We start from the raw sequence: 288,358 nt of genomic DNA, 5'->3' as shown, positions 1-288,358 counted from the left end.
AATGTCTTGATTTCTTCTGTGTTACGGTGGCTGAATGGTCTGTGTAGGTGTATGTAAACTCCTTTATTTGCCTCCTGTGTACCTTCAAGAAGGTCTTGGGTAACTACTGAAGAAAACAAACTTACAACAGTATTTACTAGGAGGGCTTTTGGTTCTTAACTTGTAATTTCAAAGAAAACCTCTCGTAATCTTTTTGTTTTCCCTTTCTGTAAGATATATGTGATTAATTTTTTTCTGTCGTAAGCATTTATGGAAAATGAAGCTTACTTGCTCAAACATTCACTTAAAGCAAATTTAAATTATTTATCCATAAGCAATTTTCTCATCAGATAATCATCAGACTTGGCACCTCTGTTCCCTGAACCCTTATGATCTGTTGACTTATAAACCTGTCCCTGTGACTCAGCCATGCTCTGGGTTTATTTACCAAACAGACCAAACACAGATTTCCTTCCCTCAGCTGCTGAGTTCAGATCAGATACTGTGCCGTATGTTAACATATTTTGTGTGCAAGAAGAAAGAAAGAGGATTTTTTTTATTTTACTGTTCTATGTTGAGGACATGCAACTGCTGCCATCTTCAAAGGATAAAGACAATTTGTGAGTTAATAGACCAGACATGATTGCACTAAAGCAATTTCAATCCGAGTTTATGGAAGTAAGCCATAGTGGCAGGTTTATGAACCAAGGGATCATAAGGTTGCAGTGAACTGAGGTTGCAAGTTTGATGTTTCTGTGCTGAGAAAATTGTCCATCTTCCAGAGGAACAGATAGATATTATAGCTGTGACACCCTCGTTACTTTTGTTACGTATGTCCTTTTGATTGCTGTAAGCCCCGAGTCTTCAGGGCTTGTAAACAGAAATGGCTTTAAAACTCTACTGTGTCAGTTTGGGACCGGATCATGACTGAGAGGGAGAAAAATCTAGTCCCACTCCTTCTCCTCATTTTTGTATGTAATGCATAGCAATGGAAGAGCCTTCCTTTAGAGGGTTCAGTCCCTCTGTTGGCTCTTGCTTTGCTCTGTGTTTAAGAAGCCATCAGAAATTTGCCAGAGCAGCCAGGTGCATCTCATGGGTTTTGCCTAATAACTAAGTGGTGCTCCCGGGCCCCCAGCTGGGCCTGTGTGTTTTCTTTATTATGCTTTTCTTCAACAAAGGGCAAGAAATGTAACCTTTTGTAAGCAAATACAAATAAAGTGATTATACTCTTTGCTACAGTGTGAGAATGGTAAGTTGTTGGGGCTGATTCCCATGTTCAATCTGTGTCTTCACGTGATTCTGGTGATGCCAAACAACTGCAAACCTGTTTCGTTAAGCATGGCTGATGGCTGCTTTGGCTTCTGGAGGAGCGTAAGCCCAGCAGAGCTTGCTAGTGACTGGAGCACGTTGTAGCTGTGAAAGAGGTGCGAGCTCACAGCCCAGTTCCACTCGTAGCTGTGTAATGCCCGTCTGCCGGTTGTGAGGATGCTCTCTTCAGCCCTTTGGCTAAATCTGTCTAGGTCCCTGGATGTACATGTGCTCATGGTGGCTGACTGTGAATGCCAGAAAAGTTTGTTTCTTCTTGGTTGGTTTGATGCTACTTGGAGGCAGGGCTGTTAGAGCTATGTGTTATTACAACACAGCATATAGCTGCAATAGCTATAGCTCTGTTCTTTGGACGAGTGTTCATTAATTGCTGCTTTTAGATATTTAGAGCCAGCCCTTGTTCTGTTCCTTGTGTAGAAAAGGTGCACTTAGAAACCTGAGTGACGACTGCACTTGTCTGATGTTGGGCTACACATATTGCTTCTATTAGTGTTGATATACATTTCAAGCTGTTGCCAAAATAAAATGGATTTTAAAGTGCTGATGTTTTTTCAAGCAGAAATTTAAATATTTAGGGGAAAAAAAAAATCATGCTAAGAGCTTCTATCTCCTCAAATTGAATGTAATACCGTGATGTCTCATGGAGGCTGTAGTTTGGTTACCTTAAATTTCTATTCCTCTGTACATGACTCTTCTGGTTATACTACATATAGCCGGAAGCAAGAGTCACTTTTCTGGGGAGGAAAAGGCCTTTTTCATCATGGATGTCGATGGCCTGAAGTTGAAGTTGAGCCAGTGAAGGTAGCCAGCAGGGGAGAACTAGGAGAGGAGGTGACTGAAGTACAACTTCTGTGAACTAGAAGAATGGTATTTCCAAGTCAATTCAGTATTGCTATAATTTCTCGATTAAGTGGAAAATGTACATACTATCAAAACCTCAATGGGTACTAAAACAGATTCATCAGAAATTTTTCAACCCACACACCCGTGCAGATTGATACATTCATCACCTTTTTAAACTCCAGACCCGCAAGACAGCTTGTTACTCTCTTCTTCTCATCAGTCCCTCCATCCACTCACCTTTTAAAACCTCTCTCATCGTTATAATGTACTATTCAAGGGAATCCCTTCTCAGGAATTATGGGGTTGTATAGGGCACACATACATACGATGGAAGATAGGAATTTACACTCAGAGATTTAATTATAGATTCTAGCTTTTTCTCTAAACTTTCTTTTTTTAATGATTTATTACTTTCAGACTGCTCAGTGCAAAGATTTCTAAAATAAACTGTGTGTAATCAAATGAGTTCTCTGAGTGTCTATAAGATTGCCTAATAGTTGTGTTTGAATAAATAGAAAAACTTAAAAATAAGCACTTCAGGCCCAGTAATCATTGTTTTCATAACTCTGAGACTTATAAATCAAGAAAAGTTCAGCCAACATATTTTTCAGTCTTAAATGTGTCAAACATTTAATATAAAATAACCCACATCAAGCACATGCATTAGAAATTAGCTATAATTTCCTAATTTTAAACTTCTAAGTGTTTCCAATAAGCAGAGCTTGCAATAGAAGCTAAATCTCTCTTCTTCGGTCATCTGAGTTGCTAACAGAAATGTTGCCGAATTTTGTGTGAGTGGCAGCCACTCAGTAAGGAATCACCCACAGCTTAAACATCATCCGGGTCCCCCAAGTGCTGGGCTCAGGCACACCAACAGCACGTTTGCATCTGTAGGTAATGCATGGAAAATGTTGTGGCATATGATAAACTCTACTCAGAAACTTTACTCTGTTCCAAAATGCCAATTTGTGAAAAGCACACCAAGAGGTGGTTGAGGCGACTGGTTAGCGTTTGAGAAAAATCAGAAGTAAACTGGTTGCAGTGGCTTACGAGTTACTCCTCTCAGCCCAACTTAGGTATCTTAACTCTGTGGGTGGATTTGGCCTTTCTGAGTTCTGAAGTCAAATGTCTTGGCTTAGACCAGGTTCAAAATGGGTCCTTGAAATACAGCTTCTGTCCCTCCCATTACTTTACATTGTATTTTGTTCATGTTTAACTTCACTATTGGGGTCAGCAGGAGCTCAGCCCTCAAATTTAAGTCATCTACATTTGGTGTCTGAACCTGAGCTGAACTCTGCTCCTGCTGCTTTGAAAGGCTGTAAAATTAAAGACTGCCAACAAATACAAGATATTAGCCTATGCTGCATTTTTGTCATAAAACATTAGCGATGTGAGGAATTTAAGGCTGAAAAAGAGATGTGTAGATGTATCATAGTTACACTGGAGACAGATCCACTGAGAGTAATGAGGTAAACTTTCACACTTCAGGGCTTAACCAATTCTTTTTGATCACTTCCTGAAGGGCATTACCAGATGTGGTTGCTTAAAATAGCAAGGGACTGGATTCACTGATCAGTCCTTGGTTCTGTTGATTAAGACCCAGGGCCTTAAAGATGATTCCCTCCATGAAGAAGTAATTTCCTTAATTGTCCGTGACAGACTGTTTTTGTAGTGTTCTCTGAAACATGTGGCACTCGCCAGTCTTGGAAATAGGGTGTTGAATTCGATGAATCACAGCTCTGGTAGGCTTGGTCATCCCTACACGCTGTATTCAACCAGCCGCTTCTGTTACACAGTTTTGATTAGCCTCTAACCTTTAGGTACCGTAAGCAAGATAAAGGAAACATCTTATTTCTGACATGCTGATGCATAAGGCTGAATTTGGTGGCGGGGCTGAGGGATCTTGTTCTCACTCATGACCTTTTTCTCTGTGATGCTTTAACACAAGCAGCTGTCTGCATCACTGGTGCACCATTCTGCCCTTTGCTTATTTTTGCTCACCTGCTTTTCCTGCAGATGCTTTTTTTCCTTTCTTTTGTGGGGCAGTAAAGCATGAATATTTAGTACTCATGCCCAAGAGACATGCTAACAAAGTCCTAGTTTACAGGTGAGTTCACTTAAAGTTTACATAGCCTTCAGCTCTAATGGCTGTGTGCCATAAACTTCATGATATTTGCAAGGACACCCTCAGAGCATCTTCCTGTTTCAGTTTAAGATTATTTTCTTCTTGGAGTTAGTAAGTTGCCAGTTGAACTTTTGGTTATTGAAGGTGTGGACAGATCCTGAGTACATTTTAAACTCACTTGAAGAAATGTAGATGCTCTTGAAAAAGAATAGTTTTACTTCTGCGCTGTAGACCTTAGTATTTCATGAGGCAATTATGGCATCAAAATAAGGTGTAACTGAAGGCAGTGACTGGCAGTCAGCAGACTCCTCTGAAGTACACAGCAGCTATGGGAAGGCTGACATTTCAGCTTGGGCAAAGGACTCAATTCCCACTTGCACAAAAGCAGAGCAGAAAGAAAACCAAGGCATTAAATTGTGGTAGGGGATAGATCCTAACCTGGGGTCACAGGCAGGAAAGACAATACAAAAAAGTCATCTTCTCGACATCCCTACATCCCCCCTCATGTTCTGAGCCAAGTGCTGTCAAAGCACTTTCCGGATGGATGAATGGAGAGACGGACTTTTTCTTTGTGCCTCATTTATTTTTCTTAATGTTCCTGAACTAACAATACTGCTCAGGAGGAAACAGAATTTGATTTTTACCTCGTATTTCAGCAGAGTAGGGTTTAGTGGGTTTTTTTACTGTTATTATTCCTAGTTGTAGAAGTCACACAATCACAGAGTCACAGGATGGCGGAGGTAGGAAGGGACCTCTGGAGGTCATCTGGTCCAACCCCCCTGCTCAAGCAGGGCCACCTGCAGCCAGTTGTCCAAGACCATGTCCAGATGACTTTTGAATATCTCCAAGGATGGAGACTCTCACGCGCACTCACTCTCACTCACAGTTCCCTCTCTTTTAATTCAGTTCTCACATCCAGAAGAAAATATGCATGCAGTTGTATATGGATGTATGTGCGTGTGTGCACACCTGTGTGCTGCCCCATCCTTTTTAATACTGTGAGGGGGTCCATATAAGAGAGAAAACTCTGTATCTCCTTCAAGACCCTAGAATTTCTTATCTCAGAGCAGGACTTAGTTCTGTTTGATCTACATTTAAAATCAACAATATTTAATGACCTGATACAAATCTGTTTGGTGTCCCTTGAGTACAGTGGCACATGAATGAAGCTGCAAACTCTTTAAGACGTTCAAAGCAGTAGACTTGTCAGTGTGTCATTATTAATTGTATTAATTAGTTGTCAATATAGCATGAAAAGTTTATAAAGTATTTTACATATAAGTAAGAAGGCAGCTTTTTTTCCCCCACCATTCACACTTAGAACAAGAGCCTGACTTTGGAGCTGTTAGTAATCCCTCCCCGCTGTTTTTTTTCTCTTTATGAAGATGTTTCCTTAGATGTCCCACCTTTTCATAGAAATAAATCAAAACAAAAAACTTGGCATTTCAGGGAAGGAACAGCTGCAGTTCAGAATCTAGGTTTTTGATCTGTTGACAGGGGAAATCCTGCAGGCTGAACAGCAGGCAGTGTTTCCAGTTCTGCAGCAAGCTCCTCCACCCGGTCACTGACCAGTAACAAGGTAGGGAAGTCTGAGCCTGTTGAGTGTTACAAGGTGGTCACTTGGTACAGGGGAAATCGAGACTGTGGGGACAATATGGAGATATCCTCCTTAGGTTTTTCATTTGTTTCCCTGTTGTCTTGTGCAGAACTGCTCATATTCAAATGACATAAAGCAGCTGAGATGAGTGGGGTGGAAGAATGATATACACGGAGCTAACCAGGGCAGTAAACTCAGCAGTGCCTTTCCCGTTCCAGCAGCTTTAGTTCTGGCAGTATTCAGCACTGAGCTATCTCCATCAGAAGCAAGAAAATCATGCCAACCTCTCCTCAACTTGGTGACAGAGTTTCTAAATGGAATCAAAGACCTTAAGAGTCCCTCCAGGCACATCACTACACTTTCATTTATCTTGACAATATTTAAAGTTTTGATTTGTATGGATTTATGATTTCAAAAGATGCCAAAGGGAGTTAATGTCACATTGAAGCAAAATATTAAAACATACAGTTGCAAGTTTAAGACATAATGCCTCGACTTAGATACAGGTTGCACTTACAGAACTTCTGAAGCCTCTTTAAATGTCACTGTGTTATATGTGATAGCCTTTACAGCCTGTGACTGCCTGCCTTAAACGATCTCATTTTATTATGCTGTGAAGCATTTACTGACAAAAGAGCCTTCAGAATTACCTTTGGCAGTAGCCTGCATGAGAAATTCTTGATGCTGCATTTCATTGGAAACTTTTATTCTTAATTTGTGTTTGCATTGCTTTTTGGTGAGTTATAAAATTAGTTATAGTTATAGTAACTGTAGTATAATTACAAAAGGAATGGACAGAGCCAAAAAGATTAATGTATGAGAGGCTGTGAGAATTGTAGAGGTACAAACAAAGAAAAGAGCGAGGAAAATATTCTATTTTTTTTTTACTTTTTTTCCTGCTACTGCTTATGTTCAGACTTCAGCACTTAACCTTGTAGAACTGACAATACCATAAGCACCTGCTGACCTTTCTTTCTTTGAGGGGTATATCTGCAGTACAACACTCAGAAGAAGTAGAGATTTCTTGAACATTGAATGTGAAGAGATGCCTGGAATGTTTGCAATTAGTTCTCTGAGTTTGAGATTTTTAAAGAAAATTTAAAGTACATATTAGAAGAACCTAGTGAACTATTAGAAGTACCTGGTGAGGATAACTGAAGTTAATAGTCTGAGCAAATTTTAGATAAGCAATATTTTTCCCTAAAGTATGAGAAAAATGTACTGAAAAAACCTATAATTTGGCCAAGTGCTTTCAGACACTTTACATTTACTTTTAATTTTTTTAGTCATCCAAACTCTATGAAATACAGTAGCAGAGACAAAGCCATACCCTCCCATATACCCAAGCAAAATTACACTACACTTACAAAGAAAATACTGGGGGTTTGTGTGATGCAAATTCTTCCAAAATGAGGGGAAAGAATCTAGAAGGAGGCACACATGAAAACATTTCGAGCAGCAAGCTTGGGATCAGTTGCCTATTTCAGCAGGCTTGTCCTTTCAACTATTGCTCAGCAGAGCCCATTTGATGGTAACATGGAAGAAATATTTTAGCTGCGTGGTCTCTGCAGGTTCGTTTTTGAGTTTTGCATCACAGTCTTCTGGGTGAGCAGCCTGTGCACATCTGGCATGCCGCAGGTGCGTGTAGGGCTGCCGGCTGATGATGATGATGAGGAGGAGGAGGAGGGCTGGACCTGCCTCGCGCGCCGAGCCAGGCGGCCGCAGGCTGCTGCGTCGCCGTCGGGCACAGGCACTCTGCGTTCACGTGTTTTTCTTACCCAGACCTAAAACGCCTCTTGGCAAAATATCTCTGTCTTCCCTATGGCCTTCTTCTTCTCAGCTGCTGGTGGTATTAAGTGCAGTTCGTCGATCCTCTCTGTTGTTTCATGTGTAGCCAGTAAATTGGGATAGAAATGTGATCACCCTGCCTAGGACCAGACAGAAAAGACAGTAGTACTCCAGTCAGACCTACTGGGTCCAGAAAATACACAAGTGTCTTTTTGGTGTTGTCAGCCTCAGAAATTAACAGCAGGGTGAAAGACCAGTTCTCAGGGGCCAGGTTTCTTCCTGCAGTGGTTATCTACCTAAAATTCTTCACGCTTCAGTTTCCACAGCCTAGACCGTGTCCTCTTTAGTTTGGCCTTTCATTCTCTGTTCTCTAAATAATTCCAACAGCTTTGTGATGACATTATACATATTTTACTTATATGTGTTTTAGGATACACAACCCTCTGAGCACGTTACAGAAGTGCACAGAAATGACAGGGAAAGGGGGGGTTGATTGGTTTGGGTCAAGTAAAGTATGTTTGGCTTTAGAACCTGTTCTGGGTTTCTGAGTTTACTTCTAGTCTAATATGTCCCTCTATAATACTCACTTTTGAGTGCTAGGCTTTGTTTTCATTTGTTTTCCATTTTGAAAAATGGCTGATAAAATGGTCTGCATGAAAAAAAACTTGCTTGAGTGTTGACACTGTTCATTAGGATGAAAGTTGGCACTTTTACTTGAGAGACAAAAGCATACGTTACTCTTGATTGAACCATGGTAAGAAGGATGGGATCAAGTCTGGGTTCAAGAATGCAGGCACTACCCAGCAACATCTGCCTTTTGCCTTCAATGATGCTTGACTAGCTGACGGAGAGGTAATGACTTGAAAAGTGTGAAGTCTAATTAGAGTCATGTTTGCAGTACAAACGCTTCAGGATAATTCAGTGTGTGAGAAAATGCTCTTGGAGAATATTATTTTTTCAATCCTTTAAAAAAAAAACCCTAATCAAACCCCCAAACTGGCACAAATTTTCCCTCCTGTAGTACATGAGGGTGGGGGAACTAAAGGGACATTGGAAAGGCATAAGTAATCCATCTAAAGCTTCCCAGCATGAGATTTCACAATAACTGTGGCTCAATATAGAAGGAAGAAGAGCTCTTTGAAGACTGAAATATCAACATACAGCAGCTGGGTTATATCTATGGGATCTTCATGTTCCTGCAAATAACTCTGTGCCATGTAAAACTGGGGGTGGTTTTTTTGGTTGTTTTTAATTGAGCCTGGATGTATTCTGTGTAGTGACAGAAGGCTGTCTGTCTGTGCACAAGCAGTACTTTGTACCAGAGGGAAAAAAAAGTACAGACATTTGCTCTGCCACCCTGATGCAAACTGAGGGCCAGACTGCTACATGAGTAACTCTGAGAAGCAGCAAGTCTACTGTAGTTTTGAGCCGCCTGTTTTCAGAGACAAGGAATTAGCCTGACAGGTAAGCAGTAAACAGTGTGCAGACACTTCCATTCCTGCTACATATACTGGAGGAAGGGTGTGGGAGATCGCTGAGATCCATGGATCTTCAGCTGCACAGATAATTTGACACCCTGGAGGGATATCACATACCTAAAGAGAAACCAAATAGCATCCTCCATGGGGGAGGAGATGAGTTATCACTGGCAGAAGCACCATAATTTAAAACCTCCTCAGCAAACGCTATGGGGAAAAAAAGGACTTATCAAGCAGTTGTCTGAAAGCAATGCCTTGCAAACTAGCAGCTTCTGCTCTTTCATTTTAAGAGGTCTCTCTCCAACCACTCCTCATAGTGAATGAGTCTTAAAACTCCTCTTTCCTCCATTTCACCAGCCACACAGCTTCAATTTGCTGCAGTAATTAGCGAAATGCAATTAGAAATGTAAACCATATTCCATTTGTGGTTTTCTATCAGCAAGTTGGAGACTTTTCTTTGGGACAACAGAAGGATAAATCACCTGTTCTAGTGGCTTTGGGTGCTCAGCTCTTGCATGGTCAGCTTGGGTACTGGCAGAGGTACAAAATCTAGGACAAAAACCTACTGGGTTAAAACAGCTTGAAAAGGAAAATGCTCCCATGGAGATAAGCTTCTGGAGCAGATGTTCTTCTGGGGCAACTGGCATGGCAGAAGCGTTCTGCCATGACCTGACCCCTACATGTGGTCTTCTCTGAAGTGACTGTTTTTTTTCTGTATAAAGTCATTCATCATCCCATCTGTAGCTTGGGAATTTGTTGCCAAATCCTAAAAAGGGCACTAAATATTCAGCATTAGATTTTCCCTTGAAACACTGTTCACTTCGTTCTGCCATATCCCAAGGCAGCTAGAAGCACTTTGTAAGCTTTAACAGTTCAGTAAGGTTGGACAATATGAGGACAATGTGAAATTGCTTTGGCTCTGAAGGTCCATGCCTGGAATTGCAGTAAAGGCAACATGGGCATAGCAGTAAAGGCATAAATACATAAATGTCACCTAAAGGGGACTCCAGCATTGCCCCTAACAGAAACATGTGCTGTAGGACAGTGAGCAGATCTGTGGCCTCTGAGCTCCGAATGAACTCTAAAGTGCCTAACAAGCTAAAATCCCTTTCTGAGAGCTGCACAGAGAGTGTGTGCTGTAGCTAAGCTGGCACATGATAAAACAAAGCATTCAATTTCCAACACCCACTTGGGAAAAACATCCACAATCAGACTTTCACAAAGTGCCTGAGATAACAGAAGGCAACTTTTTGAAGTATGACGCCAACGGTGTTCAAACGGCGTGAGAGCCTGAAAGCTCAGCCCAAGGTTGGGAGCTGATAACGCGGAACAAGAGGGTTAGTTAGCGTCACAGCAAATCGCGGGGAAGGTGAAACAAGTGAGAGTGCTGTGGGTCAGGTAGAGGCATGTCTGCCTACTTATCAGAGTTAATTTTTCATAGCAGCTTGCCGTTTAAGTCTTTATCTCAGATAAAGGCTAACGTCCTTAAATTATCTTTGTTTGAGTAAAAGGATTGTGTCTTTTGCGTGCAGGAAGGTTAGGGCTTTTTTGAGTTGTTTTGTTTTGGTTTGGTTTGGTTTTCCCCCTACAGATAAATAATAGTGTCCTTTTATCTATATCACAATTAATGACAGCTCCTAGAATATGCAAAATCAGGGAGCTGTGAGGCTGTAGCAAGCTCTGGTCAACCTGCAAAAGCTTGTATAATACATTTACCATACCGCAGTTTGAGGAGTCTCTGAGTTAGGTTGATTAAAGTGAATCTTTCTATCTGAAACAGTGTTTTTATCTGGCAGCATGTAACATAAATGTTAAGCATGTTATAGTACAACATTAGAATTCTCCAAAGCATCCTGGTACTTGCACTCTGTAGTCTAATGTAGCAAAATCTCTTAGAGAATCCTGCATAAAAGCCTGTTTCTAGTGTAATGAAAATTGGGCTAAGCTGTGTTATTGATTGCACCTTGTGAAAATTTTCATCCGATGCTGAAAATATGTGTAGAATATACATATTTGTAAATTCATAATGGAAAAAAAACTTAACAATTATGGGAGTAGCACCAAAATGAATCAATGAATTTCAAAACAATTTCAAGTCAAAATCTTTCCCTTATTCAAAATGACAGCCCATTTCTTTTTAGCACATACAGAAGCAGGTATGGGCTTTTCTGTACTTCTTGCATGTATTGGGTATGTGTGCTCTGGCTTCTGCATAAGGCAGAAAGAAGTCAGATGCACCTTCCTGTTAGCAAGATACCAATTTAATTAAGAAAGGGAAGTAGGAGCTGGTAAGACAGTAAGTAGTTATTTAGAGGAGGATCATTGCTATGCTCACCTGACTGCAGTGAGGAAGGTGGAGGTCTGTTCAGGAACACAGAACTTTTAAGAAAAGTACACTGATTATGAAAACCTCTGATTTCTTATTGCTCATCTTTGTTCTCCATCAGAGCATAGGGATTTGCATAATGTGTGGTTGTCAGCTAGAAGTGAAGGATAGGTGCAGGCAGATAACTTACTAACTCATCCAGATGGAAGCGAGCATGCCTTTTGTAAGTCAGATGGCAACAGTATGCTGTAAACTGATTTCAGGAAAGGCGGTAAACTCCCACTCATGGAAATATTCACTTCCCCTGGCACAAGCTAAAACCCATTACAGAAATGTATTCCTCCAAATGTCCTGCTGGTCGAGAAGTTAATCAGCTCATGGCTGGCCACATCTGGGAGATGATCTGAGCAATATCTGAAACTGTCACTGAGGAAATTCATTCCAAGTATTTTACGATGGTGCAGAAGGCTGAAGCTAGAGTGTGAAGAACAGGGAAAAAAGGGGAAACTTCTTCTCAAAATTGTACATTTTAATAAGGCCAGTGTGAATGCATGGTTCTAGGGACGCAATATTTCTCAAAACAATCTGGGTCCCAGGTTTGAGGAATCCATCAAACTTATGAGATAAAGTGGTTGTTGGATTATTGTCTCAATCCCCAGTTATGATAGGGAGGTGGAGCTTTAAACAGCAGTGTGGCATTTAATGAAAAGCAGTACTGACTGCTTCCCCCCTTTACGGGTATGGGATGGTTACTTATTTTTTTATTCTTCCACTACACAACTATATGAGAGACTCTCCTCAGAAATAACTGTGAGAGAAACAAATACGGACTGTGCCCCATGAGTGTAATTCTCAGTATATGAAAGTGGAATGTGAGTAGCATGAGTCTCAGGCAGGCGAGCGGCTCTGCTGTCTGTAAAATCTGAATAACTAACAGCATGAGTAATCTGACTGGCATGAACCAGGCTGAATAAACCATGGGAAAATGAACCACAATGGTGCAGGAAGAATGCATTTTGAAGAACAAGTAAGCAAATAGCTTTGAAATTTGTTAGGTTAGAATTCTATGTAGGGGAGCTAAATGTTGCTGTATTCATGGATACATTACTAATACCTTCGGTGTTCAACATAGCAAGTTCCAGATACGGTATGAGTATACTCAGCGACTGGTAATGAAGATGACAAATGAGGCCTTACATTGTTTCAGAAAATCACATGTTAATATATAGAATATACCTGTATAGTAATTCAAGTCTAGGATCTCACTCCTTATTTGCCAATATTTAAAGTATCAGTGCTGGAAACAAGCTTAGTATGCTTGTCTTTAACACTGTCATATCTAGTTTGCTCATAAATGGGAAAGCCAAGGATTAGTGGTAATAACAGTTCAGATAATTTGAAATAAAGTGTAACCCATGGTAACTCAAGTATTCATTACCACATTTTTATTCCAAGAAACCTGCTTTTAATAATTGATGCAAAGTATGTGTTGCTGCCACAGTTCATTGTTTAATTAGTTTTCTGATCAAACACATTAATGAAGGAAGACCTAATAAATCATGCAAGAGAAGAATGAAGTACTTAGTTAATATGTGTTGCATTGATTAACGGTAATATGAAACCACAGTAATCTTGAAACTATGGTTATATGTGACCACGCACAATTACAAGGGCACCTTCAAACACATTTCTTAAGAAAAAAGAAAGAAAAAGAACAAAATGAAATTCTCTTAAAAAATGAGAATACCTGGGACATTTCCTGACTTGCTCTGAGTTCCAGGCTGCAGCTGTGATGGATTAAAGGTATTAGGGTGTTTTGAAGTTGAAGTGAAAACTGGATCTCTGTGGTTTCCCAGCAGTGCTGCAGGATGCTCCATTGCGGTTGGTGCGGGATGGCAGGAAGGGGACTCCACAGGGCGTAATGTGGTGGGATCCCGCTCAGTAGTCAGGAGTTTTTAGGTGAGAGTAGTTATCAGTTACGATGATGGCATACAATACACCTTTTCTTGCTCCTGGAGAACTTGTTTTGAATCATCATTTTACTGGCCCCTAAAGTTAACACTATTCACTACATTATTCTAAGCTTAGGGTCTTCTGGCTGTTTTATGGTACTGACAAAAAACCATAGTTGGAAGCCAAAGGGTAAAACAAAGGTGAGCAAGAGTGACATAATAGAAATATGGAAGAGCAAATGGAAAAATTATGTGCAGGTGATAAAAAATGAGGCTGTCACCACTTAGGTACGCTCTGTTTAATATTAGAAGGTATGTGACTACACTTGTGTGTGATGTGTGAAAGAGTAGGATGCCCAGACCTCTTGAGCCTAGAGAGGTATACTAAGCTTTCCAGTTTAATTTAGCTTCAGTTTTTAACTTGTAAGCTGCTGATACCTACTCAAGACCTACATTTCTTCTGGTGCTGTGCCCTCCCCTCACTCCCTGCAGGGACTGAAAGTACTTCTTCAAATTCTCTCAACTTGTCTTCTCACCTGCCACAGTGTACAAAGCTTGTGGCAATGGGCTCAGACGAGGCACCTGGCCAAGAGAGCTGCCTTGCTGCTGCTGCAGTTTGGCCTGTTAACTTGGCTCTACATCTAAGGAAGGTTTCTAGGGCCATCTCTTTCACATTTAGCTCTGGGCATTTGTGGGTATGTAACGCTCAGATGATCAGCCAGATTTGCAAGCTCCGAAGCACCAGAAGAACCGGATAGGAATTTCCAGTAAGTGGGTGTAAAGCACCTGAGTCGCTCCAACGCTTTGGAAAATCCCAGTGGTCCATGATTACATCTTTATGTGCTGAAATACTCTGAAAAGTCTTGCCCTACATAGCTTCCTCCACATCCCATGCTGGTATGCGTTAGAGCAAGGTCTTCCTCAGCCTACCCTCACCAGCAAGGCAACTGTTTGCCTTGACTTGTCCTTGCAGTATCTCCCTAAGGGCTTGCTTCCCAAAGCAGGTGCTTGCTTTTCCTTGCCTTGTATGGCCTCAGAGGTGATTCCCCCACAAATGGCTATGATTAATGCATACGTGACCAGCTTCCTCTCCGAAAATTGTTCCTTTTGATTTCCAAACAAACAACAGAATAAAAGATGGAACAAGTTGTTCACCTGCCAGAGGAAGTGAGGGAGCTGACCTGTTTTCCCTCAGACACAGCCGTAACTGTGAAGGAGAGAATATGAGTTCGCTTGGCTGAGCCTTCACAAGCACTTTATTCATGCATTGCAAACTCCACTACCTTCCAGCTAAGAGAAAAGTGAGATTACTGTTTTCTTGCTGCAGAACACCTTCCTACACATCCAAAAGGAACTTCTCTGCAGTTGCTCCTTTTAAGCTGATTTCCCATGAGACGAAACTGATTGTTTACAATACTCTTGAATGAGGCAAGAAACCCAAATTAGATCTAGGATCCTGTTGTTGGAGTAGCTCCAAAAGGGGAAGCTCATAGTCATTACCAAATATAAGATAATTTGAGGTGTTTAAAAATATTCATGAGTGATAGAGGAAATTCAGGGAAATGATAAGAAAAAATGGCTGCATTGTGTATATTTAGTTGGATATATTTTAAAGAGGTAGAACACAACAGCTCAAATTACCTTTTGATTGACACTTATGACAAACTTTCTCCTTTGAAGAGTGAAAATGAATTCATGCAGCCCAACAACATAATGAAACCAAGGGCCAAAACCCCAGAGCATGCTGGAAAGGAAATGGGAAAACATGCCATAAGCAGACCATTTTTAGCTATGTGTTAAAGTTTGTATTAACTAATTTTGGTAGAATTTCTTGTTTAGAAAGCATTTTGTAGTTAAATAGGAAACAGTTTGGAAACAGCCCAGCCCTCCGACTGCCAGGTGAATCTTCTCTGTGGTCTTGTCTTCTTACAGCTACCAGAGACCTCTCCATTGTATATGTTATTGAGGGTGGTGTTCAGAAATCATTTTCTAGCTTTGTGTCATTGTTGCAGGTTGAGTCATTGTTCAGATTTAATGGAGATAAAATGCATCATCTTCCTCAGAAGGGAACAGAGAGATAAACAAGAGCAATAATGGGACGCAGAAATAGGATGAAGTAATTTTTATGGTAGGTTATTTTGGCAACAACTTTGGTTTAAGTAACAAAAATTGAACCAAGTAAGACTAAAGTGTGCAATCTGTAATCCCAGACTACCTAGAATGGAAATAACAAATATCTGTGTATGCTCAGACACAGCATTCAGAAGGTAATCTTTCTTCCCATCAGGTTCACTTAAAAAGACTTGAGATATTCTGTGTCTAAGGGTGTCAGCCTCTGTTCCTGAGGCTGAAGGCTGAAAAGCAGGCTCAGAAGAGGGGTCATCCAGATCCCTTTGAGGGATGAGTTGCAAACAACCCTTGTTTATTCCTCTGTTTATGATAACTTTTGTACCTCAGTAGAATTCCCACCGACTTGCAGACAGGCAGCATTTCACTTCATGTATTTGATCTCCAAAACCTCAGATTCTTTTTTTCTGAAATGGTGGAGTAATTTTAAATAAATTTCTTTTGAATAAGGAGAACAGAATTGCGACTCAAGAAGAAAGAAAGATTCAGATTGATTAAGAACTTCAGGGAGGCTTTAATCAGAAATCCAGAAATAGGCTTTTCAAAGCAGTTGACTTGAACTAAGCAAGTGACAATCAAAGAGATTTTTTTTCCTTTTTACAACAAATCCTCTAATGTGAGCAGAAAGCTTTGGACATCCACCTTTTCCTTCATGGCCACAAAAATAAGTGTATTGAAATATTTCATGAGAAGTGGTGCGAAGACAGCTGTCCAAGGAAATATTTTTCCACTGCTTTCATCAATCTTATTAATTGTTCCCCAGCTTCATTAACCAAAATGTTGTTTCCTGCTTTTTTTCTGGTGAAAAGGTGAGTGTTTCAAGGGTCTTCTTCTGTCCCCAATGAGAAAAATTAGTGCCATTTTGATCCTTGATCAATCCACCAGTTCATACAACCTGTGGGAAGAAACTGAAGATAGAGGTGTGTGCACAAATAATTGGTTCAAAGTGAAGTTCAATGGAAGACCCCCCCCCCCCCCAAATCACTGAGCTATGTTAAAAACAAACAAACAACAGCACTTGCCAGAAGTACAAGGTCTGAACAAAAGACAAACATGGCCAGCGAGAAAGGGATCCAGGTCACTTGTCTTCCAGCCCATGCGGGCCACATCTGAAGAGGTGAAGGGACTTACCTGCTCACCTACCTGCAGTGAGGAGGACGGCTTCCCACACCTCCAGCTCCCACAGGTCTCGAGGTGAGCTCCGTGAGAGACGAATGGAAAGGATGCTACTTAGAAAAATGATATATCATAAGATATGAGATCTGTCACAGCGGCCAGATATGAGAGTTGTGATTTGGCTAATCATTTTTTTATTCTTCATCTATTTTAATAAACTTGGGAGTTACAGGCGTCAAAGGCATTTGTGCCTTGTGACAGTTTGTTGCTAGAATATAAGGGTGAGATCTGATGTACATTGCTTGGGTGAAAGACAGTAGAGAACTCCTGCAACTTCAGCTATCTGTTCCTAACAGCCTAACTGGAATGATAGAGAGCCGATACACTACAGGCTCTTGAAACTGTCTTTAAAAGTACGGATTATGCTAGAACTTGTGTGTTGCTTTAGGGCATCTCAAGAGCAATGTACATAAAGCACCATGCGATCATTAGGAGCCGCAATTGTACAAATTAATTCAATACATTGTAAAGCTAATACACGTTCTGGTCTGATGCCCACATGGTGAGAGAGTCTGAAGGAGGTCACACTTGTTTCTTTTCGCTGATCCTCTCTCCAATTCCTGCATAAGGCTTCAAAGGCTACTATATCTAAATCTTGCTCAAGCCCTTGCTCAGTAGCCTGAAAGCCAAGTGATGTGCAGCTGTTTGCAGAAGGGATCAGGCAGACCTGATGTGGTGCATGGGGGGCCCCAAGGGCAGAGCAAATGGAGCTGCTTACTAAGATGAGCAAAGAGGGGTTGCAGTGGTGCTGTCGTAAATGTAAGAATGAAACCCCTGAGAAACGAATGGCACAACACTCCCAGAGTGACTGTGTGTTTCAAGCAAGGCAACCCTGTGTGTTGCATAAAGTGATATTGCTGTGAATAGGAAAAGGGGTAAGGGAAAGACCAGCCACGCATATCGAGTATTTCTTACCGATTTTACCCCAGCATCTGTGTGGACGAGGTACAAGATTTTATGTATAGCCATCTGGGAAGATTGCACATTTGACTACGTTTCTAACCACTACTACCAGTTTCTTTCTTCAGGATGTACAGCCGCTAGGATTTGATGCTCTCTTATTGCCATCTTTTGAATTGAATTTTGCTTTGCTGTATATTAGGACCAAGTATGGTGATTGCATCACTACCTGCCATCTTTCTCCCTCATTCCTGAGTTTAAATCTCTTCCGTTCATGCCAGCTTCAGTGCTCAGAGGCTATCTACCTCCTCTCAGAGTGCTTTCCTGAAAAGAGGTGGTATTTTGTTGATGCTTTTCAGCGACTGAATGTCCCAAAACTTTCCTAGTAATATCAGTCCTTAAGTCATACTGCACTCTTAATTTCATCACTTTATTTCTCCAAGGACTGGAAGAATTTCACTTGCAATGACCTGAGAGGTTTGGGGTTTTTTTGAGACTTTTCCCAGCCTGATGGAGTTGTCCTGGGCTCATTGTCAGTGGGAAGGTGGCAGTGTCAGGTGCCTGTGCAGCTTCCCAGCTTCTCCTTCCACCGAGTGTTGGAATCAAGGTCTGAACCACCTTGCTGTTCTCACATCTGCTCCTCCACAGTACTTAGATACGCCCTCTCTCTGTGGGCAACAAAAAAGCAAAGTTAAGATTACTTGGTGGTAACCTTTAGAATCTCAAATTCAGCAAGCTGTGAGGATCTCTCTTGCATGAGATTCCTTAATCAATGAATGCAGGTCATCTCGTGTCCAGCTCTGCTGACCTGATTCATCCAAATGGGTTCATCAGCCATAGACTTAAAAATTGAAGATTGTGCATTAGTTAGAATGTTGTGTTTTTACCTGGAATGATAATACTGTACACTGATTCACCATCTTTTTCCTAAAACAAAAATCACATTAGTGAAACCAGTATAGTGAAAAAACATAAAATGTAATTAGAGTTCCACCATGGTACAAACAAAACTCACCCAAACTATACAAAACTTGCCAGATTTTAAATACTAATTTATAATGCCACGACTTCGATGAATACAGAACACATAAGCATAGCTAGTTAGGAATAAACATTACACAGACACCTATGATGAATATTTATGGGACTAAGTGTGCTGGCTGCATTTGCTTTTAGGTAGAACAAAACAACATTAGAGGAATCTGACCAAAGAGAGATAATATGCCCTGTTATTGCTAATTGAAAAACCTTGGATGAAAGAGTTTCCTGGCCAAACACACACACATATACACAAGCTCATAGGACACATACACATATGTATGTAGTGCTGACACTATATAGTGTCATCAAAAGCCATTGGGAAAAATGTTAACATTTACCTTCTACCTTGACAAGACTGAAATCTTTTGTTTTGATGACATCAGAAGCTAGGTATCTGACCAGTGCGGTGTATTACAGCAGTTACAGTTAGCAGAATACGTATTAGGGGTGTGGTGATACCCTCACTGCCGGAGGAGAGACAGGGCTGAGCATTTTGGGGACCTGTCCATTGCTGCTTGACATGAAAAGAGGGCTACAACTGCTGGATCATCCTCTCCGACAATTTCCCCAGGAACCTGCCTTACTAGTTTACCATTTAGTACATTGAACATTGTGGACCTTGATTTATATTGTTATTTGAGGTTATCAGAGCGAATTGCTTCAGTCTTATTAGAAAGCATTTAAGAGCATATATTCTGCTGGCTACACTGACATATCAGGTCCTTCTATTTCAAGACATATTTTGCAGTTGCAACATGTTTTCTCCTGGAATGGACTTTCATCAGGAGTCAGACATCTTACAGCAGTGTGTTGGTTTAAGTGATATTTCCTGGACAAAAAGTCCTTTTAACACAAAGTGATTACATGGATTGTGGCTAAACTTACTGTAGGTCTCCCTCTTTTTGAGCTAAGTTTTCTTACTTTTGATGTGAAATTCTGAAATTAAAAGCCAAATTAACATTCTGGTCCTTAAACTATTGTAATGGATGAAATCCATCTTGTTCACAGTATAAAGTATATGATTCAATACTTTATTAGTAAAGGTAGGTTTTGTCAAGATTAGAAGGTATATACTGGTGTCAGTAGCAATAAGTAAAAAAGTTTAAGCATATCCTAATCAAAGCTAATTCTAAAAAGCCTGCAGTTTTATTTCTTTTCATATACATGGAAGTACTTCACTGCAGACTGACATTTTTAATAAGGGTCATGGCTGGAAGTTTCCTGAATAATGCTTCGAATTATGCTGCCAACAGCAAATTTAAATGTTGTTTGCATATGGCACATTAGCATTTGTTTGCACTTTGTTCCATTCTTGAATCACACTGCAGACACTATGGCAAGCTGTCATGTTGTAGAAATTAAAATAAATGTCATGGGCAACAAACTTACGCCATGTCATACTAAGGTATCTTTAGGGCAATATGCAATAAAGCTTAAAATCATTTAAAAGCTCTGAATGCCTTTCATTGTGCATTGGTTTATGACAGCATGCAGAGGCATGAGAAAGTTTTCAACGCCATTTCTTCTTCCAGCAGACCATTACAGGCAGATCTTGGGGGCATGCCACAGAGGCTATGGTGGTTTACTCTGTTAGTACTTATGTATTTTCTTAAAGAGCACACGGCTAGGCAGCAGAGTGGAAGACTGCTTAGTTGTCCCATGCCGGCTGGCAAAGCTGTTGCAGAGAAGGAGTTTCCCTCTACCCTGAGTGCTGCTGGGCTGACTTGGTCAGGAGAAACTTTTGGAGCCAAGATGTGGCAGGTGGGGCTGGAGGAGGAGGCAGAGCAGGCAGGGAGCCTGCAGAACAGGCACGGACTACAAGAGAGAAGCAAGTGGCTGCTTTCTGCAAGGAACAGACTCACAGACAGGCCTCAAAGATGGTGGAAGAAAGAGATTTGGATGTGAGTTTTGTTGGAGCCCAGAAGCCGCAAAATACTGCTGGCTAGGAAAACAGGATTGGAAGGAAGGGCATGCCTTCCCCCCCATGGGCTGGCTGTAGGCTTGTTTTCAGACTTCGGCGGTTTGAATTTTCCACCTTAATGAGTTATCTGGTCATAAATTGTAGAGTTTGGAAGCCCTGTGGTATGCTCACCTTGAGAAGAAGACAGTTTTTCTACTCCAGGTCTCTGGCCACTCCAGCATCAGAGGGAGAAAAGCCCACACTAGTTTTAAAATGGAGACCAATGAGTTTAATGAGAGCCCTGTAAGACTCAATTGCTGTATTCTGGCAGCAGCTGGACTTCATGACTTTGGGGTCCATTTGGCTATGTCCATGGTAGGGCATGGTGTCCGTTAAGTAAGGGCATGATGTAGGTAAGCAGACCCGAATCCTGTTGAGTCGTTAGCACCTTCTCTGGTACAGTTTTAGTGGTCAACAAGCACTCTACATGCAAGGCCAAAGGTGGCTTAGGGAACAGCATGGGCCATGGACCATTCCTAATAGGTGCTATGGATAAGGCTGTTCTGCTTTTGTGGGGTCGAAAGCTTAGGTGTAGGGATGCAAGCTGTTCTGTGACTCAGCAGAAAATGGGCTGAGGTAGACGTGCACTGCTGGTGTTGCTTAATAGACAAGTATCTAGTTCAGAGAAGAGTAAGCCAGAGCACTTATCCATATGGCATGGAGATAGTCTTGTTTTATAGGAATTTGCTGGTAACAAGTAAAATGTAGAGATAGTTATTTTCTCCTGTATATAGCAGAAGTGGAATTCCAGACCACTGAAGAGAAAGGGGTAAAATTGACTTCCATGACCAATGGTTTATCCTAAGCTTGTGTAACCTTAAAGGCTTTTCCTGCACAAATAGTTTCAGTAGTTTCCTAGCTCTGGTCTCCTGCTCAAGCTGCTGACCTGTATTTCAGGCTTGACTGTCTCAGGCATCTGCTTTCTTCCTGTGAACAATTTTTCTTGTCCTGAGAATAGGAAAAGAGATTTACTGTCAAATTGTGTAGAGAATGGGATAAGTTTCTGTCGTGGTTTAACCCCAGCCAGCAACTAAGCACCACACAGCCGCTCTCTCACTCTCCCCCCACCCAGTGGGATGGGGGAGAGAATCGGGAAAAAATGTAAAACTTGTGGGTTGAGATAAGAACGGTTTAATGGAACAGAAAAGAAGAAACTAATAATGATAATGATAACACTAATAAAATGACAATAGTAATAATAAAAGGACTGGAATATACAAGTGATGCACAATGCAATTGCTCACCACCCGCTGACCGACACCCAGTTAGTCGCAGAGCAGCGATACCCCCACCCCCACTGCCTCCAGTTTAAATACTAGATGTGACATCACATGGTATGGAATACCCCTTTGGCTACTTTGGGTCAGCTGCCCTGGCTGTGTCCGCTTCCAATTTTTTGTGTCCATCCAGCCTTCTTGTTGGCTGAGCATGAGAAGCTGAAAAATCCTTGACTTTAGACTAAACATTACTTAGCAACAACTGAAAACATGAGTGTGTTATCAACATTCTTCTCATACTGAACTCAAAAACATAGCACTATACCAGTTACTAGGAAGACAATTAACTCTATCCCAGCTGGAACCAGGACAGTTTCCAACAAAAAAAATTGAAAGAGGAAAGAAATTCCTAGAAGTAACTGGGATTGAATCTTGTTTCTCTGTAGCAGGATTTATAAAATTTCAGTGTGCTTTATATCGTAACCTAGTACACAGTGCATCAGGCCCTCAGTGATGACCTGTTGGTTCGGGGTGTGATTATGCATGATCTTCTCTTGTTCTCTGGGGTCATTGTATAAAAATACATGTTTTGTACTGTGACTGAAAAGTAGCATGGCTCTTCTTCAGCGTGCAGCTGGAAGGAGCTCATCTTCCCCCTTCCAATCTCCACCGTGAGCTATCATGTCTGTGCAAGGATGTTACCACAGGAAAAAGTCAGATCATCTCATGAAGGCACTGCTGGGTTCACCAACAAGATAAGGGGATGTAGCACAGGATGGGGTTTCGAGGGAGTCCATATAGACACCTTGAGGGCTGAACTAGGTGATGGTGAACAGGAACCTCCTGAGGCCGCTGTTGGGTGCTACAGCAGTACGATAGAGACATCTGGAGTCAGATGCTGCTGCCGGACAAACTTCACCAATGTTCAGATTTAGGAGATCATGAAAAATAGTGACATTCTCTGTAAAGATGAATTTTTGCAGGGCTAAGTTAATAGCTGAAAAGAAAACAACATGAAGAGAGAGTATCAAAAGTACAAAGGTCAGGATAGAAAGTAGTCTGTGCTAAAGGATCCTTCTTTCTTCTCACTGAAAAATTCCTAGAGGTTGGCCTTGCCTGTTGCACTTTGCTTCTGACTGCTGCTACTTGCATCTGTGGCCATCAAATAAATGCAGTATTAGTAACTGAGTGTGCTGAAAGTGAGTTGTTAAAGCCTTTTGCAAATATTTTTCCAAGTTACCTCTCCTAATTTTGTATTACTTTGTATTAAGTAGGGAATGCTTGTTCTAGCATTTGTATATTTGTATGTTTGTACTTTGCTGTGAAAGATTGCATGGATTTTATATGCCTTCTCCTTACTTGAGACACACACAACTTGAAGACCTATCTGCTTTGGGTTGTTGTTTTTATCTTTTTTTTTTTTTTTTTTTTTAGGTTAGTTTTAAGTAAATTTGTAAGTAAATGTCATCTCTGCAGGGTGGGATCAGCTAACTTGAAAATAAAATACCTGGACATGATGACACACTCTGAAAGTTTGCTGCTTTCATTTCAATGCTAGAGATGTTTTTTATTAATATAGCTCATGAGAACTCTAGGTATAGCAAAACAAACAACTCCTTATTTATTGTTGTAGCTAAAAAGAATAGCACAGTCTGTTACGACCCTGAAAAATATTAGAACTCTGGTTTGAAAATAGGTATATCATTAAACATGTACCACTTCATCAGTTTCTCAGTTAGCCAGAGCAAAGGCATAACTGCCAAAGAGTTTGCCACACCATCTGGGTTTTTTTAGTTTAAGAAAATCTCAGTACTTGTGATACTCGATTCTTTGATGTGACTGCTGCTTTTCAGTTCTCTAAAGAAATGTGTTATCCATGCTCTTCATTTCAAAAATTGGTCATTCTAGTTTGGTTAGTAGCAATAAAATAGGACAGAAAATGCAGTATTCTTAGCATTTTCATGCCTAAAGACACTGGATAAAAGTATGCACCTTCAGTGTGCTTTGGCAGATGGGTGGTACCACTGCAGTCACCGCAACCCCATGGGGTTCGGTGGAGCTATATACGTTGGTGAAGCTGGGTGCACATCCATGATGTGCTAGACTGGGGCCTTCGGATACCCTCCTGTGCCGGTTTGCCGGCCGCTGGGACTGACAGCAGATACTGGGGCATTAGGGGTGTCCTAGTTGGTGGGGATCTGGATTTTTATGGGATTTTGTTACGCAAACCAGACTCAAAAGCTGAGAGAGGTTGGGTGCTGGGCAGTGTGCTTGGTCAGGAGGGATCTGCTCATTGAGGAAATGTCTGTGCTCACCTTAGGAGCGGGCTCTGTTAACACTGCCGACTCCAAAAGTCGAGTCAAAAAGCCAAGTCCAAAAGCAGAGCAGTTCCACAATCCATACAAAAGCCCCCCAAAAGCTTCCAAAAGAAGAGTCTCTGTGCAACAGCAGTGCAGGGAGGTAGAAAATGAAGGGATAATTTTCCCTGCTATATGTGTACTGTAGTGAAAACAGATGGCGGTGTAGCAGTTTATGAGGATTATGAAGTAGCAATTAATCTTTCCTCAGACATGGATCAATGCCTCCTTCACTCGACGCATCATGGGAGGACAGGGGCTCACCGAGCTCGGTCCCGGCTTACCAGAAGGTGGTGCTGGCTGGTCACCCTGCGTTGCCATCACTTATTGAAAGGATTATTCCAGTGTAACTTGTTTCCCTGGGATGCTGGAGTGCAGCACTGTATTTTTTCAAATCACTGTAGAGCAGCTGCTACACAGTATTGTTTGGATGGCATCCTAGTGACTGGAGAAACAGAGCAGTACTTGCAACTTGGAAATGATATTAAGCAGAATGTCCACCTCTGTGTTAAGAGAGAAAAAACCCCAATTGTTTGCAGGCAATTGTAAATAATTTCTGGGGAAGAGTTGATGGTGTTGGAACTCAGCTGCTTAATTTAGAAATACAAATGATAGATCTAGCACAAGCTGGGAACTCTCCTGACATTGCTATGATGCTAGGGACAAGTCATTTCATGCTTCCTTGCTCTTGCAAAATGCGTGAGCAAATTGTTTCTGAAAGGTAAGATATTGGGGTGGTCATATGAATGCCAGAAGGCATTTATTTGCAGTTAACGTATGGCAAAGAATTTCTCTTCATACCTCTAACATGAACCCAGAGGTAGGGCCTTGATAACAAAAAGCAAAGTTTGTTTTTGGCAGTAGTCAAACAGCACAAGGGGTCTTGGATCTTATTTCTTAGTAGAAATCTTGAATTCAGTGCACGGAAGTTGTGCAGACTGTGTTTACACTGAACATCCCTCCCACAGAAACAAAATATGTTCCTTAAAGAGTGGTAGAAGGTGGAAGAATTTGATTCTGACAGTAAGTGGAGAAAACCCTTGAGACAACAGAGCACATCATTGATCCGTAAATGGGAATTTTTTTTTAATTTCTTGGAGTAACATGTCTCTGTAGAACCGAGACTAATAATTTTCAGCTTCAGAACTGAAATTCTTCCCATTACTGGCACAAAGAAACGTTTTTATTATTAATTAGCAAAATCATGAGATGATTCGGACAAGAAGCAGTAGTTTCTTTAAGCAAGAAGAGCTCAGTGGAATAAAGAAGAAAATACCACAGGAAAAAAATTATAAATCCATTGAAATTCATTATGACATTTTTATTTAATTCACAGAGAAGTATGCCATCTATAATCGTACCCTTTTGTGCATGTGTTTTTTAATAAACTTTTGTTTGTGTATGTGGAACTTTCATTATTAGAAAACTAAGGAGGCCTGTGGTGTTTATCATCTTTTCTAGCTTGCTGTCAGATTTTAGTTACTGTGTATTTAATTTGATAAATTAACAAACTTATAATTAAATGCTTATTTACTCCAGACAAACAAACAAAAAAACCCTCACATGCCCCAGTCATTCTTGACTCCACATATTGAAAATATTATTGAAATTTTAGAAACATATTTCTAGAAAGGTTATTTTTCCATTTTCTGATTGCTATGAACTTTGTAAGAGCAGATGACAAACAAGCAAACATCAACTGCTTATGAAAAACACATAAAAATCTAATGAGATAGGAAAAAAACTTTAAAAGCTATAAGGGGATCAAGGAAAATCTGTTTTCCTAAAAAAAAAAGTCAAAAATACAAATCATTTCTACTAAGTAAACAAAAGGTAAGGGACATACAGGTCTTTGTCAGTTTTCATCCACCTTATCAAAAGTTTTTCACTGGAATTGAAATTTCCCATCCATGGAAAGGTGGTGCTTCTTATGCATGATGCCTCCTTTCCTAGAACTTGGGTAGCTGCTCAAGAGCATAAGAACAAATATGATTACAAAAATAAAAAAAAGCAATTACACAGAAGTGTCTTCAATTAAGTTAGTTATATTTGGCCAGCCCATGCCCAGTATTGCTGTTGTTATACAAGCTTGATATAATAGTCTGAATAATTCTGGCCCATTTCAGAAGTTTGTTGTGCTTGTTTCCAGATGATATACAGAACATCATTGTTCTGTGCATTTCTTTCTGAAACACACCTACAACTTTGCAGTGAACCATCTCTCCTTGATTAATCTCTTTCAAAAAGCCGAACAAACACTGTTTCATCTCTCTGGCTCACAAGGCACAGTGTGCAGATATTATCACAGTCCCATTAAAAGTAATTGCAGGCAGTAATGCAGACAATTATTTCTGACTGACTGACTTGTTGATCTTTTCAGTTCAAGAAAACAATATGAAGATCTTCTGCCCTCTTTCCCTATCTTGTCCTGTTTAATTGACAGGCCAGCATTGCTTACAATTTATTGCAGATTGCAGTCTCCTGTTGGAAGACATTCTGAATTCAGAGCATGGTCTTACATTGCTTTGCTGCTAAAGTTAATTAACGCTTCTTTTTGCTGATACCAGGAACAGAAATGTGAAGGAAACAAGAAACTGGCATAAATGAAAATCTGCCAATTATATTCTGCAAACTTGAGTTTAGATATTGTTTAGTGACAGTAATAAGAAAAACAAGTTTATCATCTCTATTTTGTAGGAAACATTTTTCCACATTTCAAGTCAGTATGCATTTGTATGCATAAATGCTATTTTTGTCTTTTAACTCTTCTTTTGTACAACAGCTTAATTTGCCTACTTTTGAGTCACCCTTAATTATTAAATATTTCCCCTTTTATTTCTGTCTTAACTCTTCCCCCAAATAGTTCCATGCATGCCATTTTCATTTTTCATTATTCTACCTCTGTAGAACTCCTCATCTTCCCCTAATGATTTCTCACCATTTTTATGGCAATTATTTCTAAGTTTCAGTTCCTACAGTTCCACTAAGTTTTGGGACAGAAAAAAAAAAAAAACCAACAAAATCACCCTGAACTAAGTCCAGAAGATCCATGTTTATATCAAGAACCATTTAAAAGGCTGATTTCAGTGAAAGTCATCCACAGCCTCCCACCAGCAGAAGGATGAATTCCTTCCTGCAGCTCCCCTTTTGGAAAAACAGTCAATGCTTTTGAAGCCTTTCCCTGAGCCCATCCCACTCATGGAGATAGGGGTCGGTTGTAATAGAACAGTAACAATAGTTGTAATAGTGCAGGTCAAGCAGGATAGCTTTAAGTTTAACCTTGAATTGAACTGAGGAGGGGAAATGACAGAAGGGACACTAAGGTCATCACTCCTCCCCACTACTCTTGTGCCACACAGTACAGATGTTTGGCTATCGTGACTTCCTCAGCGTGAAAAGGCTTTATATAAATTCAAATCCTTTTTTTCTTAGGAACTGAATGGCACTGGTTCTCCCATTCCATGCTTATCCACTGGAAAAGATGTTCCAAAGTCCTTCCTCTTCTCTTTACCTACGGGAGCTCTAACATGGGTGTAGGACCAGGTTCCTGAGTGAAAAGTCAAGATAAATTTTATGTAAGGGACATGCACGACAAACACCCATTTAGGTGTAGCCATAAATGACTGTGGGAGCACTGACGAAAGGGCGCCCTTGGTAGCCACGTTGCACATGGTTCACTATGAGCTTCTGGCAGATTGTGGGAACTTCACGTTAGTGTAAGTTCATTTGAAATGTAAGTGCACATCAGAAATCCCAAAAGGTAAATATATTGTGAGAAAATAGAAAATGCCAAGAAATTGGTCTGTGAAAATCAGCTTTCAGTGGGAGGAACTGGGACCCAAAATCAAGATGTTTATAGCAGCTGTAGAAACCCAACATGTTTTCTTCAATATGAACCTTAAGACTAATAGAGGAAGGCTGCTGGCAAGACTTTTCTGTTTGATTACTTCATCTTCATCGCAGATAGTCCTTTGTTGGTAATATTCCACAATATTCCAGGATATGCTTCCTGGGACAACCCAGATTGTAGGAGAAAAACAGTCATTTCATTTAGGACTTAATGCTGTCTCTGGCATAGGAAGTGGGGAATTATCTAATTCTTAATGCTTAGAGTGAACCTAATTTTTTTTTTTTTTAACTAGACAAAGCTATTGCATCAAAATGGGATCTACTAGAGCAGGGTATGATAGGTTAATTGGACCATTATTGTAGGATGATACAATGCAATTATCACTTCTGATTCTGATATAATGTGGAAGTGTAGGTTCACAGTATATTACAACCTATTGTAAAATCTCATGACTGGTATGAAATTAACCATGTTCAACATTGTAATTAGGAAAAAAAATCCTAGTAGCAGTACTGTTGGCATGCCTCCAGTTCCTTAAAAATACCAAAACTGTGCTTCATAAATTCAGTGTTCTGCAAATTAAAAATAAGTACATTCAATTTGATTCTCTCTCTTTGGGACTAGATTATAATTCTGCAAAAGGTACAATATTAAGGGTAAACTACTTTGAAGAGCTACTCCAAGAATACACATCAAATTAGGAAGCTGAAAATTCCATAATAACCTAATATTTTATTTATTTTTTTTTTTATTTCTATGAGGCAAAGGAAGCAAATATCAGACTACATAAATCTGTATGCATTGAGAATATCATCAAAGACTCGAAGGGCAGGAAGTCCAATCCCTCTCCCAAAGAACAGGGAGAAAGTTTTCACCTTTCATCATTCCAAACTGACATTTATCTTGTCTACACCCAAATCTAATGATGAAGACTTCAAGGCAATCTGTAGCAGTGTTTACCTCCAGATCTCTTTTAAGAATGGCAGCTATTGCCTGGGCACCATCTAGGACAAATACGTTGCTGAACTAACTTGGTTTAAACTGAGTTCCAAAGGTGCTAAGTGCCTAGAAATTGCAATGAAGGCAATGGTGACTTTTGCTTTTATACTGAAAATCAAGACATTTATGTTTCTCAAGGTGAGAGGTAAGATGCCAAGTTTCAATTCCTAACCCAACTAATCTTTAACACATAAAGATGTTATCCAACTAGAAATAATTCTCATACACTTCATGCTCTCATTGCAAATTTGAAAATCCCCATAGCTGAACATTTACTTTCTGTGGTGTTCTTAATATTGACATTACAGAGATTATTGAAAAGGATCGGGAAGGCTCTAAGAAAATCTTTTGGTTGCTGGATGGCAACTGTGCATATTACTGTGCTCTTAAGTTCCAGGTTCCAATCTAGTTGATCAATTAGGTCAGTGAAATTATTAGTTACAGTTTTTGCATTTGTGGAGGAAAGTTATGCAGCTAAAATGAAATCTGTATTACCTCTATTGGCCGTAAGGACATTTAACACTTTGAATAGAGGAAACTGGGAGAGGTGTTCCCGGAGTGTTTTCTGTCTGGTGTTTGTAGAGCTGAGCAGTGTTTGAAACTCAGCAGGATGGGTCTCTCCTCAGCCATTGCTGTTAATCAAGCAATTGATGCTTCTGGGAAAAGCAGTTCACTGGTCACTGGAGCTGCTCCTTGGAGTTCTGGTCTTTAAACCATTTGGTTTAAAGATACAAACTTTGTGAGATGTATTCAGAAAACTAATTACTTAGAAATAACTGATTCCAAACACTGCTTCTACACATCATTGGATTCAAAATACCCTCTTGATATTTTTTTGATAAATTTTCTACCTCCATGTGCAATAGTGTCCATTGCTGTTTCTCCAGTCACAGGAATCTGAAGATGCATTTACATTGGTATCCACGTGGATGGATTGTGAAAGATGATCGTCCTTTTCATGGGAGGGCCAGTACACAAGGATACAGGAAGTTGTCAGTTATTAAGAATTCAGGATGAAAGCAGGAGGAGATAGAATACTGATTATAGAAAAGACCTTACAAACCACGATGGATACTTTCCTATTCAAGCAATAATAAAAAAATAGGGTCCTGAGGGACTTGACCAACCTGACCGTACAGGGCAATTGCGACATAAATTGGTATTGTTTGAGCAGGTGAATAGGACCAGATGACCTCCAGAGATCTCTTACAACATAAATTACTCTTTGATTCCATAGGTGTATTTTTATAACATAAAAAGCATAGAAAATTGCAGTGCACAAGGCTTCAGGAGACCATTTAGTCCCTTTTCTCCCAGTGCAGTGTCACCTGTTCCTGTTTCTCAGGACTGAAGCATTGGGAATATTTTCTGTGCCTGGACATTTTTACAGCCTCCCAGAAATCTGTTCCAGCATCCAACTTTTCTTACTATTAGGAACTTTGTCTTGACACCACATCTAAATCTTCCTTGATGTAATTTAAGCCCACTATATTTTGCCCTAAACCTAGCGCTGACAAAGAAGAGTTCATTAATCATTTGTTTTGCAGCTACCTTTTCTATAGCTGAAGACAGCTGTACATCACCTTGGGCTCCTTTTCCCTAGACTAAGCAACCTAGACTTCTCCAGCCCACAGGACATCTAGACCTCTGATCACTCTTGTTCTTTCCTTTGAACCTTCTCTAACGAGTCCACGGATCTCAGGAGAACAAAGGCCCAGCCTGGACCCAGTCCTACACGTGAGCCCTTCCCAGTGCTGAGCAGAATGGAGATTATTTGAACTCTTTTAGCAATGATGCTCCTCTTTGTAGATCATGATACAGTTTTACTGTTTTGAAAACGGTATTAATATCACTGACTAAACTTCAGCTGTAAGCATTTTAAAGCGTGATCCTCACTCTGAAGGTTCTCAAACATTTTTCAATTATCACATCGCTAATACTATGTCTTTTGGTGAGATACAGCTCTCTGCAGCAGCAAACAGAAATTATAGCAGACCACTAGCTGGAATGCTGTGGTACTCAGAAGGGCTGTATTTCAAAGGAAAATGTGAACATGGACTTTCCTATATGCCTCCCTGTCCTAGAGATATATATGACCTTTTCTGAAAGGGAAGCAATGGATACTTATAGCCAAGTAATAATATCTTAGCATGTATTTGCAATTAATTATTGCAAATGCTGGATGTTGTTTTGTCATCTGTTATCAGAAAGAACAGCAGGCTACATTAAATTTCCTACTTGTTGCAAAGGAGTAAAAAAAAAAAAGATGCACAGTTCCTATACCTGGTTGGATTTCCTTATTGGCTACAGTACTTTTTACGTTGTAATTTTTATTCTGCATTCTCTGCAACCAAATACAATTTTTAACAGTTGTATTCTGAAGGACATCTAGAAATAATGAGGAGGCCTTGAAATGCTGCCTTCCCTACCAACAAAACACTATCACTTAAATGAATGCTTCTAGGAAAGCCTCAGGAGTACTATGCACAGGATGGATCACTTCAGATTAGGTAAAATAATGATGCCTCATAGAAACCTTTTTTAGCTCTTTCTACCTCAAACTATGGTGAAAAACAGTGAAATATTGGCCTTCAAATCCATTAGTAGTCATTGGATGCTTTCCTCCCTGAGGAAAACTGAGACCGGGGGAATCGTGAGGCCAGTCTGCAAGAAATCTATGGCAGAATGGGGCACGTCTAATGAATCCTGGTCTGAAAGATGCAGACCCATTGTTCATTTAAAGAACTGAAGGACAAAAAGTGTCTATTAAGGTAAATGAGACATGCCATGCAGTATTACGTTTAGGTACACGCTGTTTCTAAGGTATACAGATGAAGGAAGCTGTGTTAAGGAGAGTAGGAAAGCCATCAAACGGCATGAGTGCTGCTACTGTGCACATCCTACTGAACCGTGAGGCAAAAGCAAAGCCTGTCATTCATCTCACAAGTTGTCTATAACAGTGACCCTCAGAGTCCTTGACTATATTACTGCCAACTTCCTCAACTTTTCATGGACCACTGGGCATTCTTTGTCTCAAACTTTTAATTGAAAACACATTTTTTTGACCATTTCACAGACACTAGTGGGCTGTGGACTGTAGTTGTGGAGTCAATAACACAAAATGACATAGATCACAAAGCTCTTGCTGTCTCCTCTAGGTATAAAAAGCAAACTAAAATTTTAGTCTGAATGAATGTGTCACCATGTTGGCATTTTCAAATACCTATACCAGCAATGTGGATAAGATAACTTCCAGGACTTAGCATCAAAGAGGAAAATTCTTAGCATTTACAGCTATAGTTAGTTTATGTTATGGAGGTTTATTTTCTTTGTACACAGAAGTAACTCTACTGATCATTTCAAGCTGTTTGATCCAAAATCTGATGCAGACTCTTTTTTTCCTCTCTTTCTTTTTGCCTGTTGACTGTTTCAATCCTTTCATATGATCAGCTGTAGTATTTAATTTTTCCTGCAATATTAAGCATGCAGTCACTAGATCACTTCAGAGTCTAGCTAAAAGGACGACCATACAATATCTGACTCCGATATACACGCACAGGCAGAGTGAGCCAGAGGTTGTTACCAGGGAGAGTACTGAGAACTGCAACTGGGGAGGCAAGAGAGAAAAGTCAGGGCAGCAGAGAGCCCAGGAGGCAGGAGGTGAAGGTGCTCACCCAGCGCAAGGAAGACCTTAGAGGGGACATCGCGGAGACCGGTCTGCGGGCAGAGAACGGTCTGAAATGTCTCAGCCAGCCAGTCATTTTCTCCCTTGTGATTTCACTGCTTGATTCCACTTATTGACAGAGAACTGTATTTGGTCTCGAAGTTAGTGTTTTGGAAATGAGAGTCTGGCAAAGTCATAAGCTGAGTAAATACTTGGATTCATCTAGTACTGCGCATGGCATAGCAGAAAATAAAAACAAAAATAGAAAAGCAATATATCTGGTCTTCTAATTATAAAAAATGTTCAATATTATTTGAGAAACAAAAACTTTAATACATAAATATCATACTACTTTTTAAAGTAGTACACACGCTTCTATGTGTGTATTTTTTTAAACGTCGGATTAAAAACTTCATTTGTTCTGAGTGTGGAAATTCCATGAACATCTTCCATTGAACTTAATACGGGGCTATTAATTTATCTGTCTTATATAAAGTCAGATGTTTATGGTTAACTTCTTCCCGCTGCATCTGTGTTTCCAACTACATTTTAATGAAAAACAGGTGTAAAGGACACGAGTTCCATTTCATTCTTCTAGAGATATGATAAGGAGCCAAAAAAATTGATCTGATGGATGGAACAGCTCTTGACAAGCTGTACTATTAGTGATTATACAGCCCTCCCCTTTTTAAAAGCACCACAACTGTCACTGAGATGTCTAGCTGGAAATAGACTCTACATGAAATTTTAGAAGTTTTCTTGCTCTTTTGCTTTAGATTAACAAGGGCTAATCTTTAAGAATGAAAATGAGGTTTTTTACTGATCTAAAACTTATTTCATTAGCTCCAATGGTTCATGAGGAATCTTACCACCTCCTGCTCTGAAGGTGGTATTAAACTCCCCACCTCCAATTCTCAGACACATTTTATTAGATGATGTGGAACTGAACAAATTAGACCTGGCAAATACCTCTAAAATATTTGTGGTAAATGTCAGCTTGTGTAGAAAAAGTATGAATAAAAATTTGATTAATCTCATTTTATTTTTATAGCTTTACAGAAGATTCAGCAAATCTGGAATCCACTTGTTGGTATATATAATTTTTCACCTCATTTGTATCATTTCCATGGAAACACAGACCTGCATTTCATTGTTAGTCTGGGTGACTGAGTCAGTTAATTGAGTCGGGTGACCATGGTGCTTCAGTCACTGGTGTCCCCAGTGACCCAGGTGTCTTCCTCACACAGGTGAGAGAAGAAGTCAAACAGAAATTTCTGTATCTGAACCATCAGTCAGTCAAGACTGTATGTGACCTTTTCATATGGAGATGAAAGGGGAGGTATTTCATCACTTCCACCAGGTGAAGAAAACAGGATATTACTGCTGTGGTTAAGTTTAAAATGACAAGTGGGATTATGAGAATCCAGAAGGTGTCTGCAAAGTGAAAAAACTATTCATCTCTAAAATGGAAGTTTCCTTTGCTTTCTCCTTAGCCATAGAGGCTAAGTTTTAAGATCCCCATGGAATCAAGTGAGGCTGAAAGCTGGGGATGCTTCAGGGTCCTGCAAATTCTGCGTAGGTGACAGCCCTCGGGCGCCGGGCAGGATGGTGCGGGCTCCGACTAGCTGACAACGGAGCACCCTGGCATTGCCAGTGTGGTCAGAGCAGACACCAAGGCCATCCCACCACAGGGATCCGATGCTTCTGTTGAGCATGGCTATAATATTATATCATTTTCAGGTCACATATGGAGGGTTTGTGTCATGCAAATGTGTGATGCGAATGCCAGCATTTTCTTGATGCTTCTGAATATCTGGAATTATAGAAAAGGCGTTATTCTTTTTGTGCCTGGTTTTGTTTCCCACATATGTGGTATCAGACTATATTTAACTTTGCAAAACAGTGCTAGAAAATAAATCCTCAGAATGTGAATCAACACTGAAGATCCACAAGAATTATTATGGCAGAGTCAGGGGCACTCCTTCCAGGACTGATGATCTTGATCTACTGAGTGTATCTGGGATCCTTCTTAAATCTGGCCACTAAACGGAGATGGGGTCCACAGCTTCTCCTTTTCATGCCTTTTATCAAATCTGATGGACTTGGAGCTCGCCAGCTGCACCTCTGCGGTAAGTCCTCCCAGTAATTACCACCTTGTGCATTTTGGACTCTGAAGGTCTGAATGTGGGAATGGATGAAAGCAGGGAAGAAAGAACAGATACTTACTTGGTCTTGTGGGTAAGAAGAAATACAGCTTGAAAAGCAAAATACTGCTTCTATCATGCAGGTTTTGGATTTCCTCTGGAAGAAATGGCTAACTGGGAAATGATATTATTCTGAAATGACTCTAGCTGAACTTTCAAAGTTCAGTCAGCACTGTGGAATCAGAAGGGTCCTCAGAGACTCTCAAAGTAGTATGGACATAACAGGTTTGGATTTCTCAGTGTTCCCAGGCAGCTGTCCTGAAACAAGATTTCTACCAGAGAAGTATTGCTCTGGTGACCCAGAAGTACTACTTTTCAGTCTGATTGTGTTCATCAGACTTAGTGATGACATAATCTGGATAATACTTATAGATCTTTACCCAGTTCTACACAGCATCCCACATATAAGTGATACTATCTTGCTTATCCAAATAGGATTGCTCCCTTCTAGATTGAACACCATCTTCACTTTAAACTATTTTTCTTATTGAATACATCTAGGTTTATCGCCATGGGGAGTCATCCTAAAGTGTCCTGTAGCACTGTGTTGGGGAAAGGGGCAATTCTTATTACAGACATTTGCCAGTTGTTGAGATCATGTAATGACTCAGACGGGGTTTCAGTAATGTCCTGAATTCTGTAATGCTGCAGGAAGCCCTAGATGAAGTTCACGGCCACGCAGGAACTGGGCAATCTTTACTGTGAAGGATATTTTAGGGAGCAGTGCCTTCTGTGGGACTGAACCAGCGTTTAGCATATGACTAAGTGGGAAGTTACTTTGAGGACATATGTTAAAAAATGAAAGCAAATAAATGTGGAAGAAACTAGACTGCTCTGTGAATTTGTTGTGAAGGATCAGAGACATCATAAGTAACGTTCCGTCACAAGAAAGGAAATTAAATGAAGGAAGATTGCTCTAAAGAAAATACAGGACTAAAAGATCGATGTTTGCTAAATGGAAAAGCATTTTTATTCAGAGAGATATAATTCTTACATTTCTAAAAAGTTGCTTCAAAAGCAATTATAATAAAAAAGGAAGCAAAGGTCTGAACTGTCCCTTTCTTTTCTCTGCATATTTATTCATCTTTTCCCAATGAACATGAGTTCTAATTGAAGTCAGAACACAGACTTGTTTTGATTGCATTAGGAGGTAAATCAAGTCTTAAATACTCACAATTGCTCTTGATATCAATATGAGTTCTGTATGAAGACATGGAGGAATCAGTGATGCAGATCAGGGAAGAGAATTTAGATTTAAAAACCAAAAATAAGTAAATATAAAATATAAACTATATTCCTTGCAAAGTTTCTGTTAAAAAAAAAAAGCAACATTGATATAGGCCAACATTCATGGGCTGGATATGGAATACGTAAGTGAATTTAACTGTGTAAAGCTTCCCTTGTGAACTGAGGGTAGTTTCCATTTCCAGTATTGAAATTAGGTAGCAATGTAACCTAAGGATGTGGTCAGAGCATACATAAAATACATCTTTTAAATTCTCTGCACTGCTTATTTACAAAAAGCACCGTCAATGATATACTATAACCCTTCAAATACTAAAACCAGGTTCTATGAATAATTCATACAAACATCTTCAGTAGTACTCTAAAGGGACCAGTTAGGTCCACTACATAAATAAATCTAAGTTTTTAAAAGTCTGCAAGCAACTTACCTACTTGCTAGCAGGACTTGATAAAGTATATCACACTTTAGTTTGGCCTGAAGCACATTTGATTATCCTTCTGGATTAAACACAATAGGGAAGAATATTCATTAATTATGTACTGATTACCATTTATTTTTCTTGGTGATTCTTTTTTTTTTTTTTCATGTTCCAGTTACTTTGTGTTATCCCCACAACTGATACCAGAGGATATCCCCACACTAAAAGATTCCTAATAATCACACTGACACAAGGAAGACCTCAGCATCCTAGCAAAATTTTCTTAAAAGAGAAAGAAAGAATAGACAGTTAACTGAAACACATGAGCTTTATGTTGTTAAGAAGGCTTTGGGTTTGTGGATTTTTTTCTTTTGTCTCCTGTTTTGATTATTGATTCTTATCAATGATTATTGAAGTAGCAAAAGCTGAACACTCCAATTTTGCCGAAATATATTCCTTTATGAATAACAGATTCTGGGATGTTATTAGGATACACTACCATCCAGATGATTTTAGAAGAGGCAGTAACTACGTAACTATAAAATATAACTGTGGAGATGACTGAAACCTTGGCATAATCAGCCTTTACTGAATTTACTTGAAAACATAGCAGGCTGCTTTTTTTTTTTTTTTGAGAGCTTTAAAGCAAACCTGTTTAACAAGCTGAATACTTATAATGCCTGAAAGCTCCAATGAAACTCCAATTGACTTTAATTTGGCTCATACTTTGGCAGGAAAAGAGAAAAGCCTGGGAGAATGACCTTTACTTATTCCCTAGAGTGTAAACAATTGAGAGAGAGATATGAACAGATCCACGTTCTCCATAGGAGCCTTTTTCTCCTCTCAGTACGTACTGTGTAATGAATGTGTAATTCACATTGGTGTCGATAGTAATTATGTACATGCACTGGGAGGGAACGAAATTTTAAATTGGTAACTTCATAAAATCTTATTACAACTGTTCTACAGGCCACTGTTCAATGCAGTGAGTTAATAAGCATTAGTCAAATTCCTGTCAGGGCAGTAGCAATAATATAGGTAAAATGTTTAATAGAAACCTGTTGCTTAATTACTTTTGAAAGAGAAAAGAGTTTAGCTAAAAGATATGTTTTGTAATAAATTTTTCTTTATATTATCTCTCTATCACTCAGTACTGGTTTTGTCAGTGAATACCACTAGATGCGAGAAGATGATTTAAACATTGGATTAATAAAAATTCCATACAAAAAGCAAGGTGGGAGAATACAACCTTGCATGGTTAAGCATTCCAGTCAGGAAATGTATGGGCCATCTTCATTTTACCTCATAATGAATAATGCGTCCTGTTATAGCCTTTAATAATATGATTGTATACCACTTCTTGAATAATACAATTTTCTTCAACAAGTTTTAGATACTGGTTTATGCAATTTTTCTAGTGCTATCTATTATTCAGTGTATGCTAGGAAGAATCCAAGAAAGTCTTTTATGTAAAATCACATAGCATGCTAATGTTGCTCAATAAATTTACAAGTAAATTACTCTTTCTGGAACACCGTTCATCTTTGGATCTCAGACAGCCTTACAGGTGACTGAGACATAACTCAGCAGCTTTTTAACTCCTCTAGGCCCCAGGAGCCTGACCCTGCCAAAGCATGTATTACTGTCTGTCGTGGTTTCAGCCCAGCCAGTAACAAAGCACCACGCAGCCGCTCGCTCACTCCTCCCCCGCCAGCCCCGGCGGGATGAGGAGAAAATATAAAGAAACGCTCGTGGGTCAGGACGAGGACAGGGAGGGATCGCTCCCCACTTATGGGCACGGGCAAAAGACAGGCTCAACTCAGGGAAGGAACAAAATCCATTTCATTTACTACCAATCAAATCAAAACGAGGACACTGAGAAGTCAAACCCGACCTGAGAACGCCTTCCCCCCATCCCTCCCTCCTTCCCCCTCAGCCCCACTCCCGGTTCTCTCTCCCTCCTCCCCCCGGCAGCGCAGGGGAACAGGGGCTGGGGTCAGTCCGCCATACCTGGTCTCTGCCGCTCCTTCCTCCTCAGGGGGAGGAGGACTCCTCCGCACTCGCTCCTGCTCCGCCGTGGGGTGTCTCCCGCGGGAGACGGTCCTCCACCAACTGCTCCAGCGTGGGTCCTTCCCGCGGGCTGCAGTCCTTCAGGCACAGCCTGCTCCAGCGCGGGCTTTACCACAGAGCCCCGGCCACCTTGGGGGGCCTCCGCTCCCCTCCATGGGCTGGGGGGGACAGCCTGCCGCCTCACAGGCTGCAGGGGCATCCCCTCCTTCTTCACAGACCTCAGTACCCACAGAGGGGTTCCTCTCCCACCCCAATCCCCCACTCCCTGCAGGTTTCCCCTCTTAAATCTGCTCTCCCACAGGTGTTTCCACTGTCACTGACGGGCTCGGCCTGGGCCAGAGGCGGGTCCGGCTCCGAGCCGGGGGAGCTTCCAGCAGCTTCCAGCAGGAGCCGGCCCTGCGGACCCTCCCTGCTGCCAAAAAAACTGCCACACAAACCCAAACCACTGTCATAGGTAAACAGACGCTCTAAAGTTAAGAAACAATCATAGCTCTAATATTGCTAATGACTTAGAGCACACCTCGCGGACATCTCTATTCATAGAGAAAACTGATTATGAATGTGCATACCAATAACATGTAGCCCGTGAGTCTGGAGTCAACACATGTCCGGGTCTTTCCTCTGGTTTTGAAGTTTAATGTACTCCTTATCACAGGAACACCCAACTTGTGCCTGCTACCAGGCAGCTGCAGAACTAGCAGTGAGTCACTGGGATGCAGAAACAGAGATCCCTCCCTCTCCATGCTGCACCACAGAAACCGAAGAGGTTGTCAGATGAGGTAGAAAAAGCATTTTCCCTGCCAGCAGCTAGAACCGTGGAAAAGGTAGGGGGAAAACAGTTATGCACCCACATACTCAAACGTTTGCTCTTGATACTCCTCTCTAGTAAACACTAGAGAAAAAAATAGAAGTCAGAGACACTTCTGTGGTGTGGAAAACCACTAAACAAAAACAAATCAGTATTTGCTTTGTGATGTTGATACCTTATTACATACTCCAGTGCTATAGTGACAGCGTGTTGTTCTGTGACCAAAGAACTTGGTAGTGCAAATGCCACAGGTAAGTGTCCAAATATCACCTGGGACAAAGTATTTTCCCCTTTCTATTCTGTTTTTGTGTGGTTAGTTGTTTTTTTTTTTCCGTTTGTTAACAGTATTGAAAATGAGTGTGTGCCTGCATTTTGGATTTGCTAGGGGATGGCTAATCCTGGTAAGGTAGAACCAGCACAAGCAGGACACACATAATTATCTTAATCATCTATATATTGTACTATGATTGTTTTCGTCATGCTCTTCACCAGGCATATAAAATTAAAAGATCAGTTTAAAGAAACTCTTGTAATCCATTTATAAATAAATTAAGCTTTACAGCTTTTCTTCAGTCTGTATACACGATTGCACCACTCTGGATCTCAGCATCCTTATGGCTAGAACAGATGCCATATTGTAAAGCCTATTTAAAAACGTTATTTTGAATAACTTGATAAGCATTAAATGGGGTAAAAGATTGTTTTGTTGCAAGCCAGGAAGAATGCATACTCGATTAAATATCAAAGACCAAAATTTACAAAATAATACTGTCAGAACAGAAGCAAGTTCAGCTTACAAGCATTAAGGGAAGACATGATTAAACTGATTACGATGCGCAGCATTAGTCATCATTACTATACAGTTCTGCTGTCTGCCAAAGTCTCTAATCTACAGTAGAAGTAAGATATTCTGTTCATCGCATTAATATATAACATCTGGAACAAAATAATTACTGCAAATGAAATGGAAAAGTGTCACAATTTTCATGTGTGTGGGTTTATATATATATATCTCTCTCAGAAGCAAGTGTTCACTAGATAAATCACCTTAACATAACAGAACTCTTTGTTAGTCATCCTATCAGACACATTAGATAAATCTTTTGTATAGCTCTTTCTTGCTGCTGTTTCTGTCAGAACTTTAAAAAGTTGAAATACTAAAGCTGAATGAATGTTGGTCAGACATTGAGTTTGGCTTCCAAATTCTAAGAAATTAATGGCCTGTTGATTTCCTACAAAAACTTTGTCTCTCATAGCTGTGGTTAGCTCAGATAATGTAAACAAAGGAGGTGGGCAAGAGCATATATTTACAATAAATTTATTGAGTACAGGTTCATACACAGCAAACACAAACATAACTTAGTTCACATCATTGATTTTTCTTTTGAGTGGCCCCACTTAGTAATCTCAATTTGCATGTGATCTATTTTGGAGAAATTGTAACCGGTAATGTTTCCATTCAAGTGAGATTAAACCAAAAGTTTTAAACCGTTTTCCTGTAGCAGTGATGACCTAGGGGCGGTGATTCAGAGTGCAGACACATACAAAGGAACAAGAACTTACCTCGCAACTCACTCAGCTACACTTTGGGTGTAAGTGTGCACAAGTAAAAAAGGTTATTTGCTGTTTGCCCTCTTCTTGGACTCTACACGAAGGCAGGCAATGGATAGCACCCTGTCAATTCATGCCACTTTCTTTGCCTCCTGGCTGTCATAAACGAAAGCAGCGCAGTGCAGAGAGGGAGAAATCCACTGCTGGAATGGGTCTGGAACCAGTTCTGGCTACTGGGGTCCCTTCCACTAAGCCAACCAGTATTTCCAGGTAAGGAGGTTCTGATTTCACATGAGAAGACTTAAAAACAAGGCACCAGTTTAAAGTTTATGACTGATTTTTTTCATCATGAGTACAGGCTGCCTTTGGTGGAAGGGTCCTCTTTGAATACTTTCTTGAAAGACGTGATATATAATAACTGTTGTCTTAAGGAATTTAAGTCATAAATGACACCTTAGTGCTAGGAATGATTCAGATTCATATCTAAATTGCCAGGAGGCAATATGAGGGATAAGAACAATTTTGCGATGTTTCTGACTACTATTTTTTCTCCCGTTTGGGTATCTGTAAGCCCCTCCCAGTATGAACCACATACTGGGACTGAAGGTCAAGGGCTGAATGAGTAGCTCATTTTCGCCTTTCTTCCTCCTCCTACTCCACAAGTAGATCTGGACAGGTTGAAGTATATATAACTTTATAATCATATTTTCCCCTTATTTCCAACATTATCTTATTCCAAATGCCAGATATTTTCATTTTATTTGTATGAAATGCTCCCCTATTCTTTAATGGCATCACTGGTACCATACCAGGAGTAAAGTGTTATCAATCACCCAAACAGGCCTTGGGGCACAGGAAGATCTTGGAAAAATGAGGAATCTGATGGTAATGCCAAAAACCAATAGCTGAACCCACTTAAGACAACTGGTAAAACTGAACAAAGTCCCTACTTAATGACACTGCAAAACTATCAGACCTTTAACGGGGAACAAAATTTCAAATGAGATTTAGTGTATTCTTTATTTCCTATCTTTGCAGCGTAAAAAAATTACACTGGGAAATGATATTATAAGGCACTTTATAATACAAAGATATATATATGCATATATTATAAATTATTATATATGTAATATAATATATATATTCAAACTTTCAGAAAGCAAAATTCAGATATGGGAAGTAAATTCAATACAAAAAAGATACTTACAATACATAATTCCATTCAAGATAAATTTACTATGCTCTCTTTCCAGCTGTGCTTATTATTTTTTAAAAGGAAAAACTACGTAACAGAGAACCATAAGGACTTTCTTTTTTTTTTTTAAAGTCTACCGATACTCAGGCAACTAATACGAAAAAAGAAGGATGTGAAAATATTTTCAATATATGCAAAGTGGAGCTGTATTGACAAATGCTTTGTTATATCTGTTAATGTCAGATATAAAAATGTTTGAAATATGTCATTTGTTTTCATATTGGACACCTGAAAAACTAGCTATTGCCTTGTCCTAACACAACTAAGGCTATCACTGTCATTTACTGAAAGACACTTCATATTAACACAGTTCTCAACATTAAAGAGAAACAGGATTTGTTTACATTTTCCATCCTTTACACAATTCGTTATGGTACAGTTCAAAAACCAGGCCAGTTGGTTTATTATCCTTAGCTCATCATGCAGTCATGTTAGATTACCTTCAGGTTTTTGTTTTGGCTTTTTTACCTTCACTATAATTGGACATTTTACATAGACTGTACTCTTTATTCATTTATATTTGGCAGTATATTGAAATACACTCGGCATTGTTAACAAACATCCCAAACCTATGATAATCTGACATACCATTTTGAAAGTTATATTGAATTTTCTCTTTTTATAGACACTAATTGCGTATTTGAAGTGATGGATTTTGTTTCCTCAGAAGCGTGCTTCTGGATCACTTATTTATCATAATTTGAGAAAGTGGTATGACCTTATTTCTTCCATTTCCTAGGTTTCCAAAAATGCATACACAGTGCAAACAATCATAAATCATGTGCCATCAACTAACTGTTATAAAACCATTTACATGGAAACAGGGTGCTTCTGTCCTATTTTCTGCCCAGTAGTTAGTGCTTAAGAAACTCAGGTGGAATGGAGAAATGACTGAATTAGTTCATACTTGAAATAATGTACCATATTTAGTATGATTATTAAGCTTTGGTATATGCCTGGGGAACCGCAGGAATGTGTCATTTAGCCTCTTCACTGGAAGAGCAGCATTTCCCTCTCATCTTCCTTCACAGCCCCGTTGTTTTAGTACAAGCCTCCCCATCCCACCCTGGGTGGGAGTCCTTGACTCCCATTCGTTTGCCACACTTCTGCTGTCAGAAATGTGTTGTGGGAGATAACAAATGAGTGACACTGGAGAGAATCACCTCTGTGCAACTCGACGTACACAGCTCATCCAGAAACTGCTGCACATCAGTGGTTGTACCTCTTGTAGCTCTGGCTCCTGCAGAGGAAGGGGACACCAGGAAGCGCCACGTACCTCCAGGCGTAGTGCTCCCAAATGGTTCCCCTTGGTCTGCAGAGCTGTGAAGCATCCCTCACCATCGGGTGTGTATTTTATAGACACTATTTAATTGTGGATGAATGACAACGTAGAGATTTACAGTACTCAAACCAGCTATAAAAAACTTTTTTTTTTTTTTCTTTTAATGGGAGGAGGATGAGGAGAGGCTGTGTTGCAAGAATGACTGAAAGCAAGAACTTTTTCATGCAGGTGTTAATTCATGGAAAAGTGGTGAAGGATGCACTGAAATCTGTTCCCCCTGCTCCCCAGTGCAGATGGGAGCTTGACCTGGAACCCTCTGATTAGAGAAAATGGTTGCTTTGAGCCCTCAGAGTTTCAAGAAGAGAGCTATACGAGTGACTGTTGCTGTTACTTAAGTTAGTATCAGTAACGCACTATATTCAACCCTTCATAATTAAATTTGGTTTGGCCCTTCCATGTAACCACCATGCTGAGGAACATGTCACTGAAGCCTCTAGGCATTTAGAGGGGTAAGGAATTATGGAGTAAATACTCAAAATTTTCATTATTACATCTCTCACCATGTTTTTACAACCCCCACACCAATTAAGGGCAGGTTATTTTGAAGAACTTCCTGCAACTTTTATTTAGCTTAGGGATATAGTTATTTAGCATTTCAAATAGCTGTGAACCGCAGAAAACGGTCGCCAGCAGCCAAAGCTTGGAAAGCAGACTTTCAAGTAGGTTTTCTCTAGTTAGAAAACTTACGGAAATGTTCAGTTACTTTCTTCCACCAAAAAAGGTAAGGAACATTTATAGGTCTTTAAAAGCATCTCATGTCACAAAATCCATGTTAACAGCTTCATTGGAAAGACACCTGCCACATTCCATGATTTCTGCATTAGGAACTCTGCAAGCAGTCCTGAGATTCCCCACACTTTGAAGCAGGTGGCAGTGTAGGTTAAAGAGACACAGATTTTTCCTGCAGCTGATAGAAATTGTCGCTTTCCAATTTCTCCATTTATCTTAACCCAAGGTAACAATATATAGCAGTTACTGGGTTCCTATCTAGATGGGAACAGGCACAAATTTTGAACAGTACGTCTTTGTTGACTCAAAACTATTCCATTATTTCCAGATGCAGCTTTGTGAGCTTTATTTCTGAGAACGAGACACTGCAGTAAGAGACATAACACAACCTCTCTTCTTTAATGTATTAGTAGGAGGACCTGCCTTCTGAATAGGTTAGAGGACGTTACAGTGCAGTGATTCAGCATCAACCCCCAATGTCTACTGTTAAACATTGATAGTTTTAATAAAAACAAATTCTCTAGCCTTTCTTCTGCTGGACCTTCATTTATGCTACTGACACAGACTTGGCAGGCAAGGCAATAAGGGATTTAACTTACGTTTGCATGTTTGGACTGCTTTTTCAGTTATTTCAATCTTTTGTTCATAAGGTGTTGCATTATCTAGCATTTGCACCTATGAATAGCTAGTCAGGTAGATTTTTTTCAGATATGTCCTACAGTATTAAACTAAAATAAACAAACAAAATGCAGCAACTGAATTTCATTTAATGAACAGTAAGTGGCTTTGATCTCTTGCTAACACAGGAACAGAACAACTCCTTTTCAGAAGCAATTTTTGAAGATGACTACAAACATGGTAAGAGTATCTGTCACGGAGTGGTAAGTTTACTTGGAGATAGGAGAAATATGCCTGTGTGCAAATACTTTTGTGGAAGTGAAGCGCTGTTCAGGTGGACTGGTTCTGTGGCAGGAGAATACAGCTAGACCTGAAACTGAAGAAAAAACAGTAATTTGTTTATTTTGGGAGTGCAGGACGGGTAAAAAAGACAACTTCTTTGCAGGAATTGGTTTCCAGATTATTGAAACAGATTTGATTCTGTTTTACACAAAATTTAGGATTTTCCAGTGGGAACCAACTGAACTGGTGGGGAAGCATCCAGCTTCTCCTCAGGGTACAGGATACACAGAGAGTAACCAGTGGTGGAAGGGAGGGAAAACCATGGTGGTAGCAGAGGAAAAAGCATTTTATATTCCCTGAACATCGTGAGATGAGATTCCCCAGCTGCCCATTTAAAACCATGTTACCAAAATGCTTTAAGGGTTGTAGCGCGTTGAGCAGAGTTTTCGTCAGTCACCATATGTGCTTCAGAGAGGCAAGTTACTCTCTTCCTCCTCTTGAACGACGTGACTCCTCAGTGGCATCTCGGGTTTAACACGAGGACTTGTAACTGAGCGATTGAAGTTGTGGGAAGCGTCGGGGGAAGGACACGGGACTGGGGCTTTGGAGAACGGCAAAGCTGGGCTTCACCCCTGCTCTGCCACCGGCCATCTGGGGGGTCTCAGGTAATTACATTCCCGGTGTCAACTCCCCACGTATAAAAAGAGAAGTATCTCCTCCCAACATGTCTGGAGATGGAAACATCTCCTAGTAAGCTGCCTGTCATCTTCTCTGCACCGTGGACAAGAGACATAAAACCAACTGGAAATGCAAAGGAGGCAACCTTCTCCCTTCGGTTCCCCCACAAACTCCCCGCAGACCGCTCTGTACCCCTCCTCCTCCTCCTCACACCCACTCGTGCCGGGACGGAGTAGCTCCTGTGGCGGGGGCCGTCCTTCTCCACGCTCACCCCTCAGCCCCGGGGGTGCAGGGGCTCCTTCCCCCCCTCTCCCCACCAAGGAAGGGGACGTCTCCCCCCCCCCCCCCCCCCCCGACACGGACACCCGTGGGAAGGCTCCACCTCCCTGAGGGGCGCGACACCGCGTCCTCCTGCCACCCCACCGACAGCCACCGCACGCACAGACACCCCCTCGCACCCCCCACGCAGACACTCCCCCCCCCCTCCCAAAAAACACCACGCAGAAACACCCGGCCCCCCCCCACCCCGCAGCCCCCCCCCCGGGCGCGCACACGCGGGTCCGGACGCGCGCACTCCGCCCCCCCCCCGCCCCGGGCCGCCGCCGCCAGGCGCATGCGCAGTGGCGGGCGCGGAGCTGTCCGAGTGCTGAATTCCCAGCGCCGCTGCGCTCCCGCCCGCCTCATTCCAGCCGGGAGCCGGGGATCCCCGCGGCCCCCGCCCGCTCCGTCCCTCCGTCCTTCCCTCCATCCCTCCCTCTTTCCCTCCCCGGCAGCGCCGACGCCTCCCTGCCCAAAGAGGGGAAAAGCAGACCGACCCAGTAGCCCCACCACCGCTCATAAATACTAATTTTCAAAAGCGAAAGGGGAATAAAACGTACCGGCAACAGAACTGCTCTCAGCGCTGTTCCCTTTTGCGTGATGAGCCTCGCGTAGTTGGGTTTCCTCTTCTTTTCCTTTGCCTTTTTTCTTTCTTTCTCTTTTCTTTTTTTTTTTTTCCCCTTCCATCACCAAAAGCGAGGCGGGGGAACGACCAGGTCTGATGCTTTGTCTTTTTTGTGCTGGCTGCTGGAGATGAGCCTAGGCTTGACCTGACCATGATTCCAAGGACTGGCACTTCTTTTTTCCCCCCAGTTTGTAGAGATCCAGACCTTCTCTTCCTGATTGTCAAGAAAATTAAAATATCGCTGAATTTGGGAATCTAGGCAGCACCAGCTCACTTTTTCCGTGCATCTCTCTGGAATCATTTCTGGGATATTTTCCAAATCATCACAGAAAGCAGGAGGAATGAACCGGCAGCTAGTGAAAATTTTGACAACCTTGTTTGCGTTTTTCTTAGAGACAAACCACTTCAGGTAGGTGATACTACTCTATGTGATGGTTTTTGTCAAAAGGCTGTGGAAATCATAACTATAAAGATACTACGTCACATTAACCTAGTTTGTTTGCTATATTTGAGAGTACTTCATGTTCATTCTATATAGGCTATCCCTTTTACACTCAGAGACTCGTTGCTTGGTAACAAACACACACACAAAAAATTCTCAAGTTTGGGTGATCTATTTTCCATTTCTCTGATTCAAAGACATGGTTTTTTCACTGAGTATCAATACAGCTAAAAACATTTTCTCCGGTTTTTCTTCCAAAATACAAATTCTCTGCTCCCACCAGAGGTTGTTTAGGAAGTTGCTCGGGTTCCCTCCTCTTCAAGCTTTGGAAATGATTGAACCAGTTTTGCCAGGGATGTAGTTATTTGAAATTAGAGAACCAGCCCTCTGATTTTGGAAAAACCCTGGATTGGACCAGTACTGTGCTCACTTAAAGTACCAGTACATATGATTGTTGTTTCTAAAATTTTTTTAATGTTTCATGAGCTTTTGCTTCAGCTGTTGACTTTTTGCGGTACAAAGCAAACAGGTCAGTCTTATTAACCAAAACACCATTTTAGCTGAGATTCATTATTATACTGTATGCTGCTGTGTATCTACATGTACACACATAAAGTGTTTTTATATGAGTAATGAGGTATATATACAGTGACAGAGTGAAATATTGTTTATATTCGTGTGTCTGGGATCATAACACAACTCATAACTAGTGGGCTCTGAATGAAAACAGAAGTAATTTGTATAGGAACATCCCAAATAAGTGCACTGGATTAATTTTCCAGCTTTTATTATCTTACCTGAATGTTTTTAGTATGTAAGTGGGGAATGTCATCTATTATGTATTAAAAATTAAAGATATTTTGTAATGGCACCATGTCATTGACAAAAGCAAAAAGAAGCAACCGCCCCCTGTAAATGGAACCTGAAAAAACGCGGGGAATCACACCACAAGAATTTACTATCACCTTGCCTTTTAACAGTTCTGGTGCTTTTGTGAAGGAATAAAGGGTTTGATATTTGCTTCTCATTTCAGATGCTCACACGTATATCTAATTTGTTTATACCTGCGTATAGATGCACCAACCCCCCCCCCCCCCCGAAACACTCCTGAAACTGAGTGGTTCCCTTTGGGCAAATATATAAACAGAGAGTGGTTAAGAAGACAGTCATGGAATTACTTTTAATATAGCTCAAAGATTATGTTGAAACATTGATACAATGAAATTGGTTATTTAAGAATCAAGACAATGCTTTATGATGAAATCCGTGCCTCTAGACACCAAATATGACCATTTCATTCTAGTTTCTTTTTCCCTAGGGAACAATCACAGGGAACTCCTAAATTCTCTTTCTCTGCAATATATAATGTGCTCGCAATACGTAATATGCTATGTACACAGCATTTTGGATGCCTGATATGGTACCAGAAGTTTGCTCTTAAATGCTGAAAACAGAGATGTGTTCCCAGAGCTTGCATATAAATACCAGCTGGTGATAATACTGATAAATTTTATTACTCAATGATCATTGGTAAAAAACCCCTAAGATCAGATGTGACTGACTCTGGAACCTTTTTTGCCATGTTGGGGAAGAATCCAGACATTCACTAGCATGATTTAAATCTTTGTTGGGTAGCATCTGTAATAAACATTTTTTTGCATCTTCATCCTTCCCAACATTAACAAAACCAACATTTTTCAGTGTTGCTTGGTCAGTGTTGCCAGCTATTGTTTGGAAGTTTAAGACCACCTTAAACCAGCGTTAACATATAGTTTTAACAGCATACATGCAATTAAAGTAATGATATGAAATAGGATATCAAAGTCCCTGTAAGATTGCTCTACACGTTAAGATGAAGAGTAAACTGAAGCTTCTAAAGTCTTAAAGCTGTAATAAATTTCTTTTTAAAGCTGAGATTTCTTTCTGAATAGCAAATTGTGTCCATGCATACTACCTTAAGCTCATTTTTTCCCTAGAATAAAGTTTTCAGTTGAAAAATAGACTATATTGTTCTATAAAAATATTAATTGCTACATTCACTGAATTGAGACAATTTTATTTAGTGCTATAATTTCTCCATGACTTGAATACAATACAAGCTAAATATTAGCTAATGGTGGCTAATAATTTATTTAGGACGACTTTCTGTAAAGAACATGACTCAAGATCTGGAAAATCCCCCTCACAGACCCTGTCTCCTTCAGATTTTTTGGACAAATTGATGGGAAGGACATCGGGGTATGATGCTAGAATCAGACCAAATTTTAAAGGTAAGTTTTTTTAAGACTTGTGATTAATTAATAGATTATGTTTTGGACAGATTATGGGTTTGAGGGTTTTACCTCTGGGTTCTGATTCTCTTTTCAATAACTTCAGTTTTCCAGTGTGATAATGTCATGGAGATCAGTTGATCCATGGGGAGGACTAGGAGAGCTGTCAGAGTTTGATTCTGAAGACCTTACTAATTCCACATAGCAAATAGGATTCCAGGTTCCACACTAAAAGCAACTGAGATGACTTGTTCCTGACATTTTTAAGCCATGAAGACAATATCTTTACCACTTCCATGCTGAGCTGTTGTCTTCTTTATAGCAGTGTCTGAAGAAAAGGTCTATGCTTTTATTCAATTTGAAGAAAGTAAAACCTTCTTCCCCAAAGCAGAGAGATAGGACTCAAGGTATGCACACAGCAGATTTTATCCTGCGAATGATGACTGAATGGTAAGAACCAATTTCTCAGGATCCCTACAAAATATAAAAACCACATCCTGTTCATCACTTCCATGACTCCCCCCTTTCCTTCCATAATTTGAACTGAGTTGTGGAGAGTCACCACCACAATTCCAGCACACAGAAGGCTATGGGCTGGAGGTTTCTTTTGCAACCGTTACTATTCACAGTAAGTTTTCCTTGCTGTAGTCCTGTAAATCGCTATGGAAGTGAGCACAGAATGTCTTGTGGCTTTGAATGAAAGGAGTTGGGAGAGAATTTTCATTGCAAATACTTAGCATTTCTGGAGAGCCCTATCATTCCACCAAAACTGGCTCTTCTATGCCAATTTAAAGCTCAGAATGTTACTTTACTTTGAAAACTGATAAAATGCTTCCTTCTTTAACAAATCCGATGCCAATGTACTTTTGCACTTATATCTATCAGCTTTGGTCACTGAAATGCATGTTTTCCTGTATTGAGCCTTATTAGCAGTGCTGTGAAAGTTGAGAACGACTGGAAAAACAATCGTTTCTTAGCCACGTGTGCAAATTACAAGATTTGGACAAAGTGCCTTTTTTGACTGAGTGAGGAGGAACCTAGTACAGCTGTCAGATCCAAAGGTTTGACAAGTCAAAAAACCCCTCTAGTCAGGGAAGTTGTAAGTTTTAATTTCAGTAGTTTTCAAAATGCTTATTGAGTTCCTAAACTGGAGTCCACATTAGCTTGTAGTAAGTGATATTGCCTTAAGGTCTCACATTCTTTTGGCGCATTTGTATGAGTAACAGTGAAGTTTCAGAGAATGCCTGAACTGAGCAAGGTAGCAATTGTTAAGAAGTTATTCCTGCCCTTTATATGGGAGGGACACCAAAAGAAGAATTCTGCTTCATCTCTTGTAGCTCACATAAAACCAGGAATAGCAGCAGTCTCTGTACACAGGACAACTTAAAGACAGCTCTTTATTGCTCCCCAGTATGTGTCTAAAACCGTTTCGTGAAAAACACAGGAGGAGAAAGATTCACAGCTTTCCTCCCCTGATGTTCAAGCGGGTAGAGCAGGGATGGTGTGCATGATGTGGTATGGTGCATGCTGAGCTGTTTGACAGGCACTGCTCACCTCCAAGTCCCATGGTTTGTGTTCCTGAAGCGAAGCTGCTGCCTGAGGACACCTATGAACCCTTAATGGCAAAGAATCTGCCATTTCTTATTTTTGATTTTCTTATTAAGTCACTTTCCAGGGCAGGATGGTACTTTGCAGCAGTTTTTTCGTAACTTCCCATCTCTGAGCTCTCCCGGAGCTCTCAGTCTTCTGGTGAGGGGTATGAAAGGTTTTCTTGTTCTTTGCTATGTTCCTTTGAACAGTATTTTGTATCTCAGAGTTCAGAACTAGAAAGTTAAGTCATGCAGTTTCGAACTTCACATCGCCAGTCAAAACCTTGTCAGCTGATAACCATTTTTATTAGTCAATATGGTGCACGCCCATGTTCTAGTTGCATGTTTTTTTCCTTTTAAAGAATAAGAAGTACAGCTGCAAAGAGGTCAAAATAAATTTATCTTGCATGGATATTATAGATATTTTTTGTACCGAGTCTTTATTGTGACCATAATACAAATTGTTTCAGTTTCTAACATCCATTAATCTCTTTGCGATCTTTTTTGGGATATGGGCTATTGTACAATATTGATATTCTAAATCATATAAATGGATGAATGTATGAGATGTTGAATGATTATCGAATTTATGACACTTCTTGTATTTTATGGCAAGAACTTCTAAGCATAAAAGAGGTCTGCAGGAATGATGGTTTAAACTAGGGATCTGCTATCTGGCTTTGCATGTAGTCTGGCATTAACATTTGTTTCCTATGTTTCACAAGGTCGTCGTGGATCAAGGTAGTTGTGCCGCTACTCATGCATTTGTCTAGCTTTTTCTGCTTTAAACCAGTTACATAGCTTTCTCCCAGTCCAATATAGGCATTTTCAAGTGTCAGAAGTCTGATTTCATGGAAAGGTAACTGAGTGGAACCCATTTATCTTATACCACTGATTATACAATAATTAAATATACTTTTATGACTAGTCTGAATTACTGGAAAACAGCAGCTATTTGATTAATTTGTGGAATAAAGGGTACGTATTCTAAAGAGAGTGGAAAATGCTACTTACTGGAACAAGGTGTTTTATCCAGATAAAGCATTTCATCATTAGTTACTGCTTTTCTCTAAATTGCTCTTGTGAATTAGAAAATTCAGGAAGGTAGTGGGAGACCAACAGGTGAATATATAAATGTTTAGACATGAACACAGGTTTTGGGGTTTTGATTTTTTTTTTTTACAGCATTACTATATACTGAAGAATCCTTTTTTTTTTTGTATATTTCTGTCTTACACAATCACTTGAAAGCAGAGGAGCAGATTTCTGGTTCTTCCTGACACACCAAGTGATCGGATACAAAATGACCAGGGCACTGAGAGGGACTGTCCCCCTGATGAACAGCCAGAGACAAGTGCCAGAGTGACAGCTCTTAAAATTGCCTTTCTTTAATCACTGTCTGTCAGATACTTAATGCATACTTTTTCATCTTATACTTATCTTGGATTGAATTTGAATAGGCTAATAATTTGTGTAAGGACACAGAGGGGAATACTTTTAAATGTAAATATGAAGACTGCAATCTAATACTAATTGAAGTCCCTGAGAGTCTTTCTGTTGACAGCAAACATACACTCATGGTCCTATGAGCTGACTTGCTGTTTCTTCTTCAGTTATAACATCAGTTGAGCATGGTTTCTCTAAAATACTAAAAAGTGAAACCTGCATGATGTACTTGTTACCCAATGAATATTCATGTTATATTTTTTAATGGTAAAAACCAACAACAACAAATCAGAGTGATGTCTTTACTTTCTCCACTGCTCACTTTGCTTTCCTCAGCAAAACCAGAAATAGCAGCGTAGGGCACCTGTGTTATAACACTAGCCAAGAATGTGCTTTCTCACTGGTAGAAACCAGGGATGGTGAAGTGGTGTCTTAGATTAGTGTATATTCGGCTCGGGCTACCTCAAGAGCACTGTGTGCAATACCACGATACAAGGGATCAATCTACAGCTTAATCACAACATGAGACGTGGAGCTAATGGAAAGTCAGCTTGAATTTAGATCTTCCTAGCAGGTGTTGACCTTCAGAAGTTACTAAATTTTTTCCACTTTTTAACACCTTCATCTTCTAAAATGACTTTAAATCTAAACATAAGCTAGAAATGATGAGAGAGAGAAAACTATTTATCTGTTGACACTACTATGTCCTTTACGCCAAATACTTTAAGTAGTAGACTGGCTGTCATGCACTGGGCGGAGAGAAGGGGAGTTTGTCACCAAGAGCTCCAGAAGTGTGTTATCTTTTGGTACAGAAAACATTTGCAATGAAGATGATAGTGATTTTCTTTTGTATTTAAGTTCATTCTATATTTTAAGTGCATTCTTTCCCATTAAGTCATTATTCGCTAAAGAATATTCTGATTTTTATGGAGTTACATGGAGGTGTGCAGCAACAGTGCCCCTTAATGTTACCCTCATCACTGGGTGGTGCAATGCAGTGTGAATTCACTTGCTCAAAAGCTTCTGTTCCTGAACACAGAGAAGTCTTGTTAGAGGGATGCAGTTTGGGGGTGTAGTGACTGCAGGTGTAAAAGATTACTCTGTTAATACAGTGGTGTAATGTCATTTTCATGCCGAGTCAGTGGGTTTATATCTGAATAATAAACACATGGACTAAGTAATTTACTGAAAATTAGCTTGACAACTGTTACAGGAAATGGCTTATGCACTTTAATACTTTAACTCCTTGGCAGCGAGGGTCAGTTTTTCCCATATGTTCTAGCCCGTTGCTTACTTATTTGGCCCCTGAGTCGACCAGTAATGAAATGCTTAAAAAAGCATGAATGGAAAGCACTGAATGACATTCAAGGGTGATACTAATGGCATCAGGCTTAATAAATAAAGGCAGCTTCTATGTACATGCTAAGAAGAGGCGCTGTCTGCAGAAGTCGACCTTAATCTAGATGTGACACTTCACAATAAATACCTGTTGGAAAAGCAACCTGTAAATATGTACGAAAGTTGAAAAACATACCTCAGATAGGCTGCGGGGCTGCAGTGATTTGTTCTCCAGTGGTTAACAAGCTTCCCAAAGCCAGACTTCAGTTGCTAACAACTACTGGCCATGAAGTCAGATGCAGTGAGTATCCTGTCCTGGGCTATTTTCCACACAGTCTGAGCCTCAAAGGGCCATGGCTGATGGAGACTCAAATCCTGCTCAGGCACGACAGCATGTAGTAAGGAAGTGCTCACTGTTGGTGCATTCCCATTGTAGGGCACGGGCTGGAGGTTCATTGTAGGAGGAGGGAGGCTACCTGGCCAGTTTTCGGATGTGGCCAGGCCATTGCACTACTTAAATATAGGTTGCTTGAGATGTGCAAGCATCCATTATTAGGGAGGTATGCTTCTGGTTTATTTTCTGTCTTGAAGCACATCTACAACTTCATGCTGTTTTCAGATGAAGCTGTGTACACACATCTCACTGCACAGTTAGATGCTGCACGAGGATCCTTACCAGGTTTGTTTGGGTTTATTTTAATTTTCTTCAACTACAAAAATGTAGCTAAGGATATGATGTTCAGCCCCTGCCCTAGGTATGCATGTTTTCATGCAGAAACCTTTTTACTGCAATTATGCAAGGATCCTTTTAATTGTGTTTCTTTTAAAACTGCTGGTAAAGAGGGTTATGGAGCTTGTCCTTCTTCCCTTCTTTCTTTAATTTCAGGTCCTTTCCCAGAACACGAGTAGGCTAGGGGAGCTGCATGGCTAGTTAGGTTATGTCTAGGCTTCTGGACAAATGGGGCCAGACAGCAAGCTCAAGCAGCCCCCCCGATTATCTCTGCTGCTTAGCTGTTTGCTCATTCCCTGGATCTCTTTCTGAGCTTCCTGCAGCCAGCTTCCCCCAAAGCAAGTCAGAAAGGCTGCGAGCATGCAGCGGCGTAAAGAACAAGCTAACCAATGCTGCTTGGTATCCAAGCTGAGGATCTGTCCCTGATCTTTTATATTGAAAAGGTTAGCCACAGCGATCTGCATCGTATTGGTGTGTTGCCTTTATTCAGAACCGATGGTTTAATTAAGAGATATCAATGGATTTGGCTGTTGTCATGGAATATTGGTCTGCTGATGCACAAACTGCCAAGGGAATTTATGAAAAACAAATGTCAAAGCAGAGCCAAAGACCTTTGATATCAAAGCAGGAGACACTATTGTTTTGATCATGTTCTAATTTAGTTGTATTGTTTTTATCACATCCAGTTTCATGTTTAGATTTAAATTTTTTATACAGTTGAAGCCAATGCCCTTGGGTCACTCATTAAGCATCTTGTTCTGTTTTGACTGTCTTAGAAAACATGCAATTTATATATAGAATATATGAAAACATGTACACTTAATTTACTATAAATATACACATTTATAAACTGCAAATCTATTACATACGGTGATACAGTAACTAGGAATATGTACACATAAAACAGAAATATGCAGTTTTATTAGACAGTTTCATTATCTTTTTTTCCCCCCTCTGGAAATATGAATATAAATCTCTGATTAAGCCATCAGAAAATGTATGTTTGATGGTTCAGCTTCCAAATATGCATTTCACAGCCTTTCACAAAAATGAATTATTTGAGCAGTCTGCAGAGAAGAGCCCCCCCAAATGATGTAGACAGGGAGGTACAGGGTCTGACACAGCTCTAAATGAAGGGTGCACAATGTCTGGCATAACTAGTGACCTGCCAATGTCATAAACACCAAGCCCATGGTTAAAATTCAAAATTTACAGAAATATGAAGGCTCTGATTCTGGAAACCATGCAAGATCTGAGCAGTACAGTTCACAAGAGAGAAGTGCCGTTCCCCAAGTACTCAGTTACTTGTAAGGGATAAGTCAGAGCAGCCTAGTGGCTTATCTGGACTGTGCCAGCTACCAGCAATCCTCAAATATTGCAAGGGCATGAAGACACATTGATTACTCCTTATGCCTCAGCTACATGTCAGCAGCTGGGAAGGGTGGAAGCATAAAGGCTTCATGAACCAATAAAAGAAGCTTTTAAAACAGGACTTAGATGGAATATAAGTCCACAAACAAACAAGCAAAACCCCCTGGAAATCCCCAATCCACCTGCTGTGTAACGCTGGCAGTGCATTACTGTTTTATTTTAAAGTTCCTCGGATTCTCTCAGTTCTGCTCCTGAGTGTGCCTAGAACTGCCCCAGGCTGCCTCGCTTAGGACCCACCTCACTCCTAAGCCACATCCAGGCTCTCTGATGAGGCACTGCTCCACCTCCATCTCCCTGTAGGGACCAGGTATCTCAGAGCCTGCCTTATATTCCACAGAAAAAGGATTCCTCTGTGGGTGGATCTGTCATCACTTAAAAACCCCCACAAACACAGAACAGTGTCTATGGGTGGCCTGCCTTCCTCTACAATAGACAGAAGATTTTTGGTCCAGTTTCCCCTTAGCTTAAAGGGTTCAGTATCTGATCCAAAGGACTATAAATGATTCTGCGTGGCCCATTTTGCAGCAAAGAATTCAGACTTCACTAAGCTAGGGACAAAATACAAGGGGAGCTTGGCTTTCCAATCTTGCAGTGTAGCGGCTTGTCTGAGAGGGGAGAGCCTTTACTCTTGACCATTTTGATGTGAGGCACAGAAATGACTGTTGTAGCTATGACACCTTAGGGGCAGCTGATGTAACTGTTACAGAAAACGTAGGGACAGGGATTGAGACCCAGCATTTCTCTCACTCTTCCTGATAATTGCTCCAACCATTAAGATACAAATGTGCATAGGTACACTTTCTCTCTCTTTCTCCAAATGTTGTATCCTAAGTGTTTTCCTGCACACCTTGCTGGGTTCAGCAGGCTATCTGGACCTATTAAATATTTTTAAAAGTGACCATAGCTGCAGTTTAAGCTGAATCCCATATCCTCTGAATAGGAGATAGATAGTGAGAGAGATCCCACCCCATTTTCCAAGAAACCCACAGCCTTGTAGCCTAGGAGGTGCAAGTTTGCACCCCATACAATGTGAGGCAGGCATGGAAGCTCCTAGGAAGGACTCTTTCTGTATGAAATCTCTCAACGTTTTGTTATTGGCTGCAAAACTGGCTGTGTTTTAGAAGGAAAGACTGAAATTCTTGACTGATTTCTCAAAGTAAGGTTGTATGTGTTGACTTGGAGAGTCGTCTGAGCAGTGGATCCTGAATGAGGTACCTCAACCTTGCTGAGAAGCATGGCTTCAGGAGGGCCCCCAAAGAGCCCATTGCAAATTATTTGCTCTCTGCAAGTGGTACCCCACTGTGCTGAAGCATCGTGCTCTGCCCATGGACTATATGAAGCCCTTAGGATTCCTCTACAAGGGCCTGGGTGTCACGCACCAAAGCATCAGACACTGCAACTCCCTCTACCTGTCATGGGGCTGAGATTTTCTCTCTACAGCAAACAGTGGGATGTCCAGGGAAGCACAGTAGCAGTATGACGCTCTTCTCCGAAAGCCAATAACCCCTACCTGTGTGTTTCTGTGTCTCCAAAGCATGGAAGCAACTGGGCACATCTGTGACTAGCTGAATTGTGGACACTTTCCCTTAAAGGATAGTAACTGCTAATCAGTTGACACACACTGCATGAACAAACTCATTCTTCCTCTATCCTGGGAACACAACTATGGGTTATCTCCCTCGCTTTTGCACTTGGGGAAATATAGCTGAGAAGAGGCTAAATGCTTTCCTTAAACCAGCATGGTTAGTCAGGGAAAACCTAGGATTAAAATTTGCCAGATCGATACTCATTATGTCAGGCTGCCTCTAATGACTACATTCCCAATGTGTGCTGTCTTTATGTCTTCGTTTTAAGCTATAAAACTGTCTTATCAGAATTGCTCTTTCTTCTTGTGCTGTTTACTATGTCTAGTAAAGAATTAGTCCTAAATGATAAATAAAATAACAGTTACACTTTGGCTGGAATGCTGCTATAAACTCTCACACTGCAATTTAAAGAAGTTGTTGAAGAGATGCATGCAAATTATATGCATAGAGCCAAACCAGGAGCATATGTAAAAACTCCTTTTTTTGCCAGATGTGAATGTAGCCTGTTGCCTGTGCATAAACACATGCACATACTCTCCCCCATGCCAAACTAAAATGAAGATGTGGCCACTCCACGTAAGAGTTTCAGACTACAGCAATTTTCCTTTCCAGACAGTGATATCCCATCAGATGGAGCAGTCTGAGGTGTTAAAAGCCTTTGGTCAGTCCGGTCATAGGAGCCATCCTAAAAATAAGCATCTGGGAGAATTCTGTAGCTCTTTGGCTCTATACTCCTGCGAATAATTTTGCAGATCTTTGGCTCCATACTCCTGAGAATTTTCATTTTGTCACACTTCTGAGGTGTGTTTTGTGTGAGGTAAAGCACACACAATCTGTTAAAAAACAGATTTTAACTCTTTTTTTTTTTAAATAGAATAAAAACTTTGGCTTATCAAAGTTATAAATAATTAGGGACAGGTTCAATTCAGGCCAATAAGCTCCTCAGTGTGGATATATTCTCATTTGGTTGACTCTGTAGAAGACTCCTACTCAGCATGACTATTGGTGGTAGAAACCAGAAAAAGACCAGATGCCCTGACCCTGCGACACGCTTTACACCAGCAGAGCTCTGAGCCCATGTGAAAGCCATGTGATACCCCTCACAGCAATGCGGTGAGCATCCTGCATCAAAGAGCTGGTCTGGTACCGTTAAAAAAGTAAGCCAGTCAGTTTATAAGATGCTTGTTTTCTAGGCTGGTGAAGAGTTCTCATTCCTTCTCCCATCCTTCCAGCCATTTTATACATAGGAAGAACTGATGACTAAAAAAATTGCTGGTGAAAGACACCCAAGAAGTGCCTTAAGGATGTCTTGCAGTTAAAAGACAGATCCTTTTTGGTATTAAGGATGTGGGAGACCACATAGGAGGTTCCCAGAAGGAGAGGGGATGTGTGAAGGGGAGGGATAGGAGGCTGAGCTAAACATACAACAGATCAGCTGATGGGAGCATTGAAGCTGAGAGTCAGGAGGGAGGAATTAATTTCAAAGTAATATTCTGCGCAGATTGAATGGAAATGAGTTGAACTGTAAGGAGGTAAAAAATGGGAAAGGTTTGAAAGTAAAAGGAAAATTTTATTTTATTAGTGTTAGTTGTGGTGAGTATATGGGCCTGTGTGTCTCTGACCAGTTGCAGATTGCCATCTATACCAGCTCCTGACCATTTCTGTTGTCATTTGTCCTTATGCCTGAGCCATCCCATTTGCCTAAATCCCATTGTTCATCTGTCCCCATGTATCATCTGGTGTATAATTCCCTAGCAGCCATAAATCAATGCCTGCTCAGTAATGTTAGTCACCCAAACTGCTCTTTTTCTTCAAGTCCTACATATGCCTTCTGATAGTAAAGCAAGGAACATTATGGAGACATTAAAGGAAAAGCTGGCAGAACTGTGAAATAAAGTGAATGTCCGAGGCTCAGAGGAACAAGAAAAGGAGTTAAAATCGATTCCGAGACCTCTCTGTGGCCACAGAGAGAGGTATTGACCAAGCCCTGTATTTAAGACTGTACCTATTGATGTTTATAACTGAGCTTCCATTAATTTCTGCAGCACAAGATCAGAATCAGAGGAGGAACAAAGTAAGAAATACTTAGAGAAAGGAAGAAAGTACCAATTGTTTGGGGTTTTTTTACATAAGAGTTTTGAGTTTCTGACTGAAAATAGAAACCTAGACTTGTTGACAGCATTTCAATATTATTATTAATACTTCTTTTTTTCATTAAGTAGATCTTCCCTCCTGCCTTCTCTTCACAATGAACATTTTTTATCTTCTGGTTCCATGCAGTCTCTTAGATGAGTTGGCTACACTGACTTCGTAAAACATTATTAAAAATAAGATTACTCAGGAGGAGTTTGACTGACCCTATGCTGGAGAGCAGATTTCATGACTAGAGATGTAATACCATCTTTTATTTAATGACATTCAGCAGTGTCCCAGGCCTCTGCACACATTATGCAGTTCACATGCTGATCAGCAGCGAAGAGCACCGTCTTCGTTAATGCAAAGCAACCGAGCAGTTTCTCAGAATCAGGTGCAAGGAGCATCTCTGCTACCTGCTCCCAGTGAGGCTGAGCGCCCCTGCCTTTCCATTTGCTTACTTTAGCGAACACTGTTTTGTGATAAGAAAAGGAGTATGTGCCTGGATCTTTTCATGTTGTAAGAAAAGCAAACCAGTTTGCCCAAATTACCCATTGCTCTATTGCTTTGGAGGAAGGAAGAATTCAGAAGGAGATGCCTTGCAGTAAGGTGCTTGTCATGACTTGGAATGGAAAGATTTGAAAGAAGAGTAGAGAGCTCAGAGAAAAAAAACCAAAACAGTTTGATGGACATACGAAGAATTAAAGCATTTATTTGAGTATTTACAAAGTTGACGTAAGTACTAAGTAACTTGCACCGTAGGCCTGTAGTTCCAATGGGAAGTTTCCAGATGTAAGATTTCTGATTCATTGTTTTTTAGATTTATTTCCACAGACTCATTTGCACATGGAAGGCTTTGGCTCTGGGACTGGCTGCACTCAGTTACAAGTGTGACTGAAGCCTGTGTAGAAATATCTGAGTTAGCTTTCAAGTAATTTGCTCAGAGGTGCTCTGTGCCACACCAAGATGATACAGAGCTCAGCACAAGCTATAATGCCTGAGGTTAATGGTCTCCAGTGAATTCCAGCCTGCCATGACTACATTGGTAGCAGCCCTCAAACTACCTATGTGAAAGCCAGCTCCAGTGCATTTATACAATCCATTGTGACGGCTATGGCTATATATTCTTTGTAGACTAGCTCAGGTTAGCTGGGTAAATCAGGAGCATGTCAACTGTTTAAAGGGCTTTTCATTTCTGAGCTCCTGGTTTGTGGAGTGAAATAAAATAGTGCCTGGAAATTATTCTTGTTCAGTGTCTGTTAGATAACCTATGTGGAAACATCCCACGGCACCCTAGAGCTGACAGTAATATATGTTTCTCTTATCAGCCTCAGCAGAGTCAGGGAAGAATGAACACATTGTATGGACTATCCCATAATGCCAAATGCAGAACTGAAGAGGTTTTGTAGTGTGAGACTTACCTTCCTCTTCCAGAGCTGAGTCTGTGGACAAAGGCATTCACTGAATGTGAAGCATGCCAATCCAACAATTTTCACAAGTGCTTTAAGGCACGGAAAAGTGCATCTTAGCAGGGATTCTCCTTCCGTGAAATGTTGATAGGATTTTACCGGTATGACTCCCGTTACATTCAGCAATAGTCCCACAGCTGAAAACTCACATACTACTTCAGAAATTGATTACTCACTGTTTGACCTCAGACTATGTCAATGTATATATATAGATGGCTTTAGCTGTACTTACTCCAGAGACATTTTCTTTCTGTGACTCATTCTGTAATCACCTGGATCTGACAATCACTGGAGTATTTGTCTTGTGAGGCCTGCGTGGTATTTTGCTGAATAAGAGCTTTCGATTTTAGAATGTCACATGCCCCTTTTATATCCAGGTCATGTCATAAGGCCGTATTTTTGCTCAGATGTTTTCTCAAGTTAACCAACTGAAGGCAAGCAGCTTAAATCTTGATGTAAGAGAAGAGTTCTCTTGATGCTATTTTGTTTATTTATATTTCTGTGTGTGCCTGCCTGTGCAATTCTGGAAATAGGCAGCTGGAACTAGGGAAAAAATTGTACTTTCCTCTATCTGTAGTGTTTTCCTGCTGATTCCATCTACCGTTGCCTCTATCTCTTGCCTGCTTTGGGTAGGGCATGTTGTGCCTCCTCCAGTCTGCAGATACCTTTGCCTTAAGTGGTGTTGCTCACATATATTCCTCAGATACTTGGTAGTATTTGGGCTCAGTGATATCAGTAGGAATGAGAGTCCTAAAAAAGATTTAGACACCTAAATATCTCTGCAGGTCTTGCTCTGGCTCTGTAAGTGCCTTCATGACTCTTAGCCTTATTCTGTTGATCATAAATGTATATTGATATCACAGAATATGATTCCGAGTCTCAGATGCAACAGTAAATAACCCAAACTGTTGCCACATTGCCACCAGGAGATATGACATTCTCAGCAAGCTAAGTTATTATATATGACAGATGAACTTTCAGAGGATGTTGGTTTTAGCTTGATGAAGCAGAACAATAATTTTGTCTTTATTTGATTTTTCCAGCAAGTTGCATCAGTGTAAAATACCATACAATTACTGTATTTCAGAGGTTCCTGAGATCTCTTTCCTCGTGGATTTTTTTGGTGTTTGGAGCGTTTGTTTGTTTGTTTGTTTAGTAGGTAGAATTGTCATCAATGAATAATAAACTTGACATAAGCATAATAATTTCAGTGGTACATTGCATTGTGGTGAATACTTCTAAAGGAGAAGGAATTCTGTGTTTACTGGGCATGATTATACTTGGGGAGTCAGAGTGATGCAGTCCACAGAAATCTCACAGAAGGACAACCTCATAAATGAAAGGCATCACTCCCTAACAAGAGATGTCACCTTGATTTGTAAGCCTTAGGGTAACTATGTTGTCCCGGTGTCATTAATTTTGCCTCCTGTGACTGATACATTTCCCTTGCTGTTAACACTCTAATGAGATGCTGATGTTTAAGTGGAGGAAAACATTGGTTTTGCCCAAAGGCAGAATGATAGGGAAAGAGAGAAGGCTTACCTAAGTACTTGCAATAAAGACTACCTGTGGTCTACCTCCTGCTTTCTTACTAGAACCTTAAGCAAACTTGTTAAATCATGTGAATTTTCTCATCAGGGGTTGGACGATGCATTATACAGATCCTTGAAAACAAGTGTGCAAACTGCACTGCTTCTGGAGCAGCTGCAGGATCCCTGTGGCTCAGAAGAACTTTTCTAATGCTTCAAAGCTACCTTTCTTTCCCTTGCCCAATACCCATGGTCCCTTTCCACAGGACTGGCTGAGTTGCCTTTGGTAGCACTTCTCCAGTCCTTACCCTGCCTGCTGCACTCTGAGCAGGGAGGAAGCTAAGATGATAAACAACTTGCTCCTGTCAAATGACCATGGCCAGCTGAGGTGTCCCAGCAGTAGTTCAGCCTTGCTGTCTGACTTACAGGGATGTGCCTGCAGGGGCATTGTCCTGGTTTCAGCTGGGATAGAGTTAATTTTCTTTCTAGTAGCTGCTATAGTGTTGTTTTGGGTTCAGTATGAGAAGAATGTTGGTAACACACTGATGTTTTCAGTTGTTGCTAAGTCGTGTTTAGACTAAGTCAAGGATCTTTCAGCTTCTCATGCCCAGCCAGCAAGAAGGCTGGAGGGGCACAAGGAGTTGGGAGGGGACATAGCCAGGACAGCTGACCCAAACTGGCCAAAGGGGTATTCCATACCATGGGATGTCATGCCCAGTATACAAACTGGGGGCAGTTTGGCTTGGGAGGGATTGCTGCTCAGGAACTAAGTGGGCATCAGTCAGCAAGTGGTGATCAACTGCATTGTGCCTCACTTGTTTTGTATATTCCAATCCTTTTATTACTGTCTTTTTATTATTATTATTATCATTATTATTAGTTTCTTCCTTTCCGTCCTATTAAAATGTCTTTATCTCAACCCACGAGTTTTACTTTTTTTCCCAATTCTCTCCCCCATCCCACTGGGTGGGGGGAGTGAGCGAGTGGCTGCGTGGTGCTTAGTTGCTGGCTGGGGTTAAACCACGAGACAGCCATGAAGAGATGCATTGGCAAGCTCTTGAAGTGGTAATTCAGGCACCTGTAGTACTGCAGCTGCAAGAGAGCCCTCCACAGAGGTTAGCTCTGTTTCAGGTTTCATAAGGACTCTGCTGGATGTTGGAGGCTGTTCAGCTTGATTGAGGAGAAATGGTTGCTAAAACCCCAGCTTCCACCAGAACTGGCAAATAATAAACCATCTCCTACAAGCTCTACTGCCCTCCCCTGCTGTCCTGGGATCTATGTTACCAGTGCTTAGATCCGCTTGTGGGTCTTTGTCCTGCCCTCACCCACGTTTTGATCCCCTCACTCATTTGAGCTTGGACATGAAATCCCTGCTCCACAGAAGAAGGGATGCTCCGTCCCTGGTGGGATCACTACCTCCTCACTTTGCTCCTTGGTCCTGTTCCTGGATCCCTGCTCTATCCCCACACTCAGGCAGGATTGATTTTAGTCTTTTCAAACAGTCCTGATGCTTATCCTGCTCTCTGTGGTAAGGGGAGAAGGGCACCTTTCTCCCCTGTATAAGGAACAAAATAAACCATCAGAGATGGTGGGAAAAACTTCCATTGGCACACGGGCCAAAGTCAGAAGGTAGACCAAAAACTATGTGTAGAGAAAGACACAAGATTCTTCACAGATCTGTAAATATCTTGCCAATATTTTCACTGTCATTTCATGAGGTGGCTCTGCCTCATTATCTCTCATTTTTGCTTCCACATCTCTTTGCTTTGCCCACAGTTCTCTGTGTGCATGTGTACTGTATTTTAGTTTGCCTTACAAAATCCCTTAATAAATACACATACCAAAGAAAATTGGCAAATGCACAGGTGTAATTTTAAATCTCTTGTATGATTATAATATTCCCACTAAGGACATTTAGTGATATGGCTGAAATTAATGTGAAGAGAAAAAGGCTGCCAGGTGCAGCCTGGAAACTGTACATCAAAAAGGCAGAGCTGGGATGGACACGAGAATACAGATATGATTAGCTGCAGTTAGGATGATCTCCAGGGCAAGAGTACAAGTAAATCCTCTCAAGAACGTACCAAATGAAGGAAGCTTTTGGGCCGTGTGTTATCAATATTGGGGAATATTCAGCAAAAGCTCCAGTTAGCAGCTGCATGGGGCTCAGCGAACATCTTTCAGCACTCATCACTCAACATGGGGACTCCTCCATGCGTTGGGATGGATTTACCCCTTCTGGCAGCTGACAAGGAAAGGATTTGCTCCCTAGCCAGACAGTGGCAAGGTCACAGCCACCTTTGGTACAGGAGCTATGAGGCAACATGACAAAGCAAATTCAGGGGAATAGTTGGTATTTTCAGGTTTCTTGTGGGTAAGGTGAGCAGGTGAGTGCTGAGGACTTTCCGTAAGTGCTACGTGCCCTGAAGTCACAGGGGGTGTATGACATATTATAATGTCAGGGCTTTTCAAGAAGGCAGTGTATTGGAGAGTCCCGGCGACTGGCAGCAGCAGACCCTCTGGGGAAGCAGGGGCATGGGAGCTGCAGGGAACAGAAGCGATATCTTAGCTGTTTGTCAGAATACCAGACATCTACATTCTGGTGGATTTGAGCATTAGCTACCTGTTTTGGGTTTGGGTTTTTCTTTTGCCCGAGTTCTTTCAAGAAACAGATGTTTTCCTTATGACTTGAAAATCACTTTGATTGTCTCAAATGTGCCTGAAATGCACCTGGACTGTTGCCTTGTTGCATTGGAGGTGACAAAAAGAAAACAAGGGGGAAAAAAGGATTTCATTACAAAGTATATGTTGCTTAATTTTTTAGAGGTAATGTCAATTCTTTTTAGATTTTAGGTAGTGAAGTAAAATTAAATGTTTCCATTGCCTTTGAAGAGTTTTAGATTACGTTCTCAAACCTTGGCTATAATTCATAGAAGTTTACTGCTTTCATTTTAAATGAACTATTAGATTAGAAAAATCTTATAGGATGGAGTATGTGAAATGTTTCATTGGAAAAAGTGATGCTGTGTGCCCTCATTAACATGCACTACTTCCTTAAGATGAACAACACCTATACACCCCTTCCCCACTGGAATAATATCAACAGTAGAAAAAAAAGATCAGTAAAAAACAGAATAAAAGCATTGCAAACTTCAGTCTCAGTTAGTTATCTTTTTCTTATCTACTTCATTTGGCTTGTGTTTGCTATGCACATTTAGAAACCCCATCACTACCAGATTGACTTTAAGAGAAATTTGGACTTTTAGCTTAGAATCTGTAGGTTATATGATCAAATGTTAGTTTGTAAGATCCTCTGATAAGTATCTTCTGTTCTCATTTGGTTGCAAATCTTGCATTACACTTTTGATGTTTATAAACAAATATAAATGATCAGAAAAAAAATTGAATTGGTGATATCTCACCAATAAAGCTCTTTCCAGAAAACTCTGAGGATGAAGAGAACTTGACCAGTTTTGCTGGCAGTACTTAGGTTTATAGAATCATAGTCAAAGAATGGTTTGGGTTGGAAGGGACCTTTAAAGGTCATCTAGTCCAACCCCCCTGCTGTGAGCAGAGACTTCTTCAACTAGGTCAGGTTGCTCAGAGCCCCATCCAACCTGACCTTGAACGTTTCCAGGGATGGGGCATCTGCCACCTCTCTGGGCAACCTGGGCCAGGGTTTCTCCACCCTCAATGTAAAAATTTTCTTCCTTATATCTAATCTAAATCTACTCTCTTTTAGTTTCAGAGCATTACCCCTTGTCCTATCAGAACAGGCCCTGCTAAAAAGTTTGTCCCCGTCTCTCTTATAAGCCCCCTTTAAGTACTGAAAGGCTGCAGTAAGGTCTCCCCGGAGCCTTCTCTTCTCCGGTCTGAACAACCCCAACTCTCTCAGCCTTTCCCCATAGCAGAGGTGTTCCAGCCCTCTGATCATTTTTGTGTCCCTCCTCTGGACCCGATCCAACAGGTCCATGTCTTTCCTGTGCTGAGGACCCCAGAGCTGGACGCAGAACTGCAGGTGGGGTCTCACCAGAGAGGAGCAGAGGGGCAGAATCACCTCCCTTGACCTGCTGGCCACGTTTCTTGTGATGCAGCCCAGGATATAGTCGGCTTTCTGGGCTGTGAGCACACATTGCCAGCTCATGTCCAGTTTTTCATCTACCAGTCCCCCCAAGTCCTTCTCTGCAGGGCTGCTCTCAATCCCTTCATTGCCCAGCCTGTATTGATACCATGGGTTGCCCTGACCCAGGTGCAGGACCTTGCCTTGTTGAACCTCATGAAGTTCACATGGGCCCACTTCTCAAGCTTGTCCAGGTCCCTCTGGATGGCATCCCATCCCTCAGGCATGTCAACTGTACCACTCAGCTTGGTGTCATCTGCAAAATTCCTGAGGGTGTACTTGATCCCATTGTCTGTGTCACTGATGAAGATATTAAACAGTACTGGTCCTAATATGGACCTCTGAGGGACACCACTCGTCACTGATTTCCATGTGGACATTGAGCCATTGACCACTACCCTCTGGATGCAACCATCTAACCAATTCTTCATCCGCTGAACAGTCCACCATCAAATCCATATCTCTCCAATTTAGAGTGAAGGACGTTGTGGGGGACTGTGTCAAAGGCCTTACAGAAGTCCAGATAGATGACATCCATAGCTCCTCCCTTGTCCACTGATGTAGTTGCTCCATCGTAGAAGGCCACTAGTTTGGTCAGGCAGGACTTGCCCTTGGTGAAGCCATGTCTGCTGTCTCAAATCACCTCCTTGTCCTCCGTGTAGCACAGCTTCTAGGAGGATCTGTTCCATGATCTTGTCAGGCACAGAGGTGAGGCTGACAGGTTGGTAGTTCCCAGGGTCCTCCTTTCTACCCTTTTTAAAAATGGGTGCAATGTTTCCCTTTTTTCCAGTCACCAGGGACTTCACCTGACTGCCATGACTTTTCAAATATCATGGAGAGTGGCTTGGCAACTACATCAGCCAATTCCTTCAGGACTCTGCGATGCATCTTGTCAGGTCCCATAGATTTATGAATATTCAGGTTCCTCAGGTGGTCGCAAACCTGATCTCTTTTTTTTACTGAGTTTACTGAATTCTTGTACTATTCCACATCTACCAGCAGAAGGCAAGTAAAAGATGTTATATAACTGAGTAGAGAAATGGAGGGAGATATTTGCTTTGTTGTAAGATACAGTGCTCTAGCATGTACTTAGTGTCCATCTGAACTACAGTCTGTGGTGCGGTAGTGTATTTCCTAACATGAGCATGCATGTTTTCCTAACATAGGTGAGCATGTTTACTAGGTTCTGCTGGCACTCAGGAATTGAAAGCTGTTGACACGTCGACTTCTGCAAGACAACACCACGAGATTAAAGAAAAGTTGACAAAGAGCATGGGAAAATGCCAAGGCACTCGATGCCTCCTTCACCTCAGTCTTTACTGATAAGACTGGTTTCAGGAATCCCATGCCCCCGAGACCTGTGGGAAAGTCCAGATCAAGGAAAACTCAGTGGAGAAGAATCAGGCTACGAAGCATTTAGGCAAACTGGACACAGAGAAGTCCATGAGACCATATAGAAAGCACCCACAAGTGCTGAGGGAGCTGGCTGATGGCATTGTGAGGCTATTCTTAATTATCTCTGAAAGGTCATGGTGGCTGGAGGAGGTTCCTCATCACGGGAAAAAAAATGTCACTTCTATCTTCAAGAAGGACAAGGAGGAGGATCCAGGAACTAACTACAGGCTGGTCAGCCTTACCTCGAAGCCTGGAGTGAATCCTCCTTGAAGCCATTTCCAGATATGAAGGACAGGAAACTGACTGGTGTAGTCAGCATGGATTTATGAAGGGGAAATCATTCCTTACCACACCAATAGCCTTCTATGATGACTTGACAGGCTTTGTGGATGAGGGGAGAGCAGTGGATGTTGTTTATCTCAACTTTAGCAAGGCTTTTGGCACTCTCTCTCACAATATCCTCATAGACAAACTATTGGGACAGACTAGCTAAATGGACAGTGAGGTACATGGAAAACTGGCTGAATTGCCATGCTCAAAGGGTTGTGATCAGCAGCATGAAGTCCAGCTGGAGGCCAGCCACTACTGGTCTACTGCAGGGGTCAATACGGGGCCAATACTGTTTAACATCTTCATTAATTACCTGGATGATGGGACAGAGTGCATCCTCAACAAGTTTGCAGGAGATACAAGACTGGGAGGAATGGTTGATGCCCTAGAGGGTTGTGCTGCCATTCAGAGGGACTTGGATAGGCTGCAGAAATGGGCCAACAGGAGCCTCACCATGTTCAGCAGAGGAAATGCAGTCCTGCACCTGGAGAGGAACAATCTGGGAGATGATCAGCTGGAATACAGCTTTGCAGAAAAGCCCATGGGGATCCTGACAGACACCAAGTTGAACATGAGCTAGCAATGTGTCCTTACAGCAAAGACGACTGCATTAGACAGAGCCCCTCCTGGGCTGCATTAGACAGAGCATTGCCAGCAGGTTGAGGGAGGGGATCCTTCACTCTGCTCAGCACTGGTGAGACACATCTGGAGTGCTGGGTCCACCTCTGGGCTCCCCAGTACAAGAGGATTTGTCATACAACAACAAGCTGAGGTTGCTGAGGCTACTGAGCCTGGAGAAGAGAAGGTTCAGGGGGAATCTCATCCATGTGCATAAATAACTGATGGGGGGAAAGTAAAGAAGATGGAGCCAGATTCTTCTCAGTGGTGCCTAGTTACACGACAAGAGGCAGTGGGCACAAACTGACACACAGGATATTCCACTTGAACATAAGAAAAACCTTTTCCTGTGAGGGTGACCGAGCACTGGCACACGTTGCCCAGAGAAGCTGTGGAGTCTCCATCCCCGGAGATATTCAAAACCCAACTGGATGTAGTCCTGAGCAACCTGCTCTAGCTGATCCTGCTCTGCGACTAGATGGACTAAGGGGACTGGGTGATCTCTAGAGGTTCCTTCCAACTTCAATGATTTGGTGATTCTGTTTGTTTAGAGGTAGAGAAATATATTGGTCAAGCTGTCCAGCTAGTAGAAATATCATCAAGTAAAAAGGAAAAAAATGATACTATGGACAGAGAATAGCAGACTATTTGTCTTGTTTTAGCTTGGTGTTGAGAGTGAAAACACATTTACACTGTAAAAAGGAAGTGTTTTTTAAAAAACAATTGTTGCAAAAACTGAGTTGAACAACACTCTTCATTGGAATTTAACAGCCTCAAAACATATTACTGTTGTGGTTTTTCTTCCCAAAACAAATGTGTTTGTTTCCTTGAAGGTGGGTGGTCTAGCACTCAGGAAGCTGACAGTATATTGAGTTTCGCTGGGCACACTGCTTTATCTTTCCATTTTTCAAAAAAGAAAGTAATAAAGTTTCCATCTTTTGTAAAGGAATTTCAGATCTAACTATGAAACCAAATGTAGGTATTTATATTCTGTGCGCTGACTTTTTTAATATAAGGAAAATTATGTGATTAAAAATAGTAATGAGAAAAGAGACAAGAAAGTACTTGATACTCAATGTTTGTATTAACTTTTATGTTATTGAAATTCAGGCATTTAGCATTAATCCTTTTTGATTCAGCTGAGAACCCCTGTTTATTTCATTGTGCCCAAAAAACCTAGGAGGTTAATAGACAACTAATTAAATATTAAGTCCCCATTCATTCTTCTACACGTCAGTGACTGCTGAATAGCAGGAAAGGAGGCGGGAGGGAAGAGATTACAAATAGCTGTTTAACGAAAGCTGTGTCAAGCCAGAACAGATACTGCTAAAATATTTGTTTATGGCAAGGCAGACATCTCCAGATCAGGTGCTAAAAGAGCTGCTTGTCCAAGTCCATTTTCAGTGGACTGGAGTCAATGTGAAAACTGCCTCTTGCTGGGAATTTCAGTGGAAAGCCTTTGCATACAAGGTGGAATAGGTGTGGAGAGATAATCTTTTAATTTTAAGTCTGAGAAGGAAGGGAGAGAGGAGTGGTTGCAATGCTAAAACATATTCTGTGCTGGCACTGTGGATAAAGAAAAAGCTGTTATACTCATGCCCTCACTCAGCTCTTCTCAAATCCTTAAATGCAAGGATATAGTTCTGTGTATTTATATAACAACTTCCAGTGAAACTAGGTTAATTAAGTTAGTATTGATAATGTTTTTCTTTTGATCAATATTTACATGATCTGTTTGGGAAAACTCACTTTCTACTTGTTTTCAGCCACATCTGTACCAGATTGTATGGAGGCTGAGAGATCTGTACTTTTATTTCAATGTATATTGCAACATTTTTATTGCATTCCACAGGTCCTCCAGTAAACGTTACTTGCAATATTTTTATCAACAGTTTTGGATCAGTCACAGAAACCACAATGGTAAGTGCTATGATGTCATTGGCAAGAGAACGACAATACTTAATATATGTCATGAACACAACCTGTCAATTTTTCTATTTATTGTTCAACTTGCAGGTCCTCCTGTAAATGTTACCTGCAACATATTTATCAACAGCTTTGGTTCAATAGCAGAAACTACAATGGTGAGTGGGACTGGTCATTGAAGCCATCTTGTGAAGGAGTGGGATGTGATGTAGAATAGAGATGCTCAGGACATGGGGACAGTTACTAAGTTATTAAGCTACTAAAAGCCTACCAGCTGAATTAAAATAAAATAAATATAAAATAACTATATAAAGAGGTATATAAATTACTAAACTCAACTACCAAGTCTAAAAGTACATATGCAGTGACTGCACCATAGTCTGTAGTGACTGTGGTGGCAGCAAATACAGGTGTGGGCAAACCAGATTTCTCAGGTTTTATTAGCACTGAAGAGGCAGAGGAATGGCTGGAGCTCAGCTGTAGGGCTCCCTGCCAAGTACTCCATATTTTGAGTAGGTCTTACACCACATACTGAATTATCTGTTGCTGCAGACTGTGCTGACAGAGCTACCAGGACGGTCTTGTTTAACTTAGTTAAATCTCTGTGAATTGCAGCCACATCAGCAACTGAAGTGAATGCAAAACTTGAGTCAAATGACTAAAACATATAGGTATAAGGAGACTTGGGTATTCTGAGGGTTAAACTAGGAAACGAGGGGATCGCAGCTGACAGAAATGTGTATTTTGACTGAATTCAAAGAATGTTATCAGTCAAAAAAACAAGGCCCAGATGAAAATGTCAGTTTTAATTTTGATATATATAAAAATAAATAGTTCAATTTTTCATTTCAAGATGAGATTTTTCTTTTTAAAATTGCAAAAATTTAGAATTAATGAAGTCAAGTTAAAAAAATGGAAATTAAAATTTTAGTCCAATTTTTTATTTTTTAGTCTAGAAGTTAATTTTCATTTTCTTCAATATTTGCTAAGAAAAATGAAAAAAAATTATTTTTAGTCCATTTAAAAAGATGCTGAGTTTTTTAATCTGGCTTTTCAAACAATGAACAAAAAGGATCAGTTATTTATTCAAGCATACATACACGTGACTACTGGGGTTAGTACAGAGAGATTTTTGATGGCTTTCTTATAATAATGTAATAAACCCATAATAATTATCAGGTGCTCATATAGAAGTAGTAAGTTAAACCCATTCTAGAAAGGGTCTAGTGACAAATCCCAGCTTAACTTCGAACTCCTCAAGCCACTGCTGCCACAAAATAAATTAAAAATGGGTGCTCCCCCTTTCATTGAAATTTTGCAAGTTATTCTCATTGCCTTAGGACACTATGGACAGCTATGGACACTTCTGAAGCTATTGCAATATAGTTCCACAACTCTGTTTTCTGGGGATTCCTACACAGCGTCCAGGTCTTTCTGTGTTTGCTGAAGCCAGAGGCAATAAAGGTACTCAGCATCCTGTAGGACTGAGTTCTTGGCAACTAAAAATGAACTTGCTACCCACAAAAGGACTTAAGGTTACCAAAGAACTATTTTTTTATAAAATAGGATAGATACTGCCTTGCAATCCTTGCATTATGAAGGAAGAGCAGATATTTAGCCCAACTTAATGATTTAATTTAATATTCAAATACTTCATTTAAATTCAGTTGTAATTCATGGCATCATTTTAGAAAGTGGTGCCTAAGGAATGCAGGAACAGAAATTTTCTGCTCCTAAATATTTTTATTTAAAAAACCACCCTGTTATCTAATGTTTTCTGGAGATAAAGGGCGAGTTATGGCTAGGGCGGATTGCTTTCTTAAATAGTGTGGGGAAGTCTCTTCTATAAATGACAAGATATAACATACAGAGCTATAAAATAAAACAGATAATGCTTTAGAGTATGTATCTACAATATTTTAAAAACATTTTAAAAGAAAACAAAAATCAAGTTAAAAATGACAGGAAAAAACATATCTTCATATAACATAATTATCAACAGACCTAATTTTCAGTTTTTTTGGAAAACTTCATTTGTTTTCCTATGTTTAAAGGATTCTGAGAAGATAGCTATGAATGTAGCCTTTTTTTACCCAGCCATGTCTGTTGATCCTAGTGTGTAGAGGCATCAGCATAGCGTTAAGTAGCAAAAATCCTGCACGTCACTGGCTTTACAAGATGGCATTCAATGAAAATATTTGCACGACCTAATGCTGATTGCATTAATTAGACTCCTTCATTGCTTTGATTAAATCCCCTCATTGCATTTTACCTTCTATCAAATATGTTAATGTGCACCTTTCCAATGTTCATTAACACATTCTGCTGAAAACAGCCAAACATTCAAATAGATGAAAACAAAGACTATTGGCTTTCTTATTTTGCTTTGTTCATAATATCTGCCAAAAGTGTGGACAGATTTCTCTTAGATGCTGTTCAATGGTTTGATACTGATTTTCTTAATGCTGTCAGTTCGTTAATGACTAGTGTGACTAGTTTTAGGATGTTTTAAAACTGCTCTGAGAGGCAGACATCAATTAGTGCTCCATCTACTTTGCCTTTCTGAAATAGATGTAATCATGTGGTAAAAATGTTGGCACCCCTTGTGATAAATAATGAGTTTTGTTTGACTCCTAGCATCCATTTTTCCCTATAAAATGCTCTTGATGGTCTTGACATAAAACTAAACAATTCATTTAAAACCCTGGATTGTAAATTCAATAGAGACACTCCTGTCTCAGAGGACAGGAATGCTTAGTGAAACCATGTATATGTTCTGAAGGGACATTATCAGAATATAACTTGGATGATCTACAGCAGCTCATTGGAAACTTGGGAGATGAAAACTTGTGTAGAGAAGCTTTCAGTAGAAGAAATGAACATGGCAAACAGGATTACAGCCCCAGACCTACTAAATTCAGTAAGCCAGGTTCTCAATAATGTTAGCAGGAGTAGCTTCTGTTTTCTGATTAGGACAGACACCATGATGAAATTCATCCCTCTCTGAAAGACCAGCACAACTCTTATGTCCAGCATATTCTTCTAAAAGCTAAAACCTTTCATTCAGAAATAAAACAGGATTTTGTGCTGGTTATCTCCAAATGGATAAATTCCATAGAGTCTTCATAAGTTTTGTTTCCAAAGGTCTAGGGAAACAAAATGCATATGTATTCGTTTTTCTACACTATAATGCATGTATGGGACAGTATCACAAATGATTTTTTTTTTCTCCAAAAGAAATGGTTTTCTTCCATATTAGAATGATATATATTATACCAAAACAAAAATAGTAAAAAAAAGGCCAGAGTCAAGATGGAATCGTTGGAAATTTTCTTCATTGATTCATTTGCCTTTCATTTAAGCCCTAACTTGCAAACAAAGAGAAAAAGTTGTTCCTGAGTAACTTCACTGAATAAAGCAGTTCTGCCAGTAAGCTCTGTATCTATTTTTGGAAGCATTCACACATGCAGTATTCAGCAGAAAATTCACTGTACAGCATGACTGCAGCTGAGTATCACAGATGAGTAATCTACATCAGGCTGGGCAGAGTCCCAAAGAATTCAGATGTTCAGTGTTGCTAATGACCAGGATTTTTTAGCTATCAGCTGTAGGAGAAGCTAAGAGCAGTTTGTACATTGATGAGCTAATTGTTAATTACAGAAATGACTAGCTGTGAGGACATTATTATTGTCGTTATGCCCTATAATCAATGACTGACACTATGCAGCAGGTTCTCTGTTGGGGAAAACGCATCAAACTCCAGTTGTGTTTTGAGTACTTCTGTTAGCAGAAAAATTTGCCATTCCTTTATATTAAAAGCTTGGCTGTGGCTGGCTGTATGATATTATCTTCCCACTAGAAAAAACATAATTACAAATCAGCTTGTTAGATCCTGATTAATTCACATGTATAGTTTTAACTGCATAAAAGCAGAGCCCCCACTGAAGCCATTGAGGACACCTTGCATGCTTAGGTACACAGGTAACCAAGTGCTTTTCTGTCACATGGCTTTGAAATAGGTCATTAAACCACTACTTTTCAGCTAGCATTCATATTTAGGATTGAGAGAGAGAGAGAGTAGTCTCTTTGGCAAGACCCTCTTATGCATGGAAGGCCAGCTAAGTCTGCTGTTTGCCTGAGACATCTGACTCAACACCTGGGCGATCAATGCTGTTGGAGAGGAGGATGGGAGGAAGGCTAAGATCTAAGACGAGCATCAGTTCAGAGACAGAAAGTAGCACTGAAGAGGGGGCTGGGCTCCTCTGCACCCCCTGCCACAGCAGTGCTGAGGCCAAAGGGACCCAGAACTTTTCTGAAGCTCTGAGCAGTGAATCTGGTGGCCGTGGATTTGCTGAAAGACCTATCCGAGATTCCTATAACACAAGCGAAGTATATCTGTGGATTGAGTCCCTAAATCTTCAGATAAATCTACTAAAACTAATCAGATTAATATTCCTTTAGTATTTTAGTATTACTCTAATCTTACGGCTTGAGAACAGAGGAAAACTGTTTATCTGAGTTGCCTTGAGCTACCGCTGTCATTGGTGTTGCAATGGAGAGAGAATCTGCGGTCCACGCTACTTGTTCAGAGCGGTGGTGCTGTCAGAAAGGATTTGTGGACCAGGTGTACTCATGGTTGTGTAGGAGTGCATTACTACAGTCCGCCCACATCTACCCTCAGGAACTTGCAAAATACACACTGTAGTCTGCCTGAGCTCCATGTTGTGATACCATTCTCAGGAGAACTTTTTCTTCAGAAGATAGTTACAATGTTAGCACAGGAAAAGTAAATTCAAAATTCTGCACGTGATTAGGTCTGTCTGTGTAAACACACATCCCTCTCAACTGCTTATACCGCAAGCACAGGAAAAAAAGTAATAATGGTTTTGTGATGTTCAAGTTATATTTCCATTTATTTCTTATTAAAATATCTACACTTATATATATATATGCAAAGTCTATCAGACATAAACAAAGGTTTCAGTACTGTTTTGCTTCTAACAACAAAGCTTGCAGAAAGAAAGCATTTTTAAGTGTATCTGCGTGATGGCTGTGATATATTTATGAAGGTACATATTGAAAAAGATAGTGTAATCCTATTGGCATATTTATGCTTTTGGTATAATATATATGATCATATGCAAGCTCTTCTATGAATAAGGATTTTTCAGACCGGTTTTTGTTATCTAAATCACCAACTACTGAAGTTCATGAAAGCACATTTATTTCTAGATATTTCTAAACAATCTACTGATTTGACTTATTTATGAATTCTATGTCATGGGGGAAAAAATCCCTCTGCTTTCCATAGACTTCATTATATATCTTATTTAAAAAAAAAAATTTGCACAAAAGGCAGTTGGACAAATAGTTGTAGCAATTTTATTCTATCAGCAGTTGTTGATGACAGCTCCTGCCTTCTTTTCTACAGAATGAAAATCAAGTGTTTTCTTGGATTTATAACTGTCCCATATAAACTTTTAAGACACTCTCAGTTTCTAAGACCAAGAAACAAGGGAAAGTGTGCTTAGGATTAGTGTATCCTCACAAGATGTGAAGACATTTTATAAGCTCAGAACTGCAAGTAGCTTTTTGATCTTTAACTGGATGAAACACCACCATCATAAAAAGTACTAGTGGCTTGTGAAAAACAGATACCGGCTGTGTAAGTATCTTTAATAAATGTGCCATTCTTGAGACCTCTCTCAGGTCTGTCTTGCTCCGATTAGTAGTCATTCCTGTTTTGACTCAATTCTACCCAACAACAAAATGAAAATGATAAAGAAAGCAAGAAAAATCACATTCCTAGTGAGACTGTAAAGCATCATCTCATTGGGTTCAAAAACTGCACCACACCTCATCACCAACCTACTGAATGAAGGGTGGGAAATGCTGAAGCTTGGAGGGGCTCGTTCACAGAGTCTGCATAATGGGCAAGCTGCTTTCTGCAACTCTAATCAGAGTGAGAATATTTATTTACATTTCAAGGATGGCAAGTTCTTTAGACTAAGCAGTTGAGTGGCCTAACTAAACCTAGGTCAGCTCATACACTTTCCAAGTCAAAAGCACAGTGCTGCCATTTTAATGTACTGCAGCTACCATAAAGCAAATCCTAGATGTGAGGGGTTTGTACAGTTGGCAGAATTATTTGATATCATATTCCTTCAGATAATATAATTGATAGAAATATTATTAAATATTTTTCTTTTAGAGGAAAAGTAGGTGTATTTCTAAGAGAGTGTTCACAAACAAGTTAAATATAGCATATTTACCTGAAATTACTACAACACAGGGAAAACTGGGAGAGATGAAGCTCTTATTTGCTGACTTTGGAAATTCAGGATAAGGAGAATAAGCATTAGCATCTTTCCATTCCCTCCAGAGAGTTTAAACCCTAAAAGCTCTTTTCACACTCCCCTTTAATAGCCAGTTCTTGACACAGCGTTAATATTGGTTCTAAATGAACCTCTAAGTAATTGCTGTCTTTCCCAGTTGTGACTAGCAGACCACTGAGCAGAAGAATGCAATTAGAACAATTTTAATGGGATGCAGAGAGGGAGGAGTGAATGAAGGAACATACAGAGAAAAGCATACAGTAGATAGAAAAAGGATACAAACAGTAAATAAGAAGTGCTGATTTAATTTCCTCTATACAAATCTGGCTTTACTGGAATTAGCAACTATTCATGAATACATTAGAAATAATTGATTTACATATTGGAAGCAATTTATTTAAATTAGTAGTTTTACAGAATCTTTGTTGAAATTCTACATATTTAGCTGCAATGCTTTTTGACTTTCTAAGTACCTGAGTTAATCCATAGCATTTGAAAGAGGGTTATATTTAATATTGGAGGTTGCAGTTAATGTTTTTTTCATCACTGAAGTAATTTTGATTTGGAAAATGTACCAGTTGTGTTTGTTTTGTTCAATACAGCATTTAGAGTGCTTTATTTTCAAATGACAACTTATGTTCAAAGGATAACATAAATGTTTGCTGTAATGCTGGTACTGTAGTAAGTCTAAGAGCATAAAGCAAGCTAAAGCGGGCTTCCAGTTTTGGTGAGTGGCTTAGTAACCTTTTTACATGGCATTCCTGTAGGACTACAGAGTGAACATTTTTTTGAGACAGCAGTGGAACGACTCACGTCTGGCTTACAGTGAATATCCTGATGATTCCCTGGATTTGGATCCCTCTATGTTGGACTCTATTTGGAAGCCAGATTTATTCTTTGCCAACGAGAAGGGAGCAAACTTCCATGATGTCACAACAGACAACAAGTTGCTGAGGATTTCTAAAACTGGAAAAGTGTTGTACAGTATCAGGTAAACTCATTAACTTTATTTTTTTTCTCTTCATCCCCTTCTTTCCCCTCACTCCCTGTTTTTCTGGATGTAACCATGCTTACAGAACATAATGTATCTATTTATTTTTTTGTTGTCCCATATGTACAACTGAAACGAGACTTAATCATAGCAGGGTAGAAGGAAAATTTGCCTGTATTCCTTTGCTAAGCTTTTACTTTTTGCAAAATAGTCTGTAAGTGGCACAGCAGTACTTGTTAGTCTTGTTGGAAACTTGAGGCTGTCTAAAACTTTAATGGTACGCCTCAATAATTTCCATTAGTGTTAGCTGAATTCACTCCTCTTACAAAGAAAGGAAATCAAACTCCTCAGTAGTTTGTGGGTTGCAATTTAAAAGTAAAGGGGAATAGTATTTTAAATGACTGCTCAACACCTTAAGTAAAAGCATGCTTGAAATGCAATAAACTTGACATGCAAGTCACTGGGTAATCAGATGTATCTATTCACATTTTAAAAAAACTGGAATTATGGAAAGCATTTTTTCATACTAAGTGCATTGAAGTGTGTGTCATGTGACTGGATTTAGGCTGAATTAAACACTAACAAAACATGATTTGATATGACCTGATGAAATGAGACATATGCAGAGAATCAGAATTGCATTATACAGATGTAAACAGCAGCAAATAATCTGCAGTGTTTATTTGACATTCAGCTTACTGTGCGTTGTTAATTGCTTAATATAGGTAGTCAAAGATGCAAAACACTGTATTATTGCTCTTACAATTGTTTTAAAAAAAAGCAATTACTGTGTTTTATTTGTTCCTGGGAACGCTCCTCAGCTTTTGCATTTCTTGCATTGTGGAAAGTAAACATGATAGGATTTGTTTAACAGGTTATTTAGTGAATTTACTCATCTGTAAGGCAGATTAGCTTAGAAGGCAGTTGTTTCTGACTGGGCATTCTGTTTGTGACTTGCATTTTCATTAAAGAATTATTATTGATCCAGGTTCAGGACACCTGTGTTCTTTAGGATGCTAAATAAATAAATAATAACGTGGCACTTCCTCTATTTACTTAATTCTTGTGGCAATTCCTTGATAAAACCCCAGTAATATTTGGATGGATTAAGCAGGGTGGAAAGTAAATGTTTATTGAGCAACGTTTCAAACTAGCATACCTGAACAGTTTGAGAAAAATAATAGGATACAAGGATGAAACTAGCACTAGCACAGTGATAAATATGCTGTCACTTACAAATATTTCTTGTTTCACCCTGGGAAAGAAATGAATGCATCTGTTTGAATGACATCAGACACCATCTTATTGGAGGCAACAGTGCAGATGGGTGCTGTTCTGAATACAGATGGATAATTTTCCTGACATTTGTCCATGCGGGAAAAGTAATATTTTGAGCTGTCATATCAAATTTCTAAAATTTTCACACATAAATGCAAATTAATCTGAAGCAGAGTAAGCAGTATTCCAATGGAGTACTAAGCAAGACTCATTGTTTCTCATTTGTATTGCACAGCAGTAACAGAGACTTACCTGGTGCCTCTAACATGGCATATAATTTTTTAGTACTTCACAGTGAATAAAACTTCCCAGACTACAGAAACTTTAAGTCAGAAGCAATTAGAAAAACTTGTCTTTATTCTTTGGACACTGGGCTAGATGTATCTGTATGTTGCCAGTCACTTTTAGTTGTGCTATGCAGAAACAAACAAGAATATTTTAGTGATTGGTTTCACTACATTAAGAATGTTACAATGCTGCCATTTTCACTACTGCACTTCCACTACTTCGCTTGACATCATGTTATTTAACATTTAGCATTCGGTGTGCTGTAAATGTTTAAAGCACTTTACAAACATGTCTGAGAAGTAGTGGTGTAGGCTGTTTTGTCATATTTCCAAATTTAATAAAATCAAGGTCAAGTTAATCTCACATAAATATAAACCGCTCTCTGCATAAAATGAGTTTAGAACTGCTCCCGGTAATTAATGGGTACAAAGCAAGATGTGTGTGTTATACGACAGTGGTATTCCTCTTCCCTACATACTACACTGAAAACGTGGAAATACGCTATGCAAGAAGCACAACTGGCTTATGCTGTGTCGTGGTTTCAGCCCAGCCAGTAACAAAGCACCACACAGCCGCCGGCTCACCCCCCGGCCCCGGCAGGATGAGGTGAAAATATAAAGAAACGCTCGTGGGTCGAGATAAGGACAGGGAGGGATCGCTCCCCACTTATGGGCACGGGCAAAAGACAGGCTCAACTTGGGGAAGAAGCAAAATCAATTTAATTTACTACCAAGCAAATCAAAACGAGGACACTGAGAAGTCAAACCCGACCTGAGAACGCCTTCCCCCCACCCCTCCCTCCTTCCCCCCCAGCCCCACTCCCGGTTCTCTCTCCCTCCTCCCCCCGGCGGCGCAGGGGAACAGGGGATGGGGTCAGTCCGCCATACCTGGTCTCTGCCGCTCCTTCCTCCTCAGGGGGAGGAGGACTCCTCCGCACTCGCTCCTGCTCCGCCGTGGGGTGTCTCCCGCGGGAGACGGTCCTCCACCAACTGCTCCAGCGTGGGTCCTTCCTGCGGGCTGCAGTCCTTCGGGCACAGCCTGCTCCAGCCCGGGCTTTCCCACGGAGTCCCGGCCATCTTGGGCGGCCTCCGCTCCCCTCCATGGGCTGGGGGGGACAGCCTGCTGCCTCACAGGCTGCAGGGGCATCCTCTCCTTCTTCACAGACCTCAGTACCCACAGAAGGGTTCCTCTCCCACCCCAATCCCCCACTCCCTGCAGGTTTCCCCTCTTAAATCTGCTCTCCCACAGGTGTTTCCACTGTCACTGACGGGCTCGGCCTGGGCCAGAGGTGGGTCCGGCTCCGAGCCGGGGGAGCTTCCAGCAGCTTCTAGCAGGTGCCGGCCCTGCAGATCCTACCCTGCTGCCAAAAAAAACTCACCACACAAACACAAAACATGCTGTTAAATGCTCTCAGAGGCCAATTCTGCCCTTTCTGAAAAGAATTTGGAAGGTCACCTGGAACTAGATCTCATGGTGCATATTTTACTAAAATAAGACACTTGGTGTAGCATATGGGTGCTCAGATAAGTTGTGGAAGGGTCAGTGAGGGTCTGCCCTGTGTGTTACTCCCACCACAGTGCTTGGCTCTGGGCATTATCTCACCCTGCGGTAAGCATGAGGCTCTTTGTCCTTCTCTCAGTGAGGGATAAGACATCCTGCATTTACTGGTGATGGTAGGCATGGCATAGATTTTCATCATAGTTTAGCTTATAATAATTAGTTACAATGCTCGCACTTGCATACTCCTAGATCTATATTTAATTCTCTGGGAGTTGTTATAGAGAATAAAGCCAGAGTTGTTGATGGTTGGCATACCCACCTATGAATCATGTAAGTTTAGGAGTCCAAACCTATTTTTAGATATTTGCTGCATGCTCAAATGACTACCTTGGTATTTGTTTTGATCTCAGATAGCATGCTATATATGCTATATAGAGCCTGAGGCTCTATATTTGGGTAACTGGTCTAAACCTTTGGGTACTGCAGTGAGAACTAGAACCTTGTGGAGGGAATACAGCGTGACTCAATACCTCAAATATATGCTATTGCCACTACAGATGTAACAACAGCTCTTAGAGGTGCATGTATTTTGAGAAGTCAGCAGTTACAGCAAAGTTATATTCAGCAAACAACTACACTTTAGTCAAGATCAGTCTCAGTTTCACTTTCAACTGCAAAACAGTTAAATAGCTATAACTTTAAAGCCCTCTGCAGAGAGCAGTCAACAAGAGGGGTTTGTTATAGCAGTGTTCGACAAAATTAGCCTAAATTGTGTGTATTTTGTATGCTGAAAAAACAATGAAGGTTAAAATCAGAACCTACATAATGTCACCCCCTAGATGTCTGTGACTCATCTGCTCCCAATCCTTGAATGATCTCTGCATGGACTGGATTTTATAGGGGGTTACACACTTGGAAAGAGTGGCAGCACTGTGTGATGATACCTAGAATCCTGTTCCTGGCACTCACATTCTGTATGACACCTGTATTTTTCATTGTATACACTGCTGCACTGATTTTGTGTTCTGGGGGCAAGGATCGTATCTTCTCTGGCCCATTGCAGACACCTGGGACATCAAGAAAACGTCAAATATCCTCACAGGAGGCTTTGCGTTCTCCCCGAGCCACCCATTTGTGCTACCTGATTCCCACAAGCTCATTTCAGGCTGCCAGCCAGCTCAGAATATTAGCATCTGCCAAAAAGCTTATTTTAGCAAAGCGATAGAAAGTGGAATGGTTTTATTTAAGGTTTGGGGTTTTTTTTCTGCATTAATTGCCTCCCTCGCCTTTTAATATTTTCAGTGCATCTCAGCCATATGAGCTTGATGCAGAAGGTGATATAACTCAACTGTAATATTGATCCATGCCACTGAAGCTAGAATATATTGGTAAGGAAGGTAAAGGGGCTGTAACTTCTTTTTTTCACCTGCTGCTCCAGAAAACACTCCCAACTGCCTGATAAGGTTGTAGAGCTGTGCTCTGAAACATAGTACCGGTGCGTTTAGCCAGAAGGAGTTACAAAGCAGATTATTTCCTATTTTTAAAATATGAAAGATTTTAGAAGGTGTTGCATAATTTGACAAGAGAGCCACTTGGAAATCTAGGGAGCAGATTTGTGCAAATTCACAGATTACATTTCTCCCCCCCTTTTTGCTATTCCGGTTCAAAGAGCAATGAAATACCTAGGAAGAATTTCCTCAAGTCTTTCAAAATATCTGTTTTTCTGTCTTTGTTTTTCTTCACAGTGCAAGAAATGTTACGGTTATGTAGACAATTAGTTCTTCGTCATTTCAACTCTTGACCTAGATTTAATTGTTAAATGTTATTATGGACGAAGGTAGAGTGTCTACTAGAGAGCAGTACTGTGCTGTTAGGGTACCACAAAACAGAGAAAATTCAAGCTATTAGATTGCTCTCTATTTGTGCAGCTGTTTGGAGGTGATTACTAGCCCCTCCAGTCGGCAACAAGTAGCTGACAGGATGAGTTGGCACATCCAAAAGCCCTTGCCTGCTTATGCAACTGAAGAGAAGGATCTGTGAAAACAGCACATTTATTTGCAATGCTGTCTCCCGTGCCAGCTGCCCTACTCAGGAGTTTCCAGAATCAACTCTTCCTAGTGTGGCCATAGTGATAAGTGACAGAGCACTGAGCTGACTGCCCCCCCCATTTTGGGTTATATTACAAGTTACGTCTACCACATCCCCCACATAAATGATCAGAAGTAATCTATAGCACTTTTATAATTCAGCTTTTCTGTGTGAAACTTCTGGGTTTTGTAGCCTCCTCTGTACTTGTGTTCTTTGCCCTATGGGAAAGAAATACAAATCAGATTAAGGAAATATGTAGGTAACATTGCTAGTCCCTCTGCAATAGACTATTCATAGGGCAAAAAGTCCGCTATCCTTCTGAAATATTTTGTTTTTAAATAAGACCAGCTCTTAGATTTTTTGCATGGCTACTACAGAATGTGTTGCCATGTTACAGTAAAGTCAGGCATGGATTTTCTAAAACAATTTTGGGGTACAGACCTTATGAGCTATACGATAATGAAGCTCCATTTACACCTGATGAGATCGTTGCATGTAAATCATCCATGGCACGGCACAGTCTAGCCTAACAGAGTGGTAGGAAATGATATGTTATACAGCTCTGTGTGCATCCTGTGCTTTAATTTGATGACTTCAATTTTATTTTACAATCTAATGTTGGGATTTAAGAGGATTTGGACTTTACTAGCAGCATTGTCTTTCCATGTGACAGATTAGCAGAGCGGGAAGCAGAGACACTGTTATCATGATTGACGTGGCTGTTTACTATGTAGGAACCCCTGTCTCTGACCTCACACAATCACATTTATCACCTCAGCTCCTATCAGAATAATACTGATATTGACAAGGTAGTGATTTTCCCTTGGAAGTTAATCTCAATCAACACAGGAACATTTTCACAGAAAATTATTTAGTTCTTCCGTTGGCAAAACTGCGCATTGTCCCATGCTCACTGCCCTGACTTTCCAAAAGCATAAAATGTCTTCATATACCTCAAAGTAAATTTTGCACATTTAAAACAAACTGAACCATTGAAGAATAATCAATGCAGAGATGCTAACTGAAATAGAGCATATATCTAAAGAAGTTTGGGGTTTCACAGCTATTATGTATTGTAGGCAGAAGCCTTGTAGATGTTATATAAATAGTGCTAGAATCATTAAACTTTATTAAACTGCACAATGTTACTGGGACACGGCGACTTCCCAAATTGTGGCTGCATGCTGTGTGAAGCCAGTGAATTTGACAAATTTGTCTTCCCATGGACATGATTACAATAATAACAATGGTTTCAGAGGCAAAAAATTGCAGCCTTTTGTGGGACAAGCAGCAGTTCTCATTATGGCTGAACCCAATGTCCTTGGATTATCATTAGCTGCCCACTTTTCACCCATCCTTTTTCTTTCCTTCTTGCCCTTACTCCTGCCTCCCATTCGACCCCCACTCCCCTTCTTTTGGGGGTCTTTAATTAAACAGCCTGAGATTCTTCTCATCCTTTGGGATGGTTTCCTAACACTCTATTAAGTGCGCCCTCCCGTCACCCACCCCCTTCTTTCTCATTCCCTCCCAGTCTGCAAATTCAGACTGAGGAGCTAGCCCTGGGTTTCCAATAGTCTTATTTTTCTGTTGTATCTGAAGTACTTGTTTTGCATAACAAATAATAAAACCTGCTAAATAAATAATAACGCTTAATGCGGGTACTTTGTTATGCAACTAGCACAACTATTGTCAAAACCCCATTGATCATTCTGCTTAAGGAAGGAATAATTTACATTTTAATGACACAAAATTAGTTGCTTTTTCACTTCATAAGGCATTTAAAGCAAAGTAGGGATATGGGCATTATATCTGAACATGTACTGCTTCACTTCTTCCTCTAATGCTGTGCACGTCTCCAGCTGACACACAAGAGCACTGGAGGCGAGGTAAATACAAACACAACAGAAGAGCTACTTAGACTGAAGGACAATGCTGCCAGGAGAACAAATGGCTCTGAACTGGTCATAAATAGGCTTAAAGTGGCAGTTATAAAGTTTCCAGCCATATACACCTTGAATTCCTGCAACAATATTCCAACAGAAATGGGGTGGGGACTAGGTGTCATTAAATGAACCTTGATCATTTTTGAAAGGGATTAGATGATATGACTATGTGTAATTGCAGATGACCAGATTTGACGGCCCAAGATGTCACTTCTATAGCCCTATATTCCTGTGTCTCAAATAAAAAGGAAGACTTTGTTCTAAGTAAAAAAGTGGGAAATGCTGCTGGAGACCAATTTGTACACATAAAGTTGTTCTTGGCTGACAGGATCACAAAATATTGGCAGGTGGTTACTTCTGGATGTCTATGCCAATGGGATAGTTGCATAGCCAAGACACATGTCTGTGTACCTGCTCTCTTTACGGGTAATGGCAATGCTGGTCCTTGATTGCTAGTGACCAATCACCCCACTTACCCATTGAGCTTGCTCTGGAGCAGTTAAAGGTTAGGTGTAAAATGATGTAGGTGCAGGAGCCCTTTCTAAATGGTACAAAAAAGCCTGTTTTCCTGGAACATGCTGGCAGGGATGAAGGTCTTTTGCCAATTGCATTGCAATATATGGCTTAGAACAGAAATGTCATCATGCCAGGGGGAAAGCAACACCATACTAAACACACACTGCAGGAAAATTAAGATAGAAAATGACAGAGGAGAAAGGAGAGATGAAATACTGTTCTTCATGGAAAGGAAACAGGTGGTTACAGAATTTAACTGTTACATGAAATCATACTTGAATTTAATTTCATAGATTTGCTTGAGCAATAATTGGAAAATCATTTGCTGGCAGCTCATGTGCTGGCATTGTGTATCTACAGACAATGATTGCATTACAATGAGAAGTGGGATGCCTGTGAGAAATGAGAAATCCACCACCCCACTCTGTGCCAGCTCCTGTGTTGTTAAGCAGTACATGAAGCAAAGCAAAGCACTGGAGGGAGCGAGAACATGCTCATAAACAGCAGTACGTGAAACTCCAGCCTACATCTTGCATTTTGCCATAGCAGAGAAGGCTCCACGTCTCCTCTAAGCCCGACTTCAGCCCATTCCCATCTGACAGAAATGAAGCTGCAGAACATGACAAGTATTAGAGAGGAATTCCAGGACTCCTCAAAAATAAGGGAAAAAGCAGACAGTTTGACTGTTCCATTTAACAGGACAAAGCCTGTAGACTGTGAAAATTACCAGAATTGACATTCAAAATGATGAGTCAGGTCCCTGAAAAAATAATGAAATGGACTACAGAATGAAAAGCCCTTTAAAAGAAGAATATCACTGGGAAATTTTTTTTTTTTTTGGCCTTCTGATATATGAACAGCGTGTGTGCCCTTCTTTCAGGCACAGATCACCCAAGAGAGGGGGCTGGGAGGAATATAAGGAGATTTTAGATTCTCCTCCCTGCTTCAGTGCCACAAGCTTGAATGGCATTTGCTCCTGTGTCATGCGATGCTGTCATGGTTGCTGTGCAACTCCATCTCCCCTGCTAGTTTAATGGGGAACTTTGTCTTCTTGTGCTTAGGTAACATTTTAATGTTATTTCAGCAGCTATAAGGATCAGGAACTTAATCTTCCAAAGAAAAATGTACCACTAAAAATATATTTACCTTTATTGTCAGCTTGGAGCTTTAAGAAAAATACCAGAAATCTTGCAATTTATGATAGCATCTTTAGAATGGGCAATACTGGAAAAAAAATCCCACGTTTCACTAAACTCAACACTGTGGGCTTTGTGCAAGGTATAAGATTTTTCATAAAAATGGCACATAGGCAGTGTCAGCAGTGACCATACGTGTACTACTTGTGTTCTGGAATTTGCAGCGTAAAATCCTAGATTGTGAAGTCTCCTGTCCCAACAGCTGAGGTGCAGATGGATGTAGCATGAAAGAACGAAGGGATAAGAATAGAAACAAAATGTTATTTTTGATACCATGCCCACTCATGGTGAGGCATTTTTGTTTTTCATGCTTGCAAGGAGATAATCATGCTTTTTTTGGAGATGGAAGGGACTTGTACCCTTATTTCCAGGACTACTTAAATTCCCAACAGTATTTCTATACTTGATAGGACTGACCCTTGTTATTTATCATTAGAAAAAACTCTATGAGGAAGCTTTTGTTCTGTAGCCCACTCACAAACCACCACTTTTGCAGGATAATTAATGAAAATGATATTCCACTGTTAGATACCTCGTATTGTGATCCACAGGGCCTGTCTCTTGTGGGATCAGTGTCCTCCTCCAGGGCTAGAGTTATCCCTGACATCAAGAGAAGTTTGGGGTGAGTCGCAACACATCGGGCTAAGGAGTGACAGCTGCTTGTAAAGAAGTGGGTTAGAATACAGTTTAATGGTTGCTGCAGATTAAGCAATACGTCAAATCCCAGTTAAAATTAGATATTCTCTTAAATTTATAAAAAAAAATCTTGGATTATATAATGTGTAAACGCAATTCTCTGAGGGTTTAATACAATACTAGCAGTTCTTCAGTTTTGTGTTGCAGAACATTCACAAGTCATCTATATGTGTAGTACTCTGAAGCATTTTTGTAGCGTTGTGAGATTATCAGAGAAGTGGTATGACGGTGATGAGCATCAGCATTCAAAACCCCTAAGAGAATGAATGAGATTGGAGATCATCTTGAGAATAATCTGTTTACAAATATCTAACTCCTATTGAGTATTTTTTTTTTTGTATTAAAGGACCTTACCCTCCACTGATGGTGCTGTTTTAGGGGTTAGGTATCAAAGAGCAGATTGGCCTCAAGGCTTAACAGCCTGAAGAGAGATGGGGGTGGGATTTGGCAGGAACTGGGCAACAGGAAAAGGAGTGGGAAAGGGTATGAGGACAGACTGGGATGCAAAAGAAAGAGGCTGGGCTCTGGGAGAGGTGTAGTGTGGATGAGCAGACATAGGAGAAGGTGGGGAACGTATGTCCAGGGCCAGAGAAAGGACAGGACAAGGGCAGGAATGGGCAAAGCATGAATAAGCAGCACGGTATCTCAGCCCCACCGCTGAGCTCAGGGCTTGATTGCACTGCACGTAAATACCTCTGAGCTCCCTCGGCTGCACGTGTGTGCCACTCGCCTCCACTGGCTTTTCCTCGGAGGACGATGGCCAGCTACAGCAGCTACGTTTAGGGCAGCGGCAGTGCCTGCGCTGAGCTCTGCTGCTGGCCCGTCTGAGGGCATGTCTGCTCCCACCCGGAGAAAACACCGATGTTGCAAAACCACCTGTTCATGTGTTAAAGATCACCAGCATGAGGGTTTCTCATTAATAACGTGTTGTCAGGCTATTTATTTCTTCCCATGGGATGCCTTATTCTGGCTTCTCTGACAAAGGAGGCCAGAGCCTGCAGGACTTTTGCCTACCTGACTGCAGAAGTGGGAAATACAGACCTCTGAATGATGCTGTAAGGGGGTTTCTGGGGTGACCAGAAATGAAAGATGTTGAGCTGGGGTGGGAAGAGAGACAGGCCGACAGCCCAAGTCTGAATGATTTGTCCGGACATTCTGGAGAAACCAGGGGATGAAAGAGGGTGGGTTTGAATGAAGTGCTGAGTGAAGAAATCCCAGCAGTGCCCGCTGCACTTTGAAGGCATTTAAAGTATCAGCAGATGCTGCTCAGAAGGACTTACCTAGTTAGTGTATGAGGGAATCCTCAGGACGAGGGTCCGAAGTTGAAGACAGGCAATGCTGCCCTGGAGTACTTGGGTTACAACCCTGCCTCTGCCACAGCATTGCTAAGTAATATTATCGATTTATTTTTTATTATTTTTGTCACAGTGTCGGCTAATTGTTCGTTCTTTGTTTTCTGGTTCTGATCCTGCGTCTTGTTCTGTTCATACTCTATTTGCGCTATTGCAGGGCTTAACCCTTCCGTGACTGCGGGATGGGTGGGGGAGCAGGGAGGGAAAGAAGAGAGCAGCATCGCCTCTTCTCTGGGGCGCCTGCCTGGCCCTGGCATCGTGCCTGAAGTGCTGGGGTGCTGGAGACGTGACTCTCTCCCACTCCCTCATGAGCCCTGTCTGCTCAGCTGGAAAATATAACGTGCCCAACCCCAGAGCTCTTCCTGAGCGAGCTGTGTGACCTGAGCCTGCTGGTAACAGCGGGCTTGCTTACTGGCTTACTGGCTAACAGGCGGTAAAGGGTGCTCAGGTAACTGAAGACAAAATCAAGTCCTTGGTCAGCTGCTTCACCTTTCAGCCTTACAGATTGTTCATAAAACACCTCCCGTCCGTGTTTTATGGTGCTACGCCACCAAGTCTGTTGTTTATGCACTTCAAATGCCTTGGTGGCAGGGTGCCTGAAAAATAAAATAGATGTTCTGTAGCAGTTTATTCTGTTTTATTAATGATTAAAGTATTCATCAGTGTAATTGCCAGTTAAACTTGCACTTCATACCAAATCTCCAGGGGCCCTTCTTGAATTTGCCAAGTATGAGACATTGATTTTTCCAAAACATTTTCTGTCAATGACACTGTTGTTATAGGCAAAGTGAGTAGCTGTATCTGCCTAACACTTTCCATTTCTGATCTTGTTTCCTTACTAATGTAAATATACAAGTAGTGACATGGCACCTGGGTTTGGAAACACTTGCAGGATCATATTTTTACTGAAAAAGAGTCAACTGCTATAAATTGACCCACCACCATGGACCTCAGTGGAGCTACTTCAGACTCCAGCAGCTGAACATTTAGCATGTAGTAACCTTGTTGAAAAACAGTGGATCTGTTGGCGATGCCAGGCAATAAGCATTGGGTTCAACACTTGCATTACTCCTAGTAAAAGGGATTACAGAGGCAAAGATGTTAACTATGAATGGCTACTCTGCTGAGATGAACAACAAGTAGAGGTAAAGCTATAAGGGCATGATCTCTGGAGCTAGCCTCATCAATACAGTGAATAGAAATTATTTTCCATTTGTCAGGGTGAGGAGAGAATAATTTAGTCTTCCTGAAAGACACCATTGGTTAAGAAGAGAAAGAAGAGATGTCAACCTTTGTGTGAACCTGCATAATGAGCATTTTGTCAGCTTACTTCCAGAAAAAAAATAATTGGTGTATCTACCTGGTATCAGTGGAGATAGATCGATCAATTTTTCCCTGTGAGGCATGAAAGCTGCAACTGGGTGTATTTGCTTTCTCATGGGTTTGATATTAGACTAACAAAGAGAACCCCTGCCCATGTATGTAATCAAACCCCCAAATTCTTTGAGGTTTTGGGGGAGTAGGAAGGGATGAAGGGGGAAGGAAACAAAGTCAGTGTGCAGTGCACACCTGACAGTCAGTAAAATCTGAGGGGTGGATAGGCTATGCCTACTTCAATGAATACAAATAAATGACATGTTTAGAAAGGCTGCATTTGCGTAAAGGCATGTTTGAGATGAACTTAAAACATCTAAGCCATATTTAGAAGATGACTAAAAAGAAGGAAGAGAGTTTGATATAGCAACATTTCAGGAAAAAAGGCAGAAACGGTCTTTCGTTAATACGGGGGATTAGCAATTTAATTAGCTCAATCTTTAATGCAGGAAATTACCTAGTAAAAATAAGACTAGTTAACATTTGCAGCACACTTAAAATATTTAAATGAGTAAAGGGCAGATTTTCAATGACATTTATATGTCTACTAGATACACTTTTTTCTCTAGATGACGAATTTTTTTTAATGCTTATGCTATTTGCTCCCAAAGGTTAAATGGGAGTTTATTTACTATGGTGGTGTTGAGAGGACTACTGGGGGCTTTTCTTCATCTCAGGGCACTTCACTGCCACAGACAACCGATCTCTAATTTCCTGATATTATCATCTTGTATACTGAAGACTGTGTCAAGAGGAAAATAATGTGACTTTCTCTAGATAGGCCAGGAGTAGGCAAAAGCAGTGATGTTGAACATGATTTTTGATCAGGCTGAGACCATTTTGATCTCAGTTACCTAGATATCATCTTCCTGTCATAGTGATTTGGTGGCAGGGCAGTAGGGATAGAAGGCCCAGTCAGGCCATCCCCAAAAATTCACATAGTGAAGAAATAGACTGAAAGAGCTTGAATCAGCTGTATGTGGTAAGAAGCACAAAATCACTAAGGGAGGCAGAACTTACTGAATTATTTCTCCATAGAGATCACATTTGTCTGTGAGACAACACACTTTCAAGGTTAGCAGCTGGCCCGTGGGTTCACTGACATAATTAAAAAATTATTCTCATTGCACTGTGTTAAAGTTTCAGTGTACCTGCAAATCAGACAATCTAGTTCTCGTCCTTGATGGTAAATGGGCGCAGAAGTTTTTATTTATTTGCTTTCTTTGTGTCAAAGTGGTTTTTGTGCTGAAGATAATCTGAAATAAAAATGTACTCATTTTATATGATTTAAACCAAAATTTTAACAACTCTTCTGTTTTTCAAAGCAGCTAGTTTTTTGCAATTATGTCATGCTGGTATCTTGGTTTGTTAAAAATGGTTTCTTCTCGCCACGCAAGAAATTAAAAGAAATAAAGCAGAGGAGAAGCCTTGAAACAGATTTCAATCAAATGTGAAAAAGTAAAATGAACTAAAAAAAAAAAAAAAGAAAGAAAGAAACGTTAAGAAAATTCCCATCCAAGTAAAATTATGCTTTATCTGGGACAATAACAACTGAAAAATTAAAAGAGGAATTTAGTTTGTATGATAATATTCCTTTAGGCTTACTTTCTTCTATCTGCACTCTTTATCTTTTAATGCTATGTGATTCTAGCTTTTACTGTATGATGTTGTTTTCTTTCTTTTAATGGCTAAGCGGTAAGAATGAAGGGTTGGAAATGGGCCTCATACACAACAAAAGCACTCTCTTTTGAAAAAAAACCCGTGGTTGTTTCCTTCCTTTGCTTTTCCAAAACAAAGCTTAAAAATGTGCGTCCCATGATCAGTCATTTCAGCTTTTGCATTATTGGGTTCAGTATTATACATAAAACATTCATCGGTACATTAGTGGAGAGCATTTCTTGCTGTCCTGATGTTGTCTTCTCTGTCTCTGTTCTGCTCAGCCAATGCATCCAGCAAGCATTCGGTTTGCTTACAGACTGAGATGTCCTTAAAAGCTCAGAGGTGAGAGTGAGCCCAACCTCTGAGGTGTTAAGATTTGCTCTTGATCCTTTAAACTTTAAATATGGGGCTTTGGATAAAACCTGTAGATTTCTAACAATAGCTTCTTTTTTTTTTTTTTTCCCCTCCAATTTTAGGCTTACTTTAACCTTATCCTGTCCCATGGACTTGAAGAATTTTCCTATGGATGTACAAACATGTACAATGCAGCTAGAGAGCTGTGAGTATCCAATTGCTTTACCTATCAAAGAACAAGATTTTACTATAACATTCCGTGGTTAGATAGTATCTACATTGTCGTATTTATGTGGTGAGACTGAATATTCCTATTTTGTAAGGGAAAATCATGGAGGAACAGTGCTTCAACTGTCCATCACCGTACTGTGCAGGTGCCCTACCTCTGTGCTGTTCCTGCTCCCTTCCCTTTCCCCCTCCCAGGGCACATCACCTCACCCGTCAGGGCTGCATCACTTCCAGAGATAACCACAGAGATGCTAGGCAGGAGAAATTATTAAATCTCAGGAAAGTAAGAGCAATTAGTACACAGCCGGGGATTAGCTATGTCTGATCGAGACATAGTATGGTCTTTTGAAAAATGGAAGCAACGTACCTGATGAAGCAGAGGTCCTATTAGCATACTTATGCTGGTAAACTAAACACGGCCAAGGCATGGACTGGGGTACCAGCACACCCCCATCTGTACCGCGTAGCTGCCAGCACACACCGTGGCACCGTTATGACCTGTACCAGGTAACAAGCAGACAAAACCAGGAGTGGCTCAGAAAATGGCATGTGCTGGCGATCATTCCCAGTAGTCAGTAGGTACCAGGCCACCTGGGTTTTTTTGTGGGGAGGGGAGAATGGGTTTAGCTGTACGCGTATGAGCTGCAGGCTCCCACCTGCCTTTGTGCCCAGAGAATGGCCGTAGCTTATTTCATTTACCCATGAAGATGTAGCCATTGCCGTCAAAAAGACACTTCAGTGAGTCAAAACCTCTCTTTCCCCTCCACACCTCTCAGTGTAGGTTCACAGGTTTATAAAAGTCGCCGTTTTCTTTCGGTAAGGGCCCAGCGTTCTGCAGTCTAGAAATCCTTGTTTTGTTGGTACATGCCAACTCCATCATCAAAGAATGACAAAAATAAAGCAAAATGCAGGCTGATACATAGACACAGAGAAATGTCATTTCAGTTGTAAACAGTATCTTTGATTAGCCATCAAAATTATTTTTTAGTGGCATACCAGGGCAGTATTTCAGAACATAACGGTGTTACTTGTTGCTCTTAATACAGCGATAGTGCAGTAACTGGTAACTAACAGCAATAGTGCTGTTGTTAATCAGACAGTTTAAAAATATAACTGCGATAACATGTATTGCAATAAAAGACATGCTTCTCAGACATAATAATACTTGCTTTTGATGTTTTCCAGCCAGCTACCATCTAACAAACTCTGATTTCTTTATTGCAGTTGGCTACACTATGAATGATCTGATATTTGAGTGGCTAAGTGATGGACCTGTGCAAGTTGCAGAGGGTTTAACCTTGCCACAGTTTATTTTGAAAGAAGATAAAGAACTTGGTTATTGCACAAAACATTACAACACTGGTGAGCATCATTCTATTTTTTTCTGTTAATTGCTCTAATGGTGTCTGTTGTCAATTTGTAAAGGGAAAAGATGGGTAAAATGAAAAAAAAAATTTTGAAATTAAAATTTCATTCAGCCACACTTATTTTTAGATCTGAAAAAAATGAAATTTTCTCCCTTTTATTTTTGTTTGCTTGAAAGATTTCCAAATTTCCCTTAATTTCATTAAAGATCTTCTAATATACATATTCTAATATCCTTAAAATCATTAAGGAATTTAAAATCTAAAAAAACTGATAAAAAAATTAGTTCTTTTGATTTCCTTAAAATGAAACTTTTTTAACAAACTGTATCTTTTCTTAAATATTGATTCATTACTTTTAAAATACTGATTTTCTGAGCTTGATTTATTTCTCCAGCATATCAAATTGCCAGTGAGGAAAAATATTAAATTTTCACCAGCTTTTATGTGTGTTCTAATTTATGAGATGTAGTATTTGAAAGGACAATGCTTTCATTGCTGATCTGAATAGTGTACAGACATGAAATGTTGGGAAATTAAATGTTTGTTTATTATTCTAATGTTTTTTCTTGTATTTGCTATTTTGAAGTTTCAAGTGCTGTGTTTTCTATCTTTAGCTTTACAGAGCAGAGAGAACTCTTAAAATTTTGATTTAGCTGCTTTAAGTTTATTTAATAGGTACAGCATTTAGAGAACAGTTTGCTGGGTGTTTGCTGGGATTAGATATAATCCCTCTCATCTAAAATAGCTTTTTCATCATTTCAGCGTAAGAGCCAATCTGGTTGCATCAAATACATTTGTTTCAATCTGTGAAATAACACAACGTGAGAGGTTCTGCCTCTGCCAAAAATAAAGTCACATTAATTTCTTATGAAAAGAAAATTATTGGTTTTAATTTTTATAAATGCACCTTCTCATTTTGGGGCCCAAAATGCCAAGGAAGGAAAACTTTGTGATTCCACAGTCCAAAACCTGTGGAAAGGGGGACGGCTGTGACTTCTCATCCTTTCTCACACTTAAAGGGGATAATTGACAGTAAATTCCAGTAGACAGAGCTTACCCTTTGTAATTTAGCTGATACAAAGTTTAGCTATTTCACACCACATGACTCGAACTCTGAATAACTGAGTTCATCTGCTTTTCTAATTACTGTCAGATAACCGCTTTGCAGGGTCAAACACCCAAAGTAAGAGAGGAGGAAGAGCATGGGCAATAGCTTCCTTGTACACCCAGGAAGATTCCCCACAAAAGATAAAAATGCCAATTAGTAGCTGCCATTACGTGTAGTTAAATAAAATAAATGTGTAGTTGCCGAAAGTTAAAAGTGTGTAGCCTGGCAAGGGGAACTGAAAAGCAATACTCAAGCAAAAGAAAACTTTGTCTGCAGGCACCCACATTACAGTCTCCTCTGTAGTATGCTCCTTTAGGTTTGGTGTGAAATTAAAATATGGATAAAAGCTGTAATATTCAGCCTTCTCCTACCCACACCAACCAGGTTGTGCCGCAGGAATCTGGAGAGCATTCAACACGCTGGGCTACTCTCACGCCGCTGCTGCCACACGTGGCCACTCCACCCCTTGCAAGTGCCCTTCTGTGTGGGCAGACTGGTCAGGATCAGTCACTATCCAGGTCTCAGAGTCTGCCTTTAAGGTCACAGGTCCAGTCCTGCCAAAAGATATTATTCGGTTCTTCTCCCCTCCTCTCTTTGTCAAACAGCCTCTGCATTGTCCTTTGTGCCAACTCTCGCACTCTGCTGTTCAGCTTTCTAGACTAGCAGAAAAATGTGAGTACATCACAAAAAGGAGCAAAAAATCTCATTTCCCCTGAAAGGATGAATGAGGAACAATGCATCTTCATGTGTTTGACCAACCAACACAAAAGAGATCCTTTGAAATCATTAGCATGACACTCCAGGAACGAGACTTTCTTGTACTTGGGTTAGTCTGCCTTGAGCGAGAGCCTTCATGGTACCTAAACCACAGTAATTTGGAGAGCAGCACAGAGTGACTGGATTAGTAGCTGATGAGCTGTTGCAATTTAGGACTCTGCATCCCCCGCTGCACGACTAGCTTCACTGTCAGGCAATCCTAAACTTCTGTCCGCCCCTACCCCTGTGGAGCAGCTCTCTGTTTGAAAAATCACTTACCTTCCACAAGAGATTGCTGTGGGTTTCCTGGAGTTAGACTTTTGGCAAAATTCAGAGTAGGCTTTGACTTGATTCTGCTGTGAGACGTAATCCACAGACACAGGCAAATGACATGACCAGAATGAGAAGGGGTGTGATCTACCATAGGACTGTAAGACTAGTAGTTTACAATTTGGCTGTTTAAGTACGTTTGCTTAATCTCGTGTCATTAAGAGACCAAAATCCTGTCCCCTTTTAATACTAAACATTGTATTTGACTAAGGTAAAATCTCATTAAATTTTGAGAAAAGAAACATTGTGTTATATTTTCCGGAGCTCAAACAACTGTGCTAATATTTGCTTTCTCAGTTCATGTGAGGAACTGGGCACGGTCTGCTTCAGGGGTCCCATGCATCCCCCAAGCTAGCGTGCAACAAATGGTGACTTGCATTTGTGTATCAGGACCTGCTTATAGTGTTAGGTTAGGAAACAGGCCACACATCTAACTTATGTTCAGAAAACAAGATAAAAATGTGCAAAAAGCATTTATGAAAGTAATTTCGTGTTCTAGGAAAGTTTACATGCATTGAAGTCAAGTTTCATTTGGAGCGTCAGATGGGATACTATTTAATCCAGATGTACATTCCTAGCCTGCTGATTGTCATTTTGTCCTGGGTTTCTTTCTGGATCAACATGGATGCTGCTCCAGCTAGAGTCGCGCTGGGTATCACTACAGTTTTGACAATGACCACGCAAAGCTCAGGATCAAGAGCTTCCCTCCCAAAAGTAAGGAAATAATTTTGTACCACCGATTTGTTAGTAAGAAATATTTGTACTACTTTTTGAAGTTTCTGAAAGATCTGTATAAACATGCATCTGATAAGGATACATGAGAGGGGTAACAGTGTGATGTTAAACTGTTGCAATACCCTTGCATTTGGATTAAGGCAGGTTTCTGCTGGTTTGTAGCATGGCTGGAGGGTTCTACAGTATGGATTTTTAATGAGTTTCTACTAGTTTTGATGCTTAGTTTTCAGCATTTAGAAGCCAGATTTTCTGAAGTATGTAGGTACCTGACTGGATTTCTGAAAGCACTTTCATGAAAATTGGACATTCTGTCTGACCAGGGACTTTATAAACTCTGTCTGGTCTTTTCTGGACTGTTAGAGTCTCAAATATCTTGACATTTCTAGATATGGCAATTAGTCCAATGGATATGTAAATATACATAAATATATATATTTATGTGTAAAATACGTATATGCAACACGTATGCACCTAGAAGGTTTCTCTGGAGGATCTTTTCAGTGAGGAACTGCTGATGTCTTTGCTTCATGGTGAAATTTGTCCATGTTGTCATTCAAGTGTTGTCTGCAGACATTCATCCTGTCTATGCGCAAAAATATCCTCTCACTCAAATTTTGTGGTCTTTTTAATCCAGGCCAGATGCTGTAGATGGGCTTACAGATTACAGACTGAATTCTTTAGTTTAGTCAGGCTGGCAGCTCTTTTCAGCATAGACACAGCCTGAATGCTGATAGCATTCCCAGAAGAATTTCATGTGCATGCTCAGGTTTTGTACAATTTTCTGGAAGAGAGCTCAGAGGTATGTCAGTTTACAGTAGTCTAAGGAGTCACGAGATATATTCCCTGAAGAGTCCTCTTTACAGCAATCCAGCATCACAGGGATCAGGATCATAGCAGCAATGAAAAGCACACATTCTGAGTGTTTGTATAGATCACGATCCATTCCATAAAGCATGTTGTATTTTGTTCTCCTTTACCCTCAGTATCACATTTAGTCTCATTCCAAATACTGTAATTTGTTCAAGTGGAGTATAGATAGCACAACTTCAAAAACTGCACAGATTGCGTTACTCTTCTGTTGGGATGAGAAAGTATCACTTAAAAATCTGGTGACTACAACAGTTGGTTCAGCTTCACTTGTTCACTTGGAGATATGTATAATTTTCCATGCAAACTGAAAGCCTTTCATATATTAACTCAGAATTTCAAATGGATAATTTCTTAAACATTTGGTTAGACAATTCAGTCAATATTACCAATTGAACAGTCTGAAAAGAAAGTCAACAAAGAGATAATCTTGGCAAGGAGAGTACAGGCTCTGTAGATAGCAAGTTTGGAGTCACTGAAGACTGTGTCTAGATGGTACAACACAACTCCATGTGATATATTCCAAGTTTCTACCAAATTAACTGGCCTGAGATTTAGAGATGGTACAATCACTGTAGTGGAGATTTCCACCCACATTTCCAACTGGGCACACATATCCTGCCAAGAAGCTCTGCAGTGTTAGCATGCCCCAAATGCTAATGCTTTAGAAAGACTTTTCGTCATACACCTTTGATCCAGCTAAAATGTTTCTCCCTTTTGTATTCTACCTTGTTTGAGTAGAAAAGTATTTGCTGCGTAATTTTCTGGGCTTCTGCTGAGTGGAAGAAATGGGAAGATCCAGAATATGTTGACTGTGGCTATTTGATTATCAGAGAGGTTCTTCTCCAGCCTCAGGATTAAATACATTTATCTCAGCAGCTGCCAGAGAATGGTGATGCTCTGGCCCTACTCCATCTTCTTTTCTGCTGCGTTCATTTGCCAGAAGATAGGTACTAAGGAAAAGTACCTCACCAGAGAGCCCAGCACACTTATTTCAGTCAGGCTACACCTGGCTGTTGCAATTTCACTGTGTAATTCAGCGGACCTGTACTTTGCAGCTTTGGTCTCTATATATGTGAGTTAATCCTCATGGGGGCTTTTGAAGGTGTGCCAGTTGCCTTAAAAATGTGGTTCTAAGTAAATGCTAGCACACCTGCGAGCTGACTCCCACCTGGGATGACTCAGGTGCCTGAAGAAACACAGGACTGACCAAAACAACAGTGCTTCAAAACAGGCTTTGTGTGCACATGTAGCTGTATAGCCATATATCACCATACAGGTCTCATATCACCAATATCTGATTCCTTACACAAAGCAGCAAGCTTTTCTTGCTGTTGCTGGCACCTAGCTATTTTAAAAACTCATCTGTAACTTAATACCAAAATTGTATCTCTTAATAAAATCTGTCCAGCTGAAATGCATTTAGAAATAAAAATATGAAAAGAATTGAATCAAATCAGTGTTAAATCTGAAGTCCCAAAATAGCTCTTTAAAAGTAATGTTTTTTTTAAGTTCTGTCTACATATTGCCAAGACACAGGAATTTAGGCTGTCAATAAAACATCCATTTAAAAATTGCTCCAAGCATGAATATCTAACAGAATAAGACATGACAGGAGGGTTATTTTTGCAAGAGTACTGAAAAAAAAGATGCAACTCTCCTTTGTGAAAGCAGCCTAGATTTGAATACAAGAGTTACATTTTTTTCCCCATCCTTCTTTCTGTCCTGTTCTTATTAACACACATTTATACAACTTAAATTTACCTTTAATTTACCCACTGTCTCATGCTGAGTTTCTTCTCATTCTTCTCTATTTTAGTAGAGCTTTACCACGAAAAACAACAAAGCATCAAAACTCACCAAATTTAAAGGGAGTAATTCCTTTACCTAAAAAAGGCAAAGAAGAGTTGTGATAAGATTCCTGGTTAGGTTTTTTGTCTGTTTCCAAGTTACTATCTAAATGATGAAAGTGTTACTGTTTAGAAGTAATTACCTACACATTGTTCTCAACCCTGGTATAAGATTACATGACGGAGTTCTGTTTGCTTAAAATAGCTCTTTTCCATATTAATAACTAATATTCATTTTGATACACAGCTTTCATAATGGTAGGTCACAGCAACACAGACATTAGGCATTCTGTTGTTGAAAATTAAACATAAGATTGAGACTGCTGAAAAGAAAAGAAAATAAAAGAAAAATTAATTCCAGCTGAGGCTCACGTTTGCTGCACATAAGAGAAACATCTAGAAAGACTCTTCCAAATGAAATATAATTATACTTCTTTAGTAAATTTTGTAGTATTTCTGTGGAATTATTATCTTTGGAGTATTTTGAAATTCAGGCTAAGAATACAGGGTCAAATTACAATATCAGCAACATAGTAATAAAGAAATCAATGTGCATTTTTTTCGCCTTATTCTTCTACAAATTTGATTTCTTTGTTACAAAAGGTAAGAATAAACCATGAGAGAGTTTACATCCCAACAAAGCTACTGTTCCAGGAAAGGAGACCTGCAGTGCCTGTTTCAGAAAGCAGGAAGGTTCTGTTCCTCTACAGTTTTAGCATAAGCTGAGCAATACCATGTCCTGCTTCCTTCATGGACATGAAATAATGATTTTCTGTATAGGGAGTATCTGCAGAGAAATATTCACCATGGTGTCAACCTCTTTTATAGTGATGAAATTATTTTGTGTTTGTTACAGAAGACTAGTGAGGGGTCCTGTAACCAGTTACCCTTACTGGCTGTGTTAGGGGGTGGTAAGGAGTTCACCCAGAAAGCTGGGGTTTAATAGTCTCCCTCCAGTTTGGCTAGTCCATTGCTGGTATGCCCAGGAATGGTGATCTGAAATGGCAGGTTTCCTATGATCGGTTCCCTTTCCCACATCTTCATGTATGTAAGTCTTACCCACATCTGATACTCTATGTCCGGATTCCTCTGGTCATGTCATCATTTTCCACTTAGAAAATTTGGCTAGATATATGTTTGTGCACCCAGCTACTCCAGTAGCTCTTGCCGATCGGCCAGCTGAGCAGAAATCCTGGTTGCCAGCTGGGTGATCAGCATGACCACACATCCACAATGAAACCCTCATGAAACCCTGAGCTTTCTATGCGAGTCCTGTGCATGAGCCAGGGAGCTCCCTTGCACCTAGGGTTTGCTGGACTTCATCTATGCAGAGAAACTCTATGGCACGCAAATCAGGAATCTGATGTAACCTACCGTACATCCATGCAATACTTAGCACATGCTTAGAAACAATGCCTTCTGGAAGTATCAGACCCACAGCACAAAAATGGCAGTATGTATTCATCAAAATATGGACTAAGGAACATCTGGGCATCATAAGGGACACAGAGACATAGAATATGCCTTTACATATTTTATGGTCCCAGCTGTGTATAAGCTGGGGGAGGAAAGGGGAGGATATCAGGGTACAATAGTGCAGAATTATTGAGAAGTGTTAGAAAACAGTTCTTTCAGAGCATTGAATAGCCATTCTCTTGCTATTCTATTTATCTTTAAACAGCTTCCCTTTTTTTGAACCAACAGAATCAAAAGTTTTAAAGAATTTTCAAAAGAGGCATTTGAAAGAATGAGTTCTCTACTGTGCTAGTAATTGGGTATTTTTCAAATTGCTTTCTTCTTAAAACCTTACATAAACCAAACCTTAGCAACAACAGTCCAAGAAAATGAATTACTTTTAATGCCATAAAGCAAAACATTTGAGGATAGTTTAAGTCAAGTAAGTGATAGCAACTGCATTTTACACAGTCGCATAGCATTCATATTGTGTTACTTTAATACACAGTGCTTAATGAATGCATGTTCCTTCCCCAGGGAGCAATCTGTGCAGAAAAAAAGTCTCATTCAAAGCTTACTGAAACCTCTGGGAGTCCTTCCATTCACTTCATTTTGCTTTGGATCACTAAATGCATTACCAAATGCAATAAAAGCATTATATTCTAATTGGTGCAGAGACTTGCAAAACCGAAGTCAATGAAGTCTATCCCCTTTGGCAGTAAATGACTGCTTTTATATGTCGTCCACTATCCCCAGCATATTTGGAGACTTTTCAAGATTCTTGGGCTGCTGGTGGACCGGTCTGAGAAAGTAATCTCTCCTATTTTGAATGCCAAAAGTTATCAAGTACAGAAGCTCTAAGAATACAACACATTTTTTATTTTGAATTAAGGTTAAAATGATGCCATAATAAAATTAAAAAAAAAAAAGAAGAAATGAGGAGAAATAACAATAAACAAAAAGGAATAGATGCTGTTATCAGAGATGATATTATTCTGTGTTCATTTGTTTTCATAGGAAGTAGAGCACTTAAGGTGATAGCTTACCCTTTCATGTAACAAAACAGAGAGATGATACATTTTGGTGCAGCATTATGGTAAAAAAAGCAATAATGAAGTAACTTGAAATGGAAGCAATTTTTTGACTAATTACTTTTACTCTAGTCTCAGGATCTGAAGAGGAAATATAGGGGTAATTCAGTGATCATGAGATATGTTAATTGGCACTTGGCTTATATGGGTGTCTGAGCACTTCACACACTGCTTAAATAATTAAGCCAACCCTGTTTTTATTAGATGTTTACACATTCCTGTTGGAGACCTAATGGTCCTAAAACATTACCTTGATATTTAATATGCCTGCCTTATGTCACATAATTACATATTCTGATAGGGGAACTGCAAACAAATTTCCACTTTTAAAAAATTTGTTCAGGGGCTTTGAGAGGATTTAAAAAGAAAGATCCTAGTGGTTGTCAGTTTTCTTGACCATAATAAAAGTGGGCATGCTGTCCAAACTCTTGGGAAGTCAGGCTGCGCTGTCAGGTAACCATGAGGATCTACTCTTCAGTCATGTGCCTACATGGAATTGTTTTAGCACTCACTTGTTTTGTTAATTTCCAATGTTCTTATATAATTTTCTTTTCCCTCCCCATTATAGTTTTAACGTATAACATATATTCCTTCTTTTACTTCTATCAAGAGATCATGAAGCCCACTTTAGCTCTTTTTTTTGAGCTTGGCAAAGCTAGGTACAACCAAATCTTTTATTCAGACAATTTTTCAGTACCCATTATTATATTCCATACAGTATTTGAATCTGGGTACAGACATCTGTTCTACACTACATAACAAAGGAAATCACATAGACTGGACCTGTTTTTCAACAAAAAAAGTTCTAGAATAAAACAAGGGTCATAAGTAAGTGAGCATGTGTTTGCTTGCTGCAACTCACTGAAGCAGTTACTTGAGTACAAACTAATTGTGACTAAATATAGAGTTCTGTGTGTTAAATAAGCAGTCCTACAAAAGACTATAAAATAAATTCCTGTTGTTTATAAACACCTGCTTATAACTTATAGTTTAAAAAAGGCGTTTTCTGATTCTGCTCAACAGCTTTTTCATACTCCATTTCTTTATTCTTACTTGTTCCCCCTTTACTTATGTTTTCTCATTAATGGTTCTGAGGCAAGATATTAATGTGTTTGTGCTTGAGGGCAAGAGAGTGTTTGAACTGCAGTGGAAGATGTGGTACATGTATCAGATGATATGTGATGTACCAGAGAGAACTTTCTAGCCACTTCAAGTATCAATAGCATTGCGGCCATGTTAATACCAGCTTGAAAATATATGCTTGGCCCTGATGAAAAGAGTGTGTAGTGCCCAGAAACCTCTCTGCTCCTTCCACCTACATCAGCTGGTCTTGTAAAAGACACATTCCCTTCTTGCAAATCTTGTACTTTTGAGATTTAGGTAGATACTTACACAGCTTGCCTATGCAGTTATAACTTCACTGGGAGCAGCAAGTATCTCAATTAAGGCGATGCTGGACGAGCTTTGGCACAGTTATATATGCTGTGATCACATATCTATTATAGGAAGAAATTTTTTTCCCCCATTGCACAACCATTTCCAGTTCTATAAAACTAAAGATCTGGGTCTGCTGCATGGGAAAGAAGACAAAAACCAGCAGGATCCGTGCTTCTTGTGAGAAGAGCAGGAGGAAGAAGGATATAGATGTTAAAACAGAGCACTCACATCTGTTGCTAGAAATTGCCACATTATTCTGTTTAGCTTGGCCACAGACATGTGGTGTCCTGGTCAATCTTTGGGTCTTACAGTAGTTATGTATGGATTCTAGTGAAATTCTTGCTGCCCTTCATTCTGTGCAAAGCTGACTGACGAGATACTGACTGGTATGTTGTCTGATAAAGACTAATATGTTAGGATCTATAGCAGATTCTACTCTATGAAAGTAAAAAATAAAGGATTGAGTAAATCAGTCACTTTTTCCACTGTACTAATCTAAACTTTACTTTTCTGTATAGTGAAGACAGCGGTATTTACTGTACTACAAAAACAGGAGTTGCTGCCATGCGTGACAGCTAAAAATATGCAATAAGATGTGTCTGAATACCTCTGGGATGTGGTTTGAGTACTCCTGGCACTTCCTCAGCAGGTTTTATAATGCAGTCATCTGGGAGGGCTGGCATTCAGTGGAGCCTATTTCAAGCATCAGAGAAGAGTTGAAGTTATTGTGCACACCAGTCTGCCGGTTGTTTCATAACACTGGCAGGGTACTGGGGCTCTCCAGCTTCATTGCTGCACCCTCCAGGACCTTCTGGCAGCTTTTAGCAGCTCTCTGAGGAATGCTCCGTGCCGCTCTTTCACACACGTACACACTGCAAACCTGCTCTGAAGCAATGACATACACTGTTGTGGCTCATTCATTTCAAATAATTGCAAGCCTTGACTCTATTAGATCATCTAGGAGTATTACTTATGAATATGCTCCGTTAATATTTCATTTCAAATAATGTTGATGGGACCTCCTGGAGTCTGGGAAAAACACTTTCATTTGCAGTGTACCTTAAGGCTGCTGTCTTTCACTCTGAACACCAGTGCACACTGCGCATGGCTGTTAAGGCGGCTGGGCCATTGACATCTTACACCCCAAAAGTTGTCTTTAAGTTACAGTGCAACTGTTTTGAATTCTGTTCTTGAATGACAGGTCTTTTTTTCCTCTGGGAAATGTTTCTGTAGGAAAAAAAAAATTCATGATATTGATGCCTCAAGTATTAACCCTTTCCTCCCCTATCCCTCTCACCCCCCAAAGAAAACAGAGAGAGGCAATTTACTTCTTTTCATGGATGCAATCAAACAAACTTCTGGAGGATGAGAAACTAAATGACTCAGTGTCTTGTTTTTACGTACAATGTCTGTTTTACGACATGACTATGACTTTAATTGCCCCCAGTAGTGGGGCACACTATTCTTTGTTGTGGTAAAAATCAGCTTTGGCAATGAAACAATTCTAAACTAGGCATTGGCAAGACAACAATATAATTTGGTTTTAAGGCATGGAAGTATAGTCATGCACTCTAGAATGTGTCATTATTTATAGATCCTAGTAGTAAAGTTTAAAACCCTGATGAAGCAGTCTCTTTTCCTCCTTATTTCTTCTTCCTAGAAGCTTGGAGTTAATTGAGATATCTTGTCTCAAGGAGAAGGGAGCATGAGAGCAAAGAGCTCTGATCCTCAGTAGATTGTATCTGGTGTTAGGCCTCCCTGCCTGTGAAAAATAGACATAGCGTGCTGTCTTTCCTTATTCTACCAAAGGTTAAGGCTCTGGAGAATTGAGCCTGAACTCTCAGTACATCTGGAGATAAACATAAGTGGCTAAATCACAGCAGAAAAAGTAAGTTACAAAAAAGGGAGAACACATAACAAATGTTCCTCAGCACATGTATTCATAGAAAAGATAGTACTGTTATGTTATAAATAACTATCAATAATGACACTATTATAATGAGAACATATCAGTATCTGTCACATATGGGAGAAACTATTTCTATTAAAAGATGGCCTACTGAGAAACTAAAAATTAGCTTAAAGTATTTCATCGATATAAATGATTGCATTTTTCGTCTCTTTTCTGCAGAAGGGCATTTTCCTTTGTGTGCGTAATGGCAATCAAAACACTTTACTGGTAGATTTGTACTAAACTATGAAGAACAGCGCTACTTTTAAAATTTATCTGTGGTCAGGAGGCACTGATGCCCATCCCTTTATAGGGCAAACCCCATTTCTTAAAAACATATCTTAATTTTCAAGGGAACTAGGCAGATGGTCACAGACAGCAATGAGAATACCACCTTCCAGGACTGCACCACTCTATGCTTGAGTGTGCTCTGGCCATCAAAAACTGACTTTAAAAAAAGTTTAAAATTGCATGGAACTGACAAAGAAAAAATGAAAAGTTAAGAAAAGTGAAGCAGCCCAAATGTCAGGATTATAATAAAAACTCTTAGAGTTAGACAGTGTGTTCTGTTGCTTTTTCTTATTCAAACAATCAAAATACTCGCTTGCTTTTTTAAGGAAGCCGTAGCTGTCTGACAGGATCTATTTTATGAATTTGTTGGCTGCATTTGCTGTCTCCTGAACCTTCTAGCAGAAACAGAATCTGCTCAGAATGAAAACAAAATCCCGTCACTAGGAATTATGTGAATTAAAGCGTTCAGATGCTCAGGCTTTACCACCACTCTTACTTCTTACCAGGGCTCCCCCAAGTCAAGGATGACAGGGTTATGCCATGAACATAACAGTGCAGAACAACGCAGTTATGCATATATCTATCCCTGGATATGAAAAAAAATAACAACCTTGCTTTTATGTATCTCAAAATGGCTAAAATACTACTCTAGGAAGCAATGTGGTCTTTTTTTATGTCTTGTTTTCTCTATCCCATCTAGTGAGTGGGAAGAATAAGACATAATTATTCTCTTAATTGGTTAATTATTCTCTCTGAAGTTAGTTCATTTGTCATTCTTTGGTAATGGTGTAGTGTTGATTTTAACTGGGTAGTGTTTTCTTCTTGGTAAATAAGAAATGAGAATGGTGGGGTTTTTTTAACAATTTTCCAATGCCCTGTTAGAATGGAGATAAACACTGCAATGCTCATGCTAAGTGTTATGTGCCAACCACACCACTGAGTATAGAGGTGACTTCTTATCTTTTTATACGTTGACTGGAACAGGAAACAGATGTTTTGCAACACGTTGAAAAAGTGTGTACTACACATGCTTCCAGGCAGGACTTGTAGCTTGGCAAATGATTTCATGGTGAATTGTTTTAAGGTAAAACTCTCTCAGTGAGTGCAGCTATAAGAGCTGATTAACTTCTTACATTAATGAGGTTTCAGTAAAAGCTTTTCCCAAATTGAAAGGAGTATCTAATTAAAAGACTGTGGATTGCCTGAATATGGGAACTGCACTTCATGGCAAGTTCATCTGCCCAGTTTCATTCATGATTTCCGTGATTAGGCTGACTTCCTCCAGGTGTACTCTTAGTTAACTCTTAGTTAAGGAAAGGCAGCCTCAATAGCAGCTGTTGACCACAGCAGAGTTCAAACCATCTTACCCAGCTCCTCTGTCTGCCATCTGCAAAACAGACTTTTAAAATAAATCCTTGCCAGTGCTAGCCGTTGTCCTCATTATGAATTTTTTTTTTGTAATTCATACTCTTTTGAGATGCTCTTCTGAAAGACAACTGAAAATCACCCTGAAGAGAGAGTGAAAATGAATTTTCAGCTATAATATTTTCAGCTAAAACCAAATTTGCTATTTTCAGGTAAAATCAAATAAATTGTTCTTCCTATCTCCTCTTTGTCTGTTTAGTACGCATTGTATTAAATCTGAGCTCCAGCAGTGATATACATTTTAGATGAGGTCAGGCATTTTCTTTGAGGAACTGCTTTTTGTAAAAAAATGTCCCTTTGTTGAAGCTATGCAAAGGGTACTTTAGAATAATGTTCTTATTATTGGAAAAATTTCCCAAACCATTGCTGTTGACTTCTAACCACCGTATGATTTCTCCAAGACATATTTTTTTTTAGTTTTTGAAACTGCCCTGTTACTTGGAAATCAAAAGTTAATCAATCTAAAAATATCTGAAAAGTTTGAAGTGAAAATGGAAATTATGGCAATGGTTCAATTGACGTGATTTAAAAAAAATCAAATTTGTGATTTGTGACTTTTTTACATTTTCTTTTTTATTCTAATTTAGAAGACATTTCTGAAATGTCAAAAATCCCCAGGGAAGGGAAAAACCACATCCCACTCAGATCTAACATTTACTGAGATAGTGGTAGGCACTTTTCAACTTTAAATAATATTAAGCGTTCAAAGAAAAATTGCTCTAATTAAAACCTTACTATAGCTACAAGATCAAGCTTTGGCACTGAAACACTCTGAGAAGAAGAGAATAAAATCAACCTGCCTCATAGTGAGCTCCAGCCATGCTCATTGTAGCCAGCATATGAAGCTTCAAGTCATTGGAGCATAGTTTAATCAGTTGTTTCTATTCTGATGTGGTTTAGTCACTTATATAAATTATAGACCTTTTTTTTTTCCAAGTCCAGACGGGACAATGTGGCCTTCCAGGATAACACTGTTTTTTGCATCCAATTGCTCTTACAGTTGTGTTCTATAAATGCTCTATATTTGGCTTAAGCATGTCATAAAAGTGTGCAGTCTTGTTTAGGAAATGCTTTTTAGAGACTGGGGATTCTCTGGCTTTACCCTCTAGCTGGTGTTCCTTGCTATGCATTTCTCGTCTAGTCTACAAATGCTTTCGAGACCCAGTGCCTTTTCTTATTCAGGAAATCCTGCAAAGAAATTAAGCAACCTTTTGATCTCTTTTTTAGTAAACTAAACAGATTGAGCTTCTTTTTTCTCTCACTTCTACAACGTCTTCTTCAGCCTTCAACCTTGTATCTTCCTCACTGTGCCGATATAATTTTTTAAAATAGAGCAACCACAACTACGCTACCGTGGAAACTCTTAATATAGCTTTCTTCCTCCTTCTCCTCCCCCTCTGTTCTGTTTATAGGCTCTGTAGTCATATTCACCTTTTCCCCACAGCTTTGCATAGCTGATGCTCCATCGTCGGTCCCCTTCAGTACCACTCGAGGTGGGTGGTACAGCCACCCTGCCTACAGATGTGGCCCCCTCCTTGACTCCAGCAGCATGGCCCGGTACTGGGCTCTTTTCACAAGCATTTGGTTTCAAAGTGCCCTGTAATCCTAATAATACTGTTCCTGTCATTGTTTATAATTCTACCACTCTCTGTTTCTTCTGATATTTTTCTACATTTTTCCAGGACTTTTTGTTTCTATTGATTGGTGCTCCCTTTCCTCTGGTTTTACCTGGTTTTTAAATATTTCCTTTTTAGCTTTTTTTCAATAGTAATGCCTATTTCTACTTCTCCTGTTATGCCATAAAGGGTATTTAAAAACCAAATTTGGCCAGTTTAATGGTTGTGGAATTGCAGTTATTGAAATCTTTAACTCTTGCATGGTTGTAACATACTTAGTGCTAGTAAATAAGAAAATGTTTGTGACAGCCTGTGCTTGTGCCATGTAAGCTAGGACATGTTACTGCTTTCTGAAAACCCAGCTGTGCTGGTTTTGGCTGGGATAGAGTTAATTTTCTTCATAGTAGCCAGTATGGAGCTGTGTTTTAGATTTGTGCTGAAACCAGTGTTGATAACACAGGGATGTTTTTGTCACTGCTGAGCAGGGCTTACACAGAGCCAAGGGCTGTTCTGCTCCTCACCCCCCCCACCAGCGAGCAGGCTGGGGGGGCACGAGGAGTCCGGAGGGGACACAGCCGGGACAGCTGACCCCAACTGACCCAAGGGATATTCCAGACCATAGGACGTCATGATCAGCATGTAAAGTCAGGGAAGAAGAAGGAGGGGGGGTATGTTCGGAGTGATGGCGTTTGTCTTCCCAAGTCACCGTTCCGTGTGCTGGAGCCCTGCTTTCCTGGAGATGGCTGAACACCTGCCTGCCCATGGGAAGTGGGGAATGAATTCCTTGGTTTGCTTTGCTTGCTTGCACGGCTTTTGCTTTACCTGTTAAACTGTCTTTATCTCAACCCGTGAGTTTTCTCACTTTTACCCTTCCGATTCTCTCCCCCATCCCACTGCGGGGGGGAGTGAGCGAGCGGCTGTGTGGGGCTGAGTTGCCGGCTGGGGTTAAACCACAACACCAGCTGGTTGTAAATGGTTAATTCTCTACGGGAGGAAACTGACAGAGAAAGCTATAGCTGAAGAAGTATCAGAGTGCAAATAAGGACAAAAAGGACAACTCTGGAAGTTTCCGTGACTTTTCTTGCCATTTGGGGAATAAGAAGGTGTGCTGAGAACTAAATTGAAATAAAAATGGGAAAGCTAGATTAAACTGAGTAGTAACTTACAATGAGTATCAGACGGTATTGTGAAAAATGGCAGTCTATGTTCATTTAGTCAGTATTGTGGTTTAACCCCAGCCAGCAACTAAGCACCACACAGCCACTCACTCACTCCCCCCCCGACCCAGTGGGACAGGGGAGAGAATCAGAAAAAAAAAAAAAAAGGTAAAACTCGTGGGTTGAGATAAGAATAGTTTAGTAGAATAGAAAGGAAGAAACTAATAATGATAATAATGATAATAAAATTACAATAATAACAAAAGGATTGGAATATACAAAACAAGTGATGCACAATGCAATTGCTCACCACTCGCTGACCAATGCCCGGGTAGTTCCTGAGCAGTGATCCCTCCCAGGCCAACTCCCCCCGGTTTATATACTGGGCATGACATCACATGGTATGGAATATCCCTTTGGCCAGTTTGGGTCAGCTGCCCTGGCTGTGTCCCCTCCCAACTCCTTGTGCCCCTCCAGCCTTCTTGCTGGCTGGGCATGAGAAGCTGAAAGATCCTTGACATAGTCTAAACACGACTTAGGAACAACTGAAAACATCAGTGTGTTACCAACATTCTTCTCATACTGAACCCAAAACATAACACTATAGCAGTTACTAGAAAGAAAATTAACTCTATCCCAGCCAAAACCAGGACAGTCAGTTAAATAGCAATAGTCAGGGGCAGCTGGGAGAGGCATGATATCATGAGAGCCTCCCAGGCGCCCAGCCAGATAAGCAGCTGACAGTTTGGGTGTATGGGTGAGGTGAAGTAAGAATTTGTAAGCAAGCAAGTCTTTGTAGCACCAAATAGGAAAAATGTGGATTAAGATGGAACGTAAAAGAGAAATTTATGAGTTTCATTAATTACAAGACAACAGAGTTCCAGTGGCAATATTAGCCTAAGAGGAGAAAAAACTCTTCATAAGCAAAGCTGGATAGGCAATCATTTCTAATATCAATTAAAGTGAATAAATACAGTGTTAAAAATAGTAAAAATTAAAAAATGTAGATTTTCTTTTGGATTTGAGGAACTGTAATGATGTAAAGAGTTACTTTTCTGTCCACGCAAGATTAAAAATACACAGGAAAAAGAAAAAACTGCTTAACGTATGGGGGCAGAGGAGGAAGAGAAGGGAGGAAATAAATAACACCACCCTTAATATTTATTGCTTGAAATCAGCTATTGATGTACATGCACTGAAAATACTTATATGTAGCTGTATGCGAAGAATATGAATAGAGGATTATTTTTCAGCTGTGGTTTGTAATAATAGGTTGAGGAAAGAGTAAAATATCCCATAATGGAAAGAAATTGTGTCCCATTTGCATTTGCATTTCTAAGTTTTCCAGAGAAAGCCAGAGCAATTCTTTCTACTTAGATGAATGATGGCTACTTTATTATATGCGTCTGTATTTCACAACTGATTTTAAATCAGAAAGTAAATATTGGACTTGTAAACCTGCAGTGAGATCCAGCTGTCAAAACGGAGGTGGCTGGAAGTTGTTTTAGACTGCCTTTCTAGTCAACAGAGAGAAGGAGGCACCTCCACTGCCAAATTCTTCTGACACTCAGACAGGGAGGCAAGGTAGGTCAGATGAACTCTTTGTTTCAAGTGCCAACAAGGGAAGCCAGGGTGACCAGTCTGAAAGTCAGATGTCTGAAGTGGTGTGAGGTTAATCCAATCCCAAACACACAATGTGAAAAATAGTAAAACGTGCATCATAATACAGAAATATTCAAAACATTAAGCTCTATTTTTTTTTTTCCAGACAAGTGGCTATATAAGAATCTTCTTACTTACATCTACTATTTGTGTGTGATTAAGGCCAAACCTGTTGTATTTAGGAAAAGAAATGAATTTTTTCCTCCTCATTCTTTTTCATGTGCAGTGCTAACATGGATTAGAGCGAACGAATTGTGGATGAGGTGGTATCCAAACCCATGTTTCATTACAGTCTGTTACACATCTGTTAATCTTTAAGACAAACAGGTTACAGGAGGTGACTCTGAGGCCCTGTATAGAGCCAGTGGGGCTGCCCAGAGGGCATAATTCAGTCTCCAGTACCAGTTTTACAGGCAAAGATCTGCACAATCACAAGGACTCAGTTTGACTCTTGGAGCTGTAAATTAGAAAAGAAAATTGAATATATACAAAGTAGAAATAATTGAAACAGTGGATATGTAACTTCACAGTGGATTAAAAAAAATAAAATCTCAGCATAAACTGGCACACAGTTTTGTGCATTCTAGGAGGAAATCAGAGAAAAGGGCTTATATTAGTAATTTCTTCAATGCAAGTATTTCTAGGTAAAAATTATTTAAGCATTTCAAGAATGGATTGTCATCAACTAATCTTATCAAATCCTCCTGCGTATAAAATGGTCACATTGCATACTGACTGGAGCCAATATTGGTTTTCTTACAACATTTTGAGTGATATACCAGTGGCATTTTTCCATTTATGCATAGGTCTGCCATGCATAGAGCATTTATATAATGCTCCTTACTCTATGAGAGCTCCGGGTTGCATTTATTCACATAGCGGATTTTCAGGACTTTGTGGATGTCACTGTGATTCTGCATGTTTGAAGGAGGAAGAAGCAAATCCAAGGCATACACTGGTCTCTGACTCAGGAGGTCTCTCTCCCTCTGTGCAGAAGACCAATGCTCAAATCTAGTATGTAATGTCAGAGCTTCTTACTCACTGGGGTCATATTTTATTAGCTATTTTTTTGTGTAAATGCATTTAGAGTTCAGTGCGTGAACAAGGCTACAAGTGTGTCTCAGAACCTAATATAAAGTATTTGAGTCCTTTGCTTTAGTGTGCCCGACAGGCTACATGGGGAGATTCTAAAACCTTACAGAAAATAAAAGGCTGAGCTTTCCTGGATAAATTCTGCAGTATTACCAGACCTGTGGATCTCTCATATGCATGGAGCAAGCACACACCATACAACTGAGATCTGCTTTTCAGACAGGAGGCTAAATCTTCAGTTCCTTTAAACTGACACAAATCGTCCAGCTAATCTACCAACTAGAGACCTTGTTTGAGTACATTTACTTTTTAGTGGAAGAATTTTATTTTTTCTAATTACATCAATATTCTGTACATAAGTATCTTCTTTTAATGGAAAATTTAGGGATTTTTTTCTTCAGATGATTCAAAATAAAAACATCCAAGAAAACCTGGAAGTGTTTCCATTTGGATACACTATTGCAATTGCTTCAGGCAAGTTGGGAATCACTTGTGTCATAGTCCCCTTTCTTCTGCATCCTTCCCTGATATTTCAGATGCTTTATTGCCTTCTATAAGGCGCTACCAGCTCTTTCCAGGAGAGTGCATCACCGGACATGTAGCCTGAGCTGAAAGAAAAACCCAGAGATCCCAGGAGAACAAAGAGCTAAACCATACCCCAGCAAATATGTAGTAGCCCTTCCTTATTGAATGATTCTTGTTTTTTTCCAAATTTGAAAGCTGACAGTTGTGTCTTCTTGTGTGTGCTCTTGCTAGTTCCAGTGCTCCGTTAGAGGGAAGCTGCTGCTAATATTTCAACACTGTTCACATAATCACTTATGTGATTTATCATCTCCCTATGTTGTTGTCTCTTGGTCACTTCTACAATCTAGGATCCTAAAGCAACAGGAAGTTTTGCTGATTAAGGAAAAAGTTCTGTGAAACCACAAGCAGTTCCCAACATGCCCATCTTGTGAAAGTGCTTGCTCTTCTTTTATTCTACTAGATAACCTTCAGTGCAACCATTTAGATCTAAAACTAGCAGTGGTCACATGACACCTTGCTTTTCATATGCAAATATTTAAATTTTCAGATGTCATTGTTTATACATGAATTTGGTCATAAAAGCAGAATATTTTGTAATTTAGACTCTCAAAAATGGACTAAAGTGCAAGAAGTCTGTGACAAGATTAAACCAGAAGTGAAATTAAATTTTATTTAACAAATAAGCACATGCTTTGCCAACTGCAGAGAGCATTCCCCTCCTCTGAGAATTTTATCAAGGATATTGTACATGTTCAACACTTCTGCTTACCGCTACATCACAAAAAGCCTTTAACTATTTCGCCATTGTTACTAACACCCGGTAATAACAGGCAGATGTAACAGTAGATAAGAGCAATGCAACTGGGATTTGAGTGTTAGAATGGAATTGGAGGAAAGTAATTATCTTGCGTCCTTTTTGCCTTTAACTGCCATTTCTGATGCTATGAGCTTGGCTGAAAATCTGCAAATTGGTGGTTTCATACAAAACCAAAGCTGCACTGGAAAAAGAGGCACAGAGCAATCTGTCCTTGTACTGTTCATGTCACTTGTAGAAATGAACTTGAAGTGAACATGTTTATACAAATGTTTTCAAACAGCCACACATCCTTGCCCCTCCTACCTCTCTTCCCTCCCACATAAGGACACTCCATCTGGAGTTGCCAGGATACTGTGAGAAAGGTCGTTTTTGCAGGGCTCCCAGGTGTGATCAGGTACAGAAGTGTGATTGCTTTGGAGAGGGCCTCTCTTTGCGGGGTTTTCATGCCATGTTGGCAGGCTCGGGAGATGTGCATCAGAGGCATCTCCGTTAGGGCTCTTTAGGTGAGGCACATCAATACGTGAGAATACACTGGAGCACGTGCTTCTTGAGATCTGCTCCTTCTAGTGTGTCTTTCACATTTGTCTTAGTTAAGCTTCACTGAGCTTGAGCTTACCTGGCATTTACGGCTCTTGGAGGAGCAGCAAGAAGGTGCTGGCATCAACTACTCTTCACCATCCAGCAGTGCACAGACGTCCAAGTGATGCTCTGGACTCATACCCATGTAGCCAAGCACCCAAGTTGTCTGTTGAAGAATATGGATTTTGACTTACTGGGGGATTTTTTTAGCACAATCTTATTTTTTTATTTGAAAATACCAATTTGTCAAATTCGGGAAAGTTTCCTAGGGACAGGATGATGTTTTATGATCCCAGGATAACTAGCAGGCTGAAGCACAAAACCAGGAAATTGAGATCTCTGAGTCTGATTAAAGCCAAGTCTGATTTTAACTCTAAGTAGGGTAAACTAAACCTTAACTCCACTCACTAAATATAAATGACTCAAACAGGTGAGCTGAATTACGCCCCTTCTCTGCTTATTGTAGAAATAACAGGTCAGATGTAGAGCTGTAAAGATGCTGAAGTTAGATGAAATGACACCCCTGCCTTCATATGTACCTGCTGCTAGTGCAGTAACTACTGTTCTACTGGCTATTTATGAGCTTGTCCTTTCACAGTGTCTTATGAAAACTTGTCATGGTAACAACACGTGTTACAGCCAGTAGCAAAGCACCACGAAGCTGCTCACTCACTCTTCCTTGCCCCCGGCCACGGTGGGATGAGGAGAAAATATAAAGAAAAGCTCATGGGTCGAGGCAAGGACAGGGAGGGATCACTCACCACTTGTCATCACAGGCAAAAGACAGGCTCAACTTTGGGAAGGAACAAAATCCATTTCATCTACTACCAGGCAAATCAAAACAAGGATATTAGGAAGTAAAACCCAACCTTAGAACACCTTCCCCCCAGCCCTCCCTCCTTCCCGCCTCAACGGGGAACAGGGGATGGGGTCAGTCCGCCATACCTGGTCTCTGCCGCTCCTTCCTCCTCAGGGGGAGGAGGACTCCTCCGCACTCGCTCCTGCTCCGCCGTGGGGTGTCTCCCGCGGGAGACGGTCCTCCACCAACTGCTCCAGCGTGGGTCCTTCCCACGGGCTGCAGTCCTTCAGGCACAGACTGCTCCAGCGCAGGCTTTCCCACAGAGCCCCGGCCGTCTTGGGGGGCCTCCGCTCCCCTCCATGGCTGGGGGGGACAGCCTGCCGCCTCACCACGGGGGGCATCCCCTCCTGCCTTCCTCCCTGACCTCAGTACCCACAGAGGGGTTCCTCTCCCATCCCAATCCCCCACTCCCTGCAGGTTTCCCCTCTTAAATCTGCTCTCCCACAGGTGTTTCCACTGTCACTGACGGGCTCAGCCTGGGCCAGAGGTGGGTCCGGCTCCGAGCCGGGGGAGCTTCCAGCAGCTTCCAGCAGGAGCCGGCCCTGTGGACCCTCACCCGCCACCAAAATCCCGCCACACTAACCCAAAACAAAACTATAGACAGATCACCATTTCGTTTTGAAATAGTAGAACAAAAAAACAACAAAAAAATCAAACTCCAAGTATTTCCAAGATGTAATTTTTATTTTCAGACTGTTACACATGAATAGCTCACACTTCAGGAAATATGTTCTGGAAAGCAGTAAATCCCAGTTTTAGAAACTATAGTGGACAAGCAATTACACAAGGACTACAGAATGATGCTGTGCAAAAGCAGCTAACTTGGTCTATGGGTGTGTCAGCTGTGAATGGGAATGCAAAGATGATTTTACCTCTTTATATAGAATTTTTATGACTAACACTTGGGTATTGCCTTTTTTATGTCACCAGGCAAGATAGAACTCATACCTACTTTATAAAACTAAAAATTGTATTCTTTGTGTAATGGTCCTGGATACAGTTTTACTGTCATCTGTTTATGGCTGAGATTACCAGCCTGTCCTTGCATTCCCTTTTTTCACATTCTGTACTGAAACCCTTTGACATTGTCCTGGTGTCTTATACAATAAAGCTCTGCATGGCCTGATAGATTCACACAGGTAGCTGCAATCTGTAAACATGCACACCAGTTATACAGAGAATGACAGCATAGGCACTGACAAAAATGATAAGAACATTTTTTCAGAGTTTCCTCCCCTTTTTATTTGTCAAAAGATGTGATCCGGAGCTGAAATCCAGGTGGCTAAATTGCTTTACAAGAATTTCACTTCTCTTTTCTGTAGTTTGTCTTTGATTAACTGAAAATAAATTCCCAATCAAAACTAACTAAGAGAAAATCCATTTCCTTGGCTGTCTCCAGTGTGCCAGCAATGCCCTAGCTCAGTGCCCAGCTCAGCTGCACTAGCGTGACCCCGGCTGTCTTAGACACTGTCAAGGGCAGCACAGTAAGAGCCAGTGCAAACTGCATTAAACTCCCCAGTGCTGTGCTTAAGGCAGGCTTGCTTTACGGCCCTCTGAGGTATATGTGAACACTGGGAATTATGGCAGGACAAGTTATGTGAGTGAATCAGGTAGATTATGGCCAGCCAGTGTCCCCCTCTACCTACCCCATCAGTTCTTGTGGTGATATCCTGTGGTCAGCATCGAGCAGACAATTTGCTTATAGGTCCCCAAAAAAGCTCGATGTCCCATGAGGCAAGGACTGATAGCATTATGCTATTTAGACACACCCCCCCCCCCAATCATTACTAGCAGCTCAATCCTTTAAATGTCTAAGCTCTCTACGCTCTTTCAGCACCGGTCTCACCCCTGACCCGATGAGAACTGAGGAACTTCAGCTCATGCCAAAGCCTTGGAAGGCAGCTCTCGGAGCCAGTATGTCTCACCAGCCCAGTATGTCCTGTAGGCATCTTCTGAGAGGGGCAAGATACGGTCATGTCCTAGTGCCAGCAACGCTTCAGGGAAACAAACGATTTGGAATTAGCTCCTTGCTCTGCCTAGAGCTAGACAGGAAGTTTCTTCTTGAAATGTGTTTAATTAAAAGTCTGCTGTTATTTGTGTAGTAGAGAAAAACCTCTCTCTTTCCCTCTCCTCCCTTGCTCCTTCCCCTGATCTTTTGGCGTCATTCTTATCTTCTAGAGTAGGCAGTAGCTGGGAGGTAAGGCACTCAGCCGGTACCTATTTTTCTTTGCATCATGTCGAACACGACTTCTTACCAGCTGAATACTTGCTGTGCACCCATGGTGCTCAACCTTTGCCTACCCCCGGTCAATAATATAAAAAAGTCCAGTATCCTACTTGGCCGTCAGTCTGCACAACAGCAGAGCCCTTCACTAGCAGTGGCAACACCGTTGCTGATGTCGGCAGGGTTGGAGACTACTCAGCTACCCAAGCTGGCAGATTCTCTCTGTGGTGATGTGCTGACAGAAGTAGGTTTCAGTCCCTAACTCCAAGGCAGGGCAGTTGTGTCCACAGCAAGAGCAGACAGTTAGGTGTCTAAGCCTTTTTGCTTTTCTCTGTACCTCATTCCTGAATAGCTTAGACATACTTCAACTTGGTTTCTGAAGATCTCCTTGCATTGCTGGCTCTGCCCAGGAAATGGAAGGACATAGGAAGACAGGACAGAATACTTCTCAGCCTCAGGGAACCTAGGAATTGGACGCTGAACCCCCTGGGTTCACCTGAACATCTAAGTATCAGCCAACAAATGAATGGCACCTAATCCTATAGTAACAAATCCGGGAAACCTCAGGCGCAAAGAAGCTTGTTCCCCCTGCCCATGCTTCCTTCTGTAGCAAGGCAAGAAGTTCAACAGAGATGTGACATCAAATTCACTGTAGCATAATTTCAATGAAGCCAGTGCAAGATCAACGTATCCCTTAAGGTTTTGTCCTACGGTCTATTTGTGACCCACTGTTCTTGTTGTCACTTCATCCTTTTAAGGGAAGGGAATCTCAAATTACTGAGACAGTTATCACTGATATTGGTAGGACCTGATGGCCTTGGCTTGCCCTGGTGTGAGGAGCCCTGAACTTCACTAGGGAAATGACTGACCTGCTCTGGATGTACCTTAAACCCGTGTTAGGCTCTGCATCACAGAAGGTTACTTGTGAACTCCAAACCCATTCAAGTGAAATAACACAGTCACAAGCTGACATATAGTAGGTGAGCCAGCTCTGCTTTCTGCTCTGCTCTGGCCAGCCTGCTGTTGTGTGACCGTCTTAAGAAAAAGGTATTGTTACTATTAGCAGGTTGTGACATCCTAAGGTTACAAACACACCCTGTCCCCCAGGGGACAGCTGGTGGCATCCTCAGTTCTGCAACAACTGGTTTGTACAGTCATGTGCGATACTCCTTGGTGAAATGTGGGTTAATCCTGCCCAGTGAGATGCATCCTCCTGTAGGCTATGTTTGGGGAGTCCCTGGCAGACATCTCTTGGCATCCTCTGGGTCTGTGTAGAGGCAGGAGAAGAGGTCTGGAGCACTCCCTGCTGTCTCCTGTGTGCTAGGACTCAATCCTGTCTGAAAGGACACAAAACTGGGGTGAGGTCCCTTGCACCCACTTCAGAGCCAGCCAAACAGGGCCTGGATGGAGAAGTTTGCTGGTAGATCAAGTGACACAGTTCTCTGGAAGCATTAATTCACTTCACTGTATGTGTGTGTGTATGTGCTCTGCGGTTGGTGACCAAGATATCTGTGTATTCACAGCCATGGTTTAATTAATCCTCTTATGGATAGAACCTACCATGGCATTAAGAGAGCAAATATTTTTAGCCTGTATACAGAGTCAGTCCTGCCCCAACTCACATGAAATACTTTAGAAAGCAACTTATCTACTGCAGGTAGCTAGGATGAGGAAAGAAACTGAGGTTTAGATTACAGTAATTAAAACTTACTGAACAAAGGAAGCCCTGTGTGAAGGGAGAAGAATAATTGGTGACTTCACCTTTTAGACAAAAAGAACAGCTATTTTGCTACATGCCAGTCCCCCTCCTTGCCCTCAGGGCAGAGGTCCTACCACTTTTGATTGTGACTTTTATAAAGGTGTGAAGATAAGCCTTCTTAACATTAACTGCTGAGTTGCCACGGCTGAGACTGATGGAAGCAAATTGCAAGGACTGAGGAAGAAAACACCATGAGAGAGGCAGATTTTACATAAGCATTATGAACAGCATCACTCACCTCTTTCTGTCAGACAGATCTGTGCCTCTTCAGAAACATTAGGACAATAGCACACATGAATTTTTTATAAGTGTGCAAGCCCTAATGAAAACTGAAAAGGAAAAGTGAGTTGCCCTTTGGCCCCTCTCAAAGAAATGCCAAAATCAAACTGAGTATCTGCTGCTGATTTGCCTCTATGTTCATGACTTAAGTATAGAAAAGCCCTATAAGGACACCTGAGTATTCCTTCCTGACTACAAATAATGCTTTTAGCAGTACTTCACGCCTTTTCTTACACACTTAGAACCAAAATAAATCCTTACCCTGAAGTTCATATTTTGCTTCCTACGACTCAGTCAACTTCCAATTTCGGGAAGAATGGGCTCAAATGTTGCGTGTGTGTGAGTCCAGGGGAAGCGCTTAGTGGGGTGGGCAGTGGGAGTGACAGTCTTGCTCATGGCTAGGGGAGCACTGAGCCGTGGCAGCTACTGTGCTGAAACTCCGTTGGAGGAAGAGTATTCAGAAACTCATATAACTGAGATTTTTTAACCCTTTCCATTGCAAGGGACTTTCTCTGAAGCCTTTTATGACCATTTCCTTATTCAGGGCAAATACACACCTATTGGTGAAGAAATTATTTTCTGAACATGTATTATTTCCTTGGGATAAAAATTTAAGCAAATATTGGGGGGGGGGGGGGGGGGGCGGAACTGGTGCTTTTATAAGAAAAGGATATCAGTAATGAAATTTAACCCACCTCACTGTATCGAGGAAGTAGCTGTTAATGTTTTGAGGTATATTGAGTATTTACTTTTTATTACTATTATTAAATGGAAGAAAATAATTTTATGCATGCCTGATCATGATAAAGTCAATTTTGACTAAAATCCATGTGCTGTGGACTACCAAGCTAAGCACTTTGAAGGAGGACAAAACACAACTTCCAGTATAAGGGCAGACAAGAAGAGGCAGAGAGAACCATTTTCCTTTGGAACTGATTATACATTTCCAGTTGAAAGTAAAAGGCAGCTTATCCTGACTCGCATGTATAAACATATACACCAATCTGGCACATACACAGCAACCAGTCCTAAAGAGCCTTTTGAAGCCCTCCTTGACTTGTCTTTGCCATGCCATCCACTGTCCAGCCACATAACTTTTCCTCCTCTCCCCTTCCTTGCTCCAGCTGAGATGGGAATCAGGGGAAGAGGAAGAGCCAGAGAAAAGGTGCGGCTGCATCCAGAGGTCTCTTTTGCCTGACTGAAGGTGCCTTCCAGCTCCCTTCTTGACAACCTGCAGTTTCATCCTAGAAGCTTCTCTGGACCACCCTTGCCCCTGCATCTTGCCATCCCTTTACAGCAGCCTCTTACCAAAGCTAGAGTAGGGAAGATGTAGGATCATTGGCTCTGTTGCCTTCAGAGGGTTGGAATGGCACTGCAAGAAACCAAGACTGGGGAAAGACACAGGCTCCTGTACCTCAGTACACCTTTCCATTTGCTTCTTGCATGTCCTTGGGACCTCCTCCCCTTCTTCACCTTCATGAGCACAGATCGGCTGAGAGTGGAGCTGCTGAGAGAGTCTCTGAGACAGGGACCAGAGCCCTCCTAGGTCAGAACTACAGGATGATGGGGGTGAGAGCAGAGAATCACCTCAGGGAAAGGGAGAAGGGCTCAACAGGCTCCTTTATTGCAATTCTGCTGGTTTGTTGGGTTGTGATGCTTCCTGCCAGCATTATGCTCATAAAGGGTCTCTCGTCCCCAGACCAATCTGCTTTTCTCAGGAACATCATCTGCTCTAATAAGAGAGAATTCATCTCCTCAAACCTGGTTTCTTTTGAGTCTGTAGCCCATCATGGCTGCAGCAACTCCTCTGCTGTTATTTGTTTGCATTCTGCTGAATTGCAGTAGATTTCAAGTCTCAGCTGCTAAAAACAGTGCCAGGAAACTCAGTCATAACCGCTATGTCCTTCCTCAGCATTGACTGGATTCCTGCTGGAGGGTCCTGGAATAATATCCTGGAGTGGCTCTGACCAAAGCTCTGCCGTCAGCATCTTCTGCAGGTTTTGTATTAAAAAACTGTGCGGCCAAGGCAACCCTTAGTAGGCTGTGTGGTCAGTCTAACCGCTTTTTCTCAGAAAGAGAAAATCCATGTTTCAGTACACATTTTGAACAGCTTCTGTGAGATGGAGATTTTAATTGTGTTGAATATCAGCTGAGTATTAAAATACATGTAAAAACTTTGAAAGTGTCAGGGATTCACTAATGGAAATTAAAACAATATGCATCTCTAGTTAGTACTGAGTGAAACATCAAACATCTGCTGCAGGTTATTACAAAAGTAGAGCCAAATGAGAATGGTAAATGTGTAGTCTCAGCTGCAGGGGCTGGAAGGAGACAGCATGCATATGCCATTTGGAGGAATCCCTGGTCACTCTGCATTGCTCCTTGGAAAGCCAGGAGTTTTTGTGCTGGACTTTTCATCTCCTGAACAGAGCCTGTGCACAGCAGGGAATCAGCAAATAGGCTGGAGAAACTGGGGAAGGAGCCTGACCATGGGGAGCACAGAAAAGGGCAGCAGAGGTTGTTAGTTACATGTGCAGGGATCAGATGGGAGAGGCAAGATGGATCCTAAGTGACTCAATTTGCTCTCCATTGTGGGAATTAATTAGGTGATTGGGAGAGAAGAAAGGCTCAGTAGAGCTGCTTTGGCACAGGGCAGGCAGTGGGGAAAAGATCCTTCTTCAGGAATGGCTCTGAACCTAGCAGTCTGTAAGCTGGGCACTGAGGAGTACTTACAGTGTATCCCTATCACAATTAATTTCTTTTTCTGCTGGTTGTTGTTCAGGGCTTGGGATAATATGTTGTTCAGATCCTGACACTAATTAAGGGCATCTCTTCAGTGTGAGGTACTCTGGAAACAGAGTAGGTACAGATACTTCCATGGATGAGGAATTCCAGGATTCCTTCGGCCAAGTGTTTCCAGATTCAGGGTCTAGTCCCAACTTCTTTGAGGTTTTAGGGCATGGCTCAGGTCCAGAAGCAGCCAGATTACAAGGGTGTCCGTACTCAATAGGGCCAACGTTGGACCTCATACATATGTGGCACACAGCTGAGTGAGGGCACCTCATGATGATGGGCTCACTGCATCTGCCTTATAAAATCTGCTGTGCTGCTCTGCTAAAAAAACATCCTTATAGTTGAGACAGTCCTACCCAGCTCTGCGTGTTGTGGGCCAGGTAGTTCTGCTCGAGTCACCAAACCCTGTACACTTCAATTTTCCAAGCTTCAAAATAGAGATGAGGAGCTTTCCCCAGGGCAGTCACACCATACACTTTAAACATGGGGCTTCCTCATTGGCTCTTCTCCTTATGTTTTCACATTGCAGGCTCTAATACATGCAGTCCCATCGACAGAAAGTAACTATGAATATAGAAGTGATGGGAGATATCTTCAGCCCCCGGAGGTGCAGCAGGCAAAGGCAGTGTGTTAAACTGCCTGTAAAATCCCCTCCTAGCCCAGGTCTGCATGGCGTAGCGAGCGCAAGCGCTTGCAAAATGTCACAATTTCACACCAGCACAATTCAAGAACCTGCATTTTCCCTTGGGGCTTGCAATTTTAAAACACTTGAAATATGTTTGTATTGTGTTTATCCTCTCCATTTTCACGTCAAGGAAACCTGTCAGCAATTTGCTAGGGGGATAGGTAGAAGGGGTGGGGGGGAGTGCGCTGGAAATACTAACAAATTGCCTGCCATCTTCATCAGCTTGATGCACAATAACACATCAAGCCAAGCCCAGCTCAGTGGTTCTTACTCTGCCGACAAGACAGAGCTTTAGTGTAAGCACCTAAAGATGCAAGTAGATGGAGATAGCGGTGGCTGCCCCACCTCAGCTTTCAGCTTTCCCCTTTTAGGCAATGTCAAACTAGTCAGGCAACCCATACAGCAATCTTGTCACTTGGGAATGGGCAAACTGGCTTCTGCGTGCCACAGATCTTACCTAGAGGTTTCTCCAAGGGACTGTTCATTGCATCTGGCAATGCTTTAGAAATAAAGCCACAATTTTTAGTGGGATAGTGATGGAAGACTAGAAAATCCCTCACCTTTTGTTCCTCTGTAGAGCAGGGCAAGTTGAAACCTCAGTGATATCAGCCAGTTTGTTGTCTTGAGGAAAGTGTAGCAGATGGCTCCTGGTTTCAATTTGCTCTGTTCCTATCTTTAAATCACTCATATTTTAGAAGGATTCTTCCCAAGAAGCAAGCTTCGTGTTATTACGAGGACAATTTAAAAGAAGTGCCTGTGCAGTGGTGTTCAAAAAGAGTTTTATGAATTTATAGCACTCATGTTAAAGTACCTTTGAAATACGAAGGTTCACAGGCAAAATGAAAGTATTCTTTCGGTTTCTTTAACAAAAGGGTAATCACATTAAGATTCACAGCAGGCCTTCTATTCCTTTAGGTTTTTTGCGTGAATGCATGCTGAAATAAAAGATCAATGATGGTGTCATTGGCACATAATTTGCAAATGGCTTTGTGAGATGTTTACTGCATTTTGTGTAAGTATTTTTGCATGACCCATGTATTCGGTGTGGGTGAGTTGTGGGAAGAGAATGACAACTCCATAATCTCCATACAAAAATAAGTGCAACAGGCCAATACTAGTTACTCATACCTTGAGAAGGGCAAGAACAGCTTATTTACTCTTCACATGTCTGATTCATTGCTTCTTGTTCTCTGAAAAATGTCTAGCTGAAATCCTTGCTTAAATCATGACATTTTTACCCTGCTCAGACCCTGAATTTAAACCAAAACAACATAAAAAGCTGCATATGATAATGTGATGTAATTTTGCTGGGTATCACATTTACCCACTGCCTTTCTCTGCCATGACTTTTATGTACCTTGCAGATAGCCAGACCTCGGAAGGGTGTATGTGCAAGAATCACAAAACATTAGTCAAATTCCAGAAGACAAAAACTGGTCACACAGTTATGTATGACACGTTTTATCCATTTCAAATAAACATTACAATAACAAGCAAGTTTCCAGTTCTCTCTCATTAACTCTGCTCTGGCAGAAGATAGACTGCCAGCTCCATCATTTGGTGGCACCCATGTCTGTTGCTCGTACTTCCCAAAAATGGGACCTGGTTTATCACAATTTAATGATGTGACTAACCTGACACAACTGACTAGCCAGTAACATTCAACATTAACTGACAAGACCTATCTCTCTGTCAGCTATTTAATCATAATTAGCTGACATGATACTGGATGTTAGGTTCCTCAGAAGAGTCAGTCATGCAGAGCATTGTGTTAGCTAATTTGATTTTTGGCTTCCACATTCAAAGGAAAACTGATGTCTAATCAAGAAAACACGTACAAAGCATTTCTCTCATTTCTCTTGTGCATGTTACAAGATTTCAGACTGACACATTCATTTGAGACCAGCCTAATCAGCACACTATTGACTATGTGAAAATGTGCAACATGTTTGAATGTGAATGAAGGCAAAGAAGTTCACTACATATACTGCAACCTTTAAAGTCCCAGCTTCTGGGGCAAAAACACCTGTAACAAGTTTTTCCATATTTTGATTTTTCAATTTTTAGCCTGACTTCCAAGGAAAAGAACGCTGTATTGCTGTATGTGTCCCTCTTGTTGGTCCATGCATATCTCTGTCACTTCTCAGAAACTTGAAGAAATGAAGAAATTTTAATTAAATTTGACAGCAAGGCAAAAAATCGAAGCTATTGAATCAGCAAAGATTCGTATTCTAGGAAAAAAATCCTAGAATCATAGAACAGGCCAGGTTGGATGGGACCTCCAAAGATCATCTGGTCCAACCTTTCATGGGAAAGGGAGCCTAGATGAGATTATCTACCACCCTGTCCACTTGCATCTTGAAAACCTCCGGTGATGGGGACTCTACCACATCCCTGGGGAGGTTGTTCCAGTCAATGATTGTTCCCACTGCAAAAAAAAAATCTTTCTTATATTGAGATGAAACTTCTGATGCAACTTTTACCCGTTGCCCCTTGTTTTCCCCACATGGCTCCTTGTGAATAGACAGGTGAGGGATTTTCTAGTCTTCCATCACTATCCCACTAAAAATTGTGGCTTTATTTCTAAAGCATTGCCAGATGCAACGAACAGTCCCTTGGAGAAACCTCTAGGTAAGATCTGTGGCACGCAGAAGCCAGTTTGCCCATTCCCAAGTGACAAGATTGCTGTATGGGTTGCCTGACTAGTTTGACATTGCCTAAAAGGGGAAAGCTGAAAGCTGAGGTGGGGCAGCCACCGCTATCTCCATCTACTTGCATCTTTAGGTGCTTACACTAAAGCTCTGTCTTGTCGGCAGAGTAAGAACCACTGAGCTGGGCTTGGCTTGATGTGTTATTGTGCATCAAGCTGATGAAGATGGCAGGCAATTTGTTAGTATTTCCAGCGCACTCCCCCCCACCCCTTCTACCTATCCCCCTAGCAAATTGCTGACAGGTTTCCTTGACGTGAAAATGGAGAGGATAAACACAATACAAACATATTTCAAGTGTTTTAAAATTGCAAGCCCCAAGGGAAAATGCAGGTTCTTGAATTGTGCTGGTGTGAAATTGTGACATTTTGCAAGCGCTTGCGCTCGCTACGCCATGCAGACCTGGGCTAGGAGGGGATTTTACAGGCAGTTTAACACACTGCCTTTGCCTGCTGCACCTCCGGGGGCTGAAGAGTTTAGAGGATCACAGCTTATAAGCACCTGGTCCTCGGCTCTGAGCAACAGAGAAAAGTGCGAACCGTGTATTCACTGTCAGTAGCTGCTTGTGAGAAGTTAATCCTGTTTGCCCTCCTGCTTGATTTTGATGTAAGGAGGGGAGACAGGGTGTGCTCCTGCTCAGGCCACGCTCTCTGACTGCTTTTATAACCTCCAGCACAGCCTGGGTGCCAGTACCCCAGTCTGCAGTGCTGACTTGTGCTTCCTGTGCATCAGAGCTAGGCATCGGACTTCATTTTGGAAGAGAGCAGAAGACCTTTGAGAATGGGCACAGGAATTTTACTGTGCTTGGGCAAGTTTGGGAATGGCCAAACTGTCCAGACACACATGGACAGTTCCTGTGTCCCTGAGATCGGGTGGCTTCTGTGTCCCCATCCCTCTGCATCTCAGTGCAAGGAATGTAAAGTGAACCAAAGCTTTCTTGTAGCCCTGGAGGTCATTATCCATAAATGCAGCATTTGAATTGGAAGGAACCAGCTGGGGGCTGGGAAGGGTTAAGCAGCATCTCTTCACCTGTGGTCCTGGTAAAACACAAGATGTGATATGGGGTTTTAGCATGTACTGCTGCTGGCCAAATATAGGTTAAAAGGGATTCAAGCTCTTCCTGTCTCCTTTTGGCAGAGAAATTACATGTTTTACAGTGAAAATGTAATGGTTTGAAGTTGCATACACATATGCAACTGTGAATTAAAATTCACAGAATGGCATTACTCATTGAAAGCAGGTAAAATAATAATGTAGGGAAAACTGCAGTTACTTCCACTTGTCAGAAGTCACCTTGCTGGCTCTGTTAGAGTCTGTCCTGTCAGGTGCTGAGTATTCCTCCTTTGTCCAAATTTAGCCACAAGTTTCATTTTGGAGGATGTGAAGTGTGGAGCTGAAGTCCTACAGTGCAGCTGGGCACTGACTCAAGGTTTCGATGAATGTTTATGTGGAGACTGTGTGTTGCTGGAGACTTTAGTTGATTCCCATCTGCTGCAGATAAGGGGGCTTCCTCGGGATGCTTCTTGTGGCAGGTTACCATAGCATCAGGCTTCCTCAGATGCCAACGTAGCATTATGTTGTTTCACTTGTCTTAGCAGGACCAAAGAAGTGATGCGCATATTATGTTGCATTTCTCAATGTAGTCAACTGTGGTCTTGTATGAAACAGTCAGCACCCACAAATCATGGGTATCATGCCATTACCTAAGGGTAGAAAGGGAGAGAGGAGGTTCTGCCACTACTCGTGAATGAAGATGAGCCTAGAAATGACAGTGACATTGATTGAAAGTGAACTTCAGTGAGCTGTTTGCCAGAAAATGTAAGGTCAGGTAAAGAAGCTACATTAGATTCTTAAAAGATGCAGTTAGGGCATCTTTTCACACAGATATTTTGTGTCAGGCTCACAGGAGCTAAAGGAAAAATCTCTGCTGTGCAGGAGCTCAGTAAAAAAGTAAAAAGAGAGTTCCTACCTGGCAGTAGAAGATTCTGTGACCATAAGATCACTGGAAAACAGAAATAAGGATTGAAAGTAGCCCTATTTTAGGACTTTTAGAAAGGTAATGTTCATATTCTTCACAAATTGCTGACATTCCCCTTTTGTGATACAGTTGAACTGCCCAATAAAAGCAATGGTTTCACATAGTATAAATGTTCAACACTACTCCTTGTATGTTTCATATTAGGGGATCAAAATAATGTCATCCTGACTACCATTTTTTTTCTTTTCTTGAATTTTGTTCTGATTTCAATACAGTCTGTCTTAAAACCCACCAAAACCAATTAATTCTAGCATATGATAGTTTGGATGTCCTTTTTTTGAGCATCCTAATACATGAATCTGTGTAGCCAATGGGTCATAATTTGAAGACAGGATTTGCTAAAATCGCATGGAAGACTAGGATAAAATTCCCCAAACCGCAAAACTACTTTCAAGTTTTACTTTCCAAGTGTTTGTTCTGGATTACTGGAAAAAAAAAAAGTGTTTCATAACAACAAACAAACAAACAAACAAACAAACAAACAAAAAGGAAAGATTAAAAGTGGAGAAGACTATGCTTCCTGGACGTGGAGAACCATTCACTCATTGTTTGCAGACAGAGAAAAAAAGGGCATGCTTGCACCGAAAGTCAGAAATTTCCCCAAAGGAGCTTTCTGTCCTCTCTCACTCCTACCTGTGAAGAAGAGCCAGAGACAACTCAAGAAAAGCAGATGCATTACCAGAAGCCGCAGCAGCACTAAAGTTTGGGGAGACTGCCCGAGCTGTTTCCATTGTAGAGCATTTGCTGTCCTGTAGGTCCTGTGAAGTCTGATATTTCTGGCTAGACCTAAGGTGGGAAGGATGTCTGGAAGCTTTATGAATTTGCATCAGCAGCTTTTAGCCATCCAGTCATGAATTACTATGTATTTATTACCTTTGTGTCTTTCCTCATCAGGGCTGATAAGTTAAAACAAGGTCACATAAATATTAAAGTCCAAAATGAAGTTTTCAGTGGACTTGAGATTCCCCAGGATCACTATGATCACTATTTGGAAGCTCTGTAGCTTTCATACTTCTGCTAGAAAACTACTCTTGCACACTAAATGTTGATTTTTGACAGACTTTTCTACAGAGAAATCTTCTGAATAATAATAATATTTGTTCTTAATTTTGCATAATAATTTGCATGATCATAGAATCATAGGATATCTCAAGTTGGAAGAGACCCATAAGGATCACCAAGTCCAACTCCCTGCTTCTTGCAGGACTACCTAAAACTAAATCATATGACTAAGAGTGTTGTCCAGAAGCTCCTTGAATTCTGACGGGCTTGGTGCTGTGACCACTTCCCTGGCGAGCCTGTTCCAGTGACCAACCACCCTCTCAGTGAAGAACCTTTTCCTAATGTCCACTCTGAACTTCCCCTGATGCAACTTCATACCATTGCCTCACGTTCTGTCACTGGTCACCAGAGAGAGGAGATCAGCACCTCGCCCTTTGCTGCTCCACCTTGAGGAAGCCGTAGACTGCAATGAGGTTGGTTGCCCCTCAGCCTTCTCTTCTTCAAGCTGAACAAGCTATGTAACCTCAGCTACTCCTCCTAAGCCTTGCCCTCGAGGACTTTCACCAGCTTGGTCGCCTTCCTCTGGACACACTCTAACAGTTTGATGTCCTTATATTGAGGCACCCAAAACCGCACACAGTACTCGAGGTGGAGCTGCACCACTGCAGAGTAGAGTGGGACAATCACCTCCCTCAACTGGCTAGCTATGCTGTGCTTGATGCACCCCAGGACACGGTTGGCCCTTTTGGCTGCCAGGGCATGCGGTTGACTCATGTTCAACTTGCCATCAAACCAAACCCCCTGATCTCTCTCCACAGGGCTGCTCTCCATCTTATCGACCTCAAATTGTACGTATAACCAGGATTACCCTGTCCCAGGTGGAGAATCTGGCACTTGCTCTCATTAAATTTCATATGGTTGGTGATTGCCCAGCTCTCTAGTTCATCCAGATCTCTCTGTAAGGCCTCTCTACCCCTGAGGGAGTCCACAGCTCCTCCTAGTTTAATATCATCGGCAAACTTATTTAATGTACATTCAACTCCTGCATCCAGATCATTTATAAAAACATTAAAGAGCACTGGCCCTAAAATTGAGCCTTGGGGAACCCCACTGGTGACTGGCCATCAGTCTGATGTAATCCTATAACAGCAAGTTAAGCCTTTGCATCCTCAGAGTCTCTAAGAAAGACTTGTCACAGTTTGGTGCTATGGTCTCTCTAGCCTATTAAACAAAGCCTTCCTAGTGTGGGTTCTGAAACTTAAAAAAAATCTAAGATAATTCACTGAAAGGATAATAGATACAATGTTAATTGCAGTATGGCTATATTTGCTACAATTACACAAAGAAGAATTATCATTCAAATGAGAAATACGAGGCACGTACAACTGCAGAGTCATGACACACTGTGCATATCATGGCCCAAGCACCTCAATAATATTTGACATTTGTCTGCCCATATCTTTATCTCTTTACCTTTGCTTGTGCTCCTGTTTTATCGTATATCAGGTCTTTCTTTCAGTGTCCAGAATGAATCATTAGAGCAGAAAAATACTGATGTAGTTTTGCTTTCTGTAGCAAAATACTCCATATCTAGGAATAAACTGTATGACATTGAATGCAACATCTGAGGAAGTATTGTATTTCAAAATGTTATATATAAGTGTATGTGTGGGAGGTGGCTTTGAAATTTAGACTACTCCAGCAGAACAAAAAGGTCTGAGTAATGCTATTTGCATTCATGCTATTTCATTTTATTTTTTGCCTTCCTTTGTTATCACTGCTTTTGCATTGCAGGGAAATTAGTATTAAGGGACTGACTTCCATCTTAGTGTGCAAAATTGATTAGGTTCTACCCCTGGAACCATTTAAATTAGTTCTGCTGGGGGCCTGAAATACAATGCTATTAAAGCAGGAGAAAATTCTCAAGGCCTCATGTCCTAAGTTAATAACAAGACCTGTCAAACTAAAGCATATCCAACCCTTTTAGTCTAGACAAATACTCCAGCTTTCAGTTTCAGCAAGCATTTGCCATTTGAACAATATTATTTTGGTTGGTAGGATTTTTTAAAACAAAAATTAGAGAGAAGCAAGGTTCCTTTCAAATGGAAAAATCAATGGAATAAATGACATTAGCATGTGCAACTGCAGTCTGGTGCATACGACTCTATGAAACATTTTTTCAATAAAAAGCCATCGGCCTGGAACAGCTCAGCTTTCTAAGCTGATAACATTTTAGTGAGAAAATAACTTTAATAATCCTCCTGAACATCATATGCATGCACAAATTATTAGATTAGGCTGTCCTAGTTATTTGGTCATTAGAAAGCTTCTGCAGGAATCACACCCAAGCCACAGGAAAACACCGATTAAAAAACCCCAAAGCCTAAACATAGCGTAATTACCACAGGGAAATCGGTGATTAAACAATAATATTTAAAATAAATGGCAGTGTTGAAAGGCTTTTCCAAACTGTGTTTTAATCATGTCTGTCTCTGTTAAGCCTTGAAGATAAATAGACAAACCAGTATAAAACATGGGAACTTCTCTTCCAATTAGAAGACTGTTCACAGCAAGAAAGAGGACAGAATGAGTCAGGGAACCCTATGTCTTTGTATTTTCTGAATTGAAACCCAAGTTAATTGCATTGGATTCTCCTCCCCTATATTTCTAGCTTCCCCTTCCTCCCTGCTTCGAATGCCCAACCTGGCTTTTCAGATTGATTTGGCTAGCAGGTATTCTTTATCTTAGTTCCCTCTTCAGTGGACGGAAATTGATACTTCCAGAGAGCCAATTCATCCCTACGGCCAATCAACACCTAAAGCAGATTGGATGAAGTCTACCCTGGAGCTGCCTATCTGTTCAGATGGTGAGCTGAATCCTCCCCCTATCATTCACATAGCTGAGGACTGTTCTCTGACCGCAGAAGTGCCATTATTTTGAATTGGACAGAGAGCAAATAACTTACCAACCGGATAAGGTGCTTCTTCATTCGAGCCAGTGACTGACAATATACCAGAGGCATCTAAGGCATAGCTCCTTTTCTTCTCTTCCTTGCTACAAAATTCATGAATCTTGTTTTCCTTTCTGTGCAGCACAACAGCTCCCATTTGAGCTTTAAAGCCCCTTCTCTTCCCAGCGTGCTCATGGCTTGATATAGATACTGTGGGAGGTAGAAGAGATGCACTGATACCCTCTCAGGCTTGGGAAGGCATTTAAGGTGTATCTCCCTCTTCCTTAGCAAGTGCCAGTACCACAAAGCTTCCAATGGAAAGGTTGGCATGTGCAGTGGGTTGACCCTGGCTGGATGCCAGGTGCCTACCAAAGCCACTCTATTACTCCCCCCCTCAACTGGGCAGGGGAGAGAAAATATAACGAAAGGCTCGTGGGTCGAGATAAGGGCAGGGAGAGATGACTCGCCAATCACCATCTTGAGCAAAACACTTGACTGGGGGAAATTACTTTAATTTATTACCCATCAAATCAGAGTAAGGTAATGAGAAATAAAACCAAATCTTTAAACACCTTCCCCCCACCCCTCCTTTCTTCCTGGGCACAGTTTCACTCCTGAATTCTCTACCTACCCACCCCGGCGGTGCAGGGGAATGGGGTTTACGGTCTGTTCATCACACATTGCCTCTGCTGCTCCTTCCTCCTCAGGGGGGGAGGACTCCCCACTTGTCCCCTGTTCTGCCGTGGGGTCCCTCCCATGGGAGACAGTCCTTCACAAACTTCTCCAGCGTGAGTGCTTCCCATGGGCTGCAGTTCTTCACGAACTGCTCCAGCGTGGGTCCCTTCCCTGGGCTGCAGTCCTTCAGGCCCAGACTGCTCCAGCGTGGGTCCCCTGCGGTGTCACAAGCCCTGCCAGCAAACCTGCTCCAGCGTGGGCTCCTCTCTCCACGGGGCCACAGGTCCTGCCAGGAGCCTGCTCCAGCACGGGCTTCCCACGGGGTCACAGCCTCCTTCGGACACCCACCTGCTCCGACGTGGGGTCCTCCCCGGGCTGCAGGTGGAGATCTGCTCCCCTGTGGACCTCCCTGGGCTGCAGGGGGACAGCCTGCCTCACCGTGGTCTTCCCCACGGGCTACAGGGGAATCTGCTCCAGCGCCTGGAGCATCTCCTCCCCCTCCTTCTGCACTGACCTTGGTGTTTGCAGGGTTGTTTCTCTTACATGTTCTCACTCCTCTCTCTGGCTGCAGTTTCTGTTGCACAGCAACTTTTTTCCCTTCTTAAATACATCATCCGCAAGGCTCTACCACCGTCGCTGATGGGCTCATCCTTGGCCAGTGCTGGGTCCGTCCTGGAGCTGGTTGGCATTGGCTCTGTCGGACATAGGGGAAGCTTCTAGCAGATTCTCGCAGAAGCTGCCCCTGTAGTCCCCCAGCTACCACAACCTTACCATGCAAATCCAATACAGCATAATTTTTTTTTAATATTCTTGCATGTACCAAGGCATTTTTTAAAAGCACCTGAGGCTGTCAGTGTGTGCGTGGTGGACTCTGAATAAACTCCTGTGCACAGTCTCTATATGTTCTCATTGTAGCTCCTGAATCATATTTGGATCCAGGCTGGAGCTATATACCTCCCTGCACACAGAAGGAGTTATTCTGGGCATGAGCAGAACTCAGCTGCCCAAAAAACATTGAAGTTAAACAATGAAGGACCCACTGAACTTATCTCCAGAGTTAAACAGCAGCTGAACAAGGGCAAAGTGTTTGGACTGAAGCACCCAGACCTTTTATGTGTCTATGATCAAAGAGATATTGGACAGAGAGGAAAGATGAATTAAACACTCTCCTCCAGCTAGTTGTTACTCCTTTGTAGAGCCATTGGGTGGAAAAGAGAAGAGTAAATACTTAGGAGAACTGGGTTGTTAAGAAAGGCCAAGATGGGAACATTGCTTGAGTTGAGTCAAAAGAAAGAACATAGTATGATATAGCAAATGACTTCACAGGCCAATGGACCTGATGCAGTCATGAGAACTCACCTGACCTGTAAAAGGGGAACATTTTCCTCAGGAATGAGATCGTGAGGTTTTATTGTAGCTATGGAAAATCAGTGCCAACGCACCTGCTGCGTTGCAACACCAGTGCCAACAGGAACACTGACTTGCAGCCTTCCTGAAGATTGAGGAGTACTCTAAAAATAACAGCCCTCAGATAAGAATGCAAAGAGCTCCCCAAGAGCTCAGCAGATCCTCTGTGGAGACCACCCTGTGCAGGAAAGGCTGCTGTCGAACATGCAGGGCAGCTCTGAAGATATTCACTAAGGATAGGAAGCCTTTGGCTGAGGATGCTGTGTGCACCCCTTCCTCTGGCAAAAGGATATTAATGTCAACTGGATGACAATGATCGATTTTAGTGGGATGTGCATGAAAGGGATATGGTGAGCAAGTTTGTTGGAGAACCAGGTCCTGCTTGTGGCTTTTTCTGTGCTCTTCTGCAGTTTGTTGGCGGCTAGGGGTGTTAAACAGATGTGGGTTTGTTAGAAACAGGAGGCTATGAAGGCTCTTTTCCTTTGCTCCCCTCCCACATTAGCACCACTTAATGTAATGTTTGCGCCTATGACATGTCCTGTGGGAGTAGGGCTGAATGGCTCTGCCCCCCTTCCTCCTTGCTGCCCCCACGATTCAGACTGGGGCTGGGGCTGCTCTGGCACACAAAGCATATCAAAGAAGCAGCCTTTAAATTTTAATTTCCATACTTTAAAGTGATTTTGTGTAGGAGTTTTCTGCACTTAAGCTTCCTGATGTGCAATCAATCAAAGTCATGGCTGCTGGAATAACATTAGGTGCAAGGTACCCTTTAGGCAGAGTAAGTGTTACAAACTTGACAAATACGTTTACAAAATAAACATTGTATTGACAACTTAAGCAAAACCTCTCTTGCAGCTGCATACACTGGAAAAAAAAAATAAACACTTAACTATGAGTATAACCTACAAAGAAAAAACCCAAATCTTTTAAAATTTCTCTTCACTGCTTCTTATTATGTCCAAAACCAAGTTAACAGCAACAGTCAAGAAGGAGTGGGTACTATTATTGCACATTTTTTCCCTCTCTCCCATTTTCCTGCTGATGTGTGTGGCAGTGATACAAACACACCTTTTTTTGCAAAATCCCATTTGCAGTGTGGTGGTGATGCAGAATCTCCCCAGGAAAGTTCTCGTAGATTTAGGCAGTTCTGTGGAACAGCCAGCAATGTGGATCCCTCTCACAGCCAGGTGGGAAGGATGATCTGGACTCTAAAACACGGATGTGGTAGCCAAAAGATTAGGATTTTGTTCAGAGCTCTGCCACTGGCCCCTCCTGTAGCCCTGGGGAATGTACTTGCCATATGCACACCTTAATTTCCCTATTTGTAAAATGGAGCTAGTAATATTTCCTTGCATTGCACATACTCTTTGAGAAGCAGGTGGCTCAGCTTCTTTAAGACTCCTCATTAAGATCTTTCAGGGGAAAGAGGCAGAGAAATACTGCGACCTTTTTTGTAGTCTTTGAGTCTCATTAGATGCAATCTACTCTCTGCTAACGTGTACTGTTCCATACCGAATAGTTCTCTGATTTTTTTATTTGTTTGTTTTCTTTTTCATCTCCAACATAATGACAAGTGAGTAAGTGTCAGTTCACGTGAGAAACATTTAACAGGGTTCACCAGCCAGGCAAGTACTTCCCCACAGCTCTAATTAATAATGATAGAGCAAGTGCTACTGAAATTTCTGACATCTATTAATAACTTATCAGACATAAAGATAGCTCTTAAATATAATATGAAGTGTGTCTCTTTTTATTTCTATCCATGTGTCACTCTCTTCAGCAACTTGCTAGTGGGGTCAGAGTTATTAAGAGGTAGGGACTTTTCAAAAGATACATTTATTAACGCTGAACGCGAATACTGGGTAACAGGGCAGCACAATCTGGGCTTCTACACAGGACTGGCAGACTCTTCGTTTGATCTAATAGGAGTCAAAACTGTGTATTATGTGCTAATTCTGCTGAATCGTAATGGAAATGGAGCTTGTAATAACCATGTGGATATAAAAGATGTAGGTGTGCATTCCTACATTTAAGCTAGTAGCAGGAACAGACTGTGTTGCAAGAATACGTAGTGCTAGAAAGAAAGCTGGCGGAGAGCTATTGCTACGCTAGACTTACCAGTAAGGCAAATGTCTACGAAATGATTCGAGCAAGATACATGTTAATTCCCAGTTACGCAAATAGAATTACTGGCTTAGGCAGTTCATTCAGTTCATTAAAATCTCCTGAAAGAGTTAAAATTTCACCCTGATCTTCATGCTTTAAAATTCTGACCAAAGTGTTTTCTGAGCTTTCTTAATACGTTCAGATTTAGAAAAAAAAAAAGAGAGAGAGAGAGAGAGAAAGGGAGTTTATATGACTCACTTCAAAGCTTTGTTCTTCTCTAGCTATTCTGGAACTGACAGGGGAAAAGTTATATAGGTTGTTATTTATATATAGGCTGTTGTCTTCTCTTGCGTAGGCTGGCTCAGTTTTGCAGCTTCTTTTAAGTTACATGACTCATCTGAGCAGGTCAGAATTGCCCAAAAGTCAGGAAAGCTGTTCCTTTCTCTCCCGCCTTTGACGTGTGCTGTGCCTAACCTGGAGAACTTGGGTTCATGCAGCGCTTGTGCCAAGGGGTCCTGCCGTCAGACGGAAAGCAGAAAAAGGGCTCTGGGGCATCCAGGTCTGTGACTTCGCAGGAGGAACCATCCCTGCGCATTACGTGGCTGCTCCTTGTCAGGGGCATTGCAGGGCAGCCGTAAATTATGCTCTTGGTGAACAAGGCGGCTTTCGCTTCTTGCTCTGAAGCCCTGGGAGTACAGAGAGGAGTATCAGAGAAACGCCCACTGACTCTGTGGCTGACACATGAAAGGCTGGGCAGTCGGCTGAAAGGCACAGCGTCTCTTTGTTTTGCGAAATGGTGCCTGTGTCAGGACCCTGTATCAGAGCTTTGAGGTGGATGTGCCTGTATCTTCTTCTCACGATGAGATGCCGCAAGAGATTAAAGTTTTTTTTGAACTTAAAAATTACCCACGTTTCATCAGAACACAAATAGAACAAGAAAAGTTGAATTTTTTTTTAAATAAAGAAAACTCAAAGCAACTAGGAAAGACTAAGCAGAAATGCAAAGGTTCATACACAGATCTCCTCATACCCACTGTGTCCTCAATTCCAGCCATCCCAATGAATGTGAGTGGCAGAAAACTCAGTTTGATCCTCTCTGGGTCTTAGGAAATTATTCTGTCCATCATCTCTGAGGCATGTCTGGCTTCTCCTCAGTACAGTTTCTCCAGATCCTGTATCATGAAGTCTTTTGAACCTTCTCCATTTGAGCAGGATTAGCAGTTCCCCAAGGATGCAGCAGTCTCCCCTCCTTGTAGGTTGTTCAACCTCACCTATTCACTGTTTTACAGACACAGCATGTGACACAAACTAGGAATACACGCAAAAAAAGAAGTAGAGGGACTTATACCATCAATTATAATGCCATGCTTTCAGGAAGGTTATAACACAATACATTGTATGAGAGCCTATAAAATGGCAAATAGAAATAAGAGAACCAGAAGTGATTTATTCCCTACTTCCTGCACAGATGAGCAATCTTCACTGTGAATATTCACTGAGCAGTGGCGATATGCTCAGTAGATATGGAATTGTTAGCTTCCTCCAGGATTTCTCCAGCCTTTTTTAAGGTGAGCATTCATCTGTCAGTATCATGAAGCCATCCTGCAAGCAGCCAGCAAGCTTTTGCTTGCTACGGGGCAACAGACTTCAACAAGTCTTGAGCACATGGCATCAGACTGACATGAAAACCGTTCCCCTCACTTGCGCAGCAGTGCTTTGAACCTCCAGGGCCAACAGCAGCCTTTCTGAGAGGTGCCTGCATGATCCTGCGTATAGGTCTCCATCTGTACTCCAGACTGCCTCGGTCACTGGTACTGGAAGTGTCGTGGGCACCGCTAGTGCTCAGTGGTGTGCGGCTCTGATTTCTTGTTCCTCGGAGAGTCTCTGGGTGCTTAAACTACAGCTGCAGACAGCACAGAACAAATGCACCCACTCTGGCATTAGAAAACAGAAGAGGAAGAAAGAGCAGTTTATAGGTGTAAACAGTGGACTTGAGGCTAAGCAATCAAATAACTTTCAGAAACGGATTCTCCTGCTGCAAAAGTCCAGTACTTTGGCTCAAAGTTAAGCTGAGAAGGGAATATAGATGTGCCCCAAACACGAGCCTGCATGGCTGGAAGGCTTCTGCACAAACATCCTTCAGTAAGAAGCGGTGATGTTCTTTGCTATTGCTTTTTTTATATATTTGCGCTAGATTCCTAACTGTTGTGGCTGAAAATTACTTCCCTCAGCCTTGCTGTGTGATGGCACTGTTTTGAACAAAGCTCTTAGTATGAGAGTCCTGGAGACAATTTAATGTTACAGTATGATTCAGAAAGTGCTTGGATTTACAGCTCAGGTGAAAATGAAATTCGGTGAAAAACACGATTGCTGCAAACAAAACCTTAGTACAAGACTCTGCTTAGAAGCAAAGTCTCAGAATTTGGGAGGTCCAATTTTTACTATAAATCATCAGATTATTTTGTCTCTTGAATTGCCAAGGAGAAAATTGCATTCTGAGTTACAATGTTAGCAGCAGACCATCAGTAAGCTATTACAAATAATCAGAACCTGCAGCAGAAAATGAGCATGAAAGGTGACACTGTCTCTTCTGTGCTTGAGTAGCCTCGTGAGTCCTTGCAGGTGTTCCTGGCGGTTCCACACGAACACAAAAGGGAGCCTACAATGATGTGTTCCTGTGCTGTTTTTTCCTGGTTTTTTGTTCCATGGCTGGTCTTCCACAAGTGGATCGAAAATATAATTCAGTTAACAAACGGTAATTGGTCAGACATCTCTGGCTGGAAAGGACAGGTAGATCTTGATTAGGAAGTACTACCTGAGTTTAGAAAAGAGAACACAAGATCATTAAATTTCAAAGAATGTGAACAGGAAAAACAGGGAAGGAGGTACTTGCCGGTAGCTTCAAATCTGCTGTGCGTGTCTGCTTCTGTCACAAAACCTGGCACAGGATGAGCCCTCAGTCCCAGCCTTCTTTCTTCCAAAGAGGTGGTGCAGGTTGACAGTCTGGAGCTGGTTCGTGGGACTTACAGAGTGGGTCAGGCAGGCCCTTGGTTGGAGGAGTCCATAGGAAAGGATGAAGCGCTCGGCTTTCTGCACCGTCCCAAACAAGGTGACCTTCCGCAAAACAGTGGTCTGGGCACGCAACCTGTGTTTCACCAAACACAGCGCTGATCCCAGGTCCTGAGCCTAAGGGCTTGAGCTAATCTGGGTGTGTGATAGGTACATTTACATTAATGTGGCAGCTCTGATCCCTTTAGAATATCAAAACTGATGCAGTTAAATTAAAAAAAAAAAAAATCTTTGTATGAATCTCCCTAAATGCTGCAGTTTGTTCCCCTTTATTTGAATTCCATTTTCTTTCTTTTAACTTCCCTTCTTTATCCCATTTTCTTTTTTTCTGCTTATTAATATTCAGACCATCAATTTCTTTCTATGTACATTTTCACCTTTGCCATGTTCTATTATTCCCGTTGTACATCCTCTTTCAATTCTGCATTTCCTTAAGTGCTTTACCGTACATGAAATATGACTCACTCACACTTACAATTGGAATTGGACCATGTTATCCCTCCTGAGCCTATGTTTTCTTTGATGTCAGCTTCAGGATCTTTTTTTTAGGGACATTTTTATTTTTCATTTAAAAAATCCCTTTTCTTTCCCTAAAGATAGACAATAATTTGATGGACTACATATACAGATCTATTTGTTGCACCTTTATTGTTAGTTACATATTGCTTAAACTATCCACAGATAAAGCATTTTTTCCCCTTCCAGTTTAATCAGATGAAAGTAGCAATTCAGAATACAGAGCCAGAAGAATCATTAAGAATGATAAGTGGCTCAGGAATAGTAAGTAACCGATCAAGTAATAGTCAAGAAAGAAGCATATGGAGATACTGAGTAATGTAATGAACCATCCCATTCTCAATTGTTTGAGCCTGATGATGTATTTAGTATTGGTAAGGCAATTTTCTCTGACCGAAGGATTAATTTAATTTACCCATCTTTAATCTAGATAGATTGGCAGTCATAAAAATAAACAAATGCCTTTTCCCACCAAATTACATTGCTGGAAGTACTAAGAAATCCAGAGTTTAGGAGTATAATCTTAGGGAAGAATTAGAAAATCAACTCTCTACTCACAAACAGCAGAGACCAAGAGTAAAAGATAAAAAGGCATATTGCCCTAGGCATCCTTTTTCTAATTTTAGGTTTTTGTTGTTTGGTTCAGTGAATTGGATCACTTTTAATGGTTCACTTAGTTGTGACTACAATAGAAAATACAGCACAGAGAGGATGTTGTAGAATGTTCTGCAGTCACCTGAGCTTTAACACAATTTTCATGCTATCCAATGGAAAAATAATACCTAAAAATGTACATATGGGTGCAAATGTTCTTGGTATTGATCATGGCAGCTACACTGCCATCTGCCAGTTCTGTGATTCTTACCTGCTTTACATGAAAGGAAGAGATTTGTTCCTATTGCTACAAAAATAAAATCCTGACTTCTTATTTGATAACAGTCAAGCACTCAGTCAGTTAACTCTTCAAAGGTCAAAGAATAATGCAATTTGGTGCAATTCTTCCTAACTGAGTGGCAGACGTAATAACTGCATCTGGCCTGGCTGTGGCTGAGCTGAATGAAGATTACTTTTCACCTGAGGTGGTTGAGGCACTTTTGGATCTACAGAGGAAATGGGAAGGGTTTTCTGAACCTGAGTTAATGCTTTGTTTGGAAAAAAAAACCAAACCAAAACAAACAAGCACCAAACAAAAAAAAACATTTCAGAAAACTGTAATCACAGCAGAAAACCTGCCATTTTAGAAGTAGGCACTCTGGCTGTACTCAGATACATACCACATTGGCTTCTTATTTCAAATGAATCTTAAATATAAATGCTCCTTTGGTAAGTATCAGCATTTTACTCTGCTTATGCATTTAATGACATTGTTTCAAAATCCTGCCAGTGGTTCTTGCTAGCAATCATGCAATCATGGTTTTGTGGCTCCTCTTTAATCTTCCTCAGTTTTTCCCCCTTGGTAATTGTTTTTACCCAAGCTCTCATCCACTGAAGAATTTACCACTTAGAGTCCAAGTAGTCAAGTAGGCATTTAATGACATTAAAGAAATATTATCTGTTGATTTCACTAGGAAGGAAGAGCCAGAAACTTCTATTGTAAATGAGACCCGAGACTGACATTGTCATCTAGCTACATGGGCTGCCCTTATGTGTATTTGCCCGTGTCTTGATGCAGCCACATATAATTCTCAATTTACACTGATCTCAGCTGGATATGAAGGTGTTTCTGTGTGATAAATGTCTTTCAATTACTTAACAATAAGAAGCTGCTTCTTTGTAGCAGGGACATCAATCCTTATTTGTCACCTTCATAAACTGATCACCATGGCTCCACCAATCTGTTGATTACTCTCTTTGGTCCATACTCAAGAAATGTCACAAATATTGGTATTATTTATTTTATTTCTGCCAACATGAACTTGCTTTTCTGCCTGCCTTTATTTACAAGCCAAACCTGAAGGATTAATTGGTGGGGCACTGCGACACTGTAGTAAGCTGTGGGGGGTTTATGTGCACAGAGGGTCCTAGCTGTTTGTGGGGGCAGGAGGATTGTTTTTCCGCTTGTAGAAAGCTTTATCAGAAATCTGGTTGGTTTTGAAGGAAAAAAGAAACAGACTTAGTCAAATGGTTGTGAGGTCTTATTCAAGACCAATTTCTTGAATACAGAGGAAGAAAAAACAGAAACTGGGACCGAGGAAAAGAGCAGAAATGTGCAAAATATTAGTGGTGAGAAGCCAATGCTTGATGTTGCAGGTCTCATTCTGAGACAGCTCAAGCACAGACTGTGGGTCTTACTGGCTTGTCTGAGATCTGACAAAACCGTACCACCTCTGGCTGTGATACTGGGTTGGGCTGGGGTTAGCTGCCTCTTGGTCTGCAACACTATGGCAGAGCATGTTTTTGGTGGCCAGTTAAGCCAGACTCTTTTTACCAAGAGGGCAGAGAGAGGCAACCAGGCTGGAGAGTGAGAAGAAGCTGGTGGCTGTGGTGGTGTCCTCTGACCTGTTCTTGCCCGGTGTGTTTTTCAGGATTAGGGCAATAAGAAAAGTCAGCAGTGCCCTGGTGGATGCCAAAGGCCTAATTAATGATGAACAGAGGAATTTGCATTTTTGCCCCTCTCTCTCTTTCGCAGTTTTGATTCTCTCCCAAATCTGTTTCTGCAAGGGCCTGAAAAGAGACAACGAGATAGAAAAAGCTAGTCCCTTTATTATTTCGTCCATCTGTGCGCCCAAACTTTGCACACCCTCATGTGGATCTGCTCATTCCTAGATCCACTCTGCCCTTTTTTACAGGGCATGAACTCAACACAGTTCTTGGGGAGGGTCACCAGAACCTCCTGTTTCCAAATAATTCAGCATTTCCCATCTGTACTGTCTTGTTAACCATTTCAGTACTGGCCTGAGCTAGACTTGAACTCCCAGCCTAGATATAAGAGACATTTCCCCTTTACTGTCATCTTAGTGAAAAGTGATATAACACACAGTTGACTACCTGTTTGCAAAAGTGGGCTTTTAACCCTGGTTACAATTTCAATTAGTGTTACTTCATTCCAAGTAGCAGAGGTCAGCCTGTCCCTGCATTATCAATGCAAAATAAAATCACCCAGTTTGCTCCCAAGCTGAAAACCAACGCCATTATCTGTCCAAAGCACAAGCCTTTGTTTTCTCAGCTGTAACCTGCTTGGTTAGAAGAACTGCCTTAAGCTATTGTTCAGTTGTTTTTTTTTCTTTATGTCTGAAAAATAGTCACAGTATTTTCAAGTCAAGGGCTTTTGAAGTGGAAGTAGTACATCCTGTCTAAATTTCCTGTACGGAAAGAATGAATTGTCAGGAATGGGAAATACAAGGCAACTACACCATATGATTGCACAAAATGACACATGATGAATATGCCAATACTTCATATGCCCTTGGGAAGGAAAACCAAGCAGTCTTGGCTTCACCAATCTGGTAAATTATTCTGTATTTATGGCATTACATTTTTCAAAGGTGGAAATATGCTGTTTGAGAAGAAAGATCATAAAGTATGAATAGACACGGCCCATGCTAAAAAGAAATATTTTATTGCTTCTCTAGAATGGTTTTCCTTTACCTGGAACACAAGTTTACTTTTTTGTAATGTGTCATGTAGAATATAGTTACATAATTTAAAGAAATACCAGTCTCCTGTGTGCAGTACTGCTCTGTACTCCCTTTATCACATCCTGCAGGATGTACTATGACACGGTCCTGCATCATCTGAATCAGGTGTTAGCCATGTGTTGCAGAGGTTCACAAAGTGTTGGATAATACCTGCAGTTTCTTGGGGGCCAGCCCCACTCTGAAAGTGGGGAGCATCTTCCTCACTCTTTTCAGTGGGAGTAGGATTGAACTGGTACAGCAGTAGAATCACCACTCACAAACCAGTACTGTATCTGTGGCATCTTGCGCTGGTTACCACAACAAAAATAGCTACTGCTATTAGTATTAGTATTAGTAAGTTTAATTGCCCAGCTGTGATCACCTCTTCTGGCTCCTGCCCAGGAGCCTCTCTCTGAGCATCTTTGTAAATACTTTAACTCCCTGATCATCTTCAAAGACATCAAGAAAATTTTCATTCACCTTTGAAGGAAAAACAAACCATAAATGGTTTCCATACTTTTCCTGGCTTGAATGCGTTCAGCATTTAGTTCTACATCAGCAATGGGTGGTAGGTTTAGCATCTCATGACTTAGCAGAACCAGCGATAGAAATAGAGCAAAAAATTTTGGATGAATAGTTTATTCACTGAAAGAGGCAACTTTGGGTGACTGGAACAACTTGTGAGTCCCTGCTGAGTTTAGGTGGGTACTTTCAGACGGAATCTGAATAATGGAGGAAGGATGGGGGAGTTTGTTTCAGCATTTTTAAATTAAATATTTCTTGCTTGTTTCTTGGTTTGTTTTGAAAATTGCCCACATTTCGTTTAAAAATGGAAGATGAAGTAGATGTTTCCAAAAAAAAACCAAAAGAAAAAAGAGTTGAACAAAATATTTTGGTCAATTAAAAAAATAGAGTTTTTTTTATCAAAATAACTGGAAAAAGTGCATTTCACATTCATCAAATATTGTCATTTTTTCATTCATCCAACAAACAAACCAAATCAGTTATGTTACCATCTCAGAACAGGCATTTTGCTCTGAGGGTAGTAGCTTGGTTCCCAAGTGGGACATTTGGGACTTGATTTTAACGCCTTTTCACCTCAAAAGGAAAGGTCACCAGCCAGGCTGGTTGTCTTCCCAAGCTGGCTAGCAATGCAGTAAGTGAGCTGATGAAGGACACCTACAACTTCCACGGGACTCACTCTCCAATGAACCATCTCCTGTCAAAATCTGCCCCATTCCATGAGCGCTTATTTTCCAGTAACAGAATAGTAGCTCTGATATAGCTTAACCTTTTTCATGGCAAAGTACATTATGGAAAGAATATGGACATTAAAGTCTTGAAGAGGCAAATAAACATTTACCACAGCCTGGAAGATGAAAGCTTTCATTCTCATCCCCTCCCTTGCAGAAGCAGCCCCTCCGGGAGCAGGTCCCAAAGCCAGCTGTGATGGACAGTTCCTTTACTTGCCCCCTCCTGAACACTTCATGAAGATTTCCTTACCAGGCAATCAATCCCATTAATTTTAAACTTCGTGGACTTTAAACATTTTCTATTTTATGCCATATTGTCCACTATGCTAAAAAGTCTTATTGACCTGACCTGTCAAGGTATTTCACAGTAACTATGAGCCTTTAAAATTGCAAGGTGTGAAGGATAATTAACTGGAAAGTGTTGCAACAACAGAATAGTATAAAATGACTGAGGTTTTAGGGCTGGGAAAGTAATTTGCATTTTCTGATATGAATTTGTTTTAGAATGATGATATTTCATGGGGGTGAATCACTTGGGTGAAGAGAAAGACCCAGAGTAAGAGTGACACAAAAAGAAAATACTTTCTTTGTAATAGCAGCTGACCATGTGTTCTTCATTCAGAAACTTCTCTTCCTGGAAGTTGCGATGAAACCAGGACTAGTGCTTTCAGCTTCAGCTATATAAAGCTGATATGCAGGAGAGCGCTATCAATTTCTTTATGAATTCAAGATTTGAAAAAATAAAAAAAATCAAGTAAGTTTGATGATAAGAGAAATTAATGTGTTTTGGTTTAAAAAAAATAAAGTGAAACTTAATGCAACATCAATGCCTTATATTGGAAGGCAGTTTTACATAACTTTTGTTTCAGTTTTGATTTAAAATATTACTTTGTTCTATTTCTACATTTCCAATCTGAAAAATTCTCTGAAACTTTTTTCCCCAAAAGATTCTTTTAATGCATGGGAGAAATTAATTTCAAACTGGAATATTTCCCAGTAGCTGAAAATTTTCTTCTTTAAAAAAATCTTGCCTAGAATGTGGTATTGTATCTGTAAAAGCAGAGGTCTGAGGCTTCGTATCACAAGTCAAAGATATTTTTTCATCAGATCCTATCAACCAAAATAAGTGAATATATGTTTTTTATCACAGGCTGAGTGCCTTGCACTGCTTATTGAAATTATTTTCCCAATTCAAACTCCGGGAGAGAATGGATGTGTCTTTATTTCCATTTTACACCTGTTTGACAGAATCAGAGAGTTAAAGCAGTTGTCTGGAGTCTCATGAGGCTAGCGCTGTAGCAGAAATAGAGCTCACATTTGGGTTGATTCACAAATGTCAACAAATGACAGCTGCTCAGCTGCAGGACACACGACCACATTTTCCCCTGGCTTCTCTCCACAAGAGCAGGCTTCGTTCTGGTGGTGACACATGGCGATGTGCCGAAAAGTACCGAGGAGCTGTGAGAGAGTCACAGTGCTAAAATAAGAAGAGCTGGAAAAGTGGAAGGTTTAATATTTGCGAGGCCTTCGTGAACAGTGTAATCCTCCTTGGACTTTCATTTCCAGGAACTTCACTGGGGACATTGATGCTACAGCAGTGCTGTATAGAGCATAAACTGGTCTTTTATTTACATAGTGGTTATGGCCAAATAACAAATGAGGAAAATTATGAAGGGCAAGGAGATGCTTTGTCACATTTACTATGCTTAGCCTTATCATGCTTGGCTCTTGGTGCAGACAGATCTCACTCTGCAAAAGTTCCCTCATTAGCTGGCCCTAAAACATTTACAGAGCATCTGAATAATTGATATAATTTATGGTTTTATTGGTGGAAACCATTAAATCCCCTCCCCCCAAACAACATTAGAGAGGAAGCTCTGCAACATGCAGTAAAAAATGGAGCAGCTATTTAAAGAAAGAAAAGGGCAAGAAAATCTTGTTGTGCTTTCTGAACATGATAAAGCTGAATGAGGCAGAGTTTCCAAATATCCACTTCTAAAAGTATTGCAAAGTAAATGGAGCCAGTGTGCTTTTGGGGTTACAGGCTTTTCAGAGGACGTTTTACAAGGTCTACCTTTGAAAAAAACAATCATCACCACTAATTTTTCATTTTATACTTGGTAGCTTGATAATGTCAACTCTGAGTTTGTAGTGTTACTGCAGACCTTGTGTTCTGTCCTGCAAGGAAATTATGGGAAAGGTGGCAAGTGCTCAGGTAACAGTCTCTATTACGTAGGCTCATGTGGGGTAACTTCTTTTATTCTGCTCTGTTCTGCTTAGGATTACATCAAGTTAATAGCTAATAGAGATGATTCACAGGCTGTATCTAACCAAAGTTGTCAAATATCAAGCACACATATACCTGAAACAGCCATTCAAAACTCCAGTCTTGGTCAAAAATGAGAGACTGGCATTTTTAAGGTACGGTTTGTTGGACTATAGTATAGGTATCTACCTTCCACTTAGATGCATTGTGTCCTAAAAATGCTTATTTCTTATCATTAATTTCAAAACCCACATGTACATAAAATGTTTTAAGTTAGGAGAGACGAAACCTTCTCCAAAAAATCAGGGTCTATACTGTCCTATATGTACACAGTAGTGACTACGGAGCATGGAGCATGGACGTGGTAGTTAAGGAAGCTGGAGATACAGTATAGTTTGATGAGTCCTTACCAAAGCAGGTGATGTAAGCCTTTTAGTTGAGCAAACATGCGATCATGCTATCCTATGATCTGGGAAAAAAAACATAGCTGGCAACACTGTTTTTGAGTTCGGTGGAAGAACCTCCCAAAGCAATGGATGTGCCTATGATATCATGAAGTACTCCATTTCGCAGACCCCAGCTCCTACAAGCACGTCATTCAGCAATATTTTTAACTGAAAATTAGATGTGAAAGGCTCCTTGTACAGTGCAAAGGAGAAATAAGAACCTAGGAATGAGATGCACACTAGAGCCTGCCAAGTGAAGAGTTTCCTGTGGAGGTAAGTGAGAAATGGCTGAGAAGCTCCTAGAAAAAGGCATTTCATTATGTGAGACACTGCAGTAAAAAGCTACAGCATCTGGTAGGCAAGTGGTTATAGCACTCACCTGGAATGTGCAGATCAAATTCACATCCTTTCTGTGCTCATCTCACTGAAGAAATTGTTCAAGCACCATGAAATACTCTGTGATAGGGCCTTCTCACTCCCTGCATGTGTTTGGGACACAGAGGCAGAGAACGACTTCATATTCCACTGCTTAGGATTTGCATCTAGGAAGGGGAGACTGTTCCCAGCCCCCAAGCCAATGTACTTTTAAGTGTTTTCATACAAGGTGGAACAGCTTCAGCAGGGGTGGTTGAGAGAGGTCCACTTCAGATCGGTCTGCGATCTGGTAGATGTGACCATCTCCTCGTTGAAGGAAGACACAGCTTGAAGTCAGCTAAAGCAGACACAGACCCTAAAATCCACTGAAACTTTGCATTGTGCATGCTTTAGATACCGAAGTGCTGGTCTAAAACCTGGGCACTCACTTTAGGACTTCTTTGGAAACGTGTACCAGGTGAGGCCTTCCTAGGCTTGGTGTAATAGATCCACATAATTTTCCATGCATAGGGGTGACTAGAAAATTGCACGGGTTTTTAGGCTTTTAGCAGCACAATTTTGTACATACTGGGGATACATAGATAAAATTACATAAAGTGATTTGGAAACAAAGGGGTCAGCTTTCACTCATTGCAGGACTTTTCCATTTATTTATTTTTAATGTGTTGTTGGAAGCAACTGCTTTCTGTTTTCTCATTTAAAGCTGTGCCATGGTGTGGCAATGGCTAAACAATAAAACAAGTTACACACCTGCCAAGTATATCGTGATCCTCTGATTCCAGCCCAGCAGGCTGGAGTTAAAATAATCCAGCTGGCTCAGCAATTGTGTGGATGCCATTTATGGCAGCACTGTGTAAGTGGCAGGAAAGCTAACTCAGGGCTTCCTTTATTATTTTGCCCTCCCTGCTTTAAGCCCACTAGGACAGGATTTGCACAGCTGGAAACGCTGATTCTTGTGACTTCGGCTCCCTGCATTGTGCTGTCTCTGGCACCACAGTCCAGCTGTTTATGCATTTCTAATACATCTCCTAAGGGCATTTGTAAAGGAAAACAAGCTGCCCCTTCAAGGCAGGTAACAAACAATCTAAACTCAGCTGCATTTTACACAAATTACAGTGACTTGATTCCTACTGCGCCTCAGCCTGTGGCACAGAGTGTCTGGGACGTAGTCGAGTTTTCACTGGGTTTCACAGCTGCTCAGTAAAGATGCGACTTGTAAAATATTTTTTATGTGTGGGAGAGAGAAATGCATACCTGCTGGTATATAACTGAAAGGCACAGATTCATAGCGTCACCTTTGCCTGCTAAATCCTCCTCTTCCATCTCAGCTTATGCATGTTGTATTGTGGGCATTGCAGTGTGGAGCTGCACTATAGCCTCAGCTACTGAAATGTATGTTCCCATGATGCAGGCTGAATAACAGTACTCGGCTCCTCTAGAATGTCCCGCTCAGTGTTCAGGACCTGCAGGATGGAGCTCTGTATCCTTTCTGCCATGCTTTAGATGCCAGTTCCTCTGCTCATATTGCTTGCTGGAGCACATAGTGAAGTATATTCTGTTTGACGTTAACAAAAAATGTTCTCTAGACTTTGAAAAGTGATGCTATTCAAGCACATGGTAAACAGGAGCAAAACCTACTGAAACGGGTGTGCTTCCCTTCATCATGAAATGGTAGCCATTACCATAAGAGCAAGGTCATTTTGAATAGTATATGCAAAGGGTAGAGGTGGAGTTTTCGAGGTGGAGATTGGGTCTGCTAAACATTAGAGTGTTAGATGAACAACACATCCTTTTCTGCACTCTTTTCAGTCCACTGTATGTTTTGATTGCATTCAAATGTTTGGCTGGCAGGGTATTATTCAGATGTTAAATACCTTTGATTACAATTTTTCAGGATTTAGGTACGATCCATTTTGCTTATCTTGATTCAGTTGTATGGTGGTGCCACTTGAGGTGACCTTGGGTATCCGAGACATCTCCAGAGGACTGGTTAGTATGATACTGGAGATTTGTGCTCTGCTGGATTGGCAAATGGAGGCTAGGTACCTAATGTGGCAGTATGTGATGCTTTTATTTAGACAACTGACTAAAGCCCCATGTGTCTATGCTTAGACAGTGGTTCTAAGCTCCTCTTTACAGACATGAAGATGAAGCAGCACTATTTGGGTGTTATTCATCTCATCCTAGAGAAGATACCTGAAACAGTTCAGATACATTGCATCCCAGAACTGCCTGTTCTTCTTCATTCCTTGACTTATTTATATCAAAGTAGTTTAGGCAACTAGCTCACATGTATGTTGTAGACATTAAAAGTCAGATGATTTTAACGCTACCCTGGATGTAATACCTGATAAACAAAAGAGACAACCTGTTATTGCCTAATCATAAGATCTCTGCTTAGAAACTGCAAGACTACAAAGAAAGGCAGAGACCAAATACAGCTATGGAGGACAATGTACCTTTGATATGCATAGTGTGTAGCTCATTAATTGGCTACTTTTCGGCCCAGTGTGGGTAGTATGATAAAAATCTTGTGACATTGCAGCGCTGCAATATTTTTTTGTGGACCAGTCAATTCAGATCAGAATAGGCTTTTACCAGAACAGAGGCATCTGGTATTTAGGTATTGCTAGCAGATAATATCTATGAAGATTTATTTTTCTTATAGAGTTGTTGGATAAAGGTCAAGCAAATAGGGTCAAATATTTAATTAGTAAAGTCATATCAACCCATAGGATACAGTACCCTGAGTTTACTTTGAGGTTATAGATACCAAACACAGCTAATTAATCAATATGGTAATTGGTTCATAAAAGATGAAAAAGGTGATAACTATAAACTTTATAGAGTTGGTTTTGAATAAGTATTGTATCACACCCTGTATTTGTATTCTTTCTGAGAAGCTGTGATTGTGATTACAAGAGCACTTGTATTTTGTTAGACTAATCCTGATTCTTTTCCTAAAGGCAGCAGCTCATAATTTGTGTATTCTTTGTGAACACAGATTTCCATTAATAGTTGGATTATTTATTTGTTATAAGCCAATAGACTAACAAACCAAAACACAAAACAAGAAAAAACCCACCTCATTGAACAACTGGAACTCTTGCTGTGCAGAAATGTGTTTATTTTTTCACATCAATATCGTCAGCTTATGAAGAATTTTGAAATATAACATGCTGTGTCCTATTTCTTTGTAGGTCTCCTATGTAAAAGCTATCGACATCTGGATGGCCGTGTGCCTTCTCTTTGTCTTTGCTGCATTACTGGAATATGCAGCAGTCAACTTTGTTTCACGGCAGCACAAGGAGTTTCTGAGGCTTCGAAGAAGGCAAAGACGACAAAACAAGGTACAGCTGCTCTTTACTTGGGGTGACTGAGTCTGCCCATCAGGGCATGCTGATGTGCAGTTGATTTGTCACCTCAGTTCTTCTTGCTCTTGCCAGGAGAGTCTCATCCTAAAGTTTTCTTTTGAGTTATTTACTCCTTGATAAAAAGCTGATAACTGGCCACTGGGTTTATTTGCAGTTTATGAAGTTACTGATAAATGTCAATAGGTTGGTCACCGGTTCCAAGAATTTTATTCTCTTCTTGCAATTGTTGAGGCAGGTGTACCTTTACAATTATTGGGCTACTATGTGGAAACCGCCAGTGAATAAGGAACCATTGGAAGCAATGACATAGATAGAGGACCGATATTATTTCCTTGACATCATCCAGATGTGCTGACATCAGCACATGCCTGAAACCTGTCTTTTCTAGTGCTACCCTAGCTAGTCATGCTAAAATGGGAGACTCCTTAGGGTAGCCCACTGCAGAGTGATTGGCAGTTCTGCCCTCACTTTTAAACCACCAGCAGCTGGTGTCTTTCCCAGCTGAAACCAGGAAACATGGCCACTTTAAAAAAGAGAAGGATTAGGAGAATTTCCTCTCTCGATTCTACTATTCCACAGTTTGTTACTGATGCAAACTTCAAATTTTTAACAAAGGGCCTATTTGTGAGTATCATTATCACATCATTTTATCCCAGTGACTGAAATGTAGAAGAGAGGCTTTTTTTTAACCTAGCTGACAGTCTAGAAATATTTTTAGGAAGTCTGTCCATCTTTCCTGATTTTTTTCTTTCATAAATGGAAAGGCAAGAATAGACATTAAATTGAATTTTAGTTCAGTTATGATAATTCCCACAACTATAAAGGCTTCATCCTTCCTCTATCTGTCACTGGTTTTCAGTATCAGTAGAAACCTGTAGGTTTATGCTGTACATATGCATTTGCTAGGTGAAGTAAATATTTGCTCAAGCTGCGCGAGTGCTTCAAGCTACAAATAATGGTTTCCTTTACAAGAGGGATGACAACAATGGCACAGGGCATTTGTATTTTGACAGGCCTGTCTAATAAATGTTCTGTAGCTGATGTAATATTTGATGGATGCTCTGGGAAGCAATCCAGTGCTGTTCTCTGGTTTAATATTATTGTCAGGTGAATTGAGATTCCCATTAAGATTAGATTACAGAAGAGAGCAGAAATGCTTGCCCGTCTGCAGGCACGCATGCCAGATGCGCTGCCACTGGAAGCTTTTGTTTCCAAACACACCATGGCAGCAGCAGAAGCTGCTTTATGGGGTCTGTAATTTCAGTTTTGGATACAATGTCTTCTTTAGAGATGAACAAATGGGCAAGAAGCCACTATTGGTAAGTAACAGTATCCAGTGGCGTCACTCCAAAATTATGAGGTTTTGGTCCATGGAAGTGGTCATTCATCTGCTGCGGGAATGATTATTCTGGTGACTATTAAAAGAAAGTTATTTAAAACCAAATCACCAGAAGACCCGTGTTTATCCTAAGCCAGTTGGTACATGAATTCTTTGCAAAATGGCTAGTGCCCTAATTAAATACAAGGAAATATTCTGCTGGAGTAAGAGACACCTATCCACCTGCACAGCCTTGCTTTCACTTTTCCTATGAATCTGGTTGCACTAATTTCAAAACAGGGAATGATGTTACTAAGGCCATCTAGTTAGGAGGTGTTTTCTGCACCTCTTTACTTGAGTTTGCCTCTCACAATTTTCTTAGTTTATTTTGCCTTGAAAGTGATTCACATTGTTTTGCATGATGGTCTTCTCTAACTGAGCCATTCTTCTCTTTGCGTGTTGTGTATGTGTGTCGTCGTGTTACCACTGTGCTATTCTCATTCTTGCTGCTGCTATCTATGCTGACACTCTGGGGACAGGCACAGACTATGACTGTTGGGAATGAAAGCGTCGAGTCCGTGCGGCGCATGAATGGCTTGCGGAGCAAAGAGTCATCAGCTTACGGGACAGTGAATCAGATCGGCAATTCAAGTTTGAGGGTAAAACTGTAGTGAGAAAGAGAAAGCAAGAGAGTTTTAGTATGTGCAATGATGTCATAAATCAGCAAAATGGATGATTTTGATGGCATCGCTAGTAGTCTCTTGTATTCTCTTTGCTAAATGACCCCACAAAATACACAGTACTGTCCCCAGCATGAACAGCAGTTTCATGTTGTACATTCTTATGGCCCATCCTTATGCTTGCTTTTTTCCATGGTTGGCTTGTGCTACCCCCATTCCAAACCTCCCAAGGAAAGTGCATGTATATTTGGTAGCCTGGTCCTGTATAAATATAGGGAGAATGGGGTGGACAGGAGCATAGGAAATCATAGAATCATAGAATGGTTTAGGTTGGAAGGGACCTTAAAGATCATCTGGTTCGAACTCCACTCCCATGGGCAGGGACACCTTCCACCAGACCAGGTTGCTCAAAGCCCCATCCAACCTGGCCTTGAACACTTCCAGGGATGGGGCATCCACAACTTCTCTGGGCAACCTCTTCCAGTGCCTCACCACCCTCACAGTAAATAATTTATTCCTAATATCTCATCTAAATCTCCCCCCTTTCAGTTTAAAGCCATTACCCCTCATCCTATCACTACACTCCCTGATACAGACTGCCCCCCCATCTTTCTTGTAGACCCTCTTTAGGTACTGGAAGGCTGCTATAAGGTCTCCCCGGAGCCTTCTCTTCTCCAGGCTGAACATCCCCAACTCTCTTGGCCTGTCTTCATAGGAGAGGTGCTCCAGCCCTCTGATCATCTTCGTGTCCCTCCTCTGTACCCCCTCTAACAGGTCCATGTCTTTCCTGTGCTGAGGGCTCCAGAGCTGAACACAGTACTCCAGGTGGAGTCTCACAAGAACAGAGTAGAGGGGGAGAATCACCTCCCTTGACCTGCTGGTCACGCTTCTTGTGATGCAGCCCAGGATACGGTTGGCTTTCTGGGCTGCAAGCACACATTGCTGGGTCATGTTGAGCTTCTCATCAACTAACACCCCCAAGTCCTTCTCCTCAGGGCTGCTCGCAATCCACTCATCAGCCAGTCTATATTTGTGCTTGGGATTGCCCTGACCCATGTGCAGGACCTTGCACTTGGACTTGTTGAACTTCATGAGGTTTGCGTGGGCCCACCTCTCAAGCCTGACAAGGTCCCTCTGGATGGCATCCCTTCCCTCCAGCGGGTCGACTGCACCACACAGCTTGGTGGTGTTGGCAAACTTGCTGAGGGTGCCATCAATCCCACTGTCCATGTCGCCTACAAAGATGTTAAACAGTGCCAGTCCCAATACCGACCCCTGAGGAATGCCACTCGTCACTGCTCTCCACTTGGACACCGAGCTGTTGACCACAACTCTTTGAACTAGCCAATTCCTTATCCACCAAGTGGTCCATCCTTCAAATCCGTGTCTCTCCAATTTAGAGACGAGGACGTCATGTGGGACTGTGTCAAATGCTTTGCACAAGTCCAGGTAGATGACGTGAGTTGCTCTTCCTTTATCCATCAACACTGTAAGCCTGTGGTAGAAGGCCACCAAATCTGTCAGGCACGATTTGCCCTTAGTGAAGCCATGTTGGCTGTCACCAATCACCTCCTTATTTTCTGTGTGCCTTAGCATAGGTTCCAGGAGGATCCTCTCCATGATCTTGCTGGGCACAGAGGTGAGACTGACTGGCCTGTAGTTCCCTGGGTCTTCCTTTTTTCCCTTTTTAAAAATGGGGGTTATGTTTCCCCTTTTCCAGTTAGTGGGAACTTCACCGGATTGCCACAACTTCTCAAATACGGTGGGTAGTGGCTTAGCCACTTCATCCGCCAGTTCCCTCAGGACCCGCGGATGCATCTCATCATCTGCAAGGACTTGTGCACCTTCAGGTTCCTTAGATGATCTTGCACCTGATCTTCTCCTACAGTGGGTGGTTCTTCACTCTCCCAGTCCCTGCCTTTGACTTCTGTGACTCGGGCGGTGTGGCTGGAGCACTTGCCGGTGAAGACTGAGGCAAAAAAGTCATTGAGTACCTCAGCCTTCTCCATGTCCCGGGTAACCAGGTCTTCCATTTCCTTCCAGAGAGGGCCCAGATTTTCCCTAGTCTTCCTTTTACCACAGATGTACCTGTAGGAGCTTTTCTTGTTGCCCTTGATGTCCCTGGCCAGATTTAATTCTATCAGGGCTTTAGCTTTCCTAACCTGATCCCTGGCTGCTCAGACAATTTCTCTGTATTCCTCCCAGGCTACCTGTCCTTGCTTCTACCCTCCATAGGCTTCCTTTTTGTGTTGATGCCTTGAGACAGTATTGCCTTGAGACAGGAAATCCCACATTGTGTCATCTTTCAGATGAGTGCATTCCAACAAAATTTGGTATGTATAATGAAATGCATTTTTATTGGTATGGTATTTATTCCTGAACCGTCAACCTGCAGTGTTGCTCCTCATGATGTCCTGAGCCCTGTTTAGTGGAGTATGAATAGCTATGAATGAAAAAATGTTTTTCATTGGTTTCTTTTTATTTGCTTGGAGAAGAGCCACGGGCCTGAAATCTTTTACACAGTTTAACGTGTAGCATATCAGAAGCAATATGATAGCAGCTGATAGATCCAGATTATGGGTGAGTTGTGGAGGTAATAAAATCAGTGATGGAGAAAGAAATGAGCTTAGTGTGCAGCTCACTGGTTGGTACTGGTGGCTGAGAAATGAAATGTATTCATTTAAATAAAATGAGACCGGGATTTAAATTTTTCAGGACCTGATTTCCCAGAACAAAAACATTGCCTGAGCAGCTTTTGAGCTGTAACGGTCCTCTGACTTTGATCAAGCTCTGTAAAGTTACGTGATTATAAGATGCAGATGTTTTCAGTGGATTTTGTACACTGTAAAGGGAATTAGTAGCTTTCAAAATCAAAGCAAAAACCACAGTTCACGTTACACAGCAAAATTAGGATAGAGGATTTGCAATGTAATAAATTGTTCACTTTCAGAGCTACGATATCAAGCAGTAGAAGAGAGCCTTCGTTTCTGGATACTTTCTGTTGTAGAAATAATCATATTTACACATATACTAAACTGAACATAAAAAGAAAAATTCAGGGTATCTCTAGAAGATATGACCAATATTACTATGCTGCCACCGGAAAGCTGATGCCATACAACTACAAAAACCAGTCCAAGTAAGTACTCGGTGTTGCGTATCTTATCAGTCACAAAGTGCTAGTAGTCCAGCTAAAGTTCATGTAAGGCCCAGTTATCCTCTCTCTAAGAAAAGCTTGCAGAAACCTCCCTTCTACTTTTGAATATTGTGTATTAGATATAGAGCGAGGGCACTACACAGAGGGACCATGTCGCTGCAGTACTTTTGCTGCAGAGCCCTAATTGCTGGAGCTGCACTGCTGTTGATTTCCCCTGGAGAACTCACCACACAAGTGATGTGCGCTTGAGAGGTGAACAGAGGAGACAGACCAAGATAAAGGTTTCTGGAGCAACGCTACCGTAGCTGCAGCTCGGTACTTTTCTGTTCAAGAGAGGGACGCTATGTGCAGAGGAGAACATAGCCACATAGCCTGTGGTGCCACAAGAAGGTCACAAGCAGGGAGCTTGACTTGCTGAGGTATTGCTCACTGAACCAAGGGTATATGGTGAATGCAAATCTAAAAGTCATAGTCAAGAGGAGACAGTGTAAAAGAGGGGTGATTGAATATTTATACTGCATCATTTAGTGCTAATCTTGGGAGAGAAAAAATAGGTGCTAAATCATGCCTGACCAGGATTCCTGGATTTAGTAGCTGGATCTACTAAACAAGAAAAATAGTGTTCCTGGTTTTGTAAGCCTATATCTCTGTCACTGCTTTCATTATTGCTTCTGCTGCCTCTTGTTCTTCTTAATGCTACAACTCTCAGAGCATTGCCTGAAAGCACAAGACACCTTAAGAGACCTTTGGATCTCTTAAGCCAAAGATCAGACTGGTTAATGTTTCTCTAGGAAAGTCTGGGTCATATCGTTGATGGTCCAGAAACTGTATTTACAGCTGAACCATTGACCTGTCATTGCATTGGAAAAGATTGCACTATCAGGACCTGTTGCCATCTTCCATACAGAATAAATCCCCATATCCTCAGGTAATCAGTGCTTCAACCTGCCTGCCTTCCCCATGCAATTTCTGTTGGAGGTAGCATTCAATGCTTGTCCTAAAGGTTCGTGTAGTCTTCCTGCTCACAGTGAAATACACCCATCAGTAGCAATACTTCACTGCTGAGAGAAATGGTTGCCTATTTATTGTATATCATGACACTACTTTTTCATATAGAGGGTACAGGCTGCAGAAGCCATGAGTCTGATGGTACTGAGGATGTAGTACAGTTTCATTATATTAAAATCTAAATTTGCATAGTGCCAGATCACTTAAAAGAAAATAACTTCTTTTTAAAATATGATTTGTAATAATCAAACAATATTTGGTTATTTTTCAAAATGATGGGTTTCCAGGGAAGCAAAGAACTCTGTTTACACAGGTTCAATCATCCCTTTTTGAAAACAGTAATTATTATACGATCAGTAGTCAAAAGGAGTCACAGTACACTAGTATTCATACCATCATCTGAAAGATGACTTCCTAAATTATATGTGTGATGGTTACCACTGTGACCAAAAATACGGGTTAAGTTTGGGAGCGTTAGTGTTAAAAGCAATACTTTATAGCTTGAACGAAATACTGTGCAGCTGGAGGCTGTGACAGACTTTAATCCCATGTGCAGGGAACACAGAGCAATAAAAATAACAATGCTGCAGCCAAGGGGGTTCACATGCATGCAGATTAGCAAAGGGAGGCACAAATGGTGTTTTCAAATGAAAGAGCTGGGACTGAGACTAAGTGATTACAGCAGCAAAGGATAACTCCACTAAGCAAAGATGGCAGCACCTGGTCAAGTGCTCCAGAGAGCTGCTGGCCCTGGATGGAGCTGCGGGTGGTCGTGTGCTTTAACCCAGCAGGCAGCGAAACACCCCACAGCCGTTCGCTCGCTGCCCCCCGCTGGGATGGGGGAGAGAATTGGAAAAAAGGTAAAACTTACGGGTTGAGATAAAGACAGTTTAACAGGAGAGAAAAGGAAGGGAAAACAACAATAATAATGATAACAGAATATACAAAACAAGTGATGCGCAACGCAATTGCTCACTACCTGCTGACCCATGCCCAGCCAGTACCCAAGCAGCGGGCCACCCCCGCCCCCCCGCCAACCCCCCCAGTTTTATTGTTCAGCATGACATAACATGGGCTGGGGTATCCCTTTGGCCAGTTTGGGTCAGCTGTCCCGGCTGTGTCCCCTCCCAGCTTCTTGTGCCCCCCCAGCCTTCTTGCTGGCAGGGCAGTATGAGAAGCTGAAAAGTCCTTGACTTAGTGTAAGCACTGCTCAGCAACAACTAAAACATCAGTGTGTTACCAACATTATTCTCATCCTAAATCCGAAACACAGCACTACACCAGGTACTAGGAAGAAAATTAACTCTACCCCAGCTGAAACCAGAGAGGTGGTGAGGTGGGTACCCCAAGTACCCAAAGTCACTGCAGCTGTCAAGATAATACAGTATTTCCATCTTCAAAAAGGAAAAGAGGTGTGCATTAACACCAATTTTCAAAGGCCATCTCTGCCATTCTAATCATATCGAAATCCCTCCATCATACCCTCCAAACAATTTTCTAAGATTTTCTAGACTTTCCCATTGAAAAAAATCAGTGCCTTCAGCCTGACTTTGCCTTTAAAACACTTGGTACTACTGTCCCGGTGGAAATATTTGCCCGCTAGCATCCGTGTGCACTGCACTCAGTGGCATGACGTGCACGCTTTGCATTATGTAAGGTGATGCATCATGTGAATAATGGAAGTGCTCAAGGAAAGCCCGTTTTGTTGAGCTACTTTTGGTACTCGCCGAGCGAGCTCAAGCTCACAAGTTTCATTGTGAAAAATAGGAATCTGAGTCTGAATGGCTTTCTCTCTCTCTCCTGCATCTTGCTTACTTAATGGATTAAAGAGCATGTAGCTGCTGCTATAGATAAACACCCTCAAGATATTGTGGTTATTTTTATTTCTCCAGGGTAATTGCATTAGCACTTTAATGTAACTGCACAGAAAAAATCCAGTGGAAGATAAATACACCAAAATGACCATTTAGCTTGCAAAGAACCAGATAAATAATAGACACAATACATTTCAACATGTTGCCGTGTCACCTTATGACTTCGTCTGAATGTCCTTGTCTGTCTTTTTATTGTGAGCATGAATAGGCTAGGAATGGCCCTAGTTAACATCAGTCAAAGCATCTTTATTGTTTATTAAATGGACTTACTACAGTGAGTTTAAACATTTAAACAAAAGCTTCATCTCAAACTAGGAAAACATCTTGATATAAATCCTTAGTCTAGCTCTAGGCACAAGTCTAAAGAGACGGAAGTCCCCAAATAAAGAGTAACCTGTAGGAAAAGAAGCAGTTCAGCCATGGGGGTGGTATCCAAGCAATAGATCCAAGCTTACTGGAAATGCAGATTTTCCAGTGAAAAGCAAACACAGACAAAAAAAACAGTGGAAGACAGAAGTTGGTTATTATTAGGGCCTGTTTACAATTGTTGTAAAAAGTGAAATGGAAGCTTTTCCCTCCCTTATTAGAGGAGGGAAGGTAAAAAAACTCAAAACAAGTACCTGTGTTTCATGTGTTTTGCAGCCTCAGACACAATAAGATGATGGGCTATACGGGGTGGATTTTTCACCCCAAACCAAGAAACAGAAGAGAAAAAGGATAGTTATATTTCAAGTGATAGAACTCTGAAAACCAAATAAAAATTCAGGCACATTAAACATTCTGTAATCAAAGGCAGACTAATTTATGGAACATGTAATACCGGTTCCTGAGAAAGACCTCCAAATATCAAGTCCCAAAATATCTAAGCATTAATTAAAGCTGGTAGAGTACAAGTGCGCAAGCTGAGGTAATGGAATCCAGGTACCAGAGTAGAGGCAAAGCCAGGAGAACAAAATCATGAGAACAAAATTCATAGTTCTGAGAAAAAAAAAAAAAATGAGGACAGGGAAAATTTGCCTAGTCTAGAGGTGGTGGAAACCAGAGAAGTGGAGAACTGCTGGGGAGTTGGTAAGGCTGCAGGATGGTGAATCTTTTTATCCACTGAAACGATCAGAGTGGTGCAACACAGTACTCTGTGGGAGCAGGGGACAGATAATCAAACTATAGGGATCAGGCACAGCACCAAAGCACCAAGTAGGACATGATGCATTACCATGACTCATGTTGGCCAGCATGCAAATAATTTAGCAAATTGCTCCTTAATGTTAAATAAGATATGAAGAGGATATAAGCATTTTAAAACTAAGTTTAAAAGGGCTACAGAACAGTAGTATTACAATTTTCAGATCTGGGGTGATGAAATGACTGTATGCTGCACCACCTGCGACAGGTGGGACTGGAAAAGCCAGAAGGAGTACCTGAAGTTTTTTTCGTTTGCTCGGTAGTGTTACTTTGCTTTAGAAACTCCGAGTCCTCTCTTGTACCTACCCAGCATGTAGTGGCTGAAAGGATCAACTCTGAACTGACAAGCCTTGGGGACTGAAGTTTGCACTTCACTCGAATAAGTTTGTCCTGGTAGTTACTCATGAACAGCAAGAAATACGCCAGACATGAACTCTGCAGTTTTCCAGCTCATGAAAGGTACTCTCCAGCTGGGTGCAAATGTCTCAATTTTATTGTACCTAGGGGAGAGTACAAACTGAAAATAGGGCAGAGAAGCTAGAAAGAGCCAGGAAACAGTGTTCTTATTTTTGATCCTTTAAAGCAACAAGAAGTAGCTTTTCAAGAACCACCTGCCACAGGCACAAACTTTTGTTTTTCAGAGTATTTTAGAAAATCATGATTCTTTTGCTGGATGTGTTCTGACCCACCTTATTTCATGGAAAAAAGCGAAAAAATTGGCTAATATGCATTTCATGATCAAAAATGAAGAAAGGGGACTTCAGGACGAGTATGTTTAACCTAAACTGCCCCTATCCAAGACTCCAGAAGGAGAGTATAAAGCCATTGCAGTCCCAAGATTTAGGCTTAGGCTGCACAAGGGGTCAAGGAAACAACTTTGCCCCAAAGTTGGCTCCTTTGTTCTTTCCCTGTAGGTAGCTTATCTTTACTGTTTTCCTGCCTTTACTGTTTTCAGGGTTTCCCACTGCAGTGATGGTCAGGTCCTCTTTCCCATGGAGGGGAGAAAACACCTGGGAGGAGAACAGTTGCCAGGGGTCCATCACGACACAGTTCTGAGTTCTGTCCCAAGCCTCATTTTCAACAGCAGAGTATTTCAGCATGAATAAATATAAGTTAGTATTTCTGCAAGAGAATGAAAGGGTCGGGCAGTTAGAGCCAAGCATAACACACCTGAGAATACCAGCACTGCTGCACCCGTGTATTTCTACCCTAACTGGCAACTGTGCTCGCCCCGTGCATCTCCAGAGCATAGTACACCAGTTGTATCAAATTACACAGTAAATTGGTGAGATGGGCAAGTGTTCAGTAGGATCCATGAAATGCATATTTACATCTGACCCAATTAATCCCTTTCTCCACAGGGGATAGAAGCTGCTATTTGAATGTAATTAATTGTGAAGCATTCTGTAATGATGTTGTCCAAATGACATTGTGCAAACCCAAATTGTATTAACTAGACTGTTGAAACCTCACGCTGTCTCAAGGTCTGAAAAACTTCATGGGTTCCAGTAAAATCCACTTTCTATAGTACCTTTAAAAAAGTGGTGTTGAAGCCATTTGTTTCTCTATCTTTTTTCCAGGGGGAAAACAACATTGTTTAGTTATTCCTGTTCAAGTTGACAGCCATTGCTTGTGGCAAACTGATCAGTCAGAGCCTGATTCTGACATACTTAGTTTGATTTAATGATCAAACATGTTTATTTCACTTGATCCACTGCTAGAGCAAGATGCTATTTATTGTAAATATGGATATCCGTACTCAGGTATTTCTCTTGTGGCCTGATTTTGTTCCTTTCTTTCTTTTTTTTTTTTTTTTGTAATAACACTAATCTGTCTTGCACAAAAGAAGCAATTGGCCAACTAGGAGTAGATGAATAGGTGGGGAAGGAGATTTTCTTTGCTACAACATGAGGAGGGGGCTAGGGATAGTTACACTGGAAGGAATAAACACCTTGAAACTCCACATATTCTGAGTGCTTGTTGCTGAGTCTTCCCAGAGTCCTCACAAAGACCCATTTCAAGTTGGGAGCATCTGAAAACTCCTTGCCAAGCCCAACCACGGGTCACTAAAAATTTACCCACTTCCACTCGCTGTGACTGGACTTTCCCCATGGCATCTCAGAGCTGGCACAGCCCTGGCTTTTCCCACACAACACTTCTTTACTGCAGCAGGATCAATATCAAGGACTTACTATTGGAAAGCTCAGTTTTCCAGTGGCTGGTTGAGTATATCTGGCATACTGAGTGTGCCAGAGTGTTTTTAGCTCCTGGAGAAACAGATTGGAAAGGTCAGAAAAGACTGCTGTTGTTGCCAAAACACATGAAGTGACAGAAGTCCAGAATCCTACCTGTGAATTTCTGCACTGAGCCTGTAACATCTCTCTGAGCGATAGCATAGCTCTTCAAATCATTTAATTTCTAACTTGTGTATGTAATTTCTCATACAGATACTGTATGTACATTTGTACACACACATTTATAATCCACTTGCATAAGTGCAAGTTATGTTACCAAAGTGCCAGGGTTTTAGTTTCTCTGTGATATCATGACAAGACTCCCAGAAGATATGACACCTTTGTTTTCATGCCTCACCTCACTCTCTTCAAGTGATTCTCCATGTAGTTTTCTGAGAACTCTTTCTGCTAGTCATGTGGAAGTGCTCTGCCTGTGACTGACTCATTCATTTTTCTGTTAAGCCTTCCCAAGCCTGCTGGTGATAGATACTTGCCTTCAGGTGCTCTGTAATCTTCTCCTGTCAAAAGAATAACTAATTAAGAATGGAGATCACAAACCCTGTTCATTAGAGATTATCTGAGTTGCACAAATGTGAGATCTTGTGTGCCATTCTAGGAAGGCAAGTTGTGTGTTTCCTCTTCAGGACGTAAAGTCTTCCAGGTGCCTGCATGTAGCAGCCCTGATACTCTCTAACACAAACTTTCCAAGAAATTGATCTATCTGTTGTCTGTTAACTTATGGCAGCTTTCTCTTTCACTTCCATGGAGGGGTCGCTTTTCTAATATGGTTTGTTTCTGTTGTCAAATTGACAGGAAAGAGCTGTACAACAGATATTTATGCAAAACCCAAAGGATTTTACCACATTCACAGTCTTCAGGTTTTGCAAACACGGTGTAGAACCAGAAACTAAGTCTCCTCATTTGCCCCATTTGCAGAATTTTTGTTTTGTAGGCTTTTTATGTGCTGAGCATGGCAGGCAAGGGAAATTATAGCAAGTGTGATGCCACTACAGGCTGGTGAGATAGAGAGAACTTGTGCATCACAGGATGCTCTTTTAGAGCCCTTGGTATCTTCTGTCTGGAAGATGTACAAGGTCCTAATACCCTTTTTTTCACCATTACATACCTAGTTAGGTGAATTAAGATGTATTTGTCTGGTCCCATGTGTTTCATTACATGTGCAGCATGGGTGCTTATACTGCATAAGTACTCTGTCTTAACTTTGAAAGATTGGTGACCCTGAGACTGTCACGGGACTTCCCATGCAAAATTTGGGGGAAATTCTTGTGTTCGCAGATATTTAGTCCAATGAGTGGATACTCAAGTCTTCTGAAAATCACTTTGTGCTCTTGCTCAATAGTTTTCCAGCCCTACCAAGAGATTATATAGGTATTTCCTATAAACTTGCAGTGGTTCTTGCAGAAGACAATTACCTTTCTTGCAAGTTTTGCAAGTTCTTGCCCCATCCTTTACAGAGGAGTAGTGACAAATTATCCAGCTATTCAACTGCAGTTTTCTTATTAGACCATAATGTCAGCTAATCTTCTATCAGACAGGTCCCTCTTGGGTATTTGTGCATGTATGTGTGTGCGTGTGTGTCTCTTAGATGAAAAGCAGAGGAGGTGTAACATATTTTAGATATTATTCTCCCTACATTAGCTTTACACTGTATTTGCCACACAGGTCACTGGATTTCTTTTGTGCCTGTCTACCTAGTAATTGCCAGTTTCCCCCAGGCTCTCATATGCTGGCATGTCCTGCCATGCCTGGGCTTCAGCTTTTCTGAATTTATTAATTCTAGTTCTCTCTCTGAGCCTCTTATGTTTGGGTATCATGCTTCTCACTCCAGGTAGCCTCACTGATATTTTTGGTAATGATTTCTCTAGCAAAACTAAAGAGGATTAGTTGTTTCTTGATTTATCTGTTAGCTTCAAAATTATTGCTCTATATAGCTTTTTTTAATTACTTTTCAAACCTTACCTACCAAGCGTAAGGTTAGTCGCTCTTCCTACCTAGTTTGAAAATCTGGTTTTTGGCTCTTCAGCCTAGTTAATGTCTTCTTCATGTAGCATTTGTTTTCAGCTTAACCTTTTTAGCTAGCAACAGTCAAATTTCTTATCGCAGACCAAATAAAACTGGATTCCTATCAGAAATAATAGCTCTTTATTATAGATTTTTTTTTTTAAATGCTTGTAAACAATTGTTTTAATAATGCCTACAGAAATGTATAATACTGGATTTAGATTCTTGTTTTCAGGTTTACATCTTAGGCAAAATGAGCTTGTCACCTGTTTAAGCTGAACACGCTGCATTATAGTCAGAAGGCAAAGGGACTTGGTAGGAACATTTCTTCTGGGCACTATGGAAACCTAGCAGTTAAATAGCCAGTGGAGCTTTGAGATTCATAGGGCAGCTGTTCAGCAACCAGCTGCATCCCTCCGCTGTGTGAAGTTCGGTCTGGAGATGATAAAGCCCAGGAAGGCTGTCCCCTGTTAGGCCAGGGCTCTGTCTAGCACAGAAAGCTCTCTGGGACAGCAGTACGTCCTCGATGCATCCTCCTGAGCTCCAGGACTTTGCAGCTCAAGGACTTTCTAAGCCAGAGGTGGTATTTTTGTGATGAGTAGCCTTTACTATTTATGGATAGAGCAGTCAGTTCAATGTGATTTATGAATTATTAAAACACTTTTCTTGAACTTGCTATAAGTTGTTCACATTAGCTCCTCAGCACTTGCGGGACTAAGAGTACATATGGCCACTGGAGCCACCAGGAGTTCATGTCGGGAGTGAAAAGGGTGTTGGAAGTGGAGGAAGAGCGTGTGCGAGGTTAATCAAGAAGTAAAAATAACCAAAGCTGTGTATTAAATGAAAGCAAACAGGATGACTAATGGTTTTGCACATTGTAATGCATATTTGCAGGGTTCAGTTGGTATCTGTCATGAGCAAAGCAATACAGAGTACAGCGACGGTGCCTGCAAGGAGAGCAGGGTTGAAAGAGAGAGGAAGAGAGCTAGTTATGCTAGTTTTCTTTCCTGATCCAAGGTATTTCTGTTTGTACAATTACGTGAACAAAAGCAGGAACAAATTTAGCATATTTAAGGACTTAGCATAAGCCAGCTTCATCCTGCCATTTCAGATTTCTCAAATAGTGGTTGGGAGGGCTACTGGTGGTCCTTAGCCCATGCAAGCAAGGAAGCAAAAACAATGGGGAAAAATAAGATTATTTGCTCCCGTAATGTAAAAAACCAAAATCATTAAACACTAAGTCAGTGCTGCTGTTCCAAGTCTTCACCTTCACATCGACTTCAGATATTACATAAAAGCAATCGATTAGCTAGCTTTTGCAGTTCTTTTTTTAAATGTTTTTGAGCACTGCCATTTTGTTCCTTATTTTGGAGATGTCCTAGATTTGTCTGTCATGAACTATGATGGAGTCAGTTCTGTATTTTTTGCTAATGGGTTGGTCTTTTATTATTCTGCCCTTACTGTTACCTGTGCTGGATGTTCATGCAGTGGTAATATAAACTGTACTTTTTCACAAGGACCAAACATGAGTGTGAAGAAAAAGTAATAAAAACTCCAGAGGTGGTAGCTTTTTGCAGACACAGAAAATGTTGTCTTACTCCCTAGCTGTAAATACTCTTTTTTCAAGTTTGCACAAAGGATGTTTTTCCCCGAATACGTGACAGCTCTTTTAAGACGCTCTGGTGCTGTATGCTCCTGTTCTTCTATTACTTCTAGACACTGAGGATGCCTGTTTGTGTTGTCTGTCTCTGATTTGCTCTTTGATCTTTGTTCACTTTCCCTTGTGGCTTATATTGTGTTATTTTGTTGTAAAAATAATCTATTTGAATTTTGCTTTTTGATGCATGAAGACCGATGATTTTGTCACCCATCTTTGTTCTGTTACTGCTTTTCCCTTTTTTTGGCGAGTTATCTTGTGGGTATTTGTGTAGCTGAGGCTGAATATCAGACTTATATCATGACAACAGATTTTTTTTCATCAGAGGCTGTGTTTGAACTTAACAGCTGTTACTTCCTGAATATTTTTCGAACCCCACGTGAGGCTAGTAGATGGTTTTATTGCGTGTGGCATCCCAGCCAGTGTTCTCAGAGTCTCACTTTTCTTCTGTCACTGCTATACATTCCCTGCCGCCCAACCTGCCTCTCATGAGTCTGTCAAATATTTACCTCCTTCACCTATGAATCAAGAACCTAGTTCTCCTGCAGCGAGGTCTTGTTCATCTGAGGGGAGATAGAAGGGTGTTTTAGGGGGCATATCACACCTTATCTCGTGTGTGAGCTGTGGGCTGCCTTAGCCTGAGGCAGACTTCTGCACTCCGAAAGCGCTGTACCCCAGGGGTACAGGGGTGCCCGAAGGGTAATCGGCATGCCACGGTGGGATGTGAATTTTGACCTTTCTTATCCCTCAAGTCCTCCCCTCTTGCCTTCCATATCAAAGTGAAGATGTCTTAGGAACTGGTAGCAAATTCCTATGAATCTGGGAATCTTTTCTGTCGGCAGCTTTCGAAGCGTCAAAGCAAAGAGGCTTAAACTTTAGCCTCTTTGCATGTTTAAAGCATTACAACATAGAGAAAGCTGTTTGGCCTGGATGGTTATTGATTTCTATTCTGTTCTTCAAACAACAAACATCATAGAATCGTAGGATGACAGGGAACAGGACCAGAAGAGCCCTTGAGAGCCAGCACCAGGCGATATGCTGGGAGATTTACAGTTGCTGAAAATATTAATCAGTGCTCTTAAACAGTTTCTTCTGTAATGTGCCCAATATATCAGGAGTGAGTTTAAGAGAGATTTGTGAGGGATTGTTCCTCAGGGAGACTGTGAGCTGAATTATATCTGTGGATGTGCTGACCCACAGTTGAGTATTTCTGATTTACACCCTGTAATTCTCCTTGACTTGCAAGTACTCCTGGAACAAAGGTCAGTAAAAAAAGTCTCTGAACAATTATTTACCATTCTGGACAGGAATAGCGATATGTTCTTTCTATCCTAAGGCGCTTTGGCTCCCCTTCCTTCTGCAGCAGCACAGGTTACAGCTGCAGATCTGCTGCTGAAATACAGCTACACAAGTTTGTGTTTTGTAACTCATGCCCACCTCGTACTGAGCGGTTCGCTTTCCGAGTCTGTGCTCTCATCCTTTCTTAGCACTGAGAACTGCCCTTCACCCTGTAGCCCCTTTTAGAGGCTACTCCTAATTTTAACTTATGTCTGGACTGAGGAAATGGATTTTTCAACACATAGATGAGGAGCCAGGATTAATCCAATACTTATTTTGACAGTGATATAAAACCCATAAATGCATGATGCAGTCTAAAAACAACCTGCCTGAGCAATTAGCTCAGTAATCAGACATTTAAAAAACAGTGACAGAAGAGCAGAGCTACGGATTAAGATGCACGATGATTTTCTTTATTTAATAGAAAAGCATGTGGAATTTTAATTACAATCAGGAGATTTTACGTTTGCTGCAAGTACTCATGTGGGTTGCTAACGTGACAACTGTGGTTTGACAAGGAAGGACCACACAAGGCAAGACTTGAAAACTGGCAGATAGGAATACAGTGACTATTTCATTTTGGGCCCTGCAAGAGAACACACATCTGAAATGAATATGTGACAAGTAGGGAGTATTGAATTTCTGTGTGAGGAGTTGACAAGTCAGACAAACAGCAGCCATATATTATCTGTGATGGCGAAAAGATCACATCATTTATAACCTTTGAAGCAACAGGAAAACTGAACGCAACATCATCTTATAATGATCTGAGAGAGAACTGTCTCTTTTTTTTTTTTTTTTTTCTCCCTGGTTATATATAGCTGTTAGAGAGGGCCCTGCTGAGCGGAAAATGGAGCATATGATCAAGGGCAGTCCAGCGAGTCAATTTACTGACTAATACTGTAGATTATCATGTCAAATATATAGCACCAGCAGTATGAACAATAATGAAGCCTAGTTTATTTCTTTCCTGTAAATTGAAACGAAGATGTGATTGGAATTGTCACACCCTGGATATATGAGCCAGATTCTCTTAATCATCCAAAACAAATTGCCTTATTCTTTATATTGACGTTTATTTTAGGAGCCATTCCAAGACTGGCAAGCTGAAACCATCTATTTAAATGTGTCAAACACGTTTAAAATATCCTCTAGACAGCTGTCCCCTCAGGTGGTGGTTCAAGGGTCTCGTGCTGCTCCTCTCAGACCCAAAGAAGGGATAACTCGGCCTTTCATCCCATGGGGAGAAATCATGCAATGCAGAGTCATGCAGAGACATTGCAAATGAGTTCTGGGATCATCAGTAAACCATCCAGCCACAAAGCTGACAGGGCAAGGGACCCCTAGAAACCCCAGACGGCCATCGAAAGGAGCCTTTCCCTGCCTGGTCTTCTGTCTTCCCATGCCTCAGAGTGTCGGTGAGCAAGCATGAGGAGGAAGATATTGCCAATATTGTGCAGGCTCCACGGGTCTTCTTCCATTACTTTTGTTTTCTTTCCAAATTACAGGGACAACATACCCATGTGATTTGTAGGTTTGGTTATGGTGTTGATCAGTTAGGTGGTATTCTCTGTAATGTCAAACTGAACACCACCTCAAGAGGAGGTACAGTTAGCAGTCTGGTAAAATTTCCACTCCATAAACAACGGGTTCATTTTAATTTAGCTGTACAATACCAGGCTTCTTGTGTTTTACTGGTGTCCAAGCTCCAGGTGAAAGTCTGCTCTCCTTTTGGTCTGTCAAAATTCTAGCATGCGAAAAACTTAGGGAAGTAACATTTGAATTGCAAGTAACTGCCATTCCTTCAGGGATAAAAAGAGTACATAATCAATGTTATTGATTTCTAAACTCCTTTCTCTAAGAAGAAAGCTGAGAGTAATTGGAAAGACATTTACTAACTGTTTGCTAAAGATAAGTCACAAAGCCCAAATATTGCTTATCTGTTAAGTATAATTTCCTGAAGGCGGTGTGTAAACTAATACAGAAATTAGCACAGTGTTATAATTTTAGCACATATAAGGAAAAGCAGATGGTATTGCTTTGATTGGACATGTCATTGGAGTACTCCAGAGAATGCCAAATCTTTAATCTATTACTACTTGCATATACTACCACGTTACTCAGTTTTCAGTAGACCAGAACAACATGTACTATGCACAAACGACTCTTTTTGCTGAGCTTTAAACTTAGAATAAAAACGAAATCCCATTTGCTGGTTTTGCAGCACTCACTGCGTTCATTTTCCAAATGGTTCGTGTTGCATGTTCTGGGTAGTCAGAACAAAGGCACAGACTGCTCCGTGGGCCAATGCACTCGACAATCTCCAGCTTTCTGTGCCAGCAACGGGGCATGCTGTATGTCATGAACAGTAGGACAAATGAGAAGCGATACATTTCAAAATGCTTTGTGGTACTGGAAACTCTTTGAGCAATTAGGAGCTCTGCAGATATCCAAAAGTGGAAGGTTTTCATTTTTAAAAAATCAGCTATTTCCTGGTTATTCTTGAAAGGTAGAATAACACCTTTCAGTTCAGAGGTTGTCTTGGCAAGGTGGAGCTCTACTTTTATGCTTTGTCTTTTCTTTGGAGGAAGAGAATTTGGCCGCAAAGAGCAGAAAGGGGCAAGAGCAGACAGGGGTTCGGGAAGGAACTGAATTTTGCAAGCAGAAGGTGGCGGTTGCATATTTGGAAATCAGTGAGGATGAAAGCATCAAAGAGGAGGTAGGCAAGAGCAGAACTGGGAATTAGTGAGGCAAAATGCATGGTAGAAAAAAGTAGAAAAGGAGTCAAGAAGAGAAGAGAAGAGAGAGGTGCAGAAGGAAGGAGACAGGGAAGCAAAAGGACCAAAAGTAGCTATTGAATACCGTTTCCTTAATCAGTTTTCCTGTGTTTCACGTTAGTGGTTTTAAGACCCCATTCATGTTTCCAGCTCAGAGGACAAACAAATCAGGTTAATGCCCACTCGTTATAAACACGCAGTGTGTGTGATATCCTATCGTGCAGTATTTAGGCTGCCCCCAAACCCAGCATCTTGTCTGATCCTGGTAGAGTGCTCCCACCTGGTACTCATGAGGCTGTTGGATGTCCAGTGACGTAGAAACCCGTGCTGCTGGGTCTCCCTTTTTCTCGGGGGCCCCCTGCACTGCTTCATTCTCTGGCTTATTGGCATATTTTCCGAACACGATCCTTTCCCAGGTGTTATTCCTTCACAAAAGTAGGACCTCAAGGTCAGGTGGTTGTAGGCCCTCAAAGTGAGTCCCGACCTCTTCAGTTTACCCAAGGACGGGCTTCTCCAGAGCTCCAGCACTGCAAACACTGATGTAGAATTACTCCAGGACACATAAAAGATGAAACATACAACATGTAGAGCATATGCTATGCTGGCAGAGCAGCCCTTTATTTTGGTGTTATTCTTGCGCTCTGTCCTCTAGATAAATTAATCTGACATTTCTTCTCCCATTTTCCTTGATATTCTTGAGCAAAACTTGGGTTCAGACAAGTGTCTGAGATCCTCTCCCCAAAATACCTCTTCCACTGCTATAGCCACACTTCTGTGTTTCATCTGCCTGTACCTCTCAGTACTGACTTTTCTTACATACTATTAAATCTATGGTCTCAGGTTATCCTTTAATCAGTTTTGCCAAGTAATAAAAGTCCATCACCAGGTGATCTGTTGCTTAGCTACTGGCCTGGGCAGATGGTCCTCCTGGAGAGGTGCCCGCACCCCACCAAAGAGCCTGTTCATGGGCAGAGAAGATTTGGAAGGTTTAATGACCCTTGCCCATGTGTTCTGTATCCCTGCTCCTTAGAACCACATTCCCATCTGAAGAGGAAAAGCTAGCAGAAAAGTTAGCATTTTGAGAAGTTATTCAAAATGGAGTTTGCAGTTTGATAAACGCTCTGGAGAGAACTGCTAACCTTAAGCTGGAAACCAAAACTTCTCACTAGGTGGACTTCCACTAACAAACACCTTTAGGGAATACAAAAGGTATTAAATGACTAAATTAAATAGATTCCCACATGTATATGTATGTACACATATCTAAATGAGTGGGTGCATACAGACTGGGTGAGTGTGTATATTTGTGTGTGTGTGTGTAATATACAGTAGAAGAAAAACTGTCAAACTCATTTTAAATGAAAACTTATTTCATTTCTGTTGTATGCATACTTCTAATGACCTTGTAGGATTTGTGGATTTATTACTTACCAGATGAGAAAAAAAGACCCCAACAATTCTGTGTAAAGATTGCTCTATCAAGTTGCTGTAGCATTGAGTGCCATTGATTTTTACCTCATGATGAATGTTTATTTTGCTGTGAATAAATAGCAGAGTTTTATAGAGCAACCCTCATAGAAGCAAATCAAAATGAAAATACAGAAGTCTATCTGTGTAGTAAATTTCTAACACATTCAGTCAAGATGTTTCTAAGATACAACAATTTAATTTTAGAAACAAGTTTGAAGTGCAGATAGCTGGCAAATACTTTGTTTAACCCCATCATACTTCAGAACTATGTAAAAACAGCTAGAGAAATCCACATTGAGATCTTGGCTAACAACAAGAACTAAACGATATGCAAAACCAGAAAGGATAATTTGTGTAATAGAAGATAAGAAAAGAAAACTGACCTCAAAACATTACTTATTGGAAGTCTAGTATTAAGAACTGATAACTGGAAAAGGAAGGCATTTATTTATCAGTTGGCTTGTCTTCTCAGGAAAAAAAAAGCCCACGAAACTTATAAAATTTGCATGTGAACACTTTAAGGTTATTCAGATATTCTTGACTATTTTTAGCGACATAATTTAAATTATTAATATAATTTGCAATATTTAATTTGTTTTGTGCAGTATTTGCATAAATTAAATGCACGAATGTCTGAGAAAGCTCTGGTAATCTCTGTCTGCGTTTGTTGGGGTTTGTTCCTTGTGTTGTTGTAGCAAATGTCTTGAAGGAGAGAATCCACCAACAGAGAGGAAAAAAGCCTCTTCCCTCCCCTTCCCTTTCCCAGCACCCAGTGGGAGACAGCCGCTGCTCAGCAAGGGCATGGATGCCACGGGTCCCAGCGCTTGGTCCCCAGCCCTGGCCCGGGCAGGGAGGACAGCGTCCGCTGTCCCTGGCCTGCCGCAGGGTGGAAAACTGGGGGAGCTGAGGGAATCAAACCCCAAGCCTCAAAAAGCACCCAGCAACACCTTGTTCGAGAGGGTGATCTGCATGAATCAAATCACGAGTGCCATTTATGGGCCCTGTGTGCACATATACACTTTTTCTTTTTTTTTGCTTATTTTTGACTGTTTGACAAATGAAGTACTCTGAGATGCCATGGTCAGGGCACGGGGGTGCTCTAACAAAGTCATCTAAGATGATTACAGCTGAGGCAGAGGCCAGTGAGAAATTTCCCAAAGGTGCAATAAAAACCATCTTCCCCAAAATATTTAAATCTGCTCGGAGAAAAGCACCGGAGAACCTAACGGGAAAAATCCTGGAGAGGCGAGCCCTCAGATATCCCGCTCCGTGACCGGGAGCTCCGCTGCCCCCCAAGCCTGTCGCACAGCCGGGGACACCGTGAGCCCCCGTCCCGGGGGGGCACTTGCTGGTGGTGCTGGCCCTGCAGCAGGTTTCGGGGCAGGAAAGTGCTGAAGTCTGAGGCTGGGGCTTGAGCAGTGCCGACAGGAGGCAGGTGAGAGAGTCTGCTCGTGCCCCGTCTCATCTCTCGTGGGGCAGATGTTCAGCAGAAAGCAAGAGAAAGCTGGAAAGGTGAATTTAAGGTAAGTTTCCCTCAGTGGTTTAGGTTTTTCAGGTTCTAAAACTTTAACACATACAGTCTTGCCTTACATTATTTTGCTTTGATGTGCCCGTTAACCACTATTCCACGTTCTAGCTGAAATAGTCGCCACGTATTTTAACATTAGCCTTGCAGTTTGCTCAGCCTTGCATGCAGACAGCATGAGCAGAAGTTAGTTGCCCTGTATCTGACAGATTTCTGGTCAGAGCAGATTATCCTTCAAATCTAGGTCATTAACATGTATTTGTCTGATGTAAAACAGACTAATGTGCCACTCTCACTGATAAACCGGACAACCTCTGCTTTCATCAGAGACAGACTGGCGGAAGAGTTGTCCAAGAGAAGTCAAGTGTCCAGACTTCACTGTCCCGAGAGGATTTAATATCCAGGCAAATTATGTCTATAAGACGCTCACAGATCACTGTGTCTGAATATTTTAAGGCATTCCTTTCAGTTAAAACAAAGGGAAACCAAGACACTGTGTCAGGAATAGATACGCTGTTATTTAGGAGCTATAACTCTCTATCATAACATCTATGATGCTTTGCAAAACAGCAGTTCCTCTGGTTCTCCCTCCATTCCCCAAAATTAAAATATTAATTATATTATATATAAAACATGAGTTGAATACAAAATTTACATTAACTGCATTTGCAAAATTGAGAGAAGGAAGCCTTGCTTTACTAAAGAAAAAGGGAAATTTTTATTTTTTTTTAACAAACTGCTCACCCTTACTGACTGTATAATCTTCATTATTAAAGTAAACCTTGAAAAATTTAGATTCCACTTAAAGATATTTCAAGCCAGGAAAATATTTTTGCTCCACAACATGTTTAAATTATGTTACTCTTTCAGTTGGATAATGTTCAATTCCTACTTGAAGAGGGCGAAGCCACATTAACTACCATTTCATTATTGTATTAACAACAGTTCACTTGCTGTTCTTACAGAATGAGTAAGTAAATCACTTATGTTTCAGAGATTCTTCTGCTGTTTATTGGAGATAGGAGGTATTATTAAACACAGCTTTCTAAACCAAACCTAAATTTGTCCATTGGAAACCCTTACCGAAGACAACAATGACCAATTTCTTTTCCGTTAATTAAAATGTCAGTGCTATTTATAATTCAAGGTCTGTTTTACTTAGATTTTATAAGGCATGAGTGTCCAAATGAGAGAAAAAAACAAACATTAGTGATCAGGAAAATCAGTGTTAAGAGAGGTAGAAAAGGGATGAACGCCACTGTCACACACAGAGCGGTGGGTCCTGAGGGAGCAGCATCACGCAGCAGGATCAGTCAGAGACTGCTTGTGTTTTTGATGAAACATCTTGGTGAATATTTAGGAAAAACAATACTTAGGCCAAATTCCGGGAAGCGTTCGATCTATACTTTGGGCAGGATTGAGGTGAAAAAGTGACAATTTTACATTGCCTTCTGCCTCTGTGAAGCCTGGAGTAAGGATGAGTGGGAATGGCATCTGGTATAGGTAAGCTGAGATCCAGAGCTCTCTCTTCAGGGTGGAACAAACAAGACAAGTTTGTTAGTGACCTCTTTATTACCAAATGCCACCAGAGCTTGCTTCATCTTCCCTTTTACCCCTGTCTAAGAAACTGGAACACATAGGTTTGCTATAAAAGAGTCATCTATTTCTGTATCAGCAGGATTTAGTCTCAAGGCAGAACTATGTGAAAAGAAAAACATGACACTCAAAGTATTAAAAACTAGGGGAAATGCAAGACATTTCAACATTGGCTCCAGCTCACAGCATATTATCAAGAGGTGGAAGACCTGAATTCCCATAGGACATGCCATTTTTGGTGAGAAGGAATAGCCTCTCTTCCAGGATCCTTTCTCCAGCAGTGGTCAGGCATGGATATTGAGACAAATTGTATTTAAAAGCTCCAAGACAAACGTAGAAGGACTTTTCTGTCTTCTGAAAATAAGTCACAGAGTGCACTCTTGCATGAACTAAGCTGCACATGGACCTATGAATCTGTGCCATTTTGCCATTTTCATTGTCTGAAATGTTTTCATACAATGGTTTACACACGTAAATGAAAGATAACTTTCTTTTAAAAATAAATTCTCCCTTTATCCTTCATGGTGTTACTGTGTTTTATCTTATTTCCTGCATTGAAAAAACCCCAACTTTGTTACTTTTCTTACCCCCCAAAAACACAACCTACTAATTTTTCTTCCATTTATTAATTTTTACCATGATTTTATGATCTCTGTGATATCCTCCCCCAAACACAGCTTTTCTAAGATGAAGAGATCTCATCTACTTTGTTTCTCCTCATGCAGAAAAAGTCTTTTATCATACTTGCTGCTCGTCTTTTATTTTATGTAATTCTGTTATGTCTTTACTGAGTTTGAGTGACCAGAAATGCTCCTTGTGTTCAAAAACCGATCACACTGTCAGTGGATAAAGTGGCAGAATGATGTTTTCTGTCTCGTTTGCCCGTTGTCTGACTGCTGCTTAGTGGAGGACTAATGTTGTCAGAATCATCTACGAGGTAATTCCCCAAACTCCCGTCTGGGACAGAACCAATTTTTAGCCCATTACTGTCTATGTGTAATTAGGCTTATCTTTTGCAATGTGCTTTACCTTGCACTTATCAACCCTGTATTTCATGTACTGCCATTTTGTTACTTAGGCAGTCAGCATTTAGAAATCCTTCAGGAAAGCCTGGCTTAGATTTTTCCACTTTTAATAGCCTGTTTCACCTGCGTACCTTCCCTTGGGAAACTTTGTCCCAGCTCATTTATAAATCTCTTCCTCGTTACTCGTTCTCATAGAGATTCTTGGGGATTCCCTCCAGTGAATCCCTCAGTTATGAAATCAATCTTTTACTCCTAAACTCCATTACTGCCTTTTAAACAGTTCATCTATGAAAGGACCTTCCCTCTCGTCTCCTGACAGTTTAGCTTTGTAAGAGCCTTCTGTGGGCAACCAAAGAGAATTCGAAAGTCCAAACATGCTTCTCAGCTGAACTACCTTCATCCCCATACTCAGCGACTACATGTGAGCATGACTGCCTTCGCAAAACCACACTGTGAATTGTGTAAAGTACTGAGAAATGGGAGGTGTCTCAAAATCGTAAAGATGATTTAGGAATTAAGTCTCCAAAGCTATTTTGTTGTCTAATTCCTACTGATTCCATTTTGCATTCAAGTCTGAATTTATTGTGGGTTTCTAACGTCGTGCTTATGAATGCCAAAAGGAAAATTTCTCTGATGTTCTCTACCCTATACCTAAAATTAATCTCCTATGTCCTTGAAATTTAATTAAACCAGATAGTCTTTTAAATCGTTTGCCCACCATATGTTGGAAAAAGAGTAGCAAAATTAAACGAATAAATCACATCAGAGAGTAAATTAAATACACTGTTTGAAGCCAGCCTCTCTCTCATTTTCCTCATTGTTAAAACTGAGTCAATGCTGACAATAAGCATTTAAAAGTGGTCAGGACAAAGCACTTCAGAATGCATTGTACAGAAAGCTGTGCATGCAGGGCATTGAATGGACTAGATTTTCTAAAGTGTTTTTCCCATTCCTGATTGCTTTGGTGTGAAGTTGGTAGTATGAATTACATTCTAGACCTGATGGAATAGGAATAAAAGCTTTACAAAGATGGAAGATGAAGAAAGAAAACCATTTCAGAAGTATAACCCCCCTGATTTACATGTTGCCTACTGTAAAGCTAAGTCAAGAGAATCTAATGCCATTACTTTGTAAAGCACAGAAAATGACTAAATTCATAAAGGGAAATTAAATATTGAGAAAAAAAATGTAATTCTTGTCTGATGAAAATTGTTTAAAGCCAACACCTAAGCATGTTCATTATGACATCATAAGATAATACACATAAACCTATGCTGTTGAAAAAGCGTCTGTAGAAAGCATTTGCCCAAATCTCAGGAAATGTAATTGGTTTTCAAAGGACAGTTCTTCTAAAATACTCAGGAGTGTGAACATCTGAGACAAAACCAGCAAAAGAATGCTTTCATCTTGCGATTTATTTCTTTTCTGTTTGTCATCCTAGCTGGTGACCCTTTTCCCTATGTCTTTATCAAGGACAGATTGAGTTATGACTGCATATTATGGAAGACTAACTTCACATCGCTTTAGAAGGATAAAGTTAATGACTTCAATGGCAGCGGATTCTGCCACTCCAGTTGATGTCCAGTGGCTTCCACCTGCTCTTTCATTTTGGTTTTAGAATCTGTAAAAACATAAATAGCCTGGGATTGAAGCAAGTAAGATCCTGTCTAGTTTAAAATGAGTAAGTTTTATGTGTAATCTGATTACAATGATGATAGAGATGTTTGCAAAGTCATTTGGACTGTTTTACCAGTGACTAAGCTGGTGAACAGCACAGGTTGAAGACTGTCTTTGGGTGAGTCTCCATGGGAGGGTATATCAGATGGTATGAACTGAGTATGACCTTGAGAATGAAGAGTATCTCTGCAACCCCACCAGAAGGTACCTTAGGTAGGTTGCCCAGTAGTTCACCAAGCCTCTAGGTTAAAGGAAGACATATCCACTATATTAAGGGACTTGAGGCACTTGAGGTCAGTTCTTCATCTCACATTTTGAAACACGAAAAAAAGGGTTCTCTTTGTTAAAGGATATAAATTTGGTTTTCTTTCTCTGTGACTATTCCCCCAAATCCTTTATATATAAAAGAATGTTGGAAGATAATCTGAAATGTCAAATTGTAGCTTTGCCATGAGATTATGGTGTTTTGGAGACAGTTTTTTTAACTACATCCGTACTGCTAAAGTAAATTGCATTGGGGATTTTATTGCTCCTGAGGCCAGCTGTCACCACGTGGCTCATGACCGCAGTGTGTAGCGTTATTCCCCAGCGGAGCAGCTTCATCTGGAAGAGAGCTTGTTGACATGGTCCACGCCAGAGTGAGCTCGCCCACAAGCAGCATGGACAATGAAGTTCCAGCACTTGGGTTGACCCCCGGCCTCCTTCAGCAGCAGGGACGAAGTCTTTCTGTCCCTGCTGTTTCATTTGGGGTGGAACCAGTTTAAGGGCTCAGGGGGCCAGTAGGACACAAGCCCAACTCCGCAGCCTCATGGGAAAAGTATCCTCCTAGGACAGACATGTGGGTCTTGATCCCTGCAGGGTTTCATTGTTAATTTTCAACGCTTTCACTGGCCAGCTTTGTAGGAAAGGGCAGAGACCTCACCAGCCTGAGGTCTTTCAGGTGATGTCTGGTCAGGTGGGAGAGCTCTGATGGGGTCGGATCTTGCCTGTGAGACTGCAGATGCTGGCAGCGCTCAGAGGGCAGGCAGGTGCCGGACTGCAAAGCCCCTTCGGCTCCTGGGGGATTTCACTGCTGAAAATCACACGGTGGTTACAGAACTGCGGCACCTCCAGGGCTGGAGGTGAGGCTGTAAGGGCTGCGGCTTTGCCTGCTTCCAGTGGCACTTAGATAACGGCAACAGCCACAGCTTAGGTGTCTCTAGTGCTAAGTTTTTGTAAGAGTGTAATATCAAACATAGAAACAAGTGGCAGGTAGAAACACAGTGCCGTTCTCTTAATTAATTATTTAGTCTTTGAAAAAAGTTTTTCTGACAAAGGTTGAAAAAAAGCCACATAAACACACACTTTTTTGCAACCAGCAAACAGCTCCATGTTGGGAGAACAGGTAACAAACTGATCCAGAGATTTATCGGGGAGAAGGAGATTCCAATCTGCTCAAGCAGAGAAGGAAACTGAGCACGTGCTCCTCATACCCCAGGTGAACGCTGCACCTCTTGTATCCAGGGTAAATCAGCATCTACTGCAGTCCTAAACAAAAACCTAGCATGGGGACTGGGCACACTTCTCTCTGGGTTTTGAGAGAAAGAAGTGGCATGGCCAACTGTCTTGGGGGGAGAAGCAGGGCTCTAAATCCCATCATGAAATGAGTGGCTCCTTACAGATAAAGGTTGGGTGCTGAAGACCTGAAAGAATGTGATTTAAACATCCCTGTCCCTAACCTCAGGTGGTTTCCCACTTGAGTTACAACAGTGTAAGATCAAAAGCAGGGTTGTGGCATTGAAGACGAATTGCTCAGCCCCACATAACAAAGCCGCGACCCAGCAGGACACAGTGGAAGTCGGGATTCTCCAAGTCCTGCGTTGAGCTTAGTACCTTTTTTTTTTCCTCCCATAGATCCCTCAGGAGTAACAGAAATTAATTTTTTTAAAAAATGAATGAAGTACATATGGCAACACAGCTGCTGAAAATCTGTTACCCTTTTTAATCACCCCTCGTGTCCTGGGCATGCATTTTATTCTTGAAACTCAGTAAAAGGGAAAGCGTTGTGAGGAAGGCAGCTCCCTGTATTATTGGAGGACTTAGTGGTGTTATTAAGTCATGCAAGAGAAGCCTTGCCTATAAGACTATCCAGAACTTAGGTCTCAGTGGGTTCATCTTTAAAATACTCTACATATTTATAATCACTAGGACAAGCAGAATTTCAGAGTTTTCACAGAGGGACTGCAAACTGTAAATAAATAAACTTGAAAAAGGAGAGGACCATGCTTCTTTTTCTTAATGATGGTGAGCTTTTGAAAAGAAAGGGATATAAAGTCTGGATAAGTACTCAAACAGCCTTGCAATACCGCAGTTTTCCACCTGCTCAGAGGTACACTGTAGAATAGTCCTCAGGCTGAAGTGACAGGAGCTCCAAGCACTGTTTGCTGTCTATCCTCCTTCCATAAGCACTAAATGTCATAAGCAGTCAGAGCGACTATTTCTCATTTGGTAGCCTTGGATCACACTACTTGTTATTCACGTTTGCATGTCAGCTGCAAGGTAAGGAGAGCAAGTGTGGTGATATATTCAATTCCAATGCTGGAGCTGGGGAGAGAAAAAATGCAATTATTGAAAGAGGTTCTTCTGTGAAGGAGCAGTGATTTACATCCTGAATAGGTGTAAATTATCCTCCCTCCCCACCCCCAAGTTCAGCAAATGTACTCCTTATTCAATATCTTGCTGCTGTGATGTTTTTTTCCTGCAGTCTCCGATTCTCTGCTAAGATCAGAAGGCTGTGGTTTAGTGAGAGATATGGGGGAGTACTCCTTGTGAGGGAGCGGGCTCCCTGTGAGCCCAAGAAGCAGTCATTTTAAGTCAACAATGAAGTATTAGTCAGTCAAAGGTCTTTAGGTCAAGCTGCTGGACCTACAATTCATCCCTGCTGGAATGAAAAAGAATAGAGCTGCTTGTATGTTGGTTTTGAATCCTTCATGGAGGGCTGCCAGTAACTGTTAACTTGTTTATTATTGTGCTATCAGACAGGAGAAACGGCAGTGAGAATTTACCAGCACAGTCACAAACCTTTCATCACACAGTTATCATGGTGATAAAGTTCAGTGGTAGTTACTCACCTCTCCAAAAACAAATAGTACCACACAGACAAGAGAGAATGGATTTCTGCAAGATGGTGCTATATTAGCTCACGCTATTGCACCTAAGTCCCAGTTACCACTAAATCCAAGTGCCCAGTGTACTTTGAAGTATTGATTGTCAGAGTGCTCCTGTAAGCAAGGAGGGACCATGATCTATCCTTGTTTCGTAGATCAGAGACGGAGGTGCGAGGCTGTGGTTAGCTGGATACACATTGCCGTGAGCTTGAGCCCCTGGATCTCTGGGTCTTTCAGTTCAAGCTGGCTGGAACAGACTCTCTGCTACCAACAGGACCATGTTTCCTCCCCACAGCAAGCCCGATAGCGATGAGAAACCTGTGGAGTCAGATATCTTCCCTATGGGGTTGGGATACAGCTTGCTGCTCAGGGTACTTGATTTAGCCATAGCTAGAAATATTAAAGCTCTGATTCACAAACACTGGCAATCACCTAATTTCCATCTATTTTTATGTGAGTTTTAATTGCTTGCTTGTCTTTCTTTGAAACATGGACTTCGTATCATAGCTCAACCAGCTAATTTGCTTAGATGCTTTAGAGGGGTGCACCTCAACTACTCAAGTATATGGCGTGCTTGATAGACAGGTGATTGTGTGTCTTATTTGTCTTCTTTATCCTCCAGGAAGATGAAGTTGCTCGTGACAGTCGATTCAATTTCAGTGGCTATGGCATGGGTCACTGCCTCCAAGTCAAAGATGGCACAGCAGTCAAGGCAACTCCACCCAATCCACCTCCGGCACCACCAAAGGATTCAGATTCCATCAAAAAGAAGTTTGTTGACCGTGCAAAAAGGATTGATACAATATCCCGTGCTGCATTCCCACTCGCCTTCCTCATTTTCAACATCTTTTACTGGATTACATACAAAATTATACGGCATGAGGACATTCACAAGAAATAGGCAACTCTGGTTCGCCAGGACTTCTTAGCCAAAGTGATCCACATGTAAATAAACAGTGAAATGTCTTTCTGTCATTTGGACTAAGGGTTTCTTTCCCCCCCCCAGGACACTGAAGAAAAAATGAACAAAGAGGAAAAGAAGTATAGAAGGAAAAGTGATTGCATGAAAAAATATGCCATGAGACCAGAAAATGAGGGTTCCCCCTATGTACTCTCAGTGTTGTTCTTCCAGATTCAGCATTGGTCAGGCATCTGTAAATGGGGCCAAATTTTACCCAGCTTTATCACCAAGATATTACCTTTCAAAACAAAAGAGAATCAGAAAACAAGCAATTCTCCTAAAACATCTACCAATAGACTGTGGTGGCTACAGTACAGTGAGTTATAAGAGGACCAAACTTTTTCAGGATAATGTTGCCTTTCTATTTGAAACAAGTCTACTGAGCTACATTCCATGACCATGTCTGTAGTTAGCGGTTTCACCAAGGAGTCCTTTTGTGGGTTGTAAATTATTTCTACTGATAGGGGAGAGGAAAAAAAAACAGAAAAAAAAAATTTATACTTTATTATCCTTGTGGGTGTGCATTTTAATATTATCTTGCTTTACTAGAATTGTAATTTTGGAGTTGAACTTGTGTGTCGTGTGATTTATTTGATAGTTGACACTCCAAAACCAGTGAAACTGCCCGGTTTATTTTTGTTGGAAGACAGTGCACTTACTTCATTTTATTTCTGCTGATTTTACATGCAACTTGAGGTGCCAAACTGTATTTTACCTATTGTGCTACCCTGTACCACACTACTTAGTAAGAACTTGTTTCCTCAAAGGTGTAGCTCAGTTTAGCATTGAGTTTCTATTACTGCTCTCATTGTAGCTGCAATCAATAGCTCTATAGGTAAACACAACTTGTTTACAGACCTCCAATTTATATCTTTACTCAAAGTGGCTATCATTTTAAATATCATTAATTAACCTAAGAATTTTAAAACTGTACTGTGATTTTCAGAACCTGTTACCTTTTGGTGCCGGATCTGCGTTATTCAAATCCTTGCTACATGTTTTAAAGTAGAAAATTAAAAAAAAAAAAAAAAAAGATGGTATTTTTGCTTACACAGAAGAAGACAACCTGTAACATAAGATGAATCAAACATTAAAATTTTACACTTGCTGTAAAAGGGTTTATTAAGAAAAGGTATTTGTTCAATTTCAATAAAGCTAAATGTGGTACTAACATTTCTTCCCTCTTTTCTTCATTTGCAGCAGCAGGGCTGTTTGCGCCAGGTCCCAGCTCTTCCACCACTCTGTCAGCAGAAAGAGGGTGAAAAGCAACCTTCTGCTGACCTGGCTTAGCACGCCAAATTTTGCGATCTATCCTACAGCAAAGGTGCTGTTGCAGTCCCTGGGACTATGTCAAGGACTGTCTCAGAAATGTGGCCAGCATATGACGGGAACGTTTGCAGAACATTTATATTTGCGAAGCCAGGCCCTAGGGGAGGAGGCACGCCGCTCCCTGCCCACCACATCCATGCACAGCAAGAAGCACACCTCAGCTTCGCACGTGCTGTGCCCGGCTTGGGGGTATCCTAAACTTTCTCCTGACTTTCTTACAGCTTCATCACTTTGGTGAGCTGAAGGACATGCTGAGATGGCCTGTGTCAGGTGCCTCATGTAGGCATCGTAATGACCGATAGTTTAAAAGCAGATTAAATTGCATCCAGTTCTCTGCCCTTCCCTTGAGAGGCCAAAATACACACCCTGAACCTGCCCGGCATAGACATTTTTTCCCCCTCCCCTAGTGAGATATGGTACAGAGACATACTGTACGAGCAGCATGTCTCACTCCGCTTTGAGTCCTGGACCAGCTTCTGGCGAGAGGTTGTGGATGCAGGTACCGCAGCCTGGCGAGGCTGTATTGGGGTGGGGGTGCGTCTGTGTGTGTCTTCGTGTCCTCATCCCTCTCCACACAGCTGGCTGTAACTACCAGGCTTTGTTCCTCTCCCAGGACCGGGGAGGGAATCCAGAGATCTTGACAAGCCTGATTCCCAAACAGTTACGTAGATTAATGGTAAAAAGCCCTTTGTGCATTTTATCTCCCCACACCCTGTGGACTCTCCTGTCACTTACACCCGTGACGGAATTGGCAACAGTCATCTTCATCTCTTTGAGACCGTGGATCCAGATGTGTCTGACAGCCCTGGAAGGGGGAACCAGTGAGAACTCAAGACAACTGTCCAAACTATTTTGGTTTGCATAATAAGCTTTTGACTCAAATTTAGGTATCATAATATTTGTAATTTTTATACTACAAGATTTGCTTTTATTCCTTTTTAAAGTGGAACAGTATTTTATTAATGGATAATGTAGCAGAGGAAAACCCCGGCACAATCCTAGTCCCATGAGCTCTGGCAGGGCGAGGATACCCAGCTGTAAGCTGTGCTTGTATAGGAGGTTAGGAGCCTTCATTGGTACATAAACATTCAGAGCTCACTTCTACCAGCCCCTCGTTCCAGAAACTGTGCTTTAAATGAAGGTGTAATGTCAGGATTAATGTTAATCCTCAGTGCCCAGATGTGTTGCTAATGAATGTCAGAGCCTATTGCTCATAGCTCCCCCGTATGACCGCAGACCACTGCAACAGGAATGCAAAACTATTCTCAGCTGACGGATGTTTGTATGTCCCTTTTTGTGGTAAAGCTCATGTGCCTCCAGCATCCACATCACAAATTCACCTGCACGCTTTGCAGGGCTTGGCTATTAGCATTGAATAAATAGTTTGCTGAAATATTCTGCTGATCGGATTTGAGGTATGCTGACAGTATCCATGGGAAGATTGCTCCACTGTTGCCTTGCATATAAACTTTGGTCCAGTTATGGGAGTAACCTGTGCACAAAATCCTTACAGGTCTCTCTCTTTTTGAAGACAGACAGAATTTATAGCTACGCAGCAATTAGTTGTGAATCTTGATATTATCTGACTAAATTTTGGACATAAATGATGCATGCAAGTGGACAAGGCCCACCAAACATGGCTATGAGGAATGGCCACATGATGCAGAAGAGTTCTCAGCGTGCTGGTCAGTGGCCTGTGAACTGTCTCACACGGAGATAGTTTGATACCACACGGGTATCAAAGAACGTGGCTGGCACCAGAAAGATGTATAGTGGCTGAGAAACCGCCTGCAGATAAAAAGTCAGGTGACAAGGGTAGCAGGACTTACAGAAAGACGTGCCCTTCCTAAACAAATGCTCAGTAGGGTTATCAGAGAAACAAGACTCAAAAACCAGTCACCTTGCACTCAGAGAAGTAGCAGAATTAAATAATGAAGCAGTTTCATTTCAAGACACTATTGTAAGAGGAAAAAGAATGGCTTAGAAAATAAGTCCCGGACAAATAGCCTTCGTGAAGCAGGAGACACAGCGGGATGGAAGGAAAGAGCCCGGGGATTAATTCTGAAAAGCTTCCAGACATATTGGAAAACCTGCAGGTTACAATTCTAGCTGGTAAGATAAAATGAAGCCCTAGGGCATTTAAACGACTTGCATTTAGCTATAAAACTATTATGATGACTTCTAATTTATCAAGAAAGATTAAAAAGCTTTAAGCATGCCTTTAAAGGATGCAACATCAGGTCAGGTCATTGGCATCCTGTTGTTACAGGCTGGACCTGAGTGGTTCAGTACTCAAGGAGAAAGGTTTAGCCATCTCTCACCAGATAGATGCTGTCATGCGCTGTGATAAAGCCTAATCAATAAAACAGATCTTTAAGAAAAACCTTGTTGCAATAGGAGGAAAGTGGAAAAAAAGTGCAATATGAGATGAGAGATCTCTTTTGCTCCTCTTTCCTGTTTCTTTTTCTCCATATTTTTTCGGGCAGCAGGGCCATCACTTGTGATGTACTGAATCATAGGTGATAGCTGGTGTAGCAATAGAGGCTTTTGGAGTCTATGATATGAGATACCAGCAATTCATAACTGCTGGCGGACAACATGATTCCTGTGGAGTCAGATTTTTCATGTGCTACAGAGGTGAGGAGTAAGGGCCAACCCCATTCTTCCACAGTCATTAAGACTTTCTCACTCTGCTTCCCTTATTCCCAAGCATGAGATGCTGAAGGCAACAGGAAAGAGCTGATGGAAAAATAATGTTCGTCTACTGCAGGCTGAACTGCTACAGCCCTTCATCTTTGCGCAGACCTGTCATTGACGTTGGTGGCGCAGGAGCTGCTGACCAAACGTGAGGCACCAGCCAAAATTTACAGTCTTACGTAGCTGACATTACTGAAAACATTGTGGAGGAATCTGGAACTAATCTTTGAGATTATGGGCATGGGCATTTCCTGGGAAGGGCTCTCACTGGGCTGAATTGGTGTCTTTGGCTCAGCAACAGGATTCTGCATCACCTGGAAGTCACATTTCAGGAACTTCAAAAGATCTGACCCAGTACAATATTGACATTTCTATATTTAGAAATATATTTCTAAATACAGAAAAATATATTTGATGTGGGGGCATAAAAAGTATATGCACAGCTTTCTAATCCTTATTCCTTTAAAATCAGAACACAGCAAGGAACAGAGAAACAAAAGCTGTAGGATGAGCTTTCCATTTCACAAAGTAGTACGAAAATAATTTTAATCAATTTATTCATTTTCATTATCTATAATATAGTATCTGTGGAAAATAAGTTTCTGCCAGACTTTCAAAGTAACTTATTCTAATGCTTTTTGACATAGACGTTTGTGTCTTACAATATTTTGGAAAGCTAGAAAACCAAAGCCAAGGCTGCCTAGAGGAACTCCTGCCTGGGAGAATAATCTGAGCAAAGTCACGCTTTCTCCATAAATGCCCCTTACAGATTTTACTTTAAAAATTAATCTTCTCTGGTTTGACAGGAAGAGAAAAAGAAGATATTTATGCCATTTGAAGATACTTTTCCTACTTTGGCAGAGAAAATGTGAAATGTCATCACATTTAGGGCTAAGCTGCAGAACAAGAGCAATTTCACCAGTTCCAGACAAACTCATCTAGCCAATTTACTTCCAATTCCAATGCAGTGCTCACTGAAATCAGAAGGAAAAAAAAAAAAAAAGTGCTTCATTGACTTCAATAGCTTCTAGATCAGTCCCTAATGAAGGATAAGTTTTCAATGCTAAGCACTAGAAATAATCTGGGAGGGAAAATATTCAGAGTGGATTAGCTCTCTTCAGTATCCTCTAAGGAGGAATAGAAACTTGAGTCAAAATAAGCATCTCAGATAATAATTAGGAAAACTGACTTTGTGAAATGCATACACTCAGTTCTTTAAGTTCCCACTGAAACAAACATGCTAAATTATTATCTTTGCTATGGAGAAACCCTGTGAGGCAATATTAATAAAAAAGCAGTGAATTCTGGGGATTCTGACAGCATTTTACTTGTGCTAAAAACTAGGATTTCACTGGGACAAATTATATAAAATCCTCTCTAGTCATCTGAACAGCTGTATAACTGATTCAAAAACAGCTTTTCCAGCTTAGTGTAAGACCTGAATCTGACTTTCAGTAGAGTGGGCTCCTGTTGCTGGGGTCGGCAGGCAGCACGTGCCATGCCAGGAAGATGCCAGCTGGACACACTGCTCCTCTTTCCACTGCCCGGGAAAAATGGCAAGACCCCTGTGGGTGCACGGGGGGGAATATATTCCATAGCAGCACTTACTGAAAATGCATTTACACAGAGGGGTTGAAGGATTCACAGATTTCCACCTTCCCTTTGCCGTGGCATGAGTCCGTTTTCCCTAAGGTGATGCAGAGTGCTGCCCTTGACATCACAGGGTCAGGCCCGTGGCTGGATATGTCTGGAAATCCCATCTTTGCCCCTTTGGTCCTGGGGAATTCCCTTCTCTCAGCTGCAAGTCCTGTTTTTCTGCTGCAAAGGGACCCTGGTGCACAGCAAACGAGATGTGCCTTTGAAAAACAGCTTTGACGGTCATTACACAGCACCCCGCGGCTCCCGAGCAGGGAGACGAGAGCGGAGAAGACAGGATGCTCCGCCGGTGCTTGGTGTGGGAGAAGGACCACGTGTGCAGGGATGCCTCTCCTCACCCCCGAGAGCCCAAACATGGGATGTACTCTCCAGAAGGTCCTCTGGGGCTCACAGATGAGGCTTACAGCACATCCCGAAGCTGACCGCGTTGTGGGGGCTGAACCTGGTGCCAGTGCTGCTCAGAGACCCCAGAGACCTGGCACATTCAGCCTATCCCACCCCCTGAGATGTTGAATGGGGTTGCAGCTGTGGCTGCAAAACTTGTTCGAAACACTGCAGCACTCAGAAAACATCTTCCCCGTTTTCCCTTTACTCCAAAAAGAGAAAAGAGCTATGCCAATGCGAGCAACAGAAACTAAACCCAATGTATGATGGGTATTTGCAGCAGTGCTAAAGACCCTCGTGTGAGGATGTGTCCCCACAGTAGCCTGGGCATTGCCTGTTTTTTTCTGACCCAGGTGCCAGAAGAGTGCAGCAAGGGATTTGAGGAGCACAAGGGCTGGTGCAAGGAGAGAGGGAGCTCAAGGGTGCTGGCAGTGGGGAGGTGTGGGAATGAGCCGGTCAACACGGACACCATCTCGGGCTGCTCTGCAAGCCTGGCCCGAGGTAAGAGCCCACTGTGCCCAGCGCAGGGCCGCTGAGCAGGACCAGCCAAGGGGAACGGGGAAAGGGGATGCCCAGGGATGGCAAGTGGCCCAGTAATGGCCACAGAGCAGGGCAGTGGTGGGGCCAAGAGCAGAGCCCACTCCCGACCAGACTAACAGGAAGGGGGAGAACTTATCGAAGAAGAGTCAAGTCTAAAATATGTATTTAGAGGATACCTTCAGTTTTCTCTGCTGGGTGCAATCACGCTAATAAAAATGAGGACCCTACTGCAAAACGCTTGGCAGGACACGTGCTCCAAACAGGAGGAAATCGTAATGTTGCAGTGGAACCGGGGAGAGTCTTTAGCAGGGATTGCCATGGAGAAAATGAGAGCACTAGCTGTCTGTTTCACGCTGGAGACGCTACCTCCTCCTCTCTCTGCATGGTCAGGTGTGACGAAGAGGCATGAGAGTCTGGAAATGAAGCAGCCTGCCGCTGTGTGGTTACAGATGCCCTCTTAGCCATTGCTTGGAGTATGAAGGGAAGATCTGTATGGCTGCTTTTGGGGGGCACCAACAAGAACAGCATGGACAAATGCCTATGATGAGCTAATTAACCTTTAGAAAAGGAGAGTGAGCGCATTTTTCCTGTAATAAGCTAATGAACTCTGTCCTCTGAGAGAAATGGGGGACATCATCATTTCGGTTCCTAACGGGGCTGCCAAAGATGCTCTTCAGAGGAGGGGTGAAGAGCAGGGCTGCTACTGAGCCATTAGCTTAAAAAACAAGAGCTGAAAGAGCTGGCTGCTGCAGGAAAATTGGGTTCCCCTTCCATGTGTATTGCATTCATTGTAATAGGACACTGAAAGCATGTTCTCTGCTTGAAAGAATATCAGAATCTTCCACTAACCCATGAAAGGAGCAAAGCAAAAAAAAAGCATCTTTTTGTTATAGTAGCTCAAATAAAAACCAAGAGAAACTTTTGTGCTGACCTTGGATGTAATCTGGGCCGTTACAAGTTGATGGTGAAAGCTTCAATATGGGCAAGATCTCAGCCTGCATCTCAGCTGCCTGCTGTTATGGCACATTTGTTTTCCACTTTGGAGCCCAGTGACTTTGTTTCCTTGAATTACCATAATGAGAGGTTTCATCGCTGACCCTTCTGATTTTGCATGTGCAGTAAGTGAGCACAAAAAATGAAGAATTTGCTAAACATCATATAGAATTTCAGTCAAATTTTCCTCTCATCAGAACCTATGTGTATAATTGCGCTTCAGAGGCCTTTTCCAAGGGATGCTGGTAGATGTTAAAGAGCATTTTAATGTTTCCTTTAATTTATTAACATTAGCTTGGTTTTTAATTTGCAGAAAAGAAGTGTCCCATTAATACACACAGTCACATTTTATGTTAGACATCCTAAATGTGACCTATTCTATTTTTAAAGGAACTAATTCCCGTATTTTTTCTGACTTATTCCAGGCATCACCAAGCCACAAAATGTAAGGAGTGTGCCTGACATGTGGGGAGTTTTCCTTGGTTTTGAACAGCTGCGTTGTTATTCTAGCTGTAGCTTTCTGTATTAATATCTGTGGGCAGGACTGATTTTATGACACTAAGGAAATAGAGGAGGATATTTTAGCATAAAGAAAATTTGCATATTTGCTGCTATCACAGCAGAGAAAATTTCACTGGAAATTAATGGTTTCTGCAAATTGAAAAGCTTGAATTGCATTTGTGCTCACACATGCAGACACACACACACCCCTTTCACTTTGCTTCCCTTAATCTTATTACAGTCTTTCTTTGGCTGATGTCCCTGACAATTTCACCTGCTACCCAGTGCTTGCTAGTGTTGTAGCACAGAACAATATCTACCTTATTTATCTCCGACCTAGTTGTGGAAAAAGTCCAAAAGTTATCTTCATCCTGATTAATCTAAGTCTGAGCTGCTAATATGCTGCCATGGATTAAATATATATATCATCTGAAATAGCTGAGGCATGGCTCAGACATCCTGCAAATGGCAGCACTCAGATGTACCTGCGGTGAGTTTTGCTAAGCAGGCACTCTGCCCGGTGCTCTCTGATAAGGTTTCTGGGTCACATCTGAAGACTTTAGCAGAAAATGTGATTGTGGATACTACCGAGGTACATCTTTTCTGCAAATTAAAATCCGAGCCGATATTAATAAATCAGAAGGGAAACATGAACTAAGAGGTCTGGGGAAAGCTCTTCAACCTCTCCCTGCGCCTGGTGCTGGCAGAAAAGCCACAATGATGCAGAAGGACTCCAAAAGCCCCATTTGCAGCTGGGGAGGGTCCCCATGGCCCCGGTGCCTGGGACAGCAACCCCAACCTGCCTGGCCTTCTGCAGGGCACAGGGGGTCCTGCCTTGCAGCAACAGACAGGTCAGGGGGCATCTGGATTAAGCTATGAGCAATGTTGGTCCTTGGAGCAGTGCAAGATGAGGCTACTTTACAAGTGGTTTAATCTCGTCATCACAGCTTGGTCAACTTGTCTTTTCGAGGTTGCCCGAGCCCTGATATTCACACTGGTGTTTTCAAGCTGCAGTTAAATGGCCACGCAGTTACACACCGGTGGCTTTTGCGGCTACCACATGCACATCTCGTCTCTGGCCACTGCAGCCTGGTGGGTTTACTAGCTGCCCTCTTGGCTTCGCTAGCTATTCTCCCTTCAGGCTGGATGGAAGAAGTGAGCCGGGTCCCCTGTAAAATAAGACAGATGGAGGAAAAACCCACTGCCAACACCAAACTACACACAGTGCTGCTCCCCAGCTCGGCCACATAGGCTTGGGACGTTCCCTACAAGCCGGTGTAAGGGTAAGAGGGTGAATTTGTTTGCAACGTTATGCATGCAAAAAAAGTGTAACTGGAAAGCACACAAAAGCATGTTTTGGAGAGACCTCAGAAAGAGCAGAGACTTCAGGAAAGTGCTAACAACAAAAGGATAACTTAAAACAGGGACTGGAGAAAGGCCCTGCTCTTGTCATCCCAGTGGTGCTCCAAGGAAGGCAAGCAGGACTCCACCAAGGATATTGTCACCAATTGCTCTTTCTAATGGAAATCACCTGGCAGATCCCCAGTATCAGCTACTCACGCAGAGGGGCATTTCTATTATTAGGACAGTCAGCTGGGAGAATGGCCAAGGTTTATATTAGCTCCATTACTGGGTAGCTTTAATGGGCACTGGAGAGCATCTCCAGGTTTTGGAAGTATAACTGCATCTATTGGACACTACTCCAATGTTCCTCTCTTTTAAGAAGGTCAGCGCTGACCCCTCAGAAAAAAAACAACAAACAAAGAAAGAAAAGAAAATAAAAAGAAAATTCTAGGCTGAAATAATGGAAAATCAAGGTGGGAACAACCTTAAGAGGTTGCATAATCTACTTCAGCCCCAAAGAGGCTGGGCTGGAGAGGGGACACTGGGTGTGCATCAGTGAGTGTGGAGGCTGGAAGGGTTCTGGGGGAGGGACTCTGGGGGACTGTAAGAAGTTGTACGTTTGTCTTCACCTCAGTAACTCCGTTTCCTGGCCACTGCCAATGGTGAGCACTCAGGTCGTGCAGCCGTGGGAGCTTTCCCTGCACCCCCCCTCGCCTTCGGCTCTGTCTCACTCTTCGGTCAAGAGGCTCCTCCTGATGCCCTGCCCCGGGGTGGCTGTCCGGTGAAGGATAAGCAGCTAGGACCTGGAGAGAAATTAAGAGGGAAGCATCAACAGACAAACTGATAGAAAACTGTCATGCACAGTATTTTCTCATTTATACATCCTCATGAGAAAAAGTCAGTTTTTCCCCACAAAAATTTGCAGCTTCGTTAGTAACTTTTCCCATTTCATGGGGTTTTACAACAGGAATTATTAAATTTTAAATCAACAAAGTCATTCAGCAAAGAAACAGTTTGCTACAGAAAGCATCACTCAAATTTTCAGTGTTGAATGTACAGATATTTATCCAAGCTATAGAGCATGCTCAGTTGAAGCCTTCTTGAGACCTCATTGGTCCTGCTAATTCCCAGAGAACTGCGTGCCTGTTCCAGGGGGCTTATTGGGAGATTTTTTTTTTCTTTTTTAGTTATACCTTTCCAACTCTACTCACTGGGCTTCAAGGACATGGGATTTTTTTTATTATTATTATTTTCGTGCATCATTGGAGCTCCTAAACAGTCTCCTACAGATTCAGAAAATCAGGCTGCCTGTAGTGAATGAATCCCTCAAAAAACAGTGATATTATTAGCTCTTCTGTGTCATTGAACAGACGAGCTAAATGCTAAACCCAGAAATTTCATTAAAGATTAAAGAAATATCATTTCATGTTTCACCTGCTCCATTAATATCAAATATGAACTCTATCTTTCACGACACAACTGAAGTGCAGTGTAAGATTTCAGATATACTATTATTTAATCTCTCTTTCATAGAAAGAAAAAAAATGTTCAAAATCCTTGAAGAGCTGTGTCTCAGCACGACAACATGTTTTGTCTGACCATTTTAAGTCACTAAAGAACATCTTGGCCTTGTGATTTTTCAATAGCTCCCTTTCTTCATGCACCACTTGAAATATATTAACGGAGACATAATTTTCAGGAAATGCCAAGCACTTATTCTCTGAGTGTAAGGCCTCCAAAGACTTCTCTGGTGGAATACCCAAGAAATGAGGCACTCAAAATCATTAAGTGCTTTTGGAAAGCTCAGCCTTAAATATTATGGTCAAACTACTTCTTTTACCTGGAGTTTTTCCCAGTCATTGCCTTGTAACTCCCTCTGACTTTTTCTCCCAAAGAGTAGCTTCTGAGCAGATCTCTGGCCTCTTCCCCAGAACCCCAAACCCCTGGGGACATGATGGGTTGCACCTTGTGTCTCTGCAGTGGGAAAATTTTAAAGGACTGTAAAAGTTGCCTTAACAGGAAAAACTGGAAAAAATGCCTGTCAGACATTTTTCTAAGAGCATCCTAGCAAAAAGGCAAGTCCAGAAGGTCGTTCCATCATGTTAACATTACCTACGTATCTCAGAGCCAGAAGATTAAAAAAGGACACTCAAATCTTTCCAGACAACACATCTGCTCCCCATTGTTCCTGTATCATTTTTAGCAGAGGCTTTCGGAAGACTATCGATATCCAAAAAACTGACTCACCCACACAGCGGGAAAGCTCCTGGCAGCACCAACCACACTTGTGAAATGATCGAGGTTTCCTCAGCACCCATTTGGGGAACAACACAGCAGGGTTGCTCCAGTCAGCCCTTCCCTGCAAATATCCTTATCTTGGCTATGGTCGAATTGAACAGCTTTCCAGCCCACGCGCCTGTGAGAGACATGGAGTCCCTATTGTAAGGAAAGAAGGGTGGTAATGAATAAAAAGGAAAAAAGGGTAATAGCATGTATTTTTATGAAGCTACAGCCCTGGGGCCGCTTTACAGAGACTGAGTTTCTGTAGTGCCAGGAATGTTTTTTGGTTTTGTTTTTTTTTTTCAGCATTTTGGGGAGGGGGTTGCCAACCCACGGGACCTGCCCGGTCTCCCCCACTCCTCCTCACCACCCCAGCTCACGGGTGCACGCCAGGTAACACCAACATCCCCCCGTTTTGCTCCAAGCTTCCCTGGACCAGGGCAGGGCTGAGCTCACGGGGGGCTGCTTCTTATTTCAGTTTTGGCTTTCCTGCTCAAGGTGGGTGCGGAGACGGCTTGGCCATGGGCAATCCCCCCCCTGCTCCCCCTCCCTGAGCCCGTGCAGCCCCCAGGGGCAGGGGCAAGCTGTCCCTAAGCGCTCCCAGCTGCCTCGGCCGCACGGCTCGCAGATGCCGGGGCTGTTCAGGCAGCACTGCCAAACCCGCGGTGACAGGTCATTGGGTCCCTACGAACGTTAATGTGATGTTTACTGCTCACGCTGAAGTGCCACATGGGCTGCAAGCTGTTCCTTCTTGGCCGAGAGCTAGGAGGGAGATAACCCCAGCTGCCTGGTGAGCAGGGACATCTTCTCCTGCTGCCGGCCGAGTGGGGCAATAGCATGTGTTTGCTTTTTGTTTGCAGGGAAGTTGCGGCAGAGATGCATCAACTTTATCTCAGCTCCTCACAGGAATCTCTTTCCTGTAGATACTACGTGAGGCAAGGGTTTACAGAGGGAAAGGCTCTCAAATGTACGGCTTTGAAAAAAACCAACCAGATCCCAGCTTTCTGACTTCGCAAGGAGCACAGGGTTTGTCGGTCAATCCTGAGTAAATACGAGCCTTCCTTTAGCAGCAAATAATCTCCACAGCCTGACATTTGCTCCCAGTCTAATTCTCCTGGCCGACTTTCAAATCCTTGTCCAAAGTTTCCTGATCTTCTCACTGCCCTGCCAAAAAGATTGCTGAGATTGGCAGAGGTCGGGCGAGCTGAGCAGACAGAGGAGAGCAAGCGCAGCTGGGTTCCTCGCCGGCCCCGACTTACTTCTGAACCCGTTAATTGCTCAGCAGTGCAAACTAGTGGAAAACAAACAGCTTCTATCGGAGGGAGGACTGCGAGCATACCTAAATTATTTGGGAAAGAGAAGCCCTTCAGAGACTCCCGTTTTCCTGACAGAAAGCAAGCTGAAGATTTGTAATTGAAAGGAATGCATCCCGCCGTGGTTTCTGCACTGAAGACTGAAGCTGCCGTCATTCAAAAACACGAATTTGAGGTTATCCTGAAATTGTTTCACAATCCCTCACATAATCTTTCAAATCCTCCTACAAACCTAATGTTATCCTTCAGGAATGCATCAGCAAAAGATTTTTATTTGATCAGCGCTGAAATCTTTTAGGACTAATAAATTTAACCTTCAAGAGTACTATGGCATTTGTTAAAGACAACTGAATTTATGTTTTGGTAGCCCCCAAAACATTACATTAAAAACTTCTAGTTTAAAAATTTTTAACCTGCTGGTCTGGCAAAATCATCTCATAGGAAACCCTATAGATGGGAGCAACTTGGTCAAAACTCACCTCCCAAAGACCTGGTTGATTCCCAGGTGTATAAAGTCTCAGGGGATGGCCTCCTTCTTGGGCAACATGCAGGAATCATTTGAATAATCACAATTTAAACTGCAATCCTCATTTAAGGCCTCTTCTCATGCCAGGGCCTGGGACTCTGTACTGCTCTACTTCACAGGTCTGCGGCTGGCGGAGATGCTTCCAGGAGTGGTCCTCCCCTGAGAGCCTCCTGAGAAGACTCCTCCTGTCCTTCTGCTGGAGTTCATATTGGGGTGTACAGGAAAAGTAGAACAGCCTCTGGGGGTGACAAATACGCAGTCAGGAAGGTATAATTTATGTATAAGGTATTCATACGCAGACATTCGTTTCAGCTTGATACCTAATCTGACCTCCTTTTCATTCAAACAGCATCACTCTGGTCAGTATTTTGATGAGATACCATGTTGGAAAGAACCCAGAAGCTCACTGACACTTGCTGTCCTCTGGGGAATGACTAGGAGGACAGACACTGAAATGCTGTTGGACTCCACTCCAAAGTGGAGCCACTATCAAAGAACACATTTCCATCATTGATCTAGGAGACTGAATTCTTTCCTTTACCACTTGAAACCATATAATCCTCTGTGGATCTGGCCAAATTCAAATTTGGTAATTACATTTTCCGGAAGCAGAGTAGGCTTAAATCAATAATTAAACAAAATTAGTTAGCACTTTTGATTTACATTGTATTTTTGAATGTAGACTTACTGAAAGCTGACATAATTTATAGACATCTCCTTCAAGCATGCTCAGCCTAAACTGTAATTTAAATGAACTAGAAAAAAAAATTACTTCTGTAAGTTGAATCAATATGTCATGAATTGACATACTGCATTAAGCAGGGCAAATAAAATTGGATAGAGCAATTATACATCCTAGACTACAAGGTGACTGCTGTGTTCTCTGAACCTCAACATTTGCAGCTTAATGAATGCTGAAGAGCTGAATGGGTCGGGGTAACTCAGTGGTCTGACTTTACTTTCTGAAATGAAAAAGCATCCTTACTTTGTATCCCTGTGGTCTAAGTCTGGGCTGCTCTGAGGGACCTTATTTAAAAATACAACACAGTTTCTCTCCAGAGAAATATTGAGTTTTCATGGGTTAGGATGTTTTTCCTGTTTCCAAAGGAATTTTTTTTTTTTTTTTTAATTCAGAGAGAGTTACTTCATAGTGATTAGCTCTAATGAGCTTGATAAAGTAATGGCATAGACTCCTCAAATTTTTCACATAGTTGTATCTTACTGATATCTGCACTTAGCTGTGCCTGAAGAAATTAAATCACAACTTGTCTAACTGATTAGCAGTGTTCACATTTGACTTGTCATAATCGTAGTCAGGGACAGGTAAATGGTATATGCCACTCTTAAATCATGCTGTTTCTTATACCTGTGATAAAATCCGAGGTATGCACTGTAGTGCAAACACAAGCTAGCTTTAATTTCGTTGGCAGGTATGATAATAACAATGCACTGAAACTTATGCCCTGATATCTTCAAGCTATCCAGGTCATCTGAGACCCTGGCTGCCTGGAAAATGGCATGGAGATTAAGTTCATGTTATATCTACACTGCTGTTGTTACTGTGCTTGAGCTTGTACTGTTACTGAATTTCTTGAACTTGCTACTATTATTGAATTAGTGAGGTTAAGCCTGCTCAGATATGCCAGCATATACAGCAATTATGTCCGTGGCTGCAATGTAGATATAAACTTTGTGGGTTCAGCTGTAGTAATCTGTGATGATTTTTCCTCTGTATGATTTGCACATTCCCTTCTTCTTGGCCTGCGGTGACTGCCCTTCTAGACTTGTCACTCTGGGCAAGCCTGGGCCCCAGGCTCTGCACACCGTGGGATTTCCACTCTTCATTTCTATCCTTTTACTGGGCAGCAAGCCAATTTCGCAAAAGCCCGGTGTTAAACGATGACCGTGAAGTTCACCTGCCACAGAGGGTGCCTGCATGCGTAAAGGCAGGAGGGAGAAATCCTGATGAGGGTCCACTGAAATAGCAATCTGCAGGTGGGAGCTGATTTCTGTAAAGAGGCTGTTGGGCTCGGTGCACCGCGGTCCTGCTGGAAAAGAGCAGCGGTGTTGTAGAGAGTAGCAGCAGAGGGTGAGGAAAGAGGTGGCTGGAGGTATCTGAAAGCTGACAGGGGTGTGAACTGGGGGGGTGTGAGCAAATTCTTACTAACTGTGTACACCCTGTGAGCTAGGAGAGCAGCCACAAGGAAGATTTCAGCCCACATCTAGCTTCCAACTCCTGCTCTTGTGTTTAGATTTCAGTTCTGAAGGGGATTTTAAAAATATATTTAAAAGAAAGTAATTGGAGATTGTTGTATAATATGCACTTTGGATCACACAGGTAACCTAAATGCTGGTATTTTCTAACTTTTCAGTGATTGAATTATCACCCTTATAACACCCTCTTAATATAGTTAGTCAATGTAATTAGATTCCAGAGGCTGGCTTAAAACATCATCACAAGTAGAGATGCTCAGATTAATGGCCCCTAATTGCACATCTCTCTCTCTGTCAGCCAGGCGTGCTTTAATTCTGATTCTCCCCACACTACCCACTGTTGACCCAATCAGTTTTCTGAGAGGTAGCTCTGATGTTCTGCTACTGACAGCACAAGAGCAATGTTAATACGTTATTGTTGTCAACAACAGGAAAATGTCACAAGAAAGAGATGAAGGGCACAAGACAAAATGCAGTTGGGGGAAGAGGAGAGGCAGAAGCCAGATTCCTCTTGCTGACCCTCACTGTGTGCTTGCTTTCCTTCTTAGGGCTGTTTGATCAATTACTTGACTAAGCAGATGAGACAGGGCAAAAAAAAAAAATCAAGAAAGCCTGGAGTCAAGACATCTAGAAGACAGGAGTGGAGTGAGGACCACCAGTGAGAGCTACCTTCTCCCACCAAGACACATTTGAACTTGATGTGCATTAAGCACTCCAGGCTAAGAAGATGGGCCAGTTTCCATGGCTCATCAGCTCCATCACAGTATGGATGCTAAGACTGAGGGGAACATGGTTGGCAAGCACCATCTGTGATGAAGACACTTGTCACTAGCAGCTGGGTGCGTTACATTAGGACACAGAATAACCAGGGAGCCGAGCAGGTACCAACCCAAGTACTAGAAGACTCCCCATTCACTTCCATGCCTATAGAGAGTACTAACTCCTTTATAGAGGATGCTTAAATAAGCAGTTACATCTTCTCGCTCATCTCCGCAATCTGTACATAATCAAGTAGATGAGTGATCTTGCAGGATCTGAGTCACAGTAGAAGAAACTTCCCTAGCTCATCTACTGGATATATTGGTGTCCTAAGAAAATGATGCTTATGAACCATCACTTTTGAGCTCACTGGCTAACTGCAACCAAATGTGATGGTAAAGTACATATTTAAAATAACCTACAAGCTACATGAAAAAAAACCAGGATCTTGGCGGGGGGGGGAGGAATTAATCCCTTCCTCTCCTTGATGGAAAGATATGCAGATTTCAGGTGTTACACATACTTTTAACAACTGCTGGCTGGGCAGTTGGAATGTACCTTGCCCTCAGACAGAGGTGTCACAGGGGCTAGACAAGGTAACTGAGATTACTGTAAAGTAGGGAAGGTTTAGGAGTATAATGCTTTATTTCTCCTACTGCCAGTAGAATAACTGATTTTTCCTCTCACAGACTCCTGCTGAAGGCTCCTACCAATTGCATGACTTGCAGAGTAAATAATAAAAAAGGAGTGCATTTCAACTCCTGTTCAACAAAAAGGCAAGCACTTTAAGTAAGCCTCTGTTGCTCTCCCTAAGCCTTTGACCACCTGAGATCCCAGGTAAAGGGTTAGTTGGTGCTGACAGCCTCTTAGATTCAAGACTTGCACAGGAGACTAAAGGGTTCCTGGAAAGGGCTGTCAGTAGTACACTGGTGCGGGTAGCAGCCTTACTGCAGGGACGAGAGGGACACGTGGTATCCCAGATCAGCATTTCTCCAGTACCAGCAAGAGAGCTGCTTTTCGATGGGCTTAAACCCAATGGTTTAGCCATTCATAACTCTTCCTCTTCCCAGGTGAACTACACAAAGATGGAGAAAAGATGAAAAAGAAAAGCAATTTAAGGGACACTGATATTATATGGAGATGTTGCATTACCTTCAAACCATGCATTATTTACCAAAGGTGTTTGTAGTTAAGGTTGCATTTCAAAGAAAGGCAAACACTTTCAGGAATGAAAATACACAGCTGGCACTTGTAAATAGCCTTAAGTCTACCCTGCAGTGACACCTTGAGGGGAAAACATTAAAAATAAATAACCAGAACATGCATTTCAAATCAATGTTAAAGAAACAGGAACTGCAGAACTACGTGGATAGACAGCTGCCTGGTTTCCTGGAGCCACTCATGACAATGTGGGGCTTTATAGAACCTCTCCTGCCAAACAGCTTTCTGTTAAGCCGTACCACCTCTCAACTTCTCCTGTACACATCCCATACTTCTACAGTCTAACTTTCCTTTCCCTTTTTCTTCTTCTCCAGACGAGATACAGCCAGCATCTTGTGATTTTAAAAAGTGGTTTGGATCAATGTTTGGTTTTGACCTTATTTCTGCATTTGAAAATTATCTTCCACAAAAAACTGTTCCTTTTCAGAAGAGGCAACCTCTTATTCCTTGTATCATTAGAATAAATTGCTCGGACTCCTGGAGGGCAAGGAAAGGCCCCAGGGTGACCTGGAGGTGGCATCCCCATGGGAGTCTGGGCTGGCAGACCTGGCTGTGGGGTCAGCCTGGTGGTCGCCCCTCTCCCCCTTACCAGCCTTTTCTTTTGCGAGTTCATCTGTTGCACACTAAAGGCTGCTCGTACATACGAGCCCTTACAGAGGCTTTTCTCTAGCCATGACCCATGGCACCGGAGATGTGCTCCTGGAAACGGCCCGCGCTTTGGTCCGCGTGGCCTCATCTCTGAGGGCAGAGGCAGACGTTTGGGGAAACGTCCTCTGCGGAGCTGTTTTAGCAAACCGTGGTGACCAACAGCCTCTGGTGTCTGCGGGATGGTCGGTTATGAGGAAGAGCAGCTGCAAGCGACCACTGTTCCTTCCAAAAGGCGTTCATACAGAAATTAATACTGGTACAAGGCTTCCGCAGGTGCGAGGCGTACCTCTGCGCTGTGCAGTCGAAGAGCAGGTCGGCACTCGAAATGCTTTGTGACTGCTCCAGTGGGGCTCTGCGTCAGCGTTTCAGAGCCCAGGTAACGCAGCAGGGTTTGCGTAGCTTGCAGCCTTCGTATTTTGTGAGTAAACACAGGCGTTTTGAGTTCAGCTGGGCGGAAGGGGAAGAGGCAGCTCCTTTGTAATGTTGCTGCCGTGTACAAAGCAAGAGATAACAGTGCTAGGGAGATAAAGGGCACACACACAAAAAAATCGTACATTGGTTGTTACGTGCTCTGGCATACTAATATGAATTAATTTTAATTTCTAATCAGCATGTTTAATTTGTAAAGCCTTAGAAAATGCAATTGATGTCATTTGGGAAGGGCACATACTAAGAAAATGAAACTTTTAGAGTACAAAATTTATTTTAACCCTTCCTGCGGAGCTGCTCCTAACCTTCATAATTAAACTATCTATCTCAAATGTCAAAAAATATCATAAAATACAATTAAAGTGAAGGTTTGTGAGTTCAGTCAAATAATACAGTCAGCACATTGTTCACTGCTGCATGTACGAAACCTCACAAATTAAATTACATGCAAGACAGATGGTGTCACCACAACAGTCATACGTGTCTTGTATGTGCTGGCACTGGGGGAATGGGAAATATTTTTTCTACTCACTGCAACATTAGTCTCAATTACCTTGAAATGAATCTACCACAAAAAAAAAAAAAAAAAAAAGTCAATCCATTCTTGGTTTGAACTTACAAAACATAACAAACAACTCTGTAAGGGGTTAATCAATATTTATAGACCATTATGGGATTCAGCAGGTCAACATGTTGCTGATAGCCCTCTCTAGGAAATCCCACAGCTGTGGAACACCAGCACCAGACACTGTCCCTGCCTTTCACATGCCAGTAACCTCCACTGGTCAGCTAATCAGCCCACTGGAAAAACTTAGAGGAGAGCATTTGATCTTGTCCCACATTACCCATCCCTTGGCACCAGTGATACGCAGGCTGCCTCCATCAGAGGCAGCTCACAGAGAGCCAGGTTATTAGGTATGAACGTGGCTATGGCGTTTCCAAGGCTGCCTTGGGAAACAGCTAAGCCATTTCAGCTTGGCGTGCAGCCCGGACCCAACCTGGCAAACCCAAACTCACCACGCATGGGGCCAGCCAGGGTCTGCCGGCACGTGGCCTCTACAGCTGGGCAAAGCATCACAAGCACAACTCACCCTGATCCAGCTTGCCTGGGAGGCAAGTAGAGTTACTAAACCTGACCAGATGTGTCTACGTGGATGGAAATCAGTGGGACAAAACTCAGTGTAAGATACGATGGAAGTGGGAGGTGATATTTCTTTACAAACATCTCCAAGAAAGTAAATTTTACCTCTTCACAGCCGTTCCCTCATACATTTTGTTCACCCATCCTCTCACACCCCGTACTCACAAGCACCAAGATGTCTGTGCCCAGATCTGACTCGGATCACTTGTGTATGATGCCAAGGGCAAGGGATACCAGCTGTCAAGTCCTCCATTTGTCCCTGGGGTTCTTCTTGAGGGCCACACAAAATGACATTTTGGACAGATCTCTTATATCCTTTAGGGACCATCAGCTCTTATGGAATGGTCCCTACTCTGAGCACCATGCTGACTTCTGGTCTCTAATTCTTAGGCCAGGTTGCTGCCCATTGCCTATTTTCCCTTGTTCAGAAAAGATGTCTATCTTCCTCGTGGGCTAACGGGAAAAAGCATACGTGACATGTTGTATGTGATCTGTTGCCTTGTTGGTACCACCCTCCTGTTGTTAGGATGCAGGGTTTGCTGGAGATTTGGCCGGACTGAGGTCTTCTCATAGCGCAGGTCTTCCTGGCTTGGTGTAACAACGCTTGTCTCCATTTTACTGCTGGAAAACGTGTATTGAGGAGGGGGCGTGTATCCTTTTTTAAAGGCCATGCATTTAACCCTCTGTTCTACTGGTTCTTCTGGTGCTTGATCACACACACTTGCTTTTCTTCGTATTTTGTTCCTACCAATCTTTATGTTTCTGTTACAAATCTCCCCATCCTTTGGCCTCTCCCAGGCTCCAGGCAGACTCCCTACCTGAGATGAGGTACGATGCCTGCACAGAGGTGGCTGGTACAGCCGTTTACCTGGCTCCCGTTTTGCCCAAACGATCCAGGCAACGCTATCTGCTGGTAACGGCAGCAAGCGATACACCCTTGCTTGCGCTACCTGCTCTTTGGCAGCCGATGCGGAGAAGCACTTTGTATTGAAAGGAATTTGAGGGTGCTCCCAGGCGTTTCGTACACCGTGAGCCACGCTGAGCCTTCGCAATGGGGGTCTCTGCAGAGCAACCGCCCTGTCCCCTCTGAACGGTGCAGCCCATCAGCCTTGGTCGCCGCCACTCATCGGAGACGGCTGGGCTGTTCGCCACGGAACTCCCTCGGCGCTGGGAGAAGCTGGTCCTGGGAACCACGCAGCTACGCTTGCTCCTGCAGACCCGTGCGGCTGGCTGCCCACCAGCTGCCTCTGCACACAGCCGGGGTGGGCCCTTCTTGTTCGTTTGTACGGCTTGCCTGGGGTTAGCTCTCAGCGAGTCGTTTTGGGTGAGGTCCTGATGAAGTTCTTCACCATGATGAAGGTGGCTGAATGAAGCCCAGAACATGTTTTGGTTTGGAGAGAGGAAAGATCTGTTTCTTGACCACCATATATTTCTATCCAATTGGCTTTTACGCACACTCATGGTACCCCATAAGCTCCATAAGACTTTAACATCTGTGGTGCCTACAGCACTGCAAAACAGTCTTAAAGAACTGACAATTTTCATTGTACAGCTCAGCTCTATATTATTAGATGAATGGAGCTCCAGCTTTCAGTAACTATCATTTACAGTTTTCCTTTGAGTAAAGACTGCTGGGTAGGCTTTTTAAAAGGGAGTGAAAAACAGCTTTGAAATGTACAAATTGCAACAAATAACGGCTAGCTGTATGTATAGCAGTCTGTGCCACAGGGAAGATGGATATTTTAAATGTTCTGGGATTCCATTTCATCCTCTTATAGTAGCTTTTTCCCCACCACTGCATCCTCTCCAGTAATGGTGTTAAATAATGCATATGTAATTTTGTTGGTTTATGCTGTGTTTTGCTTCTAACACCAGACTGGGACTATGCTTCCCTCCCTACCCTGAAACTCATGGTCAAGGATGTAGACATTCTATCATTTCTTCTTGCAGCATTTGAAGAATTAGAAAATATTGTCTGGAGCACACACTGCTTTTTCATCGGCATTTCTTGACTGAATCAGATGGTCAGACACTGTCATGCCATCTGTAGTAAGCCCTGCAGGTGGATGTGCCATGCCAAGAGATTTTGTTTGACAGCCTTTATTCATCAGATGGGTTTGTAGGCAGCTCATTACCAAATGATGAACCTTCCTGTTTCTGGTTAATTATCAACTTCACAGCCTGTTGGGTGAGATCAGCTCCCTTATAAGTGACTATCAGTTCCTATAAAAAGGATTTTTTTCCTTGAGCTTTTTACTGCACCACTTAAAAGTAAACCAGCATTTCAGAAACTTTAATCACAATTGTCTTTCAGTCTTCTATACAGATATGTTCACTAAAAAAAACCCAAAAGATGGAAAAAAAAAGTTGCCAAAATATAAATAGATATACAGTGTACTTACTGGTCAGCTTTGATAAATTCTTTGTTTCAGCTCGAGTGCATGCACACTATCAAGATGAAAGGCCAAACCCTCTCCTCATGTAACTCCACAGACACCAGAGTAGTTGCACAGAGAAGAGTTTGGCCAGAATAATCTATACATTTTTTTTTCTCTCTTTTTTATGTGAATATAATTATATAAATATAAAAATTAGTTTGAAAAATGTGGGTATTGCTCTGTTAAAAGTTGTGCTGTTTATTTTAGGAATTTACACCTTTCAGGCCAGGCACTGTTTTTTTCTGTGGCTGGAGACAATCAATTGCATTCTGGGTACCAGCTTATTTTCAGAAGATATTAGTTTTGTTTACGATCTTTACCATTCAGAGCTCAACTTCATACAAAGGTGGATGAAAAATTCCCTTTCTTAACATCTTCCTGTGGGTCAATGCAAGAGAAATGAGCACAGCAATAGGAAATTGCACCAGGAACTATGGTGCATCAAGAGAGACCGAACAAGCTAAGAGTCAGGTGCCACTAGATACAGTTCTCAAAAACATTTCTCATGCCAAGACAGGACCAGGGATAGTATTTTATGCCTGGAGAGGCACTGGATTTGCTAGCATCACAGCAGTCACACTGTACACGCGAAATTTGAATTCCAGGCTGGGTCAGAGCAAGCATCAGGTCATGACTAGTAAAGCGTCACAGAAAGCTGTGTAAGGGAGGAAAAATTCATAGAATCATAGAATGGTTTGGGTTGGAAGGGACTTTAAAGATCACCTAGTTCCCACGCCCCCTGCCAGACCAGGTTGCTCCAAGCCCCATCCAACCTGGCCTTGAACACTGCCAGGGATGGGGCATCCACAGCCTCTCTGGGCAACCTGTTCCAGTGCCTCACCACACTCACAGTGAAGAATTTATTGTAATATCTCATCTAAATCTCCCCTCTTTCAGTTTAAAACCACGCTGCTTCTGATGCAGCCCAGGATGTGATTGGCTTTCCGGGCTGCAGGTGCACATTGCTGGCTCGTATACCGTTTTTCATCCACTAATAACCCCAAGTCCTTCTCTGCAGGGCTGCTCTCAATCCGCCCATCACCCAGCCCGTATTTGTGCTTGGGATTACCCCAACCCACGTGCAGGACCTTGCACTTGGACTTGTCAAACTTCGTGAGGTTCACCCGGTCCCACCTCTCAAGCCTGACAAGGTCCCTCCAGACGGCATCCCCTTCCCTTTGCATCATCTGTCTCGCTCATTGCGCAGAATAGACAGAATCGGGGGCCCCACGCTGTCCTCCCTGCGCACCGTAATGCTGTCACCCCGTGCTGGCAGCGCTAGATTGTTCCAACCACCAGCAAGCGCAGAGGAGTGCTGCGGCTGTCCCGGCTGCCACGGCATCCTTCCCAGGGGCGCAGGCAGAAGCACCCGGTGCCTTGCCCATTCTCCAGGGGCCACAGCCTCGCTCCCCACACTGCAGGGCACGCTTTGCCAGGTGGGCAGCTCGGAGCGTTGGGTTGCACGCTCCCTCCTCGCTCAGGGCTGACAGCAACACCGTAAACCCATAGGTACCGGTCCCAAGGGGAGGTTTAGCACCCTGCGGGAGCATCCAGCCAGCTCCTGTGCTACATAAATGCTGCTCCCCGTGAACGCAGGCTAACCCACAAGGCTGATCCCTGGAGGAGATGCTCCTAGTTGGCTTGAAGGTGCCATCAGGGAAAGTTCAGTAAAAAAATGCAGGCTTGAGAGTGCAGTAGCTGCAGGAGGAGAGCTCTTGGTACGAAATCGTAACGGGGAAAACAAAGCAATTCCTTCCCACAAAATGGGTTCCGTCTTCATGTTACCTCTGCAAACAGAATGACACAACACTGGAGAAAACACGTATGTGCAAAATACAAATATAACTAAGGAATACACAAACAAAATGCCACAATCTTCCGTAACAGAATTCAGGTGGATTTTCAGAAGTGGCAAAATGTCACTTATATAGGAGGTAAAACAGACGTCCCACGCTATTCAGCTGGCTCTCCATCCTGTCTATGGCAACACATCACTCAAGACATATCTTGGGAAACGCTCGCTATATATATTATGTATATAAACTATAGTCAAAATGGAGTGGGAAACATTGTCTTTGGGAAATGCATCTCATCACAATTAAATGATGCTTCGTGACTGCATAGTGCTCTAATTAGGAGAAAACAAACTGATTTACTCACAGTAAGCATCGATTTTATAACAGACTTCTCTAATCACAAACATAAATCACCTGTCTTTAAAAATTATTCTAGCAGTGAGTTTGTCGCACGCAATACAGCAGTGTAAGTGATTAAGTGCAATTCCGGTGGTAATCACTAGGTGGCATTTGCCTGTGTTGGAAGAGTTCAAATTTGGACGTCAAATGAAGTGGAGTATTCCATTTTATACAGAGTAATGAAATGTAAGCAACAGTTCAGTGACAGAAATTAGGATGTGGATGGATACTAGATATACATTCAGAAAAATGCTAGAATAACTTTACAAAATAGGTCATTAAAATACTTTAAGATTACTGTAAGGTGCTTTGATGATAGGTAGTGTTAAGGCTAAACTCTGCTTAAGCTTGTTATTGAGAGAATAGTAACTGTCCTGGTTCCAGCTGGGATAGAGTTAATTGTCTTCCTAGCAGCTGGTACAGTGCTATGTTTTTGAGTTCAGTATGAGAAGAATGTTGATAACGCTGATGTTTTCAGTTGTTGCTAAGTAATGTTTAGTCTAAAGTCAAGAATTTTTCAGCTTCTGATGCCCAGCCAACAAGAAGGCTGGAGGGGCACAAGAAGTTGGGAGGGGACACAGCCAGGGCAGCTGACCCAAACTGGCCAAAGGGATATTCCATACCATGGGATGTCATGCCCAGTATACAAACTGGGGGGACTGGGGGCAGGGGGATCATGGCTCAGGGACTAACTGGGCATCGATCGGTGGGTGGTGAGCAAGTGCATTGTGCATCACTTGTATATTCCAGTCCTTTTATTATTACTATTGTCATTTTATTAGTGTTATCGTTATCATTATTATTTTCTTCTTTTCTGTTCTATTAAACTGTTCTTATCTCAACCCACGAGCTTTACTTTTTTTTTTCCCTATTCTCTCCCCCATCCCACTGGGTGGGGGGGAAGTGAGTGAGCAGCTGCGTGGTGCTTAGCTGCTGGCGGTGGTTAAACCACGACAGTAACTATTAGTCTTGTGGCTGTGTCCCAGCCATCAGCCCATGCCAGTTGGGTTGGGATCCAGGTACATCGCCCGACTTGCCCCTTGGCTCACGCAAGGTGGAGAAAAGCAAACAACTGCTGGACCCCCTGAGGGGGTGACTGTGGGCACCCCCAGGTACACCAGGGTGGCCACGTACAGACCGCAGCTGCGGGGGCCACGGCGGTCTGTGCTGCTGCTCCGGTCCCCGACTCCTTCCCTCCAGGCAGGTACACACCCATCTGGGTCACTCCTCGCCAGGCTCAGAGGGCTGCAAAAATGTAGTTGTCTCACCAAATCCAGCAAGATCAGAGTGAAACAGGCCTCACTAGTTAGGAAGCAACCAGGCAGCGAGTTCCTCTCCTCCCTTCTGTTGTACAAACCACTGCTGCGTCCCGACAGAGATAGAAGCGTTGCCAAGTCCTCGTGGTCCATGGACATATGAATTCAGAGTGTTAAGATGTGCCTTGGGCACAGCTTTGCTCTCGGCTGAAGAGAACAGGTATTTCAAATCTCCTGCCAACGCTGTTACCTTCCACTTCCAGCAAAGGATTAAAAAGACCATCTAGAAAGAGGTCAATGTTTTGTTTGTCCTTTGAAGGACGAAACCAAGGAGGAAAAAAATCCCTTGGAAAGAAAAACTATGTTTTGCGTGCCCTTTGGAAAGAAGAAAAACTGATTACAAACAGCCTCCTTAACTTTGGTTCTAGAATTGCTTCTAAACACTTACTACCTGGGCACATGCAGAGGGCTGGTAAGTTTTTTTGTTTTAAATGCAGGTCTGGCAGTTCTTACCAGGAAAAAAATGAGCACACTTTATAATAAAATTGTGAAACAGTAGAGAAAAAAAAATGGGCAAATAAAATGCTATGAGGCAAATAAACATTTTTTCCTATACACAGGTGCACCAAGTCCCTCCCTCATCTCTAATATGGAAGCTTCTCAATTTTTGCTGAGTGACAAAGTACTAGCAAAGACATAAAAGTACATAGCTCACACCAGTTATTTCTCCATACAGTCATCTGTAGACATATGACTGTTGAGATGTCCCTTTCCCTAATATTTGCAAAAAACCTGAAGCAAATAAATGAACTACTGGGTGTAGGTAAAGTAAGTCACAGTGTATTTATTCACTTGAACAAATACTAGACTTTATTAGTATGCTTTAAGAGAGCAGCCTCTCAGTGGGTTTCCATCAGAAATATTATCTCCACAATGCACATGTTATAAAGGAGCCTGTTTTATATCCGAGGAGGAGACCATTTCTTAGAAAAAGTCCAGCTTACAAGCCTTTTATTGAGGCATTTATTTCCTCTGCCTGCTTCAGCATTGCACCCCTTTTCCCGAAGGCTCATAAACATGCAGTCAGGGCCATGAACGCTAATTGTTGAGATAGCAAAGTTGCAGAATTACAGCGATTTGCTACATACTGCTTTACCTCCATCACGCGGGCCTCCTTCTCTGGCAAAAAGCGAGAACTCAAACATGAGGTCCATCTAAAGGTGAGACAGCTGCGTGAGACTAATGCATTAACCTACTCGCCGCAAATGATTGCTCACCTGCATCCTAATCATCACACACGCACTGCCAGTCTCCAGCCACGATGTCAGAAATAGTCCCTTCCCAACGTGTTTGCTTGTCGGTCTGCCACCTGCATCCACGCACAGCCAGCAGAGGACTTTGGAAATGGATCCATCAATTAGTGCTGGGAACAGAAAGTCAGACAGTGGCACTTCGTGTTCAAACTGGAAATGGAGAAGTTTGTTTTTCAGCATTGCAAAGTGACATCTAAACACTCGCCTCATAAAAAATGATTTTGCTTCAGGTTTGAATCATGAAGTCTCTTAGCTGGGTCATTCCCAGCCTGGCAGCAGCTGAAAAGCATGACCGCGCCGGGGCTATCCGGGCTGGCGTGTCCCCGCACTCCGTGTGCGAACAGATAAATACACAGCTATGTACTCCCAGACTGGGGTCTGCCCATTAATTTGGCAAACTTTTTTTTTGGTAGCTATCACTGCAGGCCAGAAACTGAGCCTGATGGAGAAAAACAAGGATTTTTATGAATCGGATTGTGTTGAGGGGAAAAAGAATCAAAGTAACTCCCAGCACAAACCCGATGCTCTGTTACCAAGCTCACGGTGCATCCGGAGATATAAATAAACCAGCAGCATAGTACCCTGCCACCGTCACTGTAGCGGTGTGTGGAGCTATTTATACACGTGGGAGCACTCTTTCTGCCACCGCACCCCCCGGAGCATTACCTCCCTGTGCCACCTCCCCGTGGGCTGCGGACGCGGGGGCACGTGAGGCCAGCACGGCCCGTGGCAGCTGCTGGGGGGGTGCAGAGCATCCCCAGTGCCACCGAGTCCAAAATCATGGGGAGCCTCTCCTGGAGAAGGGAGGACACAAAAAACCTTGGGCTAACAAAGCTCCAGTTCAACAAGCCCCAGGCGGCCCCCTCCTCTCCAATTTCTGCTATTACCGCCCCGTAACAACTTTTCTCTCCTTGCCCTTCCAGGCAGGGGCTGGAAGGGTGCAGAGAGGAGACCGAGCGCTCAGCGTTGGCACTCCTGGCCCTGCGGCACCCTCCAGCTCAACTCCAGCAGAGAGGCACTCCAGAAACGCCGCTTGCTCAGGGCGGAGGTCTCAGCCCCGCCAAGCATTGCACTTTTTTTTTTTTTTGGAGTCATCCTGCCTGCTCCTCTGGCGTCTTGCAAAATGCTTATCGGGCAAAGCCCACAGGAACCACAGTGAGTGGTCACCCCGAGGTCTGCCGGTCCCTGAAAGAGCTTTTGGTGCTCGGCCGCACGCTGCGCAAGAGCGAACCCCCTCGAACGACACAGACCACGTCAATGCTAACCGAAACAGGGCCACAGCTGCTCCCTCTTGACTCTGCACCGATAAGCCCCCTTCCTCCCAGACTGGTGGAGCTGCAGCTAAGCTGCCCCTGGGGACTCGTCCTCGGTCCCCCAGCCTGTGCCTTGGGACAACGGGTGAGGAGCACCCGCCGGCCGCGGCCCAAACCGTGCCGGGAAGCGCTGACGGATGCTCGGCCCTGGACAAGCACCATCCCCGTGGCCGGGGATCCTGGGGATCGCGCTCCTCCAGCTTTGCCTGCCGGGGAGCGACTGCGAGGCTGCTCCCAGCAGAGCCCACCGCCTCCCTAGCAGGGCACGGGCTGCGCAGGGGGAGCGCAGCGAGATGGCGCGGGCAAGGCAGGACACGGAAAGAGGTTTTGTGGTCGCGTGAAACCTCCTGCCTGACCCGCTGATCAACACGGTGTCATGGTTTAAACCCAGCTGGTGACAAAGCACCACACAGCCACTTGCTCACTCCTTGCCCCAGGCCACGGTGGGATGAGGGGGAGAAAATATAAAGAAACGCTCGTGGGTCAAGACAAGGACAGGGAGGGATCGCTCCCCACTTATGGGCACGGGCAAAAGACAGGCTCAACTTAGGGAAGAAAAATCAATTTAACTTGCTACCAATCAAATCAAAACGAGGACACTGGGAAGTCAAACCCGACCTGAGAACGCCTTCCCCCCGTCCCTCCCTCCTTCCCCCTCAGCCCCACTCCCGGTTCTCTCTCCCTCCTCCCCCCGGCGGCGCAGGGGAACAGGGGATGGGGTCAGTCCGCCATACCTGGTCTCTGCCGCTCCTTCCTCCTCAGGGGGAGGAGGACTCCTCCGCACTCGCTCCTGCTCCGCCGTGGGGTGTCTCCCGCGGGAGACGGTCCTCCACCAACTGCTCCAGCGTGGGTCCTTCCCGCGGGCTGCAGTCCTTCAGGCACAGCCTGCTCCAGCGCGGGCTTCCCCACAGAGTCCCGGCCATCTTGGGGGGCCTCCGCTCCCCTCCATGGGCTGGGGGAGGGACAGCCTGCCGCCTCACAGGCTGCAGGGGCATCTTCTCCTTCTTCACTGACCTCAGTACCCACAGAGGGGTTCCTCTCCCACCCCACTCCCTGCAGGTTTCCCCTCTCAAATCTGCTCTCCCACAGGTGTTTCCACTGTCACTGACGGGCTCGGCCTGGGCCAGAGGCGGGTCCGGCTCCGAGCCGGGGGAGCTTCCAGCAGCTTCCAGCAGGAGCCGGCCCTGCGGACCCTCACCTGCTACCAAAAAACCCTCACCACACAAACCCATAACACACAGCCACAAAAGGTTGTCTTAAAAATTCTCTGTGTGGTTTTAAGACAGACATCCACTGTACCTAGACACGACCAACCTCACTTAAGGCACCACCTCCTACCTTACGTATCCACAAAGGCCAACTGCAGACAGATGCGCTTTCAGCGACTGGCATCTTAGTCTGCCATTGATTATTAATCAGCAGATACGCTGTAGGCTAAATTCAAGTAAATGTCACAGGGACATTTAAATACAATTTTATTCCTTCCAAGAGTATTTGAAGAGCCATATTTGCCAACTTCAAATAATACATTGAAATCACTTTTTCTTTTGGAAATAATATTTCATTTTTCAGGTATCAAATGAACCTTACTATTCTTTCTTTGGTCTTATTTTTAAGACAATACAAATTCAACTCTTTTTTTTTCCTTTGGAAAACACAAATTTGAAAATGGTTTTGTAATTGCAGTATGTTACAAATAGTGAAGCACAGCACAGTTTACCGAGGTAAGATTTGCTCTGATTCAGAACAGATTGATAAGGGATTCCAGCACGAAGGTGAGGTAAATCGATGCACAACACCTGCAATAAAGATAAGACTAGTAAACCGATAAGGGAGAAGATAAACCCTGTTTAAATGTACAAGAAACAGCTGAGGAATTTATACGCTTTTTTCTTTTCAGTAAGTGATATAAGGTAACAATGTTGTTTAGCACTGACAGATGTCTTTGAAGCATTTTATCAGGACCAGCTATCTTGTAGAAGCTTCTTAAGATAAATAACAGGTTCTGTACTAACATCACTATCTACACAAGACCACAGAAGTATATAAAGAATGCCTCAAAGCAAGCAAGCTGATTCCCAAATTGCAGTCTCACAAATCACCAAAATCACCTCAGAGTACCCTACAGCTAGCTCGCTGGTGGCCTAACGCTTGTGTTCTTCATCTTTCAAACTCATAAGAGAAATAACTCAACTACATTAATTATTCCAATATCACTTTTTCACTTACTTGTACGTGTCACGGGGAAGTTGTGCGATTTTTGAGTAGGAGGGTAATGGCCAGAAAACTCCTTACGTTTTGGTTGGTACACTCAAAACAATTTGATAATTCCTTCTGGAGATGCTTAGTCGAGTATCAGTAAGGACTATTTTGCTTTTGAGCTACTCTTTGCACCTCTAAAACTTTATGTTAGAAGTTGGAAACATGAACTCCTAAGTGTATTTTTATTCCTTTGCTATGTTATTAAAAGAACTTGAACCTAAAAGGAAAAAAACCCCATATAGTATTTCTACTATAACTTGAAAAGGAATAGTGTTTCCTTGTCCTGAAATTATATGTAACTTTAATGATTTCTCATAGTTCATGACTGAAATCTGGTTTTCTTTTCCAGCACACCTTTGGTATTCAAAGCACATGTATTTTAGTATTTGTTCATTCAGTCCTCAAAAGGTGCAGTTTGCCATGAAGATTTACCACCTGAAATATCATTATCAATGACTACAACAAGCTGTATTGTTACCTTGTTGAATATGGGCACATTATTGGCCAGCTTTATTGCAAACAATTTCAAATAAAATTGAAGCATCACATCTGATGCCAGTGTAAATAAAAAATAAGTAAAATCAGAGACTCAAATAAACAGTGACTAACTGCAAAATAAATGCAAGTCTAAATTTATTGCTGTGTTTATAATTTATTAGTTCTCTGCCTTTAACTTTGGAAATTCAGCCAAGTTGTACCTACTAAAAAATTACACTAGCTCCTGATAAAAGCCTGAGCAAAGGGGTAGAATGTTTGTGAATCTGGGTCTATCAAACCCACTAAGCCCCCCTTGCTGAGACAAAAAGCAAGTTCTGAATCATGAAGGGGATGTCCAGACCTTGGAAACTCTCAGAAAGCCTCGCCATTGTCTCGGATGAGGCCAGGATTTAACCCAAGGAGCGTACAAGGTCTAAAAAGGAGTTCAGGATGGGGAAAGGGGAGGCAGTGGAGAACAGGAGGCATTGCATTTGATCCTAAGAGGTTTAAAAATTGACATTCAGAGGGGAAGGACGGTTATAGCTGTACACAGATGAATTGCCACCTCCCAGTCATATGAAAACAAAATGCTGACATGTCAAGAGTTTTGAGATTTTAAAAGCAAAGATTCTTATTCTTTAAGCATACAGCGAAAATTAAATTCCACAGCCGCAGTGCTAGCATGGGAGGTATGTGGGGTGGGTTGAACCATCCATGTTAAGAGGGCATTAGAAATAGTACTGGGCAAGATGATGGCCCATGAACAGCACGTGGCAGTGTGAGAAGTGAGTTCTCCCCAGATTAGCTGTATCCTTGGGTAGATTTACATGTGTATGAGCTGTCCAATATGCCACAAATTCCATTAACTTAAAAAAAAAAAACAAACCAAACCCACTTCAGATGCTGTTAAAGTAATCATTATTATAACCTCAGGCTATCCGCAGTCATTTAAAACATTCAAATCCTGGATCATTGATACTGTTAATGTGCTACTGTTCAGACATGCTACTAATTTATAGAAGGTTAATGTGGATTTTTAAAGAATCCAATTCACTCAAAGTGTTTTCAACAGCCAGTAAGAAAGAGTACTTAGCATAGAAGGACTCCATTTCAAAATGACAGGACTCCTCTTTTCTTCATCCTTTTTTTGCCTACATGTCAATTTATCAAGAAAATACACCAGTTTGCACAAATTCCTATCTCTTTGGTGGGAGAGTAGGGATTTAATCTTTCCCCAAGCCCTTTCAGTAATTCCTTTTTTTTCAAAGAAGATTATGCAGTTTATGTTATTTCAGTGGATTATCTAGCTATAACTGCAGAAGACAATATATTCATGTTTGGAGAAAATGCAATAAGCAGGGAGCATTTATTAATCATCTTTGATTATTTCTGCCAAGTCTATTTCATTGTCCAATCCTAAAAAAAGGGAAAAGTTTTTAAATTAGCAATTTCTTTCTGAAGTAAAACACCCCAGTAATGAAGTATCATGTTCTTTACAGACTCTAGGTGAAACGTATTAGTCATCAAGCAAGAATATATGCATTCAGAGCACATTTGAAAAAAAGTGAGCTACTTTGAAAAGAATGAAACTGATATATTCTTTCCATAAAATTACTAAAAGCTGACCTCTAGCTAAAAAAAATACCACGTTTATTGAGAAGGTGGTGTGCACTACTGAGGTACTTTGCATTGGAATAGTTCACTTAGCTTTGCAGTGAGATGAAACCACTAAGACATTACCTCAGGAATGTAATTTTTTTCATTTCTGCATTTACACAGGCACTCCTCTGGCCAAGTGGCAGGTAAAATACGCTGCAGTGCACATGACTTGAAACCACACAGAGTACATTGAAATGATAAATTCTTGAGCATTTTAGTTAAATAATCACAAGTGAAACGCTGTGTTTGAGTAACTACATATCAATCATGTACTTTGAGAAAGTTAGGGACATCATCAGGGAAAAATAATCCCAGTGAAACCATCAGCATTAGGCAATCGGTGATTATCCCTTGCTGGAATCTGTAATTTCAGCTCTGTTCCTGCTGAGGTCGCAATTACTATTATTCATATGATGGTGGTTGTATTTCTCTTCCCATCATTAATTCAGGGACAGCAGTTGGATGGGACAGTGAAAGCCAACCCCACTCCTACATACATCATGACCACTACACTGACTTGCCAGCATGGGTAAGAATTCATAATCTAATGATTGTGATCACAAATGTGAACTAATTCTTACCCACGCTGCACGTTCTAAGTAAGTTCATGCGATCTTCAAATCCAGCAGCTGCTCTCGGTGATTATTGTAGACTATGCTGACAAACAAACAAACAAACAAACAAAAGCTGTCAAACAGGGAAGAGTGCTGAACTGGTCTGACTGTCTAGTATCATTTCTTCTTACAGCTGTGTTGAAAAATATACATACCTACAATGTTACATGATGTTCTCGGATTGCTCTGATGTAACTGTCTTGTGCAACTGATTTGGGGGGATTAAAGAAGCTGGTACGTTACCTGCATTTAGAGACACCTGGACAATTTGCTCATTAAGAAATTTCATACTACTTTGGAAAAAGAAAGAAGGATTCTGCCACAACCCACAGAAATTCACTCCTCTCTGGATTTCTACAAAGCTTGTGTATTAAAAATTCACATCCAAATATAGATTAAAAATTATAGTAGTATAACACATCCAATGAGTGCTGAATTTTCTTAAATGAGGTTGAGAGAGGCAAAATTAAAGCAAAGGTTTAAAATGTTGTAGGTAGCATTAAAATCCACTGCCAATAAGTAGAGCTGAATTAAAAACGAGCCTTAATTGCAGAAATCTTAACACCCCCCCCCCCCCCCCAAACTAACAGTTTATTATTATGAACACTCATGAAGTACTCAACTGGGGGGGGGGGCAGGAAGGGGCTGGTCAGGGGTGTGGGGAGGAAATATTTTTTCTATGTTGCACAATTATTTGCTCGAGTGCCCCAGGCACTTGAAAGCTTCATCAAGGTGTGCTTTGTATCAGGGACCTGACTTTTATCTGTAGATTATCTTATTTAGTGGAGTTTTATCCCTTGGAAAAGCAAATATACCTGTTTCCTACATGATAAAGCGAGGCAAAGTTAATTTTTGCATTTTGCATTTGTCTTTTTGGTCTTCAGTATTTGATCCCTGATCACTTCAGTATTTGATCAAAATACACTGTCAGTAGAACCTGTGGGGAGGTAATAGTACAGACTGTACAGAAACAGCAGACTCCCACCAACCATGAATTTTGAAAGTTTTGGGCAGCCTCTGCTTTTCCCCTCACGCTCGAGAGCATTTCAAAGGCAGGATTACAAAAGAAAATATCACATGTTTAGTTCAAAACTGTAACTGGGGCTCTGGGGAGAGGAAAAGGGGCAGGTACAGAGGCAGCGCATGCTGGTTTTAAGGACTGGTTACAAAGCACTTCCAAAGCACTTTTGCCCAGGTAAGGATTGCAGCCAGTCAAATGATTCACCACCTCTCCATTTAGACAATAAGGAGGAGGATTAGTTAATCCGAGACTGCTTTACCAACCTGTGGATCTGACCTAAATACCACAGTTATGCCACAGGGTTTTGTGAATGTAGGACTTTAGGCAGGAACCGGACTGATACAAACCTGACGTTTTAGCAGTCTTTGCTCTAACCAAGTGATTTATAAACATACGTGCGTCTTGCACCTATGAATTATGAATTTCTCAATACATTCAAGGGGTAAGGTTGTCACATACCAGAAACCTGAGGTCACAGAAAAGACCAAAGTAGTATCACCTCCTTAAAGCAGCAGTTCATATGACTAAACAGCAGCATTTAACCTCCTGCTCTTTTGCCTTTCCCCTGGGAGGGTTTGGTACAGCTTTTCTCTTGGCTAGAAACTCCTACTACATACTGATGAAGATTATCACCTTGTTCCTAGCCAGTGGCATGCCCAGACTGCGGAGAAGAGAGTACTGAAAAAACCCAACCAAAACCTGAAAGTAACTAAAACCAACAACAAAATGCTCAAACCCATGCCTTTACATTTAGTCAGGATTTTAAATCCTTGCATCAACACTTACCTTTGACTTGTTTAAAACTTTCTCTCTCCCAGGGAAGTAGAGAAGGGAGAAGAAAACTACCACTATTTGGATGCTCCTTTTGCTGACTCTATCATCTTTGTTAATAGTCTCTAATGAATAGCTCACTCATGGATAAACATGCTAGCGTTATTATTTTGTCTTAGCAGAGTCAGCATGATTCAGAAGAGAGCAGTCATAAGACTGTCACGGCTCCCGAATTGTCAAAAGCTGTGGGAAAACAAAAATCGGTAGCTGAGAGAGAAGGCTTAACTCTGACTACCACAAACAACACAGCAGCCTGTTGGTTGATCTGAAATACATACATACACACACAAACTTAAAAAGGAAATATTACTATCCAACAGAGACTACTGGAGAGCAGACAGGTTTCTCCTGCCTGAGAACAAGAAAAAAATCACTGTAACAAGTAAATTTATTTATTATACTAACTTGGCTGGAAAAAGAGCTCTTTGACACACAATCCCTCTTCATAGGGCCTTAAATCATGCTGATTTAAAAGTGCCAAGTGCCAAGGACATAAGACTGTATATAGACATGACAGCTCATGCTTCATATGCCAGGCTTCCCTTTTGCATCCCAGTCTTTTGAAACAGGTGGTAATAGAGCCATCACAAGGTACACGTCTACATGCTGATCATTGCTCTGGCCAGAAGACTGGAACCATTCCTATAGATACCTCCCAGAAACCACTGATATCTGCTGGTTTTCAGAAATCAGAACTATGTTTTCTTGACCCTTTGGTGTCAAGACAAGTTGGCTGTGGGCATAATTTTACTACTTTGTCAAAAGTTTTTATGTGATAAAGGTCCCTTCTGTGCGAGTTTGTGTGAAGGGGTTCTACAGGTCTGGATAGAGGAATGGTTACCAGGCATCAGCAGGCTGAGGAGAAGATTACATGTAAAGAAGCAGCATGTGGAAGTCTCCCAGGAACTGGCAAGCTCTAGAGACCAGTTGTCCTGTTAAATCCACCAGAACTCCGAGAGTCTTCTGGCTGTGTACAAAGCCACTACCCACACTAGTATCAACCACGAGTTGCATAACTTGGATCGTGTACAAGCAGGTAGCAGTTGCTATATGCAGACAAAAAACCTACAGAATTACGTATACATACCTGATGAAGCAAAGGGGTTTTGAGGCTTTCTAAACTACCTATCTAGGAGCTAGAAGTCTCAGGAGTTGGGATTGGCCTCCCAGTTGTTGCTCCTAAAGAGTAGTTATGAGTGTGCGAGTAAGTGAATTTGTTATGTGAATAGTTATCTGCTATTATAAACAGCTTTATTTAAAAAAGGGTTCTGTTGGTTGTGATCAGTATCTCTCCCGACTTGATCTACTATCATGGAAAAGGGAATTTACAGAATCAAGCATCCAACTATTTTAGCAGTTATTTCTTGGCAATACCAGTCCCCAGTAACTAGGACTGCTGCTGCCACTAACTGATTTCATTTCTTAAATGATTTGCCCCAAAAAGTACTTGCAGAACTTACTCTGTGCAAGAACTCACTTCCAAGACTTTCTTGGAAGTTCAGAAAATGGGACTCCAAATGTTCAAGACAAACACAGTGAACCAACCTAACCAGTTTTCCTAGTCCATGCAATTTAGACTCCCCATTTGAACACCGGCATGTGCTGAGATTAAACATCACCATAGACCAAATAAGGTGAAGGTTAACCCCTTTAGGTGCTTTTACTTCTGAAAGGCAAGTTTAGGAAAGCACATATCTCTAAATGAAATTCCTTTTGCTGCCACTTGAAGATAAGATCTAGAGAGCCTGAGCCTTTGTTCAATCTTGCTCCATTTTTCCATGATTCCTGGCAACCCCCCCCCCCCATACCAGCATAAACCTTCCAGCAGACCTTTACATTTTGGCACATAGAAATATCTCCCATGCATATACAAAAGGCCTACTGATTGCATCACTAACACTGAAGTCATGCCGTGTCATTATGCATTACTAGTCAGTTGGAGGAATCAGAGCTGTTCAGAAAGCTTTTAATGATCTCATCTGATTGTATGCAAACTAAGCATTCATGCCTCTGGAAAGACTCTTTAGTAGGAACATGTTGTATGCATTATTATTCTACTCTAATAATTTCACTTCTACACTTCTGTGATTTCACTGTTTGCTTCTTTTAAGTAACAATAAGTAAGAAGTCCATGGAATTGGAAACCAGCAACTTCTGTCCTTAGCAGCTTCTCTTCATTTGTCCCGCTCTACTAGTTCAATAAAGGGATACAAACACAAGTGGAAGTTTCTCTTTAAAGACAGACAGACATAGGACAGTTAGTTACAACATGACACCAGGCTAATAAAAATCAACTGCTGGACTGTTTACACTGCTTTGCATAAACTCCTTCAAGTGCCCTGAGCTGAATAGTAGCTTTGTTGCTCTGAAAGTTTCTGCTCAGCTGGTTTACCAAGGTCTTGCCCTTAGCTGCAAGCTACAGGATTGCACTTTGATATTTTTTGCTTCATTTAAGGGATTACAATCAGGAACTTTCTTCTGGAAATTCCAGTGACAACAGACTGCCAAGCCCTGACAATGAGCTCTTAAGCTTTGACTATGGGCTGAACAGAACTGTGGCTTAACAAAGAAAGTTTTTGGGTTTTAACAATACTTTCTCATCTAGTAAATACTCAATTTCAAATACCCGTAACAATTTAAGGCATTCTTGACATCTTATAGCAAAATTTCCCTTCTATATAGCCAAAAAAGGGAGACATTTAATACTCTTGAGTATCTCAAAAGCAAGACTATGTCACCATACTGGGTTGAACTTACAAAGCACCGTGTTCTCACATTTACAGTTTTTCTAGCTAGTGTTTTGCCTTTAGATGTACATTGGTTTACTCCTGTTGCCAATATGCGAAGACGCCTCGGACTGAAAAACATCACCACTCTAATGCGTCTGGAGGACATACACACAGAAGTTGAACTTTCTGATGAAAAAAAGATATAGAATTATTCTGAAATGTCAGTGTTCCTTTGAGTCAATAAATATCTTCCATTCTTCCTGCCAAACTTTTATTGACAGAGTGCATGCTGCAGATGTTAACTATTAAAACTCTGTTAACAGGAAAACTGAAAAGCAAATTTTTGACAACTTTAGAAAAACAGTGACAAACACTAGGAATGTTTTACTTACATGAAGCAGAGATAAAAGGAAGCAAATTATTGTGATTTGGGATTTTCTAGGCTTTCTGCCACTCACAAAGCTGAAAAATGGTGGAAAAAATGATTAAAAAGTAACTACCCCAGCAAGCAGTACCTGCAAGATCACAGGCAGTTCTCTTCCTGGATGCATAGGTGGTATCTTGTTCAAACCAGAGAAAGGAGGAATAATAGGCAAAAAGTTGTCCATTATTTAAAATAGTTGAGACAGGCCAAAACCACTGAGCAGCTAGTATCAGCAGACAATCATTTATGACTAAGGGAACCAGCAAACAAATCTTCAGACACTGAAGCTAGGTTAACATCCAAGGAAGGACTGCTTCCTTGAGGATTTACCAATGAGATTAGCCCTACCACTAGATTCTGGGTGGAAATGGACGTCTTAAACCTGAAGGCATTTTATTACAGAGTGAATCTTCATGAGTTCTTGAAATTTTGTAAGAGGCCTGATCTGGTTCTCCAGCTCCAGTAAATACTCCAAAATCTCTCAGATCTGAGGGTGGGCTCTAGAAGACGGGGCTGCAAGGTACAACCACAGTTTTCTTCCTCAAGTGGTATCATTAAAAGTTATTTCAAAGGCTTGATATATCACAAAGATAAGCTGCCTCTTCTTTGAATCTGTCAAACCCCATGCTCAAATTATGAATTAAAATTGGTTGCTTAACTTAGATCCTTTCTATAGCTGTCTTAAGATTTCTAAAAAAAAGCTTAAGTTTTACCTGCGTAAACAGTTGTTTTACAAGTTTAATAGGACTATTTTAAACAATACATGCTTGTTATTTTTTTTTCTAATATAGTTCATTTATAGTTCAAGAATTATGACTTTGGAATAGGACTTATTAGAAAATACCTTAAAAATAATATTTTCAAAATCTGTAACAAAATAATGACTCGGCTATCTTCTTAATATTAAATTCTTGCCAAATCAGCTACAATTCATCAACCAAAATACCAGTATTTATCCATAGAAATAACTGAGCTATAGAATAAAAAGTAATATATGTACCCATGAAAATATAAATATTATTTAATAGTATAATTTTAATAAAACTTTATTCAAAATAAATTTAGTGAATAGTTTCTAGAACTTGCTCAGTCTCCACACAATCATATCTGAACTGAGCTGAGCTTCTGCTATTTTCAAAGCAATTTCCTGGTAAAGGGCACCATTCATTGTTTGATTCATACTTAGCACACTCTCTTCCCGTTCATTCTGAAGCTTCTTTCTGAACTGCTGAACTCCCTCCTCACTGTCCAGTAAAGAAGCCACAGGAACATCACTGATTTTCTTGCCAGGCTCATTGCCCCATGTCAGACTGTTTTCAGCTTTACTTTCTTTTGAGAAGAAAGAACTCCTTAAGATGAGGATTTCTTTTTCCAAAGCCAGTGCTAACTGTTCAGTAAGTATACTTTTGCTTCCAGATCTCAGGAGTTTTACATCACAGCTTGGTGGGAGAACTCTAGAAAGGCTATGAAGGCACTGGAACAAGACAGTCAGGTTTCTGTAAAATAAGGTTATTATTATTAAAACTACCTTATATCTTCAAAATGCTATAGTGGAAAATAAAACAAAGCTACTTTAAATCCAACAGGGAAAACCTGATGCTGATTAGGGTTTTAATTATTATGTGTACTGTACATACAGGAGTAAGCAAGGGCTTTCTAATGGCATGCAGGCTAGCCACTGCATGTCAAAAGAACTGACACTAAGCAAACTTCAGCAACATAAATATTCTGTACTAAAATAGATGTCCATGATTAGGGTCACATGTGCATCACTTGTTTCTTTAAGAAGCAATTCATTGTACGTGAAGGCCACATGTAATAGCACAAAGGAAATATATTGTCTGGTCTACCTTTAGGGGCAGAAAAAAAGTCACTTGTATTCATAGATTGTCACTATCAATAGGTATGTACAACATTGCTATTAGGTGGCCAACTGCCTGTCTTTTTTAAACAGTCACTGGTGAGGGAAAGTTGCACTTAAAAATGAGACATTCAAAATTATTAAGAAACAAAGATAAAATAATGCTGTTAATCATCAGGGAGCCTACTTCCCTGGATACCAGTGTAGCATATATGACACAGTAACACATTCCTCATTCTAAGAGGAATGTAGAGTTTGTCCAAAGTCTTATTTCCAGTGTCTGGCCAGATAAACTCCTCCGACTCTTTTGACTGGGTAGGGGGGAAATCATCTCAGGAAAAAAGCCCTAACCAAACAGCAAAAAACGCCAAACGACAAAAAAAACCAACCCCCAAAAACCCACAAGCATCCTTAAGTAGCTAGTTTTCTCACACAGATCAGAAAGGCATTTTTCCTTAAAGTACTTCTATTTCAATTTAGTTATCTAAACATTCCACTACTTATAACAGATATAGTTTATTTGGTTCTGAAAAGCTGTGAAAAAGAACAGCTGTAGCTCCCACCTATCACAGATATATCCTAGCTAGATAAAAGATCAATCCAAAGATAGGAAAAAAAAATAAAGAAAATACAATTATAGTTATACCATAAACACACAGCTCACTAACTATTAATGCAAAACTGGATCAAAAGTGACAGTATCAAGTAACCTAACTTTTCAAAAGGAACCAAAAGTCTTGAGGCTTAAAATTTTCCTGACTGATTTCTCAAACATTTCAGCCTTTTCTCTTACATAAAAGAAGGAAATCAACTCCTATTTGAGTAAAAGATTGAACCTCACTATAAATTAGAGACTCTTAAGAGATACACCTTTTCTTTCTTTTACTTTTCAGCTTGAACTCTTCAGGAGAGGCAACATTCATCAATACTTAAGAAGTACTTTTTATGTTGTGAGCCTTATCCAGCTAAATCTTAAATTATGGCAGTATTATTAACTTGTTTAGCCTGGTTTAGGAAATTTTATAGACATTTGTCCAAGAATCTACATAAGAAAAGGAAATCACTGAGACTCTTCTGATTATTTCCTTTTCAAAATCATGGTAGATAGGAAATAAATATATCAGAAACATGTACAAAATTAGACTAAATTTATGTTGCAGTACTAAACTACAAAGTGACATAGCAATAAATTTAAATTTAGTATAACTTGGGGTTTGTTGTTGTTTGGGTTTTTTTGTTGTTGTTGTTTTTAACATCCCCTTAAGGAATTTTTTTTAAATCAACACATATTGAAGAAAAACTATATATATTATATTAAGAATAATGTAAGAAAAATTAATATAAAATTATGAGACAGTGAAATGAACAAAAGAAATCGTACCAAGCAGTTATTAATGGAGACTAGACTTATTTGTAATTCAGTGTGCTAGCCTAGACAAAATTCAACAATGCAGTTCAGGTTCTGCCATAGTTCTGATTTGAAAATAATTCTGTTATTGCTGATGGTTATCATACCATTATATTAGAAGCCTATTGGTTATGATTTTGGCCATTGTTTATGGTACCAGTAAGAAAGAGTGTAAAGATAAAAAAAGTGTGTATGCAAGATGAATATACTCTACACTTTTTGTGCAATTTTACCTGCAAAATAACGTTAGAACTCCTTCAGATGGATTTTTCAGGGTCCAGTTAAAAACTGTACCGTACACATTTCCTGCTTTATGACAGAATATGCTGTCATGGCATTCCTTAAATGGTGTGCACTCCATTTCTCCCAATAACCATGAATTTACCAGAGTCAATGTGCAGCCAGAAGACACAATCTGAAAGGAGAATCTGACAGATACTGCAAGGACAGCAAGTATATCTTCCACGGAACCTGCAACAAAATACAGTAAAAGGTATTTGACGTAAATATTTTGATCACATTGCATGCATTAAATGTGCTTAGATTTTTGGTTCACATTCCCAGTTTTACATGAATAGTTTGCACCTGTGTTCAGGCATTCTTTGGGAATTTTCTTCTCACCTAAATTCTTATACCTACTTCAGTCAAGCAAAATAGTTAGCTGATTAACAGAGCCCCACCTATATAATGAAAGTGCTAAAGAGAAACAGCACCTTGCCAAAAGAAGACTATTAATAGCCTCCTGCAATAGTAAGATGACACGTTGGCTTTAGCCGATGGTACAGCATTACAGAAAGAAAGAAATTAAAATTCATTGCACACAATCAAAAGGATATTTTGCAACATGAGCAGAAGCCCAGTTCAAAATCAATTCAATCAGGAATATTAAAAGAAAGGAAAATAAATGACCTTAATAGATGTGTAGAGAAGGAAGAGCTTCAATTACTTTAGTATTATTTAAGAGGTAATACTATGTCAGAAAAAATGTATGTATCTAATCAACAGGAAATATCTTATTTATAGAAAAAATGCAGGCTTCAGCATTCTATACTTGGACTTATCTTCAAAATTAACCTTTTCAGATACAATTCAGCACCAATGCTAGCACAAAACCTTACAGCAAATCACTTAACATTTTTTTTCCATTTTGAAAAATGTTCCATCTTGTATTTCACCCTGCTTTTAACTCACAAGAGGTCTATGCAGTTGATGTTCAAAGAGACAGATATGATTACACCTTGAAAACTTAGCTTGGCATCACCTAGAGTAAACAGAAGAATCAACCATATATTTATGAATCCAAATTATATCAATCCATTTACCTGTGCAGTAACTATTATCCCTTAGCATCTTTACTGAATATTTTCCATTTGAAATATCTTCCAGACTTAACAAAATTTTCCCACAGAGTACAGTAATGTTTTTGCTCTCCTGTAAACTATCATTCTGACGTTTTTGTTTCTTTGCATGTAGAAGCACTACGCAACATACATGATGAAATGCCAATAATGGTGAAAGGCTGGTAACAGCAATGACCGTCTTTGCTCCATCCAGCTGAACCGGTGAACATCTCTTAGGAAACTCTTTTTTCAGATCATTCTTGCTATGCAAGTCCAATTTCATCTTTTTTGGAGGAGGCTCAATTTGACACGAGGAGACAGACAATGCTGAGAATGCTTTGTTCAGCTTAATGATTTTATTTCGACACTCGATAATCGGAGAAATCAAAGAGAAGTCTTGATCCATCACTAAAGATAAACTGACATCACTCAGTGACCTGTGAAAATCCATATAAGATGACTGCACTCCCAGTTTGTATTTTGCCATCCGACAAATAACAAGAACTTTGAAAATATATACAGACATTTAAGACTACCAAAAACTCCAGTATCATTCCAGGTTAAGTCATAGACTGTGCAAAGAGTATAAGTCCTTCAAATGACTATTTCATCTAAGCTTAGTATAAAGATTTTCAAAACGTGGACTGAATTTTCTAAGAGCTTCTAGGAGTTAGATGCCACATTTCAACTGAAAGAATTTGGATGTCTAATTCACCCAGAAAATGTTGAAAATTCCACATAATCCATGCCAATACTCTACGACATTTATAATTTATTTGTAGAGACTTAACTTTCTTTTAATAAAAAAATACACAAAGTATCAATTCTGCTCTCTTTGATGACTAAAAGCTCTTCTGATGTTCTATATTGTTTTATAGATACTCAAAATTGAATGTAGAGAGTAAACTAAAAGGTTTAAAATACTATTACCTTAAACATGCAGTAATTTCCTGAAATGTATGCAGTACTCTATTTATTCAACACAGGGTTCTTTCAATGAAATCCTAATATTACTGTTTCAGATCCTCTCTTAATGAATATTTTATTCTGTCAGTCAATTCAGTCTCAAGATGTCACTGACATCTGAATGTCTTATGAATGTCTAATTTTCTTTATGAAGAAGTATCACCACCTCACAATGCAATCTAAAACATCGCTGCAATCTTGCATTTAGTAGGAAGCACAAAAATAATCAGTAAAGACTTACAGTGTTGGGGGTGGAGAGAAAGCAAGCCCTTTTCCCCAGAACCACAGGTTGTTGTATATAGTACGGAACTGGAGCCCAGAAGACCTAGGTTCTGCTGCTAGCCTACCAGGTAACCTTTGTTAAATGACTTCATCTTCACAGATCTTTTCTCAACTGTAAAAATGGGGGAGAGGGCAATATTCCTGCTGGTTTTCAAAGAATGGTTCCAAATCTTTTGAGAATTTCTGAAGTTATACAGGAATTAGGCATTTCATTTTCAAAAATGATGTCATCATCATCAAAGCTGAAAGAATAAACACTGGAAAGGCAAAAACAATCTCTTGCCTCAGTGGCTCTTAACAGAGGCTTTCAAGAAGATGAGGTCAACGTTCTTGTAAAGTTATAGCAATCTGGCAGTTGAGAAATAGTATACCCACAGCTCCAGCAGAATGGCCAAAGGGCGTAACAGGTCAGGTCCCTCACAACCACCTGAATGATTTTCAGTGGCATCAATAGTATTTAAGCTTACCCTAACACAGTCTCAGCTACACTGCTTGTGGGAATATAGGTCAAAAGGTAAGTTCTGACTCCACCAAAGTTTACATTACACAATGCATATTCTAAATTTATGTTTCATGTAATCCTGTTTTTTTAAACTGTGTTCCAAATGAGCTCCCTCCCTGTAAGGGGGAAATTATATAAGGAGTATTTACAACTAGAACTGAGTAATTAAAATGAACAGAATAAACAAATCATTTTAAAGACAATAATAAGAATAAACAAATAATTTTGAAGGTTTAAGTATTGTATGGCTGATTGTTCCACATAATTTACACAATACATAAGCTTAGCAAATATTTTATTTGATTGGATACGTGACTGTAGCATAGTTCAATTCAAAAGCTGAGTATTTATTAAGTTGATCAGAGAATTTAAAATGTTTTCTTCTGCGCTTCTTTAAGCAAATCGCTCTTTAGGAATGGCAAGATGTTAACAGTAAGGCATCAGGAACCGTATGGCTAAGACAGAGCTTTATCTACACCACATACTGATATCAGCATAGCTATGTCAACACGGACTATAGAGAACCATAATTTTTGTCAAAGAAAACTCTGTTGTAAAAAGCCTCCAGTAATGATGTGGTAATACTGACATAACTGATTTTTGGCTATACAACATATTTTTTTGCACAGTGTTAGAGAGAGACAAGCAGCAGCAACAATACTGACAAGACACACACTTGAAACACTTTATATACAGATGTTCAAAATGAGAAAGTTCAAAGCTCAAAAATCCACTCTTGCTACTACAGAGCTTAACCTGCAAATTCAGTTTCTAGAAAATTACTCAATTAAATTATTAGATAAATATATATACTTACAAGTAAAATGATGCAGTTAGTTCTACTCCAACTACCAAGCTGTCACCCACAACACGCTGCCACAATTTCTCTATGAAGTGCTCTGGGACTTTAGACGCCACTGATGTCTCTTTACTAAGAGAATGAGGAGGATTTTCTACGTCATCCCAGAGAGAGACAAGACCTTCCTTACAGAAAAATGGTTTTTTTAGATAAATTAAGTGGAGATATTAGTTCTTTCTATACTGTATTACCTTGTGTTTTACCACAAATGATTGCTGGAGGTGCTTTTAAGATACATAAAATGAAATCTATATAAACTAGTTTATTATCATCAACAGATTAAAAGGATAGAATTTCATTTTCTTAAAACACGTGATATCGTGGAAAAGCACAACTCATTCTCTCCTTGTAACCATCACATGTATAAATCTTGAACTACCATAGAATTAATTGTCCAAAGAAGATTTAAGGTACTAGAATTTACTTTATATTACTGCATTAATTGCTTGAAATTTTGTTGTCTAAACCTGGCTCACTTGAAAGGGATCACAACATTAACTGAAAGGGACATCAACTCCATTTCAAGTAAATTAGGAGGCTTATTTTGAGCAACATATTAAGATAACATTTTCCCAACCTCCACCACCTTCTCAGCCCACAGTTCTCTCTGCCCCCATCATAAAATCAATTTTACTTACACCGATCTATGACAGCTCATTTTTCGTAATGTTAGACCACAGACAGATATTCAATATCTAGGCAACCGTGCCAATTAAGACTACACTCCTCCTACTGTTTGTCACTAACTCTTTGTTAAAGGTTACTCCTCCATACAACTCAGTTGTCAGGAGGTATTATGCAAATCAGTTTCAAGTAAAGAGAACTAAATTTACTCTTATCTATGTACATTGACAGATGAAGGTAATGAACCAGAATTAAGAAGCAGATTAATGAGTTTTGATAGTAGCAATCCCTACCGGTGAAAGCAACAAGTGGTTGAGGGAAGCACCCTCTACAAAAGGCTCAGCAGAATTCAGAAGTGATCTGTACTCTCCTCTGCATTTTACCTCTTTTGCAGTTGGTAGAATATGGGTTCTTTCTTCAACAAGATCTATTAATGCTCTGCAAGATTCAAGAATAACCTTCTTTTTGAGTCTTAAATGCTGCTGTAGTTCTCGAACAGAGGTGCAACCAGCCTGTAAAAGACAAAAATTATCATGAAACTTATGCTTAGGTCTACTGCAAATAAGAACTGATATTGAAGCTACCAAGATGTCTTTTCAGCTTTCCATTTTTATGCAAGTATCACAAGCCAAGATCATGATGTTCCTCTTGTAATGCTTCTAAAAAAAGTTCAAATCAGGCTACTCTGCTGCCAAAATATGAATCCAAACCTTGGCCTCTCAATATTAAACATAGAGTTTAAGATAAACTTCTAAGGTAAACTTTATCAAATTATGTACATGTTTGTCTCTTTCATTATTGTTCCTGCTTCACTATTCCATTGGAAGATATCAGTTTCGATTTCTTCTGAAGACTTGTATTGATTATTGGTCAAGCAAATAGACTGAAGAGTTGACAGTTTTACAAACAGACATACATGCAGGGTAGTCCCAGTTAAAAAAAATAAAAAAAAAAATAAAAAAAAAATAAAAAAAATAAAAAAAAAAATAAAAAAAATAAAAAAAAAAAAGAAAAGCATGCCAGCACCAGCTTCTAAGATTTTAGGAAAGCTCCACAAAAGCTATTCTCTGGAAAGCAAGATCCTGAGAAGTCCAGTGCTACCAAAGACAGAACAAAGCTCACCACTGGAATGCAAAACCAAGCTTCCCCCCCCAAACAAACAAACAAAAACAAACAAAAAACCAATTCACGATCAATCATAACCAACTGACAAGCCTGAATAAAAAGCACTTCATGCAAGCAAAGTGATGCCCTCTGCTTACACTACAATGGCAAAGGGCATTTAGAGCAAGTAGCACTCATCATGATAGGTTCTGTAAAAAAATGATTTGCCACCTATTAAACCATGCATCATAGGTACCAGATTCCAAGCAATAATCCAGTGCCAGACTTGGGTCAGAAGAAAAAGAAGAGCTAAAACCACAGATGTTTCTATAATACCTTCCTAATTGAGGTCATCAGAATACCAAACCATGACTTACTCCCACTGGTGAGTAACTACTGAATAAACAACTGAGAAACAGAGAGCAAATGGGAAGGCACAGACTGAGAAGCAGTCAAAATGGCCAAAGATTCACCGATGTATGCTTGCTGACCAATCTAACTTTTGCAAGCCCTTTTTCCTCATAAAGCAACAAAAGAAAGAGACCTGAAGTTTACCACATGGCAAACCTAAGACTGGGTAGCACCCCCTATCAACTCTCTCTGGAACAAGCGACATGCACATCCTTTCTGCCATATACCAATACGTACTGAGCACCAAGCATCCGCAGAAGTCACAATCTTTGCATTGTGAAACTAAGAAAATAAAACTAGATCACCTTAAAATAGAAAATAAACGTCAACATAAAAACAAAGCAGTCCAGATCCGAACGCAATACAGCTGTGAGTAAATTCAACATGAGCAGTAGAACAGATGAATCACTGTCAAAAGCAAAGCAAATTAACACAGAGGCTTAGTAGCAAGTAGAACAGCCAAGTGCTTTGACACATTGCAACTAAAGTTGCAGTATTCATAAATAAATAAATTAATGCCCATACATACAGAGCTAAAACTGAGCCAAGAATGGTGGCACTTTTATAAAGGAAATAAAATGGAAAGGAAGATTCATGATTGATAAGACTAAAAAATACTGAGAAAAGCAAAGGTAAAATGGAAACAGTAGACAAAAAAGCTGGAGGGAAACATAATTCAGAGATCTATAGGCTGAAGCTACTCAAATGGTAAAAAACTGGTTCTATGTTTTTCAAGTGACTTAGAGCCCTTATGAAAAAACATCGAAAAGAAAATGGGCCAATCTACAGCAACAGATAGAAAAACAAATACTTAAAACATTCCCCAAAAGCAGTAATAATAAAAAAAAAAATCAAACGTACAGAACATTTCTTAACTAACTTTCTACCCACCACCAAATCAGCATTATCAGAATGAGAACAAAACAATTAAGACACTGCAGCAATTCAATGAATCAGCAGTGAGGATTAAAAAAATACCTGCCCCAAACCAGGCAAACCAAGTCAAAGGAAGCAAGTTAATCATAGGTAAAAGAATTTGGCATTACAGTCCTTACAAAACTGTAAAATACTTGGGGGGAGAACAGGCCAGTGGACATAAAAAGACACTTCTGACTCATGGTATTTCTGCCAGAAAAGTCAACTAAACCCATGAGAAACCCTGTAACCTCAGCTGTTGTAATGTAACTGCAATACTGTGCCAAAGGAAGTCTTCAGAAGATACTGAAACGAGTGTTAAAGAAAAAAAATCTCCACAGGAGAAAAGACCAGATTCAGGTCCAAAAGACTGCATACAAGATAAACATTGAACACTTTAAAAATGCACAGACTGATATATTTTTCAATTTTACTACCTGCAAAATGCAACTTACATGTATTGCTGTGTATAACTTAAATACAGCCTACCTATATGCAGTGGACCACAATTCAGTCCTGCTGAAGTTCTCACATGGCTAGAAAACAGCTACACAGATGTGAAATAAGGGGTAAGCAACAGAGAGTGAAAAAGGGCTGCATCTGCTATTTCATTTTGCCCTAAAAGACGAGATTCCATAGAGACTGTCAAAACATGATTTGATTGCAAATTTCTAGACGACCTGAATTTTTATGATAAATAGCAAGAGGCACCACTCCAAGGCTAAATAACCTTTGGAAATTCCCAAGTTAAGCAGGATCAATGCACTATTGCATCAAAACAATCATTCCTTGAAATTCAGTTATACATCAGATGACAAAAACCAGCAAGAGTACTTCACTGTTCAGAGGAACATACACAATGGAGAACAATGGAAATCTCAGCCAGGAAACAACAGTAAGGTTAAAAAGAAATATCTCCACCTACTTCCAAATTTGTCAGCATGACAATTTCAAGGATTTACAGCATTAAAACATATGAAGATTTTCAACTTGCTTACAATGCTTGTGCTAGCATGTGGCTTTGAAAATTAGAGATCGAAAAGATCTTTAAATAAATAAATAAATAAATAAGGTCTTATGAAGGATTCTGTGTCTGTAAGAAGAATTTTATCAGCAGATGATATGTGAAATCTCCAGCCAGTGGCTTGTTCCCAGCAGAACCACTAAAATATGCAAAACAGACTATTCATTTGATCCTAACACAGATTCACAGAGCTGTACCAGCTGGTGTATTACAAGAACAAAGTCATAGAACATAGTTACATAGAACATATAGCCGTCAACAGCAGGGTGGACAATCTTCATTACAACAGTGGAAGAAACAACGAATGAGGGAGATTGAAACTAATTTCTGTTTTGTAAAGGAGGAAAGTAATATAACGAGTAGGAAAAGAATGCAGCAGCAAAGAAATCAGTTTTAAAATATATGACTACCCAAAAGAATCCAGAAACAGAAAAAAAGTGCATTTGGAATGAAGCTTGTACTTCTGCATGTAAAAGCCAATGGGCCTCTAATGTGCAAACGGTTGGAAGGGACCTCAAGAGGTCCTCAAAATTAATCCAACTTCTACTTTCTTGTGCATTCCAGGAAGGAAAAAAACCTATTGTCCCACATTCTCCATACAACAGCTTTTATATTTTGGAAGATGTATAATATCTCTTTAGACATCTTTTTTGTAATTAGAACTAGAAAAGTCTTTTCTTTTTCAGTCTTTTCCTAATAGGTCATAGTCCTCCTTTTCTTCCAGTACTAAACTTTTGCCAGTTAATTTGCTTCATTTTTAAAGACTGGAGATAGAATTGCCACAATACCTTACTTAAGTTTTCACTAATTCTCAAATGACAGGAATAATAACCACCTATCATACTTAAAGCACTCTCAGCAAACAATAGCCTCACACTATTGACTCAATTTGAGATTTATGCTCTCTCATGGAGCTTTTTTTTTTGTTGTTGTTAAATAATCTTTCTATTTTGTCAGTTATTACCCCTATGGCATAGGCCAACGCGCAATACTGCAAAAGAACATCTTGGAGAGTATGCTGGGTGTTTATTAACAGGATGAAAGGTAGAAAGCAAGGCAGGCAAAGATATATTGCCATTGATTACTTGGACTCTGCAAGGTTTCCCCCAGCTTGTTTCATAAATGATGCTAATTATAAGAAGGATACGTTTTAGCTTCATCTACTGCACTTTGCAAAATTATCCTTATAAAACTGCTAGTAACAGGAGGAAAAACATCAGCAGGTGGTGAAATAACCATGGTCACTAATTTGGGCAAAAGTAAAAGCCAACTTGATTGAATTCCGTGGACAAAGAAACAGACCATAACGCTGCTCTTTAAGGATTAACTGCCACTCACAGGGAACCTGGCACTACACTTTCCCAAAGTATGTAATGTGGAGCAAAAGAATCAAATGTTCTAATTTTACTAAAATGGTATTTAAACATCTAGGAGTAAAATTACTGTTCTGAAGCTTTGATAGGTTATCTTCAGCATTATCTCAAACTTTTAATTAAAATTAAATTAGACCCTTCCAATTACCCAAATGAATTCGTAACAACTGAGAGAACTGAAACACAGACTACCACTGATGCAAGAATGGATACTTAACAATGTTGTCTTCTCCCTGAACTACTTCTCCAATAAAAACAGTATCATTATCCTCACCCTTTAGAAAATGTAATAATACCGAAAAGTAATTTGGAGAAAACGTGGAGGCAGAACTATCGAGTACAAACCTGTAATCTTGTTTCAAGGGCTTGGACAGTAAGCAAACCATTCTCTTGCAATCCTTCTGCAGCAGGAACATCATGTTCATAATTAATACCACTCTAAAAAACCAAACCAAAACAAAACCCTGATTTAATTAAAAAGCTGAAAGTAAGGTACAGGCTATTACACAGCATTATAAAAATCTGGGGGAAAATACAGAAAACCAGCAGAACCGCAGTATGCACTTTAAAAGAAAAATCTTATCTTCTGAAAGCAACTGGAGTTTGACAGTACATAATGGAAAGACCAATTATAAGAAGATAATTAACAAGCACTATGGCCTTAATTAAGAGTTCTTAGCCAAAAGGTAAGCATTGTAGCAAACCTGTTACATATGTGAAGTGTTTTCAACTGCATTCCTTTAACTTCCCAAAAGACTGTTGATGCTATCAAGGAAGTAGAATAATCTCTTTAGATATCTTATGATTACAGCGGGGAATATTCAAACTTCAGGGCATTTCACAGCACACATCCAATTTCACTTTGCACCAATACTTTAACAATTCATTGAGGTTTTCTTAATTTAGTAAGCACAGACTGAGTAGCTGAGAAAAGGCAAGCTGAACTTACTGCATAGTTGACCTCTCCAAGATCTGTTAGTATGAACGTACTTAACACTTCCGTATTGGAGTCATCCTTCAAAAGAAGTAACAGTTGCTCGCTTCCAGAGCCAGTAAAATCATCCACCAGAACAGACTTCACTTTTTGCCATTTGGAAGCCACCTACAGTAGAAGAGGTTTTAAGACACATGTATTTGAATAAATCTTGTATTTGAGATTTTGTTTTGGTGAAGCTTGCTGTTTATAAAAAGGCAGCCTTTTCAGGTGTGCAGAATGCAGAATTTTAAGAAGTTTCAAGCTCTCACTCTATCATTTAGAGCCCATGTAACTCAGGGAAAAATTAGCCATTTCTCTTTAAAGATCACTTTCCAGAATACAGGTTGCAGAGAAGATAACTTTTCAGTGTACTCAAACAGCTTAGTAGCTGAATGCTGTACCATTCATTTAGAACCAGTAATACTTGAAGATCAGTTGAAGACATTATACCTTTGACATTCAGAAATATCTTTGTTGCATTGCATACTTAAATATGTTTGAGAGATAAAGACAAATTGGTACAATAATGCTGATGACTAAATAGGACAAACTTTCATTTCCTGAGTTATGTAAGTCTTCTTGACAGAGTATTACAAAACCCTAGCAGTTAACTTTGTCCTTCCTGACTTTAGGAAACAAAACCAAGGCCTCTTCTTGTCTTTTTGATGAAACAATATTTTTTGTTACTAGGAAGTGAGACTCAAAAGGCTTTTAAATTCCAGTGAGAAGTTTATGCTTTGCAATGATATCAGTTTGCTTTCACTTTAACACAAATTATGTAGGCACACTCATAACTATCTTACAGCTTCAGGTTCTCATGCTATGGAAGTTTTCAATTAGCAACAGAAGCTTTGGCTCAGATTCATAAAATGTATCATTAAACAATAGAATCCATGGTTTATTTTCAGATATATAAACAAACAATGAAAGCAAAACAATCTCATACTTTAGACAGGTTATTTTAACAGAAGCAACAATAACAACAACAAAAAAATCTATAAAATTTAAACACATAGCTTTTAAGTTGCAGAAACTTCCAATGAGACAATATAGACAAAAAAAGATACAGTAGTAAAAGGGAGTTGTTTAAAGTCACAAATACCTGTAAGCTGTCTCTCCTCTGTACAACACAGATATTTCCGGAGGCAAAAGACACAATAAATAGCAAATCACTGCTACTGGTTACAGCTGTTTTTACTGAACATGGTTTCTCATAAGGAAGCTCACAAACACCTTTAGGGAGACCATCTTGGAACCAAATAAGCTGATTCTTGTGGGTTATGGCAACAAGTGATATTCGGAGCTGTTTTTTCGATATCTCATTCTTGCAGACGTAGACAGAAGATACCACTCTGCTGTAAGCATGAGGCATAAAGCATGTGGCAGTTAGCATTTTTTGTGTTTTAACTGCGTATCCAAAGAACTCGCTACCCCAGATGGCTCTGTCTGAAGTGGAAAACTCATCCTCATCTTCACTCTCTGCCAGGCAAGCAGATCCTGTCCCTAAGACAACAGTGCCTTCATCTGCAATTTCACCTGTCCACACAACAGAAGACAGCTGAACAGGAGCACTTAGAACTGTGCAGGTGTCAGAAGAGATATAGAACAGCTTGTTGGCATGCCTCCACAAGACTGAAGGGCCAGTAAACAACCTGATGTCTTCTTTCAGCTCATAATCCAAATTAAAATAAAAGGACTGCTCAAATTGATTTGAGCTGTGAAGCAACAATAAAAGGTATCTGAAAACATTGTTCCGTTTTTTCTTTTTCACCAAAATGCAGGGAAGAATAATCCCTGTTCTGGAATCCGTTGCGCAGCTACAACAAATTATTTCAATTTTTAAATGACTGGCACGCATGCTGAATAATCCAGAAGACTTCTGAACAAACAGCTTAGTGTCTCTGTTGAATGACATTCTTCTGACGCATAAGTTCATTGTTTTATCAGCTGCTCCCTCGACATGTTTTGGTTTTGACAGCTGAAATATAAGGACTTCACCATTGTAGGACAGGAAGTGTTCTTGCTTACCCAGAAGCATCTTTGTTTATCTTTATGGATATTCCTCTACAAGAAAACCGTATGCGTCTCCATTTTTGTCAGGATTATGTCTCTGCAGAAATTTTAACCTATCTGGAAATTTTCCATCTACAAAAGCAAATGACAGCAAAAAAAATTAAATCTTTTTGGGACTAGCTGAACTGATCCTTAAGAACAAGGAAAACTATACATCGCAAAGCAATGAGATCGACTAATTTGAGAACACGAGGCCAGTATGTCATTTAATCTCACAGAGTAAAATGAAGTTAAGCAACTTTGCGCTGAGAGATTTAAGTAACAGAAACATTTCAGAAGTGCAGTCTAGCCCTGATTTAACAAAGCGTGAATTCGCTGCTCGTCAACAGTTACACAGCATAATATAAACTCAAAGAAACCAAACCAAACCACACACGCGCTGTTTGTGCGGTTGAACTGGAGGCGTCAGCTCCACAAATCCACCGAGGGGACTGGAAAGCAACGGTGCTTTGAATTCTCTAATTTAAGAGCCTTCACGCAGGCGCAGGCTTTATTAATAAATAGAATTCGTTCTTGGTCAAAATCGTAAAGCCTCTTTAAAGCGAAAGTTCTCGCCCGGCTCAGGCGCCCCGCAGACCAGCCTCCCTCACCGGCTGAGGCGGGGGGGGGGGGTCCCGGCCAAGCTGAGCCGCCCCCGCGGCCCCTCACAGCCTCGGGCCGGGCCTCACCATCCCCTTCCCCTTCCCCGCGCCCGGCGGCTCTCCCCGCGGGCTGAGGCGGCAGCGGGGCCCGGCCCAGCTTCCGCCCCCCGAAAAGCCGTTGACGGCGGTTAAGGCCCTCTCCGCCCGGCCCGGCGGGGGTCAACGCAAGCTCCTACGGAGAGAGGAACGGCGCCGGCAGGCTGCGCGCCGGCGAGGCCTTACCCGGCTCCGGCGGCCGCTCCCGGTCCCGGTCGGGCGGGCGGGGAAGGGAGGAAGCGAGAGGAGCCCGCCCGCTCCGAAACTCCCGCCGCCCGGAGCATGACGGGAGCGAGAGAGGGAGGAGGGCGCGAACATGAAACGGCACGGAGGGCGGAGCCAGAGGGAGGGGGGCTAAGCCCCCGGGAAAGAGGCGGGGCCGGCGGGGGCGAGGCTTCTGGGTGGTTGGCCGCCGGCTAGGCCCCGCCCCCTTTCGCCCTTGCGCCCCGCCCCCCCGCCGGGGTCACGCGACGCCTCCAGCCCCATTTCTGGCTGCCCCGCTTGCTCGCCCGCTGCTGGGGCGGCTCCGCCGGATCCATGGCTGAGGTGAGCCCCTGCGCGCCGGGCCTCCCCTCTCCGACCGCCGGCCGGTTCAGCGGCTGGGGGTCGGGGAGAGCTGGGCCCGCCGTACGGCACGGCACGGTACAGGTGAGGGGCCGGGGCTGACCCGGGCCCCGGCCTTTCCCTTCCTTTCACGCCCCTGCCCTTTGTCGTTTCCCCTCAGCAGCGACAGGACAAGGCCGCGCTGATAAGCGAGACCAGGCGGCGTTTCGAGGCGGAGTACCTGGCAGGTGAGCGCCTCGGCGGTGGGGCGGGGGGCGGTGGGCTCCGTGGATGTGGTCTCTGGGGCTTTTCCCGCGTGGGCTTCCGCCGCGGCCGTTTTCCCAGGTGAGCGGGCGTCTGCGCCTTCTCCTCGGGTGGCCGAAGCTAGCGGGTGGGGATGGTGCACGAAGCAGGAGGGTCTCTCCGCGTTGGCTCTTGGTGCTCTCTTCTGGGTCGCTGTCTTGGGGCGAAGGTCTGGGTCCTTCTGACTCGCGGTTACGTTTGGTCAGCTGTCGTGGGGGGGGGTCTGGGACGCTGCTGTGCTTGGTGCTTTTGGGACATAAAATATGTCGGGGGGGGGGGGGGAGAATGGACAAGAGTTCTGACCTCGACCAGTTTGTCAAGGAAGGAGTTGTTTTTCTAGAGTAACTTGCACTTCAATTCATGCTGGCCTTAATTAAAATCATGCTGCGTGTCCAACTCGATTCTGAAGCGAAATGCAGATGCTTTTAAACTTGTAAATGAAGGCCAGGAGGTGCTGGGGATGCCTTGGGGAAAAGGAATACCGGGGTAAGCCTAGAGGGGTTTCCTTTCATTTCGAGGTTGATTTGCATTGTTTATGATAGTAGAATATGTAGTAGTAGAGTATGCTAACAGCTGTAGTAAGCAGTATGTTTTATTATGACTGTGTAAAGACTTTCTATTAAAAACATGCTTCTATCCAATTTTTAATGCAAATACAGTAAGAGCCCAGTAGTTTAGGAGTTGCGTGCAGCTCCTTTAATATAAGCCTCAGTCCTGCAAACACATGCCTTACTTTGATGTTCCCGATCAGAATTATTGAGGTTACCTAGTTATCACTTTTATGTAAGGGTTGCATGCTTCTGTGACTCCTTTATGATCGGCTATAGCACTTTTCTTGCAAAATTTAAGGGTCTTGAGGGTGGTACAACTTTGTTTCATAGGGTTGCTCTGCTAACTTTCATAAAGGAAACTAGTTGGCCTTGGTTAGAGATGACCTGTATTTCTGGCAAGATGACAAAATTATTAGAATAGTGTCTTGAAAAAGAGAGAGCTTATTTTGCCATTTGATATTTCTGTGTGAGTAAAGATGTCTTTGGCAGTCTTAAAGGTCAGCCTCTGGAGAGTGGAGCATCATCTTAAATTAGAAATTCTTTTGGCTGTTAATGTTTTCAGTTAATGTGTATATTTTCCTATGATAAGTGGTTCATCTTGCTTTGTATTGTATTATCCCAAAGTCACACTCAGAAAATGACTTTGGAAATCCTAGAACTGCTTTGGGATGGTTGCTGCTAAAAAGGGAGTATTAGCTTTTCAATTGAACTATCCCTTACAATCTTGGAGTTCCACAGGTTTCTCCAGTTGTAACAAAGACTCTGTTGGGCTGGTTGTTACAGCCATTAAAATAATTGAATACTGTTGCAAGGTAAGCTGTAATCCTATTTGCAGTATTTTGAACACATTTTCTCCCTAAACCCATTTTTGGGTCATGGTTTAGGGCTCTTAGCCCTTTCAAGAAAATAGGATTAGGATTTTTTTGAGTTTACATTCTTAATTCCCTCCTTCAAATTTAGGAATGCCACAAGCAAATTTAAGGTTGTCATGCCCACTTCAACTGTGAAAAACACAGGGTTTTAGTTTTATTGTGGCCCTTCAGCCTTTACTGTATATGTTCTAAAATGTATTCTTTTATGTTTCTTCTTAATTGAAACGGGGTGTGGAGGTGCATGTATGCAGACACTGCCAAACGTGATTTTCTGTGTTGTAAAGGTACAAATGATCACTTCATATCCAGCAATTTTAGTCTGCTTTCAAAACTAAGGGCATTGTCAAGGCACACTGAGAAACTGATACTTTCTGTGAAAGTTTAATGTGGTCGTAGAATTGTGGGCCTCTACAGAAGGAACCTAATTCCATTTACAGATGAGCTGCAAGTGTTAAAATTTGAGTAAAATTTTCAGGCAGTCTTGTTTCTGGGGAGTGCAGCTGCCACTGTTTTATTTCCCTTCAGAGGAAAAGTGTTCCTGATTATTCTAGAAACTTGGTGTTTCTGTTATGAAGTGATTCTTCCATATTATGAAACTTACAGTTACTGGTTTTTCCCCTGCCATTCAGGAAGAATTGCTAATGGTCACAAATGCTGCGATGGTCTTGCAGTAAAGTGTAGTTTTGTTGTGAAATGAAAGCTTAGAGGGCCCTTGAAATCCTGATTTTTGTTTGAAATTATTTATTGCCAAAATACAATGTTTTAGATTAAAGTTAAGTAAAGGGGTTCTAGAAGGAAAGCTTGGCCACTGTGAGATCTTATCTGCAAAGCAGTGTTTAGTGTTAACTGGTGGTGGGTTTTTTCCTCTTCAGTTCATTTTCTAGCTGTATTTGAAAGACAACTTCAGTTCTTGTGAGGAACGTATATCTCTAGTAATTAAAACACTTGCATTTAAAAGGCATATTTCCAATACTGAAAAGCTACCATTAGTCCCCTAGGCAAGCAAATGCTGTCTGATGTGGTAGGTAGACAGTGCTTGTCTTCGAGGTTTTGGGGCCTAATTTCTCTTTTGTCTGTTTGGATTCTTTGTGAGAATTGTTGATGTAAATTATTTGCATGGTGACAGGAACAATGAAAACAAAAGAATTTTATAGTACTGACTGGTACTAACAATGTTTTCTAGCAAACAGTCTTGTCTTTTTATTCAGTGCATTTTCCTTCTTTAGGGGATTTCTGAAATTAGCTTTTATTTCTGGGCTATTGCTTTAAAGTTACAGTGGAAATTATTTATAATCAAATCTTGGTAGATTTTTCCATTCAACAAGTCTTTTCCATACTTCCTTTTGCATATTTACCATTTGTTATTGCCTGTATTCCCTGCCCCTCCCCATTTGCATCCTCTTCCTTTCTCCTTTAGGCAAAGCTTAATTTTCAGAAAAAGATTTTGCAAGAGGGGTTTCCCACTCCAATTTAAAAGATTAAATTCCCTCATGACTTTCTTTAAGTCAGTAGCAAAATGTGGTTTTTTTAATCGTATTGGCCAACTGCAAATAAAGTTTTAAAGATATGGGGCACCCTCAAAGAAACAGTGATATGACTATTGTAGAAAACTCCTAAGGTAATGTTTTGAATACCTGCTTATGTCTGCTTATGCTCTGAAAAATCTATTTTCCCTGCTTCTTGGCTTTCAGGCTGAGAAATGCTGGACAGATAAGATAGGAGACATAGGGATAGGATAAACCCCATACTTTTATAGAAAGCTATGTGATATTAATGCTTGAGCTTTCTATTGAAAGTAGTCTTTATTGTCACTGAGAGTGTTCAGTTTTGCTAAAAGTTTAAATTTATCAAATTTTTGGAGGCAGATACTTTGTTTATTGCCACATGATTTTGTTGAAGTAACTCATTACTGGGTGGAAATAGTTTTGTTTTCTTCATCCCTGTCCCTGTATGGCTACTGACCTTAAATTGTTTTCAGTCTTGCCGATTTCCTCATCTAACAATTGAAGGCACACACCTGAGTGGTTGTAGTACTTAGCTTAACATGTTAGGCATCAACAGCCAATTAAAGTGGGTTTATTCCTTCTAGCCAAGGTCAGAGGAATAATTATTACTGCTTCAGACCTGAGACTTCTTGGCTGAAATAGCTTCAGGCAGTAGTTAAATTGAGAGGCTTTGTGTAATGAAACACTTGACATACTTTGCAAAGTTGCTTTTTTCCAGGTTTTTTGCACAATGAAGTGGGTTTTTTTCTCTATTCGAAGGTATGTAGTTGCTATACCTACTTAGCTTTGCGTATGACTTGTTCTGTAACGTTTCTTTTCTAGATAAGAGCTCTTCCTGAAGGGAGGAGTCATTCTTACAGGTTGTGAATTCTGAAATTTTCTGGATTAATTTAGTGTGGGACTTAGCTGTGCTGCGTCCTGTAGTCTTTCTTCTATATTCTTGTTGTATATTCTCAAATTTCTATTATTTTTCCAAAAGCATGAATGCCAGAAGAAAACACAGCAGTGCAGCATTGGTCTCCTGGTAATGTAGACAGCACTGAAAAAAAAGTGCGAAGAGAGGGGATGTTAAAATTTGTGCATCAAAGAATTTCATGAATTGTTGCAGTGAAATTTGTGTTCATTTAGTTTTGTGTGACTCTGGAGTTCTTTTCAGAGATGTTGTGTTATACAGGATCCTTTATGTTGGAAGATTGTAATTAAGTCCTAGAGTTTCACCATGAGTTTCTCAGCTTGAAGAAGACAACTATTAAATGTGGTTGTGGTCATAGAAAGAACAGAACTGCTTGCTTAAGCAAGAAAAAAGGAAGATGAGTTATGGGAAGAAGCTGCTGTTCAAACAGAACTTTTTCTGTCTTCTCCCTTGACCCTAAATGCTCAATGAGGAAACAAAAGTAACTTTAAATAGCCTTTTTTAAAATAAGGTTGAATAAAATTTTGAACTTTGAAACCTTTTAAAGTTCTGTCTGAGACCTAGTTAATCTCCTTGTTCACTCAAACTTTCCCGAAGGCCTTATAGCTAAGGGAATTGAGAGCTAATTTTGGGCTCCTCTTGCTGCTGTCACTGTTACTCCTGCATATATAACTTAGAATTTGATTTTAATGCTCTGGTAAATATCAGATTTGCTAAGCAGATGCTTTCTCTTGCTTTTCTGGATCTGAGTCTTGCTTAGTTTCTACACAGCTTACCAGTTCAACAGAAGAGTCTTGCAGCATCTCAGTTTCCCGTTTTCCACTGGCTGTGGAACTATTCTGGTATGCAGTAAGATTTGAATCTCTTGGGCTGAGGGAGGAACCAGGTTTCCAAGCTTCTGGACAGTTGTCTTAATCATGAAATGTTTCACAAAAGCTTGGCACTGCTGTTGCATATGTGGCTTTCACTAGCACTTTCTGAACCGAAGTAGCTGTGGATGCTGTTCCTTGTGTTACTTCTGGGGCAAGGAGGGTGTGTTCCAAATACTTTATGAAATTCTGTTTGTTATGGACTTAATTACAGAGATGTCCGTCTCCCTGAGTAAAGGGTGATTAAACTTAGTGTCTCAGCATCTTAGTGGCAGTTCTGCAGGAGTGAAGTAACAGGCACTTAATTTCCTAGTGAGAAAAGCATCAGTATATGTTTACAGGTATCTTAAGTGGCTAGGCTTGGAGATTGTCTGAGGTAAGATACTTCAGTTTATAGTTTCACCTGAATTTCCATTTGGATACCCCTCAACTTCTGTTTCCTTTTTGGCCTCTTAATTGTTGTGTGTTTAAATTATGTGTTGAGAGCACCAAAGGTCTATTTTCTTTCAACTAATTCTGTTCTAACTCCAGAAATTCCTAATAATCCAGTAACTGCAGTCAGGTGTTCCGTGAGTGATTTAAAACTAGAAACATTCAGATTATTTCACAGCATAGTTTGAAAACAAGTTTCCAGATTTCTGTAGAATTATGGGAAATGCACAACTTTGAAGAGAAATTCCTCCTCTGAACTGACATATTTTTCAGTGACTGGATTATTGGAAGGACTCCAGCAATTTCATATCACTCTGCTTTATACATGTGAGATAAAACACTACTTTTGGGTTCACAATCTCATCCTAAATTTTATTTATTTTGTAGCAAGAATTGGATAAATCAGGTAAGGTTAAAACACTAATCAGTACTCCTGTTGTTCTGTCAGTCTTGTTATGCTTACCTGATTGAAATACTGGCATCCTGCAAGTGCCTATGGAGGCAGAATTTGACTAGTTGTTCCTGGTTTAGTGTGTGCTGTAATATATATAAATTGAGACTACATGTGTTATCTTGTTGAGAATTTAGTTGCTGAAGAGAGGAAAAATATTTTCATTTTTTTCAACTGTCCCTATCTCTGAATCCAGCTTGCTTTTCATAGATGTTGAAAGTTTGGATAAAATGTTTTCTCCGTTCCTCTTTCATTTTCTTAAAATATTCACAAAGTTAAATTTCTATTTTTTAATGTTATCTAAGTTCAGAGTTTGGGAAAATTTGTTAGTGGCCCTGAAGCGTGTGTTCTGAGGCACGTTCCACGTGATATGTGAATGTTTTTGAATTACTGTTTGATACAAGATGCACTGTTCTGTCATTCTGACAGTTCTGCTCTCAAGCAGATACTGAGAGTAAAGAGAGCCTCATAAAGCAGTGTGAGATGTTATCCTCTTAGTTTTTACCTGGTGGTGTGTTTTTTTTTTCTCTTTAGTTACACAGTACCCGAATCCATTATAGAAACAGAATATGCATGGGACTGATCTCAGAAAAATACTTTGTTGATTGATTAACTGCAGTCATTCCTTGCTGGGAGCTAGTGTGTGTTAGAGATTATTAAACCAAGTTGAAGTAAGGTAGCTCAGGCACTGGAGACATGTAATACTGATGCTAAAGTAAATCTTAGCTCTTGCAAAGCCCTAGTTTGCTGTAGCTATGAGTAGCTATATATGGCTTGAATAGCCAATGTACCATATTGAATAATGCATAGCATGGAATAGCTAGTATACCATGGCTAAGAGAAGCCAGTTCTTCTCTTACTTTAGCTGACAGTGGATGTGCCAGCTTAGTTACTGCACATGACAGTATCTCTGAAGGGGTTTTTGGTTGGAATGCATGTTACACGAAGAGGGGCTGTGGAATCTTTCTACCCTTTTGAGTTTTCAAAACTTGACTGACAAAGGTACTTAGCGACCTGTTTGAACTTGGAAGTTAGCCTTGCTGTGAGCAGGAGTTAGGACTGAGATGAGCTGTAGAAATCTTCTCCAATGTTAGTTTTTTTATGATTCTAACTTGAAACTAGATACTGTTAGTGTTTCTCAGGCAAAACTGTCCAAATCATAATCATTGGGGGAATAATCAAATTTCAAATGAGCAGTTGAGACTTTATGAAAGTTAATACTCCAAATCTTTGCAACTTGTTCCATCTGTGGTTGACCTAGAGCCACAGAGAAGTTAAATATCATTTCAGTCTTGTCCTGAGTGTTCACTTTACTGGGCTTAGTCAGAATATAGGGAATGAGCTGTCCGGTGCAAGTATGGAAATGATGAGAGAAGGAACTGAAAGTGAGTTTTTGGTGGATTGGAGGCTTTTGGGCAGAGAGGAGCAGGTAGGAGACTGAGATTAAGGAAAGTGGGATTTGACTGTAGGCTTGGCTAAGGAACAAGGTAAGGTAGTGGGATGGCATGGGAAGGAGAAATTTGAAACCTAATGAAGAAGGAACTGAGTAGATTATGTGAGAAGCAGTTGGGTGTGGAGAGGTGCATTGGGGGAGTGCAACTATAATAACTTGGTGGATGGGTGCATTTAAAATGGGTATATTCTTACAGTTACATTGACTAATTTGTGACAGTATAAATTTAAAGACAAGTAAAATAGGTCACATCTTTGCAGGTGGGCCAGTAAAACTAAAAATATTAGTAGAATTTAATGGTGTCTTTTTCTTAACATCTTCCTCAGAGTTAAGATGTCTGATTGAAATATGCATCCCTAAACAATCTAGTCAGTGTTCTAAATAGTTATTTTAATTATGATGGCCCTGAAAGTAGTTATTTTGAGTTTATTGCTGCTGACAAAGGAATTGTCTCTCCAGTATCTGAAAATTAACATTGTTTTATTAACAACCAGTCTTAACTTTTTTCATGCTAATCACAAATAAATTTGAGTAGTTTAAAAGCTTTTTTTTTTTTAGTAGTTAGCAAAGAGATGTGTATCAGTGTCTGTTGTTTTCAGAAGCCTGTTTCTATCATGGGCTCTTGATTTGCATTCTGATTATGCAGATTTCTCAAAGAGGAGCATTGATCTGAAAACTGAGCCTTTGTTTAAGCAGATCTACAACAAAAATGGGTCTACTTAGGCATTTGTATTTTACAAACTTTCCTGTTTAAAAAATAATAAAGTAATGAGCAGCAGCAACTCCTGTTTCATCACTTCCTAAAGCATGTTAACCTGTTATCCTGTTGCTAACCTGATACAAGAGGAGTTAGGCTTAGGGGTTTTGTGCTGCTCTAGAGTTGCATGTAGTTTGTTTTCAGTAAGGTAACAATTTATAACAAGTGTAGAATATGTAATCTTTAATGAAAACAATTTTGTTTAATGCATGGTCAAAAATAGTCATTTTAACATCTGTTCTCTGACATTTTGTGGTCTGACATGCTGATGCCTATAAGTTTGAGAACTCAAGCTTGAATTAGTGATGCTTAATGTATACATTCATTAGTAAACATTCTTAGACTGTATACTAATTTGTTAATTATAGAAACCTGTTTTTAAAAAAATTACACCTGCCCTACACACACCTTCTTGTTTTCTAATGTTTTTTTTTTTTCTTGGAATAAGTATCACAGGAAATATTTTTCTAGTGAGAGTAATCTTGTAGTGTTCCTAAATATTATCATAGTAGATAGTTGTTTTAATCAATTTCTTATGCTATGCTTTGTCTGCATAAGTTTGAGACTGTAAAAGAAATGCTGTGTACCCAGTAGATGCTTATATTGAAACCTGATAAATTTCCTTTTCATGTTTTCATAGCAAATACTATATTCTTACAGTAATTGATTTATTTACTAGATAAATCAGAAAAATACGATTCTAGAGATGTGGAAAGACTTCAGCAAGATGATAAATGGGTTGAAAATTATCTGATTTGGCGTCATGATGTTGTGGATGATACATTAAAGATGATTGATGAAAGCCTTCAGTGGAGGAAAGAATATACAGTTAATGGTAAGCTATGTTATATAATGATTTTGATGGTGTATGTTGCTTTCCTATAGAACTACAAGTGACTTCTATATGTAGCTTCATTAAGCACCTTTTAAAGATTTTGTAAGTACCACAGAGCTGAGCAGGAACTTTTCAACTCAGTTTAAAAAAAAAAAAAAAAAAAAAAGAAAAGAAAAAAATTAGAACTATTGCTTTTTATGTTGACCAGTGCTGTCTCACTGTTTTGTTGTGGTTCCATGTGTCTATTGAAAGGTTGTTTAGGGGGAAGACAGGCAGCTATCTTGTGTTTTGTCTTTGTGCATTTGCTAGAATGGAGTCCTTTTAAAAAAAAAAAAAGCAACCAACAAAAAAAACCACAAAAAACAAGGCTCTGTTGTTCATTGTAGTAGCAGTAGCTCTGACTCCCTAGGTAGAATAGATCTGGTTTTTGTACTGTGAGAATGTTTTGAAGGTGAGCTCTATCTACAGGACTTCACAATCTGAATTAAAGGGTGGAGCATTTTTAGTGACTTCTGTTAAGTTACAATGGGATTATTAATATGATTACTGAAATAATGTTTCATTTGACTTTGCAGACTTGACAGAATCTGTCCTTCCAAAATGGTTATTTGAAAATGGTTCTCTCTTTCTGCATGGATATGATAAAGAGGGCTATAAATTATGTAAGTTACAAAGAATATAATATTTTCAGTCACTGATCATTATTTTTTGTTTCCAGCATTTTAGCATCTATTTTGAAAAATAAACAATTTAAAAATAGAAGTAGGTACATACTGGCAACTGTTTTTACTAAAAATGATGAGAAGATGGTAATTTTGAGTATCTCTGGATCATAGAAGTAAAATGAGGAAACTTTATCAGCAGTTTTAAAAAATCATAAACCTTTATCCTAATTATAATGCACGTTTTAACTTTCCTGTTGGAGTGCATTGTTTCTGTATCTACTGTGGTGAGTATATGACTAGTATAAATGTTCATTATTACAGTGCATTGTCATTGCTTTTCTAGCAGCCCACATTCTTGCATACTTGCAGTGGTTCACAGGAGGTCTGCAATGGTTTTCCTGTTTTTTACATTTTTTCTGATGTCATCAGAATGTTCAGTAACAGCATGGATAGCTGAGAATTGTTGGAGAATGAACTCTCAAGTTGTGATTAAATTCTAGTAACTAAAGAATAAGATTTGTAGGGAAACAGTAAATATTGCCTGAAATACTCCTGAGATTGTTTTAATAGTGTATAATAGGTGGTCAATATTATTTTCTATTAATTAATCTGTTGTAACATCTCACATATTTGCTTTTAATTAAGCTTAAATCCTATGAGGCAAAAGAGGCTTTTTAAACAAATCACTCATGAGGCTTTCTAAGCAATGATCTTGAACCTTGAAAAAACCAAAAAATTAAATCTGAAATTCTGCTTTTCCTTGGTTTACAAGGGCTAGTTTGTACTTTCAGAAATACACTAACAATCCAATCTTTTATAGAAATGACTGTGTTTTAAACACTGATATACTAGTTTTCAAAAAAAAAAAAGTCATGACCAGAAAAATACAGCAACTGTCCCTTTCCTTATCATTGTGAGATATCAGTGCTGTATGAAAAATTGCTGCTTTGTTATGCTTTGTGATTTTCTTTTAGCCTCCAAGGTAAGTATTCAAGGATAAGTGGCAGTGATACCTTTTTTAATAGCATTTAGAAAGCTGAGCATGATTATACTGGGTGGTCCAATTTGGTGAGATTGGGGGGAAGGGGAGAAGTAAAAAAAAAAAACCATCACTTCTTTGCATCAGTGCTTGGTCTGAGAAAATAATGCAATTGTTTCATGACAAGAATGTGTAAGTTGGGTAAATAACGATTTCTGATTTTATTGTCACAAACATAACTAATGTCTCAATTTTCCATACCTGAAATGTTTCTTTTGTGAATGTTAATTGGGTCAGAATATCTGACTTGGTATGTAAATTCAGATTGTATCGTAGTTAAGTTCCTGGTTAGTCAACATTTGAGAAACGTGCTTCTTGGGCCACGTGCTCCATTCTCATTCTGTTATGTAAAATAGACATTTTAAAGTATAATGAAGTTCTTCAAGAATTATTGGTTACTTTCACAAGAGTCCTGTGTTTGAATAGGGGTATCTTTGAAATTCTGAACTTAGAGCATTTGGTTAATATACTATGTGTAAAAAAAAAAAAAGTTTGTTTCTTTACATGAGCCATAAAATATTTTTTTTTATTTGCAATTGGAAGTAAAAGACATGGAGAAGAAATCTGTTTTTTAGTAAGACTTTCCAAGTTTCAAAGAAAAATATTAGAGTATATCTACAATTATTTTCAGGGCTTGTCTAATTTTGGTATTGTAGAGGTACCAAAAATGAAGGCTGCTTTTCATTGCTGCCCCAAATATTTCTTCTATCACTTCATTGTATAATCAGTAATTTGGTTTCAGACATTTTTATAAAGTCTGTTACTTTGAAATGTGCTACTTTTCATGGAAAAACTTGTCTTTGCATGACTTATTTCTTATTCCAGAAGGGTATGTATTGGGCTTTCATTTATATAATGCTGCTCATCTGGATTTTTTTCATTTTATTTTAGAAAGATGTGTTGCTTTTTGTATAATTCATAATGTGTGTATAAATAGTTTTTCAAAACACATCAACTACGATGCTGTAGAAAACTAAGCAGAAAAAGAAACATAAATTTCACAACAATACTTAGAATATATGCAGAACATAATATCAAATCTGAGGACCATGTGATTTAATTTGAAATTATGAAATGATAATCTAGATAAGTAGTCTTTAAATACATGAAAAGTATTTTTCCACTCTCCTGTTTCTTCTGTGCTGTAATTCTTTATTTTCAATTTCTAAAAAGTTCCAGTATAAAAATGTGAGCAAGGAAAGGGAGGTGGGGTAAGGTATGCAGCTGTCTTTCTAGCTGTTCTGTGGCCATAAAATCAGTAGAAATGTAGAATACAAACTCAGGGGTGTTAAATTTTGGTGCATCCTGTATAGTTATTTGAATAATGTTTTCTGATAATTTGGTCTGTTGTTTCAATTTTTGTATGTGTTTTTCCTTCTTCTCACAAGTTTGGTTCAGAGTGAAACATCATACAAGAGATCCTAAACAACAACTTGAGAAAAAGAAACTGGTAGCTTTTTGGTTAGAACATTATGCCAAGAGAGATCATGGAAAGCCCTTAACAGTGGTATTTGACATGGCTGAAACTGGAATCAGTCATATAGTAAGTATTTTTATTGTGTTTTTCTGATTGCTTTCTGACTTATTTAACCTACGTCCCCAGAAAAAGGGGAGTCCCTGTGCAGTCCTTGACACCTAAGTAATTTAACAATTGCTCACATCAATGATATGTAGAGCTTCTTCCCTTGACATGAGCAGTTTCCCAAACCTTTTGTTACATATTAAAGTTTAAGTCTTGTGCAGCACACTGAAAACTTGCTTTTAGTTTGGTGACTGAGCCAAAATGACTATATATAGTAGTTGCTCACCAGCTTGGTGTGTGAGCTGTCATGGATGACAGTAGTAGAACTTAATTTTTAAGCACCCAAAAGGCAGTAGGCTGAGCCATCTTTTATTGCGAGTGCAGTTGCTGCCATTCCTTCAACAGCTCCATTTTCATTGTTGTCATCTTTTTTGGACAAATCAGTCAAGAGTGAAGGATGGAAAAATGGGGTAATGGTGAAGCATTAAAACCCTTAGATGCAGTGGCTGAGATCTTTGAGAATGATGATCTGTACTGAAAAGTCAGCTGAAAATTCTGATCCTGGTCTTGCCTTTCCATCCTCCATGCTGTGTATGCTGTCCCTGTATATTTAAATTGCGTTCATTTCTTAAGTCCCTGCATGCATCTCTCTCCACCCATTGAATTTTGTTGTGAAGATAAGTTAGCTGGATTCAAAAGAGCAGTTCATCAAGTCAACTTTGCTTTCAGTATTCATCTTTAACCAAATATAGTCCAAGTCTGTCTTTTCTCTTACTAACATACATGTTATTACAATGATGAGACTAATATAATGAAGAAATCTGCATGCTAGTTGCTGTGTACAGATACAGAAAAAATGCAGGTGTCTGAGTTTGAACAGATGTGATAGACTCCTGAATTGTAGGCCTGTCTATCAGACTCAAATTTATACTTCTTTAGGAATAATATCTTCACCCCCTTTTTCAGTTCCTTGTCCAACCTATCAGCTTTTCTGAAGACTGCTTCCTCCACACTTGACCTTACATAAATGAGAGACTCCAACTTTTCATTCAGGAGAGGAGACATTTCTCTTAGCAAAAGTTTTTATGCATTTCTAGATGTTCTTTAGGACTACAAAATGAAGGAGGAGCAGTGTAGCTTAGTCACTTCTGTAAAAATGATGATTATTCAAAAGGTTGCAATTAGATAAGAAAATTCTAATGATTTTAAGAGTAGGATTTCACTTTTGCCTTGGACGTAATTGTAGAACTGAATCATTAAAGAAGCTGAGAAGGAATTATACTAGTTCTGGAAACTATTCCAGAAAACTATTTCCCATTTGTACAATAACTTACAAAATTAAAAGCTTCATCAATTTTAAAAACATTGCAGAATTAAGTACTTGAAATTCCATGTTCTAGGTATTCGGAAATAAGTGGCGAAAAAAATTAATTCCATACCACTTAGTCATATGTCAAGTCAGTAGTCTACTTTGGGAATGAATTAGAGATTTATTGTAGTTATACATAGGATTGGGTAATTCCCTGCCTGAAGTAAACTTCAGAGAATGTTTAAGTTTAGATGCTCATTGGAATTTAGCAAATTGTTCATGTATGTTACATGAAACTTAAATGTATTTAAGAACTGTTACTGAATTGATGGTCTTAACTGTTCTTAAGACCTGTGCCTATATGGAAAAGTGGAAGATTTAAAGAATGTCATTTGTGGGATTTTGAATTTTCAAAAGCTTCATTTATGGTCTCTTTGGCCGTATTATTTCATAAACTGATCCTGAAAATGTTACTGTGAAATGTTAAAATTTTCCCCAAACTCATCCCTGTGGAATGTTCTTACTTTAGAAAACCAATAGTTGAGTATCTCTTCATTTTCACTAAAGCTTTCACAAAGCACACAATTATTTGTTTTTACATGACCTCTGGAATTTCATAGTGTTCAATGACACTCCATATTTTCTTTTGCTTCAGTGATTCTTGCACACTATCTGAACCTGTTGTAACTTGGTATCCATACACCTGCATTTCTTTGAATGATGCTAAGCTACATTGCGTTTGTAGTGTAGTAGCATCAATGTTGTAGCATGTAGAGTCGTGTTTCTAGTAGTCTGACCGAGCTAGAGATTCTGCTCAGTGTGGTATTTTTCCATTGCGATGCAGAAACGCTATTATCTATTTCTGGAGGCAAACAATTGCCTTAGCACCTATCCCTTGTGAACAGTTTTTATCATATGATGGATTTCAACCTACAAAACATACAAAGAAATATATTTGGTTCACTTGTTTAAGCATTTACTTTAGTAAACTTGGGATAGGCATCTTTTGCTGATACCCATTGGTATTCATATGTTCTATGTGTCAGCACTTCTATGAGGACCAGAATCACAAACTACTCCTTATGGAGTTATTTGTAAATATATTGCAGTTGAAGACAGAATTGTCAACTGCATGCTCTGGGTCTTCTTTTTTGAGGTTCTTTTTCACTTCCCTTGCTTTGAGATGGAATTTTTGATCCCAATATTCTCTTCTCCCTTCTCAGCGCTCATCAGTACACTGTCTGGTTGCACACTGTCATCTGGACTTTTTGTGTATATTCTAGAAGTTTTTTATACGCATTTTGCTCCTAAGATGGTTCCTTAGTTGGATTTCGGTATGTCTTATTAAAATCTCAAGGTTCAAAAGCTGCACTTGTTATAGAGCAAAAGTTCTGGTTAATGTCTGGATCACTAGATTTACTTAGCTCTAAGTGCGTGAGGTGCAATCTTTGTTTTATGTTGTCACCTTTACAGTGAGTCTCTTACATTCACCAGATCGGGGGGGGGGGGGGGGGGGTGATCCATTTTAGGTATGAGTCTGGGCATCAGCTTGTGTACAGCTTTATCTACAGTTGTTGTTAATACAGTCTGAATGATATACTATTACTACTACCAGTAGAATGTGATCTGGTTAATGGCATATCATGAAGCTGCAGCTTACCTACTGATAGAGATCCTCTTCTGAAATTTGGAAATGAAAATGCATTTTTTAAATTTATGTGGGTTTAGGAGTGAATGTATGTTGTAGTGTCTCTTCCTTTAGGTCTGGTTTTCTACCTATTAGTATCTTTTTATGGAAAGCATAAATGCATACCCATAGTTTACTACAGGCATCTTTAAGATTTGCTTTGTAGGAGCTTGTTTAGAAGATTAGAACAATAACACCTCCTGCACTTTTACTGATCCTCAACTTACACAATCTAAAGTAAGGATTTTTTTTTTTGGAGGGGTTGGGGGAGGTGACATTTGAGTAACTTTAGATAGACAAAAATCTACAGTTATCTCTCATTCCCTTTGGCTGAGTTCAGTAGAGAAAAGTACTTTTTTAGCACCCACTTTCAGGAGCAGAATCTAAGCTGGTTTAGATTGCAAGATGGAGATCTTGCCTATCATTACATATTTATAGATTTAATCTGATAACTAAAAATCTCATAGATTGTCTATAGGTTAAAAAAAATCATATCTATAGAATATTGAATTTTTTCTTCCCAAATGCCATGCTGTCCTGTTATTTTTACAGGAATGGCTAAAACTTGTATCTTGTTCTTTCTTTTTTTGTTGGTATTTAAATATAAACGAAAAGAAAAAAGCTTTCTGCCTTTTCAAGGCAAAATGGTTCATGTTGCATTGTGACCTTGCAGCTGTGCAGTACAGCGCCACAAGCTTTTAAGATATTTTGACAAATAAATACGGTGTAATTCAGTTTTGCAAGACAGGATTGGTGCTCTTATCTGTGCCTTGAGGGCTGTCTATCCATACTGCTAAAGATAATACTGGAGCCATGGTTTTATATAACAAGAATATAGGATTGTAGTAATTTCCTTGATGTGAAAAAGCAACTTGATTTTGGTTTTGTGGAGTATATCCTGAAGCAACTTCTTTCTGGTGTCTTTGAGACTCCCAGAGACACTATCTCAGCAAGTGCTGTCTATAAGTGTCCCATTGTACAGTCTTGCTTTGTAGTTAGTACGCTTATCACAGAAAGGAATATTTTTTTAATGGCTGTTTGTAGCCATGTAGAGTAACTGATAAATTTTATCCTAAAAGAACTTTGATTTCTGAGTTCTCTTCCAGAGCATGCTTCATTTGTTTGTTCCATTGCTATGGACATCTACTACGTCAGCTTTTATCACTGGTATGCAGCCAGGTAATTCTGATAGCTCATGCCTTGTCGTACCAGTTCAGGTAACTAGAATAGAGGCAGTTATTGAATGGTTTGCTGAAATCTGTACTTCTAATTCCAGGCTTTCAGCAAAATAATGGATCCATCCTCCTAATATCTGACAGCGCTGCTTTTGGATAGGCAGCGGAATAGAGAGTAGCATCCTTGTTAATGCACTGGAGATTCTAATCATTGCTTGGAAATCTATCACTGTTTATGCTATTAAAAGAAAGATACTGCATTTGGTACAAGCAACAGCCAGTTGAGAAATGCTTCTATTAAATGCTACCTTCTGCCTCTAAAGATACCAAGCTTTCAGTTAGTTTCTAGTTACTGAACCTACGAATAAAGCTTTCAGGTTGTGGGTAGTCCTTTTACGCAGGGTCTTGGTTTTTTTTCTTTATTGGCAAATGTTGTAATAGCATGTTTACATCATTCTTGGACCCCATTCCCCATAGCTTTTTTACTGTTATGATGGGCTTTGGATCCTCCATTAGCAATATATTTTGTACTATTTCTGAAAGTAGTAGTAGTGGTCACCTCTGTTAGGACTGAGGAAAGTATGAGTACTCATGGCAGGCTTCCCACCTAACCGAAGTACCTTATTGTGGTAAGGTATCTCTCACTTCATTATCTATACCTGTTTCATAAAAATGACTTTTTTTGCCCTTTACTGTGTAGTCAGTTCTGTTATACCTGGATTTTGCAATGGAGGCTTGGCTGTACTATTTCTGTGCAGCTGCTCACTGGATGGAAGCACCCTGAAAATGGGTGCTATACAAGCAGCTTTTTTGAGTGCTGCCTCTGTCTACAATTTCTCTGCATACCACAAGCTAATACTGAAACCAAAAACTCTCTTAAAAGAAAACCTATTTTTTTCCTTCCAGAAGATCCTGAGTGCAGTAGTATATTGAACAATATGCAAGGTAAATTATCGAAGGGAAATTTCAGTAGGTTTAGTGCTCTCCCTTGTAAGGCTTTAAGATAATCTGTCAAGTTTCTCTAGTGTTAAAGGTTTATTTTTCCTGTATCTTTCCTTTACAGCTTAAATCCTGTTAATACTCTGCAGTAGTTTAGATACTTGATTTACTGCATTGATAATAGGTCTGTTGACTTCCTTCTTAGACCATGAAGCTAAGTTTGGCCACAATCCTGCAGCAATTTAATGAAGTGAAAAGCATTGCATTGAGTTTGGATGATGTTTGTAGTATGTGTAAAACTTGAATATAGATGATTACAATATAAGTATCTTGTACTATTCAATAAGTGCCTTAGCATAACTAAGCCTGTATTTTTAATATTTTGATTTATGTTGCGTTTTTTCTGTGCTTTTATTTTAGGACTTGGATTTTGTTCGTTTTATTGTCAACTGTTTTACAGATTACTACCCAAACTTCCTCAGTAAGTATTGTATATTAAATCTTAAGTACTGTAGATTTATGTAATAAGAGCATTTCATAATATTACAGATGATGTGGGAGACTGTCTTTCTGTGTGCTTTGTGGTAACTACATGGAACACATGGGCATTACAGATTCAGAATATTTTTGTGCTTGTATGTCAGCACAGCTTTGTATTGTAAATAAACTTTACATTCATCAAAAATCAACTGGCTTTTCAGGAAATAATAATTTAAGAAATGTTTTTACAGATTAAAAATTTATGTAAGCTTTCAGTAGAACTGAATTGGCCTGTTTTTTCCTTTGCTCCTTGTTACTCGGATAGAAGCTTTGCAAACTTTCATGGTAGTTTGCATCCTTTAGGAGTCTTCAGGGGACAAAGAATGAATGGCTATAGAAAATCTTAGGGAGCAGTGGTTTACTCTAAACAAGAATAAGGCCCGTTTGTGTGCACACTTGGAAAAACCTGCATACTTGTCTGCTAATTTTTTTTATGGTTAGGCAAACACAGAATAGTTTTTGCTAGCTCATTTTATTTAAGTTATAAATTTTAGGTGAAAATGTGTGAGTATTGAAATTCTGTACAGCAACTGCTTAAACTCTGAATATTACATTTCAGCTTGCTGATCAAAGTTTTGAACTTTGATCAAATATCAAACTTAGAGGCAAGTGCAACATTATGGTTTTGGTTTTTTTGACATTCAACAGAAATTTTGGGACACTTCTGAGTCAAAGTACTAACTTCTCAGACTTCTCTGCTAAAAGAAAGCAAGCTTAGGAAAAAATGTAGATTTACCAAGACTTTTACTATTTGTTTGGGAAGAAGAGGTGCTGAATATAACTGTTAAACTTCCTTTTCCATTCAATAGCTGCTTTTCTAGGTCAGGTTGAGATCTTACGTTCTCTGCCTTATTTGGGGAGATTACTTATTAGTAACAGTATGTCAGAAAAGTAGTATCCCAGAGAAGTATATAAACAGTGTATAACTTAGAACTTCATTAATCGTTTTCCAAGCAAACAGCTAATGTTTTTATATAGTAATAGAAATAGGTTTATACATGTTAAAAACAATTATACAAAATTGCTTCCCCAGAGAAGTGAACATAGAGGTTTCTAAAAATGAGTATTCACTTTTTACATGACCATTATTACTGTGCTTCCTCTTAAACAGAAATACATAACACTTGGTATTCACATTATTTCCTTTTCTTCTTGTCTTTTCAGCAAAGATAGTGATCTTTGAAATGCCATGGATAATGAATGGTGAGTTGTTTGGTTTTTTATTGGGGGTTTTTTGATTGTGTTAACTTTCTAAAATTAGTAGCATAAATAGGAAGCATTTTTTTTCTGCTCTGTGTAGATACAGCTGAATGGTGGAATTTGTTAAACATGCATCTTGAAATCTGTCAATTTGTAGGTTGCATACTTTTTGTTTTTCCTTCTAGCATTGCATTTTGGATCATACTTTAAATGCAGTCTGTATTCATCCTGTTATCTTTAAAGCTTGGGAGACCTTGATAAATAGTCTATTCCTTAAATGTTTCCAACTGTAATCCTTTCAAAGCTAGATCTGTTCATGATTTAGGAATACTATCATCAACAATTGATGGACACTTAGAACCAGCCAAAAACTAGAATACACAATTTAAGATAGATGCTGGACACTGGACACTGATATTGTTACATATGTTTTGATGTGGATACTTCAATAACTACCTTTAATTATAATGTACAGGATAAACGTGTTGTTCTTGTATTTTTACCATATGAATACATATTTTTATGCTGGCTTTAGATTTTTCTGTATATTCATGTTTTACCATCACTGAAATAACTATGGTTTTTTGAGAATACTCTGTAAATCTAAACAAGTGTCCTTTAAAGCAGCAAAACATTTCAACTGGGAAGAGTTTATACATATCTTTCCCAATGTCCCTCACTCAGACTTGGAAATACAATTGATTTTACCCTTCAGTACTTCCTGGGCTAAAATCCAAGACAAAAAGTTGTCATTTATTAAATCAAAGATACTGTTTCCATGAAAGTCTGTGGTCTATCTGCATTCTTCTGTAGAAAAGTATATGTCCATAAAATATTTTCTCTGTAAATAATCTTTTCCTTGCACTGTTTATTCCCATTATAATAGATATTTTCAGAGCAGGTCCTGCCATATCTTATGGGATGTAGCTCACTTGTGTTCTATAAGGTCTACCAGTACACTGCAAAAAACCCCTTCCTGACAACTTATGTATACCTTTTTTTTTTTTTTTTTTTAAAAGCTGCTTTTAAAATTGTGAAGGGTTGGCTTGGCCCAGATGCAATAAGCATGTTAAAGTTCACGAACAAGAGTGATGTACAGGAATACATTAGTGGAGAGTATCTGCCACCTCACATGGGTGGAACAGTAAGTATATTAACATTTCATGGTCTTTTTGTGATAGATTGAGACACGCCTGTATAAATTACACATGTGGGGTTGAGAGTTGGCACTTCATGGATGTGAAATTGTTCTGCCAATGATAATTTGTAAATCACATTAATAAAAAATAGGTTAACTTCATAAGAATTTGCTATCTGGCAGTCTTAAGTACAGAAATAACTTTTCTGAATCATTCATCCACTTTCAAGTCATTGGAAACCACTTAGTTTTTCAGACCTTAAAAAATAAAAATCCATTTTAAGTGTCATTCTTCCTTCTACTCTTTTTTTTTTTTCCTCCCACCTAATGAATTAGAGATTATGTGTTGGTTTATGAAACAAGTTCTGTGGACAGAAAATAGAGTTTATGGCTCAGTTTTCATCCCGCTCCAAAGCTATGATTCAGTAAAGACAATCATACTGCAATTATTTTTTCTTTGTTGTCTTTAGGGCTGCATTTTAAGACATGGCTGTAGAAGATTCTTTCTTGAGAGTATATTAGAGCTCCAAAGAATATGCTACAATCCAGTATCACTTAACAGAGCCTGGATCCTATTCTAGTGCAATCTAAACAGCGAAACAGCACAAGCATCTTGTACAACAGGTTTCACTTTTCACAAAGCTAGTAAATAAGTTTGCATAATCTTTATAATAGAATTTGCAGAAAGAGGACGTTTTTTCTTTAAAGTTTTTGTAGACCACTTGTGGTAGTGGAATAAGCCCACTGCAGAGGAGTTATTTTTACTTATTTTCCTTTTTTTTTTTTCCTGTTTTTGGAGTTATGGCAGTAACAATATGGAGAAAAGGAAGACTCTGCTTCAGCAATAGTAGGAGAAGCCATGTTCTTTTATATACAAACTCAAAGTAGATTTCTGGTAGCCAGAACATATGAAACTTGTTTTGGGAACATAAAAGACTAAGTTACCTTGGTTTTTATTTGGCTGAAAGTAGCAGCCTTTAAAAAGTGCTTTTGCACAAGACTCTTGAAGAAAAGATACTCTTTTTCTCCATGGAAAATTGCTTCCCAAACTCTCCAGTCTCATGTAAGAAATTTCTCATGTTCAAGACAGCTGAAATTGCTGAACTTCATTGAGGGGAGGGCTGATGATGTCTGAAGTGGCTTCAGTAAGGATTTGAACGGGGTATAGCAGTGGTTCTGAGCCTAGTTCCCATGGTGTTGTCCTATTGTTCCAATAGAGGGGGAAAGTTCTTTTCTTCCTCAGAGCTGAGTATCTCCTGTCTGCTTTTTAGACCATCTTAACCGATAGCTAATTACATCTTTAAAGAAAGAACTTGTGACTTTGCTAAATATCCTCCTGAAGTATCTGGTTGAGCACACAATCTTAGAGTTATCTTTTATCCTGCCTTGGTCCTGAAAGGTCTCATTGGCAGTTAGCGGTTATTGACAAAGTTGGCTCCATGTTGCCCATCTTCTAAGACCATTAACAAGTTCCAGAATCATGGAGGCAGCTTATCCAAACCATTTGTCTGTGGTTGTAAGTTGCAGTGACAGAAATAAATTAGTAGAATGGGAGTAAACTTGCTTGAAAAGGACTGCAGGGGTTTTGACAATTTCGGAAAAGAAGCTATATCTTTACATATTAAAAGCCCTGTATTTTGAACCAGCAGATGTTTTGTCTAACTACTGAGTCTTTGGTATTTAGCCACTTGATAGGTGTTTTGAACTTTTAACCTCAGAACTGTCATCATCTGGAAGCATTGTTAGCAAATATTCAGGCTCCAAAATTGTGCTCTGGATCTTCCTTCCAAAGATTTCTTCGGTGCTTACAGAAAGGAGGATTTTGCATCTCTGACAGCAAGGAGTTTTTCAGTGACCAGAAGACAGACAACTTACTGACCTTTTCTCAGAATTTAATTTTTCTTAAGGTGGTTAACCTTGGCTCCTCTTGAGGCAACTAGATAGAGTACATTCATCAATATTAGTGTTGTCAGGCCTGTTTTTTTAAGGCAGTATCTGACTTGCATAAACTAATTCCCTTCATTTTCCAGTCAAGTGTTTGTGTTTGGTTTGGGGGTTTTTTTGTCTCCTTCCAATTCCTTGTTGTCTTTGATTTCCACACATTTAGGAACAGATCATCATATTTGCAACTAGCGTAATGCAGGTGAAGAGCACAGCATATCTGTTTGTCCTTCATACTTTACAGTAGCCATAAGTAGACTTTCATCCTCTTTCTGCTGTGTCCCCTACTAGCATGCATCTTGGAAGAGCCAGGGCTTGCCAGATGTAAACACCTAGTGGAGCAGGTCATTTGGCTAGTTACTTTGGGGAGATACAGGGAATGTAAGTGCAGTGGAATCTAGGTATCCAAGAACAAAGTTAGAGACTAGTTTTGGAATTAACAAAAAAAAAATCCTTTTTGGAAATAGAATTAAGAATGTTGAACTTGGAGTCAATGATTATTTTGCTGAATCAAAGGAACTGTTCTGTGTCTCCATCGGAAGCCTTCAAGCTTCAATATCTGTCAAGTTATCTTTAAGTATGTTTTGTTTGCACTCTGTCACGCAAAGGATGAATCTGATGCTTTTCTTAGCATGAAAATCCTTCAATCAACTGTCAGCCAGCTGAGAAAGGAGGAAAGTTACTTGCTTGATGTTAGACAACTAGTGGACAAAGGTGTCTCCAGAGTATCAAAAGCATTAAAACTAATTATGAAAAACAAACTTGGATTTTGCAGGACTTTCCATTCAAGTCCTTATGAGTGTCTGTTGGCTGTGGCTATTGCCATACTGCTAATCAAGAGGGCCTACACACTGTGTACCTGGATCTGAGTTGTTCTTGTCTACAGTGCACAGAAGTCCCTCTCTTTATAGCAGGTTTGTCTTTGAGAACTTGTCAGAATTGCCTAAAACAGATCTAGGAGCAAGCTAATGATAAGTAGCCTGGAAAATTAGGGTTAGGTGCTCAAAAGCCACTTACTAATTGTTTTCATTTAGTAATAAATGTATACTAAGTTGGTGTTTTCCTGGATTCCCAATCTGTTGTATCCCACATTCTACCACTTCCAGCTGTTGATACTGATGGTGGAACAGTCCAAGTCTTAAGGCATACATGGTTCTGACTGGCCAGGAAGATCCGTTGCCTCTTCAATAACATTTTGTGTAAGACTAATGTACATACAGCATACACATTGATGCAACACATGTACATACAGTAGGGTGTTAGTTTCTGTATTTGCCCGGTTTTCCTTTGTCAGAGATGGATTTGACAAGGATGAATTGCCCAAGATTCCCTCCACTGGTGCCAATATTGAACACTGTGTGTAACTAGAATGCTGTGTTCTTCACCTGGGTATCTGAATTGATAGTGCATAGCTTGTTTTCTTGGAAGTACCTTTCATAGGTCAGCGGCATGAAGTTAAGACCTCACTAGGCATTTTGCTTGTGATTTCATGGCCACTGTGTACATGTAATCTTAGAAAATACCATTACTGTGATTAAGATATCTCTACAATTGCCAAACACAGTAGTCTAAAGTCTCTACATCTGCTATAAAAGAAAGCCATTAGTATATAGAATGGATGTATCAAGCATTGAATAAATCTGTCTTGCTTACCTCTCTGAGGTTTTTACCCTGTTAGTAGATAAACCCATGCCACTGAAACTTATGGACTGTGATTGGGAAGCCTGGGACTTTGAGTTGTCCCAATGATGAGATGCTGTCTAGCATTGTGGATTAACATGGTCAAGTGAAATGTGCAGCAAAATTAACATCTCTTTATTAAGGTCACTTTGCTATATGTTATTCATCATGTGCTGGAAGGGAGTGAAAAGGCTTATCAGTTTGGCTGAGGGTAACCTGGTTATTTCTGCCTTGTATTTGCAAATGGAGGATGTCAATATTCTGCAAGCCTACTGTAATGTTTCTAACAGTCTGGAGTCTTCTAGTAGTGAATTAGTCTGTTACTGATATTTAAAGCTTGTCCTTTAGGCCCTTATTAGGATATTGCTTGAGCCAGTGGATACCTGTTTCAATCACCTAAAGATCTGTGACTGTTGTTTCTGCCTGAAGAACAGCAGAGATTTAGGCCTTGATTATAGATTAGCAGGAAATATGCTGTTTTGTTTGGGGTTTCTTTGAATGGCCTTATTTAAGGTTTTTCCTTTTTTCTTAACATCACATTATTCTTTATTTTGAGAAAATGTACTTGCTTATGGAGAGCTCTCTTGAAACACCTTTTTTTTAACTCCTTGCTGGTAGCATAGTTTGGGAACTGTGGGCATGGCTCTAGTCTGCCTCACAGAAGTCAAAGCTATGTTATTTTCTTCTTCTACTGGAAAAGCTGACAGACTAATTCAGTTTACCTGGGGTTTAAAACTGTTTGAAAATGCAGTAGGAACAGAGATCCCTGTTTAAACACTGTTTCTAACATTAGAAGTAAGAAAACTATTTTGAGAATGTTAAGAGAATTTCTAGTTAGCAAAAACTGTTTTTTACTGGTCTTCTGACAGAAAAGGCACTCTCACTGTAGATGCTTCAAGAACTTAAGTATGCTGCTTCTACATTACTCAGGTATCTTGAATATGGTCCTTAGATTGATTTGGCATTCCAAAGACTGAGGTCTATGTTGCAGGATATGTTAAAGGTCCACGCTCTAGGTTAAACCTGAGGGATTTTTGGGGGTTGTTTCATGGTTTTGTTTTTTGTGGGTTTTTTTTTCTAATTTTCTAACTGCGGCTATTATGAAACTAAAATAGAAAAAAACCAAGAGTTTTTCATCACTTTTGGAACACTAGAAATAGCTGTCATAGGTTTTAAACCATGTTTCCTAGAGCTAAGAACAAAACTTCAGCATTAAGACTGAATGCTGATCCTCAATAGACCAGATTCTGCAATTCCACTGTGACTATAAGTAACAGTAGTTACAATTTATTGGCTTCATTGAGTGACTGTATTTATCTGTCTATTAATGATGATAAAATAAAAACTATTGGTAGTGTCAGCTTTCTGCACAGGGGTCCAACTTAAAATGGATGAATACAAGTCGTGGGGAAAAAAAAAAATTGATAGTATTTCCATTAAAAAAATACCAGAGAAGGCACTTCTCATCCTCTTAAATAACTGGTCCTTTAAATATCTCCTTATGTTTTAGGATTCTTTCAAGTACAGTTATCCTCCATTGGTTGATGATGATTTTCAAACTCCTTTATGTGAAAATGGGCCCATTACTAGTGAAGATGAGCATGAAAGTAAAGAAGAGATAGATGCGGACACCAAGGAGTCTGGGGAGCTGAATGAAGAACAAAACCTTAATCAGAAAAAGGTATCTAACTCTGAAGGTTGAGGCAAGACTAGTTAAATGCTTACAAAGTGGGACAGGAGGCATATGACTCTTGTTTCTTGTCTGGCTTTTACTTTGTGTGTTGGTTTTTTTTAACATATTTTTCTGCCCTCCAGTTTGACAAAAGAACCCAGTAAAACTGAAAATTATACTTAGTTTCAACCTTGCTCTGGAATATAGCGAATTGTCCAGTAAAATTTAAAAGGTTTCTGTGTTTTGTTTTCAAAGGTTGTCTTTCTAGTTGGTTTATTTTTAATCTTGGGATATCTAGTGGTGCACATCTTAAGTACATCTAGTTTTCTCAGATTCTTAAGTCAGTATGTACATGAGAAGATATTAACAGTTAAAGATTTATACCTTACTGGATGTTAATTTGTTTTCTTAAATTACTTATAAAATCTCAACATATAAAAGTTTTCATTTAGTCTCAGGAGAAGTTGTATCCCTAATCCATCAATCTTGTTTTACAATATAATCTTCCTGCAGTGGTGTTTATCCAGAAATAGAAAGGCATTGTTTTACATAAGTCCATATGAAGTGATATTTAGGAATATGCAATGATAGTCAGTGAGGGTTCGCTCTTGAAAATAGTAGGGAAAATCTGAAATTCACCACCTTAGTGCCATAATTAATTTTGGAATATGAATTGCAAAATTTCTGTTTAATGGAGTAGATAGAGTATTTGTAATATTACACTTACAGTTTTTTACTTGTTTTAAGTTTTTTGTCAGAATAAGTTGAAACACACAGCTCACGTTGTCCAGCCGTTCTTTGCAACTTGGCCAGCTGTTCAAAAAAAGATAATTTCACTGACTTTAAGGTCAAAAGGAAACATTACAAAACTGTGGTGACTTCCTGACCGTTAGACTCAGTAGCTTGTTTTGGTTGTAGCACATCTTCTAAGCTCTGATTCTCAGATACGGAAACATGGAGAATTCCTGTTCAGTGTGTGAGTTGGCTTTGGTGCTTAATACAGTGTGTGTTTGGTTTTAATTTGCTTGGCTGATCTAGCTTTCTATGTAAGGTATCTTATTTTTTACTTTTTTTACTGATAGAAATAATGATTTGGTTTGTGGTATTTTCTCTTTTATACAGTGTAATCAAGCTGCTATTCAGTCTTTTCAATGAACTAAGATTGACATTTAGGCTCATCATGTATCAGTCTTAAGGCACATTTAAGGCCTTACCTTCAATGTACTTTTAAAATTTCAGACTATATCTCATTGTTGTTGGTACTGCTTCTGTAAAAAGTAGATCATTGTTTTGCTTTAACTCACTATTCTTCTGTTCACATAATTAAGAATAATACTTGCAATTTCTTCCACAGCAAGTAGACCATTGTTTGTCACATCAATGTTATGTTCTTTTCCAAAATGTGTTTTTCAGAAATACTCCCTTATTGTCTCAGAATGGTTGGCATTTCTTATTTCCAAGTTAATTATTTTTACTTGACTGTGTCTAAATATATATTCAACTATTTTTTTAATAAGGCCAGCTTCCAAACTAATAGATTTCAAGTGATCTGAGATTATCATTGTCTTCATTATTTACTGCACTGCTAGTCTTTAGATGCAGATTCTTGTCATCACAAAGAATGAATCTGATTTATTTTATATATGTATGCTGCCTCTTATCCCATAGAAGGGCCTGTTTCTTTTCACAGAGTAGAGGGAGCCATGAGTGATAAACTTGGTTAGTAAAGGTAGATGCCTCCACCTTTAATGTGCGCTATAGTAATGTTTTCTATGGAAATTTTAATGAGATTTATGTAGAATAAAGCCCAACACATAACTAATACAGTGTATTTACACACTAACCTTTTACTATAACTGTAATTATAAAAAAAAAATTCCTCTGTGGTTTCTTTTTTATAAACCTATTTTCTATAAAACTTTGTATTCCTTTCATTCCCATACTTCAAACTTACATAAATTGAATTCTCTTCATGTCTTTTCTCTGTATTTTCAGTGGAATAAAAACAAGGCTAAGCAAACTGTTCAGCTAGCTGATCTCGAGTCATGATGTCACTAATTCTTTCAGTCTTTTGTGTCCCCCTCCCCACCCCATTTTGCACTTAATTCCAGAGTTCTTTCATTTTTTACAATAAGATGTCCAGGCCTGCTAACATGTATTTTATTAATATAATAGAGGAAAACCCTCAGAACCTAAGATATCTGCAGTTTTGGATGCACCAATTCAATCAGCATTATTTCTTTTGAGTTCTCCAATACTTCAGAGTTCCATCTAAAAGCAGTGAAGACATGTTTAGCAACTCTGCAATACAATAAAGTGTGGAATTGTTACTGTGTTTTCTGTTCAGTGTTGCAGTGATTGTACTGGGGTGTCTGTTTTAATTGAAAAGTTTTGCAGTGGAAGAACAGCATCAGTGCTTTATAATCTTAAATATTTGAAGTACTATAACTTAATGTGTCTGGAGTTTTCAAAAATAACGAACTTGGGTATCAGGAAAATGCATGGAAGAAACAAAGCAGAAGTAACTTATATAACAAATCATTTTATTCAATGGACTTCAAGCAGCTTCAAGGAATTAATACATATTAAGCTTGGTCTGTAATATATAAATTGTTGAAATAAGCCTCCTCATTCTTTGAAATACCTGCATGATTCTGTAATGTGTAACCCAGGCCTCTAGTTAATCATTATAACTATCATTTTTACTCAGATGAATTCTATAGAACAAATTTCCAAATCAGAGGAAACTGACAAAACAGAGATCAAACCAAAAAATGCAAAGAAAGCATTAACCACTTTTAAAGGACCTTTATTACATATCAGGTAATAATAATTTTCCTTAATTTTTTTTACAATGTGCCTTGGACACTTGAGTACTGAACTAGCTAGTTTTCAAAATAAACTATTTTTTCGGGCTATTAGAGGAAAACAAGTTATAAACATCCTTTTAAGAATTATTTTTACAAAGCTCAATTTTTCTGGTTTTACATGTTTTTAGTGAATCTTTTGGTGTCACCATTGGCATGCTTTTTGTACTAATTAGGTATATGTTTCATAGAATTGTAGAAGCATTTCATGATTTCATTTTTGTTGAGAAACTGTGATTGGATTTAGTTAAACCTGTGCTTATCTGTAATGAGAGCAGTGGTTTGACATTGATTGCATTGGCTTAAGAAAAAACAATGCATTTACTAAGACAGCTTGCACTGTTAAATCTTGCTTAAAGAACTTAAGATGGTGTAAATGCTTACACTAGTAGTTTGCACCAGTTAATGAATGGGTCCAATTTATTTTGTGTGGGAAGTGCTCTATATAGATGGTGTATCTGTTGAGAAGATTGTCATCCAAGATGCTTGCATCTTGCAGTTGATCTGCTTTTTATCACTAAACTAGGAAAAAAAAAAATCAGTTGGCCAATATCACTCTTTCTTTTTACTACCTTTCAAGTTAAGATACTTGTTTAGAAATTGATTTAGATGTTAACTTTTATTTTTGCTTCCAGTTTGCTATTAGATGAATGAAGAAAATATCTAATTTATAGGTAATTCCTTAGCTAATTTTGTAAGTGCTGTACTGAATTAGTTTTGGAATGAATTTGAATAATGACATGTTCATTGGCATAAAAAATATTTTGTATGTGTCAAATCTTCCTGGTTTTGCAATGAAAATTATCTTTATAGTCCTTTGTGCAAAAACCTCCTCTGTATAGACTGTATAGCAGGGCAAAGGCATAGACTGCACAATTGTGATTTTAAAAGAATGTTTAAAATTTTCTGTCTCTGTGACAAAAGCAGCTATGTTCTTCCATCCACTTAAAAAAAAAAAAAAGAAACAACAAACCCTCACAACGAAACCACAACCAACCAACAAAACCCGATCAACAAAAAAAACCCAACACCCAAAACCCTGACACAAACTGTACCTTTCTTCTCTTAAAACATTTCAAGTTCTACCATTGGACTAGGAAGTGTTGGAGTTCATGTAGATTATATGAAAGAGTAAACTTCAAGTACAGAGGTGCTAATACTTGTAGTCTTGCTGTCATGGCTAATAAAATACTGGTGTGTCTCTTGTCCTTGCTGTTTGTTTGGGTTTTTTTAAGTAAAATCTTGAGAGTGTATGGGGTTGTTGCTCTTTATTAATACTCTAACTCTTGTAGAAGCTAGAACTAGTTTTTATTTCCCTGGCATCTTTCTCAGGACACTGAACTGAAATTTATTGAACTGATAATATATAGTGCCACTTCTAGCTAGTCACAGGCACCTAACTCCGAGGCGAGAAGCTCTGCCAGTGTAATTAGCTGATGTCCTTGCTGATACCAGCATTGTCCTGTGAAGGGAGCCTGCTGGAGCCTGCCTGGGAAGCTGAAGCACAGCAGCTCTGGCTCCATGAAATTGCCGAGAGCTGGCAGCCTTTCTGTGCCTCTCGAACCGCTGCCGCAGCAGGCTCGGTGCGGCAGGGCTGTTCCTTACCTATCGCTGCTTAGTGCTTGTCGGCTCCGGTGTATGACCCAAGCTGGGTACTCGTGCTCTTCTGTTTCTCGTAGTTGTAGTCCTACTCACTAGTCATCTGTCTCTGGTTTAGACTACTGCTGCATTGCCTTACATACCTTACTGTGAAAGACTGGTCTTTATTGACCTTCCTCCCCAATAAATGAATTTATTTGGTAAGACAAAAAGCAGCAGTTTACTTTTGCAGTGTATTTTGAGGTGAGAATTTCTAGTGCAATCTGAAATGGTTACCCCACACATCAGTGTAAAGAAAGTAGTGTTTCTGTAAAAATTAAAAAGCTTGGGTATTCATTTAAAATCAAACACCCAGCTCCCCCAACAACTACACCCCACCACCCCCAGTGCTAGGCGGCTGGTTGAGTTCACAGAGAACAGGCATACAGCAGTGGCCCTCAAGCCCCTTTTTCTTTAGCCACAGTTGGTGGTGGAATGTTCCTTTCCTTGAGCCCTTTTTGTGGCTTGTTTTGATGCTAGTTAATGCTTTCCTGTCTCATTTATGGTTCATCTTGCAATTGCTGTAACACACAGCTGCAATAGTACAGTATTAAGATAACCAAACTACGTTGTAACTACACTTCTTCCTTTCCCTACTGTTGTTCATTACTTCAGTTAGGATTCTGGGAACAAAAAAAAACTGGGAGGAGAAGGGGATATAGTTACCCTCTTAATCTGTTTTAAATCCATCAGTTTCTTGCTTTCTGCTTCACTCAGCATGCTTCCTTGTTCCCCACCAAAAAGAAGAAAAAAAATCTTGTCACGTGGACTGTCTAATGCACTGTGAAACATAGGCACCCCCCGACACACACAGTCACCATTGGACTCTGCTTCTAGCGTGCGTGTTCAGGCTTGCCCTCCAGCACCAAGGATTTTTCTTCTCAGCTAATACACTAGTTTGTTTTAAGAGAGAAGAAAGGATTGGTACTGCAAAAGGAGGTCTTTTGAGGAAGAGATCAAACTAACATGAAATTGGCATTCTAAAAAGGGGAGAAGGGAAAAAAACCCGTAACGTGAAAAGAATGTGCAGTTCTGTAGTACTGCGTAATATGGCAGTTTTTTGTGTACTCCTAATGTGACATATTGAAAGGAAACAGTTTTTCACTTGGTACTTGAGCTTCCTCTCAACTTGTAGTATATGAGCATGCCCTACTTTTTGCCTAGTAGTGTTCACTTGAATGCTTATTCCAATTCCAAAATGAGTTGTGTTAGTTTGATATGATTTTAAAAATTCCATGCACGATTCTCATAATCACACAAGAATATTAAAAACAAGCAATACATTTATTTATGCATGCGTCACCAGAAGTACGTGAAGACTGACTCATAAGTACAAGTGAATTTAGCTGTAGTGGTTGAAATGATTGCCACTTGCAGATATCTGCCTGCTCCTCTTATGTGTGCACTATACCCATTACAAGGATAGATGTATGAGGTGGAAATTACTCCCTGTCTGTAACACCTTATACTCTTTAATATTAGCATGAATTAAAATTAACGATGCTTTGCCTTAACGTACCGCTCTAAGATGTAGTGGCTCAAGTGACTGTATATATCTGTTAGCTATTCCTGCTGTTGCAGATGGTCATGCTCTTCCAGATGGAAGAAGTCAAGGGCAGTAATCAGCTGAGGCAGCTAGGTCCACTTGTGGTCATGAGTCAACCTCGAGCTTCACTACAAAATTTCTGCATTTAGTTTTCACAGCTTTTTTTGATTAAAAACTGTTTATAGTGACTGTAGCTGCAGGGTTGAAAGTATTTTATTTTCTTATAAGTGTGGTCAGTTTTTTTCTATGATATGCTGTAAAGATAATTTGAAGAAACTAATTCTTCCTAAATTTCTTATTAGCCCAGCAGAAGAGCTATATTTTGGATCCAAAGAAACTGGAGAGAAAAAATGTTTGATAGTTCTCACAAATGTCACTAAAAACATAGTGGCTTTTAAGGTAAGTATTTCACATGTGACCTGGTTTACTTTACTAAATGTTTAACATTTTCTTGTTTTGGGTAAGGAGGAAAAAATACCATTAAACCCACTTTTCAGTCTAAATTTTTATTCTGTTGTGATGTTTGAAGCAGATCAAAGAAATCTTTTGGCTGAAGTTATGCCTGTTGTGTACCACCCCAAAGAAGATAATCAGTAATACAAATTTCTGGAGCACTTAACTGAAAAAGAGCTATGATGATGGTTCGTTCTTTAGTGAGAGGCTAATAGTTCCTGAAAAAGAAAGGCTTGAGCACTGAAAAGTCACCTTTTTAGAATTTTTCTCTTTTTTAAATCTTGGCTGGGAACAAGTTAGTAATGCTCCAAAATGACGGAGCTCCATCTGCAAACGTTACCATTAAAGGAATGAATGCAGTTATGTTTGCTTCAGAAATACTGAGTTGACTTGCATCTTGATTTGGTTTTCTACCACATCTTTTGTGTTCTCTGCACACATAAATCACTAAAGTTTCTATATGTCCATGTTAAAAATTTTAACAGGTAGTCTGTTTTATATTCTTGGCTCTTTTTAAGTATGTATATAAGAGAGAAAAACAGCATGTGCTAGAAAAGAAAGGATAGAAGTGGTTGAGAGAATAAAAAGTGAAATACCGGTGTCTGATTACTCTTACAAAATAAAGTATTTTAAAGACTGTAGGTATTATAATGTCTTAATATTTAAGCTTTTGGGGATTTTAGTTGTTGCAGAATGAGGGAGGTTATGAAACAATCATAGTTTGTGCATGCATTTACTATATGCTTGCTTGGTATTTCTTGTTTATAGGTGAGAACAACTGCTCCTGAAAAATACAGAGTTAAACCCAGTAACAGCAGCTGTGAACCTGGCACGTCACTGGATATAATAGTCTCTCTTCATGGTGGTAAGTAAAATCTTAAAGTAGAATTTTTAAGAAGTCTGGACAAGTTTTATTAAAAGGCTGATGCTCTAGATACTAACCTTTGTATGTGTTTGCTGGGGTGTAAGACTGACTGACGCCCATGTCTCCTTGATTGTTGTATGAGAGTGTTACTATTTGTAAAAAACCATGCATGTCAGACAGCGTTTGAGTAACTGCCCTTACTGATTTACTACTCCTCTTAGGCGTAAGTAGCTGTTATCTGTAGCCCATTCTGTTTCTTGTCTTAAAAAAAAAAGTCACAGTGGCAGCCATCTCACTTGTGTTCTGTTGTAGTGGGAGTTTATCTGTGGTAAATCAGTCTTCGAACTTGTTGCAAGGACAGGTGAATCTGCTGGAGAATGCATTCTTTACAAAATTCTGAGTTGTCCTTGAATCGTTCGGACAAAACTAGTTCTGTTAAAATGAAACTGTAGAATTTTGGGAAAACTGTCATCAAAATTGTTGAGCTTAAGAGAATGATTTCATTATTTTTATTTCTAGTGAGTCAGTGTCTGATGTCCTGCAATAAACAAGCTCTCATTTTAAAACACTTTTGTTCAAAAATTATTCTATACATTTTGTAATGTTGTCATTTTATCTAAGCACACTTTTGCTTTTTTTATTTTTCTTTGAGGGCAGGTTTTGCAGCTTCTCTGCAGGATCGTTTCCTTATAATGGCAGCAGAAATGGACCAGTCTTCTGGAGCAGGTGTACCAGAACTGACTCAGTTTTGGAAAGAAGTCCCTAGGACCAAAGTGATGGAACACAGGTGAGCATATTGTTTTCTGTTGACAGGGATTTTTTTTTAGCCATTATTATTTAGCTGATTTATAACACTTGCATATCATAATCAGTGAAGGATTCTCAAAACCCAGTTGTGTGCTTACTGACTGAAGTATATTGCTGAGGCTTCTGCTCTGTTTTAACTGATTAGAGGTGTTTCTAATGCATAAAATGTCATGGTATTCTGCACATGCTCTTCTCTTTATTGTTGTTCTTGTGCTGATTAAAGAGTTAAGCAGAAAAAATGTGAATGGATGTGACAATACACATGGACAGTAGATTTTTTATTTTTTTGTTTAATAAGAATGTGCTACTTGAGTTTTCTAAAAAGAAACAAGCAAGGAAAGAAGACATATCAAATCCAAAACTCTTCTCTGGACAATATTAAAAAATATTCCTTTTCTGCTAGGGAAAATCAGAATTTTGTAGAAAATTTCTGTAAAACCTATCACATGTTCATATGTGTGTTTTCCATATTTAATGGTGAAAAAATACCACTAGGAAAATATGTTTCCCCACAGACTCTTTGAAATATACCCATAACCCTTCTCTCCTCTCTCATTCATTTACCTCTAGTTGTATCATTGTACATTTATAGGAAAAGTTCTTTGTAGTTTTCTTTCATCTAGAAGTCTCAGAGCCATGATATCGAGATGCGGTTTCATCTTTAAGAAAAAGTAATTTGACTGTATTTTTACTTTAGATTGTTCGGGGGGGGGGGTGTTGAGGCGGGGAGCTGCCTTTACCCCCCACCATGGCCAAAGTTAACATGGAAAAAGTATTTTTGAGACTTGATGCCTAAGTCTTGCTCTAGCTTTGCTTCAGATGCTTATCCCTTGCTTCCCTGTTAAACAAAATCTACATCGTGTGAGTGACCTTAAGCTTCCTTGTGTAAATGTTGCAATTTTTTTTAAGACAGACTGAAACAATAGGGAGAGATTGTTTGATTACATTGAATTTATCACCTGCAGTGTGCCACATATGTACATTACTGATGATTACAAAACTGACCTTTACTTTTCATTAAACCTAGATTAAAAATAGCAGAGAATGTAATTATTGTCTCTTTAATATTATACGTGCAAGAACTTTATCTGAGGAATCTACTTAGATTTTATTACACGTATTTGTCCCTTTCTTTGTTTTGTCTTGCCGGAGAGGTTTTAGCATTTCTCTTAAAATAGAAAAATGCTGCAGCCTCAATTTAACCATTTCTTTAGCAAATAAATTTATTCGCACACTAATTGACTTGCATGTTATTAGAGGAGCTTCTGCTGTATTTTATAAATTGTATAGAATTCCACTACCTTCAGTTGTGGCTTGACATTCTTTTCCTGCATTTTTAACTGTGGAAGAGGTAGACTCTGTGAAGAATGTTGTTGCTAAGTTTTAAAATGGAAAGAAAAACTTTAGATTTTCTTTGCTCTTCAATAAATTGTTGCATCTCTGGTAGTAAGTATTTGACTGAAAAATCCAGTGCATCCTGTGCTATGAATTTACAATGGTGAAGATATATTTTAACTGAGCATGCAAATAATTTTGATCTTGCTTTCTATATCAAAAGCTGTCAAAACGTAATTGGTGGACTGAGGAAGCCTTTTCAGACTATCATTGCAATAGTCGTTTAGAAAACTAATCAACCAGAACAGGTGATAAAGCGCATATAATAACTGTTAGATGGATTGTTGACTATTAATTATACAATGTTACATTATATTTATGATTTTTGGTGCGTGGGTTTTTTTCCCCTTTCACAGGCTCAGGTGTCATGTCATAGAAAGTAGTAAGCCTTCTTCTCTGACATTAAAAGAGAATGCATTTAATATTCCAGCAAAAACCAATGAAGATTTACATATACAGGTAATAGTGTATTCCTTTTTGCTGAATATTGAACAAAATTATAAAATATGATAGAGATAAAAAGTATTTGTACTAAACCTCTTTGGTACTTCTTAAATTATGCTATTTGAAAATTTTGGCAATTTAAATCAACTAAAACAGTGATAGTGATTTAATTATTTGGTTGGATGGTAATGGTTTACTAAAATACTACTTTCATTGTACTTTGCTCATTCCTCTTGTGTATATTGCAGATCTGGGCTATCAGTGAGCCTCAGTGGTATCTTTTGCTTCCTAGTGTAAAGTTGTCACCTGCTTGATACAGGCAATATGGGCTGTCCGTAACTTAAGATTTGAAGCTTCTTTAGTGGAACAGATTCCTGAAGTATGTAGTGGTAGAAAAGGTATTGCTAAGAGATCACTAAGAGAAGTCTTTTTTTTTTTTTTTTTTGTGCTTATAGTTACTGACTAAATAGCTCTAAATTGAAAAGTAGTTTCATGTGCAGTAATTCTAATTTAATGAAACTATTTCTATTTTCAGCTAACTCGTTTACTGCAAATTAATAAAAGACTTCAAGAGCAGATTGATCGCTGCCTCTGGTTCCAGCAGTTGTCAGTTGTTTTATCATTACTATCAGTCACTGTTGTTGCCTTCTGCTTCTACCTGGCGTATACCCAGAGAAGCTAAAAGAATTGCTGTGCACTGGATGCGCTGCCTATCATGGTTGGTTGGAGTGGAAGAGATTCCAGTGCTGCACTCAGATTCTGGAACTGCCAAAACAAGGTTTCTGAGCCCACAATGATGATACAATTTGCTGAAAAAAAAGAAATGAATGACCAGCAAAGGAAATTACTGAGAGTTGACACTTAGAACAGGCCATGAGGAAGATGTTAGAGCTAGGACCTAATTTCACTGTACAACTCAATAAATACTACTGAACTGGAAGGATGAAACCAAATACAACATAATTTAAAACTATTTAGGTTTTTTTTCCCCTCTCTTCAGGTACTTTAAATACAGTATTTCATTTCTTTTCATCATATTCATTCTTACATCCTGAATTACTCTTATAGAAGGTGCAAGCAGCCAACTTAGTGTATTCTAAAGGTCAACCTGTTCATTCAGGAAAATTTACAGAAATTATGTAGTACAGGCAGATTTTTTTATATAATCTATGTACATATAAAGGAAGATATTTGTTGTTAGTAATTATTTTGGTAATTCAGGCTCATTGCTTTCATTGGTTAAACTCCTTATTTTTGTGCTTTTTCTGAATGCAAAATTATTGTAAATATTTCCTACCAAATGACAAACACACAGCCATATTGACCAGGAATATAACCCTTGTTTGATTCCAAAGATACTAATGAAATAATCATAATGAGACACTATTCCTATTCTTTTTTTTTTTTTTTTTTTTTTTTTAAAGCAACTCTTAGTTAAATTGTGGAAGGAGTGTTGAGAGTTGACTTTTGATGACCTATTATTCGTTCATAAAAAAGCTAATAATTAGTCAATGTAAGAACATATTCTGAGATGTGCAATATGCTTAAATTACAGATGAATTTATGAAAAAAGCAAGTCAAGTCAGGAAGATTAAATACTGTTGAAGGCAACCTAAAAGTGTTATATCTGCCATTTCTCAGAAACTGTTGTGGAAATGGTATATGAAGCTAGTGAGAACTTTGCTAACAAGGATTCTTTGTACTCTTTGCTGTAAATATGTATATTAAAATGATAAACACTTAAAAGGAGACTGATGGTATCTTTCATACATTTAAAATTTTCACTCTGAATGAGGTCTAAAAATAATTTCTTGACTAGAATTAATTTTTGCTACAAATTGGCTTTGTAACAGATTATTTAATTTTATCTGCTGACTTCAATAGATGAGAAGAGATTATTAAGGAAAGATAAAGGTCATACTCTGCTTCTGTCTTTTTGCTTACAGTATCTCTCCAGTGTGTTGTAGATGTAGTATCATTTCTAGGAAATAGAAAAGGGCAGTTTAAAGAAAAAGCATTAATAAACAGATTAACTAATAAAGCAGCAATATGATTACTAAAAATATTACCATGTAAAAGGCAACTCTACAGAACTGTTTGGTGCACAGTCTTCTGTCCTTTCTTAATTTATACAATGTTTTACCACATCTGCATTTTCTTAATTTTTTCACTAATCTCATTTCTGTTCAGTTTGCTGCTCAGTATTTTGTTTTCTTAATGAGTTGGCAACTTATATTGTTCACTGTTACTATGAAGCTGTTATTTTCATGTGCATGCAACTCAAATGCTTTGCTTCCAACTAAATGGGTTGTTGTCTTGTTGAGGAAGGTAACGAAGTACTTTGTAACCTTAAGATAGTACTAACCATGCTATTAAAATGCCAATTCCTTAATTTGAGTGGATCGAATAGCACTTTACTGTAAAATTGCAAGAAATATATTCTTAGAGTCTTTGCCAATATGAATATTTTAATGTTTTGGTGCTTTCATATATTTCAGTATTTTATTACTATGTTGGTATTTTCTTTGTATGATGAATCAGATGAACATCTTTTCTATTTTAATATGTTTTAGAAAAATACAGTTACAAAATAAATACAAGGAAATATGTAGTCTTGAATGTTTAGTCTTTTAAAAATTGTTGCATCTCCTGAGGTTTTGGTTCTCTTGTTAGTCTGCAGATGTTTAACATGAAGGAGGGGTCAATATGGTAACGACCCATAGTCTGTTGTATAATAGAAGTTGTGATGATACTTGTCAGACAAATGTAAAATAGATGATCATGAATTCTTAGAGTGCCCAACATAGTAATGTAGCACATGATATTGGCATGTAAACACCACTGTGGCACAAATAATGCAAATCCACACAATACAAATATATATATATAGCTTGGTAAAACTATTATTTAAACATCACACACTAAATGGAAAAATATATGTAAGAAAAAAAAGGCAAACAGTATTTTTTCTTAAATAGAAATTGAGAGTAGTCTACTCTGTATTTTTCTTCTGTGAGAACTTCATTGTTTCTGTCATCACAAAACACATGGTGATCCATCAGTATTTTCCCAGTTTTCCGTTGTCAGTAGTTTCGGGCTTTGTTTGCCAACCCTTGGAAACACACATTTCAGCCAGTCCATTTTGGAAGGTTTTGTGTCTAACGCACACTGAAGTTACAGAGTGCACAGCAGTAGCGTGATTTGATACAACACCCAGAATTGAGAGAACAGGCAAAAGATTGTTTTCAAATTTATTTTTATTTTTTCACAGTACATGAAACTCAGTTTATAAAGCTGGGGCATTTTAGAACTTAGACAATTCACAAAATAGGGTTTGATACAAGATTTAATTTTCCTGTCCCTCATTGTAGATTAGCAGTTAATCTTGGCTTTTACAGACAGTTAAGAGACAGCAATGACTGTAGTGCTAAAAATGAGCCATTTGTGTTCCAAAAGAGCACATACTCTTTTCCTAGCAAGCAATTTTTGTGCCCTATTCTTAGGTACTTTATTAAGTAAAGTATTAGATTTAAGACTTCATAGATGGTGCTTGGTTCATCATCTCTACTTCCAGAGTCTTACTGTGGGATAGCTCCAAACCGTACGAATAGGTGGTGTTCCAGTGACACCATTTACATTGGTACTGATGATGTTCATCCTGAAATTATTTACAGTGGTTTAACGTTACAGTGTATTTGAATGCTCAGAGAGGTATCAAAAGTCTATTTTACATGGGAAGTATTTTTTTTTTAATAGTGAAAACAGGGATTTTTGCATAAGGATACAGTCACATTGAAGTTTTTTAATTAGATGCAAAACCTAAGTATCTTAAGGAAAAAACACGTTGGATTAGGCTAATTTGGGGGGAAAAAAAATCTTGATTATAGTATTTTAACATATCAATTCTTCTTCTTTAGAAGAATAGACAGACAAGCATAATATATTTTAGACATTTTGTAAAGAGAAAAAAAAAAAGGCGGGGGGGAGCAGCAGGTCCAGGAACATGCTTTTTAATTGCCTTTCTATTTCATCACTGATTCCCTCCTGTAACTGATTTCTCTCTAATGTCCACATTCAAATTCTCTCAAGCATTTATCCCTGCTTCCAGAAGTTTATATGACTTTTTTTGACTGTATGGGGTTTTGTAGACAGCATTTTAAGTCACTGCACTGTCTTGGCGATCCTTGTACTTTCTGTGTAGTTGGACTGGCAGCATAAGGGTATAAATGCTGCTTTGTTAATAAAACACAGTGTTAGGTCTTTCTTTTTCTAGGGCTTTATTGTGAAAGTGGACATTCAGTCAGAATAACAGAACAAATTTGAAAATTGTCCAAACAACGCTGTTCTGCAAAACACATCACAGGAGGCCGTAAGAATTCACGGGTTTAGATCTTGCAGTAGTTCCATAGAGTGTTGTGTCCGAGACACAAAGATGTCTGTATTTACAGTATATGTATTAGTTTAGGAAGAACTAATCAGTTGTAATTAGCCCGGAAGAGGAAGTCGAGTGCTCTTTTCTGAGGTTAAACATCTTAAGTCAGGTTCTGAAGTGCATGGCTTATTGTTCCCTGTTCCCTGGAAGGTGGCTCACTGAGGAATTACTGACCCGGTATTACTCCTCCTTTACTTCATTCGCAGGACTGGTGCGTCAGCCTCCCTCCTCGGCAGGCTGTAAGTCACTTCTGTTTTCCTAAACACTGACAGAAGCACTGGGCTAACGGCTGAAGAGGGTTCAATTATTGCTGTGTGATTGCAGCTAATAGCACTTGTTTTTTAGATTGCAGTAGGCAATTCATTCTCGTGGTATTGCTCAAGTTAATAATGAAGTCCAAACACAGAGCCCCTTAGGGGAGAAAAACTCACCCTATTTATCAGTTGCCAGTCATTGTAGTCTTCACCATAGTCCAAAGTATAGCAGTAGTCCTCCCAAAGGACTGTTACATTCTTCTTTACACCAGTTCAGGGTCTCTCGATCTGTTAGTAATACTCTCTCTGTTCTATTTTAATTCTCTTAATACCAGTTGTGCTATATTAGCACTATATTGGAGTTGGTTGAAATGTCAGAAAACCTGAATCTGAAAAAAATGTAACTTCTGTTTATTTATCTTTCATTTTCTTTGGTCAGCGGTGGAATGTATTCATTATTTTACTGCCACTTGGTGGTTTTATGCAAAATACTTTTGGAGTACTTTTTAGTACTGTTAAAAATACTGAGTTGGAAGGATGCTAAATTTTGTGGTTTGGTCATCTTAATTAGCCCATGAGGTATGCCAGCACTTGATGGTGATTTAGCCAGCAAGAAGCAGTGATTTCCTTGAAAGTATTCAAGGAAATTTTTTTTTGCATTTTTCAAAAACATTAAGTCACTGTGTCTCTTTTTTCTTTAGTCTTGATCCTTGGTCCTGAAACAAATACAGCTACACAAACATACTTGGCCAAGTCTTTTGCTCCTCAGTCTATTGGAACTTACAGAAGGAACAGATAGTTGAACATGTACTTTCTGTTCCAGACCCAACTGCAAGTAAAAGGTTACATCTACTCATGTTATTCCAGTACCTGTGTGTATACTGTGAAGTAGCCGCACAATAAACTGGCATTGCTGCTTGATGAGAAACTAAGTGATAAAGGTTCACCCCACATACCAGTTTTATCCAGAAAGTCAGGAGGGGAAGGTGGAGCAATGCTACATAGTGATGGGCTCTTCCCACAGCAGGCTATTGAAGTGGTCCCTCTAGAGCAAGCGTTCCCCTAATTTTGGGCCCAGGAGAGGGAACAAAAGCAATTTTGATAGGTTTTGGTTCAGATCCATTGTGGTTTCCTTAGATTTGCAAAGAAATGCTTTGGACATGAGAACTCAAATCCAAGTCTCCTGTATCAGTCCCACCATGACCACCATCCCATTTTGTGTTTACAATAAAATCTGAATCAAGATATCCTTTGGGTAATGATGATGTAGTCTTACAAATCCTGTGTGGTGTTTAATTATTCAAAATTACAACTTTCTTGTATTTCTTCAGCCCTGTATCTGTTAAAATCATTGCCAGTTTCATTTTTTGACAGCTTGGAGCTATAGCTGAACACCTGTTCTTCAAGCCCTAGGGAAAATGTTAGAAATGAGGAACACCATTTAAATAATATAGATTACAACAGTAGCGTGAAAAAGCAGCATAAACAGAATTTGTTAAGCTTTTATTTTCTAGAATGCTACAACTGATAAATTGCTGAAAGGAAAAGCGAATCTGGGCAAACACCACAGATGCTTCATTAATCTGGTACAACTAACACTTACAGATTGATGCTTAACCTACTGGCATCTGAATTACTATAATCCCCATGCCCTGAAGTGCATTTTCCTGTACACAAGTAGCATTTACCATATTTTCCTTTTTATAATTTTTTCAGAATTTAAACTTGCAGCTGATGGTGATGACTCACAAAAAGATTTTATAGTGCCTTCTGAAGGAAAGCAGCATTTTCTTCTTGAGTTCACAGTTTAATGGGCTTTGTTCTGCAAACAGGACGAATAAACATGGCTTCTCAGTCCAGTCTGGAATTTAGCAGTGGAATTTAGTGGGAAACCTCAGAACAGCAATGCTTATTCATGCTACTCATTGCAAATTTAAAATACAATCCTGAACAAATACGTGTTGATGTATATGTAATCCCAGATATTGCTGTTCTAGCGGACAGCGTGATTGACCTGATGCTTCTTCTGACCCCTCACATTGGATGTGTGTTGGAGTTTGGAGTAGGTGCTAAGTCTTTTATTTCTAGCCCATACTGAAAGTACACTCCAATATTCCTATGCTGGCTGTCCCGTACTGGTATATGGCTGGGAATATGGGGAACCAGTACAGCCAGTCTGTTCTGAGAGTCTTCGGGGAGAGCGTCCATTTACTCCAGCAAGTTCCCAAATTGAGGAGAAATTGCAAAAGTATCAGAGGAAGAGTATCTAATTCTTTTCACTACTTTGGCCAGGTGCATCTGCTGGAAACCCTGAGAAGTGTTACACGATAAATAAAAGGTGAGGTAGCCAAAGAAGGAGATGCATCTTGGTTTTGTCTGCTCTAAGCTGCACATTGAAAAAACAAGGTAGACAAGTAGCTTTTGTGCTCTGTCCATTTTCAGTAGGAAATTTTTCTCCAAACCAATGCTGTGTCGACCAGCTTGTATGTTGTACAATCATCGTAAGTCCATCAGTCCTACTTCTAATTGTACGAGCACTACTCCAACTGACTGTTGCTCTTGTGTGTGTTGGGCTTTGACAGTGGATCTGTGGCCTGGGACTAAACTGTGAAATGTAAATTTAAACAACTGTAAAATGAAAAAAAAAAAAAAATGTTTCTCATGTAGTAACAATGACTGATGAACATGAGCTAAGCCAAAAAATTGTTCCTTCTCCTAGCAAAAAAAAAAGATAAAAATATTAAAACAGATGTCTTCCAGACCTTGGGAGAAAAGGAGGCCCAAAACACGTTCAGAGCAGCTTTGTCTGAAGCTTGCAGTCTGTAGCCAACATGGAATTACAAATTCCTCGTTTCAAAGAGTTTGAAACCAGCCAGCTTTCACCATGGCCTTGAAGGGGATGGTCTGCTCAGCCCCCAGAGCGCCCGAGCCACCCTCCTGCACGGCCCGTGGAGCTGCGACCGCTGGATCCGGTAACTCCCTGAACACCTAATTGAAGAAACAGATTAAAATATTTTTGATGGATTGTCATCATGGTTTCACTGGCTTCATCTTGAGCATGTTTTGTAAATTTGTAGAATTTGTAAAATTTGGTTTGATTTTAAAAAAAAAAAAGGGTAGCCAAGAGGTGGAGTAGCCTGCTGATGCTGGTTCGCTTGACTGCTGTTCACTGGGGCAAGTGGTGGCCTCCAGGGAGACGGTGCCACGCTGAGAGCAGCGGTGTGTGTGCCACAGGGGTCTTCTGGGCTGCAAAAGGGGGACAGGCATGAAGAGAGAGAAGCAGGACCCAGAGCCCGGAGAGCCCTGGGGAGAGGAAGGAAACTTTCCTTTGTTTGATGGGATGCAAAGAAAACCACGAAAAAAGTTGCTCTGGTGAGAGACGGACTGGAGGAAAGGACCTGCCCTGCAAGCCAGTGACTCAGGGAAGGGAGTTGTTGATGAAGCTTTCGTTTTCATCTGTCTCACCTAAAACCTTTTCCTCTTCTGTTTATGTTATAATAAACCAATAGAGGCTGAAAATCCTGAAAACCGTTCCTGGTATAGTAACCATACAGAGAAGACATACATAGATTTCTGCCAAAGCTCTGAGTGATGGTATTCAGTCAGAACATGCAAGATGAGTTAAGCACAGTGCAAGAGAGACTCCTACTTTCCTTTGAGCCTACAGGTATTTTTCCGAGTACTGTTTTGCCTGCATGTGTGAAATTTCCATTTGAAAGATACCCATTAGCAGATGTGCTAGTCTGGCCCCAGCTTATCGAGGACCACGCGCAGGGAGTATGCGCCACATATTTGATGGCCTCGTGCAGGACGGAGGCAGAGGCCTCCAAACTTGCACAAGTGGGGCACAGGAGTGACAGATGCCGTCTTAGTTCGTTGTGTCCAAGTGTAAGGTAGCTTTGCTGTCCTCCTGGAGCAAATGAAACACGCTCCGGGAAGCAGTAGTTGCAAAAAAATGTGGAAATTGCTTTGGTAGCCAAATCGAAAATTGCTTTGAACTATGCTGTGAAAATGTTGTCTTGAGTAACAAAAGTCACCCGTAAGTCATCTCCATGTAATGATGGGCAGATGTACATGTGACCGCCCTTGCAGGTAAATTTGGCAGCTCTCAAAGCAAAATACATGTTAGGGTTTTCAACCATGTTCATAAATGATCTTTCTTGCCAACCTGTCTGGGCCAGCAGGCAGGATGCCTGGCTTGTGCTGCTCTGAAAACATGTCCTGGCTTAACCAGAGAGGTAGCTGCTCTTGTATTGTCTCCCAAACAAATTTCAGCCTGGAAAAGCGATGATGCTTCAAATACAGCTCTGTCATGCCAGCAAAAATGGCCTTCATAAATTCATAACACTGAACAATTTTTAGGCTGAATAGTGAATTGATCCTCAAGAGAGGTAAAAGGAGAAATAGGGGAGTATTTAGTGATCAAGTCGCCAGGTTTATCAGTAATTCCTGACATCAGCAAAGAGACTGACTAGATACAAAACCTGTTTGTAGAGGACTACAATTTTGGTTGCAATGTATCAGCTAAGGAAAAATAAGTCATACAAAACCTCTAAGTACTGCAAATTGAATTGACACAGGAGCCTTCTACCTGTCTCAGCTAAAAAAAATAGTAGCAACTAGTAGTAACTACCAGAGCTGGTTGTGCCTATACTGATGCTGTTCACATCCACCTACTGATATGAATGGGAGTTTTCAATTTTAAAATAAATGAAGTACAAAACAGTCTCATTTGTTGAAAAGAGATGTATGCCTGAAACTGATGCTCTCCTTAAGTAAAGAACTTGGTACCAAAAAGTAATCTCAACCATCATCTTTGAACTGATGACCAAAACTGTAAGCATACGATATTTCAAGTTTTTATTCTATATTAAAATATTAGATTAAATATTTTTTTTAATTAAAATTTGTTGAGTAACATTTCTAAATGGGTGTATTTCTCCTCCAAGCAATGTACAGAGTTCTGCAACTTGAAAATGAGTTGCAAACTCTCGATCTAGAGACATACCTCTTCGGGGTAGGGATCTATATCTTCTTCGAGGCTAGGGATATGTTGTGCTGTTATTTATGACAGGGTTTCCTTCCAGAACATATCTGAAATCTCATAGCACGCTCTGCCAGAAGCTGTGGGAGAAACTGATAGACAATTCCCAATATAGTTTGTTACGTAGACCTGGAGGATAATGGAGTCAAAACATTGTTGAGCTGGAGAACATATTTGGTTGGTGTAAGTCAGTATGTTGCTAGGATTTAGACCTGAAGGGCCCTGGGTAAAGGTCTCCAGGAGTTTTGGAGGCATGGAAAACAATTTTATGTTATTGAATGTAAAGGAGTTACATTGTCTAGCAGCTGAAAGAAAAATAATAAGCACCTCTATTACACGGCGCTCAGTCAAGGGACACTTGGTGATGCTGAAGCGAAGGGCTGGCACACGTGCTGCAGGCTGCCAAGGACAGGAGCGAATGGCACCGGCTGCATCTTTGCTGGCCGCGTCCTTAACTCAGGAGGCAGAAAGCAGTGTGGAGCAAAGAGCCCAGCAGAAACAAGGCAGGGGTTTGCCTGTGACCTTTTTTCTAATAGCCCTGCATCAGACTTATGTAAATGGTACTGTAATTGCTAGTTATGATAATCTTCAAAAACTGAGGGTGATCAGCTTAAAAATACAAGGCTGACGTGACAAGGAAGTGATTCACCCTGCCTCAGTAAGCTGGTGCCTGTTGGAAGAAGGGAGCAGTTCCAGACCATTACGTTGCACCGAATATTACTGCTGTAGTGAAAAGCAGCAATTTTCCCAAATCCATGCTGACGTGTGTCTGAACTGTTGTGGTTTAACTCTAGCCAGTAACTCAGCCCCACACAGCCGCTCACTCACTCCCCTGCAGTGGGATGGGAGTGAGAATCGGAAGGGTAAAAAGTGAGAAAACTCACGGGTTGAGATAAAGACAGTTTAACAGGTAAAGCAAAAGCCGTGCAAGCAAGCAAAGCAAACCAAGGAATTCATTCCCCACTTCCCATGGGCAGGCGGGTGTTCAGCCATCTCCAGGAAAGCAGGGCTCCAGCACACGGAACGGTGACTTGGGAAGAGAAACGTCCCCCCCTTCCTTCTCCTTCCCCCGGCTTTACATGCTGATCATGACGTCCTATGGTCTGGAATATCCCTTGGGTCAGTCGGGGTCAGCTGTCCCGGCTGTGTCCCCTCCCAACTCCTTGTGCCCCCCCAGCCTGCTCGCTGGTGGGGGGGTGAGGAGCAGAACAGCCCTTGGCTCTGTGTAAGCCCTGCTCAGCAGTGACAAAAACATCCCTGTGTTATTAACACTGTTTTCAGCACAGATCCAAACCATAGCCCCATACGGGCTACTATGAAGAAAATTAACTCTATCCCAGCCAAAACCAGTATACTGTCCTATCAGATCTGCTTTGCAACCTGATTGTATAGGAAAAATGAGCAACCAAAAGCCTTAAGTCTTGAGAAATAAACCAAAAAAGACAGGATCGAGCTCTAGTGATACCATATCTGGAAACATTATATGTAGATATTGCATATAATAGTCATTTTACTACCACAAAAGCAAAAATATTTTTGCAGGTGATGAAGTTTTCACGCAGTGAAGTAGAACCTCTCGGTTTTAGTGCTCCTCAGCTGCCCTTCCCACAAGCCTGGTAAATGACTGGTACTACACTTGCACGTACACTAGTAATATAATGATGTCAAGTGGTCTGTCAGCACAAATCAGAGATTTCTTGGCTGTGCATAAGCACTATTCATAATTTATAACAATTGTGATGCTACTAGATGCAGACCTGCTTATTCTTCAGTGTGAGACTGAAAACTCTGGTACGATGGAAGAACTGTTGTGTCTCCCATTGCGCAGCACTCTGACCGCAGGCTCCGACATGTTTGAAGAATGGAGAAAATCTCTCAAAGCCGTGACAGCTAGTAATATTACTTGATTGATCTAAATTAGACAGACGGGAATTGCACAGATGGGATACCCAGCATGATTAGCAAAAATGACTCAGTTGCTTTACTGGATATGTTTTAAACCCAAAACCCGAGTAGTACTCTTGCAATATCCACCAGGAGACTCTTTGTGCCAAGCAAATGAGTTTCATGGATGTTTTAAATACTGCTCTCTGCTGTATCAACAAAGTCTGTGTGAAGGCATTTCATTTCAGAGAGATTTGTAAAAATGACAAGCTGGGGAAGAGAGTGCTCCTTTGCAACACTTCTTGACTGCCAAAGAAAAAAGCCCTCGGAAAGCCTACAAACTAAGAAAACCAGTGCTAAAGTTTCTGATGGAGAGTGAATGCACTGAAGGCTGCAAGCTGCTTGAAGACGAACAGTGGATAAGCAAGCTGGCTTTCCACACAGATATTTGTTTTTTTTCCTTTGTGAGCTCAGTATGAGTTTCCAGAGGAAAGATTGCCTTTTGCCATGCTGCATAAGGTACTCTCATGAAACACGTGTAGACTTCCACACAGCAATATAAACCACTTTCTTTTTTTATATGAGGTAATGACAGGAGGCATAAACTGTAGGAAATGAAACTTCTCTCTTAAATTCATGTAGATCCAAGCCTGAAGACTTTGAAGTTTCTGTTCACTGCCTCAGACAGATGCTGAGAAACACAGGGTGCCAGGATGGAGGGATCACCCGTCTGACCCAGCGTGGCCACCCCTGAGAGCTTGGCTTACGCTGTCAGGAGTGAGTACGCGCACATTTTACTGCATGGAAAACTGGCCCACCAGCAAAGGCACTGGTCTTTGGTCTACAGAGACCAGATGAAAGTCCATGCTCTGCTCCAAAGGGCCTGCAGCTCCCCTGGAAGGGGGAGTCGGCGGGGAGACTAGTAATTCCCTACTGCAGGAGCTGGGGGGATCAACACCCAAGGACTGAGCCACTCATGGGCTGTGGTAACGGGCTTACACATACCTCCGCGGGGATGCTGAGGTGCAGAAATCTGGCTGCAAACAAGCAAGAAAGACTAAATGTACCTCCGCGGGGATGCTGAGGTGCAGAAATCTGGCTGCAAACAAGCAAGAAAGACTAAATGTCCCTACGTGGGGGCTGCAGACGGGCAGAGCGCGGACCCTGCCGGCCCTTGTGCCGTGGGGCCGCGTGTCCCGGGTGGCAGGAGGGCGGCCATCCCCTCCCGTCCGCCCCAGAGCGGGAGCGCGGGGACACTGGAGATGCCCTCCCCTCCCGGTGCCGCGTGTTGTGCGACAGCTTTTATCCTCTGTGCCACGGAGCCTGCCCCAGGGAAGGCATCTTCTGGGTAGTTTTGTGCTCTTTCAGCTTTCTGGGATGCAACATGCCCTTACCCGTGGGCTTTTTTTTTCTTCCCGACTGAAAATTTTTAGGATTTCAGAAGTAACTGCTCAGCTAAACTTCTTGTTTTCTCTTTCCATGGCATACACGCTCACATAGGTTTTATACCTGACTTAAACATCCACAGAAGCAAACCCTTGCAAGCAATGCAGTTGGTATCTGTAGGTATCTATCTCCCCTTAGGATAAGCTTAGACCCAGGTACTGTTTGCCTGTGTAAGTATTTGAGACTATCAATCACCCTTATTTTAGGAGGTGCTAGAGAGCACAGACCTGTAAGATGCAGAGAGGAGAAGCTGAGGGCAAAATGTAGCCCATGCAAGAAAGCTTTGCACAGTTGGTTAATTTCCATGTTTTAACAGGGGTAGAAATAGCATGATTTATTTTCTTTACCATATTTACTTGCACCACTCTTAGTCATAAGGTTGCATCTCTGCAGACTGTGACAAGGCCCATAACGGTATTAACTGGAGTTTCACCGCTGCAGAATTTGGGTTTACTCAAGCGCACGAAGCTGCGTATCATCAACAAACTGCAGCTGATTAGAAATTAAAATTGGATTACGGTAAGAAAGCACCTGGTTTTCTTTGTCTTTAGGAGAGAGACTCTTATAAACACGGGCAGGGCTGGCTGCACCATGGTATGGCTGCAGCAGCTGCGGGATTAGGCTGTTGCCACGTTGTACAACCCGCACTTCGCACAAGCCCAAGGCCGTGCTCCGCTCGCGGTGCCTTCGAATGGCAGGAGCAGCCTCGGTCTCTGCCAGCGGCTCCGGCGGGGGCTCACCGGGGAGGGGGAGCATCCGCGACAGCGGGGTGCAGCTCTCGGCTGAGGCTGCCCCTGCTCAGCGACCGACACTGCCCGGCAGCGTCGTTCCCGTCGTGCCTGGACATGCCGTTGGAGATGTCCCTGACGGCCAGGTCCCCTCTGCGCATCCCACCCCCAAATTCACGGGAGGTTGCTGCACCTCGTCCCATGTCGGACGTCCCCCGTGCTCCCAGTGGAGACGGGAGGCAGGAGGGAGCTCCCGTTTCTCCTGCAAACAGCATCACCCGTGACCAGCACCGCGGCTGCCTGTGCCAGGATGGGGCAGCACACAGAGGTCTTCAGGCCCAGGATGGAAGCTGATGTAGCTCAGCACGCTTTGTTGCTACTGGAGCTGGGGGTGCTCAGCACCTCCGAGTAATCCCACTTACCCTGTCTTACATTTGGCACCTAAGGAGTCTCCTCTCCCCTTGACCCTCAACCCCCCCTGCCATTCTCATACCATCTCATAGTTTTCCAGAAATCAAAAGTAGCACTGAGCTGTTAGATACATGCTGTTCATGATTATACATGCACATATGCATACACATCTATCTGTTTATCTATACGCTTCTATTTGCATAAATACTTTATCCATTTCACCAGACTCTGCAGCATAAATGTCAGTGATTTCTGGCATTGTCTTTCAGCAAAGAAAAGTTGGGAAATGGCAGTCTCTCTGTATATGCTTTTGCCATGACACCACTCTCTGTTGTTATTATATGAGAAAAGCATTCAAATCCCTTTTCAACAGACTCATAATTGAGACTCACATTGGCTTGCTGCTGTCTAAGAGGTGCAGAAATATGCAAAGTGCATCAGACACAAAACATGACCTTTTCTCGCTCTTGTCAGATGTAAACCAGCCTCTCCCCAAGCAGCCGGAGAGCTTTGTAGACCAGCTCAGAAAGCTGTGCACCAGCTTTAGCAGGTTTCCGCTGCGTCTGTGCTCAGTGTTTCCCCTGGGAGCCCACGCTGAGGCTGGTGGGAATGGGTCCCTTCAGCATTTTAACGGTAACAGGGCTGCAGCGACGATGGGGGATCGAGCAACGCCGGGGCCTCTGGAGACCGTCACGATTCTCCACTCGTAACACGCTTGCACCTGCAGTTGAAGCCCTATATTGCATGACCTGCTGTTTCCAGAGGCAGCAAGGACCGTCTGAGCACAAGGCAGAGAAATACCGTTAGCAGGATGGCTTTAGCAATGAGACCAGTCCAAAGGCATTGGGGGGGGGGGTGGTAGTGTTAAGTGAAAACACTTTGTCTTCAAAGGACGAGATGGTCGACAGGGTGGGGAGAGGGAATCACGGCAGGAGCAGCAGCCAAGGAGTCCAGCCCAGGGAGCAGTCGATGGTGAGGCCCTTTTGGACACAGGGATGCAGGCTGAAACCGGCAGTTCCTGAGCTGGCAGGAGGATAAAGGAGGTACCTGGAAAAAATCTGGGGGAAAAAAATCACCAAGAAGAAAAATGACC

The 288,358-nt window shown here is 40.7% G+C and overlaps 3 protein-coding genes across 10 annotated transcripts; 2 read left to right on the top strand and 1 right to left on the bottom strand.

The window, feature by feature from the left end:
* The first annotated feature begins 46,568 nt into the window (after nucleotides 1–46,568).
* On the top strand, nucleotides 46,569–183,331 carry GLRA2 (glycine receptor alpha 2). Of its 6 annotated transcripts, none has more exons than XM_052773984.1 (10): nucleotides 46,569–47,258; nucleotides 49,428–49,561; nucleotides 71,292–71,359; nucleotides 78,304–78,527; nucleotides 92,894–92,976; nucleotides 94,224–94,361; nucleotides 97,060–97,274; nucleotides 151,338–151,487; nucleotides 153,369–153,488; nucleotides 181,820–183,331. In XM_052773984.1, exons 1-10 carry the CDS (start codon nucleotides 47,191–47,193, stop codon nucleotides 182,096–182,098), a joined length of 1,479 nt encoding a protein of 492 aa, XP_052629944.1. In that variant the 5' UTR covers nucleotides 46,569–47,190; the 3' UTR covers nucleotides 182,099–183,331. The 6 variants fall into 6 exon arrangements, with proteins under 6 accessions (XP_052629944.1, XP_052629947.1, XP_052629942.1 ...); XM_052773987.1 differs by lacking the exon at nucleotides 71,292–71,359 and adding an exon at nucleotides 71,128–71,195 and having other exon boundaries at nucleotides 97,198–97,274; XM_052773982.1 differs by lacking the exon at nucleotides 71,292–71,359 and adding an exon at nucleotides 71,128–71,195.
* A 38,364-nt stretch (nucleotides 183,332–221,695) lies between these two features.
* Nucleotides 221,696–237,317, bottom strand: FANCB (FA complementation group B). The gene is made up of 9 exons (XM_052774077.1): nucleotides 237,247–237,317; nucleotides 235,413–236,455; nucleotides 234,284–234,436; nucleotides 233,680–233,772; nucleotides 228,891–229,019; nucleotides 227,842–228,008; nucleotides 225,257–225,711; nucleotides 224,168–224,405; nucleotides 221,696–222,161 (listed from the first exon to the last, which is right to left on the bottom strand). Exons 2-9 carry the CDS (start codon nucleotides 236,346–236,348, stop codon nucleotides 221,741–221,743), a joined length of 2,592 nt encoding a protein of 863 aa, XP_052630037.1. The 5' UTR covers nucleotides 236,349–236,455; nucleotides 237,247–237,317; the 3' UTR covers nucleotides 221,696–221,740.
* Nucleotides 237,318–237,508: 191 nt separating this feature from the next.
* MOSPD2 (motile sperm domain containing 2) lies at nucleotides 237,509–276,047 on the top strand. Of its 3 annotated transcripts, none has more exons than XM_052773780.1 (15): nucleotides 237,509–237,606; nucleotides 237,785–237,851; nucleotides 246,389–246,544; nucleotides 247,120–247,206; nucleotides 249,637–249,791; nucleotides 255,301–255,361; nucleotides 256,585–256,623; nucleotides 257,640–257,764; nucleotides 262,890–263,060; nucleotides 265,762–265,874; nucleotides 269,405–269,501; nucleotides 270,324–270,420; nucleotides 271,078–271,207; nucleotides 272,979–273,081; nucleotides 273,602–276,047. In XM_052773780.1, exons 1-15 carry the CDS (start codon nucleotides 237,598–237,600, stop codon nucleotides 273,746–273,748), a joined length of 1,557 nt encoding a protein of 518 aa, XP_052629740.1. In that variant the 5' UTR covers nucleotides 237,509–237,597; the 3' UTR covers nucleotides 273,749–276,047. The 3 variants fall into 3 exon arrangements, with proteins under 3 accessions (XP_052629740.1, XP_052629741.1, XP_052629742.1); XM_052773781.1 differs by having other exon boundaries at nucleotides 237,528–237,606; nucleotides 237,788–237,851; XM_052773782.1 differs by lacking the exons at nucleotides 237,509–237,606; nucleotides 237,785–237,851 and adding an exon at nucleotides 237,927–237,948.
* Nucleotides 276,048–288,358: the final 12,311 nt, after the last annotated feature.

The sequence above is a fragment of the Harpia harpyja genome, chromosome 22, assembly GCF_026419915.1.
Source record: "Harpia harpyja isolate bHarHar1 chromosome 22, bHarHar1 primary haplotype, whole genome shotgun sequence".
NCBI classification, from domain to species: Eukaryota; Metazoa; Chordata; class Aves; order Accipitriformes; family Accipitridae; genus Harpia; species Harpia harpyja.
The sequence above is the reverse complement of the archived record's forward strand: the minus strand, read 5'-3'. Positions and strand labels throughout refer to the sequence as shown.

Bases quoted from the DNA above. Each gene is read 5' to 3' on its own strand.
- GLRA2 (XM_052773984.1), top strand. From the start codon at position 47,191: ATGAACCGGCAGCTAGTGAAAATTTTGACAACCTTGTTTGCGTTTTTC. The intron at 71,360-78,303 runs GTGAGTGGGACT...GCATTCCTGTAG, and splicing joins CAATAGCAGAAACTACAATG to GACTACAGAGTGAACATTTT. The intron at 92,977-94,223 runs GTGAGTATCCAA...TCTTTATTGCAG, and splicing joins TACAATGCAGCTAGAGAGCT to TTGGCTACACTATGAATGAT.
- FANCB (XM_052774077.1), bottom strand. From the start codon at position 236,348: ATGCTTCTGGGTAAGCAAGAACACTTCCTGTCCTACAATGGTGAAGTC. The intron at 233,773-234,283 runs GTAAGTTCAGCT...TTGGTTTTTTAG, and splicing joins TTGGAGAGGTCAACTATGCA to AGTGGTATTAATTATGAACA. The intron at 228,009-228,890 runs GTAAAATGCAGA...TTTTTCTGTAAG, and splicing joins TTCTACCAACTGCAAAAGAG to GAAGGTCTTGTCTCTCTCTG.
- MOSPD2 (XM_052773780.1), top strand. The intron at 237,852-246,388 runs GTGAGCGCCTCG...TTTATTTACTAG, and splicing joins CGAGGCGGAGTACCTGGCAG to ATAAATCAGAAAAATACGAT. The intron at 273,082-273,601 runs GTAATAGTGTAT...TTCTATTTTCAG, and splicing joins ATGAAGATTTACATATACAG to CTAACTCGTTTACTGCAAAT.